General features: G+C 46.6%; 4 protein-coding genes, 1 long non-coding RNA gene and 1 other non-coding gene across 9 annotated transcripts; 2 read left to right on the top strand and 4 right to left on the bottom strand.

Moving 5' to 3' along the window:
- Nucleotides 1–15,102: 15,102 nt before the first annotated feature.
- ATL1 (atlastin GTPase 1) lies at nucleotides 15,103–69,890 on the top strand. 2 transcript variants are annotated; one of them, XM_077267323.1, is made up of 14 exons: nucleotides 15,103–15,259; nucleotides 38,432–38,679; nucleotides 39,341–39,475; nucleotides 40,473–40,577; nucleotides 41,651–41,701; nucleotides 42,929–42,985; nucleotides 57,642–57,734; nucleotides 58,116–58,254; nucleotides 62,360–62,487; nucleotides 65,751–65,807; nucleotides 66,179–66,250; nucleotides 66,569–67,000; nucleotides 68,320–68,334; nucleotides 69,209–69,890. In XM_077267323.1, the coding sequence occupies exons 1-14, from the start codon at nucleotides 15,226–15,228 to the stop codon at nucleotides 69,314–69,316; spliced, it is 1,674 nt and encodes a 557-aa protein (XP_077123438.1). In that variant the 5' UTR covers nucleotides 15,103–15,225; the 3' UTR covers nucleotides 69,317–69,890. The 2 variants fall into 2 exon arrangements, with proteins under 2 accessions (XP_077123438.1, XP_077123439.1); XM_077267324.1 differs by lacking the exon at nucleotides 68,320–68,334.
- On the bottom strand, nucleotides 36,538–36,611 carry TRNAI-AAU (transfer RNA isoleucine (anticodon AAU)). The gene has a single exon. It is a non-coding gene; the product is annotated as a tRNA-Ile (tRNA).
- On the bottom strand, nucleotides 57,286–64,130 carry LOC143777680 (uncharacterized). Its single transcript, XR_013216396.1, has 3 exons — nucleotides 64,019–64,130; nucleotides 63,745–63,873; nucleotides 57,286–57,417 (listed from the first exon to the last, which is right to left on the bottom strand). It is a non-coding gene; the product is annotated as an uncharacterized LOC143777680 (long non-coding RNA).
- Nucleotides 69,891–71,485: 1,595 nt separating the features above from the next.
- Nucleotides 71,486–83,020, bottom strand: SAV1 (salvador family WW domain containing protein 1). 2 transcript variants are annotated; one of them, XM_077267328.1, is made up of 5 exons: nucleotides 82,896–83,020; nucleotides 79,431–79,877; nucleotides 78,307–78,577; nucleotides 77,102–77,251; nucleotides 71,486–72,600 (listed from the first exon to the last, which is right to left on the bottom strand). In XM_077267328.1, exons 2-5 carry the CDS (start codon nucleotides 79,870–79,872, stop codon nucleotides 72,405–72,407), a joined length of 1,059 nt encoding a protein of 352 aa, XP_077123443.1. In that variant the 5' UTR covers nucleotides 79,873–79,877; nucleotides 82,896–83,020; the 3' UTR covers nucleotides 71,486–72,404. The 2 variants fall into 2 exon arrangements, with proteins under 2 accessions (XP_077123443.1, XP_077123442.1); XM_077267327.1 differs by lacking the exon at nucleotides 82,896–83,020 and adding an exon at nucleotides 82,648–82,893.
- Nucleotides 83,021–141,430: 58,410 nt separating this feature from the next.
- On the top strand, nucleotides 141,431–223,951 carry NEMF (nuclear export mediator factor). The gene is made up of 33 exons (XM_077267321.1): nucleotides 141,431–141,580; nucleotides 141,679–141,747; nucleotides 142,708–142,810; nucleotides 143,214–143,339; nucleotides 144,387–144,535; nucleotides 153,616–153,683; nucleotides 153,758–153,844; nucleotides 154,426–154,499; nucleotides 154,713–154,783; nucleotides 155,286–155,361; nucleotides 156,406–156,468; nucleotides 156,586–156,663; nucleotides 156,737–156,945; nucleotides 157,194–157,373; nucleotides 157,475–157,538; nucleotides 157,623–157,711; nucleotides 158,297–158,400; nucleotides 175,998–176,060; nucleotides 176,425–176,537; nucleotides 177,076–177,133; nucleotides 177,214–177,272; nucleotides 177,458–177,578; nucleotides 178,401–178,644; nucleotides 178,729–178,777; nucleotides 178,865–178,911; nucleotides 211,218–211,356; nucleotides 214,195–214,272; nucleotides 214,351–214,536; nucleotides 214,887–214,919; nucleotides 215,047–215,153; nucleotides 215,466–215,509; nucleotides 215,924–216,003; nucleotides 223,035–223,951. The coding sequence occupies exons 1-33, from the start codon at nucleotides 141,522–141,524 to the stop codon at nucleotides 223,110–223,112; spliced, it is 3,168 nt and encodes a 1,055-aa protein (XP_077123436.1). The 5' UTR covers nucleotides 141,431–141,521; the 3' UTR covers nucleotides 223,113–223,951.
- Nucleotides 223,935–264,563, bottom strand: KLHDC2 (kelch domain containing 2). Of its 2 annotated transcripts, none has more exons than XM_077267325.1 (13): nucleotides 264,050–264,563; nucleotides 261,569–261,651; nucleotides 247,846–247,963; nucleotides 247,635–247,750; nucleotides 243,713–243,791; nucleotides 241,634–241,717; nucleotides 241,453–241,533; nucleotides 241,307–241,365; nucleotides 240,652–240,761; nucleotides 239,941–240,013; nucleotides 237,130–237,217; nucleotides 231,877–231,929; nucleotides 223,935–224,338 (listed from the first exon to the last, which is right to left on the bottom strand). In XM_077267325.1, exons 1-13 carry the CDS (start codon nucleotides 264,233–264,235, stop codon nucleotides 224,215–224,217), a joined length of 1,254 nt encoding a protein of 417 aa, XP_077123440.1. In that variant the 5' UTR covers nucleotides 264,236–264,563; the 3' UTR covers nucleotides 223,935–224,214. The 2 variants fall into 2 exon arrangements, with proteins under 2 accessions (XP_077123440.1, XP_077123441.1); XM_077267326.1 differs by lacking the exon at nucleotides 264,050–264,563 and adding an exon at nucleotides 263,805–263,831.
- Between the last annotated feature and the right edge of the window lie 23,795 nt (nucleotides 264,564–288,358).

Genomic DNA, 288,358 nt, shown 5'->3' with positions numbered 1-288,358 from the left:
AGCGCCATTTGACTTTTTCAATGAAAAATTGGCTCCAATCTTTAGCGGACACCATGTCGCGTTTGGAGAGCCCCCGTGTGCCTAAACATTGGAGCTCCCCCACAAGTGACCCCATTTTCGAAACTAGACCCCCCAAGGAACTTATCTAGAAGCATAGTGAGCACTTTAAACCCTAAGGTGCTTCACAAATTGATCCGTAAAAATGAAAAAGTACTTTTTTTTCACACAATTTCTTTTAGCCTCAATTTTTTCATTTTCACATGGGCAACAGGATAAAATGGATCCTAAAATTTGTTGGGCAATTTCTCCTGAGTACGCCGATACCTCATATGTGGGGGTAAACCACTGTTTGGGTGCACGGCAAGGCTCGGAAGGGGAGGCGTGCCATTTGACTTTTTGAATGGAAAATTAGCTCCAATCGTTAGCGGACACCATGTCGCGTTTGGAGAGCCCCTGTGTGCCTAAACATTGGAGCTCCCCTACAAGTGACCCCATTTTGGAAACTAGACCCCCCAAGGAACTTATCTAGATGCATAGTGAGCACTTATAACCCCCAGGTGCTTCACAGAAGTTTATAACGCAGAGCCGTGAAAATAAAAAATAATTTTTCTTTCCTCAAAAATGATTTTCAGCCCAGAATTTTTTATTTTCCCAAGGGTAATAGGAGAAATTGGACCCCAAATGTTGTTGTCCAGTTTGTCCTGAGTACGATGATACCCCATATGTGGGGGTAAACCACTGTTTGGGCGCTCGGAAGGGAAGGCACGCCATTTTCCTTTTTGAATGGAAAATTAGCTCCAATCATTAGCGGACACCATGTCACGTTTGGAGAGCCCCTGTGTGCCTAAACATTGGAGCTCTCGCACAAGTGACCCCATTTTGGAAACTAGACCTCCCAAGGAACTAATCTAGATGCGTGGTGAGCACTTTGAACCCCCAAGTGCTTCACAGAAGTTTATAACGCAGAGCCATGAAAATAAAAAATAATTTTTCTTTTCTCAAAAATGATTTTTTAGCCCACAATTTTTTATTTTCCCAAGGGTAACAGGAGAAATTGGACCCCAAAAGTTGTTGTCCAGTTTCTCCTGAGTACGCTGATACCCCATATGTGGGGGTAAACCACTGTTTTGGCACACGTCGGGGTTTGGAAGGGAAGTAGTGACGTTTTGAAATGCAGACTTTGATGGAATGCTCTGCGGGCATCAGGTTGCGTTTGCAGAGCCCCTGATGTGCCTAAACAGTAGGAACTCCCCACAAGTGACTCCATTTTGGAAACTAGACCCCCAAGGGAACTTATCTAGATGTGTGGTGAGCACTTATAAACTTCTGTGAAGCACTTGGGGGTTCAAACGCAGAGCCGTGAAAATAATAAATGTGTTTCCTTTCCTCAAAAATATTTTTTTAGCCCAGAATTTTTTATTTTTGCAAGGGTAACAGGAGAAATTGGACCCCAAAAGTTGTCCAGTTTCTCCTGAGTACGCTGATACCCCATATGTGGGGGTAAACCACTGTTTGGGCACATGCCGGGGCTCGGAAGGGAAGTAGTGACGTTTTGGAATGCAGACTTTGATGGAATGGTCTGCGGGCATCATGTTACGTTTGCAGAGCCCCTGATATGCCTAAACTGTAGAAACCCCCCACAAGTGACCCCATTTTGGAAACTAGACCCCCCAAGGAACTTATCTAGATGTGTGGTGAGCACGTTCAACCCCCAAGTGCTTCACAGAAGTTTACAACGCAGAGCCATGAAAATAAAAAATCATTTTTCTTTCCTCAAAAAAGATGTTTTAGCAAGCAATTTTTTATTTTCACAAGGGTAACAGGAGAAATTGGACCCCAATATTTGTTGCCCAGTTTGTTGTGAGTATGCTGATACCCTATATGTGGGGGTAAACCACTGTTTGGGCACACGTCAGGGCTCGGAAGGGAAGTAGTGACATTTGAAATGCAGACTTTGATGGAATGGTCTGCGGGCATCACATTGCATTTGCAGAGCCCCTGATGTGCCTAAACAGTAGAAACACCCAAGTGACCCCATTTTGGAAACTAGACCCCCCAAGGAACTTATCTAGATGTGTGGTGAGCACTTTCAACCCCCAAGTGCTTCACAGAAGTTTATAACGCAGAGCCGTGAAAATAAAAAATAATTGTTCTTTCCTCAAAAATTATGTTTTAGCAAGTAATTTTTTATTTTTGCAAGGGTAACAGGAGAAATTGGACCCCAACAGTTGTTGCCCAGTTTGTCCTGAGTACGCTGGTACCCCAAATGTGGGGGTAAACCACTGTTTGGGCGCATGTCGGGGTTTGGAAGGGAGGGAGCACCATTTGACTTTTTGAACGCAAGATTGGCTGGAATCAATGGTGGCGCCATGTTGCGTTTGGAGACCCCTGATGTGCCTAAACAGTGGAAACCCCTCAATTCTAACTTCAACACTAACCCCAACACACCCCTAATCCTAATCCCAACTGTAGCCATAACCCTAATCACAACCCTAACCCCAATACACCCCTAACCACAACCCTAACCCCAACACACCCGTAACCCTAATTCCAACCCTATCCCTAATCCTAACCCTAATCCCAACCCTAACCCTAATCCCAACCCTAACCACAACTGTAACCCCAACACACCCCTAACCCTATCCGTAACCCTAACCGCAAGCCTAATCTTAACCCTATTTCCAACCCTAGCCCTAATTCCAACCCTAACTCTAATTCCAACCCTAACCCTAAGGCTATGTGCCCACGTTGCGGATTCGTGTGAGATTCTTCCGCACGATTTTTGAAAAATCTGCAGGTAAAAGGCACTGCGTTTTACCTGCGGATTTACAGCAGATTTCCAGTGTTTTTTTGTGCGGATTTCACCTGCGGATTCCTATTGAGGAACAGGTGTAAAACGCTGCGGAATCCGCACAAAGAATTGACATGCTGCGGAAAATACAACGCAGCGTTTCTGCACGGAATTTTCCGCACCATGGGCACAGCGGATTTGGTTTTCCATAGATGTACATGGTACTGTAAACCTGATGGAAAACTGCTACGAATTTGCAGCGGCCAATCCGCTGCGGATCCGCGGCCAATCCGCTGCGGATCCGCGGCCAATCCGCTGCGGATCCGCAGCCAAATCCGCACTGTGTGCACATGCCATAACCCTAACCCTACCCCTAACCCTACCCCTAGTTCTAACCCTAGTTCTAACCCTAACCCTAGTGGAAAAAGAAAAAAAAATATTTTCTTTATTTTATTATTGTCCCTACCTATGGGGGTGATAAAGGGGGGGGTTATTTATTATTTTTTTTATTTTGATCGCTGTGATAGAACCTACCACAGCGATCAAAATGTACTTGTAACGAATCTGCCGGCCGGCAGATTCGGCGGGCGCACTGAGCATGCGCCCGCCATTTTGGAAGATGGCGGCGCCCATGGAGAAGACGGACCGACACCGGGAGCCTCGGTAAGTATAAGGGGGGGGAGATCGGAGCACGGGGGGTGACATAGGAGCACGGGGGGAGCGGACAGGAGGACGGGGGAGCGGAGCACAGGACGGAGGGGACTACGGGACAGATCGGTGGCTTGGGGGGGCGATCGGTGGGGTGGGGGGGTCACTTCAGTATTTCCAGCCATGGCCGATGATATTGCAGCATCGGCCATGGCTGGATTGTAATATTTCACCAGTTTTTTAGGTGAAATATTACAAATCGCTCTGATTGGCAGTTTCACTTTCAACAGCCATTCAGAGCGATCGTAGCCACGGGGGGGGGGGTGAAGCCCCCCTGGGCTGAAGCACCACTCCCCCTGTCCCTGCAGATCGGGTGAAATTGGAGTTAACCCTTTCACCCGATCTGCAGGGACGCGATCATTCCATGACGCATACGCTGCGTCACAGGTCGGATTGGCACCGACTTTCATGACGCAGCGTATGCGTCAAAGGTCGGAAAGGGGTTAAGATACCGCCGCAATGAAGTGCAGGCGCGGCTCCGTAACGATCTGTCCTTTTCGCTAGGCCTCTGTCAGGATCCCACCCCTGACAGGGACCCCCCTGAATCTTCCCAAGCAACCTCTTCTCTCACTAGGTGTTGCCTGGGCAAAACCCAGTCAGCTTCTGCCTAACTTCCTATCCAGCCCCCAGTTTTACCAGATTGTGAGGAGTGGCCTAATCATAGAACCCTTTGCTCTCCCTGGTGGCCGGAGTGTGAAGTGTAATGTGTGACTGTGATACCTGGTCAGGTGAACTCCTTTACTGCCATCAGACGTACCATCACTCCCCTTAGTGGCGGAGCGACAGTACTGCAATGACCAGGATTCTGGGGCGCTGACAGGGACCCCCCTGAATCTTCCCAAGCAACCTCTTCTCTCACTAGGTGTTGCCTGGGCAAAACCCAGTCAGCTTCTGCCTAACTTCCTATCCAGCCCCCAGTTTTACCAGATTGTGAGGAGTGGCCTAATCATAGAACCCTTTGCTCTCCCTGGTGGCCGGAGTGTGAAGTGTAATGTGTGACTGTGATACCTGGTCAGGTGAACTCCTTTACTGCCATCAGACGTACCATCACTCCCCTTAGTGGCGGAGCGACAGTACTGCAACGACCAGGATTCTGGGGCGCTGCACTCTCCCCCCCCCCCCCCCCCCGGGTTAAATCCAGTACTCCCGGACTGGGAAAGAAGAACAACAATACATGTTAGCAAAAGACATACAAAATTTTGAAATGCAATAAACAAGTAAATTTCACAGGTCTTCCCTTTATGGGAGGTGAGGACACTTGACCGTTACAAACGGAAACATATTTACATTTTTACTCAAGGTTATAAATAACACTTATGACTAACTCGACTATAAATAACCATCATTACCCAGCCAGGCATTCTATCTACTATGTGCAAATTCTGAACAATAATTTAACTTTTCCTTTAAGGGCGTATAAGCTGAACCCACTAAAGGCTTACTATAAAACTCTACAATATAAATTAACTCTGTCTTTATTTCTCTTTTCTAAATACAACATTTTTCTTTACTCTCTGATTTCGAACATGCAGGACCGCCTGGCTACTCGTTCGGGCCTACTGCCTCTTTTCTTCTATAAGCTCAATTTTTATTCACAGTATAAGATCAATCAACCATCTCTCTATGGTTTCCAGGAGGACTCACTAACCCCTACGGGTTCACTTTCATTTAAATTCGGCTTTCAACTCTTTCCTGTCCTCAACTTCTAGTAACATTATCGAACATTTCCTATTATTTCTTAAATAACTACACACTATTCACTACTATTCAACGTTCTTAAAGTAACATTATACTTAAGTGCAACACATGAACATTCCCTTTAAGAGGGGACCAAGTCTCTTTGAGGTAGTGCAGACTCTCTATCTGCAAGTCCGTTTAAGGGAAGAACTTCTGCGCTGTATTCAAGAACAGTCTCTTCAAAAAGTTCTCCTTTTTGTAAAACCAGTAGGGGGCACCTTTAAGAAGGTGCGAACTATTTACAACACAGTTTGTGAACCATTCACCATCCATGATTCGGCAGTCCTTGTAAACAAAGATGAACAAAAGCAAAAACAAAACAGCAAAAACATTAGGGATCCCCGGTCAACTAAGGGATCCCTTTAAGGACAACCCTGGTCGGGTATCAGCAGCAACACAGTAGAAGACAAACAAATAACTATTTACAGTTCCATGACTTTGAGGCTTACTCTGGTTCTGCTGACAGCGGCTTCACCTCACCGACCACCCTTCTCAGCCGAGAACGGGTGGGACCCAAAGTCACACGATGGGCCTGGGCAGCCTGGCGGTCCGTAGCGGAGGCTTCTGTCATCTTTCCCGCAACAGGTACGGTCCCCTGAGTCTCAGTAGCGGCCTGGAGAGTTGCGCACCGCTGGACACCCCTGGCCGTCCAACCGGTCCCTCTTTGCCACCGGGTGTAGGTCACGGCATCCCCGGGTTCCAGGTCGCGATCCGCATCGATCTCTCCATAGCAAGGCTCCACCTCGTTCCGGGTGACGTGGACCTTTAGTGGCTCCCCAATCTCCTGGATGACTCCCCTTCCCTCCTGGGAGTTAAAGATTACCACCACACCCCACTTCGATGGTGGGACTTCCACATCACCTGTTAGGTCGATCGGGGCCACAGGTCGGGGCTGCTTCCTCCACGCCGCCACCAGGTGTCGTTGGTGTTCCGTCACTGGCAGGATCCTCAGCTCCGGCTCCCGCGGCTCACGATCCACCGACAGGGTTCGCGGATCTGCCGCGGTCGGATCGGATAAAGTGGGGGACACGGGGGACAGGCAGATCTCCGTAGGATGGCCCAACCGGGAACTCACGCGAGTGTGGGCCTCTCTGCAGCGCGCCAACTGCCGGGCTTCAGCTGCGGCTACCCAGTCATCAGGCGACTGTCTGCTGGGCCTCCCCATTGGCAGCTCCGCGACGGCCAGTCTCTGCAGCAACGGTGAATCCGGGACTGCTGCGGGTGATGCAGCCCTGCGCCGGGCCGGGTCGTCCCCATGTGGTGTCCTGGAAGTCGCCATCTTTGTCCCCTCCTCTGGATCTTCTTCCCGCGCTCTTTTTTGGGGGCGGCCCCGTCTCCATAGTCTCCAGCCTCCATATAGAATGAGGAGGCGGACCCTAGCTGCTGACGGACACGTCCTCAGGATACAGCAATACTTAGACTGGGCGGCCTTTGTTCTTCACGCTCTTCAGCTTGTTCACGCCCACAAATCCACGCCCTTCTTCTGCGCTCCGCGTTGCGCTGCAATGGCGGCGGTTTTGGCAGGAATCTTTGGCGGCAAATAGCAATACACAGTCTTTGCAATAAATCACGGTTCTAGCACAATTCAGTCACAGTTCCAAGGCACACATGACCTGATTCTTCAGGCTTAAGTAGATCCTGTTCGTGACGCCAAGTTGGAGCGGCCCCCAGACGCAGGACGGCGGGGTACTCAGTACCGGGTCTATCAGTTCTGAGGATGTCACGGTGGCCTGACCCGGTCCGTGGTCCTGCTAAGGGGCGCCCAATAAAAGGTGTAGGTGGTGATGTAGGTCGCAGTAAATAACGAGGACACAGGGTTGCAGTCTCTTTACCTCTTTACTGAAGGCTTCGGCATCCGCAATCCAGAGCACTGCTAACAGGGCTGGCTGAGACCGGCCGGTCCGAAGGCACATCCAGAGTTCCCTTTGCAGGTGGAAATCAGTGCCTACCTACTAGTGCCTGTGTGTTGTAGTCCTTCCCTGCTGAGCACCACAGGATAGTCCTCACAACTGTCGTGTATGTTTCTGTTCTTTCTCTCCGTCCCCCAGATGATATGGATAGGACGCACCCGTATGACGGGGTAGGCCTGGAGTTATTTTATAGGGACCCTAGAGACGTCCCTCTCCTACAATTGCCTCCGTTGTCTTCATTAGGTGATTTAGGTGAGGCAGCCAACCTATAATTAACTGCCCTGCCGTTGGTTTGAAGTAATGCGTAGAGCCCAATACTTCCTCGGCGTTCCGGCCGCCGGCTACGCGCCTCAGTAGGATGTTGCCGATCTCGGGGCACGACTCCTACTGGTTCTTTCGCCTTTGTGCTGTGATCTCGTTTCTCACTTCTCCACAATAAACTTCGCTTCTTATCCTTTCTTAAGATACCGCCGCAATGAAGTGCAGGCGCGGCTCCGTAACGATCTGTCCTTTTCGCTAGGCCTCTTTCAGGATCCCACCCCTGACAGGGACCCCCCTGAATCTTCCCAAGCAACCTCTTCTCTCACTAGGTGTTGCCTGGGCAAAACCCAGTCAGCTTCTGCCTAACTTCCTATCCAGCCCCCAGTTTTACCAGAGTGTGAGGAGTGGCCTTATCATAGAACCCTTTGCTCCCCCTGGTGGCCAGAGTGTGAAGTGTAATGTGTGACTGTGATACCTGGTCAGGTGAACTCCTTTAGTGCCATCAGACGTACCATCACTCCCCTTAGTGGCGGAGCAACAGTACTGCAATGACCAGGACTCTGGGGCGCTGCATGAGCACTAAGATGTTGTTTAGTGAATCTGGGTCCGGGTTGCGGGTAGCTATCAGAGATGGGAGGGTCTGGCTACCCACATACCTCACCACTGAGTGAGGGTGCTCACTGTACCTCTTTTTCCTATTCGGCAGTGCGGGTGTTTTGAGGACCTGCAATGATGTCAGGATGACGTGACCAGCCCATGTGATCCATACCTCACCTGTGGGAGTGGTTACAGGTACATAATGTGACCAGGGTATGGGTCACATGTTCCTGTAGGTTCCTGTATGCTCTCTGAGTGTGTGATCCTGAGTAACCTGGGTGTTGGGAGGTCCTGGGAGTCATCTTGCATCTCCAATTATTTTATATTGTTCTAAATATTCTGTAAATGAATAAAATTATTTATTTTGGTTTGTAATTTTGTGTTGGAGGACTTTGTTTTTTTCCATACATTTCTTTTGGTTCGTATACGGTCCTCCGTATTTATACTTTAGGGCTATTCTTTGCAGTCCACTAAAATAATAAAATATTTATATAATCATTTATAATGCTATAATCTTATCATCCTGGAGAATCTTGTGGTCAGGTCATTTTTACTAAAAGCTGTAAAAAAAAAAAAAGCCATAAAAAACAATAGTGTAATTGCAGCTTTTTATTATTCGCCATTTCATCGCACTGGGAATCATTTTTCCTTTTTTTCAGTACAATATATGGTAAATGAAACTTGGCTGTGACCTGAAGAGGTGCAACAGTAGCAAATGAGCAGCACACACATCATTTCTCATTGACTTCCTTTGGCAAGCTTGATACGTGACTAGTAACAAAAGCAGACATGTTTCATAAGGAAGCACAGCCATCGTGTGAACAGCCTTAGCCTCTGGTGGCTGTTGGTTCTTTCTCCAAAAAGGACACATGTAAGTGAGGCCTCATGGTGTATTCAGATGTGCATTTATTTGGTCCGTTTATGGCACAGAAAGCACAGACCCATTATAGGCAGTGCATGCGAACGATTTTCCACATGGATTTACAGTCACAACATGCTCTCTTCTTGTTCACAGCAATGGAAGGCTGAGTGATGAGCGCAGTGCCACCACCACTCACATTATAATTATGCCATTTATTCCATGGTGCTTTACATGTGAGGAGGGGTATACATAATAAAAACAGGTACAATAATCTTAAACAATACCAGTCACAACTGGTACAGGAGGAGAGAGGACCCTGCCCGCGAGGGCTCACAATCGACACATCCACATAATGTGGACCTGACCGGCCCGGTTTTCATTTTGCCCATGTGAATGAGGCTCTTCTCATACACTTGTATGGAGAGCTAATAACTATGAGTGGATACATAACTAGTGCACACTGTATGCAATGTACACTGACACAGTCCGCACAGCGCATCGCTTTTTAGGGGGGACATTTTTATATGAAGGAGTAATCTTCATCATTACACAGGGCAAATCTAATGACGTTACGGGGATATACACAGCATATTCCTAAGGCTGGGGTCACACCACCATATTTTCTCTCGTCCAAGAAAATGAGGCCGATTATGCTAATCACACTCTGATCAGACTTTCTTGGATGGGAAGATTAAAAATGTCTCCTTCATTCTGTCATTGAAGATTGCACCTCTATCAGATGTCATCCAATTGCGGTCCGATAGTTTCCACTGACTCCTTGATTTGCATCTCCAATAATCAGATTCCAGTCAGATATGCTGCCATTTTTTTTTTCCTCGGACTGGTTCGATCCTTTGAAAAAAAAATCTGACGTGCTTAGCCCCATAATATAACATTGGTCCACGTGTGATCCAATGTTTTGTCAGATCGCACTCAGACCACAAATCCAGTTGTCTGCGCAAGCCATTAGATAGCAGCCTGGACAAACACTTTCTGCCCACCCACCCCATACGCATGCACTTGCAGTTTGCCTGAGCGTGCATGTGTTTTTTTGAGGGGAGAGGGAAGTAAGCTACTAACACACTGCTGGCGGCAGCTTATCTGTCTAAAGAACAAAAGGATCGGCTGTTGAAATGTAATATGTCCGATCCCTTTTCTCTCCCGACATTGTTTGTTGAGGGATGGCTGCTTTACAAAACTTAAAGGGGTTTCCAAATTCAAGATAGTTAAGACTTACTCTTAGGACTTGTACAGGCAACCGTATAACTCGGACGAGCGCTATCCGTCATTTGGATGGATAGCACTCATCCTCATGTTATTCAATGAGGCTGTGCACATGTCTGACTTTTTCCTCGAAACGAGTGGTCTGAGGAAAAAAATCCCAGCATGCACGATTTGCCTTCAATATAATCCGATCGGCCGTTCAAGTCTATGGGTCCATGGAAAACATTGGACTGCACTCGGATGACATCCGAGTGCGGTCCTATTTTCACAGACAAACTAGAGAAGGTGGAGAAACTTTTTTTCTCAATCTCTGAGAAAATTGGATCACGTTCTGATCAAACTGTGATGATCATAATTGACCTGATTTTCTCGGGTGAGAGAAATCAGGCGTATGACCCAAGCCTCAGGATAGGTCATCAGTATCAGGCCGGTTTCACACGTCAGTGGCTCCGGTACGTGTGGTGACAGTTTCCTCACGTACCGGAGACACTGACTCAGGCCGGTTTCACACGTCAGTGGCTCCGGTATGTGTGGTGACAGTTTTCTCACGTACCGGAGACACTGACACACATAGACACATTAAAATCAATGTGTCTCTGCCCATGTCAGCGTGTTTTCACGGACCGTGTGTCCGTTTGAAAAACACGGAGACATGTCAGTGTTCGTGGGAGCGCACGGATCACACGGACCCATTAAAGTCAATGGGTCCGTGTAAAACACGTACCGCACACGGATGCTGTCCGTGTGCCATGCAGGAGACAGCGCTACAGTAAGCGCTGTCCCCCCAGCGTGGTGCTGAAGCCGCCATTCATCCCTTCTCTCCAGCAGCGTTTGCTGGAGAGAAGGAATGAAAATTCAATGTTTTTTTTTTTTTTATTATTTTTGTCTTTAAAATAAAGATCCTTGACACCTCCCCCCCTCCCACGCCCTGTGCGCCCGCCCGCTGGAAATAAAATACCCAGCTCCCTCGATGCTTCCTCTCAGCGTCGCAGCTTGTCCTGTATGAGCGGTCATGTGGTGCCGCTCATTACAGTGATGAATATGCGTCTCCACCTCCCATAGGGGTGGAGCCAGGGCCGGCTCCAGGTTTTTGAGGGCCCCGGGCGAAAGAGTCTCAGTGGGCCCCCCCTTTAACACATACCACGATTCATGATGCCCAGATACAGCAGATAAATATAGGTATAGTACAATGCCAGATTTCACTTCTTACATGAGTGATAGCTATTGTAAATTCTGCAGTGTATATATACAGGGCAGGAGGAGTGGTACTGTGCAGTGTATATATACAGGAGGAGTGGTACTGTGCAGTGTATATATACAGGAGGAGCGGTACTGTACAGTGTATATATACAGGAGGAGTGGTACTATGCAGTGTATATATACAGGAGGAGTGGTACTGTGCAGTGTATATATACAGGAGTAGCGGTACTGTACAGTGTATATATACAGGAGGAGTGGTACTGTGCAGTGTATATATACAGGAGGAGCGGTACTGTACAGTGTATATATACAGGAGGAGTGGTACTGTGCAGTGTATATATACAGGAGGAGTGGTACTGTACAGTGTATATATACAGGAGGAGTGGTACTGTGCAGTGTATATATACAGGAGGAGTGGTACTGTACAGTGTATATATATAGAGGGGAGAGGTACTGTGCAGTGTATATATACAGGAGGAGTGGTACTGTGCGGTGTATATATACAGGGCAGGAGGAGCGGTACTGTGCAGTGTATATATACAGGAGGAGCGGTACTGTACAGTGTATATATACAGGAGGAGTGGTACTATGCAGTGTATATATACAGGAGGAGTGGTACTGTGCAGTGTATATATACAGGAGGAGCGGTACTGTACAGTGTATATATACAGGAGGAGTGGTACTATGCAGTGTATATATACAGGGGAGTGGTACTGTACAGTGTATATATACAGGAGGAGTGGTACTGTGCAGTGTATATATAGAGGAGGAGCGGTACTGTGCAGTGTATATATACAGGAGGAGCGGTACTGTACAGTGTATATATACAGGAGGAGTGGTACTGTGCAGTGTATATATACAGGAGGAGCGGTACTGTACAGTGTATATATACAGGAGGAGTGGTACTGTGCAGTGTATATATACAGGAGGAGCGGTACTGTACAGTGTATATATACAGGGGAGAGGTACTGTGCAGTGTATATATACAGGAGGAGTGGTACTGTACAGTGTATATATATAGAGGGGAGAGGTACTGTGCAGTGTATATATACAGGAGGAGCGGTACTGTACAGTGTATATATACAGGAGGAGTGGTACTGTGCAGTGTATATATACAGGAGGAGTGGTACTGTACAGTGTATATATACAGGAGGAGTGGTACTGTGCAGTGTATATATACAGGAGGAGTGGTACTGTACAGTGTATATATATAGAGGGGAGAGGTACTGTGCAGTGTATATATACAGGAGGAGTGGTACTGTGCGGTGTATATATACAGGGCAGGAGGAGCGGTACTGTGCAGTGTATATATACAGGAGGAGCGGTACTGTACAGTGTATATATACAGGAGGAGTGGTACTGTGCAGTGTATATATACAGGAGGAGTGGTACTGTGCGGTGTATATATACAGGAGGAGTGGTACTGTGCGGTGTATATATACAGGGCAGGAGGAGCGGTACTGTGCAGTGTATATATACAGGAGGAGCGGTACTGTACAGTGTATATATAGAGGGGAGAGGTACTGTGCAGTGTATATATACAGGAGTGGTACTGTGCGGTATATATATACAGGGGAGAGGTACTGTGCAGTGTGTATATATACAGGGGAGATGTACTGTGCGGTGTATATATACAGGAGTGGTACTGTGCAGTATATATATACAGGGGAGAGGTACTGTGCTGTGTATATATACAGAGGAGAGGTACTGTGCTGTGTATATATACAGAGGAGAGGTACTGTGCAGTGTATATATACAGGACAGGAAGAGTGGTACTGTGCTGTGTATATATACAGGACAAGAGGAGTGGTACTGTGCAGTGTATATACACAGGAGGAGAGGTACTGTGCGGTGTATATATACAGGGGAGAGGTACTGTGCAGTGTATATACTTCAACAGCCACCCAGCCCAGGCCCCCAGCACCTGTCCTGTATATATATTATATACACTGTATCTATACAGGCTGTGCTGGGGGCCTGGGCTGGGCGGCTGCTGTAGTGTATATATATATATATATATCAGCTGCAGCCGCCCAGCCCATGGCCGCCCCAGGTCACCCAGTCCCAGACTGTCAGAACATACAGCAATATAGCATTGCACTCACTCAGGTGCTGGTAGGAGCTCCGTCTCCTCCGATAAGTTGCACACAGCCAGGAGATTCAGAGCAGGAGAACTCTCCGCCCACAATGTCACGCTGGCTGTGTCCTTAATTAACCCCTATGTGTGCCTGGCCCTGCACTGACAGTGAGAAGATGCTTGTGCCAGCGCAAATTGAAAGGGTAGAAAGGGTTAAAGCAGCCAGATGGCTATATGACTGTGTGAGTGGGCCCCCCTGTCTCTCAGGGCCCCGGCACTTGCCCTGGTAGGCCGGGTGTTGACGCCGGCCCTGGGTGGAGCCGCATATTCATCACTGTAATGAGCGGTACCACATGACCGCTCATACAGGAAGAAGCTGCGGCGCTGAGAGGAAGCATCGATTTGAGTCGGGTGAGTATTTTATTTCCAGCGGGCGGGCGCACAGGTGGTGGGAGGGGGGTGGTGACAAGGATCTTTATTTTAAAGACAAAAATAATTTAAAAAAACATTGATTTTTCATTCCTTCTCTTCAGCGAACGCTGCTGGGGAGAAGGAATGAATTCCGGCTTCAGCACCAGATGCAGGGGACAGCGCTTATCTCTAGCGCTGTCTCCTGCACGGTCCATGTGGTACCCAGTCGGCACACGGGCGGCGCACGTGTGCCACACTGATGTGCCACGTGAGCACACGGATAACTCCGGTACCGATTTTTCTGGTACCGGAATTATCTGGACGTGTGAGACTGGCCTCAGATTGGTGAAGGTCCCACACCCGGCACTCCCAACAATCAGCTGATTGCAGCAGGAAGTACACAGTGTGCAGAGCCAGGACAGCACAGCACTGGATGTATAGTGGCAATGGTTGGTACTGCACCTCAGCTCCTATTCACATGAATATGATCTGAGCTGCAGTGCCAAAATCGTCCACTATGCGGTGTACTGAGCTGTGCTCTTCTGGCTCCATACACTGTGTACATCCTTCCATCGTGGGTGCTGGGCGTCCGACATCCAGCCATCTGATACTGATGACCTATCCTATGCATACATCATCAATTTTCCGGTGTAATCCTTCAATGGACCTTTCAGGCTTATGTAAATGTTTACTGTGCACAAGAACTTTCCTGACAGCCCTAAAACGCGATATTAATCATAATAGTTAGGGACATTTTCCACAGTAAGGCTTCTTTCACACTAGCGTCGGGCCGAGGTCCCCGACGCTAGCGTTGTCTCCGCCGCACAACGGGTGCAGCGGATGCATTTTTCCAGCGCATCCGCTGCCCCATTGTGAGGTGCGGGGAGGTGGGGGCGGAGGGAAAAACCGGACCGTCGGGAGCAAAAAACGTTACATGTAACGTTTTTTGGTCCCGACGGTCCGCCACAGCACGGCGCAACCGTCGCACGACGGTTGCGACGTGTGGCAATGCGTCGCAAATGCGTCGCTAATGTTAGTCAATGCTGAAAAAACGCATCCTGCAAGCACTTTTGCAGGATGCGTTTTTTCGGCAAAACGACGCATTTGCGACGTATTGCAGTTAACGCTAGTGTGAAAGTAGCCTAAGCCTCAGGCCGGCCAATGCAGCACCTTAATAATGCACAGACGGGAATGGATGCTGTAAGGTAAGGCTTCTTAGGATATTGGAGCTGTAGATTTTGGAGAGTAGTCCAGCAGAGCTGTAGATGCATGAGCTATATCAGTGTTGTGTGATGCCTTCTCTTGTATTATTGCACACAGCTCTCCTGCCCACGTGACTGGTCCTCCTCCTCCTCCTTCTCTCAGCATCATCTCCTCCTGCAGAAGCAGCTGAGGCTCCATCACCAGACCCCTCACACCCCGCCACCTCCTGCAGCCTCACCCTGCCATGGCCCGAAACCGAAAAGAAAGAAACAGCTGGGGTAAGTAAACCGCCTCATCCTGTGGGGTCTCACTTACATGACTGCAGAGGGACTTAGTGAGTCAGGTACACAGCCGTCTCTTCCCTGGGTGTGTTCCATTGTATTTTGCTGCTGTGATGATGATGAGGAGAGGTCTGATGTCCGATGGGAAGGAGGTAAATATCCTGACAACCTTTATTGGAATTTTACATCCGTAAATCAGTGAGATTGGAAAACGTGACAAAATTGCTAGGTCTGCTCCGCTAAGAGGTTCTGCAGCAGCAGCTATTTAACAAGTCGGTGTCAGCCTGGCATATGATTAGCAGCCTATTATCTGTACCTGTCTACCAGCACTTCTGCATCCTGACATGCCCCATACGGCTTGCTAATTAGATATCCATGCCACCCTTAGCTATCAGTACCAAGCATAGCCATGATGGCAGAGCCCATCTACTGGTGTCCCTATGAACAATCTGGTATCTGATTCTGCATGACCACTAATATGTATGCCAATACAGAGGATGTCACCCAGCTTTTCCAGAGTCCTGAAAGTCAAGTCTGCCTGGTTAGATAGTGATTCATCCTCCAATATGAGGAGACAAAGAAAACTTTATGACAATGACTGTAGTAGTTGTACTGGCAGCCATATTGTCACCCAGCTTTCCCAGAAACAGATATAACCGTATAAAGATCAACAGATACTTGTAACCATTTGATATATGAGACTGAAAGGTAATGCTGGGTATTACGGTTCATTAGTGATTAAAAAAAAAAATGCTGTTTATTAATCAGCCTCATTATGTGCAGACATTATGCCCCATCCACTATGGGGGGAGCGATAGTTTCCTTTCACCTGTAAATGGAGTCCGTTAGTCTGTGTGTCAGCGGTGCAGGGAGGGTCTCCAGCGCTGCAGACATTCTTATAATGTATAAATCCCATTAATAAAACAGTCCACCCGCTATGGCCTAAATGACTGCAATCAGGCTCCATGTTTATAGAAAAGACCCCGCCCAGGATGAGATATTAGGCTATGTGCACACGTTGCGGATTAGTGTGTGGATTTTTTCTCACTGCTTTTGCAAAATTCGCAGGTAAACTGCACTGCGGATTACCCGCGGATTTACCGCAGTTTTTGTGCGGATTCCACCTGCAGTTTTACACCTGCGGATTCCTATTGAGGATCAGGTGTAAACCGCTGCGGAATCCGAACAAAGAATTGACATGCTGCGGAATAAACAACGCTGCGTTTCCGCGCAGTATTTTCCACAGCATGTGCACTGAGGATTTTGTTTCCCGTAGGTTTACATGGTACTGTACAACACATGGAAAACAGCGTCAAATCCGGATCCACAGCAAAGTCCGCAACGTGTGCACATGCCCTTAGTATGTGAGGGGCGCGGGCGGCGCTTGCAGGGACGTCTGCTATATGGAGGTTTCTTTGTCGTTAGTGCTTCACACAAGTGGAGGGGTGTCAGTCTGTCAGACACAATTCTTTTTTTTTTTTTTCCTTTCATTTTGCATGATGGGCGACATTAATAGCTGCAAGTAACTGGGAAACTAACTTTTAGGCTCCACGCTCATGGAACGTATTTACTGCAGACTTTCCGGGGGTGAAAATCTGACAGGTTCTCATCTGCGCTTAGTGTGGACATCGCTGCAGTTTCCCCTGTGCAAATACTGTGGATAAATCGCCAGCTTTCACCATTTGCATTGGGTAATATCGGAGGTGAATAACCATCCATAGCATGAATGAGAAGCGGCGACGGTCATTTTACGCTTCAGCTTTTCTCCGCAGCATGTGGATGAGATTTCATGTAATCTCATCCGCCATGTTGGTGCTGTATGGCACAACGAATTTTATATCCGGACGGAAAATCGGCTGCAAATACTTCTCATCTGGACATATCCTTCAAGGAGACCTAGTGGGTTTCTTACTTTTATTAGATATTATTGCTGGAGATTACAGGCCCAAAGCCTGAGGCTGCACTACTTTGACTCTGATGACGACGTCTGGTTTCCGTTGGGTGCAGGGTTATAAGCAAATACTTCAATGTTCTGTGATATACATATGTAGCGCAGGTAGGGTGGGAGATATTGATGTGGAGGGTGATTTGGTGCCACACAAGGTCTTCACACACTGTCCGAAAACTAACGAGCAGACATGCTGTCATCAGTAGTGCAGCCTCAGGGATCAAGATTTCCCACATTATTGGTCTGTGCATGCAGACTAGATGAGATATTACACTCCTCTTGTGTTTTTTACCACAGTTTTTCCAAAATGGTAGCAAAACTGCAGCATGATGTGTGATTACACCCCAGTACTGAGAGTGCCCATTGTGACTAGGATTTCCTGGTCCTCGTTATCGGTGCCGGCCCTAAACCTTAGCGGTTTTTGCCCTCATTATGAATGATGAACATGAGATGCGTAAAGTAGACAACTATAAGATCACAATGGCCGGCTGCAGCCAGGAGACAGAGCATTAATCAGCGTTATTACTGCCGGTGCTCCTCTTCCTGTGGTGACTGATTGGCTGTCTGGGTCCAGATCAGGATAAGACACATCAACTTATCAGCAAATGATAGTGTGCAGGTAGGTCCCATCCTCCTAGCCATGGGGGATAAGGATGGGCACATCTCGCCCTGTCTGCTGAATGCCAAGCATTGGACAGACAACTTACAGTATTCTCTGAGTACAAGGAATGTGCTGTACTTGTCCAGCCGCTGAAGAGGGGGCCAGTGTGGTCCCAGGAGGCTTTAAGCAAGTGTGAGAGAGAGAGAGTGTCCGGCGTGTCCGCCTATCACCTGGTCTTTTTGTATCCACATGCCGGACACTCTCTCTGGACTTTCATGTAAGTAAGACCCCATTGTTTGTCGAGATTTGGGTGACGACCCTTCTCGCTTTGTTATCTAACTATAGAGATTGATTATGTGGCGTTATACCACTCTTTAATCCTTTATGGATTCACACCTTATGATTGCTCATTTATTCAGTCTTCAACCTAGGGGTACTTTCACTATCATGTATGATTATATCTATGAGAGCCTTGCAGCCATCATGATATTCTGAGGTATTCTACCTGACTCTTTGATTGTGTCCGTGACATGATATTTGTGATACTGTTACTTGGGGATTTTCCCCTATATTAGTATATGAGGGTGATATACACAATATTGTTGTGTTTTTAAATGTTTTTATACATATTTTTGTGTTGTGGTGTTTTGAATAAACATTTTTGTATTTTCACAATATATATGGTTGTGCGAGCCGTACTATAGTCCATTCTTCCTCTTTTTCTTCAGCCATATAATACTGGACTTGGCTCTGCACGCCCTAAAATTAGCCCTATACGGCTTGAGTGCACCCTGTTTTCTATTACATTACCATTCACTACACCAGACCACCAGGGATGTAGCTATAAACCCATTCACTACACCAGACCACAGGGATGTAGTTATAAACCCATTCACTACCCCAAACCGTCAGGGATTTAGCTGCAAACTCATTCACTACCCCAGGCAACCTGGGATGTAACTATAAAGCCATTCACTACCCAGAGACCACCAGGGATATGACTATAAATGATTTCACTGCTCCAGACCACCAGGAAAGCAACTATAAATCACTTCACTACCTTAAACCACCAGGAATCTAATATATAATTGGCACTGTCACAGCTTCCGGCGATTGTGTCGCTATCCCACAATCCACCGCGGCCAGTAGGCCACAAACTGCGCCTCCACAAGTGACAAAAAAGGCACCGCTATTCCGTTGGGAGATCTCCCGGCTGCTCGCATCGGAACTACGCCGACCGCCATATTGGAACACCCAGGTTATGGGTATTCTGATATGGCGGCCGGGATTCATTTCCCCCGCCAAGCCGCGAGGCATCACTCGCTGGCTGAGCTGCCGCAGGCTGAGCCAATGAGCGGCGCAGGATTCAAATCCCCCGCCCCGCCGGCTGAGCCAATGAGCGGCGCAGGATTCAAATCCCCCGTCCTGCCGGCTGAGCCAATGAGCGGTGCAGCACGGGATTTGAATCCTCCGCCAAAGCCGTGCGGCCAGGGGCAGCTCGGCCAATGAGTGGCGCGGGATTCGAATCCCCCGCCCGCCGGCTCAGCCAATGAGCGGTGCCATGCGGGATTCAAATCAAATCATTGGCTGACCGGTGCTGCTCGGCTTTGGCAGGGGATTTGAATCCCGCGCCACTCATTGGCTCAGCCGCTGGCACAGATGTTCATTTCACCTCATTCCCGATGCAATAACATCGGGCCTATTTCTAGTGTAACTATAAACCCCATTCACTACCTCACACACCATGTAGTGGTGGCATTGCAGCTCAGATAACATTCACTTCAATAACAGATGAGCAGCAGTACAGAAAAGCTATTATACAGAGTACAGGGCTGGACCCAAGAACAGCTGAACATGACGGTGTTTGGTGTCAGAACCCCATCGATCAGATATTGGTGCCTTATGCTACAGATGCCGAAGAGGCAGTAGCGTAGCTACTGGGGGGGCAGAGGGGGCCATTGCCCCGGGCCCAGTCACCTGAAGGGGCCCATCGGGAGACCCACTGCCGAGTCTGAGGTGTCAGGGAGAGAGCAGCACAATGCCGGCTGCAGAGCCTCCCTCCGTGCAATGTGGTCTCACCTGAGGAATCTCTTCCTGGCTGTCAGCAGCAGCTGCAGTTCCTTTCTGGCTGTGCAGTGTGTGCACGCTTGGTTTGGCTGAGGCAGCTGGGTCCTAGTGCCCTCCGAGCAGCTATGTGGACACTTCCTGGTTCTTCTCACTGTCTGCCTGAAAACTTCATCAGTAAGTGGGGATGGAATTTATTAGAGTAATTCGATTTAGGCATATCATGGTCACTGTGGGGGTGAATGTGAGAGGATTGTGGTATTGTGGGGGCTGAAGTGGGAGAGGAGGACAGGGCACTGTGGGGTAAATGTGAAACGGGGGTTATTGTGGGTGTGCAGGGGGACAGGGCACTGTGGGGGTGAATGAGAGGATGGTGGTATTGTGGGAAGGGGACAGGGTACTGGGGGTGAATGGGAGAGTTTGAGGGTATTGTGTTGGCTGACGTGGGTGAGGGGGCACTGGGGGGCTGATTATTATTATACTGTTGAAGGGCCACTGTCACCCCCCTCCAGCCGTTATAGACTAAAAGAGCCACCTTGTGCAGCAGTAATGCTGCATTCTAACAAGGTGGCTCTTTTAGTTTTTGCTTCTGTTATTCCCAAAATAAAGCGTTTTATAATTTTGCCCAAATACCTATCTTTATACCTGGAGGCAGGTCTTTGAAGCGCCCAACTGCCGTCAGTCATCTCTTCTGTGGCGCTGGTCGCCGCCCCCTCAGCGATGTTTTCCTCTGAAATCCGGCGCCTGCGCTGTGCTCTTCTGCCTGGGGCAGGCGCATTGAGCATTGGCCGTCATAGCTCAAATGCCGGGTTCCGGACTGCCTAGGAATCCCAGCCCCGCACTGTGCATAATGCATAACACACTGCGGGACGGGGATTCAGTAGCAGAGTGGCCGCACTGCCCGCACAGGCGCAGTCCAGAACCCGGCATCTGAGCGATGACGGACAATGAAGACTGCGCCTGTCCCAGGCAGAAGAGCACAGCGCAGGCGCCGGATTTCAGAGGAAAACATCGCTGAGGGGGCGGCGACCAGCGCCGCAGAAAAGATGACTAACGGCAGTTGGGCACTTCAAAGACCTGCCTCCAGGTATAAAGATAGGTATTTGGGCAAAATTATAAAACGCTTTATTTTGGGAATAACAGAAGCAAAAACTAAAAGAGCCACCTTGTTAGAATGCAGCATTACTGCTGCACAAGGTGGCTCTTTTAGTTTATAACGGCTGGAGGGGGTGACAGTGGCCCTTTAATGTTATGAGATATTCACTCCATCATATGTGAGGGTATGTGACCTCGAGGTGTATTGGCAGCGCTTTGGATGCCCCGCTCCACCCAAAGCGCTGCCCCCTGTTGTACGCGCAATGATTCCGCATATATTCATTGAACACAGGTGGAATCACCGCATCCTATTCATAGACTGTTTTATTTATCTTGTGGAGACGGAGCATCTCCACAAGATAAATAGACATGCTGTGGTCTAGAAAGACGTGCCACATGTCCGGTTACGCAGGTCTGCCACCTGCGTCTATGTACGCATAGTGGAGATGGGATTTCATAAAATCCCCTCCACTGTGCTGTAACATCTGGAAGCTTCGACACTGCGGATGTGCACAGCATCCAATCCCCAGCAAAAACCCAAGCAATATTCCCCGTGGAAACATACCCTAATAGTTGCTGTCTTGGGGGCTGGAGATGGGGAGGTCGGGGGCTTTTTATTATTGCAAGCTGGGTCTTTTATAAGTATTAGTAAAACAAGCATAGCAAAGAAGGTCAATATTACTATAACAAGGATAAGTATTAACATAAGGGCGCAGAGAGACACTGTATAAGTCATGCGACGATTGCATTGCAATCCTCGGACTGGCCCTGACAACTCTCCTGACATAAGCTTGACAGCGTGATAGATTACTATGCAACTGTCAGCCTCGGGTCAGGAGAGCAGACTGTCAGTCCAAGGACTGCGATGCGATCCTCACATGAGAAATACGTCCGTCTGTCTGCCCCCTAACAAGTATAACAATACAGTAACCATGGGCTGCATTCTATGTTATAAGAATAAATTATTAAAGGGAACCTGTCACCCCCCCCCCCCCAGGGCCTATTAAGGTAATAGAGCCAGCCACCTTCAGCAGCACTAAGGCTGCATTCTGTGAAGGTGGCTCTTATGTTTTTGATCCCTAATAACACTGAAATATTCACTTTTATAAATTGCGTACCATACCTGTATTGAGTCTGAGGGTAGGTCTTTTGTCCCTGGACACAACCGCCTCACAGCCGTCCATCATCCCACCATGCTCCGATGCCTGGGCTCTCATTTTTCGGGCATGCGCCGTGTGCGCTGCCCTGGAACACACATCAGCTGATGTACTGATATCGCGCCTGCGTGTAGCGGAGGACCAAGATCCCGCCCGCAGTGTGTTATGATTTATTCACACTGCGGAGCTGGGAATCTGGCGCTGTGCGCAGGTACAATCTACTTACATCACTTGATATAAGTTCCAGGGCAGCGCGCACTGTGCATGCCCGAGAAATAATTGCAGAGCGCCAGTGACGGCACAAGACAGAAAGGAGGCGGTGCTCGGTGGGATGATGAACGGCTGCGAGGCGGCTGAGTCAGGGGGAGAAAACGTACCCCCCCGGAATCAATACAGGTATGGCGCACAATTTATAAAAGTGAATATTTCAGCGTTATTAGGGATAAAAAACATAAGAGCCACCTTCACAGAATGCAGCCTTAGTGCTGAAGAAGGTGGCTCTTTTACCTTAATAGGCCCTGGGGGGGGGGGGGGTGACGGGTTCCCTTTAAGTTATTAAAGGCTTGGGATAATTGTCTGCAGTCACTCTACAGACTGCCAAATCCTGATGGGGTGCACCTGCCGTCATGAGACCCCAAGACCACTGGTGTGTTCAGGCGGTCATGCGACCACGTTTGCTGTTTGCACATGTTGACTAGACAAGTTTGACTTCTGTCAATAGAAGAAAATCGTCACACGACCTCCTGCTCTCATCAGCGATGCTGGGGCCATTATTACTGTACATTGGGGGACTCCTAAATATTAAGTAGGCACTTACGAAGCCACTGGGTGGCAGATAGTGCTGTATCGGCTGTCAGTCTGTCCCGGGGCATCAGTTACAGTCGCCACTCTCTATACACAGAGCAGTGACTGAAAAATGTTGAAATAATAGTATACACAGTTTGTCAGTCTGGGCCAGGTGGAAAAGATGGGAAAAGTGAATGGCTCCACCGGAAAGAACGTCCTCTGTAAGTCACCATCTATAACTGTGCTGTGATCTCTCTATGTCATGCAGGACTGGTATCTACCACTATATGGTGTTACCGTATGGTGGTATTATCAGTGCTGGTTATTGTATAGAGATTTATTTTCAATAACAGTGCGGTCATCTCCTGAGGTTCCCCTAAACCCACCGTAGTTACAGTCATGGTTACCTGGTTAAGGGCCACAGGTGGACACAGACAGAAAAGGGCCCATGTGCAAGAACAATATATGGGCCCTTTGCAGCCCAAGAACTTCTAAAAATACAAAATTGCACCTTATTTAGAGGTAGAAATGGGCCCCCTTAACTCTTGGGCCCATGTGCTGCCGCATAGTTTGCACTAATGATATGTCCGCCTGTTAGGGGCCCACTCACATGTTTCGCCCCCCCCTGAGCTGAACCCCTAGCTACGCCTCTGCGAAGAGGAGCTCACGTTGTTCTTGCACAGGGGTCTTCAGTTTTCTGCATCCACCCCCATGTTGCAGTAATCATTAGGATAATCAACAACAATGGTCTTTTCTGCTTGTACTGGCCATTATATATGTGGGCTCCTTTATGCAGTGATGCATCTCCCCTTTTATTGTACGGGTTGGCAGATGATACAGACATATAAAGGAAATATTTATGTTCTTTTTTTGGTGCAGCAATATCTACTATTATACATGATGCCAAATAATTCTCTAGTGACTTGTCCATTACACCCTGGAAGATCTCCAGCCCCACTCACAGGTTGTAGACCCGTATTTCTCTAGGGGCCCATCAAGTGCAGAAGTCTTGATAGGGTATGTTTCCACGTTCAGGAAATGCTGCGTCCAGATGTTCCAGCATAGTGGAGGGGATTTTATGAAATCCCGTCTCCACTATGCGTGGTAACACGCACCCGGCGGCCCTGCGATTCTGGACATGCTGCGCGTCTTTTAAGATCGCAGCATGTCCGTGTTCCTTGCGGGGACGCTGCGCCGCCGCAAGGTAAAACACAGGGCCCTATGCGTGGGGTGCGATGATGCCGGATGTGTGCAATGAACACATCCGGCATCATCGCATCACAGAAGGGGGTGGAGCTTAGGCCGGAGCGGGTTTGCCACTTTGTTCAAACCGCCGGCCATCCTGAAGGTGGACACATACCCTTACATTAGGCCGTACCCTGTTTTATAGGGCAACTGCAGGTACTCTGCCCCTTCCGGCGGATTTAAATTCTCGTTTATAGGAGGCAGAGTCCAGTATGAGCTTCTTATACAATGCGCTCAGCATCATATTCAGGCTCTTGTTACTATTTGCTCCTGAAGGTATATATGGTAATATACAGTGGGTACGGAAAGTATTCAGACTCCTTTAAATTTTTCACTCTTTGTTTCATTGCAGCCATTTGGTAGATTCAAAAAAGTTCATTTTTGTTCTGATTAATGAACACTCTGCACCCCATCTTGACTAAAAAAAAAGAAATGTAGAAATTTTTGCAAAAACTGAAATATCACATGGTCATAAGTATTCAGACCCTTTGCTCAGACACTCATATTTACGTCACACGCTGTCCATTTCCTTGTGATCCTCCTAGAGATAGGTCTACTTCTTCATTGGAGTCCAGCTGTGTGTAATTAAACTGATAGGACTGGATTTGGAAAGGCGCACACCTGTCTATATAAGACCTCACAGCTCACAGTGCATGTGTGGCACCCCAGGAGTCCAGATACCACAATGGTATTGTCTTCCTCACGGGGGAGGTGATGTCATGCCTGGAAACAAGGAGGGATCCCTTAATCAGGTAACACTTACATGCAACACCGTCCTGACTCCAGACCGGAAGGGAGAGCTCTAAACCCGGTTTCAGGGGAACTTCCCTATAAATTCTGGCCTGGGGAAGGGTTAGACAGTCTATTAGGGACAGTGAGAAGAGAAGAGGCAAAGGAGAGGAGCCTGGGGTCTGGAGCTGCAAGTGAGCTCACCCCAGAAAACCCGAGCAACGAGTACACTTGCTCATCACTAGTGACCACCCCTTTAAGAACAGAACCAGTCCGGTACTGAGTACCCCACGGTACCATGCGGCGTGCAAGAAGCTGCGCTACGTGCTCTGCGGTGTGCAGATAAAAAAAAAGAAGTAGGAGGCCACAGGTTTGAGAACCGGAAAGAGCACCTTCCAGAAGCCACTCCCACCGGTAACGGTACACGGGGCCTGGCTGAGGTTAACTAAGGGGGGAGAAGGAACATGTCCAGCCCAGGTGGAGATGCAGCGCCGGTGGCAGACGCAGTCACAGCCCCCATAGCGCCGCAAGATTCAGTGGCAGACACAGCCACAGCCCGGATCGGATAGTACCGCAGAATCCGGCGGCAGAAGCGGCTGCAGCTTCCAGAGTGCAGCAAGATCTGGCAACCACTGCCGTATTCCCCATAATGTCGCTATCAATGCCATACATACCGGGAGCGGCCTGGTTACCTCAGTATTCAGGGGAGTCAGACACCCTGAGTGATTTTAAGGAGAGACTCTGCAGTTTGTTTAAAGTATACCTCCTGTCTTAGACTCAAAAAGTCAACATCCTCATTGGTCAGTTAACTGGTGTGGCCCAGAAGGAAGTAAAGTCATGGCCGAACATTGATAAAGGGACTGTCAAACAAATCTTTGCTGGGCTGAAGGACACTTTTGACACTCGCACTGCAGTAGAAATAAAAATGAGATTCTTTGGATGTAAACAAAGGGTGCAGGACAGTATACGGGACTATGCCCTTAATCTCCAGGAGGCACTGCGGGTCATTAAGAAGATTGACCCTGACAATGTGCAAGATGGGAATAGATTATTAAAGGAGCAGTTTATTGAGAGACTCCTGTCTAGCACCCACAGGACACAGCTGCGCATCCTGGCCCTGCAAAACCCTGACCTGGACTTTGCACACTTTAACCCCTTCCCGACCTTTGACGCCACGTAGGCGTCATGAAAGTCGGTGCCAATCCGACCTATGACGCCTATGTGGCGTCATGGCGGGAATGCTTCCCTGCGGGTCCGGTGACCGGGGTCATTCAAATGTCACCGTACCCGCAGGTGCAGGGGGACCTGTACTTCACCCCAGGGGGGGTGGCTTTGCCCCCCCGGGTGTACGATCGCTCCCGGTGACCTTTTTTTAACCCCCTCCAGCTCTGATTGGAGCTAGCGTCCTTGTGACGCTAGCTCTCCAATCAGACCTGGAGGGGCGGAGTAAAATAGCTCTGTCCTCGTTCTCCATACTCATCCCGTTGCTGGAAGCTGGAGAACGAGGACCCTCCCCTCATATCTCCCGCCGATCGCCGCCGATTGCCGCCGCTGCCGCTCCTCTTGCCGCGTGTGCCGCCGCCGCTTGTGTTCCTGCCGCCGCCGCCGCTGCCGCCTGTGCTCCTGCTGCCGCCGCCAGGTACTCCCCTCTCTGCCATCTACCTCTGCGCTCTGCTCCCCTGATCACCCTCCCCCCCGATCTTACCCCCTGCCCCCCTTTTCAACCCCCCCCTGCTGCTGCTGCCAGCTCCATCATCCCAGCTCCCCTAGCTCCTGACAGCCCCCGCCTGCCCCCTGGTGATCACCCCCTGCCCCGGTGATCACCCCCTGCCCCCCTGATCACCCCCCCACCCCCCTGATCACCCCCCCCCCCGCCCCCCTGATCATTCCCCCCCCCGCCCCCCTGATCACCCCCCCCTGATCACCCCCCCCGCCCCCCTGATCACCCCCTGCTGCTGCCGCAGATTTCATCTGCTCCTGCTGCATTGCTTCAGCCCCCCCGTGCCTGACAGCCCCCTCCTGCCCCTCGGTGTTCACCCCCTGCCCCCCTGATCACCCCCGATCACCCCCTGCTGCTGCCGCTGATTCCATCTGCTGTTGCATCGCTTCTGCCCCCCCGCACCTGACAGCCCCCTCCTATCCCCCAGTGATCACCCCCTGCCCCCCTAATCACCCCCTGCCCCCCTGATCACCCCCCCCCGTCCCCCTGATCACCCCTGCTGCTGCCGCTGATTCCTTTTGCTGCTGCTACTGCATCGCCTCTGCCCCCCGCGCCTGTCAGCCCCCTCCTGCCTCCCCTGATCACCCCTACCCCCCTGATCACCCCCTGATCACCTCCCATCCCCCTGATCACCTCCCGTCCCCCTGATCACCCCCCGTCCCCCTGATCACCCCCCGCTGCTGTCGCAGATTCCATCTGCTGCTGCTACTGCATCGCCTCTGCCCCCCCACGCCTGACAGCCCCCTCCTGTCCCCCGGTGTTCACCCACTTCCCCCCTGATCACCCCCTGATCACCCCCTGCTGCTGCTGCCGCCGATTCCATCTGCTGCTGCATCGCCTCTGCCCCCGCGCGCCTGACAGCCCCCGCGCGCCTGACAGCCCCCGCGCGCCTGACAGCCCCCGCGCGCCTGACAGCCCCCGCGCGCCTGACAGCCCCCGCGCGCCTGACAGCCCCCGCGCGCCTGACAGCCCCCTCCTGCAGTGGAAAGTTTCACCAAACACTCGCACATACACACACGCACACTATAATAAAGTTTATTTTACACACACCACACACACAATGTCCCGCTCATCCCAGTCCCAGTCACAAAGGCTGTACTCAGCTGAGGAGGCATATTCCTTTCTTGCCTCCGAAGCTGATAGTGAGGGTGAGGACCCCACTTTTCTGTATTCCTCCCCCTCTTCCTCCTCCAGTGACACGGACTCGCCACCCCCAAGATGTCGCAGGACGAGAAATCGCCCGGAGCCCAGCGGAGGAGAGCCGGAGCCCAGGGGAGAAGACACACAGCCAAGGGTGAGTATCCCCCAACCTAGTGCTAGTCACGCCCAACCTAGCACTAGTGCCCCCACCTGGACCCCCGTCCCTCAAAACTTTGCTCCACGGATTCCTGATTTCATTCCCCAATCAGGAATCCAATTTGAGACTGCCAACCTCAGGGAAATAGACTTTTTCAAAGTCTTTTTCTCCGAGTCAATTGTCAGTCTCATGGTGGAGCAAACAAATTTGTACGCCCTGCAATTTTTTGCCGAAAACCCAAGTTCATCATTTACTACTTGGAATCCCGTTGACTCCGTAGAAATGATGAAATATTGGGGACTGGTCCTTCACATGGGGATTGTGAAGAAACCAGAAATTCGCCAATACTGGAGTACTGATATTTTATATCAAACTCCAGTATATGGCATGGTTATGATTCGCAAACGCTTTGAGGCGATTCATAAATTTCTTCATTTTAGGGACAACACTGACATCCTTCCCCGCGATGACCCGAATTTTGACAGACTGTTCAAAATTTGGCCTGTCATCGAACACTTCAGCAACAAGTTTGCTGAAGTGTACATTCCCCAAAGGGAAATTTGTGTGGATGAATCCCTCATCCACTTCAAAGGGCGGCTTCAGTTCCGTCAGTACCTGCCCAGCAAACGGGCAAGGTACGGGATTAAGCTCTATAAGCTCTGCGAGAGTACCTCAGGGTACACGCTCAGCTTTAGAGTTTATCAAGGAAAGGACAGCAGTATCCAGCCCCCAGAATGTCCACCCGCTCTGGGGGTGAGTGGGAAAATAGTGTGGGATTTGGTTCACCCACTGCTTGATAAAGGTTACCATCTGTACGTTGATAACTTTTATACAAGCATCCCACTCTTTCAATCCCTCTCTGCCAGAGCTACCGTCGCTTGCGGTACTGTGCGCAGAAACAAGAGGGGTCTCCCTTTGTCGCTAATTGAGCAGGCTCTCCCAAAGGGTGAGAGCCGGGCCCAATCTAGCGGCAACATGCTTGTGGTCAAGTTCAAAGACAAAAGGGACGTCTTTTTCTTGACCACAATCCATGGTCCCGGCACCACGGCCACCACCGTTTGAGGTACCCCAGCACAGGTCCACAAACCGGACTGTGCCCTGGGGTACAACAAACACATGGGGGGAGTTGATCTTTCTGATCAAGTCCTCCAGCCCTATAGTGCCATGCGGAAAACGAAGGTGTGGTATAAAAAACTGGCTGTGCACATCGTACAAATGGCACTATATAACGCATACGTGCTATCACGATGTGCAGGCCAGACCAACAACACCTTCCTTCAGTTCCAGGAGGTGGTGATAAAGGCCCTGATGTTTGGAGGCGAGGAAGGAGCGGGCCCCAGCACCACTGGAACTCAAGGTTCCCGTGTGGTACCAGGGCAACATTTTCCCTGTGAGGGGAGAGCAAAAAAAAGGTGCCGGGCGTGCTATAAAAGGGGGATAAGAAGGGAAACTCGTTTCCAATGTGAAACGTGTCCCGACAAACCTGGACTGTGTTTGAATGAATGCTTCAGAATTCATCACACGTCCGTGGACTAGCCACATCCTGATATTCCACTACAGAACTCACCCACACCAGGCTGATATACACAACACCACACACACACACCAACCTGACGTACACTACACCACACACCAACCTGACGTACACTACACCACACACCCCAACCTGACATAGTGTACGTCAGGTTGGTGTGTATGGCGTAGTGTACGTCAGGTTGGTGTGGTATAGTGTACGTCAGGTTGGTGTGTGTGTATGGTGTACGCTACACCACACACACCAACCTGACGTACACTACACCACACACCAACCTGACGTACACTACACCACACACCCCAACCTGACGTAGTGTACGTCAGGTTGGTGTGTATGGCGTAGTGTACGTCAGGTTGGTGTGTGGTGTGGTATAGTGTACGTCAGGTTGGTGTGTGTGTATGGTGTACACTACACCACACACACCAACCTGACGTACACTACACCACACATCAACCTGACGTACACTACACCACACACCCCAACCTGACGTACACTGCACCACACACCAACCTGACGTACACTACACCACACACCCCAACCTGACGTAGTGTACGTCAGGTTGGTGTGTATGGCGTAGTGTACGTCAGGTTGGTGTGTGGTGTGGTATAGTGTACGTCAGGTTGGTGTGTGTGTATGGTGTACGCTACACCACACACACCAACCTGACGTACACTACACCACACACCAACCTGACGTACACTACACCACACACCCCAACCTGACGTAGTGTACGTCAGGTTGGTGTGTATGGCGTAGTGTACGTCAGGTTGGTGTGTGGTGTGGTATAGTGTACGTCAGGTTGGTGTGTGTGTATGGTGTACGCTACACCACACACACCAACCTGACGTACACTACACCACACACCAACCTGACGTACACTACACCACACACCCCAACCTGACGTAGTGTACGTCAGGTTGGTGTGTATGGCGTAGTGTACGTCAGGTTGGTGTGGTATAGTGTACGTCAGGTTGGTGTGTGTGTATAGTGTACGCTACACCACACACACCAACCTGACGTACACTACACCACACACCAACCTGACGTACACTACACCACACACCCCAACCTGACATAGTGTACGTCAGGTTGGTGTGTATGGCGTAGTGTACGTCAGGTTGGTGTGGTATAGTGTACGTCAGGTTGGTGTGTGTGTATGGTGTACGCTACACCACACACACCAACCTGACGTACACTACACCACACACCAACCTGACGTACACTACACCACACACCCCAACCTGACGTAGTGTACGTCAGGTTGGTGTGTATGGCGTAGTGTACGTCAGGTTGGTGTGTGGTGTGGTATAGTGTACGTCAGGTTGGTGTGTGTGTATGGTGTACACTACACCACACACACCAACCTGACGTACACTACACCACACATCAACCTGACGTACACTACACCACACACCCCAACCTGACGTACACTGCACCACACACCAACCTGACGTACACTACACCACACACCCCAACCTGACGTAGTGTACGTCAGGTTGGTGTGTATGGCGTAGTGTACGTCAGGTTGGTGTGTGGTGTGGTATAGTGTACGTCAGGTTGGTGTGTGTGTATGGTGTACGCTACACCACACACACCAACCTGACGTACACTACACCACACACCAACCTGACGTACACTACACCACACACCCCAACCTGACGTAGTGTACGTCAGGTTGGTGTGTATGGCGTAGTGTACGTCAGGTTGGTGTGTGGTGTGGTATAGTGTACGTCAGGTTGGTGTGTGTGTATGGTGTACGCTACACCACACACACCAACCTGACGTACACTACACCACACACCAACCTGACGTACACTACACCACACACCCCAACCTGACGTAGTGTACGTCAGGTTGGTGTGTATGGCGTAGTGTACGTCAGGTTGGTGTGGTATAGTGTACGTCAGGTTGGTGTGTGTGTATAGTGTACGCTACACCACACACACCAACCTGACGTACACTACACCACACACCAACCTGACGTACACTACACCACACACCCCAACCTGACGAAGTGTGTCAGGTGGGTGTGTATGGCGTGTACGTCAGGTTGGTGTGTAGTTTGGTATAGTGTATGTCAGGTTGGTGTGTGTGGTGAATACTACACCACACCAACCAACCTGACATACACTACATACCTTCCACACGCAACATGGTGTCCGCTAATGATTGGAGCTAATTTTCCATTCAAAAAGTGAAATGGCGCTCCTTCCCTTCCGAGCCTTGCCGTGCGCCCAAACAGTGGTTTACCCCCACATGCGAGGTATCGGTATACTCAGGAGAAATTGCCCAACAAATTTTAGCATCCATTTTATCCTGATGCCCATGTAAAAATGAAAAAAATTGAGGCTAAAATAAAATTTTTGTGAAAAAAAAGTACTTTTTCATTCTTATGGATCAATTTGTGAAGCACCTTGGGGTTCAAAGTGCTCAATATGCAGCTAGATAACTTCCTTGGGTGGTCTAGTTTCCAAAATGGGGTCACATGTGGGGGAGCTCCAATGTTTAGGCACACAGGGGCTCTCCAAACGCGACATGGTGTCTGCTAAAGATTGGAGCTAATTTTCCATTCAAAAAGTGAAATGGCGCTCCTTCCCTTCCGAGCCTTGCCGTGCGCCCAAACAGTGGTTTACCCCCACATGCGAGGTATCGGTGTACTCAGGAGAAATTGCCCAACAAATTTTAGCATCCATTTTATCCTGATGCCCATGTAAAAATGAAAAAAATTGAGGCTAAAATAAAATTTTTGTGAAAAAAAAGTACTTTTTCATTCTTATGGATCAATTTGTGAAGCACCTTGGGGTTCAAAGTGCTCAATATGCAGCTAGATAACTTCCTTGGGTGGTCTAGTTTCCAAAATGGGGTCACATGTGGGGGAGCTCCAATGTTTAGGCACACAGGGGCTCTCCAAACGCGACATGGTGTCCGCTAAAGATTGGAGCTAATTTTCCATTCAAAAAGTGAAATGGCGCTCCTTCCCTTCCGAGCCTTGCTGTGCGCCCAAACAGTGGTTTACCCCCACATGCGAGGTATCGGTATAGTCAGGAGAAATTGCCCAACAAATTTTAGCATCCATTTTATCCTGAGGCCCATGTAAAAATGAAAAAAATTGAGGCTAAAATAAAATTTTTGTGAAAAAAAAGTACTTTTTCATTCTTATGGATCAATTTGTGAAGCACCTTGGGGTTCAAAGTGCTCAATATGCAGCTAGATAACTTCCTTGGGTGGTCTAGTTTCCAAAATGGGGTCACATGTGGGGGAGCTCCAATGTTTAGGCACACAGGGGCTCTCCAAACGCGACATGGTGTCCGCTAAAGATTGGAGCTAATTTTCCATTCAAAAAGTGAAATGGCGCTCCTTCCCTTCCGAGCCTTGCCGTGCGCCCAAACAGTGGTTTACCCCCACATGCGAGGTATCGGTGTACTCAGGAGAAATTGCCCAACAAATTTTAGCATCCATTTTATCCTGATGCCCATGTAAAAATGAAAAAAATTGAGGCTAAAATAAAATTTTTGTGAAAAAAAAGTACTTTTTCATTCTTATGGATCAATTTGTGAAGCACCTTGGGGTTCAAAGTGCTCAATATGCAGCTAGATAACTTCCTTGGGTGGTCTAGTTTCCAAAATGGGGTCACATGTGGGGGAGCTCCAATGTTTAGGCACACAGGGGCTCTCCAAACGCGACACGGTGTCCGCTAAAGATTGGAGCTAATTTTCCATTCAAAAAGTGAAATGGCGCTCCTTCCCTTCCGAGCCTTGCCGTGCGCCCAAACAGTGGTTTACCCCCACATGCGAGGTATCGGTGTACTCAGGAGAAATTGCCCAACAAATTTTAGCATCCATTTTATCCTGATGCCCATGTAAAAATGAAAAAAATTGAGGCTAAAATAAATTTTTTGTGAAAAAAAAGTACTTTTTCATTCTTATGGATCAATTTGTGAAGCACCTTGGGGTTCAAAGTGCTCAATATGCAGCTAGATAACTTCCTTGGGTGGTCTAGTTTCCAAAATGGGGTCACATGTGGGGGAGCTCCAATGTTTAGGCACACAGGGGCTCTCAAAACGCGACATGGTGTCCGCTAAAGATTGGAGCTGATTTTCCATTCAAAAAGTCAAATGGCGCTCCTTCCCTTCCGAGCCTTGCCGTGCGCCCAAACAGTGGTTTACCCCCACATGCGAGGTATCGGTGTACTCAGGAGAAATTGCCCAACAAATTTTAGCATCCATTTTATCCTGATGCCCATGTAAAAATGAAAAAAATTGAGGCTAAAATAAAATTTTTGTGAAAAAAAAGTACTTTTTCATTCTTATGGATCAATTTGTGAAGCACCTTGGGGTTCAAAGTGCTCAATATGCAGCTAGATAACTTCCTTGGGTGGTCTAGTTTCCAAAATGGGGTCACATGTGGGGGAGCTCCAATGTTTGGGCACACAGGGGCTCTCAAAACGCGACATGGTGTCCGCTAAAGATTGGAGCTGATTTTCCATTCAAAAAGTCAAATGGCGCTCCTTCCCTTCCGAGCCTTGCCGTGCGCCCAAACAGTGGTTTACCCCCACATGCGAGGTATCGGTGTACTCAGGAGAAATTGCCCAACAAATTTTAGCATCCATTTTATCCTGATGCCCATGTAAAAATGAAAAAAATTGAGGCTAAAATAAAATTTTTGTGAAAAAAAGTACTTTTTCATTCTTATGGATCAATTTGTGAAGCACCTTGGGGTTCAAAGTGCTCAATATCCATCTAGATAACTTCCTTGGGTGGTCTAGTTTCCAAAATGGGGTCACTTGTGGGGGAGCTCCAATGTTTAGGCACACAGGGGCTCTCCAAACGCGACATGGTGTCCGCTAAAGATTGGAGCTAATTTTCCATTCAAAAAGTCAAATGGCGCTCCTTCCCTTCCGAGCCCTGCCGTGCCCCCAAACAGTGGTTCCCCCCCACATATGAGGATTCAGCGTACTCAGGACAAATTGGCCAACAACTTTTGGGTTCCAGTTTCTCCTTTTACCCTTGGGAAAATAAAAAAAATGTTGCTAAAAGATCATTTTTGTGACTAAAAAGTTAAATGTTCATTTTTTCCTTCCATGTTGCTTCTGTTGCTGTGAAACAACTGAAGGGTTAATAAACTACTTGAATGTGGTTTTGAGCACCTTGAGGGGTGCAGTTTTTAGAATGGTGTCACTTTTGGGTATTTTCAGCCATATAGAACCCTCAAAGTGACTTCAAATGTGAGGTGGTCCCTAAAAAAATGGTTTTGTAAATTTTGTTGTAAAAATGAGAAATTGTTGGTCAAATTTTAACCCTTATAACTTCCTAGCAAAAAAAAATTTTGTTTCCAAAATTGTGCTGATATAAAGTAGACATGTGGGAAATGTTATTTATTAACTATTTTGTGTCACATAACTCTCTGGTTTAACAGAATAAAAATTCAAAATGTGAAAATTGCGAAATTTTCAAAATTTTCGCCAAATTTGCATTTTTTTCACAAATAAACGCAAAAATTATCGACCTAAATTTACCACTAACATGAAGCCCAATATGTCACGAAAAAACAATCTCAGAATCGCTAGCATCCGTTGAAGCGTTCCTGAGTTATTACCTCATAAAGGGACACTGGTCAGAATTTCAAAAAACGGCAAGGTCATTAAGGCCAAAATAGGCTGGGTCATGAAGGGGTTAAAGGGAACCTGTCACCCCCAAAATCGATGATGAGCTAAGCCCACCAGCATCAGGGGCTTATCTACAGCATTTTGTAATGCTGTAGATAAGCCCCCGATGTATCCTGAAAGATGAGAAAAAGAGGTTAGATTATACTCACCTGGGTGGGCGGTCCGATCCGATGGGCGTCGCGGTCCGGTCCGGGGCCTCCCATCTTCTTACGATGACGTCCTCTTCTGGTCTTCATGCCGCAGCTCCGGCGCAGGCGTACTTTGTCCTGATGAGGGCAGAGCAAAGTACTGCAGTGCACAGGCGCCGGGAAAGGTCAGAGAGGCCCAGCGCCTGCGCACTGCAGTACTTTGCTCTGCCCTCAACAGGGCAGACAAAGTACGCCTGCGCCGGAGCCGCAGGGTGAAGACAAGAAGAGGACGTCATCGTAAGAAGATGGGGGGCCCCGGACCGCGACGCCCACCGCAGCGGGACCGCCCCTGGGTGAGTATAATCTAACCTCTTTTTCTTATCTTTCAGGATACATTGGGGGCTTATCTACAGCATTACAGAATGCTGTAGATAAGCCCCTGATGCCGGTGGGCTTAGCTGCGGAATATGTTAGAGCTATATAAAAATAAAGATTATATATATATATATATATATATATATATATATATATATATATATATATATATATATATATATATATATATATATTTGTATGTATGTATGTGTACCCTATCATCAGGGCAGAGTAAAGTACTGCAGTGCGCAGGCGCTGGGCCTCTCTGACCTTTCCCGGTGACTGCGCACTGCAGTACTTTACTCTGCCCGCAACAGGGCAGATAACTACACCTGCGCCAGAGCGCGATGCTGGGGAGCCATGAAGCAACAGGAGGGAGGCATCACAAGAAGATGGGAGGCGCCGGACCTTCAACACCCAGGTGAGTATAATAAAACGTATTTTTCTCATCTTTCAGATCTGGTTGGGGGCTTATATACAGCTTATAGAGTGCTGTATATAAGCCCTGAAAGGCAGTGGCCGTATGTCTTATCTGCCAAAACTGCTGACAGGTTTGCTTTAATGGTTGACCAAATGTAGCAGGGTAACTTTAAAGTTGATAATTTTGTATGGCCCCGGAAGGATAGTATAAAGACCCAAATGGCCCCGGGCAGAAAAATTGTTCCCCACCCCTGCCCTATAGCAATGCCTATTGTGTATATTGAAACTATAGAAAGTGTGCAGAAGAAAAGAATACATTGGTAATATATTCATAAATGCTGTTGCATGAAAGTACCACTAGATGGCGATGCTGTTCTTGTAAACAATGAAAGTAGGAAGTGGATGATACATTTTAATGTCATTAGTTAATCATTGATCTTTTATCCTTTTTTATTCATTAGAGGTAAAAGTATTGATTTTCAGTTATTACAAATATCCTGTAAAAATGTTAATGGCCCGTACGGGGATCGAACCCGCGACCTTGGCGTTATTAGCACCACGCTCTAACCAACTGAGCTAACCGGCCACAGATGGGGCTTGTTTTAAAAAACAGTATTTTTTGAACTTTAACATAGTGAAGTGACTGATCTGAGGTTTGTATTGCTACTTTGTAACTCTGAGTTCATAAGTGTATATACATCTGTGTAGTGATTTACATTGGTAAATCCTCTGAAATAATTAGCTTTGCAAATACATCAAGGTGGTTGTCCGACTAAAACAAGTTATCACCTATCTTATCAATCGGTGAGGAACCAATTGCTTGGACCTGGTGGAACGGGGAACTTTATCTCTGTAATAATGGAGTGCCCGACTGCTGCTCCAACCATTCTCTAGGGGTGCTGCGCACTTGGCTTGGCTTTTCCTGAGGCTCTTATCTTAGAGAAGCAATGGAGCTCTGGTTGGGGGTAATGGGGATGAAAAGCCCCCGATTTGATGATCAGAGCAGGTCACCCTCCAAGGATAGGTGATAATTTGCATTTACCTGACAATTCCTTGAAACAGTGTTCTAGTCCAGACCTTTAATCATCTGTAGAGTAGCGAGGAGGAGGGTAGGGTCAGGCTACACAGGGATTTTACCATAGCGACACATAAGAGCTGTATACACCAAACGACAGAAAACTATTTTCAAAGCAGATTTATTTTTATATCCATTAGAGCAATAAAAATCATTCTAAAGTTATACACGCACTGTGACAGGACAGGAAAATTGCATTCAAAATATTTTTTATGTTTCTATTGATAAACAATACAAAACAGTCAATATATGCAGAGAAGTATTGGGACACACGTCTTAGCCATTGAATTCAGAGTTTTCATCCAGCCCCATTGTCCAACGTACAATCTCCAGTCCCTGTCCCTGGTGTATAAGCTCCGGCCCTGCCATGACGTCTGCCTTTAACAGAGCTCACCAATACGAGCGCGGTCCTGTAATAGGGAGCACAGGGGTAACAAGTCCGTGCATGACACTTCCCCTTCCTAAATCTTCCTCCTTCACCTGTGAGTGACATTATTGAGTAGTGGAAAGAGTAGTGCAGAGTCCAGACCTTTTCTGGTATCAGCACACACACTGCGCCCCTGCCGGGAGCTTCATGGCTGAGCAGCTGCATGCAGCCGTACATCACCAAGCACAATGTCGAGTGTCGGATGGAGCGGTGTAAAGCTGCCACCACTGGACTCTGGATGACACGCGTTCTGTGCAGTGACAGATCACACTGCTCTATCTGCGTCTGATGGAGGAGTCTGGGTTTGGTGACTCCAGTAGGACGTTACCCCCTGACTGCAATGTGCCCCCTGTACAGATGGTGGAGAAGGAATAATGTTATGGGCTTGTTTTTCAGGGTGTTTTCAGCTTCTTAGATCCAATGAAAGGAAATCTTAATTCTTCAGCACATGAGATTATGTAAAATTGTAACTTCCAGCTTTATTAGAACAGTTAAGAGAAGGCTCTTTTCTGTGCCCTATGACTGTGCCCGGTGCCCAAAACAAGGTTGACCAAGACATGGCTGAGGGAGTTTGGTGGAAGACCACGATCGGCCACACAGAGTCCGGACCTCAACCCAATACAACACCTTTAGGATGAACTTGGACAGAGATTGTGAGCCCGGCCTCTGCCCAACATCAGGGTCTGACCTCACAAATGCTCTGCTGGATGAAGGGGCAAAAATTCCCACAGACACCTCCAAGATGTTTTAGAAGTCCTTCTCAGAGAAGTGGAGGCTGTAATAGCCAAGATGTGGGGGGGGACACTATACCTGTATATCAACCTGTTCTAATCATTCACCAGCTTTAATCATTTTCTGCTGCCACCAAGTATTAATTAACTTTGGTGTCTCCTCGATACTCTAGGGGGGTTTTCTGACCGAAATTACGATTGGAGTTCCGAAGAGGAAGAATATGAAAAAAAGGCTCAACCAGTACAGGTGCTGGTGGTTAAAGAGGACCATTCCTTCGAGCTGGATGAAGGGGCATTGAACCGAATTCTGCTTTCTGAAGACGTGAGGGATAAGGAGGTTGTGGCCGTATCAGTGGCAGGAGCATTCAGGAAAGGAAAGTCCTTCCTCATGGACTTCATGCTGCGATACATGTATAAAACGGTATTGATCTTCTTGCGCCTTGTCTTACTATATATCCACTGACGGCAATGGTAGATTATGTGATGTTATCTGAATATGCGCGCTCCGGAGAAAGCCTGTCTATAGCTGTAATTATTGTGGAATCAAATAGAACCAGTAGCCCGAAAAGTCCTAGAGTCTTCATAGGAAAGGTCGTTATTGATCACGTCCAACCAACGGTTAAATGAGGTGTCACCTCTATCTGTCCTAAAAGTGGCCTCATGTACCCAATGATGTGTTGGGGACAATAATGACAGGATGAGGAACATACAACCCCCATCCAACGTATTGCTAGAGGACAATGGCTTCCATCAAATGTCTATATTGTCTATTGGCACGAGTATATGGCATCCAACAAAAAAAACAAAAAAAACTGTGTGCGTCCGTGCACCTCAAGTGTCAGTATTAAGCCATGGTCATACGTTCTGTATTCAGTCAGTATTTTACATCAGTATCTGTAAGCCAAAACCAGGAGTGGGTGATAAATACAGAAGTGGTGCATATGTTTCTATTATACTTTTCCTCTGATTGTCCCACTCCTGGTTTTGGCTTACAAATACTGATGTAAAATACTGACCAAATACTGACCGTGTGAACATGGTCTTAGTCGAGCTTTCTGACCCCATGACACTCTTCTTTATAGGAGCCTGTGGATTGGCTTGGAGATTATAATGCACCACTGTCTGGGTTTTCATGGAGAGGTGGATCGGAACGAGAGACTACAGGAATTCAGATATGGAGTGAAATATTCTTGGTGGACAAGCCTGATGGGAAAAAGGTAAAAGATTTGTGCCGCCTAGTGTGAAAAAGGGGTATGAAAGTTTTTTTTTCCAATGCTAAGTTTTCTCTGTGTGATCAGTTAATTCTAAAAATTTACTCTCCCCAGGTCTAGCGCTGAGTCTCCACCACTGCTCTCAGTGTCTATTGTTTGGCTGCAGCGGTGATATCACGTTGACAGTGTTCCAGCCAATCACTGAGCTAGTGCCATGTACATTGGCTGAGCCACTGAACTCCCAGGGATGTCAAGTTAATGTCACTGTTGCAGCCAAACTGACACCAAGACAGTGACAGAGACTCAGCACCGGACCTGGGTATGATGAGTAAAGCGCAGTTTGTTTGTTTTTAGAACAAATTGACAGTATGTGAAAACTCTTGTGAGTGGGGATGACCCACAATAATGTTCAGACAGCAAGATTGTAATTGTAACATGTAATATAAATGAAAACTATGAAAAAGATAAATGTTCAAAAGTTATCTGAAATTATGTTTGCAGGCTTTAGAACTGTATATAAAAGTAGGATGTCAATTGCAAACTTCTCAATACTGGTTGCTATGTCTTAATATGTGACAGCCATACCTTACTGCTTCCGCCGTAGTTATGGATATTGTCATTGTATAAGAGACATGCAAAACTATGTAAAGTCATGTGATTGCAAAGGAGCCTATTAAATCCTCTGCTTCTCCAGAGCAGATGCTCCCGTGATCCTTGACAGTCTCTGTTATATTCCTGGAGTGATGACATGCCGTACATGACCGCTGCAGCCAATCGCTGGCCTCACCAGTGGTGCTAGAATGTACAGCATGGCATTATTTTTATATTTATAACATTTTCTGCAGCGGGTTTAATTTTTTCTAATTCTTGTACAAACCCTTTAAGACTATGTCGCTTCTGTGGTATACAGCTTCTCCTCATGGAATCCATATATGCAGTGTCAAAAATAGCAAAACAACAGAAAATCCGATAATGCGGAAGGTTTTTTATTTTTATTCTGCAGGTTGCAGTGTTGCTGATGGACACGCAAGGGACATTTGACAGTCAATCAACGTTGAGAGACTCAGCCACAGTGTTTGCCCTGAGCACAATGATCAGCTCCATTCAGGTAAGGTTTTACACAAAGATCCATCAATTAGTTTAGAGCATCTGTCTGCCCATGGCGCAAACCAATTCCACTTAGGCTCTGGGAATATGATGATTTTAGCATTTACGGCTGCGTTCCCACGATGAGCTTTTGTTGAGTTTTTGATGTTACAGATTTTCTGCACTATTTGTCTAGAATATTGGAGATATAATTTCATGTCAAACATTTGTATCCTATCTGGCATGGGATTATAAAGCCCCCTTCAGTCTGCAGCTCTATGAGAACATCTATTTCAGCAGGGAGAGTCAAGCCTCAAAAGGCTGTGACAGATCTCACACCTTGAGCCAGCTAAGCTCAGAACAAAGGCTTGCTTGCCATGTGGGTACCATGCGGTTTAACTTATTGGTTAAGACAGCTATGATTTCATAAGGAGAATATGGACTTATTGTACGTACTGGCCACACTCCGGTTACATTTTCAAGATCTCTGGAACAGGTCTAATGCCTTCCAGGGTCTTGATCTGTTCTAGCACCACAGGGTGAAAAAAAATGCAGCATGGCTAGTAGGAACCAGATAGCTAAGATGTGTTTCAACACGTAGCAGGGGCTGGCCGGATCCGATGGTGCCAAAAACGCCTCCCTAGGACCGTCCATTAAGGAGTTATGACCTATCCTAAGTTTTGGAGTTTTTAGTTGCTAGAGGCAAGGGGAGGGGATTTAGGTTCAGTCCAGAGTGCAGGAGGGAAGTGACCCAAAGGGGATAAATGCTAGTGTAAGACCATGTGGTCTCTCTCTCTGGTATGCTTTTGGCCCACTTCAAAAGGTGGGGGGTCACGTTGAGTAACGTGCTATGAAGGACCAAGGATCCACCTGGCAGCCCAAGCCCCCTGCAGCCCCGCGCACACATGGTTAAACATCAACCCGGTAATTGACATGATCCATCTGCTTATGTTTTGTCCTACTGCTATCTGTATTTGCAGATCTTCCCATTATATATGTGTAACCATCAAGTATGCACTGCATTGTCTAGTGTGATTTTAAAGCGATTATAGATTTAAACACTAATTTTTTTTATTTTTTTTTATTTGTTTAAAGGTTTATAATTTGTCTCAGAATGTGCAAGAAGATGACCTGCAACACTTACAAGTAATTCAGTGTTTACTGCTCATGTCCCTATGCCGTGGAAAACATCAGAAATGAAATCAGAATGACACATGCAGAATTTGCTGCTTTTTGTGCTGCAGATTTATTGCGAACTTGTTTCTTTTAATTGAAAAGGCGAATTCTACAATTAAAATTTGCAGCTTTTATGCAAGATAATGAAAATCCTTATATGCCGATTTTTCTGCATATATATTTCCACTAGATGTGGAAGAACAACCCTGTCCATGTGCACTGTTCTGTACATTGCTGCAGGTTTATTTTGTGCAGCATTTAAACCCTACTTTGGACAGATTGTAGGTATGAGAACTAATAATTACAGCTGTAAACCTTGAAATAGACTAACTCTACACCTGGAAAGAATTTTGCAGATTTGCTTTGCCTGTGACGTTGCCCCGCATTTAACAATCCCTCTACCCATGTACCCAAGAATAGGCTTAAGAGTGCATGAACCCATAGTGGCTAAGGTTGGGTTCACATCACGTCTCAGTACCCGTTTATGACTTTGTCTGGGACTTATTCCTTAATCCTGGTTTTCAGGATTGTGTCAGAAAGAATCCAAAGAGTCATACTGTGGACTCTGTTTGCCTCACTGAAATCAATGGCCCTGCTGGGTGCAATACTGAATTCCACCAGAACCTTAGATCTATGCCTTCTATGAGCCAGATACAGGCATAGATCTAAGTACCAGTTACTTTATGCCAGTATTTGCAAGTTTTTCTTCTTTTTGGTATTTTTATAACATAAGTATACGTAGCATATGGCTCCAGACCCCATCGTTCCCTCCCCGGGTCTCCTTTAGATTAGTATTAGTGATGAGCGAATATACTCGTTACTCGAGATTTACGGAGCACGCTCGGGGGTCCTCCGAGTATTTTTTAGTGCTCGGAGATTGTTTTCTTTGCTGCAGCTGAATGATTTCCAACTGTTAGCTAGCATAAGTACATGTGGGGGTTGCCTGGTTGCTAGGGAATCCCCACATGTACTTATGCTGGCTAACAGATGTAAATCATTCAGCTGAGGTGAGGAAAACTAAATCTCCGAGCACTAAAAAATACTCGGAGGTCACCCGAGCGTGCTCCGGAAATCTCGAGTAACGAGTATATTCGCTCATCACTAATTAGTATAGAACCTTTTAGGCTCTCATTCATTGCCTTTACTATGTTTTAGTGTTTCTGTATTTCACTATCTGACTTGTTCCCCCACATCTAGCTCTTCACAGAATACGGCAGATTGGCTATGGAAGAGACATTCCTGAAACCATTTCAGGTCAGTAGATTTTATACTGGATAGCTGTATTTGATAAATGGAAACTCCAGTTAAATTGACTTTTCTATTGTACATATTGTTCATTAGGAAACATGGCGTTATCTTTACAGGATGGGGCATTTATGATTGTATATCCTCTGTGGATGTCACTTTTCTCTCTATGACATAAGAGCTCAGTATGGATGGCGCTGAGCACTTTGCGTCTGAGCCTTTTGTCGGCAGCATATCAGCGTGTTTCCGTATAAAACACATCTTTCACCGGGTTTATACCGCTGTATCAGAGCGCTGGGCTCCATAATTATCACTATGGTGTAGTTTCCACAAAATCACAATTTACGAGGTGCAGGGTGAGCAGAGCCAGGACTCCTCTGGATGATGTGTACAAGGTCCCCTGTACTCCTGAGCTGCGGACTTTCCGCACCCTCCTGCCACTGATTGACATCTTTTTCCCTACTACTGTGTATATGGTGGAAGCTGTTGATCAATTTCAAAAGCGAAGGGAAAGCCAACAGCGCATAAAAAGGAAGGATTTCTGTACTCATACATTTCATTGACAGGACTCCCGGCTGGGCGTATGCACCTGATAAATTGTGATTTTATGGAAAGTACATCATATAGCTGGGCAGCTTTTTCACATACAGATGGGGAATAAACATGTCTATTACACCATTTTGTTTCTTGCTGGGTAAGTGGAGCCAGTAGGGTCATGTAGAAGAGTTTGCAGCTATGGAGCAGACAGGACATGTCAGGGTATACTCATATAGCTGCCAGATGTATGTTTGGTCAGTGCGCTGTCCATATGAAGAATGGACTCAATGTTGGCCTGTGTCCTAGTCCACCTGGGCTATTTTCCACATGGTCCTCTTGTGGAAAAAATTAGTATGCGTTTGTCTACTCTGATTTACAGACCAGACTACTGCTTGCACCGTAAATGTCGGCAGGTCCTGCACATTCAGCAATATGGTGGACATGACTGGTCCAATAAGTTCAGCTGCCAGTGTGAGCATAGCCTTTATGGTAAGTTCAGACACATATATTTTTACCTAGACTGCTGCTTGTGTGCACAGGAACCACATGGACAACACACTGACCCAATGTTACTTAACCTGCAAGTGCATTTGCTCAATATTCTCAGCATGTACTCATCGGTTTGTGGACGAGACAAGGCTATTTTAAATGTTAGAAAACTCTTGCTCCCGTCTGTGGTGGGGATGAGCCCACAGACCCAGTTATGGCTGCAAACTTCGAGAATGGTAACATTCTCAGCCATAGAGTCACAGGGAACACTTGTCCCAAATTACTGTGCATTGTTCTAATAATTATTAATTAATTAATCTAATAATAATTATTATTATATTGTTCTACAATTCTGTACTCTACAGGCATGTTCTCATATATCACTGTGGTGGTGATCAAGCATGAGTAAAGGATGATCCCAAAGGTGGTACTTTAAGATAAAATGTTACTTTATTGAAAACAATTAAAACAAAACATTAACAATAGAAAGGTGCTAGATCCATTTAAAGAGGGCTTCATTGCCGTGGGGTATTCCAATACATTGGCCAAAGTGAAAATAAATAAAAAAAACTAAATATAGTGAGGGTAGGCTACAGAATCTGATAGTAAACCTTTTTAGAATGTGAGTTGGTTCCCAGCAGTGTGAGAGTCAATTGTCCATCCTCACAAATGCATTGTATGTTTGTAAGCAAAAACAAAGCTATTAGCAATTTGTTAGATTATTGGGCAGATCTCAAACTGCCCCTATGTGTCTATATAAGCTGAGTCATAGAGTGATTGTTTTAATTGTTTTCAATAAAGTAACATTTTATCTTTGGGATCATCCTTTACGCATGCTTGATCACCATCACAGTGACATATTATCTTGCTAAAGTGGTACATTGCCCTTATTGTTGATGGGTTTAACTGCTTGGGGCACCCGATTGTGAATAAAATAAGGCATGTTCTCATGTAATATGCAACAGATTTGCAGGCAGAAAATATATACCGTAAGTAGTAGGTTGGTGGATGAGATGTCACCATATTTTACATACAAGTTTTGCAAGACAGCTGCAAAGTAAATTGCCCCACAGTGCAGATGAATAATCTGCAGGATTTCAATGTAACTGTCTGTAATGTGTATGATGGAGCGGTGTGCTGTGCATGCTTGTCTGCTGTGCTCCTAAGACCTTCCCGTGACTCGCAGCTCTGCTGACTCAGTGCAGTCGGGTGTGTTCTGGAGCCCGGAGTCTGTCACTACTACAGAAGGATTCCAGCTGTGGGCCGAAGTTCCGAACACAACACCCTATTAGTTCTAGGCCTTGGCCATTGGACGCCGACTTTCTCCTCTAATACCGATTCACTATTGGAAGGAATGGAAGGCGCACGGACTGTTGACCCGATTTTTAGGATACTTTTCTAATGATATTTCAGGCACATTCTTCCCATACTTCGTCATAATCAGATTAGCTCATTGCTGCAACACCCTGAATGTGATAGAAACACCCAGCAGTGTGCTCCGAATTACCCGGTATTTTATTTTTATACTTCTGGCTGAGAGTTGTATATGTGCAACCTGCGGCCGTCCGGGAACACTACAGCTGGAAAGCCACAAATTGGAGACCACCTAAAGTGAAAAAGTAGCTACTCTGCCTGGTCTTGGTCCCTTTAACTATGCCTGCTGTATAAATGAATGAATTCATATTTCTTATCTGCAAAGGATATTTACTCGGACTCCCATGACAGCACGACGAGAGAGGGGATCCGCCCATTAGGAACAGGAAACCTACAGATACAAAAGGGCAGCACCTCTCCCCTGCATCAGTTGGTTTCCTGTTCCTAAAGGGACGGGTGCCTACAGATTAGCTAAAGGAGCCCAGGCCGGCCGGACCGAATCTGGTAGCGGGGGGGTCTCCTACCTCGGCCGGTGCGGAGAACCCTGGAGACGCCACGGTGGTCCTGGCTGGACTGCACGCGGTGGCGTTCGCAGCAGGGAGCGGAGTCCGGAGGATTTCCTGCCTCCATCAGCGTCGGCGCCGGTAAGTATACCCATTGGTGGTGCAGTGGTGCGGTGAATGTGGAGTGCCGGCGTCAGGGCTGTCTGGGTGAACTCCCGGAGCGCTGCGGTCCGTTCCCGGCGTCCTGCACCGCTCTCAGCGTGTGCTGGAGCGTTTCCGGGTGCAGTGACGTGAGGGGGCGGAGTTAGCAGCCGCTTCCGGGTCGCCGGGTGTCTGCGCATGCGCAGTCCATCCAAGATGGCGGCGCCCATAGCATCCTGATGCCGGTTTTCTCCCACATGGTTCCTGCCTCCCTGCGGTATCCTGAGCCAATGGGGCAGCGTCTGACCTATCTGCTGACCGGATCCAAGGGGGATTTAAGCAGGTGACAAGTACAGAGCCCTGCTTTTGGTCGCAAATCATCATGGAAAGTGGTGGCGAGCAGCAGCAGCAGCAGCAGCAGCAGCAGCTGGATGAGGTGCGTCAGAAGCCCAAAGACAGAAGCGACCAGTCCAGTCGAAGAAGCTCGTCCGCAAAAGGATCCAGAGCTTCGGCTAGGAAAGAACCCCCTCGTATTCCGGTATTTACTTTGGCGCACGGGTAAGTGATCTACGTGAAAGTTCACTCTGTGACGCAGGCCCCCTATACTTTATCATTCTAGGGGAAGAAAAGCACGGACAAGTCAAGGCATAAGGAATGTGCCCTCTGTGGGGTCCCCTTACCTGATTCTTGCCCCAAAAAATTATGTGCCCCCTGTATACAACAGACGGTGAGGTCTACAGGAGTGGTTGGGTGGAAGTGACATTAGGTCAGATAGTAGTTATCACCTATATTGTCCTCCCCTAGGTAGCGGAAGAATCTGTGAGTGCGGCTAACCTGAAAGAAATGATCCGTTTGGAAGTAAGGGAATCCTTACGGTCCCTGTCTCAAGCGGGAGGTTCCAAACATAGGACCCCCCTGGACTCTAATTCTTCGGAGGAAGAAAGAGAAGAGGGTGCCTATCACTCAAGTCCTTCCTCCTCTTCATCAGATGAGGAGTCTGGACGATTCTGTCTACCCCTGGATAGAATTGACAAAGTCGTCAAGTCTGTTAGAGGCACAATGGGGATAGAAGAGCCCAAACCGCAGCCCTCAAAGCAGGATATGATGTTCAGCGGATTGGATCGTAAGAAACATAGATCTTTCCCGGTGAACGAAAAAATCCAAGACCTGATTCTCCGAGAATGGAAGAAACCCGAGAAAAAGGGTTCCTTACCGCCAGCGTTGAAACGCAGGTACCCTTTCGACGATCCGGTTGTGGAAACATGGGATAAAGCCCCTAAGCTGGATGCGGCGGTGGCAAAAGCGTCGAAGAAGGCCTCATTGCCGTTTGAGGATATGGGGACCCTCAAAGACCCCCTTGACAGAAAGGCAGATGCTTTTCTTAAAGGAACCTGGGAGACGGCGGCAGGATCTCTAAGACCAGCAGTTGCCGCGACTTGTACAGCCAGGTCTTTAAAGGGAACCTGTCACCTGAATTTAGCGGGACCAGTTTTGGGTCATATGGGCGGGGTTTTCGGGTGTTTGATTCACCCTTTCCTTACCCGCTGGCTGCATGCTGGCCGCAATATTAGATTGAAGTTCATTCTCTGTCCTCCGGAGTACACGCCTGCGCAAGGTAATGTTGCCTTGCGCAGGCGTGTACTCCGGAGGACAGAGAATGGACTTCAATCTAATATTGCGGCCAGCATGCAGCCAGAGGGTAAGGAAAGGGTGAATCAAACACCCGAAAACCCCGCCCATATGACCCAAAACTGGTCCCGCCAAATTCAGCTGACAGGTTCCCTTTAATGGTCTGGCTGGATCAGTTAGAGTCCCAGCTCAAGGACGGCGCTTCCAGAGATTCCATTCTGAAGGCTTTACCAACAATTAGTCCATGAGCCGGGCCAGATATCGGTACCACCCGGAGTGACTAATTTTCTTTGGTATTTTTAGGTAGATGCATGTCTGTAGTTTATTTTTTGATATGATAGCCCTTACATATACGTAGCTTATTAACCCCTTCAGCCCTAGGCCTATTTGTACCCAAGTGCCTAAGCCAATCTGACCTGTGCCACTTCATGGGCTAATAACTTTGGAACGCTTTCACCTATCCAAGCCATTCTGAGATTGTTTTCTCGTGACATATTGTACTTCACGTCAGTGCTAAATGGGAGTCAATATATTTTACCTTTCTATATAAAAAAATGCTAAATATTCGGAAATTTTGGAAAAATCGGCAATTTTTTAACTTTGAAATTCTCTGCTTTTTACAAAAATACTGATACCCCCCATAATAGTTATTAATTTACACTCCCCACATGTTTACTTCATATTGGCATCATTTTGAAAATGAAACCTTATTGTTTTACGACGTAATAGGGCTTATAGTTTTATGCGCAATTTTTCACATTTACAGCAAAACCCACTTTTCAAAGGACCAAGTCACTTCTGAAGTCACTTTAAGGGGCTTACATAACAGAAACCACCCATAAATTACCCCATTTTGCAAACTACACCCCTCAAGCTGTTCAAAACTCATTTTTAAAAACTGTTAACCCTTTAGGTGTTCCACAGGAATTTTAGCAGAATGAAGGCGAAATTTCAAAATTTCATTTTTTTTCCAGATATTACATTGTAATCCAATTTTACCTGCAACCTAGCAAGGGTTAACGGCAAACCCAAACTTGGTTACCCTAATTCTGCAGTTTATAGAAACACCCCACATGTACTCGTAAACTAAAGTATGGGCACACAGCACAGCTCAACACGGAAGGAGCGCTATGTGGTTTTTGGGTGGCGGATTCACTGGAAGAAATCTAGGGGGCCATGTCACATTTGAAGGCTGCCTGAGGTACCCCCACAGTGGAAACCCCAAAAAGTGACCCTATTTTGGAAACTACACCCCCAAGGAATCTTTTAGGGGGTATAGTGACCACTTTGACCCAACCAGTGTTTCACAGTAGTTGGAAACACTTGGTTGAGAAAATGGAAAAAGTGCATTTTTTACATGAAGGTGTCATTTTAGGCTCATTTTTTTATTTTTAAGAGGTGTACCAGCAAAAAATGCACCCCACTATTTGTTCACCAATCTCTCCCGAACACAACAACACCCGATATGTTGTCGTACACTGCAGTATTGGGGAACGGCAGGCCTCGGAAGGGAAGGAGCGCCAAATGACTTTTGGAGTGCAAATTTTACTGGAAGAAATCTAGGGGGCTATGTCACATTTGAAGACACCCTGAGGTGCCCCAACACACGCACACACACTGACACATACACGTTCTGTGCTGAACAGCATTCTGGATGTCATACTTGGACATGGTCGAGACCATGCTGGCCCTGGTTCGAGCTTCAAGAGAAGGCAACTGGATGCTTCACCTAGGAGCAATCCGACAGATGATACCATGGTGTTTTGCCTATGACAAGGTCAACTATGCCCGATACCTAACCTATTACTATGCCACAATGTCTCGGCTGCCCATAGAACACCCAGAGGTCCATGAATACTTCATGCAAGGTGGCTTTTCGGTCCAGATCGGTAGCAAGAATCCTTTTGGACGAATTCCTGTGGACCAGACCATTGAAGAGACAATCAACAAAGACACCCAGACACCAGGGGGCACAAAAGGCTTCAGCCTCAAAGTTGGAGCTGTTTCCAGGTTCTACCTGACATCAGAGTACCGCAGTATGTACTTGAGGCAGCTGAGGGCCCTGGTAGGCCAACAATATACTGACTTCAGCCATTCAGACCTACAGGTGTCTAGGATTAGAAGAGATGAAGCCGATGTCCAATCTTTCGTTCAACTGCTGGAGACAGGTTGGGTGAACCCCTTCAACAAAGAGCATAATGGTGAACTTATCAGTTTGTCAACAGCGACTGTAGCACCACCAGATGTAGCCAAAGACCTTCAAGGGGCATACAGTATAGGAGAGGATGCATATCAAACATTCAAGGATGAGCGTTTGGGTACCGATAAGCCAACTACATTGTTTCATGACAAGATGACGAAGAACAAACTTAAAACGTTCTCTAACATCCAAATGAAGACACGCAGACAAGGTCTTGGCAAGGAGGTAATTTTGAAGGCTGACAGAAACCTATTTGGCCAGATGATACTTGTAGCTGAGAACAGAAAGCTACAAATGAGTGATGTCTTGACTCATCCCCTGGGTCCATTGCCATGGGCACTTGCCAATGGTGATGGGTCTATCCGCAAGACCAACAAGGCTGCCCTCGCAAGGGAGTTGGAGAGGAATGCTCGTCCTGCAGAAGTGATCCCCGAGCCCTCTGCAACCATCATTGATGGGATGAGCCTGGTTCAGAAACTGAAGGGAAACAATGCAACATTTGGCCAGCTAGCAGGCACAGCAATGAGTCGCGCTATCCATGAGGGTGCTAAGAGCAAGCGCATTGATATTGTCTTTGACGTCTACAAGGAGACATCCATCAAAGATACAGAAAGAGTCAACAGATATGAAGGCACAGGGATCCATTTCAAGAACATTCAACATGGGCACAACATCCAGCAGTGGAAAAAGCTTCTAAGTAGTTCCTCCAACAAGGCAAGTCTCATAAAGTTTCTGGTAGAAGAATGGAAGGCGAAACACCACAGGGAGAAGCTTGAGGAGAAGGAGCTGTATGTCACATGTGAGCAGCTCTGCTTTAAGATCACCAAAGAACAGTGGGAAGAGGCTGCTGACCTTAAGTCAAATCAAGAAGAAGCAGACACACGCCTCCTTCTCCATGCTCTTCATGCAGCAGAATCTGGTTACAAGTCGGTCATCATCACTTCGGAGGATACTGATGTCATGGTCCTGTGTCTGGGCATGTGCCACAAAATCCCATCCCACCTGTTCCAGAAATGCGGTACACAGAACCGGACAAGATTCCTGGATATCACCACTCTGAGCCGAACATTGGGAGGCAGCGTATGTGATTCATTAATTGGTATGCATGCATTTACAGGCTGTGACACCGTCAGTGCATTCGCTGGCCGTGGGAAGATGACGACACTCAAGCAGTTGAAGATGAACAAGACATACCAGGATGCCTTTCAGGAAGTTGGTCGTTCATGGGAAGTGTCTACCGAACTTTTTGAGAAGTTACAGGAAATCACCTGCCACATGTACCTGCCAACTACCCAAACAACTGAGGTAAACAGGCTCCGTTATCAGCTGTTCTGTGCCAGACGTGGAGTGGTAGAGTCAAGTCAACTCCCTCCTTGCCAGGACTGCCTTTTCATGCATGCACTGCGTGCAAACTACCAGGCTGCGATCTGGAGGAGAAGTCTGCAGAGCCAGCCATGGGTTGCAAACCCAACAGACTGCGGTTGGATGATAGATAACGACGGAAAGCTTGTTGTCAAGTGGATGCAAGGGGCACCAGCACCAGAAGCTATTATACAGCTACTGTCCTGCAAGTGTGTGCGGTCATGTGAACTTCCTCAGTGTACTTGCCTCAGCAATGGCCTGAAGTGCACAGACATGTGCAGATTACAGACATGCCAGAACAAGGGTACTGAAGACGAGCCAGTAGAACAACAGTCAGATTCAGAGTCCGATGTTGAAGATATTATGGAGTAACATATATATATATATATATATATATATATATATATATATATATATATATATATATATATATATATATATGCACATGACATGTTCAGTGTGTATTTACATAACTTGGATTAAATTTTGTTACAAATACTACATCTAGTCACTCCGGGTGGTACCGATATCGTCATATTTGGTTCTTGGCTCATGCTAAAATTCCTGTGGAACACCTAAAGGGTTAACAGTTTTTAAAAATGAGTTTTGAACAGCTTGAGGGGTGTAGTTTGCAAAATGGGGTAATTTATGGGTGGTTTCTGTTATGTAAGCCCCTTAAAGTGACTTCAGAAGTGACTTGGTCCTTTGAAAAGTGGGTTTTGCTGTAAATGTGAAAAATTGCGCATAAAACTATAAGCCCTATTACGTCGTAAAACAATAAGGTTTCATTTTCAAAATGATGCCAATATGAAGTAAACATGTGGGGAGTGTAAATTAATAACTATTATGGGGGGTATCAGTATTTTTGTAAAAAGCAGAGAATTTCAAAGTTAAAAAATTGCCGATTTTTCCAAAATTTCCGAATATTTAGCATTTTTTTATATAGAAAGGTAAAATATATTGACTCCCATTTAGCACTGACGTGAAGTACAATATGTCACGAGAAAACAATCTCAGAATGGCTTGGATAGGTGAAAGCGTTCCAAAGTTATTAGCCCATGAAGTGGCACAGGTCAGATTGGCTTAGGCACTTGGGTACAAATAGGCCTAGGGCTGAAGGGGTTAATAAGCTACGTATATGTAAGGGCTATCATATCAAAAAATAAACTACAGACATGCATCTACCTAAAAATACCAAAGAGAATTAGTCACTCCGCTTGGTACCGATATCGTCAAATTTGGTTCTTGGCTCATGGACTAAATGCAGAATGCTGCGGCCTTTCTGTCAGACGCATCTGTGGACTCAGTCAGGATGGCGGCTAGAGCGGCAGGACTCTCCAACGCGGCTCGTAGAGCTTTATGGTTGAAGTGCTGGTCTGGCGACATTCAATCCAGAACTAAACTCTGCGCCATTCCGTGTAAAGGAGAATATCTCTTTGGACCAACTCTGGATGAGTTGCTGGAGAAAGCGGGGGATGATAAGAAGAAATTTCCCAATCCATCTTCAGCATCCTACCGCAGACCCTTCATTAAAAGGAGATTTGGTCGCGGGAAAAAACGCGGATCCTCACCCTCTAGAGAGAGTTTTAGATGGGAGGACAGACGCGGAAGAGGTACGGGCTATATGTTTCGCCGTTCCTCGAAAGAACAGAAAAAACCGGACCAATGACTAGCGGTCCCCGTGGGGGGTAGACTGTCAGCATTCTCATCAGCTTGGTTTGACATTACAAACAGTAAATGGGTCCGAGGCATCATAGCGAAAGGTCTAAGACTTGACTTTGATCACTGGCCTCGAGATAAATTTAATTTAACCCCTTTACGTTCCTCCCCCCTTGAGCAAGCAGCCTTGGAAGCAGAGGTCACAAACTTATGCTTCAAGAATGTTTTGGTTGAAATTCCAGTATCAGAAAGAGGGAGAGGATTTTACTCTCCTCTCTTTCTGATCAAGAAGCCAGACGGATCATTTAGAACGATCATAAATCTTAAAGGCCTTAATAATTTTCTGACCAATGAATCGTTCAAGATGGAATCAATTGGTTCAGCAATAAAAATGTTGTTTAAACACTGCTTCATGGTAGTTGTAGATCTAAAGGACGCGTACTATCATGTCCCAATACATGAAGACTTCCAGAGATTCCTGAGGGTAGCTGTGTCAATGGGGGGACAAATTCGTCATTTCCAGTTTAGAGCTCTTCCCTTTGGCTTATCAGCGGCTCCTAGGGTGTTTACCAAGATAGTGGCCGAAGTCATGGCGCACTTACGAGAGTCTGACATCTTAATTGTCCCCTATTTGAATGATTTCCTTATAGTTGGGAATTCAGCAGACCATTGCCTCTCTCAGCTACAGACAACCACAACCAAACTTGAGCATCTGGAGTGGATTGTGAATTATGAAAAATCCCGATTACAGCCCCAGAAAATACAGAGATTCTTAGGACTGTTGTTAAATTCAGAGACCCAACAGTGTTGTCTTCCGCCCGACAAGTTATTACACATCCAACAACAGGTGTCTAGAGCAACTGATAATCCATCCATGACACTTAGACAGGCTATGTCACTGTTAGGATCTCTAACCTCGTGCATTCCTGCTGTCCGGTGGGCCCAATTTCACACCAGACCCTTACAATCCGAGGTACTGGTTAATGACAGAATCTTGCAAGGCTCCTTGCAGAGTCAGATTACTTTGGGTCCAGAAGCACTGACATCTCTTAGATGGTGGCTAGTCACTGACAATTTATCGGCAGGAGTTCCCTGGGTGACACAGGCGACACGTATTGTAACGACAGACGCTAGCCCTTCAGGTTGGGGAGCACACATGGACGACATGATAGTTCAGGGTCTATGGGACCCCTTAACATCAGCCTCCTCCAACCAAAAAGAATTAATGGCGGTTGAACTGTCAGTTAAAAAATTACTCTCATATCTGCAGGGTCACCACGTCAAGATCCTCTCGGACAACCAGGTGGCGGTCGTGTACATAAATCACCAGGGTGGAACTCATTCCGAATCATTGATGAGGGTGACAGATCGTCTATTCCAGACTGCGGAAGACCATTTTCTATCTTTAACCGCACTGCACATAAGAGGAAAAGAAAATGTAAAAGCGGACTTTCTAAGCCGCAACACCCTGAAACAAGGGGAGTGGTCTCTAAACAGTCTTGTGTTCGACCAGATTGTCCACAAATGGGGACATCCAGAGGTGGATTTATTTGCCACCAGGGACAATCGAAAGACAGTAAAATTCTGTTCCCTAAATCCCAGGGAGAATCCTCTAGCGGTAGACGCCTTTCTGATCAGTTGGAACTTTCGGCTCGCTTATGCGTTCCCCCCGCTGGCCTTGATACCTCTGGTAATCAGGAAGATAAGAGAGGATCGGGCAAGAGTTATTTTGATTGCCCCATTTTGGCCCAGAAGGGCCTGGTTCACCTGGCTCAGGATCATGTCAGTGGAGGACCCCTGGGTGCTTCCGGACATCCCAGATTTGCTCCACCAGGGTCCGATCAGCTATCCTCAAGTAAAGAATCTCCATTTAAAGGCATGGAGTTTGAGAGGGCGTTACTGAGGGACAAAGGGTTCTCCCCAAATTTGATTGAAACCCTTATGAAAAGTAGAAAGCAGATTACAACAACAATCTATGCTAGAACCTGGCGGAAATTCCTAGCCTCTTCTGACTTTAATTTAGAGGAGGGAATTCCTATAAAACAGATCTTAGAATTCCTGCAAAGGGGCTTAGAGCTAGATCTATCCACTAGTACCCTAAAGGTACAAGTCTCGGCCCTAGGGGCCTTGTTTTCCTGTAACATCGCCAATAATTATTGGATCTCAAGGTTCATTAAAGCTTCTAGCAGGGCTAGACCCATACATAAGGATAGATCTATGCCGTGGGATCTTAATCTAGTCCTGTCAGCATTGACTAGAGAGCCGTTTGAACCATTACAATCAGCTTCAATCAAGGCCCTATCCCTTAAAACAGCATTTCTGGTAGCGATAACATCTGCCCGTAGGGTAGGGGACATACAAGCTCTCTCCAGAATTTCCCCTTACACAGAGTTTCTGCCAGATAGGGTAGTCCTCAGACCGGACCCAGCCTATTTACCAAAAGTGTCATCACGGTTTCACAGGTCACAGGAGATAGTTTTACCATCCTTTCTTCCCAATCCCTCCAACCCTAAAGAAGAGCTACTCCATACACTAGACGTTAGGAGATGCCTGTTACAATACATCTCTGTTACTGATACATGGAAAAAAGATAATGCGTTATTTTTATCTTTCCAAAACCCTAGAAAGGGACTCAGAGTATCAAAGTACACACTAGCGAAGTGGATTAGGGAGGCTATCTCTTTGGCTTATACTGCAGGTGGGGGTCCGACTCCGCAGAATCTGAGGGCGCATTCCACCAGAGACATGGCTACATCCTGGGCGGAAAGATCTGGAGTATCAATCGACCAGATATGTAAGGCGGCCACATGGTCATCCCCATCCACCTTCTTTAAACACTATAGGTTGGATTTAGGGGCCTCCTCTGATCTCACCTTCGGGTTAAGGGTGCTGCAAGCTATAGTCCCTCCCTAAGGTAGTGTTACATCTCTGTAATTCTCTCGTCGTGCTGTCATGGGAGTCCGAGTAAAGCATTAAGCTACTTACGGTAGCGGCATTTCTCGGAGGCCCATGACAGCACCCTTAGTTCCCTCCCTATTCACGTGGGGGTTGCACCTCCTATAATGTATATATCTCACGTATGATACCCAGTTCCAATATATGGGTTATAATATTGTATATAAACTGTATATAATGTATATTTTTGTGTGCCACTAACCGCGGTAGTCCTCTCAAGGCTCTGAAATACAACTGATGCATGGGAGAGGTGCCGCCCTTTTGTATCTGTAGGTTTCCTGTTCCTAATGGGCGGATCCCCTCTCTCGTCGAGCTGTCATGGGCCTCCGAGAAATGCCGCTACCGTAAGTAGCTTAATGCTTTCAGCCCTGGATGTATATCCAATGATGAGTCGGCAGACTTGTCACATATTTTTCCTGGCACAGTGGGGAAATAGCCGGAAGGAAATGTCACCAACATTTTTATTTATGAAGAATGGGATTAGGATGTCTTGGAGATGGCCGGTGTCATATCTTGTCGCACATGTTTCCAATCACAAGTTATTTTGGAGATCTTCCCAGGCAAGCTCTCTGAGCGGGTCAAGCACGGGATCGTCCAGAGAATGTCTGCACACCAGTAATAGATAAACGCCACTCCTTCCTGATAAATCGGCTGCTTCCTGGAGCAAATGTGCTGTAATATGTGAGAAAAAGGCATTTGTGTCATAATGCAGATGATTGTTCTTGCAGTGGTGCATAATCCGGTTTGTTCCTCCTATGATCTGGGACTGATGATGCCCAGATGGAGGCTGATACAGAAGTAAAAGGCCTCTCAGACTATTAGGATGCTAATAACCCAATCCCAATGGCCGCAAGATTCTGAAAACATCATGATGCAGCTCGTGTTATCCTTAGTATACATTCACACGTCCATTGTACACATCCTAGTCCTGTCCATTTTTTTTCCTGGACCACATAACGGTAACCCATAGAGTTTCATTCATCCATACACACACCAGTTTTAAAAAAAAGTGGCCCTGTGTGTCCAGTCTGTGAGCCTCAGAGCAGGTCCTATCCTCATCCGGATCAGACTCTACAATTAAAGTTTGTGGGGCTCCATAGAAAACAGATAAAACATGGACTTTATTTTGAACGAATCCATTTTCAAGAGTCACTGAATAACTAAAGTTAATCCAGCCTACCTGTGGTTTTTATAAAGGGATAAGAAAAAAATAGATGCAACACAGAGGGAAAATGAATAAAAATGGTCCATTTTACACGGATGTAAAACTGGACATGGATGTCTTTGCAGAAATACCTTGTACCCTGTATATAGCAAAGTATGAAATTGGCATGCGGCAGCCTCGGTGGCCAATCTATGCTGCGGATTTCCTCTACATTGTGTGGATGGCATTTCTACAACTTTTCCGAAAAGAAAATCTGTTGTGCATTTGTCCCATGGCACGATACGCTTTCACTTACCACTTGGTGCTCAGATTTGGTTGTTCCTTTGCTCTTCGTTTCTTCCACCGGTCGTCAGTAGTTCTTCTCTGTTGGCCATTTTCACATGTCCAATATTCATGGTCCAAGTATGGACTGCAATGTCCGGTCTGGCTGCAGGTGATAGACAGAGATACATGTATGATGAGACCCGTAACCGATCCGTACATTGCAGTCCACACTCGCACAATGAGTTTTTGGATGTGTGAATCCGGCTTTATCCTGTGTAAGGCAAGGTACCGCAGCTGTGTGATTTTATATGGAAGTCAAATCTATGGGCTGTATATTCTGTATCCGAACCAAAATGATATTAATAATTTAATTTTTTTTCCCCATAGTCTTTGATTTTCCTGGTACGTGACTGGAGTTTTCCATATGAATTCCCATACGGAGCAGAGGGAGGATCAAAGTTTTTAGAAAAACGTCTGAAGGTATGAGCATTTTAAAATTTGTAAAAACAAAGAAAAGTCTGATTCCTGTCTGATAATATGGCTAAAACTTCCTCCTAAACAGGTGATTTAGCTGGGGGAAGTGGGATAATCGACTGCAACGACCTCTGTCACTGCGTATCTCCAGGTGATCTGATCAAGAGATCAACCTGTTCATTCTCCTTACATATTCTATTGTCAGCAGATCCTGTGAAAATCGATGCGCCCTCTAATCTAATTCTAAATGTAATCTGATTCATTGATGTGACATAACACAGTACTGCGTCTTTAAGGCCTCAGCCCAATTTTAGCCGCTGAATAAACGTGTGTAATTTTAATTGTCAAGACCATGAAGTAAACACTTTACGTTCTGCGTTACTCCAGGTATCCGAAAACCAACATGAAGAGCTCCAAAATGTGAGAAAACATATCCACTCCTGCTTCACCAACATCTCCTGCTTCCTGCTGCCACATCCAGGTCTCACCGTGGCTACAAATCCAAAATTTGATGGCAAACTTAAAGGTGGGTCACTCGTACCGTTCCTTTGGTTATCCTTGATATACCTACACTTTAATCACATATTGCAGGGTTATTTCCATCCAAGCACTAGGAGTGATGGCTCTGATCACCAGAGCTTACAATCTATAAGGACATAGAAGTGATATTAAAGGTAAAAGTGATTGTATAGTATAATGTTGCAGACATCTTTTTTTTTTTTTTTAAATCAGGGTAATACACATAAACTGCATAAACTAGACAACAGCTAGTATTTGTGTATGTACATATGTGAACTGTTTCAGAATGCAAAACATGTGTGGGATCCTGATTTCAACTAAATATAAAGCACCATGGAATAAATGGCGCAATAATAATAATAATAATAATAATAATAATAAATGTCTGGGGTAACACAATCCAGGGAATTGGTGCAGCATGAGAAAAGACAGAAGTGGGAGGTTTGGATTATGGATGATGTTAGTATTAGATCATAAGCTGAACAGAGAGCACAGCTAGGGTGTTAGCCAAATGAGATGTAGGGCAGTGTAGCACAGTGGAGAAGATGTGGAGGGTGGTAGACAGAGATGAGGAGGAGATGTAGGGCAGTGGAGCACCGTAGAGAAGATCTGGAGAGTGGTAGACAGAGATGAGGAGGAGATGTAGGGCTGTGTAGCACTATGAAGATGTGGAGGGTGGTAGACAGAGATGAGGACCAGAAGTAGGGCGGTGCAGCACTGTGGAGAATCATAGAATGTTAAAATTGGATTGGAACTCTTGGGTCATCTGGTCCAACTCCCTGCTCAATGCAAGATTCACTAAACCATCGCAGACAGATGTCTCTCCATCCTCTGTTTGAAGACTTCCATTGAAGGAGAACTCACCACCTCTCATAGCAGTCTGTTCCACTTGTTGATCACCCTCACTGTCAAATGTTTTTTTTTTCTAATATCTAATTTGTCTCCTCCCATTCAGTTTAATTCCATTGATTTTAGTTTTTCCTTGTGCAAATGAGAATAAAACTGATCCATCTACAGTGTTACATCCCTTCAGATTTTTGTAGACAGCTATTAAGTCTACTCTGTCTTCTCTTTTTCAAGTTAAACATTTCCAAATCCTCTAACCGTTCCTCATAGGACAGTGTTTGCAGACCGGTCACCATTCTGGTAGATCTTCTCAGAACTTGCTCTACTTTGTTCATGTCTTTTTTTAAAATGTGGTTCCCAGAACTGGACACAGTATTCCAGATGAGGTCTGACCAAGGAGGAGTAGAGGGCAATAATTACTTCACATGATCTAGACTCTATGCTTTTGTTAATACAACCCAGAATTGTGTTTGCCTTTTTTGCTGCTGCATCACACTGTTGACTCATATGCATTCTGTCATCTATTAGTAAACCCAAGTCTTTTTCACACGTGCTGTTGCTTAGCCCTATTCCTCCCATTCTGTATATGCTTTTTTCATTTTTCTTGCCCAGATGTAGAACTTAGCATTTGTCCCTGTTAAAAATCATTCTGTTAGTTTCTGCCCACAGTTCCAGTTTGTTTAGATCTTTTTGAATCCTCTCTCTTCTCTAGTGTTAGCTATCCCTCCTAGTTTTGTGTCATCAGCAAATTTAATCAGTTTGCCCTCAATTCCTTTTTCTAAATAATTGCTAAAGATGTTAAACAACACAGGGTCCAGGACAGAACCTTGTGGTACCCCACTTGAGACATTCTTCCAACTGGATGTGCAGCCATTTATTACCACTCTTTGGGTCCGATCACTAAGCCAGTTATGATTCCACCTAACAGTTGCCTTCTCCATTCCATACTTGGTCATTTTTTCAATAAGGATAGTATCACATACTTTGTCAAATGCTTTGCTGAAGTCGTGAGAAGGTGTGTAGAGTGGTAAACTGAGATGAGGTGGAGATGTAAGGCAGTGCAGCACTGTGGAAAACGTGTAGGGTGGTAAACCAAGTTGAGGAGGAGATATAGGATGGTGCAGCACTTTGGAGAAGATGTGTAGGGTGGTGGACCGAGATGAGGAGATGTAGGACACTGCAGCACAGTGGAGAACATTTGTAGGGTGGTAGACCGAGATGAGGAGATGTAGGACAATGCAGCACTGTGGAGAACATGTGTAGGATGGTAGACCGAGATGAGGAGATGTAGGACAGTGTAGCACTGTGGAGAACATGTGTAGGATGGTAGACCGTGATGAGGAGATGTAGGACAGTGTAGCACTGTGGAGAACATGTGCAGGGTGGTAGACCGAGATGAGGAGATGTAAGACAGTGCAGCACTGCTGAGAAGATGTGTAGAGTGGTAGACTGAGATGAGATGTAGGACAGTGCAGCACTTTGGAGAAGATGTGTAGGGTGGTAGACAGAGATGAGGAGATGTAGGACAGTGGAGCATTGTGGAGAACATGTGTAGGGTGGTACACCGAGATGAGGAGATGTAAGACAGTGCAGCACTGTGGACAACATGTGTAGGATGGTAGACCAAGATGAGGAGGAGATGTAGGACAGTGCGCACTGTGGAGAACATGTGTAGGATGGTAGACCAAGATGAGGAGATGTAGGGCAGTGCAGCACTGTGGAGAGCTTTGTGGGCGAGTGTGAAACGTTTAGATTGTATTGTTTAGTAGATGGGCAACCTGTGCAATGACTGGAACAGTTTGGAGGCATTGGTGTAGCAATTGGGTTAGAAACATGATCCTGGCGCTGAATTTAGGATAGCTTGCAGCGGAGAGTTAAGTGACAGTAAGACTTACTGGAAGCAGGCTATAGTATTCATGATAGCAGTAAATCAGGGCCATTACTTTATGTTCAGTGTGGGTTTAAAATCTGCACCTGCCCCCCCATTGATCCTGAGAATGAATTGACCACAGCGCTGATTTCTAAAGGTCCCGTCTCACATAGCGAGATCGCTAGCGAGATCGCTGCTGAGTCACTAGTTTTGTGACGCAACAGCGACCTCAGTAGCGATCTCGCTATGTGTGACACGTGCCAGCGATCAGGCCCCTGCTGTGAGATCGCTGGTCGTGTCGGAATGGCCTGGACCGTTTTTTGGTCGTTGAGGTCCCGCTGACATTGCTGAATCGGTGTGTGTGACACCGATCCAGCGATGTCTTCACTGGTAACCAGGGTAAACATCGGGTTACTAAGCGCAGGGCCGCGCTTAGTAACCCGATGTTTACCCTGGTTACCAAAAAAAACAAACAGTACATACTCGCCTTTCAGTGTCCGTCAGGTCCCTTGCCGTCTGCTTCCTGCTCTGAGTGCCGCCGTACAGTGAGAGCGCAGCATAGCAGTGACGTCACCGCTGCGCTCTGCTCTCACTGTATGGCGGCTCAGTCAGAGCAGGAAGCAGACGGCAAGGGACCTGACGGACACCGAAAGGCGAGTATGTACTGTTTGTTTTTTTTGGTAACCAGGGTAAACATCGGGTTACTAAGCGCGGCCCTGCGCTTAGTAACCCGATGTTTACCCTGGTTACCCGGGTGCTGCAGGGGGACTTCGGCATCATTGAAGACAGTTTCAACGATGCCAAAGTCGTTCCCCTGATCGTTGGTCGCTGGAGAGAGCTGTCTGTGTGACAGCTCCCCAGCGACCACACAACGACTTACCAACGATCACGGCCAGGTCGTATCGCTGGTCGTGATCGTTGGTAAATCGCTATGTGAGACGGGGCCTTAAGTCTCCTCTGTTCATTGCCTCCCAGCTGTGCAGGAAATTGGAGCCTTTGTGCTGTTGTGCATGATAAAACAGTGCAGGTATGGCAGCACTAAATTAGCGCTGCGACCCATCATTTGCAGGATTGCGAGGTGTCCAGAGGTCAGACCCCAACATTCATACAGTGATGACATATCCTAGCAATATGCCATCACTTCATATTATACTAATACCCCTATAGAAGATGACCCCTAATAAATTGCGACACCGCAATTTGTTTACATATGATTTGTGTATACAAATTTCCAAATTACGATATATAGTTCCTTTTTTGCCTTCACATTTTCTTTTTTTTTGTACTGTTGGAAATCCCTTTTATTTGGCTGGAGTGAGTAAGTCAGTCTTTTGTTATGCAGTAGGTGAACACTATATAAATATCAGAGAATACAAGGCTGCATTTGTCATTACAGAGATAGATGAAGAATTCATAAGGCATTTGAAAGTTTTTATACCATGGCTCCTGAGACCAGAAAACCTGGACGTTAAAGAAATCAATGGCAATAAAATAACCTGCCGTGGTTTAGTGGAATATTTCAAGGTATTTATTTTTTGTGTCCATATGGATGAGTAACACATGGCCTGGCACTATACAGTGGGTATGGAAAGTATTCAGACCCCTTTAAATGTTTCACTCTTTGTTTCATTGCAGCCATATGGTAAATTCAAAAAAGTAAATTTTTTTCTCATTAATGTACACTCTGCACCCCATCTTGACTGAAAAATAAAACAGAAATATAGACATTTTTGCAAATTTAATAAAAAAAGAAAAACTGAAATATCACATGGTCATAAGTATTCAGACCCTTTGCTCAGACACTCATATTTAAGTCAAATGCTGTCCATTTCCTTGTGATCCTCCTTGAGATCGTTCTACTCCTTCATTGGAGTCCATATGTGTTTAATTAAACTGATAGGACTTGATTTGGAAGGGCACACACCTGTCTATGTAAGACCTCACAGCTCACAGTGCATGTCAGACCAAATGAGAATCATGAGGTCAAAGGAACTGGCCAAGGAGCTCAGAGACAGAATTATGGCAAGGCACAGATATCCTGGATGAAAACCTCTTCCAGAGTTCTCTGGACCTCAGACTTGGATGAAGGTTTACCTTCTAACAAGACAATGACCCTAAGAACACAGCTAAATTAACCAAGGAGTGGCTTCAGAACAACTCTGTGACCATTCTTGACTGGCCCAGCCAGAGGCCTGACCTAAACCCAATTGAGCATCTCTGGAGAGACCTGAAAATGGCTGTCCACCAGCGTTCACCATCCAACCTGACGGAACTGGAGAGGATCTGCAAGGAAGAATGGAAGAGAATCCCCAAATCCAGGTGTGAAAAACTTGTTGCATCATTCCCAAGAAGACTCATGGCTGTACTAGCTCAAAAGGGTGCTTCTACTCAATACTGAGCAAAGGGTCTGAATACTTATGACCATGTGATATTTCAGTTTTTCTTTTTTAGTAAATTTGCAAAAATTACTACATTTCTGTTTTTTTCAGTCAAGATGGGGCGCAGAGTGTACATTACTGAGAAAAAAATGAACTTTTTTGAATATAACAAATGGCTGCAATGAAACAGTGAAAAATTTAAAGGGGTCTGAATACTTTCAGTACCCACTGTATGGAGCTGTATAATGACATGCACTATGGAATATATTAATAACGCACGTAAGTTTTATTTACTTACATCAATGAAACAAATTTATTTTTAAATGTAGTTAACACAGTTGGAGCTATGAGCACCGAGCACTACCTTTCCGTAATAGAGACCCCAGTTTCTCCATGTCCTTACCTTGTCCAACATGTGGCCCTTGATTGTAACCAGATATCCATTGACGCGCGTCTGGTCTCTTTCCGCTGACCATATGGTTGCCATTCACTTCTGCAGTTTTATAATGTGTTTATTGATGTGGATTTAAACCTTTTGTGCCCATCATTCACAGCGAGGTGCCAAACAGAAAAAATAATGTCAGAATTCACAGGAGCCATCATTATCGCTGCACAGAGACTGCATTATAATAAATACAATATGTGCTGGTAGACTAATATACTGTATGTTTACTCACATTTCCCGGGAAATTTGGCATTTTTGCAGATGCCGTCTACAATGAATTCTCTGCTGTTTCTTTACCGTCACATACAGGAGCAGATGAGAAGCGGTGTTAGATTTCCGTTCTTCAAAGAATTTGACTGCACATAATAAATATATATGACTTTGTGTCCTTGTTCCAGGGCCCCAAGGGGATGATGTGATCTATAAATACATAGCTGCAGAGGGAAAGATTGTGGAATGTAGGATATTGTGCAGTGCACAATATCCAAGGAGATTGTATGTTCTTCCTGTGTTTACGTAGGTTTTCTTCGAGTTCTCCAAATTTAGTGAGCTTCAGTGGGGACAGCGATGACAATATGTGTAAAGGACAATATAAGTGAGTAAAATACATCAGTGCTACAATCCTTGCCCAGGAGCCTGGCCACCGCAGATAGATCACATAGTTGGCCTGTGCACAAAAGATAATGTTTCCAGATCGGTCTTTAGTCTTTCGCTCGGTGGGTGTCATTAAGCATGTGTGATTTCTTCGAACGAACATAATGGCAATATGTTCTAGAATATGCATGGTTGTATCAGCGTACCGAGCGATCGCTAGATGACCATTCATCCAACAGACAGTGCCTGGCAGCCCACACATTAGATTTCAGGCCACCAATATTGGCAGGGCCATCAAATCAGTATTTTGGTCTCTATTCTGACGGATGATGTCGGAGAAGGAGATGATTGTGTGGTCTCCATTAAATTGCCCAATCCTTTCGATCTGTTGGCAGATAAACCGTCAACCAAAAATCTGCAAAAACCCTAGTCCATGCCCTCATCATCTCTCGCCTTGACTACTGCAACCTCCTGCTCTGTGGCCTCCCCTCAAACACTCTCGCATCCCTCCAATCTATTCTAAACTCTGCTGCCCGACTAATCCACCTGTCCCCCCGCTATTCTCTGGCCTCTCCCCTCTGTCAATCCCTTCACTGGCTCCCCATTGCCCAGAGACTCCAGTACAAAACCCTAACCATGACGTACAAAGCCATCCACAACCTGTCTCCTCCTTACATCTGTGACCTCATCTCCCGGTACTTTCCTACACGCAACCTCCGATCCTCACAAGATCTCCTTCTCTACTCCCCTCTTATCTCCTCTTCCCACAATCGTATACAAGATTTCTCTCGCGTATCACCCCTACTCTGGAACCCTCTACCACAACACATCAGACTCTCGCCCACCATCGAAACCTTCAAAAAGAATCTGAAGACCCACCTCTTCCGACAAGCCTACAACCTGCAGTAACCACCGATCAACCAACCGCTGCACGATCAGCTCTATCCTCACCTACTGTATTCTCACCCATCGCTTGTAGATTGTGAGCCTTCGCGGGCAGGGTCCTCTCTCCTACTGTACCAGTTATGACTTGTATTGTTCAAGATTATTGTACTTGTTTTTATTATGTATACCCCTCCTCACTTGTAAAGCGCCATGGAATAAATGGCGCTATAACAATAAATAATAATAATAATAATAAACCCTACAGCATCTTATTCTGCTCTCCCCAAGCCCGTGTGCTCCTGTGTATGGGGGAAATGAGTGAGAGAACTGTGGGCCAGGGTATATTAGCACCTTTCAAATTGCTTTAAGTCAGGTTGAGCACAATATAAGTGCTCAACGATACCTGCAGATTAAATCTCAACAGTGCTGAATTGTGACCCTGTGTCATCTGCCAAGTAACATAAAAGTGCTTTATTCCATAACAGGCCTATATCAAGATCTATCAAGGCGAGGAGCTACCACATCCAAAGTCAATGTTACAGGTAAGTTTCTCTTACTTGCTGTAAACAGTGTAAGGACACTTAATAAATAGAAAACGTAGTTATTTCCACGTATGGACTCCATATAATAAAACTCTTGTACTGCATGTTCAGAAGAAATTGTATACATCGTGCAGACTTTTTTTTTCCTAAATATATTCCCGAAGGTGATTGCCATCAGGTAGCCTAAAGTCCACCAGGCCCTGTCCCCAGTGGAATGAGCACGAGCCGAGCATGCACGTTTATATTGGAAAGTGTATCCTGCCATCAGATCGGCAGCGCCAGTCACTTATCTGTCTGTCTGTATAGAAATAGTATCCTTATATGTGGAAGAATGATTAATCACTATTCTTGTTTTGTTCTTTTATTATTAGGCCACAGCAGAAGCAAACAATCTCGCAGCCGTGGCCACAGCAAAAGATTTGTATAATAAGAAAATGGAAGAGGTAAGAGATGCGGCCAAGGTGAAATCTTCTACAATGGCTCAACAATAAGGCCGAGTTCAGACTTCCGGATATCACAGTCCGAGTACTTATGAGGCCATTTACTTCAGATCAGACCTGAACTCGGATCGTGATATATGGATGTCTGAATTTGGCCTCACGCTAAGGGCCAGATTTACCAAGCAGGGGTCCAGTCTCTAGATGCGTCCAGGTGTGGATTATCATCAGTGCTATCTCAGTGGGGCAGACTTAATAATACTGCCCTAAATTTAGGTAAATGCTGATTTGATTTTTCCCCCCACCCTTTTTTACTCGCCAAAGGTGTGTGGAGGGGACAGACCATTTTTGGCCCCCACTGACCTGCAGCATAAGCACCAGGAGCTGAAGGAAGATTCTGTCAAGCTTTTCCGGGGTGTGAAGAAAATGGGAGGCGAAGAGTTCAGCCGGCGATACCTCCAGCAACTAGAGAATGAGATTGATGAGCTTTATGTCCAATACATCAAGCACAATGACAGCAAGAATATATTCCACGCTGCCCGCACCCCGGCCACGCTGTTCGTGGTCATATTCATCACCTACGTGTTGGCTGCAGTCACCGGCTTCATAGGCCTGGACATTATTGCTAGTCTTTGTAACATGATTATGGGACTCACGCTCATCACCCTGTGTACATGGGCCTATATCCGATACTCAGGAGAGTACCGAGAGCTGGGAGCAGTAATAGATCAAGTGGCTGCAGCACTATGGGATCAGGTACTATTCATGAATGAGGTTGTATTCTTTTACATTATTACATGGGTTTTCTCATTTTCTTTCTTCAGAAGCACAACGCTTCCCATCCTCCTAATTCCAGTGGGCATCTGAAGATTGCTAGTTCAGACCAGCAAAATGGTTCCTCCGCTGGTCTGAACTGTGCACTCTGCCATGCTGCAAGCAGAGGCATCGGAGGACAATGCTGCCAGCTTCATAGCCAGCGCAGCGCTTACAAGCTCCAAAGCAAAAAAAAAAAAGCTTGTAAACACACGTTCCTTGCCTAGGAACCCTACTTCTGATAGACTGCTGAGGTGGACTGTGACCTAAGCATCAATTTTAAACTATAGAATTAAAAATCCATCCAATCTTGAGAATGGAGACGATTTTTAAAAAGAGGTAAATGGCAAAGATGCTCATTTTCACAAGCACTTTGCAATTTTTACCCATTTATCAGCAATAGAGGAGGAATATATGATGACTGTACAGCGTACATTTTTGTAACCGGCACCAAATCTGCCAAGTTGTGCAGCAATACATCACCGCATGGGTTTTGAAGAGCTGGTGACTTACATGTAATATTTAGTGGGAAGCTCCTGCTTTACAGGCAGAGCAATGCAGCGGGCCAATGTTTCTGTAAGTTACAGATTGTATTGCTACGGGAGGTGCACAAGGAGTATTTGCACCTGAACCCTGCTGCCTGTGGGGATCCAAGGCCTCTCTGGGGTCTATAACGTGTTTTGCATTGGTTCCCAGAAACATGAGCTCAAGGCAGCTGCAACTATACTATTAATGGCGGATTTTGTACTTATTAAAGGGAAACTGACAGATTCATGCTGCTCGAACCAGAGGCACTGGATGCATGAGTGCAGCCATGTATGTTTTTACTATCTTTCAGATGACTAGGCCAAGAGATAAGTGTCCCAGACTGACACGTCTCTCCTTATGTGTGTATATTGAGAGACCGATCAGTCTAGGCAGTGGGGCTGGGAGAAGCCACTGGGAACCGGCCTCATGGGCTAGTCATTACATGGCTGCAACAAGGCATCCGATTCATGCAGCCTGTGATTCGGGGGCATTAATCTCCTATCAGGCTCCCATGAAACGACCCCTCAGGTCCCTTGATTGGAGTCCTGCACTTTTTTTTGCATGCTTTATGCTCTTCTGATGACTGTTTTTCTTCCACATACTCCCATTTTCTTCAATGTGGGTAGTGAGCGTGCACACAAACCATGTAAATGACATATATTGACGAATCCCTACAGAAAAGAATTTACAATATTGACATGACTTTTTCTTCTTTTCAATTGCTGCTGGAAAAGGGAAGCACCAATGAGGTAGGATTTCTACCAGTGATATGTATGGATCGTGTGACCGGGGACACTCTGTGTAACACATCATTTGGAATATCCAAAATGTGCTGAACTCTGCACCACGCTGAATCCGTTCCCATGTTTAATCGATTCAGCATGGTGGAGATTCCATATTTCTTGGCACAAACTGCTGCTATAGTGAATACATGGACCAGTTAGGCCACTTTCACACTAGCGTCGGATGACGCATGACGAATTGCGTCGTTGTGATGTACCGACGCTAGCAGCGGATGCTGTTTTTCAACGCATCCGCTGCCCCATTGTGAGGTGCGGGGAGGCGGGGGTGGAAAAGACGGGAACGACGCACCAAAAAACGTTACAAGCAACGTTTTTTGGTGGCGACGGTCCGGCACGACGGTTGCAACGTGTGGCAATGCGTCGCTAATGCAAGTCAATGGAGAAAAAATGCATCCTGCAAGCACTTTTGCAGGATGCGTTTTTTCTACAAAACGACGCATAGCGACGTGCAGTGCACGACACTAGTGTGAAAGTAGCTGTCCAGCCACCACCACCACACTGTTCTAGGGAACTTATACTTAGAGAACAGTAAAAAAAGATTTGCAAGACCCTGATCCAGAACCTACTAATCAGAAAAGGTGCTGGGGAGGTTCGCAGGGCTCTGATTTTGTGGCTATGGACTTCCAATGTGGTTGACGGACTAGGGTCCTGCAAATCGCAACGGGAAGCATGAAACACTGGAAAGCTCAGTCATTATAACCAACTGTTTACTCTTGAACGCTGCCACATTTTAGAGGAAAAAAGAGCAATCTGCTTAAATGCCACTTTATTCGCGACCTGGGTGTTAGACCGCCTGTAATTCCTCGCTCCTCTTCTGCAGGCCCTCTATAAGCTTTACAGCGCTGCCGCTACCCACAGACACTTATATCACCATGCATTTCCTGCCCAGCAACCTGAGGCCGCTGAAGACCACGACCGGAACATGTAACGTGTCTGTCACAGGCTCACAATAAAAGCTGCATGAACTGAAGTGTCCACCAACTGGTAATTATTAATGGCTGCACTTTTCAGAAGGGGCGTTCTACCATCACAGTTGTCGAGGAGGTTCGACGACGCCTGATAACTTTTACTTGCAAGTCATGGCGTGGGGTATCGTGACGGTGCCATCAGGCCTCTACAGAAATTTTAGGGGCACGTGGCCTAACCTACACTGGCTTTCGCTGATTTCCTTTGAAACAAGTGTGTGATTCTATCATTTATCCTACGATATCTCCCTTATATGGCCACTCATGTTCACTATTTTACATTCACACTATGTTTCTGACTACTAGTTAATCGATGTCCCGTTGCAGCTTATACGATACCTTACAGGAGTAGAAGACTGATGCCACCCTGACAGGTGTTCGGCCATCGGCTCGTGCTCTGTACTGCTGCAAGCATTCACGCTGCCTGTACACTTGTATTTATTACTATATTGTATATTTTGATGTTATGGTACACACCGGTTATGGAGATGTTTCACAGGTTTTCTAAACGTACATTAAAGACTATTCTGAGATGTTTGTTGTGCCGTAAGACCCCTCTTGGAACCCCCATGTTAACGGGAATTCCTTCTCTCTAGCACCATGCTGTTTATAGGTCCGCGCTGCTTAGTTTTAGAATACATCATAGAGGTTACTAATTATTGTACCTCTTCCAAGAGCCAGAATTTTTTTAATTTTCCACGCACAGAGCCAGTGTATCAGAGTTGTAGTTTTGAATTGCACCATTTATTTTGCTATAGAATGCAAAAACTTAAATTGTGCAAAAACAAAAAACTTGCAGTTTTGCCTTTTTTTCTGGGGTGAATTTGAAGTTTTTATTTCATTTTTTTGGGTGGAGTTACGTGGCCCCCCCCCAAAAAAAAATAAAAATGCTATTCTGGTGTTGCTACACACACACACACACACACACACACACACACACACACACACACACACACTATGCAAAAAAAAAAATGTTTTTAACTTTGCCATTTGTGATAAATGTGGGATACTTTTAAAAATGTTAAATTGCTGTATAATTACTAGGCGTTCTCAAAAAGTGGAATAAAAAAATATTATAAAGTCAGCGGACACAAAAATGGCACCAATAATAATAAAAGAAAAAAACAGCCCAAATGCAGCCAAAAATAGTTATTTGTTCTCAGTATATGGGTGTGAAACCCCAATTCTTTTTTATACTGTATGATAAAAATGGTGCAGTATTAAATGGATTTGTTCCAACACTTTTTTGTGGAAACTACGACATGTCTAGAATATGCGACTTTTGTGTAGATTTGTATTAAGCAATATGTCATACTGCGTGCCAAAACTTATCATTCAGTTAGTAAAAAGTGATTTAACAGACGGCTTAAGACATAAATAAATTAAATTATTTATGACACTGATGGTGTGGCATTCTGCACAAACGTGAGAAATATGTATAGTAATTATCAGCTTTCCACTGCTCGGCCACCTCTGTGCGTGCCCACGTCACTACGGAACATAGAAGTTGCAGTGAAACACGCCTATGTTTGAGTTACAAGTCAAATACACTCAACATCCGTGTTAGGCGGCCAGAATCTGCATGGACATAGCTAGAAGCAGCAAAGTGCCTGACGCCCACGTAGACTTAGATAAAGCCGATTATTACCGTATGTAGTTGTCTTCTCAATGGGATATCAAATCCACAGCCTGTCAGCAAGTCTTATCCATACTTACAATTGAGTGGAATCTGTTGTTCTCTGTTATCAGTCATTCCAGGCTTCTTTCTATTGGGAGATCCTGAACAAATAAAGTCCCCACAATTATTATGATCTCTCCAGAATGACATCGGCTGTACCTAATAGTCTGTATGGGGGACTCCTCAGGTAATAATGAGCCAACATGTCCGATTTCATTTTCAACGAGATAGCCGCCGCCAGGAATTTGGCAGCAGCTCTCTCATAGAGAACACGGGAGCGTGCAGGCAAGTGAGCGTTCCCAGATATGAAAATGGGAAGAGAGCGGCCTGACATATGAGCAGACAAGCCATCATTCTGCCAACACCTCTATTGGAACGCCTTCGTTTTGGTGACTAAAATCAGCAGGACATGAGGGGAAAAAAAAAAAAACACACAAAAAACAAAACAAACACACCAAAATAAGAAATTAATGTATTTTCAGAGATTAATATTCACATATTTTTAGGAATAGACAGGAAAAAAAGACAGTATGTTTCTGGAAAATGTAAAGGATATAGAAAGTTGGAATTAAAAAAAAATGTGCTTTCTTAAACATAAAACCCACTGCATAGTAATGTGTATGTTCGCATTTGCTACTGTATATTCCGGCTGGTGTCCATATTAAATATACATAATTTACAGAGCACACTGGTAATTCACAGACGATGACTGGGAACCAGTGGAGAATCTGTTGGGACTTCTTCTTCTCGCTTTATTTCCAGTTACATGAGCTCAGAGAAGTTCTCCTAGACTTTGATGGTGCAGCATTGGTATAGGACATCAACATGAGATCTGTAGGGGGCTGCCCCCCCCCAGACACCCACAAATGATTAGCCAATATAAGCCAGGATAATAATAATAATTAAAAAAAAAGTCTATGGAGCTGAATCATCACACTGCTAAACACTCTTCAGCGTCCATTTTCAGCTCTTCCAACTAGTTACCATTGAAGTGAATGGGCTGCAGTACCCTACAACGGCCACTACATGGTGTATGGAGCTGATTAGACTACATTCTGTAATGTGGCTGCCTAATAGATAATTTACTGTAACCACTATGCAACCAATGACCAAATGCAGTGCCTGCGGGGGTCATGGCAGCTCCCTGTTGTCAGCCCCTGCCCTTTATTGCTTTCAGTTAATATTCTATTGTGGATTATTAAAATCTAAGTATAACATTAATCAACTTTTTATTAAAACTATATGTTTGTGAGTTTCCCTTTGTGGATAATAAAGGTAGTGTCTACTGTATAGATTTGTCCAAATGAAGCAGCAAGGCACTGAGGAATAAAACGGGAGAATATTTCCAGTCCTGAGGAGAAGGGGCGGTGGTCTCAGAAGTTCTTGTGCTGAGAGTACCACTGTTGTCTCTGTTTTCTGGTCTCCACCTCGGTGATCAATGTCTGTCTATAGGCCTCATACAGTTTTACTATCCTCTCTAGTTCTTTCATGAACAGTAACTTGAGCATGCCCTGGTACGTGTCCAAGTCTGCCAGCTGGAAGAGTTCCCACTTCAAGATGTGGTCATATCTGGGAGTAGGAAGAGAAATATGTGTTTAGAAGAATTGCATAATTCATGGCTGCCTGCAAGAAAGAAAGTCAAAGTGAAATGCAGTAAGTAGCTTTGTATTTTACTTCACTTGCAAGGGCCAGGACCCAACAGTAAAATACTAGACGCCATGCGGTGCAGGGGAATCCAACATGGCGACGCTGATTATATACTGCACCTACAGTAGGTGGTTATTCACACCGCCTCCTCTGCAAAATACACTTATCATACAGCCTCCTGGGTTATCAAGATGGGAGAGTACACAGCAGGTAAATGGACAAACCCGATCGCTGTTTCCATTGACATCTGGAGAAAGAAGGATCAGATCCGTTGGGTCCACCCAACTGTTTTGTTTGCCACCAAAATAAGTCACCTGACAGCAGCTCTCGCCTAGGAGTACAGGGATCGCCCATCCGACAGCGATCTAATGTGTACGGGCGGCTCACGACGCTGCCACTCTCTTCTGGTGCCAACTTACTTCCCTTTAGAACAAAAAGCTTCAGTGCTAAATTTTTTATAACTTTTACAAAAAGCAGCGTGGACTCCATACGTTTTTTTATTCTTAATGTATATGGCCACCTTAAAAGAGGCTGCCTGCTTGTTGAAAGGTCATAACCCTTACACGTAATGGCACATGAACCGGCTCATTACTTACCGCAGCACAGCACCGTGGAAACTGACAAATCAAACCAAAGTTCCCAAGATGGCGCATGGCTTGTTAAAAGAGACCGGCTGGTAGCGTGATACGACAGCCGCCGATCTGTACACTTTTACACAGACCAAATGACGTGCACTGGACGACTGATACTACATCACTTAGTGCACAGAGACGGCCATTGTTCTCTGCAATGAAACAAGTCCTGTTTGCACAATATAATGCACCGCTGAGAACAATGATCTACGGCATGAAAGATCCGGAGTATTTCCAGGGGAAGATCATCATATAACGAGCAGTGAAAGTATAATTATTCTATAATTACTGACCTGGGCCAGCCCTTACAACAGATTACCTTCAGCACAAGGTGAGAGTATTCCCCATTACATGTCCAGCAAAACTACGAAGAGGAAGGTCAGGTAGTGACGCCTCCACCAATACAAGGATGCGTGTACTAAAGGCTGACAAAAGCCTCCTCTGTACACAACCCCCATCTGTTCTCCAACCAGTCCACACCAGGCCCGGGGCAATTCCTCCTGTGTACGTGTCCCAGGACGTCCTTACAAAACAGCCAACTCGCCTCCAGCACACACACCATTACCTTTCCGTTAATTACACAAAATGAAGAGGAAGGGGGGGGGGGGAGGAGGATGTTGTTCCAGAGAAAACCATGTTATAAGCAGCAGAGTATGTCCTCGCGTTCTGCTGCACATACTGGCTTCTTGGCATGCTCGAGTCCCCGCGGCTGCATGTCTCGTGGCTGTTTCTCAGCACCAACACAGACAGGGATTTCCTAGCAAATAGCAGCGAGACATACAGCTGCAGGGACAGGAACATCTTTTTCGAGCATGCCGAAGTTACTCGTTTCGTGCCCTCGGATAACACCTTATGGGAGCACGCTCGCTTAGCACTACAAATTTCAATCTGCAAGGGAAAAAAAAAAATTAGCAGTGTTTGCAGATTTCAGAAACATCATTCACTTGGCCTTCAGTGTAAAACACTGCATTTTCCCCCATGACAAAAACGCAACATGTGCACATACCCTGATAGGTGTCCTTGCAGTCATGTTCTATGCAGATCATGCAGCCAGAACATTAAAACACTAACAAGTAGTGTAATATTAATCTGACAATGGCATCTATCAGGGGCAGGATACATTAGGCAGAAACTAAAGAGACCATTATTCAAGTTAATGTGTTGGAAGCAGAAAAAAAAAAAAGTGCAAAAGTATGAAGCTTAGCAATTCTGAATGGGCCAAATTGTGAGTGGGAGCATTTATCAGGTCTTGTGGAAAGACTGTATATGCCGCAGGTCTTTTGGACGTTCCCAATGCGCCATGTTTAGTACCTACCAAATGGTCAGTTAGTGAACCGGTGACTGGTGGGAAGGCTAGCTAAAAGCTGTCAGGACGTGCGGTGGATCACAGCTCTAGCGCAGCATTGGCCTTTATGGGGCCACATAGTGCTGAACAAGACCCCAATCCATAACTGCAGCAATGGAAGTAAGGGCCTGGTTTTCGGACTCCTTTTCTTTTAGGGCACGTGGTCACACACAGCCATCTATCACAGCAGAGATGAAGTTAGAATTTGAGAAATTAGCACGTGACTAAAAGGATTATGTAACAATATAAAATCAGTGTCGTACGATTAAGGCTGAATTTACACTGGACGACTGCAGCCGCTTAACAACCGCCGATGGGCTCCAATAAGCTGCTCAGTAGTCATTTAACAGCCTGTTCACACAGACAGAACGATCAGTAAGATTGTGGCGGAGAACATTCTGCTTTCACAGCAAGCTTAAAATCCATTTCACCCGACGAACAAGCATGTTGCTTGTCTGGTAGTCGGTGGCCCATTTAGACAAGGCAATAATTGGGAAAAGAGCATTCCTAGGTAGGCGCGTTCCCGATCAGCCAGTATGAGTGCACACTAAAGAAAGACTGTGGGGACATTCGGACTTAATGGTGGAGGGAAAAAGACTGATTTTGTCCCTAGGAGCGGGAAAGGAAGGAAAATGTGTTTAGCAGGAGGTCTGTGGACACATTTTTTGTTTTTCTGTGCACCCACTAAGAAATCAGCAGCAATTATAAACCTTTTTTTTTTTTTTTTAGGGAAAGCTTTGTGACTGCAGCCACGAGTATATCCTATACATAAGTCAGCACAGAAAATGCATGTGCTTCATAGTAACAGGGCTCACATGAAATTATTATTAGAGGCATAACACCCTCCAATGCGAAGTAATCCAATTAAGCAGAATACCACCCTGGTCAGCCATGCACACCCTATAAATGAGGGCTTCCCTCTAGAGAAGTGGTAGGCGATTGTGACCCGAGAAGGAAAAAAACAAACAGCTTCAGCCAAAAAAACGAAATCACGGCACATTGATTCTTATAGCAGTGCTCACTTCACGGCTGCTTTACTGTAACCCACTAACGGAAGCCATTTTGGAGGCCATGGCCATCACTAGTAGTTAGGAAGGAGCAAGAAGATTTGGCTGACCCTGGCACAGTGGTTACGTCAGTAGTCTGTGGCCGCCAGACCGGCGTCTCTTCTGATTAGTATACTCCGACACTGTGGATGGCACACTCAGAGGGGGCGCCGGAGATTAGAAGGGCTCTGGTCCAGTGGCCACCATCTACGGACCTCTCGATTAGCTCTGATGTACAAACATTTCATTTTCTTCACTTCTATCTTCATAGCCATCAATATTGTGCACATTTCCCCCCCCCCCCCATGGTCACACCAACATAACAGCCCACTTACCACCACAAAACAAAACCCTTTTTAGGAATCGAAGTAACACATGCAAATAAATGAGCACCGTCCTACACCTCTAAGAAGAAAATACATAAAGGCTCCTGGGTATTGGTTTGGCAGGAAGAGTTGTAGCATGGACCATGGGACAGTCAGTAGCACAGGAGTGACCCATACATCAGCAGTGTGGCTGGAGACAACAGGAGCACATTTTGCAAAGTTGCTTTTCTAATGTTTGATACATAAAGGGAATACCTTGCCTTTATTGCTCTTCTGTCCAAACAACTATTTAGTGAGTTAATGAGATTGCAGAGATGTGGTCCCCATCAATTTGTTACAACTATGATCCATGCCAAGAGGACTATAAGGTTGGCAGCTACAGTAAGATCCGGGCACAATTCAGACATCAACAGGACTGTGGCGGTTTATGAAGGGGTCTGGCTATTGAAATGACTAGCCAGCCCCCTTCACATGCAATAAAGAAGAGGACCTGCCAAGACAGGAGCCCTCAGTAAATAAATTGTATAACTTGCTAATTTAAAGGATTTGTCCACAAATAGACAAACCTTTCCAAAAATAACAGTAAAAGTAAACTTGGCTCCCAGACCAGATCCGCTGTGTCATCTGACTAGTGCGTGACATGCACAATGTGACAGGAGCGCTGCAGCCAATCAGAAGATGCAGCAGCTGATCGGCTGTAGCCTTCACGATCCCATAAGTGCTGGCTCCATTCATCCAAAGTATTGGATCACGTCAGCTGTCAAACCTCTATGCATGAATATGATCCATAGCAGTGCATACAGGCAAGTTATGGCTAGAGAGAAAAATTCTGACATGTCTGTCAATCCATGGTGCACAAAGCAGAAACAGAATAGAAAAAACAAACAAACAAAAATAAACACAAAAAGAGAAAGTTTTGAAAAAGAAAACTCCGCGAAATGAAATGACAGATGCGATTATATGATAAAATAGCTAATAACTTGGCGACACATGATCCCGTCATGAAATCATATACTGCGGCTATTTTATGGCTCACTTCACCATGACCTCATGCAAAATGAAAAGCAAACTTACTTCACGGGGGCCCTGGCGTAGACTTGAAGCCAATCGGGGATCTCGGCCGTATGGTATGGATTGGCAGGCACGAGGAGCGCTTGGCTTCTTTCCACTTGCTGATAAGTAACAGGAGGGGGGAGGGGAGGGGGCTGATCGTAGCGGGGAACGCTGCAGGACAAATAAAGCTTGAATGAGCGCACAGGTCTGACAAAAGAAGCCCACCCACAAGACTGATTGGATGAAACCAGAGAAGAATCCCACCGTAAACATCTGGGAAGGAAGACAGCATTAGCAAACAAAGCTTTTTCATTCATCAGCCCATTTTGAGGACCATAATGCAATTAGGCAATTGCACAAAAAGCAATTCCATAACATTCATTTATTAGTGATTTGATAATGGAAAGAGAAAAAAAAAATCCCTATGTCCCAAAGCTTCTCTGAAGACAGTTTGCACTAGCAGAGTACAAGCTGCTGTAAATGGAGATGTGTGCCAGGTATCTTGGTGCCATACTGCCCTGTCACCGTACTGCTCCTGCTAACATTTAGGATTTTTTTTTAATAAAAACAAAAAAAAAAAATGCAAAAACAATCTAGGATCTGCTGTGGAAGAAAAGTGGCACATAACAGGGGTAGGATTTCTAACGGGAAGTCTGGGCTTTATTCACACTGGGCAGATTTGATAACTACCGTTTTTTTGCGGATTAGACGCACCCCAAATTTTGAGGAGGAAAGTGGGATTTTTTTTTTTTTTTTTTTAAATAAAATGGTGCACCTTATAACCTGCTTCTACAGTAGCATACAGGGCGTGGCTGTGGTGAAGCGGGGTCCAGGCTGGCGGTGCCAGCAGGAGTGGGCCAATGATGCAGTCCCTGGCTGGGGGGAGGCTGCTGCAGGCCCCGGGCTCTCACAAAATTCTTGGAGTCCAAGCATTTCCCATTCTTTTCAATGACGTTTACTTTGGGAAAATGGCCACCGGAGGCGGAGCATGAGCAGATTGAGATCTCGCCAACCGCAGCCGGGGAGCAAGTTACATTCGTATTATAAGACGCACCCCATTTCACCCAAATTTGGGGGAAAAAAAAAGTTTTCTAATCTGAAAAATATGGTAACTTACAAGAAATTCTGCCACGTGTGACTAACCCCTATGGTGCAGTGCCCAATGCCATCTCTGGCTCCTAATGCACCAATGGCCTTTGCAGAAGAAAAACAGACAGAGTCTTTACCTTGGCGCACATGGATGCTTGTACTGAGCCCGCTTATTAATATGATCCACGTAATAAACCCCAAATTCTGCAGACTCCACTCGCTCCCAGCCGGGGGGCAGGCCTTCTCTCTCCAGTGGGTGACTCCAATGCGTCGTGTTGGTATTGTGGTCAATGTAGTACTTCCTGCCCCGTATCGTCCAGTCCACCGACCACCCAGCAGGAAGGGGCATGTCTTCGGAGCTGTGATTCGTTAAGTTTCCTAATGAGGTTGCTGCGATCCTCCCGATACCTGATCCAGAATATAAAAGCCCGGCATTAGCGTCATGCAGGACAGCGATGGAGGAATCGCAGCCTTGTACACCGGATACGTCTGGCTTAAGAAGTTCATGCACCCACCACCCAGCAGTGTATAAGACACACGGGAATGTAAAGTGTTATATACCCCTCCCCGAGGAATCCCATTTGTGAAAGCTTCATTTCAGACCACAGAGGATGAGCACATCGCTGTTTGTTTTGGAGCACGGTCAGGTTCACAACGGGCCTTAAAGGGAGACTACACTTAAAGGCTAAAACCATCACCTGGTGTCATTCTGGCTAAAGATTACCGCATTACAGCTTTTCTTTAGTCCTGTACAGAATGTTAGTACATGGCGGTATTTATTGTGCACCGCTCGCCGACTAGCAGCAGTCACAGACCGTAAAGCGTACTTGTCCTTCCCTGTAGAGAAGTATGGGCTTGATAAATTTGTCCCCATCCACAAGTTGAAACTGCTTTTGACGCACGTCCTGGTATAATGTGTCCAGGAATGGTCATAATTTTCTGTAACTAGCCACTTACTCTTCTTATGTGCTAGAACTTCCTTTCTCTCACTTCCCAGCATGCATTGCTCTAGCCACTGTCAATGACTTGAATGAAAGCCCACCACCTGAATTGCAGTTTGACAAACAGGAGCAAAGGCAGAACCACGGCCCCCACGCTCCTGTAATCCGCCCCAAGACGGATTTCACTTAACAGCGGGCAGATGACTACACTGAAGGAGATGCCTACTAGCCAGATTTATGGGGGTAAAGTGACTTGTCTGAAAGGACGGAGACCATTTAACTCCACAGAACCGCTCCAGTTTTCAGACTTGGTCACTAACCTGCGGGATGTCGGCCCGGTCCATGCAACATCCTTTGTACGTGCTCGCCTCCATGCTCATAGTATCTATAGTCTTCATGTGCACGCTCCCCGAGCTGCTTCCTTCTCTGTCCATCATAGTGGTGATCCGAGCAGAAGTACCTCGAGTTTGCATCGCCGTTCTCCAGAACCGAATTACCCTCTGTTAGGAAGGACTGAGCTGAGGATCCATATTCCCGAGGAACATCACCCAGTCCTCGAACTAAATAAGATGGGGCAGAAAGTCTATTGCTTTCTCTGCGCAAGACCTCATGGGGTGGTCTTTGAACATGAGTCCGCAAAAAGCTTTGGTTTCTAGAAACCATCCCATCCCCTGGGGGGTTATATTGAGAAGGAGCAGGTTCTGGAGGGCAGAGATCAGTCCGTCTAGGTATGGTCGGTCCATGGCGGATGAAAGATGGCATCAGATCTGCAAAGACAGGGTTGTAGGAACTTTAGTAAGCAGTAAAATGTCATTTCTATTCAAAAATGCACTGATATAACACGATGGCTGCAAAACAAGCCACCATAATCTTTCCTGGCACGCCATGGCGGACTCCTGCTGGCCATAAGCGTGATGGGATGTGGCAATATTTTATCCACTGTTGGAAAACATAAGGTGATTACAGCAAATCCCACAGCAGTGTGCACAAGGGCATTACCTACTGCAACGCAGGGCAGGAGCTTCCTAGTTTGGGTCAGGAGGGGCCAGGGAGCTTGGTCAGGCGCCAGAGCCCAGGCTACCCAGCAGCTGTGCAACGTTTAAGTGCAGTGCCCAGCCATCCAGGGACCACCTGGCTAGATATATAGCAGTGCAGCGGACTGGCAGCAGTGAAGAATCAGAAGCTGAAAGCAAGGCCAGGACAGTACGGGGACGCAGGTGGCCCCATAATATGGCAACTCGTTGCATGGGCCGATGCCCTCAGATCCGGTACAAAACAGCTGAGGGAACCCCCAAGCACAGCGAGTTTGGACAGGGAGAACGCTGCATTATTGCAAGAAGCGGTATGACCTGGGCACATACTCGAGGCCAAATGAGAAGAAGCAGGGAAAGTGAGAAACGTGGAAAGTTTGAAACCTGCTGCTATAACCGTAACTGAGAAGGATGTGCAGCGAACAGTAACAAATAAAGTTTATTGTTTAAAATTAAAGCAAGACTGTCTCAATTTGTGAGAATTTGTGTGTATGGAGCCTGCAACAACTGGGAAGGGATCTGGAAGGTTCAGATAACCGAGAGGCAGGTACCCTCATAAAAAAACCTTGTTTGTATGTGAAGGGAGACCAGGGTGCACAAGAGCCATTAACGAGAACCTGTCACCCCCAAAATCAAAGGTGAGCTAAGCCCACCAGCATCAGGGGCTTATCTACAGCATTCTGGAATGCTGTAGATAAGCCCCCGATGTATCCTGAAAGATGAGAAAAAGAGGTTAGATTATTACTCACCCAGGGGCGGTCTCGGTATGATGGGCGTCGTGGTCCGGGGCCTCCCATCTTCTCACGATGACGTTCTCTTCTAGTAGTCACGCTACGGCTCCGGCGCAGGCATACTTTGTCTGACCTGTTGAGGGCAGAGCAAAGTACTACAGTGCACAGGCGCCGGGCCTCTCTGACCTTTCCCGGCACCTGCGCACTGCAGTACTTTGCTCTGCCCTCAACAGGGCAGACAAAGTACACCTGCTCCAGAGCCGCGACAGGAAGACAACAAGAGGACGTCATCGTAAGAAGATGGGAGACCCCGGACCGAACCGCGACACCCATCGTACCGGGACCGCCCCTGGGTGAGTATAATATAACCTCTTTTTCTCATCTTTCAGGATACATCGGGGGCTTATCTACAGCATTCCAGAATGCTGTAGATAAGCCCCTGATGCTGGTGGGCTTAGCTCATCTTTGATTTTGGGGGTGACAGGTTCCCTTTAACCTCAGCCACGACTACAGCCCTGGCCCTCCCTCACACTTGTACAATAATCATAAACAATCAATAAAGAATGTGTGTATCCGGCTGTGCCGCTGCTGGTGCGCTCCTCTCCCTGCTGTAAGGTAGATATCTGCACCAGTCTCTTGTACGCTCCTTTTTGTATATACACAGTGCTGGTCCCAGCTCAATGAATCGGAGGCGGGTGTACAGTAAGGGTCGCTGCCCTTCATCACTGAGACCACCCCCAAGGCCCTGGGAACGCTGCTTTATTCTACAGGGACCACTGCACTACATTACCAAGGAATGCTCACCACCCTCCTACATGTGGCCCCAGGAATACTGCTCCACCTACACCTGCTCTCTGACCTCAGAGGGGAACAGTGTGGACACTCCTCCTCCCCTACAGGTAGCCCTGATCAGCTCCACTTCAGGCGATCCCCCGGGCCACTACGCCCCTTCCCCGGCGGGCGATCCCCCGGGCCACTACGCCCCTTCCCCGGCGGGCGATCCCCCGGGCCACTACGCCCCTTCCCCGGCGGGCGATCCCCCGGGCCACTACGCCCCTTCCCCGGCGGGCGATCCCCCGGGCCACTACGCCCCTTCCCCGGCGGGCGATCCCCCGGGCCACTACGCCCCTTCCCCGGCGGGCGATCCCCCGGGCCACTACGCCCCTTCCCCGGCGGGCGATCCCCCGGGCCACTACGCCCCTTCCCCGGCGGGCGATCCCCCGGGCCACTACGCCCCTTCCCCGGCGGGCGATCCCCCGGGCCACTACGCCCCTTCCCCGGCGGGCGATCCCCCGGGCCACTACGCCCCTTCCCCGGCGGGCGATCCCCCGGGCCACTACGCCCCTTCCCCGGCGGGCGATCCCCCGGGCCACTACGCCCCTTCCCCGGCGGGCGATCCCCCGGGCCACTACGCCCCTTCCCCGGCGGGCGATCCCCCGGGCCACTACGCCCCTTCCCCGGCGGGCGATCCCCCGAGCCACTACGCCCCTTCCCCGGCGGGCGATCCCCCGGGCCACTACGCCCCTTCCCCATATAAAATGATCCTTGAGCCTACTCCCCCTCTCCTGCGGATTAACCCCGGGACTGCTCCCTTCCCCCATAGAGTACCTCCAGACTCCACACACAAAGTTCAGGCACATCCTGGACCCTGCAGTGTAGTCGGGTCACCCCGTCATTCCCTTCCTCCGTCTGGAGACCCCGCATCTACAATGAAACCTCCAGGTCTCTGCCCAACCCTTCTCCACCTCAAGCCTGAAGTCCTCCCGGCCACTTACTCCGCAGCAGGGGGGACGTCTCCTTCTTCACGTACTTCCCCTGCACCTCGGAAGGTTTGGACACTTCTTTCTTAGTTTTCTTCCTGGATAACATCCCCTCCCCGGACTCCGCTACGCGGCGCGCCCCCCCATAGTGTCCGCTCTACGGCTGCAGACAGAGCGACATCTCCCCGGATCTCTCCCTGTGCGCCCTCTACTGGCGGCACCAGGGACCGGCTGATCCACATAGCCACACAACGCGTACTCACCACAGCCCGCCCTCCAATCACATGCTCTCACGTCACCACGCCCCACCGAAAAATTCCTTTTTTATCAACAGGCAGTGACGTCAATAACTCTTCTTATTGGACAAACAATTCCGTGTTACCGGCGATGGGAGGAGTTAAAAGATTTACAGCGGTACCGTGAGCTGTCACCAGGTGGCGATAGCGGCTTACTCCCTGTGGATAAATAGAGTTTTCATTACCAGAAACTCGCACTAGAGGGCGATAGATAAAAAAGAAAGGTGTTTTCTTACGTTTCTCAATTGTTTCTATTCTTCATCTCTTAAACTTCCACCATGAAATGGAGACGAACCCAGGACGATAACTTCAACTTCAGCCTGTAGCTGTGATATATATGTGTGTATATATATATATATACATATGTATATATATATATATATGTGTATATATATATATATATATATATATATATATATATATATATATATATATATATATATATATATACATACTAGATGGTGGCCCGATTCTAACGCATCGGGTATTCTAGAATATGTATGTAGTTTATTTATGAAGTTTTCAGAATAATGCAATTTATACACAGGCCGCGACCGGTTAGCGAAGCGTGGTTCAAATTCCACGCCAATTCGTGGGCGGCCTGCGACTGTCGCTGATTGTTCACTGCCGGCCGGGCGTGACCAATCAGTGAATCCAGGGCCGGCTCCAGGTTTTTGAGGGCCCCGGGGGCGAGAGAGTCTCAATGGGCCCCCCTCTTTAACACATACCACGATTCATAATGCACAGATACAGCAGAGAAATATAGCATAGCCATGTAGCGTGTAACACAGCCCACGTAGTATATAACACAGCCATGTAGTATATAACACAGCCTACGCAATATATAGCACAGCCCACGTAGTATATAACACAGCCCACGTAGTATATAACACAGCCATGTATTTATATTGCACAGCCACGTAGTATATAACACAGCCCACATATATAACACAGCCACGTAGTATATAACACAGACACGTAGTATATAGCACAGACACGTAGTATATAGCACAGCCACGTAGTATATTGCCCAGCCACGTAGTATGTTGCCCAGCCACGTAGTGTATAGCACAGACACGTAGTATATTGCCCAGCCACGTAGTACATTGCACAGTCACGTAGTGTATAGCACAGACACGTGGTGTATAGCACAGACACGTAGTATATTGCACAGCCACGTAGTATATTGCACAGCCACGTAGTATATAACACAGCCCACATAATATATAACACAGCCACGTAGTATATAACACAGACACGTAGTATATAGCACAGACACGTAGTATATAGCACAGCCACGTAGTATATTGCCCAGCCACGTAGTGTATAGCACAGACACGTGGTGCATAGCACAGACACGTAGTATATTGCACAGCCACGTAGTATATAGCACAGCCACGTAGTATATAGCACAGAGATGTAGTATACAACACTGCCCATGCAGTATATAACCCAGGCCACGTAGTATAGATTAAAAATATACAGAACACCCACAACTATCCTAAAAATTATTACATATATATATTCAATATTACATACATCTAGATAAGACAGGGGGATGTGAAGGTGTACTGTAAGAGACTAGTGGAATCCACTATACAAGCACGGGTTTAGCCAAAGCAAATACAGAACATGAATACCACCAAAAAGCATACAGGCAAGATAGGATTAAAAATATGCCTTTATTAAATAGATGTGGCAGAGGGTTACACAATATAAATAATAAAATTACAAAAGTGAACAAGAACGGGAATATGAAAAACCTATGAATCATATGGTTCTAATCATTAGCAGCAAACATTAGAAGATAACAGCAATGCACCTCACTGTGCAAAAAATAAGAAATAAAAAAAACATAATTAATTAAAGTGAATAGTGTGCATATTGAATAATATACAATAATAAATTAGCAAAAGTGCAACATAGTGCATAGGTGTAAATAGCATCAGCCAAGATCAACTACTGACCGAGATATAAAGTGAACCTAAAGTGCAAAAAATCCAGATCATAGTGGTATAATATACCAGAGGGGCATGCTGAATAAAATAAAAGTTGTGCAATGATAATAAGATTTTATCTCAGCAAAATATATATATATATATATATATATATATATATATATATATATATATATATATATATACACTCACTGGCCACTTTATTAGGTACACCTGTCCAACTTCTTGTTAACACTTAATTTCTAATCAGCCAATCACATGGCGGCAACTCAGTGCATTTAGGCATGTAGACATGGTCAAGACAATCTCCTCCAGTTCAAACCGAGCATCAGTATGGGGAAGAAAGGGGATTTGAGTGCCTTTGAACGTGGCATGGTTGTTGGTGCCAGAAGGGCTGGTCTGAGTATTTCAGAAACTGCTGATCTACTGGGATTTTCACGCACAACCATCTCTAGGGTTTACAGAGAATGGTCCGAAAAAGAAAAAAAATCCAGTGAGCGGCAGTTCTGTGGGCGGAAATGCCTTGTTGATGCCAGAGGTCAGAGGAGAATGGGCAGACTGGTTCGAGCTGATAGAAAGGCAACAGTGACTCAAATCGCCACCCGTTACAACCAAGGTAGGCCTAAGAGCATCTCTGAACGCACAGTGCGTCGAACTTTGAGGCAGATGGGCTACAGCAGCAGAAGACCACACCGGGTACCACTCCTTTCAGCTAAGAACAAGAAACTGAGGCTACAATTTGTACAAGCTCATCGAAATTGGACAGTAGAAGATTGGAAAAACGTTGCTTGGTCTGATGAGTCTCGATTTCTGCTGCGACATTCGGATGGTAGGGTCAGAATTTGGCGTAAACAACATGAAAGCATGGATCCATCCTGCCTTGTATGGAGCATCTTTGGGATGTGCAGCCGACAAATCTGCGGCAACTGTGTGATGCCATCATGTCAATATGGACCAAAATCTCTGAGGAATGCTTCCAGCACCTTGTTGAATCTATGCCACGAAGAATTGAGGCAGTTCTGAAGGCAAAAGGGGGTCCAACCCGTTACTAGCATGGTGTACCTAATAAAGTGGCCGGTGAGTGTATATATATATATATATATATATATATATATATATATATATATATATATATATATATATATATATGTGCATATAAGATATGCCGAAAAGAGGATATATTAGATAGGGTATACTTCACATAATACGTATACACTGCACTAATTTTCTATTTGTTATAATTTTTATTATAATTATAATTTTATATTTTTAATCCTATCTTGCCTGTACGCTTTTTGGTGGTATTCATGTTCTCTATTTGCTTTGGCTAGACACGTAGTATAAAGCACAGCAATGTAGTATATTATCCAGCCACGTAATATATACCACAGCCACGTAGTATATAGCACAGCCCACGTAGTATATAGCACAGCCCAAATAGTGTATAGCACAGAGATGTAGTATATAACACAGCCCACGCAGTGTATAACACAGCCCATGCAGTATCTAACACAGCCCACGTAGTATATAGCAATGTGGGCACCATATCCCTGTTAAAAAAATAATTAAAATAAACAATAGTTATATACTCACCTTCCGTCGGCCCCCGGATCCAGCTGCATAGGCAGCATCATTAGTAAAAAGTTGGTCACGCAGGGTAATAGCAGCGTTAACGGACTGCGTTACACAGTGGCATAACGTGCTCCGTTAACGCTGCCATTAACCCTGTGTGAGCGCTGACGGCAAGGGAGTATGGAGCGGTCATTTCGCGGCTGCACTGTGCCTGTCGTTGATTGGTCGTGGTCGTTTGACCGCAACCAATCAGCGACTTGGGATTTCAGACACAGAAAGACGGAAGTGACCCTTAGACAATTATATAGTAGATATATATATATTTTTTCATTTACATACAACACACACAGATCAATGGCATGTGAATCACAATGAGACCCCCAAAATAAATATGGATCACACACCTGACCAGATCCCCAAACAATGCTACAAAGACTCCAAAAATCATCTGCAACACCCGCTAGGGTTTTAAAAGGGGTGGTCACGGCAGCGGTGACCCAGTCCGTGACCCTGGGCGTGCAATGAAAGGGATGAGGGAATGTTTGTAGGTGATTTTTTGTGACACCACCTGTGGTATTCAGCTATAAATGGCCGACGCTGCTTAGGGAGTCCGCTAGGGCCGATGCTGATGCAGCTGGGATGGTTCTGCTCCCCACAGGTGGAGCGGGGCTCCAGGTACAGTTTATGAGCAGGGCTGGACTGGCCATCTGACAATTCTGGCAAGAAGGGCCTTTGTGGTCATGGGCTGCCTTATCTGCTACATTGTTAACAGAATCGGTGTTCTCAAGACCCCCATACTGTTAAGAGTTGTGATGGAGCACAAAGTCGCTGACCTCCGTCACTTACCCCAGCAGGTCACAGGTATCATTAGAAATATTGGTGTTGTAGAAAATCTTCCTTTCCTCATCCAGAGTAATATTAATAATATTTTTCATCTAGTTCATGGGGACTGGGACGACATGGGCCTGTGTGATGTCAAATGCCAGGGCTGAATTTCAGCCCCAGTCCGTACCTGTTTATGAGGGATGGTGGACGTTGGGGTGCAGGACTGAGGAAGCGGTAACAGGAGTAAAGGACACAAGGGCTGCAGTTTTTTTTACCTTTAATTCCTGGTCAAAGGTGCAGTCCAGAGCACAGGTAACAGATGGTAATGGAGATCCGGGCAGCCTGGAAGCAATTCGGAATCCCCATAGCCAGGTGGGTATGGAAGCCTCCATACTGCACTGTTCTTTAGGTTCTTGATGCCTTAAGCTCTCTTCAAGTCCCTCTCAGTCTGTCCTTAGGTGGAACACTACCCACATGGCAGGCAGCTTGAGCCTTTTCCTGATGTCACTCCCTCGTGGTGGCTCCAGCCTCTCTAGTTTGCTGCTGTGCCTTCGGGTGTCAGACATGGCCAGGAGACCTCCAATCTCCTATTCTCCGGATTCAGTTGCTGGGCATGCAGTTCCCACACAACCACGGACTCCGGTGTTCGGTCCTTGGTGCTCTGGGATGAGCTCAGTCGCAGCTCCAGTCCCCTAGCTTCTCCTCACTTGCTTCCTCTTCCTAAGACTAGCTCTGACTAACCCCGCAGCCAGACCAGAACTTATCAGGGAAGCTCTCCTGAAATCAGGTATTAGAGCTCCCCTTCTGGTCTGGAGTCAGGAAAGTGTTGCATGCTGAAATTACCTGGAAAGGGGATCCCTTCTTGCTTCCAGGCATGACATCACCCCCTGTGAGGGAGGCATTGCCACTGTGGCATCCGTACTTCTGGGGTGCCACACATGCAGCCTTACTAATACAGACCCCTAAATAGTACAGGCCTGAAATAAGACATTTTACATAAATACTCCAGACCAGACCCCCAATATAAATACAGCCCTCCAATTAGACCCCCTAAATAATACAGTTCGCAGGCTACACTACTTTAATAATACAGCCCCCCGACTGGATCCCCAAAATAATCCAGCCGGCTTTATATGGCACTTTCATGAGCCAGATCTATATTTTCTGGATTATTCGAAGTTCCCCTAAATAAAATAGACCCAGACCAATCCAACCAAATGATTCAGACCTGACCCTTAAATAATACAGACCCAATATTAATAAACCAATACCAGACCTCTTAAATAAATACAGACCAATACCAGGTCCCTAAATGATGCAGACCTCGATCCAGACCCCTTAGATAAATATAAACCATGCAAACCTCAGGCACGAGACCCCTAAATGTGATGCGTATAACAACACTGGTGTGCTTTATGGGGCGGCTGGAGATCCCGACCTCCCATAGACAATGAATGGAACGCGGGTGCTCATATGTGGTGACTGGGCTTATCAGAGCGTGCTTCTCGTGATCTGCAAGTTATTAATTGGATTGATGACCATTTTTTTTATGGGGATTGTCTATCTCTATGGACAGAAATATTTTCTCACTTAAATACATGTATTTGGGGCTAGAAATCACTTTAGCAATAGGGTTTCATTAAAAATGTTGAACTGTTTGGCTTTTACAGGCTCTTTCTGCATTCAACTTTGATGAAGTCTGTGGTCAAAAATCAGCTGAGCTTGGAAAAAGACAGATAAGAGTAATAAACTCTTGTATTTTGTATTGGACAGTCAGAATGAGCTCCCTGACAGATTCTCAGTTAACTCGTTCTGCATCCAGCAATAGACAGGGCATCACAAAGGCTACAGAAAGCAAACGGGGCAACATGTTTAAATAAACACAATTGCAAACATTATTTTTAGCCAAAACTACATGCATTTAAGTAAGAATAAAAAAAATTGTCCCTAAAAGTGGACAACCCCTAAACTTGCCAACATCATTGGGCTCACTGTCAAAGACATATATTGGGTTTTACAGAGCTCTAATATGCCACTCATTACAGCCACATTCCATATTCAATGCGAGGATGCGATTTTTACGGACAAATGTATCCGTGTCTCAGCCGTATGGCATCAGAAAAGTTCCCACGGTCGAGTTCATATGAGTTCATCCAGCAGAGGGCGCATCACCGCGACTCGAGGTAACTATAGGACATTCCCCTGCTTTCCATTCATTCACCAAATTTAACAGACAGGAGCACAGCTGCATTAGCAGAGCTCCTGGGTGTAAAATGATTTAACCCCTTCAGATGGATTTACAGCGTGGGACAAGACTGATCGACGGAAGGTATGGGATATTGTTGTTTGTTTTTTTAACTTTATTTCAGGTGACAAGGGTCTTCAGGTGGATTGAGAGTATAATAAAATATTAAAACACCCTGTGTCTTTATTTCATTAAAATACCTTTTAATAATGTGTGTGTTTGTTTTATTAACCATTTCATACTATTGGATTAATAATGGATAGGTGTCATAATTGACCCCTCTTCATTATTAACCTGGCTTAATGTCACCTTACAATAGCAAGGTGACACTAACCCTTCATTACCCCATATCCCACTGCTACACGGGAGTGGGAAGAGAGAGGCTAAGTGCCAGAATAGGCGCATCTTCCAGGTGTGCCTTTTCTGGGGTGGCTGGGGGCAGATGTTTTTAGCCAGGGGGGCCTATAACCATGGTCCCTCTCTAGGCTATTAATATCTGCCCTCAGTCACTGGCTTTCCCACTCTGGTGGAGAAAATTGCGCGGGAGCCCACGCCAATTTTTTCCGGGATTTAACCATTTAATAGCTAGAGCTTCAAAATTTTACACATAGACACTTGTTACATTACTAAGAAGAACATGTAATAAAAAAGGGATATGAGATGGTTTACTGTATGTAAACCATGTCTCATATCCTGTCGGGTTTGTGAAGGAGAGAGGAAAAGCCGGCAATTGAATTACCGGCTTTTCTGCTATCTAGCGCTGAATTAAATATAAATATATATATATATATATATATATATATATATATATATGTGTGTGTGTCTCATATATATATATATATATATATATATATATATATACACTCACTGGCCACTTTATTAGGTACACCTGTCCAACTTCTTGTTAACACTTAATTTCTAATCAGCCAATCACATGGCGGCAACTCAGTGCATTTAGGCATGTAGACATGGTCAAGACAATCTCCTGCAGTTCAAACCGAGCATCAGTATGGGGAAGAAAGGTGATTTGAGTGCCTTTGAACGTGGCATGGTTGTTGGTGCCAGAAGGGCTGGTCTGAGTATTTCAGAAACTGCTGATCTACTGGGATTTTCACGCACAACCATCTCTAGGGTTTACAGAGAATGGTCCGAAAAAGAAAAAAAATCCAGTGAGCGGCAGTTCTGTGGGCGGAAATGCCTTGTTGATGCCAGAGGTCAGAGGAGAATGGGCAGACTGGTTCGAGCTGATAGAAAGGCAACAGTGACTCAAATCGCCACCCGTTACAACCAAGGTAGGCCTAAGAGCATCTCTGAATGCACAGTGCGTCGAACTTTGAGGCAGATGGGCTACAGCAGCAGAAGACCACACCGGGTACCACTCCTTTCAGCTAAGAACAGGAAACTGAGGCTACAATTTGTACAAGCTCATCGAAATTGGACAGTAGAAGATTGGAAAAACGTTGCTTGGTCTGATGAGTCTCGATTTCTGCTGCGACATTCGGATGGTAGGGTCAAAATTTGGCGTAAACAACATGAAAGCATGGATCCATCCTGCCTTGTATGGAGCATCTTTGGGATGTGCAGCCGACAAATCTGCGGCAACTGTGTGATGCCATCATGTCAATATGGACCAAAATCTCTGAGGAATGCTTCCAGCACCTTGTTGAATCTATGCCACGAAGAATTGAGGCAGTTCTGAAGGCAAAAGGGGTCCAACCCGTTACTAGCATGGTGTACCTAATAAAGTGGCCGGTGAGTGTATACATACCTATTCTATGTGTAGACATTTATTCTACCTATTCTATTCTGTCAGTGTGATTTTACTGTACACCGCACTGAATTGCCGGCTTTTCTAGAGAACACCGCTGCGTATTTCTCGCAAGTCACACTGATGGTCCGTGTGTAATCCGTAATTTTCTCGCCCCCATAGACTTTCATTGGCGGATTTTTTGCGCAATACGCTGACAAACGCAGCATGCTGCGATTTTCTACGGCCGTACAAGACCGTATAATACGGATCAGTAAAATACGGCAGATAGGAGCTGGGCCATAGAGAATCATTGTACCGTATGCAATCCGTATTTTCTGCGCCTCTCATACATCCGTAAAACATGCAAGTGTGACGCCGGCCTAAAGTGTGCTGATTGTAAAAGTGGTGGATGGACCCACATACGTACTATTGAGCTCTGTGCGCATTTGATAAGTCCAGGACCTGGACCACCACCGATCAGCAGCACTTTTCAGCCCATATAATATACAAATACTTTTTGCAAATCATATGTACTAGAGATGAGTGAATACATTCACAGGACGGTCAGGACCCTCATCCAGTGGCCACATCAGGATTCTGTGACTTAATTGCATTCTCTGACGCTAATCTCATATCATAAACTCCTAATGACAATATGGCAATGATTACTGCAGTTTAACTACTTGTCGCTGTAGCGGCAGTTCTAGGTGCAGTCACTAGGTGTAGCTGTTGCGACAAATCTAGGTGCGGTCACTAGGTGTCGCTGTAACGGCAGTTCTAGGTACGGTCACTAGGTGTCGCTGTAGTGGCAGTTCTAGGTACGGTCGCTAGGTGTCGCTGTAGTGGCAGTTCTAGATGTGGTCACTAGGTGTGGCAGTGCTAGGAGAAGTCACTAAGGCCGGCGTCACACTCAGCGTATGTAAATACGGTCCGTATTTTACGGCCGTAATACGCAGAAATGTTCCAAAAATAGTGATCCGTATGTCATCCGTAGGCAGGGTGTGTCAGTGTATTTTGCGCATGGCCTCCTCCGTATGTAATCCGTATGGCATCTGTACTGCGATATTTTCTCACAGGCTTGCAAAACCGACATCTAATGGATTTATGTGCTCAAATGTTCGTTAAAACATATATACAGTATGTGTATATATATATATATATATATATATATATATACATATATATGTCATTGAGACACACACACACACACACACACACATATATATATATATAGGAGGGGGGGTGATAGAGAGCTGGTCCTCCGTAAAAGGGAACTTATGTGGATCTATAAGCTTAGTACACTTAGGCCTAAGGGCCTCAATGTAGATTTTAAATTACATACAGCCATTTAAGATATTGTTCCTTCATTAAAACTGTGTAGTTAGAAAGTTTGGTATTTTTTTATTTTTTATATGTTATATGTGGGAATACTTCACTATAATAGTATGTTCCTAATTTTATTCTGTATATGTTCTGTCCAGGTACTGTTGCTGTCAAATATGATGGAATACCCCGAATGGAGAGACATCCGACATGGAGGAGTTAAATTAATATGATTAAATATGATTCTTGATATATTTTTTGAAATAGTGATACAAATATTGTCATGCACGTGTATGGTGAGAGGCTAATCAATAAATTACATATAAAATATACTTTTTGGTCTACATAATTACTCTTCTCTGTATTATTATTGGTAACGTGGCCATAAAGGGCTAGGTGCAATATGCTCATTGGTGTATTAAACCACAAGTGTTTATATTAGCCAGGACTATAGTGTCACGCCCCTGCAGTTGTCTTTATGGGGGCGCCTGACCCGGAGGGGTGGGGGGCACCCTTTGGACGCTGTATGAGTGCCAGATGAGGATCTGAATCAAGATACTCCCTGGTAGCTCAGAATAGGAGTAAGTACACTTTTCATTAGTCTGTATGGCACATGAACTGTTAAAGTGGTAAAATGGATTATACCATGAGCCCCTGTTTAATAGGGAAAAAAACCTTTTTTATATACATATAATGATTGTTATACATAAGTATGCCCTTCTTACTACAAACAGAGTAGCGCTTGGTGGCACTGTGTTTTATACACTGTGGCCACGGTGACGCTGGAAGGTTGCTTTTTGATCGTTACTCTGGGATCGCAATGTTGGACGCTAGAAGGTCACGTTGTGATTGGAATTACTGACGCTGGAGAGTCACTCTGTGATCGCAATCAGCGGCGCTACAGCTCTGGTTTTTAGAACGCTACTGCGCAGGCGCGAGACGCCTTTGGATAATAGCGATTTTCATTGGTCGCCTACCTAACACGTGATCATGACTCACAAGGAAGCACTAGGACATGCCCAATAGCTGTTCTGGGACGCTGATAACACGCTGCCTCCTCCATGAACGTCATGTCTCCCCAAGGGTATGTTAACTGTATAAAGGAGTAGGTTTATGTATTTTTAATGGTACACTACTGGCACTAATGCACTTTATAATGTAATGTAATTGTCTGTAAATCTTTGTAGTTCACCGATTGGCTGCACCTAGGGGATGACAGGGTGATGTCCTTCTATATATATGTTGTATGAAGGTCTGTTTGTTGCTTGAGAAAGGCTCAGTCAGAGCCGAAACGTTGCGTGGAGATGTGGGCTCAATAAAGACCTGCTGTTTTTCCTTTGAATATGGAGTGCTGCCCGTTTTTGTAATATATATATATATATATATATATATATATATATATATATATACTGTATTTATATGTAATTCAGCGCGAGATATGTGAAAAGCCGGTAATTCAATTGCCGGCTTTTCATTTCTCCTTCCCAAACCCGACATGAAATGAGACATGGTTTACATACAGTAAATCATCTCATATCCCTTTTTTTTTTTTCATATTCCACACTACTAATGTTAGTAGTGTGTATGTGCAAAATTTGGGCGCTGTAGCTTGTAAAATAAAGGGTTAAATGGCAGAAAAAATTGGCGCGGGCACCCGCGCAATTTTCTCCGCCAGAGTGGTAAAGCCAGTGACTGAGGGCAGATATTAATAGCCTCGAGAGGGTCCATGGTTATTGGCCCCCCCCTGGCTACAAACATCTGCCCCCAGCCACCCCAGAAAAGGCACATCTGGAAGATGCGCCTATTCTGGCACTTGGCCACTCTCTTCCCACTCCCGTGTAGCGGTGAAATATGGGGTAATGAAGGGTTAATGTCACCTTGCTATTGTAAGGTGACATTAAGCCAGATTAATAATGGAGAGGCGTCAATTCTGACACCTATCCATTATTAATATAATAGTACGAAATGGTTAAGAAAACACACACACATTATTACAAAGATGTGCCTCTTTTGGGGTGGCTGGGGGCCGATGTTTTTAGCCAGGGGGGGGCCAATAACCATGGACCCTCTCTTGGCTATTAATATCTGCCCTCAGTCACTGGCTTTGCCACTCTGGCGGAGAAAATTGCGTGGGAGCCCACGCCAATTTTTTCCGCCATTTAACCCTTTATTTTAGCAGCTACAGCGCCCAAATTTTGCACATACACACTACTAACATTAGTGGTGTGGAATATGCAAAAATAAAGGGATATGAGATGGTTTACTGTATGTAAACCATGTCTCATGTCCTGTCGGGTTTGGGAAGGAGAAATGAAAAGCCGGCAATTGAATTGCCGGCTTTTCTCTATAACACCGGTGCGTATTTCTCGCAAGTCACACTGCTGGTCTGTGTGTAATCCGTATTTTTTTCGCCCCCATAGACTTTCTTTGGCGTATATTTTGCGCAACACGCTGACAAACGCAGCATGCTGCGATTTTCTACTGCCGTACAAGACCGTATATTACGGATCCGTAATATACGGCTGATAGGAGCTGCCCCATAGAGATTCATTGGGCCGTGTGTTATGCGTATTTTACGGATGTATTTTCTGCGCTCATACGTCCGTAAAACTCGCTAGTGTGACGCCGGCCTTATAGTAATGAGCAAATATACTCGTTACTCGAGTAACTGCACCTAGCACTGCCGCTACAGCCACACTTAGTGACTAGTGATGAGCGAATATACTCGTTACTCGAGATTTCCTGAGCACGCTCGGGGGGTCCTCCTAGTATTTCTTAGTGCTCGGAGATTTAGTTTTTATTGCCGCAGCTGAATGATTTACATCTGTTAGCCAGCATAAGTACATTTCCCTAGCAACCAGGCAACCCCCACATGTACTTATGCTGGCTAACAGATGTAAATCATTCAGCTGCGGCAATAAAAACTAAATTTCCAAGAACTAAAAAATACTCAGAGGACACCCGAGCGTGCTCAGGAAATCTCGAGTAACGAGTATATTCGCTCATCACTAATCACTAAGTGTGGCTGTAGCGGCAGTGCTAGGTGCAGTCACTAGGTGTCCGCTGTATCTGCTGTTCTAGGTGCTTTCACTAGGTGTCACTGTAGCAGCAGTGCTAGGAGAGGTCATTAGGTGTCGCTGTAGTAGTAGTGCTAGGTGCGGTCACTAGGTGTCCCTCTAGCAGCAGTTCTAGGTGCTGTCACTAGGTGTCCCTGTAACATTAGTGCTAGGAGAGGTCGCTAGGTGTCCCTGTAGCAGCAGTTCTAGGTGCTGTCACTAGGTGTTGTTGTAGCAGTAGTGCTAGATGTGGTCACTAGGTGTCTTTGTAGCGGCAGTTCTAGGTGCAGTCACTAAGTGTCGCTGTAGCACTAGTGCTAGGTGCAGTCCCTTGGTGTCCCTGTTGCAGCAGTTCTAGGTGCGGTCACTAGGTGTCGCTGTAGCAGCAGTGCTAGGAGAGGTCGCTAGTAGGGTTGAGCGAAACGGGTCGATCATTTTCAAAAGTCGCCGACTTTTGGCTAAGTCGGCGTCTCATGAAACCCGATCCGACCCCTGTGCTTGTCGGCCATGCGGTACGCGACTTTCGCGCCAAAGTCGCGTTTCAATGACGCGAAAAGCGCCATTTCTCAGCCAATGAAGGTGAACGCAGAGTGTGGGCAGCGTGATGACATAGATCCTGGTCCCCACCATCTTAGAGAAGGGCATTGCAGTGATTGGCTTGCTGTCTGCGGCGTCACAGGGGCTATAAAGGGGCGTTCCCGCCGACCGCCATGTTACTGCTGCTGATCTGAGCTTAGGGACAGGTTGCTGCCGCTTCGTCAGAAGCAGGGAGAGCGTTAGGCAGGGTCCACTAACCACCAAACCGCTTGTGCTGTAGCGATTTCCACTGTCCAACACCACCTTCGGTGTGCAGGGACTGTGGAAGCTATTTTTTTTTTTTTTTCCCCTCAGCGCTGTAGCTCATTGGGCTGCCCTAGAAGGCTCCGTGATAGCTGTATTGCTGTGTGTACGCCACTGTGGAAACCAACTGCTTTTTTCAAAGCACATATCCTCTTGTTCCTTCCTTTCTGCACAGCTATCTTTTTTGTTTGTCCACACTTTTTATTTAATTTGTGCATCAGTCCACTCCTATTGCTGCCTGCCATACCTGGCTTAGATTACTGCAGGGAGATAGTAATTGTAGGACAGTCCCTGTTTTTTTTTTGTTTTGTTTTTTTTTTGTGGGAGATTAAGATTGGCATTTCTGCTACAGTGCCATCCCTGTGTGTGCCATCTCTCACTGAGTGGGCCATAGAAAGCCTATTTATTTTTTCCGTGATTTGTGTTCTAAATTCTACCTCAACACAAAAAACACTACATCAATCAGTGGTAGAAAAATATTGGCCTCAGTCAGGGCTTGTGTGCCACTGCTGTGTGTGCTATCTCTCATTCAGTGGGCTATAGAAAGCCTATTTATTTATTTATTTATTTATTTTCTTATTATTTGGTTTCTAAAGTCTCCCTGAAAAAAAAAAAAATAAATAAAAAAACAGTGGGAGAGTAATATTGCCCTTTCAGCTTGTGTGCCAGTCTTGACTCCTGGGTGTGCCACCTCTCTCTCTAATTGTGGGCCATAGAAAGCCTTTTTTTTTTTTTTTTTTTTAAATATTATTGGGTTTCTAAAGTCTCCCTTAAAAAACAAAAAATACATAAAAAAACAGTGGGAGAGTAATATTGCCCTTTCAGCTTGTGTGCCAGTCTTGACTCCTGGGTGTGCCACCTCTCTCTCTCATTCAGTGGGCCATAGAAAGCCTTTTTTTTTTTTTTTTTTTTAATATTATTGGGTTTCTAAAGTCTCCCTTAAAAAAAAAAAAAATACATAAAAAAACAGTGGGAGAATAATATTGCCCTTTCAGCTTGTGTGCCAGTCTTGACTCCTGGGTGTGCCACCTCTCTCTCTCATTCAGTGGGCCATAGAAAGGCTATTTATTTTTTTGTTTTTTTTTAATATTATTTGGTTTCTAAAGTCTCCCTGAAAATAAAAAAAAAAAAACTTAAAAAAACAGTGGGAGAGTAATATTGCCCTTTCAGCTTGTGCGCCAGTCTTGACTCCTGGGTGTGCCACCTCTCTCTCTCTAATTGTGGGCCATAGAAAGCCTTTTTTTGTTTGTTTTTTTTTAAATATTATTTGGTTTCTAAAGTCTCCCTTAAAAAAACAAAAAATACATAAAAAAACAGTGGGAGAGTAATATTGCCCTTTCAGCTTGTGTGCCAGTCTTGACTCCTGGGTGTGCCACCTCTCTCTCTCATTCAGTGGGCCATAGAAAGGCTATTTATTTTTTTGGTTTTTTTAATATTATTTGGTTTCTAAAGTCTCCCTGAAAAAAAAAAAAACATAAAAAAACAGTGGGAGAGTAATATTGCCCTTTCAGCTTGTGTGCCAGTCTTGACTCCTGGGTGTGCCACCTCTCTCTCTCATTCAGTGGGTCATAGAAAGCCTATTTATTTTTTTGGTTTTTTTTAATATTATTTGGTTTCTAAAGTCTCCCTGAAAATAAAAAAAAAAAAACTTAAAAAAACAGTGGGAGAGTAATATTGCCCTTTCAGCTTGTGCGCCAGTCTTGACTCCTGGGTGTGCCACCTCTCTCTCTCTAATTGTGGGCCATAGAAAGCCTTTTTTTTTTTGGTTTTTTTTTTTTATATTATTTGGTTTCTAAAGTCTCCCTTAAAAAACAAAAAATACATAAAAAAACAGTGGGAGAGTAATATTGCCCTTTCAGCTTGTGTGCCAGTCTTGACTCCTGGGTGTGCCACCTCTCTCTCTCATTCAGTGGGCCATAGAAAGGCTATTTATTTTTTTGGTTTTTTTAATATTATTTGGTTTCTAAAGTCTCCCTGAAAATAAAAAAAAAAAAACTTAAAAAAACAGTGGGAGAGTAATATTGCCCTTTCAGCTTGTGCGCCAGTCTTGACTCCTGGGTGTGCCACCTCTCTCTCTCTAATTGTGGGCCATAGAAAGCCTTTTTTTTTTTGTTTTTTTTTTAATATTATTTGGTTTCTAAAGTCTCCCTTAAAAAAAAAAAAATACATAAAAAAACAGTGGGAGAGTAATATTGCCCTTTCAGCTTGTGTGCCAGTCTTGACTCCTGGGTGTGCCACCTCTCTCTCTCATTCAGTGGGCCATAGAAAGGCTATTTATTTTTTTGGTTTTTTTAATATTATTTGGTTTCTAAAGTCTCCCTTAAAAAACAAAAAATACATAAAAAAACAGTGGGAGAGTAATATTGCCCTTTCAGCTTGTGTGCCAGTCTTGACTCCTGGGTGTGCCATCTCTCTCTCTCATTCAGTGGGCCATAGAAAGGCTATTTATTTTTTTGGTTTTTTTTAATATTATTTGGTTTCTAAAGTCTCCCTGAAAAAAAAAAAAAACATAAAAAAACAGTGGGAGAGTAATATTGCCCTTTCAGCTTGTGCGCCAGTCTTGACTCCTGGGTGTGCCACCTCTCTCTCTCTCTAATTGTGGGCCATAGGAAGCCTTTTTTTTTTTTGTTTTTTTTTTAATATTATTTGGTTTCTAAAGTCTCCCTTAAAAAACAAAAAATACATAAAAAAACAGTGGGAGAGTAATATTGCCCTTTCAGCTTGTGTGCCAGTCTTGACTCCTGGGTGTGCCACCTCTCTCTCTCATTCAGTGGGCCATAGAAAGGCTATTTATTTTTTTGGTTTTTTTAATATTATTTGGTTTCTAAAGTCTCCCTGAAAAAAAAAAAAACATAAAAAAACAGTGGGAGAGTAATATTGCCCTTTCAGCTTGTGTGCCAGTCTTGACTCCTGGGTGTGCCACCTCTCTCTCTCATTCAGTGGGCCATAGAAAGGCTATTTATTTTTTTGGTTTTTTTAATATTATTTGGTTTCTAAAGTCTCCCTGAAAATAAAAAAAAAAAAACTTAAAAAAACAGTGGGAGAGTAATATTGCCCTTTCAGCTTGTGCGCCAGTCTTGACTCCTGGGTGTGCCACCTCTCTCTCTAATTGTGGGCCATAGAAAGCCTTTTTTTTGTTGTTTTTTTTTTAATATTATTTGGTTTCTAAAGTCTCCCTGAGAAAAAAAAATAAATAAATTAGGTGGGAGATTAATATTGACATTAGTGCTTGAGTGACAGTCCTGCGTGTGTGTCATCTCTGTGATTTTGTGCCACAGAAAACAGAGTGTGTAACATTGTGCCTGATTTTCCTTGTGGTCTCACCAACCTGTTAAGGGATATTGAAATCATACTGAAGTTATAGCTCACCGTGTAAGTTGTTTGACAGCAACAAATAAAGTTACTTTGGTTAAGATTTTAAAACAATGAGGAAGTCTGGTGCAAGAGGTCGTCGTGGGCGTTCATTGTCAGCTGGTAATGATGGTAGTGGTAGTGGAGCATCAGGTGGTCGTGGAGATAAAAATATTCCACCTAAGTCTGGAGCTGTGGAGCCAGTTTCGTCGTCAGGCTACACAAGGCCTCGAACGCTCTCTTTTCTGGGAGTAGGAAAACCGCTTTTAAAGGCGGAGCAGCAACAGCAAGTTTTGGCTTACATTGCAGACTCAGCCTCTAGCTCTTTTGCCTCCTCTTCCGAAACTGGTAAATGTAAAAGCAGCGCGTCGCTTGTGGATGTTCACGGTCAGGGACAAGTCGCTTCCTTGTCCTCCTCAGCAAAAACTACAACAAGAGAGAAGGATGCAGCAGGCGACACAACGGGTCACTCCATGGAGCTCTTTACACATACCGTCCCTGGCTTAGAAAGTGAAACATTTAACAGGCCATGCCCATTACAAGTAGATTCTGACATGGAGTGCACTGATCCACAGCCACAGCCAGAGTACTATGCTGCTCCTTTGACTCAGACCACCACATTGCCCTCTCAGGGTACAGATCCACAATCAGACCCTGATGAGACTATGTTGCCCCGCCACGAACGCTATACCACCGACCGACACAGTGACACAGACGAAGTTGCACACGAGCTCGAAGAGGAGGTAATAGATGACCCAGTTATTGACCCCGATTGGCAGCCATTGGGGGAACAGGGTGCAGGCGGCAGTAGTTCAGAAGCGGAGGTGGAGGAGGGGCCGCAGCAGGCATCAACATCGCAACAGGTTCCATCTGCCGGGCCCGTATCTGGCCCAAAACGCGTGTCAAAGCCAAAACCTGTTGGAGGACAGCGTGGCCATCCGGTTAAAGCTCAGTCTGCAATCCCTGAAAAGGGATCCGAGTCTAGGAAGAGTGCAGTCTGGCATTTTTTTAAACAACATCCAACTGATCAGCGCAAAGTCATCTGTCAAAAATGTTCAACTAGCTTAAGCAGAGGTCAGAATCTGAAAAGTCTAAATACTAGTTGCATGCATAGACACTTAACCACCATGCATTTTCAAGCCTGGACTAACTACCAAACGTCCCTTAAGGTTGTAGCACCCTCGGCCAATGAAGCTAGTCAGCAACGCAACATCCCTTCCGTCACTGTAAGGCCACCATTTTCCGCACCACCGGCAGTATCTGTGCAGGTTTCTTTGCCAGCCAAAAGCAGTCAGGGTCAGGGAACCACCAGTCTTGTAGGAGGAAATATTGCATCTAGGGCACCGGCGGAAACAATACCGTCTCCAACCGTCTCTCAGTCTGCCATGTACACCGGCACACCCGAAAGTTCCACGATCTCCAGCTCTCCAGTCCAGCTCACCCTACATGAGACTCTGGTTAGAAAAAGGAAGTACTTATCCTCGCATCCGCGTACACAGGGTTTTAACGCCCACATAGCTAGACTAATCTCGTTAGAGATGATGCCCTACCGGTTAGTTGAAAGCGAAGCTTTCAAAGCCCTGATGGAGTACGCTGAACCACGATACGAGCTACCCAGTCGACACTTTTTTTCCAGAAAAGCCATCCCAGCCCTGCACCAGCATGTTAAACAGCGCATCGTCCATGCACTCAGGCAATCTGTGAGTACAAAGGTGCACCTGACTACAGATGCATGGACCAGTAGGCATGGCCAGGGACGTTATGTGTCCATCACGGCACACTGGGTGAATGTGGTGGATGCAGGGTCCACAGGCGACATCAATTTAGGGACAGTTGTGCCTAGCCCACGGTCTAGGAAACAGTTGGCTGTAGGCGTTCGCACCCCCTCCTCCTCCTCCTCCTCGTCCTCCTGCAGAAGCTACAGCTCTTCCACAGAACGCAGTCTGCCAACCACTCCATCGGCAGATGACACTGTTGCACACCAGTTGTCCCATTATGGGCCAGCTACTGCCAAGCGTCAGCAGGCTGTATTGGCTATGAAGTGTTTGGGCGACAACAGACACACCGCGGAAGTTCTGTCCGAGTTCTTGCAACAAGAAACGCAGTCGTGGCTGGGCACAGTAGATCTTGAGGCAGGCAAGGTAGTGAGTGATAACGGAAGGAATTTCATGGCTGCCATCTCCCTTTCCCAACTGAAACACATTCCTTGCCTGGCTCACACCTTAAACCTGGTGGTGCAGTGCTTATTGAAAACTTATCCTGGGTTCTCCGACCTGCTCCTCAAAGTGCGTGCACTTTGCTCACATATCCGACGTTCGCCTGTACACGCCAGCCGTATGCAGACCTATCAGCGGTCTTTGAACCTTCCCCAGCATCGCCTCATCATAGACGTTGCAACAAGGTGGAACTCAACACTGCACATGCTTCAGAGACTGTGCGAACAGAGGCGTGCTGTTATTTATTTGTGGGAGGATACACGGGCAGGCAGTAGGATGGCAGACATGGAGTTGTCAGGTGTGCAGTGGTCTAAGATACAAGACATGTGTCAAGTCCTTCAGTGTTTTGAGGAATGCACACGGCTGGTTAGTGCAGACAACGCCGTAATAAGCATGAGCATCCCCCTAATGCGTCTGCTGATGCAAAGTTTGACGCACATAAAGGAGCAGGCGTCTGCACCAGAGGAAGAGGAAAGCCTTGATGACAGTCAGCCATTGTCTGGTCAGGGCAGTGTACAGGACGAGGTAGCGGGCGAAGAGGAGGTGGAGGACGAGGAGGATGATGGGGATGAGTATATTTTTAATGCCGAACCTTTCCCGGGGGCACAGGAAATTGGTTGCGTGTCACGGCCGGGTTCTGGTTTTTTGAGGGACACAAGTGACGTAGATTTGCCTGCAACTGCCCCTCAACCAATCACAACCGGAGATTTGACAACTGGAACTTTGGCCCACATGGCGGATTATGCCGTAAGTATCCTAAAAAGGGACACACGCATTACGAAAATGATGAACGATGACGATTACTGGTTGGCCTGCCTCCTTGATCCACGCTATAAAGGCAAATTGCAAAATATTATGCCACATGAGAACTTGGAACTAATATTAGCAACCAAACAATCAACTCTTGTTGACCGTTTGCTTCAGGCATTCCCAGCACACAGCGCACGTGATCGTTCTCACACGAGCTCCAGGGGGCAGCAGACTAGGAGTGTTAGGGGTGCACACATCAGAAGTGGCGTTGGACAGAGGGGTTTTCTGACCAGGTTGTGGAGTGATTTTGCTATGACCGCAGACAGGACAGGTACTGCTGCATCAATTGAAAGTGACAGGAGACAACATTTGTCCAGTATGGTTACTAATTATTTTTCATCCCTTATCGATGTTCTCCCTCAACCGTCATTCCCATTTGATTACTGGGCCTCCAAATTAGACACCTGGCCAGAATTGGCAGAATATGCATTGCAGGAGCTTGCTTGCCCGGCAGCAAGTGTCCTATCAGAAAGAGTATTCAGTGCTGCAGGTTCAATATTAACCGAAAAAAGGACTCGTCTGGCTACCCAAAATGTTGACGATCTAACATTCATTAAAATGAACCACAACTGGATTTCGAAATCTTTTGCCCCACCTTGCCCGGCCGACACCTAGCTTTCCTATGAAAAGCTCTTGCCTGTGAATTACTTTTCTAATGTCTAATTTGCTGCAGCTGATTGTACAGCATACGACATGTTTACACCTCCCTAAATGGCAAAACTCCCCACACGGGGCCGTGGTATCGCGACTTGGCGCAAGCACCCGTGAGACTGCTGTTTGTCTGAAGAGGTGGGTGTGCTCGCTTTTGGTTGACGGCATTGCTACTGGGTCCCTCATAGTACAATGTAGTGTCTCTGGCGGTGGTGGTGCGCACCCAACGTCAGACACACCGTTGTAACATGAGGGGCCCTGGGGCGGTCCCGCCGGCCTCAAGAGAGTTCCCCCCTACCCCAGCTCAAAATGTGCTCTACCACGTGCAAAATTATGTCGCACAGCTCCACCAATCTTTAGTCTATTCGCTGACATCATTCAATGTCTGGCACTGACAATACAAATTTGTAGACATCTATGATGCAACTTAAAGTAGTCTGTGTCTGTGTCCTATATTGGCACCATTAAATAGTTACTGCCAAATTACTATGTCAGAAACTCAGTAGATGAGCCCACCCCTGTACCTAAGTATGCCACCTTTTTTTTTGTTTTGGTTGTTTGGCGAGACATTAACATCTATTTATATTTTGGGAGTACTGGGACAGACACTCCTTGCACTACTCCTCCACTCACCACCAAGCTGCCTGTGTATCCATGTAACCGCTGTAAAGCTGCCATGAGCCTATTGTTTGTTATTTTAGGCCTTTGATAGCCTGTCTGCGGTCCCTACTTTAAATACTCCTCCACTCATCACCAGCTGCCTGCCCGTGTATCCATGTAACCGCTGTAAAACTGCCATGAGCCTATTGTTTGTTATTTTAGGCCTTTGATAGCCTGTCTGCGGTCCCTACTTTAAATACTCCTCCACTCATCACCAGCTGCCTGCCCGTGTATCCATGTAACCGCTGTAAAACTGCCATGAGCCTATTGTTTGTTATTTTAGGCCTTTGATAGCCTGTCTGCGGTCCCTACTTTAAATACTCCTCCACTCATCACCAGCTGCCTGCCCGTGTATCCATGTAACCGCTGTAAAACTGCCATGAGCCTATTGTTTGTTATTTTAGGCCTTTGATAGCCTGTCTGCGGTCCCTACTTTAAATACTCCTCCACTCACCACCAAGCTGCCTGTGTATCCATGTAACCGCTGTAAAACTGCCATGAGCCTATTGTTTGTTATTTTAGGCCTTTGATAGCCTGTCTGCGGTCCCTACTTTAAATACTCCTCCACTCATCACCAGCTGCCTGCCCGTGTATCCATGTAACCGCTGTAAAACTGCCATGAGCCTATTGTTTGTTATTTTAGGCCTTTGATAGCCTGTCTGCGGTCCCTACTTTAAATACTCCTCCACTCATCACCAGCTGCCTGCCCGTGTATCCATGTAACCGCTGTAAAACTGCCATGAGCCTATTGTTTGTTATTTTAGGCCTTTGATAGCCTGTCTGCGGTCCCTACTTTAAATACTCCTCCACTCATCACCAGCTGCCTGCCCGTGTATCCATGTAACCGCTGTAAAACTGCCATGAGCCTATTGTTTGTTATTTTAGGCCTTTGATAGCCTGTCTGCGGTCCCTACTTTAAATACTCCTCCACTCATCACCAGCTGCCTGCCCGTGTATCCATGTAACCGCTGTAAAACTGCCATGAGCCTATTGTTTGTTATTTTAGGCCTTTGATAGCCTGTCTGCGGTCCCTACTTTAAATACTCCTTCACTCACCACCAAGCTGCCTGTGTATCCATGTAACCGCTGTAAAACTGCCATGAGCCTATTGTTTGTTATTTTAGGCCTTTGATAGCCTGTCTGCGGTCCCTACTTTAAATACTCCTCCACTCATCACCAGCTGCCTGCCCGTGTATCCATGTAACCGCTGTAAAACTGCCATGAGCCTATTGTTTGTTATTTTAGGCCTTTGATAGCCTGTCTGCGGTCCCTACTTTAAATACTCCTCCACTCACCACCAAGCTGCCTGTGTATCCATGTAACCGCTGTAAAACTGCCATAAGCCTATTGTTTGTTATTTTAGGCCTTTGATAGCCTGTTTGCGGTCCCTACTTTAAATACTCCTCCACTCACCACCAAGCTGCCTGCCCGTGTATCCATGTAACCGCTGTAAAACTGCCATGAGCCTATTGTTTGTTATTTTAGGCCTTCGAAGCCTGTCTGCGGTCCCTCCTTCCACTAGGCCTCCACTGACCAGACCACTGCTGCCTGTGTACCCCTGGAACCAATTTTAAAGTGCCTACAGCCAGCCCATTTTATTGTGTTAGGCCTTCGAAGCCTGTCTGCGGTCCCTCCTTCCACTAGGCCTCCACTGACCAGACCACTGCTGCCCGTGTACCCCTGGAACCAATTTTAAAGTGCCTACAGCCAGCCCATTTTATTGTGTTAGGCCTTCGAAGCCTGTCTGCGGTCCCTCCTTCCACTAGGCCTCCACTGACCAGACCACTGCTGCCCGTGTACCCCTGGAACCAATTTTAAAGTGCCTACAGCCAGCCCATTTTATTGTGTTAGGCCTTCGAAGCCTGTCTGCGGTCCCTCCTTCCAATAGGCCTACACTGACAAAGGTACACCTGACAACAGACACATGGACCTGTAGGCATGGCCACGGAAGGTTACGTGTCCTTTGTGGCTCAATGGGTTAATGTATTGGATGCATGGTCCACACAGGGGACAGCCTGCTAAGTCTGTATGCAGTCCCTAATTCAAGTTGTCTTCAACTGAATAAAGCTGAGCTTCTACCTTCTGGCTCTCATTAAGTGTTTTTTAAAAAACAAAATGGTGGTTAGGGCCTACTAACGGCTTCTGCCCCTCCCTGGTGTTGCCCTCAACTGAATAAAGCTGAGCTTCTACCTTCCGGCTCTGATTAACTGCTGTTTTTAAACACATTGCTGGTTCCGGCCTACTAACGGTGTCTGCCCCTGCCTGGTGTTGCCCTCAACTGAATAAAGCTGAGCTTCAACCTTCTGGCTCTCATTAAGTGTTTTTTTAAAAACAAAATGGTGGTTAGGGCCTACTAACGGCTTCTGCCCCTCCCTGGTGTTGCCCTCAACTGAATAAAGCTGAGCTTCTACCTTCCGGCTCTGATTAACTGCTGTTTTTAAACACATTGCTGGTTCCGGCCTACTAACGGTGTCTGCCCCTGCCTGGTGTTGCCCTCAACTGAATAAAGCTGAGCTTCAACCTTCTGGCTCTCATTAAGTGTTTTTTAAAAAACAAAATGGTGGTTCCGGCCTACTAACGGTGTCTGCCCCTGCCTGGTGTTGCCCTCAACTGAATAAAGCTGAGCTTCAACCTTCTGGCTCTCATTAAGTGTTTTTTAAAAAACAAAATGGTGGTTCCGGCCTACTAACGGTGTCTGCCCCTGCCTGGTGTTGCCCTCAACTGAATAAAGCTGAGCTTCAACCTTCTGGCTCTCATTAAGTGTTTTTTAAAAAACAAAATGGTGGTTCCGGCCTACTAACGGTGTCTGCCCCTGCCTGGTGTTGCCCTCAACTGAATAAAGCTGAGCTTCAACCTTCTGGCTCTCATTAAGTGTTTTTTAAAAAACAAAATGGTGGTTAGGGCCTACTAACGGCTTCTGCCCCTCCCTGGTGTTGCCCTCAACTGAATAAAGCTGAGCTTCTACCTTCCGGCTCTGATTAACTGCTGTTTTTAAACACATTGCTGGTTCCGGCCTACTAACGGTGTCTGCCCCTGCCTGGTGTTGCCCTCAACTGAATAAAGCTGAGCTTCAACCTTCTGGCTCTCATTAAGTGTTTTTTAAAAAACAAAATGGTGGTTCCGGCCTACTAACGGTGTCTGCCCCTGCCTGGTGTTGCCCTCAACTGAATAAAGCTGAGCTTCAACCTTCTGGCTCTCATTAAGTGTTTTTTAAAAAACAAAATGGTGGTTCCGGCCTACTAACGGTGTCTGCCCCTGCCTGGTGTTGCCCTCAACTGAATAAAGCTGAGCTTCAACCTTCTGGCTCTCATTAAGTGTTTTTTAAAAAACAAAATGGTGGTTAGGGCCTACTAACGGCTTCTGCCCCTCCCTGGTGTTGCCCTCAACTGAATAAAGCTGAGCTTCTACCTTCCGGCTCTGATTAACTGCTGTTTTTAAACACATTGCTGGTTCCGGCCTACTAACGGTGTCTGCCCCTGCCTGGTGTTGCCCTCAACTGAATAAAGCTGAGCTTCAACCTTCTGGCTCTCATTAAGTGTTTTTTAAAAAACAAAATGGTGGTTCCGGCCTACTAACGGTGTCTGCCCCTGCCTGGTGTTGCCCTCAACTGAATAAAGCTGAGCTTCAACCTTCTGGCTCTCATTAAGTGTTTTTTAAAAAACAAAATGGTGGTTCCGGCCTACTAACGGTGTCTGCCCCTGCCTGGTGTTGCCCTCAACTGAATAAAGCTGAGCTTCAACCTTCTGGCTCTCATTAAGTGTTTTTTAAAAAACAAAATGGTGGTTAGGGCCTACTAACGGCTTCTGCCCCTCCCTGGTGTTGCCCTCAACTGAATAAAGCTGAGCTTCTACCTTCCGGCTCTGATTAACTGCTGTTTTTAAACACATTGCTGGTTCCGGCCTACTAACGGTGTCTGCCCCTGCCTGGTGTTGCCCTCAACTGAATAAAGCTGAGCTTCAACCTTCTGGCTCTCATTAAGTGTTTTTTAAAAAACAAAATGGTGGTTCCGGCCTACTAACGGTGTCTGCCCCTGCCTGGTGTTGCCCTCAACTGAATAAAGCTGAGCTTCAACCTTCTGGCTCTCATTAAGTGTTTTTTAAAAAACAAAATGGTGGTTAGGGCCTACTAACGGCTTCTGCCCCTCCCTGGTGTTGCCCTCAACTGAATAAAGCTGAGCTTCTACCTTCCGGCTCTGATTAACTGCTGTTTTTAAACACATTGCTGGTTCCGGCCTACTAACGGTGTCTGCCCCTGCCTGGTGTTGCCCTCAACTGAATAAAGCTGAGCTTCAACCTTCTGGCTCTCATTAAGTGTTTTTTAAAAAACAAAATGGTGGTTCCGGCCTACTAACGGTGTCTGCCCCTGCCTGGTGTTGCCCTCAACTGAATAAAGCTGAGCTTCAACCTTCTGGCTCTCATTAAGTGTTTTTTAAAAAACAAAATGGTGTTTAGGGCCTACTAACGGTGTCTGCCCCTCCCTGGTGTTGCCCTCAACTGAATAAAGCTGAGCTTCAACCTTCTGGCTCTCATTAAGTGTTTTTTAAAAAACAAAATGGTGGTTAGGGCCTACTAACGGTGTCTGCCCCTCCCTGGTGTTGTCCTCAACTGAACAAAGCTGAGCTTCCACATTCTGGCTTTCGGCCTATACTATCAGATATTAAACTGCATTTGGCCTACTAGTGTGGTTAGGCCCTTGAAACAGTGTCTGCTGCTCTTGGGTTTGCTACTCCACTGAACAAAGCAATGCCGCCTGTTTAGTCCTGTTACCAATTTTGATCTGCATTTAGCCTACTTTATTCTTTGGCCCTATATCTGTTTCCTCATCATCCTGCCCATTGCCCAGCCACTGCTAGATGAGTCTGCTGGTACATTGACCTAGACCACTACATTCCCCTTGTACTCTACACAGCCAGAATCTGACCCTGCTGAAAGTAAGGTTCCCCTTCCCGCATATTATACCACCTTACACAGGGACAAAGAGGAAGGTGCAGATGAAAGTGCAGGTTCCTTCATCAGGTGGGGGGGCATACTCGTTGGCGACGTCACTGGCACAGGGCCACTCAGAGTACGCTAAAGTGTCGCTGCTGGTGGGAGGCGCCCCCGCCATGCAAACACACCGCCGTACTTTGAGGGGCCCTGTGCCAGTGCCAATGCGAACGAGTGGGCCCCCCCTGCTTGCTCAGGATCACAGCACTTGCAACGTTGAAATACTTACCTCTCCCTGCTCCACCGCCATGACGTATTCCATGTTTCCTGGGCCCACTAAAACCTTGAACCAGCCCTACCCCCACAACTTTTGCCAAATGACCCCCAATTTCCAGTGCCCAACTATTATTATAAAGTTAATTAAGATTGACAAGCTTCAGAAAACAAGAATGGATGTTTTTGGCAGTAAAATGTGCACTGTAGGTGTTTTCCTGGCCTCCACTCACTGCCGGCTATGCTTCCCCATTGACTTGCATTGGGTTTCGTGTTTCGGTCGATCCCCGACTTTTAGCGATAATCGGCCGACTTCACTCGACTCGACTCTGGACTAAATCGGGTTTCACAAAACCAGACTCGATCTTAAAAAAATGAAAGTCGCTCAACCCTAGTCGCTAGGTATCACTGTAGCAGTAATGCTAGGTGCTGTCACTAGGTGTCCCTGTAGTGGCAGTTCCAGGTGCGGTCACTAGATGTCACTGTAACAGCAGTTCTTGGTGCGTTCACTAGGTGTGACTGTCGTGGCAGTGCTAGGAGATGTCGCTAGGTGTCGCTGTAGCAGTAGTGCTAGGAGCAGTCACTATGTGTCACTGTAGCAGCAGTGCTAGGAGCAGTCACTAAGTGTCGCTGTAGTGGCAGTGGTAGGGACGATCTCTAGGTGTGGCTGAGGTGGCAGTTCTACGTGCGGTCACTAGGTGTCCCTGTAGCAGCAGTGCTAGGAGCAGTCACTATGTGTCACTGTAGCAGTAGTGCTAGAAGAGGTCGGTAGGTGTCGCTGTAGCACTAGAGCTAGGTGCGGTAAGTAGGTGTCACTGTAGTGGCAGTGGTAGGGGCGAGCGCTAGGTGTGGCTGAGGTGGCAGTTCTAGGTGCGGTCACTAGGTGTCGCTGTAGTGGCAGTTCTAGGTGCCGTCACTAGGTGTCGCTGTAGTGGTAGTGCTAGGTATGGTTGCTAGGTGTGATTGTAGTGGCAGTGCTAGATGCGGTCGTTAGGTGTCGCTGTAGTAGCAGTTCTAGGTGCGGTCACTAGGTGTGGCTATAGTGGCAGTGCTAGGTGCGGACACTAGGTGTCGCTGTAGAGGCAGTGCTAGGTGCTGTTGCTAGGTGTCCCTGTAGCAGCAGTTCTAGGTGCTGTCACTAGGTGTCGCTGTAGCGACAGTTCTACGTGTGGTCACTAGGTTTTGCTGTAGCTGCAAGAAAAAATATAGCATGTCATTCTAAATGCCACCAAAAGTGGGCATAAAGAACCCCCCCCCCCCCCCAAGCTTCTTATTCTACTTAGGCTACATGAGGCTGCTAAAAATCTAACATAGTATGTCCTTCTACATACGGCCATATGTCAATAATACAGCTTGACATTTGATATGTATGCAGTTCTACAAGCAACTACACGATGGTGCAAAAAAGGCATGTCAGTCTTACTGTGGCCACATGAGAGCGCTAAGAAAAAATATAGCATGTCATTCTGCATTTGGCCACAAGACGGCGATAAAGGATAATATATAGAATATCATTCTCCATATTAAAGGGGTTGTCCACTACTTTCAGTTAACCCCCCAATGTATCCCCCCGGGGCCCCTAATGAATTTTATAAATACCTTCTGTTGCTGTTTTCGCCTGTGAGCGGCGCTATGGCAGCGGCTGAGTCCGGGTCACGTGACCCCCTGGCTGCAGCCACCGCTAATTTCCGCCGACGTCACGTCAATTTCCAGACTCTGGAAATTGACGTGATGTCAGCAACAGGCGTGACCCAGCATTACAGTCAGCAGTCACTCAAGAGTGACTGGGCTGTGGGCGGGGCTGGGGGCTGCCTGCGGGGTTGTGCTGGGGGCGGGCGGGGCTGGGTGAGGCTGTGCTGGGGGCGGGCGGGGCTGGCGGAGCTGGGCTGGGCTGTGCTGGGGGCGGGCGCTGCTTGGATCTGCTGGCAGGCCGTGCTCATATGCTATGACGTGCTGCCAATGCGGTGGCGGCGGCAGCCGATGGGGGGGTGGGGGTATGCGCGGTGAATCTGCCGAAGGTGTTGGAGTGTGCGGGCGGGGGGTCTGCGGGGCTGTGCAGTGGGGTGATGGGGTAATTGGTGTGTGTGTGTCTCTGTGTGCAGGCATCGTCCGATGGGACTACAAGTCCCATCGGGCTATGCCTGCTAGTGACAGTAAGTGACACATTAGCCAATGATGGGACAGTATTAGTCCCATCATCTGGCTAATGTGTTGAATGTAAAAAAAACCCCACATACATATATAATACAAACATACATTACACACATGCAGCATGCGACATGTGACAACATGTGACATGCAGCATGCGACATGCGGCAACATGTGACAACATGCGACATGTGACAACATGCAACATGTGACAACATGCAACATGCGGCATGTGACGACATGCAGCATGCGACATGCCGCATGCGACATGCAACATGTGACGACATGCAACATGCGACATGCAGCATGCGACATGTGACAACATACAACATGCGACATGTGATGACATGCGACATGCAACATGTGGCATCATGCGACATGCAACACTGTTATGATCTGGTGGCCTAAGAGCAGCATGAGACGTACTCTGGAGAAGGTGGTACCTGTACTGACCGCAGACCCTGAACCTAACACCGCAACTAGAAGTAGCCGTGGAATGTACCTAGCGCTCCCTAGACATATCGACACAGCCGGAGGACTAATTACCCCTAGAGATAGAAAAGGGAAAACTATCTTGCCTCAGAGAAAATTCCAAAGGATAGGCAGCCCCCCACAAATATTGACTGTGAGAGGAGAGGAGGGAAAAAACATACACAGACTGAAATGAGAATTTAGCAAAGGAGGCCACTTCTAGCTAAATAGAAAGGATAGGACAGAGTACTATGCGGTCAGTATTAAAACACTAGAAAATATCCACCACAGAAAATACAGAATCTCCACAGCTAACTAAAGATATGGAGGGTATATCTGCATCTCCAGAGATACCAGCTTGGCTAAAAAAATCCTTATACAGACCAAGCTGGACAAGACAAAACATAGAAAAGAACTGAACAATAAGACCACAGCATGTGGACAGCAAAATCAAGGCCAGAACTTATCTTTGTTGAAAAGAACTGCAAAGCAGAAGAGACCAGGCAGGGATGTGAATCCTCCAGGAACAATGGACAACTGGCACTGACTAAAGGGTGAAGCAAGACTAAATAGCCCAGTCCAAATTGCAAAAAGTGAACACACCTGATAAATGCTGTGATTCAGAGACAGCAGCGCTACCACTTACAACCACCGGAGGGAGCCCAAGAGCAGAATTCACAACAGTACCCCCCCTTGAGGAGGGGTCACCGAACCCTCACCAGAGCCCCCAGGCCGATCCGGACGAGCCAAATGAAAGGCACAAACCAAATCATCAGCATGAACATCGGAGGCAACAACCCAAGAATTATCCTCCTGGCCATAACCCTTCCATTTGACAAGATACTGAAGCCTCCGCCTCGAAAAACGAGAATGCAAAATCTTCTCAACCACATACTCCAACTCCCCATCAATCAACACCGGGGCAGGAGGATCAACAGAGGGAACAACGGGCACCACATATTTCCGCAACAAAGATCTATGAAAAACATTATGGATGGAAAAAGAGGCTGGAAGGGCCAAACAAAAAGACACTGGATTGATAATCTCAGAAATCCTATAAGGGCCAATAAACCGAGGCTTAAACTTAGGGGAAGAAACCTTCATAGGGACATGACGGGAAGACAACCAGACCAAATCCCCAACCCGAAGCCGGGAACCAACACAGCGACGACGGTTAGCAAAACGCTGAGCCCCCTCCTGAGACAACACCAAATTGTCAACAACATGAGCACAAATTTGCTGCAACCTGTCAACCACAGAGTCCACTCCAGGACAATCAGAAGGCTCAACCTGCCCTGAAGAAAAACGAGGATGAAAACCAGAGTTACAAAAGAAGGGTGAAACCAAGGTAGCAGAACTAGCCCGATTATTAAGGGCAAACTCGGCCAATGGCAAGAAAGCCACCCAATCATCCTGATCAGCAGACACAAAGCATCTCAAATAAGTTTCCAAAGTCTGATTAGTTCGCTCGGTTTGGCCATTGGTCTGAGGATGAAATGCGGAAGAAAAAGACAAATCAATGCCCAGCCTAGCACAAAAGGCCCGCCAAAACCTAGAAACAAACTGGGAACCTCTATCGGACACAATGTTCTCCGGAATGCCATGCAAACGAACCACATGCTGAAAAAACAACGGAACCAAATCAGAAGAGGAAGGCAACTTAGGCAATGGTACCAAATGAACCATCTTAGAAAACCAGTCACAAACCACCCAGATAACTGACATCCAGGGGCTGGCTGGCAATTTTCAGCCTGGGGGGCAATCACAAGGTAGTGGCCCTCGTGTTGCGGTGGCCCTCCTTTTCCCTGATTATATCTGGCCACTGCATTAAAGTAGCAGAGATAACAGACTTTAAAAACAAGCTGGTACACAGATATGGGAACTGAATGGAGCTTGCTGCATAGATATGGGAGCAGAGTCGAGCTTACTCCAGATATATGGGAACAGAACGGAGCTTACTACAGAGATATGTGAGCAGAACAGAGCTTACTACAGAGATATGGGAGCAGAACACAGCTTATTATAGAGATATGGGAGCAGAACTGAACTTACTAGATTCAGAGATATGGGAGCCGAACAGAGCTTACTGCAAAGATATGGGAGCAGAACCAAGCTTACTACAGAGATACGGGAGCAGAACCGAGCTAACAGCAAGAATATGGGAGCAGAACCAAGCTTACTGCAGAGATATGGGAGCAGAACGGGGCTTACTACAGAGATATGGCAGCAGAAACGAGCTTACTACAGAGATAAGGGAGCAGAACCAAGCTTACTACAGAGATAGGGGAACAGAACCGAGCTTACTACAGAGATAAGGAAGCAGAAACGAGCTTACTACAGAGATATGGGAACAGAACAGAGCTTACTACAGAGATATGGACGCAGAACCGAGCTTACTGCAAAGATATGGGAGCAGAACCAAGCTTACTACAGAGATATGGGAGCAGAACCGAGCTTACTACTGAGATATGGGAGCAGAACCAAGCTTACTACAGAGATATGGGAGCAGAACCGAGCTTAGAGCAGAGAAATGGGAGCAGAACCGAGCTTACTGCAGAGATATGGGAACAGAATCGACCTTACTACAGAGATATGGGAGCAGAACCAAACTTACTACAGAGATATGGGAGCAGAACCTAGCATACTACAGAGATAAAGGATCAGAACCGAGCTTACTAGAGAGATAAAGGAGCAGAACCGAGCTTACTACAGAGATATGGGAGCAGAACCGAGCTTACTACAGAGATATGGGAGCAGAACCGAGCTTACTGCAGAGATATGGGAGCAGAACCGAGCTTACTACAGAGATAAGGGAGCAGAACCGAGCTAACAGCAAAAATATGGGAGCAGAACCAAGCTTACTGCAGAGATATGGGAGCAGAACGGGGCTTACTACAGAGATATGGCAGCAGAAACGAGCTTACTACAGAGATAAGGGAGCAGAACCAAGCTTACTACAGAGATAGGGGAACAGAACCGAGCTTACTACAGAGATAAGGAAGCAGAAACGAGCTTACTACAGAGATATGGGAACAGAACAGAGCTTACTACAGAGATATGGACGCAGAACCGAGCTTACTGCAAAGATATGGGAGCAGAACCAAGCTTACTACAGAGATATGGGAGCAGAACCGAGCTTACTACTGAGATATGGGAGCAGAACCAAGCTTACTACAGAGATATGGGAGCAGAACCGAGCTTAGAGCAGAGAAATGGGAGCAGAACCGAGCTTACTGCAGAGATATGGGAACAGAATCGACCTTACTACAGAGATATGGGAGCAGAACCAAACTTACTACAGAGATATGGGAGCAGAACCTAGCATACTACAGAGATAAAGGATCAGAACCGAGCTTACTAGAGAGATAAAGGAGCAGAACCGAGCTTACTACAGAGATATGGGAGCAGAACCGAGCTTACTACAGAGATATGGGAGCAGAACCGAGCTTACTGCAGAGATATGGGAGCAGAACCGAGCTTACTACAGAGATAAGGGAGCAGAACCGAGCTTAATAAGTCTACTACATGGAACCAAGTCTGCTACATAGAAACTGGAGCAGAACTGAGATTATGACATACATACAGTACCATAATCTAGATTACTACATTGATAGAGTACCAGAACCAAGCTTATTGCTTAGATATGGTGCCACAACGGAGCTTACTTACAAACATACACACAACAATACAGCTACACAGTGCCTAGTACTATCACCACTACACAGAGATTACATAATATTATAATATCACCATTACCTCTACATGAAACTACATTCTATACAAAGACCAATGATGCCACCATACTCCCTGACAGAAGTTATGTCGCTTATCCATGTTATGTAAATAAAAGCTTATAACCTGATGTTAAATTCATCCATTGGTTGTATAAGTTATTCTTTTGAAAGCTGGAACCCTCCAAAATGTGATTTAGGTTAAGAAAATAAATTGTTATCAAAGCAGAAATATTGATCAGTTAATGGACACAGAATGGTCAGATTTTGGCAAGACAAAATTGTTGTTGCCCACAGACAAATAATTAACTTAAAATACAAATATATGTTGCATAACATTGATGAATGAAGTTGTGGTGCTCATCTACATTCTTTGGTTTTGTCTTCCAAGCTTCCTCTTTCATCCTTCCCCAAACATGCTCAATGATGTTCATGTCTGGTGACTGGGCTGGCCAGTCCTTGAGCACCTTGATCTTTTTTGCCTGGAGGAACTTTGTTGTAGAGATGGATGTATGAGATGGAGCACCATCCTGCTGCAGAATTTGACCCCTTTTATGATTTGGAATATAAGCGGTAGCTAATACTTCTTGATATTTTAGGCTATTGATATTGCCTTCCACCTTGCAAATGTTTCGCACACCCCCATACTGAATGTAACCCCAGACCATGATCTTTCAACCACCAAATGTAACTGTCTTCTGTGTGTATTTTGGATCCATACGGGCTCCAGTAGGTCTCCTGCAGTGTTTGTGGCAGCTGTGGTGTAATTCTACTGAAGAGAAATCCATCTTCTGCCACTTTTCCAGTGTCCATCTATTTAGCAGGTTGTGGGAGTTTGCAAATGCCACACGGTTTTTTATTTGCCTTTTGTTTAGTGCTGGCTTCTGGGCACTGATTCGACCATGGAGGCCATTTTGAGACAGAATCCTACAAACTGTTCTAGTTGACACAGGTAAAGGTTTAGGTGTGCACTCAGCCTTAATATGGCGAGGTGCTGGTGTAACGAACCAATGGCCCAGAATAGCAGTAAAAGTTAAATTCACTGCACTCTCTCTAGGTTTCTTATGCAAAGTCTGGTATAAATTTATTATACATAAACTGGGAGCGTAACAGAATATTACAGCATCTGTGATTTTTTATATACAACGTTTCGGCTCAACCAGAGCCTTTGTCACGTAATAGCTTGTTCCAGCTAAGATAGTGATATACAGAGAAGGCGGAAAGTCCCAGCGGTGCAATATAAGCTCTATTGTAATCTAAATGTCCGCCTATGGAAGATCCTGTCCAGTAGTGTGGACCTGCAGTGTCTGTTATGACAAGCGGCGCTCCCGCGCCTTGCTAACGATCGGCGTGTCACGTGCGGTGAATTTAACTTTTACTAGTTGACACAGGGACTTGAGGTGACCAGACCTGTTGGAGCTCTACTGCTGTGGAAGAGGGGCTTGCTTTGGATTTTCTAACCAACAAACATTCCTCCTGAGCTGTTGTCTTGCGGGGTCTGCCGGACCTGGGCTAGTCAAACACATCTCCAGTGTCATGTTGGACGCTGTTCACACTAGGGCGTCCGACAGACAGCGGTAATTCCTCATTCGTCCACTATATGCTCAGTGGCGCCGGCTAGATTGATCCAGATTGTTCAGGGTTAATCTGGCTGGTATTCGGGTTGGAGGCTTAGTCACGCCCATTGCCTTTAAATAGTTTTGCTGGGCTTTGGGCGTCGCCGATTATAGCTTGTGTCTTGTGCCTGGTGATCTCGGTCTGGAGTGGTGGTCTAGGAGAGGAAATATCGTATCTGGTGGTGTATTATCCTTTGTCATATTTCTCCTTCCTATATTTGTATTTGTTTTGCCCTGTGCACATTATAGTGTTTTCCTGTGTGTCTGCGGCGTGGTGCATTTTTTAGTTTTCCCTGTCTGTGCTTTCTGTGGGGGTTAGTGAGAGGTCTAATCACTGGGTGGCGGGTGGAGGTTTCAGCTTAGTACTGAAACAGGACTCAGGGTCAGGCCTGGCGGCCCAGACATGCACACCTTCAGTGTAAACTCTGGGAGAGGGACAGACAGGGTTTCCCTAGTTTGAGGGATATTGCAGGGGCCCCGGTAATCAGCTGTAGTCTACCCAGTACCCCCGTGACATCCAGTCTCTTCAAATCTTTTTTTTAATTCTTTGTACTTGACGCTGAGACACATTAAAGGTGCCCGCCACCTCTGCAGTGGATCTGGTCTTCAGCCTCTTGATAATCCAGGCTTTGGTCGCAGGGTGGATTTTTGGCATGTTGTCAAGAGCTCAAGTTGCAGTTCAAGTGAAGGTCTGGGGTGCTGGGTTTCTTTTTATACACACACACTAAATAACCGATCATTTACTGAGCACAGGTGAGGATGTAATCTAGGATTGGGTGCATTATATGACCAGGCGACAAAACTTTTGTCTTGCTAAAATCTGACCATTCTGTGTCCATTAACTGATCAATATTTCTGCATTGATGTGAATTTATTTTCTTAACCTAAACCACATTTTGGAAGGTTTCAGCTTTCAAAAGAATAATTTATACAACCAATGGATGAATTTAACATCAGGTTATAAGCTTTTATTTACATAACATGGATAAGCAACATTTCTTCTGTCAGGGAGTGTACAACTTTTACTACTTGTATACTACAATACTGATCACTAATTTTAAAAAAGTACAACACTAAGTGCCATTGTATACAGGAACTCTGTATTTACGGTCAGTGTAAAGATACTACAGTGATCACTGGTGACATTATACACAGGAGATCTGTATAAGGTGTCAGTGTACAGGTAATACAGTGATCACCACTGCCAGTGACATTATACATAGGAGCTTTGTATATAGTATACAGTGTATAGTGTCAGTGTACATGTAATACACTGACTCACTAGTGACGTCTCTAGCTGAAGTCCTTCATCTTTGCTTTTCATTTTCATCCAGCACAGACTGCCATCACTTCTTCCAGCCAGGACTCGTCTCTGCATAAAATAACACAGTTACCTAGAGCACGGCTTCCAGACCACATTCCCCACTTTTTCCCTTTCTTCTATACCATGTTCCAAATTATTATGCAAATTATATTTTTCTCAGATTTTCCTAAATGGTCTGTGCAAATGACAGTGTAATAAAAGTCATCACCCGTTAGAGTATACATCGAATTTTATTGGAGGAACCTCCCAATGATAACATTATAATCTCCAAAATGAATAAAAACTCAAAATGCACTGTTCCAAATTATTAGGCACAGTAGAATTTCTAAACATTTGATCTGTTTTAAAGAACTGAAAATGCTCATTTGTGGAATTTTCAGCATTAGGAGGTCACATTCACTGAGCAAAAAAGCTATTTAACTCCAAAACATCCTAACAGGCCAAGTTACATGTTAACATAGGAACCCTTCTTTGTTATCACCTTCACAATTCTCGCCTCCATTGAACTTGTGAGTTTTTGGAGAGTTTCCGCTTGTATTTCTTTGCATGAAGTCAGAATTGCCTCCCAGAGCTGCTGTTTTGATGTGAACTGCCTCCCACCCTCATAGATCTTTTGCTTGATGATATTCCAAAGGTTCTGTATAGGGTTGAGGTCAGGGGAAGATGGTGGCCACACCATGAGTTTATCTCCTTTTATGCCCATAGCAGCCAATGACTCAGAGTTATTCTTTTCAGCATGAGATGGTGCATTGACATGCATGAAGATGATTTTGCTCCAGAAGGCACAATTCTTATTTTTATACCATGGAAGAAAGTTGTCAGTCAGAAACTCTATATACTTTGCAGAGGTCATTTTCACACCTTCAGGAACCTTAAAGGGCCCTACCAGCTGTTTCCCCATGATTCCGGGCCAAAACATGACTCCTCTACCTCCTTGCTGACGTCACAGCCTTGTTGGGACATGGTGGCCATCCACCAACCATCCACTACTCCATCCATCTGGACCACCCAGGGTTGCTCGACACTCATCAGTAAACAAGACTGTTTGGAAATCAGTCTTCATGTGCGTCTGGGCCCACTGCAACCATTTCTGCTTGTGAACACTGTTTAGGGGTGGCCGAATAGTAGGTTTATGCACCACAGCAAGCCTTTGAAGGATCCTACACCTTGAGGTTCGAGGGACTCCAGAGGCACCAGCAGCTTCAAATAACTGTTTGCTGCTTTGTAATGGTATTTTGGCAGCTGCTCTCTTTATCCAATGAATTTGTCTGGCAGAAACCTTCCTCATTATGCCTTTATCTGCATGAACTCTGTCTGTGCTCTGTTTCAGTCACAAATCTCTTCACAGTATGATGATCACTCTTAAGTTTTCGTGATATATCTAATGTTTTCATACTTTGACCAAGGCATTTGTTATGACCTGGTGGTTAGGAGCACCTGGAATGACCTGATGGTTAAACTAGATGACAGGACAAGCTCTGGGGAGTGGGATCTCTGCTGACCGCAAACCCTAATTCTATTATACACACTAGAAATAGCCGTGGAGCGTACCTAACTCTCCCTAGACGCCTCTTCACAGCCTAAGAGCTAACTACCCCTAAAGATAGAAAATAAAGCCTTACCTTGCCTCAGAGAAATTCCCCAAAGGAAAAGGCAGCCCCCACAAATATTGACTGTGAGTTAAGTGGAAAGTCACAAACACAGGAATGAAACAGGTTTTCAGCAAAGGAGGCCAGACTTACTAAATAGACTGAGGATAGGAAAGGGATCTATGCGGTCAGCACAAAAAAAAACTACAAAAAGCCACGCAGAGTGTGCGAAAAGACCCCCGCACCGACTCACGGTGCGGAGGTGCCACTCTGCACCCCAGAGCTTCCAGCTAGCAAGGCAATATCATGTTAGCAAGCTGGACTAGAACTTAGCAAGTACTAATAAATATATTCAGTACACAATGAACAACAAATGAACTAGCAGGGACTTAGCTTCTGCTGGAGTAGACAGGTCATCAGAAAGATCCGAGAGAGATCTGAACCAATACCGATACATTGACAGCTGGCATGAAGTAACGATCTGAGTGGAGTTAAATAGAAAAGCCAGCCTAGCCACAAATGAGGGCACCTGAGGAAGCAACCTCAGAACCAGCAGTTCCACTCACAGCCACCAGAGGGAGTCCACGGACAGAACTCGCTGAAGTACCATTCATGACCACAGGAGGGAGTTCGAGAACGGAATTCACAACAGGCATTGCACTATTTGATGCTTTTCAGCAGCAGAGAGATCCTTTTTATTTCCCATTTTGCTTGAAACCTGTGGTCTGCTTTATAATGTGGAACATCATTTTAAGTAGTTTTTCTTTAATTAGAATCACCTGGAAAACTAATGATCACATGTGTTTAAGATTGATTTCAGTGATCCATTGAGCCCTGAGACACAATACCATCCACGAGTTTATTTGAAAAACAAAACAATTAAATCTTTATGACACTTAAATCCAATTTGCATAATAATTTAGAACATGGTGTACACTAGACATCTGAATACAGAGGTGCACCCACAAACAATATATAATTGGTTATTATGCAACCTCATAGATTGTAAGCTTGCGAGCAGGGCCCTCATTCCTTTTGGTATCTGTTGATCTATGTGTTTATTGTTATGCTTAATGTCCATTGTCTGTACAAGTCCCCTCTAAAATGTAAAGTGTTGGCACTATAGAAATAAAATTATTATAATTATTATTATTAACTGACCATTCCAAATATAAATAATAATCCACCACTGTGCACCCACTAACTATAAATAGCCACTTTCCCCATTTAATATATAAATTAATTAGCACCTGTACTCTTTCCCCCAATTTATTACCAGTCACTTCATCCTCAACGCCCCCCACTATGTACCTACCACTCTAACCCTAACCTCGATTCATTATAGTTACATGCCCCTCCCACCCCAATTCATTGTCATGTCTTTCTCTCTCACCCTCTATTCATTATCAACTGCTCTACCCCACATTCAATACATCATTTACTTCCCCACCCTTAAAATTCATTACTTGTTCTTCCCCTAGATCATCATTTGCTCTCCCCACCCCCTCTTCAATTGATCATTTGCTCTCCCCACCCCCACCTTCAATTAAATTGCTGTCCCCTGTCCCTCACACTGAATTTATCATTTTGCAGTCCCCCCACTTTAATTTGAAGTCCCCTTCATTCATTGCAGTCCCCGATCACCCCCTCACTTCATCTGCAGTGCCCCTTCATCATTTGCAGCCCCCTATCCCCCTTCCATTTCATCATGAGCAGTCCCACATCAGACACACTTCATCATGTGCAGTCCTGCAGTCCCCTTCTCCCACTTCATCATGTGCAGTCCCCTTACCCCCCACTTCATCATGTGCAGTCCCCTTACCCCCCACTTCATCATGTGCAGTCACTCTTACCCCCCACTTCATGTGCAGTCCATCTTACACTCCACTTTATGATGTGCAGTCCCAATTACCCCCACTTCATGTGCAGATCACCTTACCCCCAACTTCATCATGTGCAGTCCCCTTTAACCCCCAATTCATCATGTGCAGTCCCCCTTAACCCCCACTTCATCATGTGCAGTCCCCCTTACCCCCCACTTCATGTGCAGCCCCACTCCCCCTTCATCATGCGCAATCCCCCTTACCCCCACATCATCATGTGCTGCCCCATTCCATCATGTACAGCCCCACTCTCCCCACTTCATCATGTGCAGTCTCCTTTATCCACTAAACTATCATGTACAGCCCCACTCCCCTTCATCATGTGCAGCCCCACTCCATCATGTACAGCCCCACTCAACCTTCATGTGCAGCCCCACTTACCCCCTCACTCCATCATGTGCAGTCTCCTTTAACCAACAAATTCCATCATGTGCAGCCTCCTTACACCCCCCACTTCATAACTTGCAGTTACCCACCATTAAATTTATTTTATAAAGAAAACAAAAAAGTTCTTCATACTTACCTCACCAGTCGCTCCCCTGCAGTGCCTCTCTGCTCCTAGCATCCGGGTCATGTCGGCGTGTGCGTGAGGACGCCATCGCGCATGTCCATCAGCTAACCTGGAAGTATAGAGAACATGAAGGGAGCAGTAGCTGCGTAGCCGTCAAGGTGACAGCCAAGCATAGCTCCTGGCCCCAGCGCAGACGTGTGCGCTAACTGATGCGGCTGTGTCTGCTGCCAGCCACGTCACAGTACAGCAGACATGGCTGCTCACAATTTGCTGTGTGGCTGTAGCCACCACCAGGCAGCCGGCCCTGAACAGCTGCTGGGGGAGCGGCCCGGGGGGCATTTGCCTCTTTGCCACCTGGGCCAGTCAGCCCCTGCTGACATCCTCTGGGAAACCGGAAGATCCGAAATAAAATCCATAGAAATATGCGTCCAAGGCCTCTCAGGGACCGGAAAAGGCAAAAGCAACCCACTAGCGCGGGAACAGCAAGGCTTGGCCCGCGCACAAGTCCCACAGGACTGCACAAAAGAACGCACATCCCGTGACAAAGAAGGCCACCAAAAGGACCTAGCAACCAAATCTCTGGTACCAAAAATCCCAGGATGACCGGCCAACACAGAACAATGAACCTCCGAAATCACTTTACTAGTCCATCTGTCAGGAACAAACAATTTCCCCACTGGACAGCGGTCAGGTTTATCAGCCTGAAATTTCTGAAGAACCCGTCGTAAATCAGGGGAGATGGCAGAAAGAATCACCCCTTCCTTCAGAATACCGACCGGCTCAAGGACCCCAGGAGAATCAGGCAAAAAGCTCCTAGAGAGGGCATCAGCCTTAACATTCTTAGAACCCGGAAGATACGAGACCACAAAATCAAAACGGGAGAAAAACAGGGACCATCGGGCCAGTCTAGGATTCAGCCGTTTGGCAGACTCGAGATAAATCAGATTCTTATGATCGGTCAAGACCACAATACGGTGCTTGGCCCCCTCAAGCCAATGTCGCCACTCCTCAAATGCCCACTTCATAGCCAACAACTCACGATTGCCGACATCATAATTGCATTCCGCAGGCGAAAACTTTCGAGAAAAGAAGGCACACGGTTTCATCAAGGAACCATCAGAATTCCTCTGAGACAAAACGGCCCCTGTCCCAATCTCAGAAGCGTCAACCTCAACCTGAAAAGGAAGAGAAACATCCGGCTGACGCAACACAGGGGCAGAAGTAAATCGGCGTTTAAGCTCCTGAAAGGCAGAAACAGCCGCAGAGGACTAATTCGTAACATCAGCGCCTTTCTTCGTCAAATCGGTCAGGGGTTTAACCACACTGGAGAAGTTGGCAATGAAACGGCGATAAAAATTAGCAAAGCCCAAAAATATTTGAAGGCTCTTCACGGATGTGGGCTGGATCCAATCATGAATGGCCTGAACCTTAACCGAATCCATTTCTATAGATGAGGGAGAAAAAATGAAGCCCAAAAAAGAAATCTTCTGTACTCCAAAGAGGCACTTAGACCCCTTCACAAACAAGGCATTATCACGAAGGATCTGAAATACCATCCTGACTTGTTTCACATGAGACTCCCAATCATCTGAAAAAATCAAAATATCATCCAAATATACAATCATGAATTTATCAAGATAATTCCGAAATATATCATGCATGAAGGACTGAAACACAGATGGAGCATTAGAGAGTCCGAATGGCATCAAGGTATTCAAAATGGCCTTCGGGCGTATTAAACGCAGTTTTCCATTCGTCACCCTGCTTAATACGAACAAGATTATATGCCCCTCGAAGGTCAATCTTAGTAAACCAACTAGCCCCCTTAATCCTAGCAAACAGATCTGAAAGCAAAGGCAAAGGGTATTGGAATTTGACCGTGATCTTATTCAAGAGGCGATAATCAATACAGGGTCTCAAGGAGCCATCTTTTTTTGGCAACAAAAAAAAAACCTGCTCCCAATGGTGAAGAAGATGGCCGAATATGCCCCTTCTCCAAGGACTCCTTAACATAGCTCCGCATGGCGGTATGTTCTGGCACAGACAGGTTGAAAAGTCGGCCCTTAGGGAACTTACAGCCTGGAATCAAGTCAATAGCACAATCACAGTCCCTATGCGGTGGAAGGGAACTGGACTTGGGCTCATTGAATACATCCTGGAAATCTGACAAAAACTCAGAAATTTCAGAAGAGGGGGAGGAGGCAATTGACATCACAGGAACGTCACCATGAACCCCCTGACAACCCCAACTAGTCACAGACATTGATTTCCAATCTAATACTGGATTATGCACCTGTAACCATGGGAAACCCAGCACAATAGCATCATGCAAATTATGCAACACCAGAAAACGACAATCTTCCTGATGGGCTGGCGCCATGCACATGGTCAGCTGTGTCCAAAACTGAGGTTTATTTTTAGCCAATGGTGTAGCATCAATGCCCCTCAAAGGAATAGGACTCTGCAAAGGCTGCAAGGGGAACCCACAACGTCTGGCAAATTCTAAGTCCATTAAATTTAGAGCGGCGCCTGAATCCACAAATGCCATGACAGAAAATGATGATAATGAGCAGATCAGGGTCACAGATAACAGAAATTTAGGTTGTACAGTACTGATGGTAACAGACCTAGCGATTCTCTTGGTACGCTTAGGGCAATCAGAAATAACATGAGCAGAATCGCCGCAGTAAAAACACAACCTATTCTGACATCTGAATCCTTGTCGTTCAGCTCTAGACACAATCCTATCACACTGCATAGGCTCAGGACTCCGCTCGGAAGACAATGCCATAGTGTGCACAACTCTGCGCTCGCGCAAGCGCCGATCAATCTGAATGGCCAGAGACATAGAATCACTCAGACCAGCAGGCGTGGGGAACCCCACCATAACATCTTTAACGGATTCAGAAAGACCCTTTCTGAAGATTGCCGCCAAGGCATCCTCATTCCATTTAGTCAGTACAGACCATTTTCTAAACTTCTGGCAATATGATTCTGCCGCTTCTTGACCCTGAGACAGGGCCAACAAGGTCTTCTCAGCATGATCCACTGAATTAGATTCGTCATACAATAACCCAAGCGCCTGAAAAAAGGTGTCTACAGGGCAAATGCCCAATCCTGGGGGTCACCACGCAGCAGAGATATAATAATTTTAACCTGCTGGATGGGATCACCAGAGGAACGGGGTTTCAGAGCAAAAAACAGTTTACAGTTATTTTTAAAGCTCAGAAATTTGGACCTATCCCCAAAAAACAAATCAGGAGTTGGAATTCTAGGCTCTAAAACTGGAGTCTGAACGATATAATCGGAAATACCCTGTACTCTAGCAGCAAGTTGATCCACACGAGAAGCCAATCCCTGAACATTCATACCAGCGCCGAACTCCTGAGCCACCCAGAGGCAAAGAGGGAAGAGAAAAAAAAAACACAACAGACTACAGAAAAAAAAATGGCTCAGCACTTTCCTTCCCTTCTTCTGAGATGCGGTTAACTCATTGTTGGCCAGTTGTACTGTTATGATCCGGTGGCCTAAGAGCAGCATGAGACGTACTCTGGAGAAGGTGGTACCTGTACTGACCGCAGACCCTGAACCTAACACCGCAACTAGAAGTAGCCGTGGAATGTACCTAGCGCTCCCTAGACATATCGACACAGCCGGAGGACTAATTACCCCTAGAGATAGAAAAGGGAAAACTATCTTGCCTCAGAGAAAATTCCAAAGGATAGGCAACCCCCACAAATATTGACTGTGAGAGGAGAGGAGGGAAAAAACATACACAGACTGAAATGAGAATTTAGCAAAGGAGGTCACTTCTAGCTAAATAGAAAGGATAGGACAGAGTACTATGCGGTCAGTATTAAAACACTAGAAAATATCCACCACAGAAAATACAGAATCTCCACAGCTAACTAAATATATGGAGGGTATATCTGTGTCAAGGTGAAAATATATATCTTTATACTCTTTTTGTACTTTTATATCTAATACTGTGAAACAATAAGTTTTCCCCTGCTAATGCAAATGTAATTGTATTTAAAGATGGTTGCCAGTGTTCAGTTTCGTTTCAGTTTAGTGTCCGAAGGGTTAAGATTCATTTCTTTAGAAACGAAACTTAAGGAATGTGAAGAAAAGGAGGATCCACCAGAAGATGTCCAGCGAATCATGAGGAGATTGAGCACTAGACGCATACTGTTCAAACCCCGCCTAATGCACGCCTTCCCCTAACACTCAATATAGTATTGTGTATTTTAGAATAAAGCCAGTTGCTGTGACCGTTACACACATGTGTGTGGATCCACGAGCATGCACTGAGATTGAACCAGCTACCTGTCTGACTCATTCTTACCCGGTACCACATGCTTATAGTTTAATTTGGAATGACTGATGAATGAGAGTTTATTGTCGTTTACGACCCCGACAATTTGGCAGCCCAACGGGGGGCGTGGCCAGCGATCCGAGACCCCCTGGACCCATGCCTGGATGTCTGTGGATGATACCCGTAGTGGCTGACCTCGAGGACTGATCACCCTCCGAACACGGTAAGTGGCGATCATATACACTGTATGTGTCACACTTGCTAGTGTCTCAGCCGTTATTGGTTTGTCTGTGGTCTCCTTGGGTCCGGGAGGTGACCGGTCGAGTGGTGAGATCGAACGCGATCCTGTGCCACGCTCTGAACCAGCAACTGAGAGACGTCGCATTTTGCGCGTTCTCGTGTACACCACACCTCCTCCACCGGTCATTATACTCCGTTCAACCACCCTACCCGTGACTATTGTCCAGTAGTGAAGTGGAGTGAAAGATTGAGCTAGTTGTAGATTGTGGGGCGGCTTAGAGGAAGGGATAGGAGACGCAGCCTCTGTGATATTGTACCAGCTAGGTAATTAAGACGTCCCGAGCAGGGACCACCTGTATTTCTGTGGAGGGTTCTCACTAGGAGACCGCCTCCCAACTGTTTAGAATATCGTAGCAGGATAGTCTGTTAATCGCTGGTGTTCAGGTTAGGGACAGAAAATATTGAGCGCGAGGCTCTTTTTTCTAATACGTTGAGCGAGATTCCGTATTGTGGAACACCAGCGTTGATATCGCTGCTAGTGGTTTTACTGCAGAAAATCACAGTATTCTGTGAGTCATGTTGCGTCTCTTAAAGCGGAAGAAGTCTGTGCCCCACAAGTTAGATGAGGATGCCGTGGAAGTCAAGACAATAGTAGAGTCACGGGAGGGCAAGAGCAAGTCAAGAAGCTTATCTGCGAGTTGTGCGAGGCTTAAAGAACAAAGTATGAAAAAAGGTTGATGGAGAGCAAGGATCAGACAATATAGAACCCGTATTTGGTTATAAAATGCCTTTGAACTGTGATCTTACAGATTGTAAAATGGCCGCCGTGCCACTGATGATGAAAATGCAGTCTCAGCCAGCGCCCTGTAATGGCGACGGGAAAGAGCTTTCCAGAAGCGTAGGTGTGTCCTGTTTGTGTTGTGCAGAATCCAACCTGGGTGGAAACCTGCCGTGTGTGTGCGTACGGACCGTCCTTGGGGCTCCGCCCAGACCACAGAGGATCATAGGAAAGTTTTGTAGAAATTAAGTCTGAAAACTGCTGCAATTTGTGACTTTGTAGAAGATACGGAGCTTTGTATCAGTGCTGTGTAGTGTAGGGGAGGGGCGGAGCGGACCGCTGCGAGATTTCTTTGTCAGTTCTCCTCTTTTCTCCTGATCTGCGCTACGTGCTGGAGAAAGGGGGGTATAGAGTTGGGCTCTTGCTCTCCCTTCAGCGCTGAAGAATGCAGTGAAAGTTCTTATCTCCGTGTTACTAGATGGGAGGGGGTGAGTGAATCCCTGCGCGATCTGCTTGAAATTTTTCCCTTCGGTGCTGTGGGCTACAGACAGGGAAACCATGTATTGCATTCCAAAGTTTTCTCTGTCCTTGGTTTAATACACACTGAGAGATTTGTATTTAAAGCAATAAGTACTGTATGAAATTGAAAGTGAAATAGATCTGTGCCTAATCTTAGAGGCAAACTTGTAAGTAATTGAAAGATTGGTAATTACCTGTATCGAGTTGAGTGGTTGATATATAGCAAATTGAAGATTAACAGGGGGGCTCCCTGTTAGATAATATGGTCTTTTCTCAGGAAATAAAGCCAAGGCACCAATATATATATCCTGGATTGCCGAGAAGTTCTGTGGGCGTCTTGTGGTGGTGTTTGAAGATCTGGGATTTTCACTGTAACAGGAAGCCCATTCATACCTTTTTGTAGTAGACCCGATATTGAGATTTCCACTCCGGATGATGCATTGAAAGTGGTAGAAAGTTTTCAAAAGAATTTAGCCCAGCAGGAAAGGCAAGGGTTAAATTACTAGCCGTAGTAATTCTTGCTCGCTCACTGGCCCCCATCGCTGCAGCTGCGAGATCAGTGTTTCTTATCTCCATGTAACAGACTCCAGTTTCTGCCCCCTCCTATCGTACATGCAAGTCCAGCTTCACACTCCAATACGCCTTTAACCCTGTATAGGAATCTAACTCCCTCCCAGCTTCGTCATGTCAATTTTCAGACCAAGAGCTTGTTTTAATCGATGTAGATAGCAGACCCCCCAGCCCGGAAAGGCCCCTACATCTCCTCTTCCCATGAAACCTTCACACCTACAAGGCCAGACTTTCCAGGAATCTGAAGTTTGGTTCCCTGTCATTCACGCTACTACATCACACCTCAGGAATCCCAGGTTCTTTTCTCAGTAGGGTAGGTAGTAGCCATAGTGAACCCAGCTAATTCTACCCTGTCACATAGAGGTGGTTTGGCCCAACAGATAGCAAAAAAGGGAAGGCCAGTCATAGCCCAAGAGTATCAGGCCTACCTTGCCACTTATGGCCCCTTGCATCCAGAAGACGCTATGTCCACTCAAAGAGGGAATTTGCCCTGTGATATAGTGTTACACACTGCAGGCCCCGTATATGATTACAAGACACCCGAGCACTGCCGTACAGTATTGCAGACTGCCTTGCAGACAGAGCTCACCTGCAGGACATGCTACAGGTGTGCTGACTCAGCTTCATGGAAACAAACAGAGACCTGTTTCTTATTACAGTGGCCGCCTGGATACGGTGGCAAGAGGAAGTTCCTCCTGTGTTTGGACTGTGTTGTATTACCCACTGATGGTCCACACCCCACACGATGTACATAGTATCTTTAACCAGGTACAACCTAGCCACATGTCCATGGCTGGACAGCTGGGATTTCAGTGTGCTATTCTCATGCCTACTAATGTGACTTTGAAAGGGTGCACTGTCCTAAACCCCGCTACTTTTCTCCTAGTTCCCCTGGATCCAAAGGGGGGAGGAGTAGGTGACATGAGCAAGGACACTCTCTTTTTCTTTTTTCTTTTAAGAATGGATCCAGAGGAACAAGATTAGGTTTCCAAACCACATGATTGTCTAGAATTGATGTTTCAGGAAATGGCTGGTCTCTAGTGTGCCTATTCTAATGCTGATTTTGAGCTTTTTGTAGATGGATCCCGTCACCAAGATGACCAAGGACGCTTCTGTACCAGATATGCTGTGGTCTCAGAACATGAGGTAATCAAGGTAGAGTCAATGCCAGCTCATATGTCTGCACAAGAAGCAGAGCTCACAGAAACGTGCAAACTAGCAGAAGGTAAGACTGTAAATATCTACACTGATTCCAGGTATGCTTTTGGCATTACACACGATTATGGGCCTATCTGGAGAGCCAGGGCTTTCCTGACAGCAAATGGCCACCCCTTTAAACGTGCTGAGGCAGTCCAGCAACTTATGAATGCACTACAGCTTCCCACCCAAGCAGGCATCATAAAGGTAAAGGCACATACCAAAGGCACTGATGGACTGACAAAGGGTAACGCACTGGCAGACCAGGCTGCCAAGAAAGCAGCAAGCACTCCTGTAGCCTCTCAAGTACATCACCTAGACACCCCACCATCCCCACTTGTGTTGAAAGACATCTTAGCCCGGTTACAAGAACAGGCAAGTAAGGAGGAGAAAGATAGGTGGCAAAAGATAGGGGCTTGCTCTGATACCGTCACTGGACTATGGGGGAGGGGTGAAAAGGTCTGCCTACCACAGGTACTGTACCCAATGATGGCACAGGTTCTGCACGAGAATGTGCACCACTCGAAGACGGCCATGTGTGACACCCTACAGAAACAATGGATTGCCCCCGTGGTTTTCCACCTGCACAGAAAGGCAGGTACAGAGCTGCATGATATGTGCCACACATAATCAGGGTAGGACAGTGAAAACCCCATCCAAACACACTCCCCGGCCCTTTAACCAATTCCAGAGACTGCAGATTGATTATATTCAGTTACCTAGGGTAGGGACGTATGAGAATGTGTTGGTCTGCATTGATTTATTTTCAGGTTGGCCAGAAGCCTACCCAGTTGCCAAAGCTACGGCTAAGACAACGGCGAAGAAACTGATGGCTGAGATCATATGCAGGTATGGAGTTCCTGAAGTCATCAAAAGCGATCGGGGCTCCCATTTTACTGGAGAGATCATGTCAGAGGTAATGGCAGCACTGGGGGTAAGTCAAGTATTGCATACCCCATCCACAGAGTAGTGGAAAAGTGGAAAGACTAAATGTAACTCTTAAGCTTAAAATCCAGAAGGCAATGGCAGAGACTGGTAAACCATGGACAGAATGCCTCCCTCTAGCTTTGTTTTCAGTAAGATATACCCCAAACAGGAAGACAGGACTGTCACCGTATGAGATTCTGTTTGGCAGGAGCCCCAATTTTGAATGTTTCTTTCCACAACAGTTGCAACTCAAGTACCAGGACTTGACTAGCTATGTGCAGGCCTTACATGGATATCTTGCCAAAGTGCATTTAACTGTCTTCAGTTCTCTTCCAGACCCAGATAAGGTTCCTGGACACCATGACTTTGTGCCAGGAGACCTGGTGTATGTGAAAAAGTTTGTGTGCAGAGATTGTCTCCAGACAAGATTTGAAGGACTTCACACGGTGATCCTGGTCACCCCCACTGCAGTAAAACTTGAAGGAAAGAGCACCTGGATCCACGCCTCACACTGTAAAAGAGACCGAACCAGTGTTTAGTCACAGTAGTGACTGAAGGGAAATGTTGCTGTTGTTTTTGATCCTGGAACTGAGGGCTATCCTCGCCCCTACCTTTTTGGCCCCTATTGCAAAAATAAGAATTCTGGTCCCACTATTCTCTGGGTAAACCTGACAGCCCCGGTAAATATCTGGCGATTTGATTTCTGTGATGTAGTCAAGTGCCCCGAGACTGAACGGGTGGTAGAGGGAATCATCCAGTTTTATATATGTGTTACCAGAAAAGACAACAATAACCGTTATTATTGGTCAGATGCTGCCTGGAGTACGGGGAATGATTGGGGATATAAACCTAGTGAAGCCATGTTCCCTAAGGATGGGACGGGTAGGAGTCTTCGTGGAAGAATGCATCTAACAGCTTTTCTGCAACCACCTAGAGGCTGTAAATGGGGTAAAAGTTGTCACCCCCTCCTCCTAAATCTTGAAAGCCCCCAATCTGCTGATCTGCAGACGTTTGTACTTGGAAGGTATTATAATTATGTATTTAGTGCTGGACCCTATGGGTATTCAGGCCATATACAGCTCCAGGATATTAGCTCTAGACCAACCAAGGACCCTGTTACCAGTACAGCTAAAATAGGCCCAGGTGAGTGGAGCGCCCCCACACCGCCGCAGGGCCGAGGGGTACCCGGAGCCGGGCCTCTGGGATCTCAGTCCTGGGGTTGTCACGGTGGCTAGACCCGGTCCGTGGCCCTGTCTGTCAGTGGGGGACGTCCGGTGCAATAAGTGATGTTGTAACGGTGCAGTTGTGGGGTGCAGGTTGCGATAAATAATGAGGACACCAGGTTGCAGTCTCTTTACCTCTTTACTGTAGATCTCTGGGTCCTCAATCCAGAATACGGCTCACCAGGCTGCGCAAGTCCGGCCGGTCCAATGACACTTCCAGAGTTCTCTTCACAGGAGGAAATCTGTGCCTTCCCCCTAGCGCTATGTGTTGTAGTCCTTCCCTGCTGTGCTTACGGAAAGTACCCCACAACTGTTGTGTCTGTTTCTGATGTTCCCTCACAACTCGACTAGATGATGTTCTGCTAATCCTCCGTCCCTCCCTGAGGTTCGGGTAGGAACGGCACCCGTTTGACGGGTAGGCCTGGAGTTCTTCCGGGACCCTAGAGACGCCCCTCTCCCACAATTGCCTCCCAAGACTTCATAGGTGATTTGAGTTAGACAGCCCGCCTGAGACTGACTGTCCTGCCGCTGTTTGGAGTATTGCTTGAAGCTGAATGTTATTCTACTCCCTCGGCGTTCCGGCCACCGGTATTGCGCCTCAGTAGGATGTTGCTTCGGTCTTACAGCACGACTCCTACTGGTATTTCTCCTTTGCGTGATCCCGTTTCTCACTCAGCACAATCTATCTCTCTTCTAATCCTTTCTTGGGCACCGCCGCTACCCGGAGCAGGCACGGTCCCGTTACGTTCTTTCTTGTTGCCAAGCCTCTGTCAGGATCCCACCCCTGACAGAGACCCTACTGTATCTTCCCCTACAACACCCTCTGCCACAAGGTGTTGCCTGGTTCCAACCCAGTCAGCTTTCTGATCTAACTTCCTGCCTGACCCCCAGTTTACCCACTATGGTGGGGAGTGGCCTAATGAATAGCACCCTTAGCTCCCCCCGGAGGCCCGGCTGTGAAATGTATTGGTGTCTGTGATACCTGATCAGATGAACTCCTTCAGTGCCATCGGACGCACCATAGCTCCCCATAGTGGCGGAGCCACAGTACTGCAACGACCAGGACTCTGGGGCGCTGCATGAGCGTTTGCAAAATGTAGTTAATGAAGTGATCCCCATTCCAGGTCTCAGTTGGCAAGAGGTTTTCTCCATAGAAACACAAACAGCCCCAAGGAAAAACCTATGGTTAGAATGGGTGAGATACAATGTAAGAGTCCAGAATATCTCTGTAGGATGTATTGCTTGTGCTGCTGCGAATACACATCTGTACACACATGCATTGCTTTTCCTGATGACAACACCACCGCCTGTGTCATGAATTTGTTGAAAGGTTTGAAGTCCACTGATTGTCCAGATTATGTCCCACTAATTCATAAGGAACTTAGACTAAAGGTCCCAGGAGAAGTAACTGTATTAGCTGACAATTACACCTGCTATAATTCCCATAACACTACAGGTACACCAGTAGGGATCTTCGAGACAGGTTTCTGCGAGGAGAACAGCACTCTAGATACTGACTTGCTAATCAAACATACACATTATATGTATGACATTTATTGGTTATGTGGGGATGGTAAGCTCCGTCCTAGGTTGCCTAATGCCTGGATAGGCCAATGCACACTTGTTAGACTGGCTATGCAGTTCAAGATTTTACCTTGGGATCCAAAGATACCTGATGAACCTACCAGAAAGAGGAGAAGTCTCAATCAGCTCCACATGAGTTATGAAGAAGATCCACTAGTATATATTGATGCCATTGGAGTGCCAAGGGGGGTGCCTGACCAGTTTAAAGCCCAGAACCAGATTTATGCCGGCTTTGCTTCTATAAGTCCCACAGGTGCAGATTAATAAAAATGTTGAATGGATCAATTACATATATTACAGAGAACAAAGATTTGTTAATTATAGCTGTGATGCCTTTCAGGATATAGTTGAGGACTTGGGCCCTAATACTTGTATGACCAGCGCTGCAACCCGACCTAAGAGAATTACACTGAATCCTGTCCAGACAAGATCACATGTAGTGATATAAGAAGCTGACACAGGATTGTGGTTGGCGGATAGTGGGGACATTAACTTTTAGGAGTAGGCTGACAGTAATCCTTTTGGGAAGGAGCTGTAGACCAGTATGTCATGTCGCCCCCACCACCAGAGAACCAACCACATCAGGTAGGGTAAGACAGATACAGGAGTATTATCCCTGGAGGCCCTCTGACTAGCTAGCTACGCAAAAACAATTGGCTGACCCTGAGAACCAACCTTTCTCATTTTACAGACGAATAATGACCATATGATAGATGTATAAGTACACCTGGGCAGGCCTAGGTAGTTAGTGAAAGCAATCCCGACTGGCACCTTCATCAATCAAGAAGTAGACCCACCAGAGTACGATGGTACTGATTCAGGGGAGATCCCGAAGTATATTTCTCTCAAGAGAATAGATAAAACCCCCCATTCTCAGATGATGCTAAGTGATTTAGTTTAGGGACAGTGGGAGAACTCCATGTGAGGAGTTCACTAAGAAAAACTTAGTGTTTAGGGGGGATTGTCAAGGTGAAAATATATATCTTTATACTCTTTTTGTACTTTTATATCTAATACTGTGAAACAATAAGTTTTCCCCTGCTAATGCAAATGTAATTGTATTTAAAGATGGTTGCCAGTGTTCAGTTTCGTTTCAGTTTAGTGTCCGAAGGGTTAAGATTCATTTCTTTAGAAACGAAACTTAAGGAATGTGAAGAAAAGGAGGATCCACCAGAAGATGTCCAGCGAATCATGAGGAGATTGAGCACTAGACGTATACTGTTCAAACCCCGCCTAATGCACACCTTCCCCTAACACTCAATATAGTATTGTGTATTTTAGAATAAAGCCAGTTGCTGTGACCGTTACACACATGTGTGTGGATCCACGAGCATGCACTGAGATTGAACCAGCTACCTGTCTGACTCATTCTTACCCGGTACCACATGCTTATAGTTTAATTTGGAATGACTGGTGAATGAGAGTTTATTGTCGTTTACGACCCCGACATCTGCATCTCCAGAGATACCAGCTTGGCTAAAAAAATCCTTATACAGACCAAGCTGGACAAGACAAAACATAGAAAAGAACTGAACAATAAGACCACAGCATGTGGACAGCAAAATCAAGGCCAGAACTTATCTTTGTTGAAAAGAACTGCAAAGCAGAAGAGACCAGGCAGGGATGTGAATCCTCCAGGAACAATGGACAACTGGCACTGACTAAAGGGTGAAGCAAGACTAAATAGCCCAGTCCAAATGGCAAAAAGTGAACACACCTGATAAATGCTGTGATTCAGAGACAGCAGCGCTACCACTTACAACCACCGGAGGGAGCCCAAGAGCAGAATTCACAACACGACATGCGACATGCAACATGAGACATGCAACATGTGACAACATGCGACATGCGACATGTGACATGCGACATGTGAAAACATGCAACATGCGACATGTGACAACATGCAACATGCGACAGCATGCGACTTGCGACATGCCACATACAGTACATACATACAGTACATACATACAACATACATATAGACATACAGTACATATAACATAGAGTACATACTCACCATCACTTGTCACTTTGTTCCCCGAAGCCAGTATCACCTGTAAAAAAATATTAAAATAATAAACAAACACTATACTCCCTGATCCCCAGAAATCCAATTAAAACGAGTGTCCCACGACGATCTCCCTGGAGAACAGCAGCATCAGCTGATGCGACCGCTCTCCAGGGGCTCCAGGAATACAATGATGGAGGTATCCTTCCACAATGTATTCCCCACAATGTATTCCTACGCCCCTGTGAGAAAATAGTCCCTAGTCTCACTTTTGGCATTGCTGTGTGAGAAAGTTCCCACGCAGCTTTTTGCCATAAAGTGAGACTTTGAACCTTAGTAACCTCAGTGATGCACTGCAGGAGCCATAGTCTCCTGTCAGTGTGTCACTGAAGGTCCTATAGAGCAGTGACATCACCCGCTGTCACTGTTCTATAGGGGAGATCGTCGTGGGACACTTGTTATTAATTGGGCTACGGTGGAAAGTGAGTATACGGTTTATTATTTTACGTTTTTTGCAGGCGCTGAAGTATGGTAAGTATGGTTAAATAAAGAATATTAAAATACTTTTTTCTGGCTGTGCCTTTTTTTTTTTTTTTTAACTCTTTCACTACTATAGGATTAATAATGGATAGGCATCATATTGACGCCTCTCCATTATTAACCCAGCTTAATGTCACCTTACAATAGCAAGGTGACATTAACCCCTTATTACCCCATATCCCACTGCTACTCGGGAGTGGGAAGAGAGGGGCTAAGTGCCGGAATTGGCGCATCTCACAGATGCGCCATTTCTGGGGCGGCTGGGGACTGGTATTTGTAGCCGGGGGGGGGGGGGGGCAATATCCATGGCCCCTCTCTAGGCTATGAATATCAGCCCGCAGCTGTCTGCAAGCCTTTCTGGCTATAAAATATAGGGGAACCCCACGTGATTTTTTTGGGGGGTCCCCCTAGTTTAATAGCCAGTAAAGGCGGGCTGATATTCATAGCCTGGCAGGGGCCATGGGTATTAACCCCTTCCCAGGCTACAAATATTGGCCCCCAGCCGTCGGCTTTCCCCCTCTGCAGAAAATTGCGCGGGAGCCCACGCCATTTTTTTTTCGTTTTTTTTTTTTTACTGAAACATATTGTTCATTAACCCATTTCGGCCAGCTGACGGAATAGTATGTCAGCTGGCAGTATCCCCTGCTTTGAGGTGGGCTTCCGCGGTGAGCCCACTTCAAAGCCGCAACATGTCAGCTGTTTTCAATACAACAAAAAAAATGTACATGATCGCTAAATGGCGTAGCGGGAAAAAAAAAATCAAATGCCAAAATTAACGTTTTTTTTGGTCGCCGCGACATTGCATTAAAATGCAATAACGGGCGATCAAAAGAACGTATCTGCACAAAAGTGGTATCATTAAAAACGTCAGCTCGGCACGCAAAAATCTAACTCTCACCCAACCTGATATCTCAGAAAATATAGACGCTACAGGTATCGGAAAATGGCGCAATTATTTTATTTCTTTTTAGCAAAGTTTGGAATTTTCTTTCACCACTTAGATAAAAAATAACCTAGACGTGTTTGGTGTCTATGAACTCGTAATGACCTGGAGAATCATAATGGCAGGTCAGTTTTATGCTGTGTGCACATTTGCAGGTTTGGGTGCAGAATTTTCTGCACAAAATCTGCATCTCCTTGCAGAAAACACAGCTGCGTTTTTGATGCATTTTTTCACGTTTTTTTCGCGGTTTTTTCACGGTTTTGATGCGTTTTTTTTGTGCGGTTTTGATGCAGTTCTTGGTGCAGTCTTTGGTGTTTTTTTGCGCGGTTTTGATTCAGTTTTTGCTGCAGTATTTGGTGCGTTTTTTTGCGTGGTTTTGATTCAGGTTTTTTATGCTTTTTTTATGCAGTTTTTGGTGAAGTTTTGATGCGTTTTTAAATGTTTTTGGTGCGGTTTTTGCACGGTTTTTGCGCGTTTTTGAAAGCTAAATAAAGATGTATTATTGAACAAAAAAAAATGTTTGTGATGTCATTATTGTTCAACCTCTTATTTTACATTTGTCCAACCCACACTCAATTACACATAGATAGACAAATAGATGATAGATGAAATGGATAGACAGATCTACATATAGATAGATCTATAGATGCATACATCTATCTATTTATATATCTATCTATAGATATATCTGGATAGATATATCTATTGATAGATATATGGATAGTGTAGAGTGTGTGTCCACTTTCCGGATTACATCCGAATTAGCTGCAGATTGGATGCTGCGTACTTGTAGTCCCATTGGATGATGCCTGCATACACACCACAAAAGACCCCCCTCACGGCCCCGCACACACCCGAACAGTCCCGCACACACCCGAACAGCCCCGCACAGCGCCGCACACATCCGAACAGTCCCGCACACATCCGAACAGCCAGGCACACACCCGCACAGCCCCGCACACACCCGAACAGTCCCGCACACACCCGAACAGCCAGGCACAGCCCCGCACACACCCGAACAGTCCTGCACACACCCGAACAGCCAGGCACAGCCCCGCACACACCTGAACAGTCCCGCACATGTCCAAACAGCCAGGCACACACCCGCACACACCCGAACAGCCAGGCACACACCCGCACAGCCCCGCACACACCCAAACAGCCAGGCACAGCCCCGCACACACCTGAACAGTCCCGCACACACCCAAACAGTCCCGCACAGCGCCACGCACATCCGAACAGTCCCGCACACATCCGAACAGCCAGGCACACACCCACACACACCCGAATAGTCCCGTACACACCCGAACAGCCAGGCACAGCCCCGCACACACCTGAACAGTCCCGCACACGTCCAAACAGCCAGGCACACACCCGCACACACCCGAACAGCCAGGCACACACCCGCACAGCCCCGCACACACCCAAACAGTCCTGCACACACCCGAACAGCCAGGCACAGCCCCGCACACACCTGAACAGTCCCGCACACACCCAAACAGTCCCGCACAGCGCCACGCACATCCGAACAGTCCCGCACACATCCGAACAGCCAGGCACACACCCACACACACCCGAATAGTCCCGTACACACCCGAACAGCCAGGCACACACCCGCACAGCCCCGCACACACCCAAACAGTCCCGCACAGCGCCGCACACATCCAAACAGTCCCGTACACACCCGCACATACCCGAACAGCCAGGCACACACCCGCACACACCCAAACAGTCCCGCACACACCCAAACAGTCTCGCACACACCCGAACAGTTCCGCACAGCGCCGCACACATCCGAACAGCCCGCAGACCCCGCCCGCACACACCTGAACAGTCCCGCATACATCCGAACAGCCCGCAAACCCTGCCCGCACACACATACACGCACACAGTCACCGCCCACACACTTCCCTCCTCCCGAACTGCAGCGTTTCTCGGACCCACATCTGCAGCAAAACTGCAGATCTTTTTTATATCTGCGGTTTTGCTGCGGATGTGCCAGACTGAATGAAAGTCTAAGGGTGCAGAAACGCTGCAGTTCGGCACAAAAGAAGTGACATGCTGCGGAAAAAAAAAGCTGCGTTTCGGTGCGGCCTTTTCCGCAGCATGTGCACAACAAGTCTGCGGCTCCCATAGACTTACATTGGTTGTGCACTACACTGCAGATTTGATGCAATTCTGTGCAGCAAAAAACCCTGCAAATCTGCAATCAAATCCGCAACGTGTGCACAGCCTTAGCATTTAGTGAACCTAGCAAAAAAGCCAAGCAAAAAAAAAGTGTGGGATTGCACTTTTTTTTGCAATTTCATTGCACTTTTAATTTTTTTCACATTTTCTGTTACACGACATGGTAAAACCAATGGTGTCTTTCAAAAGTAGAACTTGTCCCGCAAAAAATAAGCCCTCACATGGCATATTGACGGAAAAATTATGGCTCTGGAAAGAAGGGGAGCGATAAACGAAAACAAAAAAGCTCCAGGGGTGAAGGGGTTTAGAAACATGGATATGGACATATCTATGGAAATAGACATAGATATATAGATACATATCTATCTATCTATCTATCTATCTATCTATCTATCTATCTATCTATCTATCTATCCCATATCTATCTATCTATCTATCTATCTATCTATCTAACTATCTATTATCTATCTATCTATCTATCTATCTATCTATCTATCTATCTATCTATCTATCTATCTATCTGTGTGTAATGGAGTGTGGGTTGGACAAATGTAAAAGAGGAGGTTGGACAGAAATGACATCACACATCTTTTTGAAGATAGAGGAGGGAGAGGAGGGATTGGTTTGGGTGTGTTTTGGAGTGGGTGTTCCAGGTTTGGGCTTAGAAGCCAGTGCAATGCATCATGGAACTTGTAGTATTAGAACACAATAACTCAGGAGAAAGGAAGTTGTCGATTAACCCCATGAGAGCTGGATCCAGCACTGAACATGTGCTGCTACAGCATGATAAAAGGTAATATTGCTAAAATAAACACAGTGGATGTTTTCAGTGGCACATAATAGCAAGATTTGTGAATTTTTTTTTTTTTATTGTAGTGGACAACTTTTTTAAGGGCGGTAGAAAATAAATAAGCATGTTATTCCAAATGTGGCCACAAAAGGTCATGAAACACTATTGTGTGTTATTAATAGTGAGTTATTGTACACGTGCCCACAAGGTGGAGCTAAACAATAAGTAAAAAATATGTATATAACATGTAATTCTAAATCTGGCCACAAGAGTAGTAGAAAAATAAATACAGCATGTCATTCTAATTGCGGCCACTCGATGGCGCTAGAAAAAATGTAGCATTTCATTTTATATGCGATCTCACGAGAATAATATATTTTGTCATTCTACACATGGCCACTCGATGGCTCTAAAAATAATATAGTTTGTAATTTTTTTAAATGGAACCTGTCACCTCCAAAATGGAAGGTGAGCTAAGCCCACCAGCATCAAGGGCTTATCTACAGCATTCTGCAATGCTGTAGATAAGCCCCCAATGTATCATGAAAGATGAGAAAAAGAGGTTAGATTATACTCACCTGAGCGGGCGGTCCCGGGGTGGTTCCGGTCCGATGGGCGTCGCGGTCTGGTCTCGGGCCTCCTGGACCGCCCCTGGGTGAGTATAATCTAACGTCTTTTTCTCATCTTTCAGGATACATCGGGGGCTTATCTACAGCATTCCACAATGCTGTAGATAAGCCCCTGATGCTGGTGGGCTTAGCTCACCTTCGATTTTGGGGGTGACAGGTTCCCTTTAAGTAGCTACTCGAGGTCGCTAAAAACATACAGTATGTCATGTCGTTCTACATGCAGCCACAAAAGGCCGCTATAATAATTTAGCTTATCATTCTACATTTTAGCCACACGATGGCGATAGAAAACATAAAATAAACGCTTCATAGAAATGAGGCTGAGGAGCACCCGTAGTGATGTGCGCATGTGCGGTAGTGTAGGAAGCTGTGGCTCGGCAACATCTGGGGAAGAAGTGGCTGATCTGAGGGCAGCATGAAGAGCAGATTTAGCACTATAGATATCCGGGCGGTGATCTCAGAGCTGAACGACAGGTGACTGAGGCGGAGGGGGTGCTGCTGCTGCTGGCTTCTTAAAGTGACAGTACCCTTGTGTGTGGCTGTGCCTTATATTCCTGTTTGTTCTTTCCTAGCCTGCTGGGGATGAGAGTGTACAATGTGTATGATGTGGATACCAAGACCTATCTCATCCGCCTGCAGAAGTAAGTGGACAGGACACCATGTCGGCAAACAGAAGTACAAATAAAGTTTATTGAAACAAGTGCAGGTCTGCTGAGAGGAAGGCTGCACAGGCTGGCGCTGCGAACGTCAGATTACTAATCCGCAATATGGCCGGACTTGTGCCAAATCTGTGTTGGAGGCTGTTTAACCCTTTCAGGATGGGGAAATGTCAGTTTTTGCACTTTTGTTTGTTCCTCCCTTTTCCCGCTTGCCATTACTGTTCCATCTTCCTTTCTGCAGCTGAGCGGCCTGTGTGATCCGCACCGAGCTGGTGTTGTGGTTCATAGCACTTCGGGCACTTACATTGTGTTGATTGCTTGTTATTGCATTTTTAATAAAGGTGCTGTGACCAAAAATGGCGCTTCTGGCCGCAGCATTGGAGGACTTCTGTGTCACCGCAGTAATGCTCCATGTGCAGATTGCAGGGAGTTGATGGATTGTTAGTAGTAATGCACGAGCCTGCCCGGGTGCTAACCGAGTGTCTTTGGCTCCAATAATGTCCAGTCCCCGCTGCTGCTTGTCTCGTGGCTGTTCAACAACCGCAACACATGGAGGGAGGGATTGCTTTTTTGTTAGGCAATCCCAGTATTTGTAGTGACTGTTGAACAGCCGCGAGACATACAGCCGCAGGGACTGGAACATGTTATTCGAGCATGCTGAAGTCACTCGGTTAGGACCCGAGCATGCTCAGATAACACCTTATCCCAGCACGTGCGCTCATCACTGATGGTTATGGCAGCCAGGGCTCTAACAGTGCACAGATATCCAATAAACACGGCCAGAGTCTCCACGTCTTCTCTACATGTCAAGGAGAAAGTCGTCATTCACTGACAGCAAGCAGAGATCTGTAAAAAGGATTACTTGGAACAAAAAGTAACACTGAGATAGAACATTGTTTACCTAAAATGGAAAATCCCTGTAAGTTGTTGTTTTCTCCGCAGGCCGGACTGTAAGGCTGTGCTCCTCGTGGAGTCCGGTATCAGAATCCACACCACGGAGTTCGAGTGGCCCAAGAACATGATGCCATCCGGGTTTGCAATGAAGGTTTGATCCTGTAGAGTAATTTCCTTCTCTCTTTTCCAGGGACGTCTCCCCGATCCGAGCACTTTTTTGTTGTTTTTGTAGAAGTCCTTATCCCCACAGAAGGCCCCTCCGCCCCGACATCTCTGCTTCAGGAGATATTTGCATTTAGCATTTAATTACAATTTTGGTAAATCTTAGATCTCTGCTTTGTGTTTCTCCTCTGTTTTTCCTCCTGGGAATGTGTGAGTAAATTGCCAACCAAATGGTACTGTTCTCCATCATGTCCTGCCGTGTTCTCAGTGAGCCGCCTTGTGCCCTGGTGGCATCGCTGGTGCCTATCTCCCAGTTACATAGTGACTGTGGCAGTGTTCACCTCCCTCTGTCCGCACACTGACACCTTGTCCTCGGCCTCTTTATCATCCAGTGCAGGAAACATCTCAGATCCCGAAGACTGGTCAGCATTACGCAGCTCGGTGTGGACAGGATCGTGGACTTCCAGTTTGGCTCCGACAATGCGGCTTATCATCTTATTGTTGAGCTCTACGACCGGGTGAGATCTGTGTAACATCCTCTCAGCATTATTATATCCATCCCTCTCTCAATCGCTCTCTAATTTAGTTTTCAGCACTCTGGTCCAGCGCTCACATCAGTAGTCTGTGGCCCCTGGACGGGACCCAGTAGACCGGCTTTACTTGTCAGTATCCTCACCTCCTCTTCAGATGATTAGCCCCCAGAGTGACTTCATCAAGGTGTCACCCCCAACACAGACATTGCACTGGGCATAAAAATCAGAAGAGGTGGTGGGAATGATGGAAGGTAGGAGCTTCACAGGACCCTGATCCAGTGGCCATGGACTACTGATGTGAGCACTGGACCAAGGTCCTGCGAATATATGGGCTCATGTCTCTCTCCAGCTTGATCTCCATTTCTTCAGCACGATCTCTCCATCTATATATGTTTAGCTGTTAATACACATAAATATTCTATTTTTTCTTGATTTTGGGGCACTTTACCAATCTGAACACTTTGTCGTATTCCAGATTTAGCAGAACTACAACTCCTTGTATGCCCTGACAGTATGTGCATGTTATTCATGCTGTGAGTTGTAGTTTTGAAACAGATGGAAGGCCGCAGGTTGGGGTCACTGATCGGGAGACTGTAAAGCCCCATGGAATCATCATGGCGTTGCCTCAATCCTTATCTAATCTCGAGTCTGTTGCTTCGCTTTTTGTTGGGTTGCCCTTTATTGAAAAAATTCCTCAGAGCTCCTGTCCTGCTGGATCTCCCCACCATGCTTGTATCATGCTCAGGCTCGGCCTCATTACCACCATTTTGCTATGAATTGCCTTGTATGTGTATTATACACGCGGTAGGAATCATTCATAATCAACAAGTCACCAGCCACTACCTGTGGACAAGAGAGGTGCTGTTTTTTTTAAATTAAAGCGAATCTTCAAAATAAGTTTGCACAATCCCTTTGATTATTTATTTATTATTATTATACAGTTGTATAGCGCCATTTTTTCCATGGCGCTTTACATGTGAAAAGGGGCAAATATAGACAAGCACAAATTTATTTATTTATTTTCTCTCCCAGGGGAACATCGTCCTCACAGACCACGAGTACCTCATCCTGAACATCCTTAGGTTTCGCACGGATGAGGCCGACGATGTAAAGTTTGCAGTGCGAGAGCATTACCCTGTGGACAATGCCAAAGCCCCCGAGCCTCTGCTCACTATGGAGAGGTGATACATGGATTGTGTGATATTCCTGCTCTCTGTCGTACAGCCGAGGATTTCCGCTTTACAGTCTCTGACAATCGGGTAGACAGGAATCTGACCTAAAAAAGAACAGTGGCCCCATGAAGCATCTCCCCGACGTGATAATTTGTCCTATGTCAGGTCCGCGTGTATGGAGCAGTTTCAGGAGCTGAGCCCACACAATGCCTGCCTGTATGGCCAGTCTCACACGTCCAGATAATTCCGGTACCGGAAAAATCGGTACCGGAGTTGTCTGTGTGCTCACGTGGCACACGTGCGGCAGCCGTGTGCCGCCCGTGTGCCGACTGAGTACCACACGGACCGTGCAGGAGACAGTGCTACAGTAAGCGCTGTCCCCTGCTTTGGGTGCTGAAGATGGAATTCATTCCTTCTTCCCAGCAGCGTTCGCTGGAGAGAAGGAATGAAAAATCATTGTGTTTTTTTTTGGTTAAAATAAAGTTCCCGGTAACCTCCCCCCTCCCACCCCGTGCGCCCGCCCGCTGGAAATAAAATACTCACCCAGCTCCCTCGATGCTTCCTCTCAGCGCCGCAGCTTGTCCTGTATGAGTGGTCACGTGGTGCCGCTCATTACAGTGATGAATATGCGGCTCCACCTCCCATAGGGGTGGAGCCGCATATTCATCACTGTAATGAGCGGCACCACGTGACCGCTCATACAGGACAAGCTGCGCGCTGAGGCTGGTTTCACACTTGCGTTTTTGTCTGCAGCGTTTTTTGCACAAAAAACGCATGCGTTTTTTTCCCTATATTTAACATTGAAAACGCATGCGTTTTTTTGCACATGCGTTTGGTCGCGTTTTCAAACGCATGCGTTTTTTGTCTGCATGCGTTCATTTTCAAAAATGCTACCTGCAGTATTTTCTTGCGCGTTTTTTTGCCGCGAAAAAACGCATGCGTTTTTTCGCGGCAAAAAAATGCATTGCTGTCTATGTAAACGCATGCGTTTTTAAGCACATGCGTTTGTTTGCGCTAAAAACGCATGCGTTTTTATAGAAAAAAAACAGAAAACACACTGAAAAGCCACCCACCACCATCAAGGTGATAAAGGGATCCAAACCCTAACCCTAACTCTACCCCTAACCTCACCCCTAACCGTTTAATGAACATTTTCTGACAGTCATATTGCCACGTATTTAAGTGCCACGTATCACGTATTTCAGTGCCACGTATGCCACGTGCCACATATTTAAGTGCCACGTGCCACGTATTTAAGTGCCACGTGCCACGTATTTAAGTGCCACGTGCCACGTATTTAAGTGCCACGTGCCACGTATTTAAGTGCCACGTGCCACGTATTTAAGTGCCACGTGCCACGTATTTAAGTGCCACGTGCCACGTATTTAAGTGCCACGTATTTAAGTGCCACGTATTTAAGTGCCACGTATTTAAGTACCACGTATTTAAGTACCACGTATTTCAGTTGCACGTATTTCAGTGCCACGTATTTCAGTCACGTTTAGGGTTAGGGTTAGGGGTAGGGTTAGGGTTTTCTTGTTTTTTCTTGTGTTTTCTTGTGTTTTTCTATAAAAACGCATGCGTCTAAAAAACGCATGCGTTTTACCGCGTTTACATGCGTTTTTCACACATGCGTTTTTTTAAAAAACGCATGCAGATAAAAACGCAAGTGTGAAACCAGCCTGAGAGGAAGCATCGAGGGAGCTGGGTGAGTATTTTATTTCCAGCGGGCGGGCGCACGGGGTGGGAGGGGGGAGGTTACCGGGAACTTTATTTTAACCAAAAAAAACCACAATGATTACTCTGTCGCCTCATTGGGGGACACAGGACCATGGGACACAGGACCATGGGTGTTATGCTGCTGTCCACTAGGAGGCGACACTATGCATAATCTGAAAAAGATTAACTGTGGCTCCTCCTGTGCAGTATACACCCCTGGACGGCATCAGCCTTCTCCAGTTTTTGCTTAGTGTCGCAAAGGAGGCACACCTAAAGATTTTTACTCCGTTTTTTCCGACGGGATTACAGATGAAGAAAAGAGGGTCTCCTGTGAGACTCCCGGCATGGCTCCTTCCTCGGCCCCCTATTATGGGGTGCCCAGTTGAAGTAGAGATGGCTATTCCCCATGTTGCTCCTTCCCCAGTCCCTCGGGTGCTGGTTCGAAGTCGAGACCCCCCCTCCTTCCCCAATTCCTTTTGGTTTCTGGGTTGAGGTCGAGGCGAGGATAAAGGCCCCTGAAGGTGACAACAGCACCCTCCCTATCCCCCTCTGGGGGTATTAGGTTGAGACACCTCAGGTAGGGCCTGTACAGGCAGCATCCTACAGCTCCCAGCAATGGGCCAGCACACTGCGCCTGCATCCAGGGACCCCAGCCCAGCTGCGGGCTCCTGTTGGGGCCGGGGGGAGTGCAGGCAGGCATGGCACATACAGACACAGGGCTCCTTGCGTCCCTGTCTCTGCGGCAGCACCAGCTCTATACTGCCTCAGGGGGACCCCTACCGGCTCCCCCTCTCGCTTACAGCCCCACCGCTATCCTGCCTTTAAATCCGGAGGGGTCCGGTTCAGATCCGACCCCCTCCCGGACTTTCGCGCCGGCCTGGAGCCCTTCTGGGCCTCAGGCATCTAATTTAGGCCCCGGCTTCGGCCTAGCTGAAGCAGCAGCCTCCTCTCCGCCCCCCGGCCTGCCCCCCGGATGACAAATATGACACTCTACAGTGTCATACAGGGGGCGGATCGAGACAGAAAGGGCGGGTTTTTTACAGCCTTGCCGCCTTTTTCCAGCTCTCCGCCCCCTTCTCCTCCTCTCTTCTCTGTCTCTGCAGCCATTTTCGGCTGCAGATTAACCCTGCATCTCCCGGTCTGCAGGACCAGGACCAGACAGCCAGTCTCCGGGGGGCACAGGACTGTGGATCTTCGGCGCTGGACCTTGGGGCACACTGGTGGGGTAAGATCACAGCTGGGTTCTTTTTACTCAGCTGTGAATCCATATTACCTATAAGGCTCCCCTGTAGGTTCTCTACCCCTGTAAGGTCCATCTGCTGGCAGCACCTCTGCACTTTGTGCATTATGCAGGGCTCAAGGTCCAAGAGAACCAGGCAGAACTGCTATTATGCATTCTGCACAGCCTGCGGGACCGCTCTCCCCAGTAGTAGCACGTACCCGCATTGTCAGAACTGTATACAAACTAATGTGTCACAGCCTCAAGAAGCCCCTGCCAATGCCTCGGTGTCTAATGCCACGCCGGAATGGGCTACTCAGATGTCGCAATCTATGACGCAGTCTATAGATAACCTAACTTCCACATTGCTTCAGGCTCTGCAGGGTCATGCCCCGGCTATGACCGTTACCCAGCAAAGGGAGAACTTGCCTCAGGGACAAGATGACCCTGGCACATCCACGTCTAGACGCAAGCGGATCCATAGATCAAGTCCATCTGCGTCATCCCATAGCACACTGTCATCCCCTTCTAGGGAGAGACACCGTAGCTCCAGGTCATCTAGACCGTCCCATTCCAGGGACAGACAATGCAGATCTCCGCAATCCCCAAATAGAGAGGGCCTCCTCCCCAGCCCACCCAGCAGGGGACGCCTCAGTGATACACAGGATTCGGAAGGCATCTGCGACTCTGACTCGGACAGAGAAACGGAGGGGTCCCTGATCCCAATCCCTCCTAGCAATACAGCGCTAGTTGAGGACATAATATCGTCCATCCATCGGGTGCTGGACATTTCTGATCCGCCACCAGAGGCCCCAGAACATAAGATTTCCTTTGAAGGACCTCTGAAGCCGCCTAAGGTTTTCTCTAACCACCCAGAGTTTAAGGCGATCCTTAAAAAACAGCTCTCACAGCCTGAGAAAAAATTCGCTAATCGCAAATATCTGGAGGCGAGGTACCCCTTCCCACAGAAGGACACCAAGGAATGGACAGATCCACCTGAAGTAGATCCCCCAGTCTCCAGGCTAGCAGCACAGACCCTCCTTTCACTGCCAGATAGCTCAACCCTCAGGGACGCAGCAGACCGGCAGGTAGAACGCATGGCTCGTTCAATTTTCGAGGCAGCAAGGGCATCCCTGGCTCCCGCGTTCGCCTCAGTTTGGGCTGCCAAGGCCATCCTGGCCTGGGCAAAGAATTTACAAGCCTTCCAAGCATCCGCTCCTGAACTGTCGGACCAAGCGGTTCAAATTGCAGTTGTAGCAGATTACATGCTCCAGGCAGCTCTGGATTCAGCAAGGGGAGTCGCGGGGATAGCATCAAACGCCATCACGATTCGGCGTATCCTCTGGCTGCGGGAATGGAAAGCGGACGCAGCCTCAAAGAAGTCCCTCACGCACCTCCCCTACCTCAGTGGGAGACTTTTCGGTGAACAGTTGGATACCATGATATCCAACGCCACAGGGGGTAAGAGTACTTCTCTTCCCCAACTGAAACCTAAACGCACTTACAAGAAGCGTAACCAAACTTGATTCCGATCCTTTCGGAATTCCTCCGGCTGGTCCGTCTCACGTCCAGTACAAAATCGTAACCGTTCCCCACGCAGGGACAACTCACGATCGACGCAAAGGTCGGACAAGACCTAGCAGTCAAAAGCAGGCCAGTCTAAGCCCAGAGGAGGAAAATCTCAGACTTTCTCCTCCTCATGACTCACGGACTCCGGAAGACACCACACCAGTAGGCGGCCGACCTTTGCTCTTTCATCAAGTCTGGCTGCCTATTACAGAAGACAGGTGGGTCACGGAACTAGTGTCTTCCGGATACAAAATAGACTTCACCTCCAACCCACCGGACCGGTTCTTCCTCTCTGTCCCCCCAAAACCGCCAGCCAAGGCTCGAGCCTACCACCAAGCGGTCTCCTCGCTTTGTCAATCAGGAGTCATAGTACCGGTACCCACGACCGACCGCTTCCGAGGGTTCTACTCCAATCTGTTCGTAGTTCCCAAGAAAGGAGGCAGCGTACGGCCCATACTAGACCTAAAACAGCTCAACAAATATGTACGGGTCCGTCACTTCCGCATGGAGTCCCTTCGGTCCATCATTGCATCCATGGAGAAGGGAGAATATCTCGCCTCCATAGACATACAAGACGCATACCTGCATATACCCATTGCACCTGCCCATCAGAGGTTTCTCAGGTTCGCAATAGGCCAGGACCACTACCAATTAGTGGCTCTCCCCTTTGGACTTGGACTCGCCACGGCTCCCAGAGTGTTCACCAAGGTCATGGCAGCAACCATGGACGTCCTGCATTCCAGAGGCATAGTAGTTGTTCCATACCTGGACGATCTACTCATCAAGGCTCCCACCTTCAAGGACTGCGAGCTCAACGTCTCAATCACAACCGATACTCTCAGTCGCATGGGCTGGTTAATCAACCTACAAAAGTCATCACCAACCCCGAGTCAGTCCCTGACCTTCCTGGGAATGTTATTCAACACTTCCAGGGGTCTAGTGCTCCTTCCCAAGGACAAGGCACTGGCCCTCCGACTAGCAGTTCGCACCCTCCTCCGCAAACCCCATCGATCTCTCCGGTTTGCCATGAGAGTCCTCGGCAAGATGGCAGCAGCAATAGAAGCCGTCCCATTTGCCCAGTTTCACCTCAGACCTCTCCAACTAGCCATTCTCAAGTCCTGGGACAGGAATCCCTTCTCTCTCGACAGGGAGTTCCAGCTAACGTCGTCAACCAGGAGGTCCCTGCACTGGTGGCTCAAGCCAACCTCGCTAGCAAAGGGGAAATCCTTTCTCTCAGGTCAATGGAAGGTTCTGACCACCGACGCGAGTCTGACGGGTTGGGGTGCGGTGCACCTACACCACAGGGCACAGGGCAAGTGGTCCCCAGCGGAAGCGACCATGCCCATCAACATCCTGGAAATTCGTGCCATCCTTCTGGCATTGAGGGCCTTCCATCACTTATTGGCAGCCTCTCACATCAGGATACAGTCGGACAATGCCACGGCTGTGGCATATGTGAATCATCAAGGGGGGACCCGCAGTACCCAGGCGATGCGGAAAGTGTCACATATCCTCCGCTGGGCGGAGGACACAGGGTCGGTTCTTTCGGCGGTCCACATTCCGGGTGTGGACAACTGGGAAGCAGACTTCCTCAGCCGACAAGGAATAGACTCTGGAGAGTGGTCTCTCCATCCCGAAATTTTTCAACAGATCTGTCTCCGCTGGGGGACCCCGGATGTGGACCTAATGGCATCCCATTTCAATGCCAAGGTCTCCAACTTCATTGCCAGAACACACGATCCGCGGTCGCTCGGAGCAGACGCTCTGGTTCAGGACTGGACCCAGTTCCAGCTTCTGTACATTTTTCCACCTCTCCCCCTGATATCCAGAGTGGTGAGGAAGATCAAACAAGAGGGAGTTCCAACCATCCTCATTGCACCGGACTGGCCCAGACGCACATGGTACGCCGACATCGTACAACTCACAGCAGACGCCCCTTGGCGTCTCCCCGACCGCCCCGATCTTCTATCACAAGGGCCGTTCTACCACCAGAACTCAGGGGCTCTCAATTTGACGGCGTGGCCCTTGAGACCTGGGTTCTAACCCAGGCAGGGCTCTCGACAGATGTCATTGGAACCATGATCAGAGCACGGAAACCAGCCTCTGCCAAGATTTATTACCGTACCTGGAAAGCTTTCTTTACTTGGTGCGAATCTTGTGGCCAGATCCCACTCCCTTATTCCCTACCCAAAGTTCTTGGTTTTCTCCAAGCGGGTCTGGAGGCCAGACTGTCATTGGGCTCGCTTAAGAGCCAGGTGTCAGCTCTCTCAGTGCTTTTCCAAAAGCGCATTGCTACCAAGCCGCAAGTAAGGACTTTCCTTCAGGGGGTTTCCCGATTGGTTCCCCCCTACAGACGACCACTAGAAACGTGGGACCTCAACCTGGTACTGACAGCATTGCAGGAACCACCCTTCGAACCCCTTAAGGAGGTCCCGCTCCGCCTTCTTTCCCAGAAGGTGGTTTTCCTGGTGGCAATCACCTCGCTACGCAGGGTGTCTGAACTGACAGCACTCTCCTGCAGACGGCCTTTCCTGGCATTTCACCAGGACAAGGTAGTTCTTCGTACGGTCCCATCCTTCCTTCCGAAGGTTGTGTCCGACTTCCACCTCAATGAGGAAATTTCACTACCATCCCTTTGTCCGGTTCCGGTTCATAGAGTGGAGAAGGCTCTGCATACGCTTGACCTTGTCAGGGCTTTGCGTATATACGTGTCTAGGACTGCGTCCTTCCGGAGGTCTGATTCTCTTCTCCTCCTTCCGGAAGGCGGTCACAAGGGTATGCCAGCTTCCAAGGCTACTCTTGCCAGGTGGATCAAATCCACCATACAAGAGGCGTACCGCCTTAAGAATTCTCCTCTTCCAGCCGGTATTACGGCACACTCTACACGGGCGGTAGGGGCCTCCCGGGCCATTCGGCACCAGGCTTCGGCACAACAAGTGTGTAAGGCGGCCACTTGGACTAGCTTACACACATTTACTAAACACTACAGGGTTCATACCCAGTCCTCAGCGGACGCGAGCCTGGGTAGACGTGTCCTGCAGGCGGCAGTGCCCTAAGTGTACGGGCCTGTCTGCACAATATTCGTCCATTGCTTTCCACCCAGGGACTGCTTTAGGACGTCCCATGGTCCTGTGTCCCCCAATGAGGCGACAGAGTAAAGGAGATTTTTGTGTACTCACCGTAAAATCTCTTTCTCTTAGCCTCTAATTGGGGGACACAGCTCCCACCCTGTTGCCCTTTCCGGGCTGTTGTAACTGTTGAGTTCTCATATTGTTTCTTGAGCTCGTACATAGTTGCCTTCTTACAGGCATAATTATGTTATTCATGTTACGTTCCTCCTACTGCTTTGGCACAAAACTGGAGAAGGCTGATGCCGTCCAGGGGTGTATACTGCACAGGAGGAGCCACAGTTAATCTTTTTCAGATTATGCATAGTGTCGCCTCCTAGTGGACAGCAGCATAACACCCATGGTCCTGTGTCCCATGGTCCTGTGTCCCCCAATTAGAGGCTAAGAGAAAGAGATTTTACGGTGAGTACACAAAACTCTCCTTTTTTCATTCCTTCTCTCCAGCGAACGCTGCTGGAGAGAAGAAATGAATGGCGGCGTCAGCACCACACGCTGGGGGGACAGCGCTTACTGTAGCGCTGTCTCCTGTACGGCACACGGACAGCATCCGTGTGCGGTACATGTTTACACGGACCCATTGACTTTAATGGGTCCGTGTGATCCGTGCGCTCCCACGAACACTGACATGTCTCCGTGTTTTTTCAAACGGACACACGGTCCGTGAAAACACGCTGACATGTGCAGAGACACATTGATTTTAATCTGTCTACGTGAGTCAGTGTCTCCGGTACTTGAGAAAACTGTCACCACACATACCGGAACCACTGACGTGTGAAACAGGCCTAACAGCAGCGTCCACAGCTAGCGCTGATTGCTGCTGCTTTTTCACTATTTAATTGTTGCTGTCGAACTTAGAGTCTGGTAAACAAGAAAAAAAAATTAAAACACCAGAATTGTATTTTTTGGTTTCCACACCATACTAAATAAAAAAAAAACAAACAAAAAAAAGAAAGCGATCAAAACGTTATATGTACCCCAAATTTGTATGACTAAAAATGTCATCTCGCCATGCAAAAAACAAGTCCTTTCACAGCTGCATCTGCGGAACAATGTAAACGCTACGGGGCTCAAAATAACAATTTTCTGTTTTTTTTTCTTGCAAAATTTCAAAATTTATTTTCCTCACTTAAATATAAAATAAACAAATTTGGCAGCAGGTCACTTTTATACTACAATAAACACAAAAACACTGGCAGAATTGCGTTTTGAGTTTTTTTCCCCACCATTTTACCCAACTTTCACGGTTCTACTGCATTATATGGTAGAATGGTGTCATTCTACAACTCGCCCCGCAGGACACAAAGGGTTACTACGGGAGCCCCTGCTGCTCCTGCTGCTTTTTGACATTTCACATATTTTTACAATTAATCTTCTACTTTCTAATTCTTAAAGGAGCCATCTCTTTATTGACTTTTTTGCATCATAAAACTTTTTTTTTTCTCTTTTCTGATCAGATTGAAAGAAATTTTAGAAAATTCTCAAAAGAGCGATCAGCTGAAGAGGATCCTCAATCCCCATTTACGTAAGTAGCTCAGAGCCGCTGCTGATGGACAATCCTAGAACCTGACTGTAATGTCTGACTTCTTTTCGGGACAGCATACGGCGCCACCCTCATCGAGCATTGCCTGCTGGAGTCGGGATTGTCCAGCAATGTGAAGGTCGAGCAGCTGACGGCGGATGCAGGTCAGTGACTGATTATAGGTGTGACATTTATCCGACATTATGGCTATGAAATGACAGAGCGCACACTAGTTATGTATCTAAATGGGAGATATTGAAGGGGTTGTCCAGGATAAGAAAAATATGGATACCTTATTCCAAAAGCTGCACGGCTCGTGTCCACAGGTTGTCTGGCATTGCAGTTCCGCTCCATTGAAGTGAAAGGTGCAGAGCTGCAGCACCACACCCGACCAGGTAGAGAGGTGGCGCTGTTTTTAGATGATACAAGCCATGAACAATCGTTTTAGGCCTGCATGGTAGTCGCTCTCCTTTATGTGGCCACTTCTGCATTATATGGAGGTTGTTGCTGTCATATAGGCTCCATGATACAGAGGATTATGTGGAGTGTTGTTACCTGCACATTTTGCCATATGGGGAAGAGAGCCCCATGGAAAGCCTTGCAGAGAGCACCACCTAGTATGAGGTCGTTACCCCCCCCCCCCCCAACACTGCGTCTCTGCACTATTTTATGGTTATTTGCAGACTTTATGGGATGTAAATGATAAACTCTGTTTCACCATTGATCGTGTGCTGCTCATTTCTAGATTTGGAGAAGGTGCATTCAGCGTTGAGGAGGGCAGAGGAGTACATGGAGAACACATTGCATTTCACAGGAAAGGTAAGACGTCTTATCTCACTCAGTTGCAGGCTGGAGGCGCAGAGGCCGAGCTTTTCTTCCAGGATTGATTTTGTATTATTCATCTAGATGACCTCACATAAGTGTTATAAGATCCCACAAAGTCCATTTCATTTATTGAGAATGATGGGGGGAGTTGCTGAATAGCGATGACCCGCGATGCCGCAGTGACGTTGTATTTTCTATATAACACAGGGCTACATTATCCAAAAGAGAGAGAAGAAGCCGAGCCTGGAGCCGCACAACCCCTCCGAGGATATTCTCACGTGAGCGTTCACCAATCATCGCCAATAGTCTGGGCCGTAGCTCATCCCTGATGGGGAAAATACAATTCCCAGCATATTCCGGAGTTGTAGTTTTACTGCAGCTGTAAATACTATAAACCTAACCACTGTCTCCTTATGTGCGAGTAATGGGGGAATATGTATCCCTCATCTTCAAGGTGCTTAAAACGAGTGTCAGTCATAGCAAATAGTCAAATTATACGGGGGTATACTATATTAGGTGCAGGGGCTGCAGCCTAAGGGCCTAAAAGGTCCCTGTGGCCCATTTCAGAAGAGCAATACTACTAAAGACCCCCGGTAAGTGAGGGCTCCTATACTAAACGTATAGTTGCGCCAATGCTCTTATTCTAATATAACACAGAAAATTAAAGTTCTGATTGGTTGTTTGGGCGTCTCTACTCCTTTTTCCTTGGGCAACATGTTGTAAATCGCTTTTATTGCACATCATTGTGGAAAGTTATTGGTGGTTTTCTTTTTTACTTAGGTATGAAGAATTTCACCCATTCCTCTTCACGCAGCACAGAAACTGCCCTTATGTGGAATTTGACACATTTGATAAGGTTTGTCCACAGTCTGCAGACCACGGCTTCATGTAGTAAGGGGTAGGTGGGCACCTCAGCACATGCATTGGATTGGATTTTGGATAGTGGCACAGCACAGGTTGGCCTCCGCTACTTTACCTTTGGATGGTGAAACCCCTACATACAGAGGCGTAACTATAGCGGGTGGAGGGTTTGCAGTCGCCCCTGACTCTGGAGTGTGCTATATGGGGGGGCACTAGAAGTCCCTTTGGCCCTTATGAGAAGAACAATATTAATAAAGACTTGTGATCGTTGGGCGTCCTGTTGGACATTTTTGCTTTGGGGCCCATGAGCTTGGAGTTACGCCTTTGTCCTCAGAGATGCCCTTTCTACAGTCACTGCAGCATTATCACACAGCAGTGGGCAATCAAGCCAAAGAGAAGGGGCACAAAGATGGAAAACCCAGATCTTGTTGCTATAAAAGAACACTATGGTGCATTAATGACATTTTGTGATTTGCACTGGATCTGTCTCTAGATTGTTCCCAATTTCAGCAGGGACTGTCTACAGTATTTCACGGACTTATTGCATATATACATGTGCCTCAATTATACATCCGTTTGATTTAAGGCGCAGTCAGACAGCCGTATAAATTGGCCCGGTATTGGACCGCAGTGCACGGACAGGCCGGCAGCTCTCCCTACCCGAGTGTGACAGCTTCATGTATTTCTATGCAGCTGTCAATCTCGGGTGGGAAAAGCTGCCGGCCAGTCCATGCACTGCGGGCTGATCTTGCTCCAATGTATACGGTCGTCTGACTGCCTCTTTTAAGTGCTATTCCGACATTTGGTGATGTCCCACGTACTGATACCACACAATGGCGTACGCTATTTGCAGATATCATGCTCAGTATAGTCGGCTGCCCTGGTCTAATGAAGACACAAACCAGAAGGTATAAGTAGACGTGAAGTTGCCTGCCTCACTAGTCTCCTGATGTGGGAGTGAGTGGAGCCAGAATATCCCTTTAAGAGACAGTCTATCATTTAAAAAAAAAAGTGTTTTTCTCCTTTCTGTCCTTTAAAGGCAGTTGATGAATTTTACTCCAAGCTGGAAGGTCAGAAGATTGATTTGAAAGCTTTACAACAGGTATGCATCATTTTTGATTATTTTTTTTCTTACGTGTTGTAAAATTTGTTTACTTGAGAATCTCCAGGCATAGGACTGCACAAGTCTAGTTTTGCTCTTTTGACTTTTCTTCCTCAGGAGAAACAAGCACTAAAAAAATTGGACAACGTCCGTAAAGACCACGAGCAGCGGCTGGAATCTCTGCACTTCGCCCAGGTACGTGTTCCTCCACGTTGCCGGCACGTGGCCACGGGTCATAATGTCTCATCATCATGTCGTGAACTTGTAGGAAACTGACAAAGCCAAAGGAGAGCTCATCGAAATGAACCTGAACATCGTGGATCGCGCAGTGCAAATTGTACGCAGCGCCTTAGCCAATCAGATCGACTGGACAGAGATTGGGGTCATCGTGAAGGAGGCGCAGGCTCAGGGAGACCCCGTTGCCCTCGCCATCAAGGAGCTAAAGCTGAAGACAAATCACATCACCATGCTGTTGAAGTAAGAAAGCATGCACCTGTAACTAGAGGGGTCCTAAGGTGGGACTGCCTTCTGTGATGGGTCATTATGTCCGCTGCTATAAGGGATGGGGATCCTATAGGTCTAGCGCGGGGCAGAAAATATAGTCGAACAGCCATGCTGGTGGTGTTATCGGTGCTACTGTCCAATATCTATCACTAGGGACTTGTGTATGGCTACGAGGTCAATAAAAATATATGCTTTAACTTAGTTCTGTTTGCTATATGTAGAAATCCATACACGCTGTCTGAAGAAGAGGATGCGGAGGAAGACGAGAAACAGGAAATCGATGAGCCAAAAGGAAAGAAAAAAAAGGGCAAAAACAAACAGCAACCAAAGAAAACGCAGAAGAACAAACCCACGCTGGTGGATGTGGACCTCAGCTTGTCCGCCTATGCCAACGCCAAAAAGTAAGTCTGACACCCATCCAATAGGAAGGATGCTGTGCCATACTGCCCCTAGAGGCCACGTATGAAGCCGGCAGATGTTCCATTCATGTATGTATCTGCAGGTATTATGATCATAAGCGACACGCAGCCAAGAAAACTCAGAAAACGGTGGAAGCAGCAGAAAAGGTGAAATCTATTAGATTGTAATTGCTTGAGGCTGCAGCATAAGTTAGGATTAAAAAGCTCAAAACCTTCCTCTTTACGTCACAGGCATTCAAGTCGGCAGAAAAGAAAACCAAACAGACACTGAAAGAAGTGCAGACTGTCAGCACCATTCAGAAAGCCCGGAAAGTGTACTGGTAAGACCACCACAAATCAATATATAGGATTGGGGGTGGTCGTACTATGGCCAATGTGTCTACTCAGCCCAAATGCTAAGGGTATGTGCACACGTTGCAGATTTGGCCCTGCGTGTAACCTGACCATGTAAACCTATGGAAAAACAAATCCGCAGTGCCCATGCTGTGGAAAATTCTGCGCGGAAACGCAGCGGTTTATTTTCCGAAGCATGTCAATTCTTTGTGCAGAATCTGCAGCGTTTTTACACCTATTTCATTATAGGAATCCGCAGGTTTTAAAATTCAGGCGAAGTCTGCACAAAATCCGCAGAAAACCTGCAGGGAATCTGCAGGTAAAACGCAAGTCATTTTACCTACGGATTCTGCAAAATCCGCACATAAAAATCCACAATGGAATCCACAACGTGTGCACATACCCTAACTGTGCTCCGAGACTTAGGTTGGACTTGATTCCTGGCACTGTCACAGCATGTAAATTAGGAAAGGATTGTGGGAGACACAATGGGGGGCACAGTAGTGTATGCGCGATTTGCGATGTTCGTACCTTCAGTTCTTGTTATATTATAGTTATTTGTTCATCATCAGGTTTGAGAAATTCCTCTGGTTTATCAGCTCTGAAAATTACCTGGTCATAGCGGGAAGAGACCAGCAGCAGAATGAGATGATTGTGAAGAGATACCTGCGGCCCGGTGAGCAGCCGCTCTATTCTTCAGCATTGGATTATATGTCCTGCTATATACTGTGTGTATATGCAGAATAAGTCCTAACTATGTCAGGGTCACACGAACACTGTGATCACCTTATTATCTGTTTCCAAATTGTGTATTGCAGAGATTTACATGCACACGAGAAAAACTACTGGTGATTGACCACACCGTCACGAGCAGAAAATCTGTTTTATTTCCGGGAAGGCACATTCTTATATAAGTTATCACTTGTCACACTGATTGTTAGTAAACCCCCCCAACTTCTCCATCAGGAGGACTTTAATCAATATTCATTAGCTTTTATGATTCTGTTTTTCTCCTAAGCATTCCTTCATTCTTTATTAATATAAAGTGGACATTCTATCATATCAAAGTCCACATAAGTGTTCTAAAACTACTGACAGGTATGATTTCTAGCACGTAGACACATAATCAGTCTCTTTGATTCATAATCTACTATATAATTGTCTAAGGGTCACTTCCGTCTGTCCTTCTGTCTGTCTGTCTGTAACGTTTATTCATTGGTCGCGGCCTCTGTCTGTCATGGAAATCGAAGTCGCTGATTGGTCGCGGCAAAACGCCCACGACCATTCCCACGGCCAATCAGCGACGGCCATAGTCTGGCAGCGAAATGGCCCCTGCTTTACTGAGCAGGGTGTGATTAGTACTAATCACACCCTGCTTAGTCTACTGCTTTTGGATTGGTGGATATCGGTTATTAATACCCCTGCTTTACTGCCCTGCAGTCAGCGCTGAGCGCTCACACAGGGTTAATGCAATAGTTAATGGACCACTGTGTAACGCACTCCGTTAACGCAGTTATTAACCCTGTGTGACCAACTTTTTACTATTGATGCTGCGTATGCAGCATCAATAGTAAACAGATCTAATGTTACAAATAATAATAAAAAAAAAGAAAAAAAAAAAAGGTCATACTCACCATCCGACGTTGCGCGCTGTCCTCGGCAGTGCAAGCGGCAGGTTCTGGTGCCAAGGATGCTATGCGAGAAGGACCTGCCATGACGTCACGGTCATGTGACTGCGACGTCATCACAGGTCCTGCGCTCATACCAACCCTGGGACCGGAAGCTGCCGCGTGCACCGCACACAGGCGCCAGGACTTCAAGGGGCCTTCGGAAGGTGAGTATATGTTTATTTTTTATTTTAAGTCTTTTTTAACCACGCATATAGTGCCCACATTGCTATATACTACGTGGGCTGTGTTACACACTGCGTGGGCTCTGTTATATACTACATCTCTGTGCTATATACTATGTAGCTGGGCAATATACAACGTGACTGTCCAATATACTACGTGGCTGTGCAATATACTACGTGGCTCTGCTATATACTACATGATCTGTGTTACATACTACGGTAGCTGTGCAATATACTATGTGGCTGTGTCGGTTCTGTTATATACTACGTCGACTGTGCAATATACTACGTGGCTCTGTTATATACTACGTGGCTGTGCAATATACTACGTAGCTATGCAATATACTACGTGCCTCTACAATATACTACGTGGCTGTTATATACTACGTGGCTCTGCTATATACTACGCGCTGACCAATATACCTCATAGCTGTGCAATACACTACGTGACTGTTATATACTACGTGGCTGTGCAATATACTACGTGGCTCTGCAATATACTACGTGGCTCTACAATATACTACGTGGCTCTGCTATATACTTCGTGGCTGACCAATATACTACGTGCCTGTGCAATACACTACGTGGGTATGTTATATATTACGTGGCTGTGTTACATACTTCGTACCTATGTTATATACTACGTCGGTTGTGTTATATACTACGTCACTGTGCAATATAGTACGTAGCCTGTGCTATAAACTACCTACATATTCTAGAATACCCGATACGTTAGAATCGGGCCACCTTCTAGTGTTCATATAAGCATCCATTTTGTATGTATACATGGATTTTGGATCTCTTCAATCCATTACATATCCTTAACAGCCCTCCAGTGGAGATATCCAAATCAAAACCCTATTCTTGTTGAGCCTATCGATCTGTTATAGTGCATTAATGGTTGTTTCACCACGTCCAAACGACCCATCTCTAGTAGATAGACCCCCTCTTAACGGACTTGTGCAGAAGGAAGTCAGATCCCACTCTTTCCCTCATCAGCATGTCTCAGGCAGGCATACTCTGTGGGAGGTGGACATGGCTTTCCTCTCATGGTTTCACAACAGCATCTTTTATCGATAGGATCCTCGAAGTCGGCATGCATGGTCATCACTGTGGTTTCCATAGTTTTCATCATCATTTTCTTAATGCATGGAGCTACACAACATAGAATTAAGGCTAATACAATCAAAACAGAAAAGCTCCTCCAAATTACTGTCGCCTCATTGGGGGACACAGGACCATGACTCCGTTTTTTTTTCCACGACGGGATTACAGATGAAGAAAAGTGGGTCTCCTGCGAGACTCCCGGCATGGCTCCTTCCTCGGCCCCCTATTATAGGGTGCCTGGTTGAAGTCGAGATGGCTATTCCCCATGTCGCTCCTTCCTCAGTCCCTCGGGTGCTGGTTCGAAGTCGAGACCCCCCTCCTTCCCCAATTCCTTTTGGTTTCTGGGTTGAGGTCGAGGCGAGGATAAAGCCCCCTGAAGGTGACAGCAGCACCCTCCCTAATCCCCCTCTGGGGGCATTAGGTTGAGACGCCTCAGGTAGGGCCTGTACAGGCAGCACTCTGCAGCTCCCAGCAAGGAAGCAGACTTCCTCAGCCGACAAGGAATGGACTCGGGAGAGTGGTCTCTCCATCCCAAAATTTTTCGCCAGATCTGCCATCGCTGGGGGACTCCGGACGTGGACCTAATGGCATCCCACTTCAATGCCAAGGTCTCCAACTTCATGGCCGGAACACACGATCCGCGGTCGCTCGGGGCAGATGCCCTGGTTCAGGACTGGACCCAGATCCAGCTTCTGTACATTTTTCCACCTCTCCCCCTGATATCCAGAGTGGTGAGGAAGATCAAGCAGGAGGGAGTTCCAACCATCCTAATCACACCGGACTGGCCCAGACGTACATGGTACGCCGAAATCGTACAACTTACCGTACATCAGACGCCCCCTGGCGTCTCACCGACCGCCCCAATCTTCTATCACAAGGCCCGTTCTACCACCAGAACTCAGAGGCTTTCAATTTGACGGCGTGGCCCTTGAGACCTGGGTTCTAACCCAGGCAGGGAAGGAGCGACATGGGGAATACCCATCTCGACTTCAACCGGGCACCCTATAATAGGGGGCCGAGGAAGGAGCCATGACAGGAGTCTCACAGGAGACCCACTTTTACTCATCTGTAATCCCGTCGTGGAAAAAAACGGAGTCATGGTCCTGTGTCCCCCAATTAGTGGCTAAGAGAAAGATTTTACGGTGAGTGCACAAAAATCTCCTTTTCTCCTTCGCCTCATTGGGGGACACAGAACGTGGGTGTATGCTGCTGCCACTAGGAGGCTGACACTAAGTGATACAAAGAAAGTTAGCTCCTCCCCTGCAGTATACACCCTCCTGCTGGCTCTCAGCTAACCAGTTCTTGCTTAGTGTCCGTAGGAGGCACACGGACGGGTCTGCTATTCAGACTCAAAACTCTTTATTATTTTACTTTTACCTTTTACATTTTTTATTTTACTTTCTACAACGAAGGGGCGACTGAACCTTTCAAGGTTCCGATCTCCCCGAACCATCAACAGGCGAGCACAGAGAGTGTCGCCTCTCCGTATCCTCTCCTGCGACGTGGGATGCCAAGACTGAGCTGATTCATAGGGGCGACGGGTCCCTTCAAGGGCACCGATCTCCCCGCACCCTGAATGGACGAGCACATGGAGTGTCGCCTCCATGTACCCTCTTCCCCATCCAGGCCTAATGCCGGACAACTAGCCCTGTCCACCTGGGGGCTGAACTCCGTGGATGTACAGAAGCCCCTCTCTATGGCGTCCGAGCAGCCCCCACTGTCCCACAACTGTTAAAGCGGATGGCACAAGGAGGCGGACGGTTCCTCTCCACCTCCCTAACAAAGGGACGGTGGATTGAGGGTTATCCCTCTATCCCTGCACCTGCAGCAGAACAATAGAGTGCGCGCGGTTTCCTCAGTGCTGAAACCCTGTCATCGTGGCGGCTCCATGCCGGGACGCGCACCGATGTGAGTGGATCCAGTCAGCGATGAGCCTCTGCAGTGGGATATTCACAGGCTGACAGGCAGCCTCAGTTTCCCTGTGGCCCACCTCCCTGAGGTAACGCTCCGGCCGGCTGCAAAGATTTAGCCCCCGACTTCTGCCAATGTGTAGGCCGCATCCCGGAAGCCGCGCCCGCACTATAGCGCGCTAAGGCGGCTCCGCCCATCCTTTCTGGCGTTTTCTGTCTGGCACGGGAGCGATCGCTTTTCCCGGCCCAACGCCCCTCTATTCTACCCCTGGTATTGCTCCCGCCGGCTGCAGAAATTTAGGCCCCGGTGTGGGCCTATTCATGTAAGTCACTAGGCTCCGCCCACATCATGCATGTGGCTCCGCCCCCCCAAATTGGTGCCACTCGCTTTCTGTGAGACTTTACCACCTCTGCAACTCCCGGTGGCCATCTTGGTCCACCCTGCCGGCGCGCACGCACACACACACAGGGGCTATGGTTTTGCTTTAAAGGAGCACAACGACTCTGCAACCGGGTAAGGAAGTACTGCTCTCTTCCCCTGCATCTTCCCCCTGTGCTTAAAGACACATGTCCAGTATCTCCTGCCTGGTCTTAAAGGCACATGACCAGTATTCCCTGGTCTTAAAGGCACATGACCCGTGTTTCCTGGTCTTAAAGGCACATGACCCGTGTTCCCTGGTCTTAAAGGCACATGACCCGTGTTCCCTGGTCTTAAAGGCACATGACCCGTGTTCCCTGGTCTTAAAGGCACATGACCCGTGTTCCCTGGTCTTAAAGGCACATGACCCGTGTTCCCTGGTCTTAAAGGCACAGGACCAGTATTACCTAGTCTTAAAGGCACAGAACCAGTATCCCCTGGTCTTAAAGGCTCATGACCAATATTCCCTTGTCAAGGCATATGACCAATCCAAAGCCGGTCACCCTAAATGAGCTCAGGAGCCCTTCGCCGCCAATCCCAACTTATCCCAGAGTACCTAGTTCCCTGAGTGGGCTTCGTCACTGCCGCAACCCATGGATTCTCTGACCAAGAGATTGAATCCCTCCGTGAACCCTCTGTGGCTCGGAGTGCTCGCAGGACCGATATACATGGTCCCTTTCCTACATGGGAGCCGTCGGCTAGCAGGCGGCAAGTTTTCCAGAAACGTACAGGTGTCTAGAAATCTACACGCGCCTAGAAAACGGAAGTTTAATTTCCTGATCCCTCACCAATGATTTGCTGAGAACAAGTCTCTGAATATGGGTCGGATATTGCCTTGGTTCTGGACTCCAGAACTTCAGAAATGGATGGATTCGCCTATTGATATCATCAACCAATCTCTGTAGATTGACGAGGACTTCGGTTCTACTCTAGATCATGCAGTGTCCCTCATGAGGAAACTAAACTCCCTAACAGAGCATTTGCCATTCACCCAGACACGGAGCGTCCAGATAAGCGATCCACTGGATAGAAACCTCTGCAAGCGCGGTATCCTTTTTCAGCCAATATGCAAACAACCAACACGTGGGGTGTCCCCTCCACGTATACCCACCTAAGACGTGAGATGCCATGCCTGGTCTGACTCTCAGGGGCGACGGGTCCTTATAAAGGGCACCGATCTCCCCACACCATCAATAGACAAGCACATGGAGTGTCGCCTCCATGTATCCTCTTCTGCAGCCAGGCCTAACGTCAGACAACCAGCCCTGTCCACCCGGGACCTGAACTCTGTGGATGTACAGAGGCACCCTTTTTGGCATCCGAAAACAACCCCCTCTGCATCTCCACTATTTAGCAGATGATGCAAGAAGGCGGACGATCCCTCTCCACTTCCCTGTTAAGAGGATGGTGGATCGAGGGTTCATCATTTTAACTCCGCACCATCAAAAGAGAGCAGCGATAGCAAGAGACGGCTTTTCCTGACCTTCTGCATGCAGCCGCGCATTCTGCCACTTGGCATATTAACCGGGTAGAATATCCTGTGGTATACCTACCAGTATCCCTGCCCGATGGGTCATCAATTAAAAATACAACGGACTGTCAGATAGCAAATCTGGTTCGTTCCATCTTGTGACCCCCGTTTCAGCGCTCTATCCTTCCTTAGCCGCCGCATGTGTTGCTAGAGCAATGGTCTCCTGGTCAGAGACCTTAACTACGTTGATTTCCAACAGTAACCTTCTCCCGAAGAGGTTACAGCAGCAAATGCCATTACACTCAGAAGGACATTATAGCTCAGAGAATGGAAGCGTACTCTGCGTTCAAAAGGCCTCTGACATCACTCCCTTACCAGAGTGATCGGTTATTTGGTGAGAAGTTGGGAGTGTTCCCCAGGCAGGAACAAAGGATCGCATGTTTCCTATAGAACCAACCAGTAGTGGATCAGTTGTCCAGGACGGTCTAGATCTAAGGGATCTTGGTTCCAAAAAGGGGACCGAAAAGTAAGACCGACATTGAGCCTCAAACTTCTACCAAGCTTGACAAGGTCCCCCTTCTTCGGATAGAGTTCCTCCGCTCAGCCATTACTTCAACGGAAAAAGGTGGAGTTCCTGGCATCCACCGACATTCGGGATGCTTACCTTCACATTCCTATGTTTTCCCCTCTTCAAAAATTCCTTTGCTTTCCCAGCATTTTCAAATCACGACCTTGTCCTACGGCCTTGCTACCGCACCCAGAGGGTTATGGCGGCTGTCATGTTCCCTTTGCACCCTAGAGGCGTGGTAGACCTGCCCTATCTGGTCGACTTTCTAGCCGCTCTTCCAGCCCTGCGCTGAGTCGTCTATATCTCTTACGATACCCTCGCTTTCTCATGGGCTGGCAGCTAAACTTGGACAAGTTTTTCCTCATTTCCAGCCCAGCAGATATCCTTTTTGAGGATGATCCTGGAATCTTCCAGAAGGTTGGTGATTCAACCTTGAGACAAGGCCGTGGCCCTTCAACAGGGAGTTCGGGCACTTGTTCAATCATCCCCCTCATTCCATTCGATTTGGTAGGAGGGTTCTGAGGAAATTTGGTGATGACAATGGAAGCGGTTTCCTTCGCTCCTCCTCGTTTTCTGCAGGTCAAACAGGCTTTCAAAGGGTAGTCTTTGAGCTCCTTCCTCATCCAGGAGAGATCCTTTCTCCCGGTTCAATGGTTATTAGTGACTACTGATTCTCCTGATCATTGTTCTGGGGATCCGAACGGTATGGCTAGTTCTACAGCAGGTCCACTGCCTTCTGGCGGGTCACCCCATCCGATTCAATCGGACAATCCTACGTCTTTGCCATACGTCAATCACCTAGCAGGTACCCATAGTCAGGCGTCATGGCCGAGGTACCTCACATTCTCTGTTGGGCCACGATCTATCATTCGGTGATCTCGGCACTACACATCTCAGGAGTAGAACTCTGGGCATCAGACGCCGTCAGGGTCCCACCTCATGTGAGTGGGAACTTCACCCAGAAGTCTTCCATCAGATCTGTCTTCTCTGGAGCACTCCAGATGTAGGTCGGATGGCGTCCAGACTGAAAACCAATGTACTCTAAGTTCATGGTTCGGCCTCCAGATCCAAAAGCCATCGCAGTGCATGCTCTGGTTCTTCCATGGTAACAGTTTCCATAACACCTCTTCCACTACTTCCGAGATCTTTTCGGAAGCAGGAAGGGCCCCAGTGATCCTGGGAGATCCGCACTGACCATGTCAGGTTTTCTCGTTTGCGGAACTAGTATTTTTCCGTCTTATTGCAACAAAACTGCAAATATGGACTTCCTCACAGGGAGTCTTCACATGTGGTTTTTCCCTATCGCATACCATACTCCTTTTGATCCGGACAGACTTTACTATCAGGGAAGGTCGCCCTTTTTTTTTTCTCTGCGATCTCCTCATCCTGACTGGTTTTCGGAGCTAGCCGCTCCGTTCTTTCAGACTTTTTTCCCTTGTTACATCAAGGCAAGGTTGCCCTCAGGCTATCCCCGTCCCTTGTTACCAAGGTGGTATTGTATTCCCACAGTTATGAGGGCATCGTTCTTGCCTCATCTCTTTCGGCACCAGTCCAAAAAACCTAATGGGTTCTCCATATTCTGGACGAGGTGAGTGCTCTGAGTACGTCTCGAGGACTGCGTCCTTCCGAAGGTTGGACACTTTATTTGGACTACGTCACGGTAAGAGGATGGCTTCCTGACTGTTACAGGAAGGGTTTAGCCATTTCATCGGCCATGTTAGCCTGGTGGATTCGTTACACCATCCAAGAGTCCTTCTGTGCTAGATGTCAGCCTATCTCCCTGTCGAGGTTTCTTGGGTTCTAGGCACCAGGCGTTGGCAAAGCACGCCTGCAAGCTTGCGGGTTCGTCTAGTCCACATGCATTCTTGAAGCACTATAATTCCCATACTTTCACAGATGTGAGTCTGGGCAGATGGACTCTGCAGGCTGCGGTGGTGCACTTGTAAGTAGCAGTTTCACAAGGCCTGATCTGATGTTGTCCCCACCCAGGGACTGCTTTGGGACGTCCCACGGTCTGTGTCCCCCAATGAGGCAAAGGAGAAATAGGGATTTTTGTGTACTCGCCGTAAAATCCTTTTCTCCGAGCCATTCATTGGGGGACACAGCTCCCACCCTATTATTAGCTTGTTTTATAATTTGACATGCTATACTCTCACATATAATGTGACATGCTATACGCTCATATATTGTTATTGATCTCCTCCTGCTTTTGCAACGAACTGGTTAGCTGAGAGCCAGCAGGAGAGTGTATACTGCAGGGGAGGAGCTAACTTTCTTTGTATCACTTAGTGTCAGTCTCCTAGTGGCAGCAGCATACACCCACGGTCTGTGTCCCCCAATGAATAGCTCGGAGAAAAGGATTTTACAGTTACACAAAAATCCCTATTTTGTGAGAGCTCTTTGACTTTCATCCCACCACCCAAACCAGGTGTCCCATTTATCCTTTACCCCCTGAGTTTTGGGCTAGTTCTTCAGATAAGTCAATAAGGCCTTTGAATGCCTTAGTTGTTGGGTATGTAAGTACTAAGTGCTAATGACCTCAGGTTAGCATCCTCAATAATCAGAACCTCACACTCCCGTCTTCAAGACTTTACACGTGCTGCGCCGATTCTTTGGAATGCACTACCTAGGTTAACACGATTAATCCCCAATCCCCACAGTTTTAAGCGTGCCCTAAAAACTCATTTGTTCAGATAGGCCACACAGGGATCGTTAGGTTAATGCGTTGAGGCGGTAGGCCAATCATTAAAAAAACAACAACCCATAATCAGGTTCCTCGTATCATGTTCTCATACACTTTATGCAGTTAATAGACCTCTGTGTCGGTACTGTTACATACTTAGGCAGTAAACTGGTTCATCCAGCTTTACATGAACACCCGAGCCTTACACTATGGCTGGTCCAAATAACTAAAGCAATTGTTACCATCCACCTCTCGTGTCTCCCCTTTTCCTCATAGTTTGTAAGCTTGCGAGCAGGGCCCTCATTCCTCCTGGTATCTATTTTGAACTGTGATTTCTGTTATGCTGTAATGTCTATTGTCTGTACAAGTCCCCTCTATAATTTGTAAAGCGCTGCGGAATATGTTGGCGCTATATAAATAAAATTATTATTATAAATATTATTACAACAGCTAGTGCCTGTCATCTTGCAGACTCCACTTTTTTCTTCCAGGATCAAATCAAGTGTCATCCTGTTCTGGAAGGCCATGATGGATGTAGGACCTAGCTGCTCAGCAAGTTCCTTTATAGCTTTTCTAGTGAAATTCACAACCCATTGTTGATTATAGTATACCACCTTACATTTTGTTCACCCCTATCATGGGGATGATCCAGATGCTACCTCATTTCTGGCCTTGAATTCATAATGTACTCTCTGTGGGACCCCTAGGGCATCTATGTAGACATGGGGGTCAAGGGAACCTTGTAATTCCCTTTTCACCTTTTGTGGTAGTTGGTCATTCTGGAGTATTTGATCCCAACTGAGCAGATCAAATAAATGGAAGGGCATAAGGGCTTTTTACCATGGTGCATTGTCCTTTCCAGGGTGCGTATAGTCTGGGCCTAATTTTCATGTCACCACAGTAGCCAGTACACATCAGGTAACTGGTAAATCTGGGCAACCAACAGGTATTCATTGAATGGGCTTCCTGCCTGGATGACATGATTGCAATAGTCCGATGGGAAATTATCTACATACACCCCAGGAGCATCACGTTCAAAGCAGGTGTAATTCCCTTGGTAGGGGGTGATCCCATGGCCAGTTGGTTCCTTATGTTGGTAAGGTGGGTATAGGTGGGATACAGCTTGGCATCTTTGTGAGTTACCTGGGTGGTTGATCATGTATAGATGTAAATCCCTCCTCGTCTATCCTTGGATCTATTGGGAAGGGTACTGTGCCTAAATGAGGTTGGGCAGTGGAACAGGCTATGCATGAGGAGCGATTTGCACTGCTGGCAGTGTATCTTATCCAGTCTAGCCAGATGTTGGAGTCAGAAAATCATGTTTCTATGGCCAGTTTATCATCATAGGTCAGAGCTGATAGCAATTTGGCTCCTGGAATTGATGATTATTGTCGGTCGACATTGATGATAATTATTACAGCATTTGTACGATTTTTATGGTTGCTGTCGTTAATACTTTTTATGTTAAAAAATGGAGAAAAAAAAATGGTGTCAACCTCCTAGTGTCAGCAGCATGCACCCATGGTTACCTGTGTCCCCCAATGAAGCGATAAAGAAATCACCTTAGATGGCCATAAATTATGTTGTGTGATATATCTATCTATCTATCTATCTATCTATCTATCTATCTATCTATCTATCTATCTATCTATCTATCTATCTATCTATCTAGTACAGACCAAAAGTTTGGACACACCTTCTCATTTAAAGATTTTTCTGTATTTTCATGACTATGAAAATTGTACATTCACACTGAAGGCATCAAAACTATGAATTAACACATGTGGAATTATATACTTAACAAAAAAGTGTGAAACAACTGAAATTATGTCTTATATTCTAGGTTCTTCAAAGTAGCCACCTTTTGCTTTGATGACTGCTTTGCACACTCTTGGCATTCTCTTGATGAGCTTCAAGAGGTAGTCACCGGGAATGGTCTTCCAACAATCCCAGAGATGCTTAGCACTTGTTGGCCCTTTTGCCTTCACTCTGCGGTCCAGCTCACCCCAAAGCATCTCGATTGGGTTCAGGTCTGGTGACTGTGGAGGCCAGGTCATCTGGCATAGCACCCCATCACTCTTCTTCTTGGTCAAATAGCCCTTACACAGCCTGGAGGTGTGTTTGGGGTCATTGTCCTGTTGAAAAATAAATGATGATCCAACTAAACGCAAACCGGATGGAATAGCATGCCGCTGCAAGATGCTGTGGTAGCCATGCTGGTTCAGGATGCCTTCAATTTTGAATAAATCCCCAACAGTGTCACCAGCAAAGCACCCCCACACCATCACACCTCCTCCTCCATGCTTCATGGTGGGAACCAGGCATGTAGAGTCCATCCGTTCACCTTTTTTTGCGTCGCACAAAGACACGGTGGTTGGAACCAAAGATCTCAAATTTGGACTCATCAGACGAAAGCACAGATTTCCACTGGTCTAAAGTCCATTCCTTGTGTTCTTTAGCCCAAACAAGTCTCTACTGCTTGTTGCCTGTCCTTAGCAGTGGTTTCCTAGCAGCTATTTTACCATGAAGGTCTGCTGCACAAAGTCTCCTGCTTAACAGTTGTTGTAGAGATGTGTCTGCTGCTAGAACTCTGTGCGGCATTGACCTGGTCTCTAATCTGAGCTGCTGTTAACCTGCGATTTCTGAGGCTGGTGACTCGGATAAACTTATCCTCAGAAGTACAGGTGACTCTTGGTCTTCATTTCCTGGGGCGGTCCTCATGTGAGCCAGTTTCTTTGTAGCGCTTGATGGTTTTTGCCACTGCACTTGGGGACACTTTCAAAGTTTGCCCAATTTTTTGGACTGACCTTCATTTCTTAAAGTAATGATGTCCACTTTTTTTTTTACTTAGCTGCTTTTTTCTTGCCATAATACACATTCTAACAGTCTATTCAGTAGGACTATGAGCTGTGTATCCACCAGACTTCTGCACAACACAACTGATGGTCCCAACCCCATTTATAAGGCAAGAAATCCCACTTATTAAACCTGACAGGGCACACTTGTGAATTCAAAACCATTCCCGTTCCCAGCTACAGCCACAAAATTTTGCACAGTCACACGTCTGGACCCTGAGAGCGTCATAGGCTATGTTGTGAGGCGAAATTTTAACCCCGCGCGTTCCAATTCACCAAACAATTTTGCCCCTATCTACATAATGGGGGAAAAAGTGAAAGGAAAAGTGTTGGAGGCGAATTGACAGCTGCCAGATGTGAACAAGGGGGACTTAAAGAGTGCGAGCGATGGCGCCAAAGAGTATATACCGTACAGTTGCTAACGTGGGGCCCCGACATGGGATACTCACCACACACGGGGATATGAACACACACACAAAATGCGCCACACACTGCCACGTGCTTGAACACATATATCACCCCCAGCACACATTTCACCACACATACACCAACCTCGCCACATAAAAGTCGAAACACAAAAGTCGCCGCTCAAAACTCGCCACTTGCAAAACTCGCCACATGCAAAACTAGGGTCACGCAAAACTCGCCACACGTGCGAAACTCACCTCATGGAAAACTCGCCACACGCAAAACTTGCACACGCGAAAAAATTGCCACATGCACAAAAGTTGCAACACATGCAAAAGTTGCCTCACACAAAACTTGCACATACTCAAAACGCACCACACATAACTCGCCACGCGCAAAGCTCGCCATGCGCAAAACTTGCTGTACACAAATTGCTACACTAACCTGTCACATGCAACTCGACACACAAAAAGTTGCTACATGCATGTCGCCACACAAAACTCAACGCACACAACTTGACACATGAAACTCACCCTAAAACACGCACAAGTCTGGTATTATCCTTCAAAAATAAAAATCTGATTAATAAGCAGACAAACTACAAGAGCAACAAATGTACCATATAGGAAATACGGCAGCTGTCAGTCACATGACCTGTCTATTATGTGTATGTGTGAGCTAATATATACTGCCAGCGGGGAGGGCTTCCTGTTGGCTGGGGATTTATCAGGCTGCCAATTTAGCTTACAAATACTGAGGTAAAAATACTGACCAAATAACGTGTGAACGAGGTCTAATACAGGAGGAGATGACACACAGATATATACTATATACAGGGGAGATGACACACAGGTATATACTATATACAGGGGAGATGACACACAGGTATATACTATATACAGGGGAGATGACACACAGGTATATACTATATACAGGGGAGATGACACACAGGTATATACTATATACAGGGGAGATGACACACAGGTATATACTATATACAGGAGGAGATGACACACAGGTATATACTATATACAGGGGAGATGACACACGTATATACTATATACAGGAGGAGATGAAACAGGTATATATTATATACAGGAGGAGATGACACACAGGTATATACTATATACAGGAGGAGATGACATACAGGTACATACTATATACAGGGGAGATGACACACAGATATATACTATATACAGGAGGAGATGACACAGGTATATACTATATACAGGAGGAGATGACACACAGGTATATACTATATACAGGAGGAGATGACTTACAGGTATATACTGTATACAGGAGATGACACGTATATACTATATACAGGAGGAGATGACATAAAGGTATATACTACATAAAAGAGGAGATGACACATAGGTATATAGAGGAGATGGCATACAGCAGGTATATACTATATACAGGGGAGATGACATACAGGTATATAGTATATACAGAAGAGATGACATACAGGTATATACTATATAAAAGAGGAGATGACACAGGTATATAGAGGAGGAGATGACATACAGGTATATACTATATACAGGAGATGACATACAGGTATATACTATATACAGGAGGAGATGACACATAGGTATATACAATATACAGGAGAAGATGACATACAGCAGGTATATATTTACAGGGGAGATGACATACAGGTATATACTATATACAGGAGATGACATACAGGTGTATACTATATATAAGGGAGATGACAAACGTATATATACTGAGGGGAAAATGAGAGGTGTGAGGTGAAAATGAGGGGTGTGAGGTGAAAATGAGGGGTGTGAGGTGAAAATGAAAAGGTGTGAGTGCAAAATGAGAGTGAGGGAAAATAGTGGAGTGATCGGAAAATGACAGATGTGAAGTCGAAATAACAAGTGTTAGGGGGGAATGAGAGGAGTGAGGGGGAAAATAAGAGGAGTGAGGGGGAAAATAAGAGGAGTGAGGGGGGAAAATGAGGGGTGTAAGGGAGAAAATGAGAGATGTGAGGGGGAAAATGAGAGGCGTGATGAGAAAATAAAAGAATTGAGGTGCTATAACTAACCACAGATATTTACTATGCCCAGGCAACGCCGGGCTCTTCAGCTTATATATATATATATATATATATATATATATATATATATATATATATATATATATATATATATATATATATATATATATATATATATATATATATATATATATATATATATAAAATACACACACATACATACACACACACACACACACACACACACACACACTCACAATTTCCTCATTTTTTTAAAGAAAAGCAGTTTTTTCCAATGAAGCTAATATTAAATGATTCAGAAATACAATCTATACATTGTTAATGTGGTAATGACTATTCTAGCTGCAAACGTCTGGTTTGTAAAGCAATATCTTCATAGGTGTATAGAGGCCCATTTCCAACAACCATCACTCCTGTGTTCTTATGGTACTTTGTGTTTGCTAATTGTGTAAGAAGGCTAATGGATGGTTAGAATACCCTTGTTCAAGTATGTTAGCACAGCTGAAAACCGTTTGGCTGATTAGAGAACCTATAAACCTGACCTTCCTTTGAGCTAGTTGAGAGTCTGGAGCATTACATTTGTTGGTTCCATTAAACTCTCAAAATGTCCAGAAAAAAAGAACTTTCATGTGAAACTCGACAGTCTATTCTTGTTCTTAGAAATGAAGGCTATTCCATGCGAGAAATTGCCAAGAAACTGAAGATTTCCTACAACGGTGTGTACTACTCCATTCAGAGGAGAGCACAAACAGGCTCTAACTAGAGTAGGAAGAGAAGTGTGAGGCCCCGCTGCACAACTGAGCAACAAGACAAGTACATTAGAGTCTGTAGTTTGAGAAATCGACGCCTCACGGGTCCTCAACTGGCAGCTTCATTAAATAGTACACGCAAAATGCCAGTGTCAACGTTTACAGTGAAGAGGCGACTCTGGGATGCTGGTCTTCAGGGCAGAGTGGCAAAGAAAAAGCCATATCTGAGACTGGTTAATAAAAGGAAAAGATTAATATGGGCAAAAGAACACAGACATTGGACAGAGGAAGATTGGAAAAAAGTGTTATGGACAGACGAATCCAAGTTTGAGGTGTTTGGATCACACAGAAGAACATTTGTGAGACACAGAACAACTGAAAAGATGCTGGAAGAGTGCCTGACGCCATCTGTCAAGCATGGTGGAGGTAATGTGATGGTATGGGGTTGCTTTGGTGCTGGTAAAGTGGGAGATTTTTACAAGGTAAAAGGGATTTTGAATAAGGAAGGCTATTATTCCATTTTGCAACGTCATGACATACCCTGTGGACAGCGCTTGATTGGAGCCAATTTCATCCTACAACAAGGCAGTGACCCAAAGCACACCTCCAAATTATGCAAGAACTATTTAGGGAAGAAGCAGGCAGCTGGTTTTCTATCTATAATGGAGTGGCCAGCGCAGTCACCAGATCTCAACCTCATGGTGGTGTTGTGAGAGCAGCTTGACCATATGGTACGCAACAAGTGCCCATCAAGCCAAACCAACTTGTGGGAAGGGGCTTCTGGAAGCATGGGGTGAAATTTCTCCAGATTACCTTAGCAAATTAACTGCTAGAATGCCAAAGATCTGCAATGCTGTAATTGCTTCAAAGGGAGCATTCTTTGACGAAAGCAAAGTTTGAAGGAGAAAATTATTATTTCAAATAGAAATCTTTTTTTTGAACCTTGTCAATGTCTGGACTAGATTATCAATTCACTTGGCAACTCATTTGATTTAATAAATGTATGAGTTTTCATGGAAAACACAATTGTCTGGGTGACCCTAAACTTTGGAACCGTAGTGTGTGTGTGTGTGTACACACACACACGTCATAAGAGTGCATACATTAGTTCATAATACATAGTAAAAAGGATATATTTGAAAGGTAGAAAAATTGGAGGACCTAGGAGATAAATATACAATACATAGCAAAAAGTAGCAGCCAAATTTATATACTTTCAGCATCTAATACTGGAGTGCCAAATTCCTTTTTTTTAATATATATTCTTCCAGTATTTCACAGGCTTGTCTAAATGTTGTCGAACAAGCTTTAAACGCACATGAACATGCTTTTGTTCAGCAATGGAGTGTTGCGTGGTGAGTGTGCATACATGCCATTGGAGTTGAGGGCATTATTTGTTTTCTTTGAAACAATTGTAAGAGCTGATTCCGGGTCTTTCTGTAGCTCTCCACAGGTAGTCCTTGACTCTGATAATTCTTTTCACTCCTGCGTCTAAAATCTTGCAGGGAGCACGTGATCTTGGCCGGTTTATGATGACATTATTTTCTTTCCACTTCCAGATTATGGCCTTAACAGTGCTCACTGGAACCTTCAGTAGTTTAAAAATTCTTTTGTAACCAATGCCATCAGTATATTTTGCAACAATAAGGTTGTGAAGGTCTTGAGACCGCTCACTGGTTTTACCCATCATGAGAGATGTCTTGTGCAGCACCTTGGTAATGAGAGACCATTTTATAGGTCATCAGTTGAACCAGCTGATATTATTTGTCACTTAGTGGCAGGATTACTTTCTAATTACTGATAGATTTCAGGTGGTGTCATGACATTCCATGGCTTTTTGCACTTCTCTTTCTTCATGTGTTAAATATTTTTTCCTCTGTCATTATTACACATATCTTAATCTATGAACATCTATGGTTTGATTTATTTGCCTGTATGGATTGGATGGGTTGTTACCAACATCTGGTGAGAATTTCATGTCAATAGCATCTTCACAAATATATTTCCTTAGAACACTGGTGACATGTGCAATACTTATTTAACCCACTGTATAAGTGATCTTTTCTGTGGGACTCTGTAGTGTGGGATAAATGTGCTGCTTTTTACACCTTCATCCGTAACTGGGGCTTGTTGCAGTTCTGGAAACAAGTAACGGACTATATGAACTTTCAGGCTGAATCTATATTTGTACTAGATATGTGTAACATTGGCTGTTTCTATGTCTAGGCGACCTCTACGTGCACGCTGATCTGCATGGGGCCACCAGTTGCGTCATTAAGAATCCCACAGGTACCAAACTACCTAGAGATTGCATCCTTTATGACCAGTTATTATAGATGATCTATATTCATATTCCTTACATTGTAGTGTTTAGGACAGATCAGGGGTCCACACACATCATCTGTCCCCAGAGTCACTTCCTCAGTGTGTAGTGTAGAGCATTAGTGGGTGTCCTGTACTTATTTGAACATTTGGCAGCTTTCTAGCATAAGATTTCACCGCCTCAAGCCTGTAATTGACTTGAATTCAGACTTCCAGATTCATGATGTAACGTCATGTTACATGAAGCCAGAAGCGAGTATAGAAATAGACGGCAACACACCGAAAAAAGACCAACTCCCTTCAATCTGTTCTTTATTGCGTTTTCTCCTAGGTGAGCCGGTGCCACCCCGAACCCTAACTGAAGCGGGCACTATGGCTGTGTGCTATAGTGCTGCATGGGATGCCCGGGTTATTACCAGTGCCTGGTGGGTCCATCACAATCAGGTATTGTACTTCTGTTCTCTTGTGTAAAACTAACCAGCTTTTGTCTCTATAGGCAGCCCTGTCCATTTTCCCTCATATGGTGTATAGAAATCATAAAGGGTCCAGTGGCCACATTAGTAGTCTGTGGCCAGTGAACTGCCGATATCACCAACACCTGCTCTGATTAGCCGCCTGGCGCCACATTACACTGCAATGATGAATTTGCTGTTGGCCAGCTTATCAGAAGTGCAGCCGGGGATACAGATAGGTAGAGGGTGGTTTCACAGGACACGGACTACCGATGTGACCCCTGGATCAGGGGTCTGATAATGCATTCACTCATCTCTACTCTGTACAAACCAGCTCGTGTCCTGATGACCATTTCCCAGAATGGCCGCCATGTCCTTTTCCCATGGGGCGATCATTTGGCTGTACCCCCACAAAATCAACTGTTTTTGCAGGGGGTGCAGAGAATGAGATCTAAGCATCATATTCTGAAAAGGATGACGAGACGATCCATCATCTATCCAATTACACATTTATATGCTGTCCCTTTCAGGTGTCAAAAACGGCTCCAACAGGAGAGTACCTGACCACCGGAAGCTTCATGATCCGAGGTGAGCACGTCGCCTTCATGCTCTAGTCATTAAATCCGTGATTGCTGCAGCAATTTGTGACACTGGAACCTTTATTTTAGGAAAAAAGAATTTCCTTCCACCCTCTTACCTGATGATGGGATTTGGGTTTCTTTTCAAGGTTTGTACAGCAGAGATTCATTTACATCAGTCTAATTTGTCTTCTCGTTACTTTCGTTGTGTATTCCCCGGGTCTATGACATTGCTGTCTGGCCAGCAGAGGGTTAAATGTAACAAGTTCATAGGATTAGATTTGGGCTATTTTGTGATAATGCTGTTACTTGCGGACATGATTCTTTCTTTTAGGTGGATGAGGCTTGTGTGTGGAGACACAAAGGAGAGCGCAAAGTGAAAGTACAGGATGAGGATCTAGAAAGTGTGACGAGCAGCAATACAGAACTGGCGGCAGAAGAGAATGAGCTGCTGGGTGAGGCGGTCATTAAAGCGAACCTGTCACCCCCAAAATCGATGGTGAGGTAAGCCCACCGTCATCAGGGGCTTATCTACAGCATTCTGTAATGCTGTAGATCAGCCGCCGATGTTACCTGAAAGAGGAGAAAAAGAGGTTATATTATACTCACCCAGGGGCGGTCCCGCTCCGATGGGCGTCTCAGGTCCGGTACAGCGCCTCCCATCTTCATTCCATGACGTCCTCTTCTGGTCTCCGCGCCGCTGCTTCGGCGCAGGCGTACTTTGTCTGCCCTGTTGAGGGCAGAGCAAAGTAGTGCAGTGTGCAGGTGCCGGTAAGGTCAGAGAGGCCCGGCGCCTGCGCACTGCAGTACTTTGCTCTGCCCTCACCAGGGCAGACAAAGTACGCCTGGGCCGAAGGCGCGGAGACCAGAACAGGACGTCATGGAATGAAGATGGGAGGCACCGGAGCGGACCTGAGACGCCCATTTGACCACGGACCACAGCGGGACCGCCCAGGTGAGTATATTATAACCTCTTTTTCTCTTCTTTCAGGTAACATCGGGGGCTTATCTACAGCATTACAGAATGCTGTAGATAAGCTCCTGATGACGGTGAGCTTACCTCACCATCGATTTTGGGGTGACAGGTTCCCTTTAAAGAAATACAAATATAATGAATGGATTGTGTGCCGCCATCTAGTGCTGATAGATGGTATTACACTTTACATCTGTCATAACCTAATATTAGAAATTAGGTCTATAAAACCATCCACCTATTAAGAAACTCAGCACTGAACAGTCACGAGTGCAGAATCTCACACTTGCGCTTCGACTTACAGACCCTCCTGAAGAAGACACTGACAGCAGCAGTGAAGATGACAACAACAAGGATGGGGATGAGCCTAAGTCTGAGAACATCATTGATCTCCATAATCAAGGACAGGCCTCAGAGGAGCGGAGCTCGGATGAAGAAAGTGACACTGGGAGCTCACATTCTACAGAAAATAACACTGCAGTGCAAGAACAGGAGGAAGTGGCCTACCCTGATACTGCAATAGACTTGTCCCATCTTCAGGCAAAGAGGTAGCTTCTTATAGGGTCTCATCAACACCCACAGGACGTGTGACCCCCTCTAATCCTAGGTCTAACTATTGTAATTCTTTGTAGGACACAGAACAAAGTGGATGTAGCCCACCATGGAGATGCAGAAGAGGGGGTGAGATCTGATTATTGGTCTATCTGCCTATTCAACAATTAATCAGTTTTTGTTTCACTAATTTTAACTCTTGCCTCACCCTATTAGAATGACAAGTCTGTTGGTCGGAAACATTTATCAGCTAAAGAAAGACGGTAAGGGATACCTGTGCTGTCAGAATCAATGTGTATATAACAGGCCCGGAAGCATTGGTTGGTGGGTTTATCTTCTCTTCCCTCATGGGTACCATCTTTGTCAGAATGGATATAAGGCAGTATACCATTGCTTGTTCTTATCCTGTCCATCAGTATGGCCAAATAAAAAAGTTGGATAAAGGGAGAAGACACCCCTTCTGAACTGTATCAGGGACTTACAAGATTTCGGATTTCCAGATTTTGAGGCTATTTTACTATATTGTTGTTACTAGTAGAGATGGGCGAACCCGAACAGTAAAGTTCAGCATCTGTACCGAACACCTACTGTTCGGGCACGGACACCGAACATGGACTTCATCAGGAAGTCTGTGTTACTGTTCGGGTTCGGCTACCCGAACATCAGGTGTTTGTCACGCTGTCATGTGCATGACAGCACGGCAAACACCGCTTATGATCAGCGGTGAAATCATCCCGCCGGTGAGAGAGCAGCGGTTCCCCGCTGTCAGAAGAGGCGTGCACCTGCAGCTGTATGAAGTTTACCTCTGGTTACTGGTGTCAGCGGATGGGACTACAGCTCCCATCATCCGACACCTGCTGCTGCTAATAACAGCGAGAGCAGAAGCGGATGATGAGTGTATTCATTAGCTGTCTCCTGCGCTGTAAACAAATAATTTTAAAAAACCTGGTGTTGGTTCTCCTGTATCTTTAACCCCTTTACCCCCAAGGGTGGTTTGCACGTTAATGACCGGGCCAATTTTTACAATTCTGACCACTGTCCCTTTATGAGGTTATAACTCTGGAACGCTTCAACGGATCCTGATGATTCTGACATTGTTTTCTCATGACATATTGTACTTCATGATAGTGGTAAAATTTCTTTGATATTACCTGCGTTTATTTGTGAAAAAAAACGGAAATTTGGCGAAAATTTTGAAAATTTAGCAATTTTCCAACTTTGAATTTTTATGCAATTAAATCAGAGATATGTCACACAACATACTTAATAAGTAACATTTCCCACATGGCTACTTGACATCAGCACAATTTTGGAAACAATTTTTTTTTTGTTAGGGAGTTATAAGGGTTAAAAGTTGACCAGCAATTTCTCATTTTTACAACACCATTTTTTTTAGGGACTACATCACATTTGAAGTCACTTTGAGGGGTCTATATGATAGAAAATACCCAAGTGTGACACCATTCTAAAAACTGCACCTCTCAAGGTGCTCAAAACCACATTCAAGAAGATTATTAACCCTTCAGGTGTTTCACAGGAATTTTTGGAATGTTTAAAAAAAAAAAATGAACATTTAATTTTTTTTCACAAATTTACTTCAGCTCCAATTTGTTTTATTTTACCAAGGGTAACAGGAGAAATTGGACCCCAAAAGTTGTTGTGCAATTTGTCCTGAGTACGCTGATACCCCATATGTGGGGGTAAACCACTGTTTGGGCGCACAGCAAAGCTCGGAAGGGAAGGAGCGCCATTTGACTTTTCAATGCAAAATTGACTGGAATTGAGATAGGACGCCATGTCGCGTTTGGAGAGCCCCTGATGTGCCTAAACAGTGGAAACCCCCCCCAATTCTAACTGAAACCCTAATCCAAACACACCCCTAACCCTAATCCCAATGGTAACCCTAACCACACCCCTAACCCTGACACACCCCTAATCCCAACCTTAAATGTAATCCTAACCCTAACTTTAGCCCCTCCCTAACTGTAGCCCTAACCCTAGCCCCAACCCTAACCCTAACCCTAATGGGAAAATGGAAATATATACATTTTTTAAATTTTATTATTGATTTACTTTTATAGCAGGTTTTTTTTAGCGGATTTTTATGATTGGCAGCTGTCACAAAGATGCTTTTTGTTGCAAAAAATAGTTTTTGCGTCTCCACATTTTGAGAGCTATAGTTTTTCCATATTTTTGTCCACAGAGTCATGTGAGGTCTTGTTTTTTGCGGGACGAGTGGACGTTTTTATTGGAACCATTTTCGGGCACGTAACATTTTTTGATCGCTTTTTATTCCGATTTTTGTGAGGCAGAATGACCAAAAAACAGCTATTCAAACAGCTATTAATGAATTTCTTTTTTTGGGGGAGGGGCTTTTATACCGTTCCGCGTTTGGTAAAATTGATAAAGCCGTTTTATTCTTCGGGTCAGTACGATTACAGCGATACCTCATTTATATCATTTTTTTTATGTTTTGGCTCTTTTATACGATAAAAACTAAAAAATAAATAATTGTTTTTGCATCACTTTATTCTGAGGACTATAACTTTTTTATTTTTTCGCTGATGATGCTGTATGGCGGCTCGTTATTTTGCGGGAGAAGATGACGTTTTCAGCGGTACCATGGATATTTATATCCTTTTTTTGATCGCGTGTTATTCCACTTTTTGTTCGGCGGTATGATAATAAAGCGTTGTTTTTTGCCTCGTTTTTTTTTGTGACGGTGTTCACTGAAGTTGTAAACTAGTGGGACAGTTTTATAGGTCGGGTCGTTACGGACGCGGCGATACTAAATATGTGTACTTTTATTTTATTTTTTTATTTAGATAAAGAAATGTATTTATTGGAACAATCTATTTTTTTTTTCCTTTATTTAGGAATTTTTTTTTTATTTTTTATTTTTTAACTTTTTTACATTGCCCCAGGTGGGGACATCACACTATAGTGTCAGATCCCTGATCTGACACTTTGCACAGCACTGTGTCAGATCAGCGATCTGACAGGCAGTGCTCCTGGCTTACCAGCGCCTGCTCTGAGCAGGCGCTTGTAAGCCACCTCCCTGCAGGACCCGGAAGCAGCCCCGCGGCCATTTTGGATCCGGGGCCTGCAGGAAGAAGGAGGTAGGAGACGCTCAGAGCAATGCGATCACATCGCGTTGCTCCGGGGGTCTCAGGGAAGCACGCAGGGAGCCCCCTCCCTGCGCGATGCTTCCCTATGCCGTCGGAACGCTGCCATCATCTTTGATCGCAGTGTGCTGGGGGTTAATGTGCCAGGAATGGTCCGTGACCGCTCCTGGCACATAGTGCCGGATGTCAGCTGTGATAGTCAGCTGACACCCGGCTGCGATCGGCCGCGCTCCCCCCGTGAGCGCGGCCGATCGCATATGACGTACTATCCCGTCGGTGGTCATACGGGCCCACCCCACCTCGACGGGATAGTATGTCTAATGTCAGAAAGGGGTTAATTATCAGCCAGTCAAAACTTGCAGCTGGGGGCTGCAACCCTCAGCTGTCAGCTTCAACAAGGCTGGTTATCAAGAATAGAGGGGTCGCATATTTTTTAATTATTTAAATAAATAATTAAAAAAAAGAAATGGGGTCCCCCCCATTTTTGACAAGCAGCCTTGCTAAAGCAGACAGCTGGGAGCTGGTATTCTCAGGCTGGTAAGGGGCCATGGATATTGCCCCCCCAGCCTAAAAAAAGCAGCCCGCAGCCACTCAGAAAAGGCAAATCTATTAGTTTAGCCAGTTCTGGTGTTATGCCCGACTCTTCCCACTTGCCCTGTAGCGGTGGCAAGTGGGGTTCATATTTGTGGGGTTGATGTTACCTTTGTATTGTCAGGTGACATCAAGCCCACGGCTTACTAATGGAGATGCGTCTATAAGGCTTCTTTCACACTAGTGTCGGGCTCGGCCCGTCGCTGTGCGTCGGGCCGACGTTCCCGACGCTAGCGTTGTCTCCGCCGCACAACGGGGGCAGCAGATGCATTTTTCCAGCGCATCCGCTGCCCCATTGTGAGGTGCGGGGAAGTGCGGGGAGGTGGGGGCACAGTTGTACGCACCAAACGCCTATTCCACAGAAGCCTTCGTTCTCCTGTAAGAAAACAAAAATAAAAAACAACAATATCCCTCACCTCTCCGTCGTTCTGTCCCACTCCATAATTCTTGTCTGGGGGTTAAATAGTTTTCAACCTGGACGGTGCCAAAATGCGACCGTCCTGGCTGAGGAGCACTGGTGACTGAACTGCTGCGAGCGCAGACTCTTAAATCATCCGAAGAAAACGGTCCTATTAATTTATTGTGTTATACTACACTTAGAATCCAAAATAGAATCAAAAATTGCCCAAACGCAACAAGACTCAAAAACACAATTTTCGCTGAATTAAATATTGTGATGTTTATTCATAATTATAACATATATTAAATCATAATTTAAACAGTAAAAATCTCCAATGTAGAAAAGGAACGGATACATACACATAACATCAGTTTAACAACCCATATATGAGCCAAAATTACCAATATATATATATATAAAGATTAAAATAACTCACCCCTATCTCTGAGAGTCTGCAACAACAGTCTCAATTAAATAACCGCCTATTGTTTGATATGCCCTGGACCCTTATACCGAGACTTAAAACTTATTTCACTGCCGCCAGCATGTATATCCAAAGTACACGGTACTTCCTTAATAACTGACCAAGGCACTACAAATCAAACAATAAGGCAATCGAAAAAAGGGGGGTCATTACTCACATAAAGGTCTGATGTCCGTGCCACCGTTCCTGAACCTGGGGGTTCAGGAACGGTGGCACGGACATCAGACCTTTATGTGAGTAATGACCCCCCTTTTTTCGATTGCCTTATTGTTTGATTTGTAGTGCCTTGGTCAGTTATTAAGGAAGTACCGTGTACTTTGGATATACATGCTGGCGGCAGTGAAATAAGTTTTAAGTCTCGGTATAAGGGTCCAGGGCATATCAAACAATAGGCGGTTATTTAATTGAGACTGTTGTTGCAGACTCTCAGAGATAGGGGTGAGTTATTTTAATCTTTATATATATATATTGGTAATTTTGGCTCATATATGGGTTGTTAAACTGATGTTATGTGTATGTATCCGTTCCTTTTCTACATTGGAGATTTTTACTGTTTAAATTATGATTTAATATATGTTATAATTATGAATAAACATCACAATATTTAATTCAGCGAAAATTGTGTTTTTGAGTCTTGTTGCGTTTGGGCAATTTTTGATTCTATTTTGGATTCTGAGTGCAGACTCTGACTGGCGGTGACGTCATCGAGGTTACCTCTGGTCACTGATAAACAAAATTACACGTCACTCCGTGTCTAAAAATCTGGTGCACAGAAAAACGATACCACTCCTTAATCAAATTTCTCCTTCGTCTCATTGGGGGACACAGGACTGTGGGTGTATGCTACTGCCGCCAGGAGGCTGACACTAAGCAAACATAAAAAAAGTTAGCTCCTCCTCCGCCGTATACACCCTGACACTAGCCGCAGGCTAATCCAGTTCATGCTTAGTGTCTTTAGGAGGCATGTCTGTTTTTTTTCCAGACCTCTTTTTTTTCTTTTATACCATGAAGACGAGACAGGGGCGACGGACCCTTTTGAAGGAGTTCGATCTCCCCAAACCAACAATGGGCGAGCACTTGGAGTGTCGCCTCCACGTATCCTCTCCCGCAAAATGGGACAAGATGCCGGACTCAGCCCTGACCACCCTAAGGTATTGAAACCCTAGGCTGTACAGGCGCATATGTGCAGTCCGTGCGGCCCCCACTGCATCACCAATGCTAAGACTGCGGTGATGGAAGGGAGGCGGATGGTCCCTCTCCTCATCCCCTGAAGGGAAGATGGAGCTAGGTTCCCGGCACCGTCCTTTACGCAGCCCCCTCTCTAACCTGAAGCTGATCTATTGCAGGAGTAGGGGGCTGGGAGGGCTTTTGCTACAGTCCTCCTCCTGGCGTTCCCATGCGCACACCTCTCCCCCTGTATCGTCCGGCAGGTCCGGGTCGGAGGGCGCCGGAGATTCAGCTTTCTGTGGGCCTTCCCCGGCTTTTGCTGGTACTAGGCCGCGGGTGAAAGTCCCGCCTCCGGAGCGCGTCTGCTTCCGGTTTCGGCCCTAGGAGCACGCCCACTTGCTGAGCGCATCGGCATCTCAGAGGATCTGCCTCTCCACGTTGTTCCGCAGGATCCAGGGACACAGGACTGGGGTGTTACTCCCTCCATTCTGGCAGCTTCTCTCTCTCTCTCTCCCTCTCTATTGCTGCATCTAATCCAGATTGGGGATCCTTTAGGCAGCATGTCCACCATGTCTAGAAGGACCAAGACCCATACGGTTTTATATACCTCATGTTTTGCTGTTTGGTCTGCTTTTCCGCATGACCAGAGCAATCGGTTCAGAGAGGCCTGCGATTCCGAACGCGCTCAGGAGCCCTCCCCTGTGACTGAGCTCAGTGTGTGCCAGAATGGGCCCTGTCTCTGTCGCAATCTATGGTGTCACTAACTAGAGCAATCGAGTCCCTTCAGGCCCCAGATAGGGGCAGGGACAGTGGTTTGCCTGTCTCGGAAGAATCCTACATCTCACAGGAACCTCCGGCCTGCAGGGGCCGCTCTCTCTCTCTAAGCAGACGCTGGGGAAACGAACCCACACAGCGTCCTCTGGTCCATCTGGTGCCTCGGCAACCATGAGTTCCTTCTCCCACTCTCCCTCTCCAGGAGACGTTAGTAAGCAAAACTCGGATTACGATTCTGAAGGGTCCCTCAATTTAGAGGCTCCTTATTACCAGGAGACAATCGACAGCCTCATTGAGGCCGTCAACCAAACCCTGAGTATAGACGATGAATCCACCACAAAACAGTCTCATAGAGTATTTTGCACTCACCCAGAGTTTGAGGATATAGTGCAACGTCACAGGGAGCGGCCAGACAAGCGGTTCTCTGGTGGGAGGGCCCTGAACATAGATATCCTTTCGCTCCTGAACTCCGTAAGAAGTGGGCAGAATTTCCTTCGGTGGATCGTCCCGTGTCACGATTGGCTTCTAAAACTTTGTTACCCTCTCTAATGGTTCTTCTGTTAAGGATCCAACTGATCAGCTCATTGAGAGCCTGGCTTGCTCAGTGTTTGAAGCTTCAGGTTCAGCCCTCTTTTGCGGCGACTTGGGTAGATATGGCCATGATATCCTGGTCAGAGTCATTGAATAGGGAAAATGATGAGGAATCCAGCTCAACATATGGTTCCTCCCACCAACTCCTCACAAGATTAGCGAGAGACGAAGAGTATTTCGCTCCCATAGAAACACCGCTAATTTGCATATGTGATTAAAGCAAAAAAAATTTGTGGTCATGAGAAGAAAGGTTACTTCTATCACAAAAGATTGGAGATCTAAAGTAAAATCGCTGTATTTTTCCATATGAAATTTAAGTGCATATAGCGCTATTTCATGCGGTATAGACGTGTACAAAGAGACAACGTCTGAAGTAATCCAAGAAAAATTGGGCTGCCAGGAAAATTCCTTCATGGCATTTAAGACATCTGTACTGTCCTTAAGGTAACCTGGTGATCTCTGGACGAGAGGCTGCAGGAGCAGATCCAACCACTCTCCCAGCCTGTCGCCAAGAGATCCAATACCCGACACTATTGGTCTCATAGGTGGAGGGTATTGACATTTATGGGTCTTGGGTAAAGCGTACAATATTGGAGTTACTGGATTAGTAACTTTAAGGTAATAACTTTCTTTTCTCTATCGCCTCTCATTGGGGGACACAGGAACCATGGGTGTATGCTGCTGCCACTAGGAGGCTGACACTATGCAAATAAAAAAGTTAGCTCCTCCTCTGCAGTGTACACCCCACCGACAGGAAGTAGGATATTCAGTTTAGCTTAGTGTCAGTAGGAGGTGGACACGGGTCTTTCATTAGACCCTTAGCTACCTCAATGTGCGTCGTTTCTTTTCAGGTTTCCGGAGGGATACAGGGTGAACAGTCACACCTGTATTCCCACAATACGGACTATGAGTACGGCGTGTACTGCCACCCCGTATCCTCATAGATCCCTCTCCAGGACCATGATCCTGGCACACAAGCGTGCTCAGAAGTCCGGTCCTGGCTCCGTCCCCCCCACCCACTCGCCCACCAGAGCCTGTCGGTTGGAGGAGACGAGGATGTCCATCAGCTTGGACATCTCATTCCTCTTCAGGTTAGTATCGGCGTGGGAAGTTGAGGTGAGTATTTCCCATCCCATCCCAAATCTTTCAAGGGGGGTCTTGCTAGGGGCTCCCAGAATACCTGGTCGTCGCTTGCACCCAGATTGCGCAGCACGGCCCGGGATTACTGTTTCCATGCGGCATCTGCGGCCCCTCTGCCTTCTATTCCGGCGCGGGGCCTCTACAGGCTGCCGCGCCACTTCCTACGCCGTACCACTCTCCCCAGTGAGACAGCCCTGACAGGCTGTCGTGCCAGTTCTTCCTGCGGCGCACTGCTCCGGAGCCGCGGTTTTCATGGGGCTGCACTACCTTCTCCAGCGCGACAGCCCTGTCAGGCTGCCGCGCCGCTTCTCCCTGCAGTGCACTGCTCTGGCACTGTGGGTTTTCATGGCAGCCGCTCCATCCTCTCCATCGTGACAGCCTTGGCAGGCTGTCGCGCCGTTTTTCTAACTGCGGCGCACTTCTCCGGTGCCGCGGCTCTCTCCTCCGGCGGTCGCTGGCCTGTAATTTAGGCCCCGGCTTCTGCCCGGGCCTACTTCCGGTGCCGCGCTCCGTCCACTTCCACTTTCATCGGGCGGGCTTTCTCCCGCCCGACAATCTCTTTACTCCCCGCCCACCGGCGCCATTTTGGTGCTCCTGGGCCCATGACTTCTACGCTGCTGCTTGGCGCCACATCGCAGCAGGGCACACGTTCGGGCGCCCTTTCAGCGGTTACCATCTGCGGTTCATCCAGACTGCAGCAGGGTCCTTTTTTCCCCAGCACACGCTTTCTCCGGCGGGGTCCCCTGCATCCTCCTTAGGTTGCCATCTCATCGCTGGTGCCCTGGACCTGTGCCATGATGCCGGTCGCAGCTACAGCCGGGAGCAATCTACAGGACTCTACTATTACTGTGAGTAGCTCTGCTATGCAGTCTATTACTCCCCTCTCCTGTTCCCCTAACCTTCGGGCATCATTTAGTGGGTCTGCTCCCAGGCCTAATCCTATAAGGACAGCGTCCCCGTCCTCCTGCTTCCTCTTGTCAGCTGCAGCAACTCCCTGTCCAGGAGTCCCTACCCCGGGTGAGACCGAGACCCCTATCCCTGGGTGGGCTTTCCTTCTGTCTCAGTCTGGGGTGGACCTCACCAGGATGTCACGACCTTGGTGTCTGTGCCTGACCGCAGTTGCTAGTGGACCACAGGATTCTCCGTCCAGCCTTGTTCAACTCAGGCCACAAGAGATACAGAGCAAAATTCTAGGTTCCTTTTTTTCGGAGGGATACAGGGTGAACAGTCACACCTGTAATCCCACATTATGGACTATGAGTACGGCATGTACTGCACCCCGTATCCTCATAGATCCGACAGCAGGACCATGATCCTAGCACACAAGCGTGCTTAGAAGTTCGGTCCCAGCTCCATTCCCCACCCACTCGCCCTCCAGAGTCTGTCGGTTGGAGGAGACAAGGACGTCCACCATCAGCCCCATGGACGTCTGACACCTTTCTTTCCCGCTCCATCTTGCTATCCGGTCTGGACCGGTGAGATCCCTCTTCCTGATCCTCCTCTCTCTCTCTCGAGACGGGCTTCCTCGGTCATGTTTGCAGAGGAAGTTTCAGACTTAGTTTCACTACAGGTACATAACCTTATTGTTGCGATCAACCAGACCCTAAGCATCATGGATACCTCTACGGAACCCGCAAAATAGGCGGTTTCGTTTAGACGGTCAAACCACCTTCCAAGGTCTTTGCACCATACACTGAATTTGTGGTGGTACTTGCCAGGGGAAATGCGAGCCATACCAGATGCTTTCAGACAGGGAAGCGTCTCGGCACCCTATATTCCTTCTCCCCTGAGCTCATCGCTAACTGGACTGATTCCTCGGCAGGAAGCGGGCAATTCTGGACTCGTCAGTTCCCAGACTGTCTACCAACTTGGCATGGGTTCCAAGGATACAATTATTGAATCGCTGGATAAATCAGCCTTTGAAACGGCTGCTTCTACTTTGTGCCTTGGCCATTGCCTCTACCCCCAGGACCATAGATAGATGGACCAAACAGCCTTGTAAGAGCACCCCGGCTGGAGCTCCTCCGGGGGAGCTAGCTGACCTGACGGACCAGATTTCCTATGCAGGGAAATATTTGGTATCTGCCTCCCTAGATGCGCGGCTTGTGCATCTCACGCGTCCAGCAATATGGTGGCCATCCGACGGAATATTCGGCTCTACACACAGCAGGCGGACTTGTCTTCAAGAAGTCCCTTACCGGCCTCCCCTTCCAGGGGGCCTGTCTCTTTGGCTACATGCTGAAACAAATTATTAATGACGCCACGGGAGGTACGAGTTCCCTTTGTCCTTTCGCTGTTTTGCGGCGTCGGAAGATTCCTCTAGCTAACAGACTGCGATCTCGTCTGGCTAGAGAAAAGGCTTCCTTTAAGCCTACCCCTTCCCGGCGTTCCCGCAACTCCCATGGTTGGTCCACCAGGCCTAGACCTGGCAGATCTTCCTCGGCATAATTCGTGCTAACGGCCCAATGTTTCTTCCAGTTTGGGCGGGCATCTCCTGCCTTTTTCAGGGATGTTTGGCTGGCTTCGGTGGAGGACGCTTAGATCAGGGACGTGTATCCTCTGGATACAAGATAGGGTTCACTTTGCGGCCCGGAATCGTTTCTTTGAATCCAGCCCTCTAAAAATCCTCCTCTGATCCCAAGTTCCTTTGCGTCCATTACCTTCCTTCTTTGTTCGGAGGTTATTGTTTCCGTCCCACAGCAGGTACGCTTCACAGGTTTCTATTCAAACCTGCTTGTAGTGCCGAAGAAGAGCGGCGCAGTTCGACCCATTCTGTCTCTGAAGTTAGTGAACAGAAGGTTTCGCCTGCGGCATTTCAGGATGAAGTTCCTCTGTTCAGTCCTGGCTTCCATGGATCCACAGGAATTCCTGTGCTCCATGGATATCCAAGATGCCTTGCTCCATGTCCTGATTTTCCTTGAGGATCAGGGGCCTAGTGCTCATTTTATACCTTGAAGTCATCCTCATCAAGCCTCTGCCCCTCTCTCAGGCCCAGGAGAGTCTGACCATCGTCCTCGACTCCCTGTCCCGTTTCTGGTGGCTGGCCAACAGAACAAAGTCTTGTCTTGTTCCAAGTCAGCGTCTCGTCCTCTTAGGCATCTTGTTCGACACCGCCGGGGGGTTTTCTTCTCGAGAAGCGGGCAATTCTCCATACGGAGTTCGATCTCTGCAGGGCCCTCGGCTGCCTTCCTTCAGTTCAGCTATGATGGTCCTGTGATGCATGGTGACAGCTCCGTAAGCGTTCTCTTTTGCGCTGTTCCACTTGAGACCACTTCAGCAGACCATCCTTCCTCAGTGGGACAGGTCTGTGCTGTCTCTGGATCCTCTGATCCGACTGTCCGTCCGATTCTAATAGCCTCTCAACTGGTGGCTGTCATCCCCTCTCATTCCCCAGGTCCGGTCCTCCCAAGGCAGGTGGTGACGACGGTCACCAGCCTTCCCGGCTGGGGTGCGTTTTCTCGCCATCCGTCATTGAAGGGGGTATTGGTCGGAGCAAGAGTCCTCTCCGCCGATCGACACCCTTGAGATAGGGGCCTTTCTTCTATCCCTGAGTCACTGGGAAAGGCTTCTCAGAGGTCTGCCAGTCAGAATTCAGACGTCCAATGCCTCGGCTGTGGCTTATGTCAATCGCCAGGGAGGGAATCAGTCTCTTGGCAATGGCGGAGGTATCCAAGATCCTCCTCTGGGCAGAGGCAACGGTTTTCGGCACTATCCGCAGTGCATATCCCCGGCGTGGACAACTAGGCCGCAGTGTTTTCTCTGCCACGAGGGCCTTGCGGCAGGACAAGGGTCCCTGCTTCAGGAGGTCTTCCTTCAAATTTGCCTTTGATGAGGAACTCCGGACACGGATCTCCTGGCAGCCCGACTGCTTAGGAAGGTTCCACCGTTTGTTTCCAAGTCCGCGATCCTCTTGTTGTGGATACCGATACTTTGACCATTCCTGGGTCGCAATTTGTACTTCCCTTTCTGTTCATCCCTTCCCTTTCTTCCCAGGCTGTTGAAGATCAATGCGGAGGGGTGACGGTCATTCTGACCGCACCAGATTGTCCCAGAAGGTTCTGGTTCGCTGAGATCGTTCATCTGTCGCAGAGTTCTTGGTGGCTCAAGTTAACAGCTTTGCTGTTAAAACCTTCCATTTTGGCTGTTTTCTCTCGGCGGGACTTGATGCTGACCTTGCCCTTAGTTCTCTGAAGGGTCAGATAGCAACCCTTTCCATCCTTTTTCTGAAGTCCCTTTCAAAGGTCCTTAGCTACTGGCTATCACGGTAAGAAGATTTATATCCGTCCCGTTCTCAGATCAGAACTTTTCTTCAAGTGGCGCATGCGGCTCTCCCATACCACACTCCCGTGGATCCTTGGGACCTCAATCTTGTTCTGGAAGCTCAGTGGAGTTCCCCCCTTGAGCCTCCCCATGAGCCTCACTGTCTGTTCTGTCCTGCAAGGTGGCGTTTCTGGTGGCCATCTCCACGCGTTTCGGAGTTGGTGGCTCTCTCCTGTCGCCCCATTTCTTGGTTCTTCTTCTTCAGGATAGGGTAGTTTTACGGCCTTCGTCGCCTTTTCTTCCCAGGGTGGTGTCCTCCTTTTACTTGAATAAGATCGTCCTTTCCATCTTTGTCCTGCTCCGATCGATTCTCTGGGGCGTTCGCTGAACAGGCTAGACCTGGTCAGGGCGGTGAGGATCTATTTGTCTAGGACCGCCTTCTTTAGGAAAACGGACTGTCTTTTTGTCATTCCAGACGGTACGCCAAGAGGCCTACCGGCCTCCAAGGTTACGATTGTTCTCTGGATCAGACCTGCCATTCTGGAGGCTCACCGGGTCAAGAACAGAGTGACTCCTCCTGGTATTAAGACTCACTCTGCCCCGGGCAGTGGGCACCTCCTGGGTTGTACACCATGGGGCATTCGCCCTACCACTTTGCTAGGCAGCAATCTGGTGTTCCGTTCACTCTGTTGCCAAAGGTTATAAGCTCCATACCTGCGCTTCGGCAGTTGCCAGCCTAGGCGGAAGGATCTTGCAGGCGGCAGTGGTGATTCCTCCGACCTGAATGGAGTTTTTCTGCTGTTCCCACCCCAGGGACTGCTTTGGGACGTCCCATGGTTCCTGTGTCCCCCAATGAGAGGCGATAGAGAAAACAGGATTTTTGGTTGCTTACCGTAAAATCTGTTTCTCGGAGCCTTCATTGGGGGACACAGCACCCTCCCAAGTTGAACAGCTCTGTTTATTGTGTTATACTGTTAACGTTTGCGTTCTTTGAATGCTCTTTGAGTGTTTGAAACAAACTGTAAAGCGCTGCTTAAATTTGTTGGCGCTATATAAAGATTATTATTGTTATTATATTATTACTCTTTCTCGTTTACACGTTGCTTCTCCTACTGCTTTCTCACTAACTGAATATCCTACTTCCTGTCGGTGGGGTGTACACTGCAGAGGAGGAACTAACTTTTTTATTTGCATAGTGTCAGCCTCCTAGTGGCAGCAGCATACACCCATGGTTCCTGTGTCCCCCAATGAAGGCTCCGAGAAACAGATTTTACGGTAAGCAACCAAAAATCCTGTTTTTTATTGAAAAAAACCTAAGCTAAAACCCTCATCCACGAGTATGAAAATTCGATCTTTTATCGATGAAGTAGGATTAGCAGATTATCATATGTTTACAGCACTGTGAATCCATTCAAAAATTGCATACATTGGTACGGCAGATACATCGATGATATCATTATTATTTGGAATTCTGATGTACCTGCCGTACAAGACTTAGTCTGTTACTTTAACCCATTCATGACCTTGGGATTTTCCGTTTTTCCGTGTTCGTTTTTTGCTCCCCTTCTTCTCAGAGCCATAACTTTTTTATTTTTCTGTCAATATGGCCATGTGAGGGCTTATTTTTTGCGAAACAATTTGTACTTTTGAACGACATCATTGGTTTTAGCATGTTGTGTACTAGAAAACCGGAAAAAAATTCCAAGTGCGGTGAAATTGCAAAAAAAGTGCAATCTTACACTTGTTTTTTGATTGGCCTTTTTACTAAGTTCAATAAATGCTAAAACTGACCTGCCATTATGATTCTCCAGGTCAGTACGAGTTCATAGACACCAAACATGTCTAGGTTCCCTTTTATCTAAGTGGTGAAAAAAATTTCCAAACTTTGCTAAAAAACAAAAAACAAATTGCGCCATTTTCCGATATCTGTAGCGTCTCCATTTTTCATGGTCTGGGGTCAGGTGAGGGCTTATTTATTGCGTGCTGACGTGACGTTTTTAATGATAGCATTTTGGTGCAGATACATTCTTTTGATCGCCCGTTATTGCACTTTAATGCAATGTCCCGGTGACCAAAAAAACGTAATTCTGGCATTCCGAATTTTTTTCTTGCTACGCCGTTTAGCGATCAGGTTAATCCTTTTTTTTTTATTGATAGATCGGGCGATTCTGAATGCGGCGATACCAAATATGTGTAGGTTTGATTTTTTTCTTGATTTATTTTGAATGGGGCGAAAGGAGGGTGATTTAAACTTTTATATTTTTTTATTTTTTTCACATATTTTTTTTTACTTTTTTTTTTTTTAACTGTTGTCATGCTTCAATAGCCTCCATGGGAGGCTAGAAGCTGGCACCACTTGATCGGCTCTGCTACATAGCAGCGATCTGATGATCGCTGCTATGCAGCAGAAATTTAGGTGTGCTATGAGCGCCGACCACAGGGGGGCGCTCACAGCAGGCCGGCATCAGTAACCATAGAGGACTCAAGGACCTCTATGGTTACAATGCAGAAGCATCGCTGACCCCCGATCATGTGACGGGGTCGGCGATGCGCTCATTTCCGGCCGCCCGGCCGGAAGCGCCGGTTAAATGCCGCTGTTAGTGTTTGACAGCAGCATTTAACTAGTTAATAGCGGCGGGTGAATCGCGATTTCACCCGCCGCTATTGCGGGCACATGTCAGCTGTTCAAAACAGCTGACATGTCCCGGCTTTGATGCGGGCTCACCGCTGGAGCCCTGCATCAAAGCGCGGTATCTGACATCGGACGTACTATCCCGTCCGAGGTCAGAAAGAGGTTAATTGTAACCACTTTAGGCTATGTGCACACTTTGCGGTTTTTGCTGCGCATCCGCAGCGTTTTTGGACGCTGCGGATCCGCAGCAGTTTTCCATGTGGTGTACAGTACTATGTTAACCTATGGAAAACAAAAAACGCTGTGCACATGCTGCGGAAAAAACCACGCGGAAACGCAGCGGTTTTCATTCCGCAGCATGTCAATTCTTTGTGCGGAATCCGCAGCGGTTTGGCACCTGCTCATTGTTAAAAACCCGCAGGTGTCTAAAACCGCAGTGGAAATCGCACAAAAAAAACGCGATAAATCCGCAGTACTTTTTGCACTGCGGATTTCATCAAATCCGCTGCGGAAAAATCCGCCGCAGAATCTGCAAAGTGTGCACATAGCCTTAATCTTAGTCTAAAGTAGTTTAATCTACATGCATAGAATTTCATGATTTGAAACTCAAGGGTTTACCCAATACCCCAGTTATTACATCAACTTTCAGAAAAACTACAGCAGGAAACACAATATGGCTAAATAAAGCTGTAAGGGGCGCAATAAGTGACAAAAAGAAAGCATTTAGAGAATTAAAGGAAGTAGGTAGTGAGGAGGCATTAAATAAATACAAAAAATTAAATAAATTATGTAAAAATCAAAGCAGCAAAGATTGAGACAGAGAGACTCATTGCTAGAGAGAGCAAAAATAACCCCAAAATATTCTTTAACTACATAAATAGTAAGAAACTAAAAAATGATAGTGTTGGCCCCCTTAAAAATAGTCTGGGTGAAATGGTGGATGAGGATGAGGAAAAAGCCAATATGCTAAATGACTTTTTTTCATCAGTATTTACAAAAGAAAATCCCATGGTAGCCAATATGACTAGTGATAATAATTCCCAATTTAATGTTACCTGCTTAACCCAGCAGGAAGTACGGCAGGGCGTCTAAAAATCACAAAAATTGACAAATCTCCGGGCCCGGATGGGATACACCCCCGAGTACTGCAGGAATTAAGTACAGTCATTGATAGACCATTATTTTTAATCTTTAAAGAGTCCATAATAACAGGGTCTGTACCACAGGACTGGCGTATAGCAAATGTGGTGCCAATATTCAAAAAGGGGACAAAAACTGAACTCGGAAATTATAGGCCAGTAAGTTTAACCTCTACTGTGGGTAAAATCATGGAGGGCATTCTAAGGGATGCTATACTGGAGTATCTGAAGAGGAATAACCTCATGACCCAGTATCAGCACGGGTTTACTAGGGACCGATCATGTCAGACTAATTTGATCAGCTTCTATGAAGAGGTAAGTTCCGGTCTGGACCAAGGGAACCCAGTAGATGTAGTGTATATGGACTTTTCAAAAGCTTTTGATACGGTGCCACACAAAAGGTTGATACATAAAATGAGAATAATGGGGATAGGGGAAAATATGTGCAAGTGGGTTGAGAGTTGGCTCAGGGATAGGAAACAAAGGGTGGTTATTAATGGAGCACACTCGGACTGGGTCACGGTTAGTAGTGGGGTACCACAGGGGTCAGTATTGGGCCCTCTTCTTTTTAACATATTTATTAATGACCTTGTAGGGGGCATTCAGAGTAGAATTTCAATATTTGCAGATGACACTAAACTCTGTAGGGTAATCAATACAGGGGAGGACAATTTTATATTACAGGATGATTTATGTAAACTAGAAGCTTGGGCTGAGAAATGGCAAATGAGCTTTAATGGGGATAAATGTAAGGTCATGCACTTGGGTCGAAGTAATAAGATGTATAACTATGTGCTTAATTCTAAAACTCTGGGCAAAACCGTCAATGAAAAAGACCTGGGTGTATGGGTGGATGACAAACTCATATTCAGTGGCCAGTGTCAGGCAGCTTCTACAAAGGCAAATAAAATAATGGGATGCATTAAAAGAGGCATAGATGCTCATGAGGAGAACATAATTTTACCTCTATACAAGTCACTAGTGCGACCACACTTATAATACTGTGCACAGTTCTGGTCTCCGGTGTATAAGAAAGACATAGCTGAACTGGAGCGGGTGCAGAGAAGAGCGACCAAGGTTATTAGAGGACTGGGGGGTCTGCAATACCAAGATAGGTTATTACACTTGGGGCTATTTAGTTTGGAAAAACGAAGACTAAGGGGTGATCTTATGTTAATGTATAAATATATGAGGGGACAGTACAAAGACCTTTCTGCTGATCTTTTTAATCATAGACCGGTGACGGGGACAAGGGGGCATCCTCTACGTCTGGAGGAAAGAAGGTTTAAGCATAATAACAGACGCGGATTCTTTACTGTAAGAGCAGTGAGACTATGGAACTCTCTGCCGTATGATGTTGTAATGAGTGAGTCATTACTTAAATTTAAGAGGGGACTGGATACCTTTCTGGAAAAGTATAATATTACAGGGTATATATATTAGATTCCTTGATAAGGCGTTGATCCAGGGAACTAGTCTGATTGCCGTATGTGGGGTCGGGAAGGAATTTTTTTCCCCATGATGGAGCTTACTCTTACCACATGGTTTTTTTTTGCCTTCCCCTGGATCAACATGTTAGGGCATGCTAGGCTAACTACGTGCTAATAGCCATCACCCCAAACACACAATTAGAAGTATACCTGTGGGTGAAATGGTAAGAGCCAAACGTAACTGCAGCACACATGATGACTACATCAAAGAGGTTAATGACATCAAGGAACGGCTCACACAGAGAGGCTATAGTAAATGACACTTACAAAGAGCCGAAAACAGTCGAACAAAGACCACGTTTCAAACCAAAACAAAACAATAATAATTGTTCTACAAAGTCAGTCACTTTGGTCCTGCAATATAGTAATACATTTTCCTCAATCAGAAAATTGATTAATAATAACTTATCTATCTTGAGAGAAGACCCAGACATTGAAAAAATCATAAAAAACGGATGCAGAATTGTGTCTAGAAAAGCACCCTCCCTAGGTTGCAGTCTTTCGCCAAGTTTTTTAAATACCCCTCGTGCTCAGTCATCCAATTGGCTCAGCACAAAGGGTTTCCATAAATGCGGTGCTGCAGCTTGCAAAACCTGCAAATTCTCACAAAAATGCCTTAATTTCACAGATGCTAGTAATCAGAATATATACACAATAAAAACTTTCTTAAATTGTAATACAAATAATGTGTCTATATTATGGAATGTACAGTTTGTCATCTCAAATACGTTGGCAGTACCATACACCAACTTAAAATAAGAATTCTAGAACACATCTACGATGTAGAAAATGCTAATATTAATAGAAATACATCACAAATCTCAAAACATTTAATTAATCAACACCAAGGTAACCTTGAATCACTCAAAGTCTACGCAATAGAAAAAACGCACAAACCATTTAGAGGAGGGGACACTGAGGTAACACTGAGAAATAGAGAAACCTGGTGGATATTTAAACTCGGTACCAGAATACCGCATGGTCTAAATAAGAGAAGGGATATCATGCTTTTCTATTAATATTGTTTTGTTTTTTCGGTTGTTATTGACTTATTCAAGTCACCTATATAGAGGCCTTTATTTTAAATGGCTCTCTCATTATGCAATAACTCTTTTTTATTATAAACATGCATTTATTTGATAATTACATATAACAGCAATAGACTTATGAAGCTTCGATATCTGTCCATTAAAAAACCTTATTTATAGCTTATCCATGTTTGGGAACCAGCCTTTCTGACAGGATTTTCTGTGACATAGATTACAAATGCCTTTTTTTTTTTGGGCACAAAATGTTACTACAAGTAGCAACATGTAAAGGCAATAGTCGTGCGCAGTTCTCCTGTCTTTTTTTCGGAGGATTTGATTTATAGCCTATTCAGACTTTAGAACTTATCTTTCTTACGGGCAACTTCAGGACACAAATTCCAAATGTTCCTCTCTGGCACCTAATGTAATACTGGGTAATGATGCATAACGGCAACAAACTTACGGAGCTCTGTTATCTCCCTTTCGGAGGATCCGACTGCTAGTTTATTTATATTCCAGGATTGACCTTCCTGATAGGAAACCCTGCACTATAAATTCTAAGTGCCTATATATAACATAAATGCATTCTATATTTTAAAATATTCTTCCCAGTTTATGTGGTTTCTGCCAGTATAAAATATTTGCAGGGTATCCCTTCCTTTTTCTAAAACCGATATAAAGGTTAGATCGCTACATCAGACCTGCCACTAATTATACTAATTCCTCAGTACTCATAGTGCAAAACAACCATATGGAACGAAATTAATTGTTGTCAAAATCATTTAATTGGATCTTGACTTAAAAATTGACTGTTAGTATTAGATCTGCTCTTACACTGGATGTGCCAACAATTATGGTGAATTTTTTCGTGTTCATAAAATAATGACATTAAATGAAATTTCATATATTTCAGATATTTTTGCTGCTATTTTTATGTAACAAGATCTATAATCCAAAAACTACCGTATTTTTCGGACTATAAGACGCACCGTACCATAAGACGCACCCCAAATTTGGGGTGAAAATTGCAGAAAAAAGGATTTTTTATAAGATGGGGGTCCGTCTTATTGTCCGAATTTAAGATCTCTTACCTGAGGGCAGGCAGTGGCAGAGCAGGGTCACAGGAGGCATGGTGGTGGCAGAGGTGAGGTGATGCTGAGGTGCGGTGGGTGGAACGGCGTGCACCTGAGCAGGGTCCCATCCTGCTTAGGTGGGCGACGCCATGGCCTGGTGTCCATGGGGAGGTTGCTGTGGCGGCGGCAGATGTGCGGTCACTTCCTCAGGTGGCGGTGGCCAGGGTCTCTTCCACATTTGAGGTGACGCCACAGCAGTAGTGAAGGAGAGCAGCAGAGCTGGGTGAGTCACGGTTTTCCTGGTGGTGGCGGGCTTACCGGCATTGTGGCGGCGACAGAGGTGCGGGGATGATGTGGCGCGGTGAGCTGTATGGCGTGAGCAGAGTCCCGTCCATATTTGAGGTGAATCCGCGGCCCGGTATTGATGGAGAGCAGCAGAGCTGGGTGAGTTACAAATTTTTCCGGTGGCGGCGGCCATCTTGCTGAGGCCGCGCGTGCGCAGATTCACTACTCTGCGTCCCAGGGCTTCAGGAAAATGGCCGCGGGAGGCCGCACGTGCACAGATGGAGATCCCGGCGGCCATTTTCCTGAAGCCGAGATCTCAATCTGCGAACTCGGCTTCAGGCCCTCTCCATCAATACAGGGCCGCGGATTCACCTCAAATATGGACGGGACCCTGCTCACGCCATACAGCTCACCGCGCCACATCATCCCCGCACCTCTGTCGCCGCCACAATGCCGGTAAGTCTGCGTTCCAACTATAAGACGCACCCCCCATTTTCCTCACAATTTTTTTGGGGAAAAAGTGCGTCTTATAGTCGGAAAAATACGGTACTTAATATTGTGAATAACACATTGTCTATATTGTATTTCTATCCAGCCAAATTACTTGTTTTTAATTTGTATTCACTTTCATGTGCTTTCACCTTGCTCAGCAATTATGTTAATAAATTATTGTACCAGTGTGTTCACCGGATCTCAGTATAAAAATGCAAGACATTTTATTCTCTGTAATTGCTGACGTTTTTATCCTCCACTGAACACATTTTCCAAGTGAATAAATAAAAGGTTTTTTTCACTATCTCGTTGAGCTGGATTCCTCATCATTTTCTTGATTCTTCCACGCCCTGACACAGCGGTTCTGTTCTCCGAGTCTCTAAGGATGTTGACCATGGTGAGCTGGACTTTGTTTGATTTCATTGAATAGGGCCCTGCAGGATAGGGACCTGCCATATGAGGTAGCCGAAATCTCTAATCAGATTGCTCTAGCAGGAGTCTATTTGATTAATGCATCTTTGGATGCGGCAATCTGCGCAGCACTGGCTGCTGAAAACGCGATCTCCATTAGGAGGGCTCTATGGTTGAGGACATTGCGGGCAGACTCAACCTCAAAAAAGTCCCTTACTTCTTTGCCCTATCAGAGTGGCCGATTATTCGGCGAAAAATTAGATCAACTAATTTCTGACGCCACAGGGGGGAAAAGCAACTTCCTCCTGCAGCAAAGGATTCAGCAGCCTTTTCGTCACTGGTTGCAGACACGGTTTAGGTCTTTTCGAAACCCGTGGTGGACCGCGGCGGCCGATCCCTTCAGTTCAGGTCGACCTAATCAGAACAGGGATCGTCAGATCTCATACAGAACCAACCCGTTGGGCAGGATGCGGTCCCACCATCCAAGATCTAGAGGATCTAGGCCCTCCAGACTTTCATCCAAATGACTGGAGGCAGTCTCCGGTCGTCGCCAGCTAAGTGGGCGGCCGCCTACTCTGGTTTCGTCAAGTCTTGCTCGCCTTCATACACGACAGATGGGTAAGAGAGCTGGTGTCCTCAGGGCACAAAATAGAATTTATCAGCTGCCCCTCAAGTCGATTTTTTTTCTGTCTCATCTTCCCAGTTCAGAATTCCGGGCATGGGCCTTATTCAAGGATGTCGAGTCTCTTAGGCTCAGCGGAGTTACCATCCCCGTACCGGAGGACAAGAAGTTTCAAGGGATGATCTTTGACACCTCCTGAGGGCTCACAATACTGCCCCGAGACAAGGAAGTGTGGGTGCTTTGCAAGCCGATCCCCCACACCATCCGGTTTTGCATGAGAGTCTTAGGAAGGATGGTGGCAGCGATAGAGGCAGTTCCATTTCCGCAGCTCCATCTTCGTCCTCTACAGCATGCCCTCTTGGCAGCTTGAGACAGGAACCCATTCTCAATCTCCGGTGCCGTCTGTCCACTCAGGTCAGACAGGCGCTTACTTGGTGGACAATGAGTTCCTCCCTTCAGCATTGGAAACTTTTTTTCCCCAGTCCAATGGCTGGTGCTCACGGCCGATGCCAGTCTCCTCGAATGGGGAGCGGTGTTTCGCCAACATACAGCCCAGGGTCGCTGGTCTTCGCGGGAGTCAGTCCTCCCGATCAATCTTCTGGAGATTCAGGCTATTTGGCTGGCTCTACAGCACTTTCATTATCTCCTGGCAGGACGCCCCGTCCGGATCCAATCGGACAATGCCACGGCCGTGGCGTACATAAATCATCAAGGGGTACCCGCAGCAAGGTGGCTATGCACGAGGTAAAACAGATCCTCTGCTGGGCCGAGAAGTACCACTCTGTGATCTCAGCAGTCCACATTCCGGGCGAAGAGAACTGGGCGGCAGATTTCCTCAGCCGACAGGGTCTGGCATCCGGGGAGTGGTCGCTTCACCCTGATGTTTTTCAACAGATTTGCCAACGCTGGGGGACCCCGGACGTGGACCTGATGGCCTCCAGGGTAAACACCTAAGTGCCCAGGTTTGTCGCCCGATACCGGGATCCACAGGCAATCGCTGTAGATCCGTTAGTCCTACCTTGGAACCAGTTTCACCTCCCATACCTGTTTCCTCCGCTACCACTGCTCCCAAGGGTCATCAAAAAGTTCAAGATAGAGCAGGTCCCAGCAATTCTAGTCGCTCCAGATTGGCCTCGGCGGTCTTGGTATGCAGACCTAGTACAGCTGCTCACCGAGACTCCCTGGCGTTTGTCAGAGCACGCGGACCTTCTTTCCAAGGGCCCGATCTACTACCAGAGCTCAGGGGCCCTGTGTTTAACAGCCTGGCCGTTTAATTTTGGATTCTAACCCAGGCCGGGTTCTCCCAGAAGGTGGCCGCTACTATGATTAGTGCCCGGAAGCCCGCCTCAGCACATATCTACCATCACACCTGGAAGAGCAGGTGCAGAGAGCGCTGTTATTCCCTGCTTCGTTTCTCTATCTCCAACATTTTAGCATTCCTCCAAGCCGGCCTGGATTCGGGTCTAGCACCAAGTACCCTCAAAAGACAGATATCGGCCTTGTCTGTCCTTTTTCATCGCAGGATCGCTACCAATTTACAGGTGAAGACCTTCATACAAGGCGTTGCTCACATGGTACCGCCTTACAAGGCCCCCCTGGACGCTTGGGACCTTAACCTGGTCCTAGGGGTCCTGCAGGAATCTCCATTCGAACCTCTTCAGGACATTTCCTTGACATACCTTTCCTGGAAGGTAGTGTTTCTAGTGGCCATAACTTCCATCAGGCGGGTCTTGGAGCTGGCGGCTCTATCCTTAGGCCAGCACCCCCTTTTTTGCCAAATGTTTCTTCATTCCACATGAACGAGGACATTGTCTTGCCCGGCACCAACGCACCGTGTGGAAAGGGCTCTCCATACGATAGATCTAGTGAGAGCTGTCAAAAGATATGTGTCTCGGACGGCATCCTTTCGGCAGACAGACACACTGTTCGTCCTTCCCGAGGGTCGCAGAAAGGGACTTGCGGCCTCAAAATCGACCATAGCCAGGTGGATACGTTTGACTATCCTGGGATCCTACCGCATCAGAGGCAGTGTCGTTCTGTGAGGGGTGATCCCTTAAAGTGAGATCTATATGATTGCTTCTACCTGACCAAATATAAGCTGAGTGCTAGCTTAGAGGCTAAGAATGTATCAGATACACAGAGACAGATACACACTTCCTCTCTCAGCAAAGGCTTACACACAACTTCACTTTATTCTTCTGAACAAAGGAAGATACTAGAAACAGGAAATGGGGGAGGTCGCACAACTTCTGAATAGTTTGTGTCACTCTGATTGGTTCATTCCAACTTTGTTTCCAACTTCACTTCCATAGATGGTATTCAGTCCAATGTCCAGTGTCTTCACTCCTGCATTCTAGATTCCTTCCAGTGTGCTGCAGATCAGGAAATAGACGCCATCTTGCTACACTATATCTGAACTGACTTATGTAAGGTTTAATAATTGATTTCATTAGCCATTTTCTCCTTCACAGTTCCGCTTGGGATCAGGGCACATTCCACTCGGGCAGTGGGCGCTTCCTGGGCTCTTCGGCACCAGCGGAACAGGTTTGCAGGGCGGCGACCTGGTCCAGTCCACACGCTTTCTCTAAACACTATAATATCCATACTCAGGCTTCAGCGGATGCAAGTCTGGGTAGGAGAATCCTCCAGGCAGCGGTAGCACATCTATAGGTAATAGGTGCTTAGGGCTTATACCGTGGAGTCGGTTTCCCACCCAGGGACTGCTTTAGGACGTCCCACAGTCCTGTGTCCCCCAATGAGACGAAGGAGAAATATGGATTTTTGTGTTACCGTAAAATCCTTTTCTCCGAGACGCTCATTGGGGGACACAGCACCCACCCTATTAGCCAGATGGCTTCTTCTTTATTATTCGGTGTTTTTGTTTCTAGACATGTTGCACCTGTGTTAAAGCTGATTTTTTTTTTTTTTTTGTTCTCCTACTGCTTTTCTGCACCAAACTGGATTAGCCTGCGGCCAGTGTCAGGGTGTATACGGAGGAGGAGCTAACTTTTTTTTATGTTTACTTAGTGTCAGCCTCCTGGCGGCAGTAGCATACACACACACAGTCATGTGTCCCCCAATGAGCGTCTCAGAGAAAAGGAGTTTACAGTGAGTAACACAAAAATCCATATTTTCGAAAAAATTCTGGCACTCCTTTTTTTATAGATTTATCTATGTTTATTATGGTAGGACAATCCCAATATTTAAATTTTTTTTGACGTTACGGTCTTTAACTCAGACCTTCCTCAGACTGATTGTTATAACATATAGGACCCAAGAGAGCAGTGGTATGAGCTGTGGTAGAGATGCTACCTGTGGAAAGTGCACATAGATGCCAGAATTTTTTTTCGAAAACCTCCTGTCACTGAGGCTGCGTTCCCAGCCGGGCTGAACTGTCGTGACCACGGTGAGATCCCTGCTAGCACTGTGAGAGTTTTTCTCACGGTGCTAGCAGAGATCTCACCGAGGTCACAACAGTTCAGCCCGGCTGCTGGCTGGGAACACAGCCTCAGTGACCAGAAGCGACTTTTGCTACGCTGTCATGCACATGACAGCGTGACAAACACTGGATGTTCAGGGCCCCCATTCAAGTGAATGGGGTCCGGGTACTGTTCTGGTACCCGACCTTTTTGTAACTGTTCAGCTGAACCCGCCGGACCCGAACATTCAGGTGTCCGCCCATCTCTAGTTACTAGTACACAGGTAAATGTAGTGGCATCTAGTTTCACTCCAGTACATATATAGTTAAAAATCAACATGAAAAATCCTTGCATAGCATTAGGTAAAAGGGGTTTAGGTATAAAATAATAAAATCATGAAATAAAGTAATATAATTGCCGATTGGTAAAGATGAGTAAAACATTTGGAGAACTCTTGTCCGGCATCCACATTGACACTCTGTGGCCATCAGACCAGAGTCCAGCAAACTTCCTCAGCTGTCACTAAAGTGACATCATGGTATTCGAGTGACAGCCGAGGAAGTGCATAGGACCCTGGTTTGGCAGCCAGAAAGTACCGATGTGGACGTTGGACTAGAGTGCTGTAAATCATTTTGCTCATCTTTCCCAATAGAGAATATTTATTTTATGCATCTCACAAAAAAAAAAAAAATGGAAATAACAGGTGCATGCAACAACAAAAGAGCAAATTTCATCCATCGATTCTTTGTTCCTCTGCTGTAAATTGGAAGGTAATAATTGAGGGTAACAGAGCAATGTAGATTAAAAAAAACACTCTTCCGATCAAAATCTTTATCTTAATATATTGCAGACACTATTATGTATTACTGTGTAATTAGAATTGCTAATTCTTCTCTTTCTCCTTCGCCTCATTGGGGGACACAGGACCATGGGTTTATGCTGCTGCCACTAGGAGACTGACACTAAGACACAAAAAGATTAGCTCCTCCTCTGCAGTATAAGCCACACACACACTGGCTCCAGCCGAACCAGCTCAAGCTTAGTGTCAGTAGGAGGCACATGGGTCTGATCTTCAGACCACATATATAGCTTTTTATTTTTTATCTTCATGGATTACAGGGGACGGTGGATCCCTTAAGGGCTCCATTCTCCCCAAACCTACAACAGGCGGGAACGTGGAGTGTCGCCGACACGTACCCCCTCTTGCAACGTTTTTTCTTCGCCATGCCTGAAATGATTTTAGGGGCGACCGGGTCGCTTCAGGGCACCGCTCTCCCCACACCTTCAACAGATAGGAACATGGAGTGTCGCCTCCATGTACCCCCTCTGCATCAAGGCTTAGATAGCCGGACCAACAGCCCTGCTCCATCCTGGGGGATTTAACCCCTTGGATGTACAGAGGCTCTTATGGTGTCTGTGCGTCCCCCCACTGCATCGCCACTAGCTGAACAGCGGTGACAGAAGGAAGGCGGACGGTCCCTCTCCACCTCCCTGTCAAAAGGATGGTGGATTGAGGGTTCCCTGTACCATTCATGATGCAGCTGACCTGTACTGCAGGATCGCTTCACAGACTGGGTCCTGCACTGCGGCGGTCTCCAGACCGGGACGCACACTGCCCTTAAGTGTGGGCCCGGGACGTGGTGTGGGGGCACTGGCGGAGGGCTCTGGTAACAGCGCGCTAAGGGCTAGCACCCACGGCCTCCCCTGGGCGCGTTTCGGCTTGCATATAAAATTTAGGCCCCGGCCTTTCCTAGAGAAGCTCTGCCCCCTTTTCATTACGTCACGGCGGATTGCCGCCCATTTCACGAGGTAGCGGTGCCGGCTCCGCCCTCCTCTTGGCGCGTCTCGTTCCTTGCGAGACTTCCCCTCAAGTCTCGACGGCCATCTTTCCCTGCTGGCCGCATCTAGCGGGTAGCGCTAGCAACACCCTTCTCTTACCACGTCTCGCACACGGCGAGACTGCCTTGGACAATTCTCGGCGGCCATCTTTTCCTGCCGGCAAATTACTATATGTGCAGCATGGCACACATGGTGGCACTCCCCACGGCTACTCTGAAAATTTGACGCAGCGGACCCTTTCAACAGGCCGGCTGCCCACTTGTTCAGCCTGCCTGCACCTCTCCAGGAGGACCACTCACTCGGGGCCACAGGACCAGGGCAAAATCTGGGCTGCGCCATATAAATTAGCCCTTCTCTGCAACACTATCCTCCCTATTAGAGCATAGCAACAGCAGGGACATTCTGAGGTATACCATGTCACTACCTAAAACATCCGAAAAGGCAAACAAAACAGTGTTTTTCTCTTCTTGTACCTCCTGCCATTCTGCGTTACCACGGGGACAGAGTACGCCACTCTGCAAGGCCTGTGATGCCGATGGCGCTCAGGAGCCCTCTGCCGCCACTGAACCAGTGTACCTAGTCCCCCAGAATGGGCTTTGTCACTGTCTGAGTCAATGGCTTATCTGACTAAAGCAACTGAGTCCCTCCAAGATCCCGCCACGGGTCGGGGCATTTGTCTGCCTGTCTTACTCTACGTTCACATTTGCGGTCTGCGCCGCAGCGTCGCCGCATGCGTCATGCGCCCCTATATATAACATGGGGGCGCATGGACATGCGTCGCACTTGCGTTTTGCGCCGCATGCGTCCCTGCGGCGCCCGCGTCCGGGCGCAGAGGACGCAGCAAGTTGCATTTTTGCTGTGTCCAAAATCAATGAAAAAAAGGACGCATGCGGCACAAAACGCAGCGTTGTGCATGCGTATTGCTGCGTTTTTGTTTGCGTTGTGCGTTGCGGCGCCGACGCTGCGGCGCACAACGCAAATGTGAACGTAGCCTTAGAAGGTTCCTCTACCTCACAGAAGCCTCCGGCCAGCAGGGGCCGTTCTCAGTCAAAAACTCCACGGACATCTAGGAAATTGCTCCATAGCATGTCTCCGGGGCCCTCTTGCGCCTCGGTATCTGTGAGCTCCGTTTCTTGCTCCCCCTCTCCCGGAGTTCGTAGAAACCAGGACTCTGAGTCCAATACCGATATGCCGCTTGATCTGGGTTCTCTAGATTATCAGGCAACTGTGGATAGTTTCATCGAGGCCATCAACCAGACTTTGATGATTTACGAGGACTCTAATTCCATCCCGGATCACGCGGTGTCCTTCAAGAGGACCAAACGTTCTCCGGACAAACGTTTCGCAGGTCAGAAACCAATTGAAGCGAGAACCATTTTCTTAGGATCTACGGAAGGAATGGGTTGAATCTCCTCCGGTTGATCCACCGCTATCACGTCTGTCCAGCCAAACCCTTCTAGCCTTGCCAGATGGTTCTTCCTTTAAAGACCCCACGAACTATCAGAAAATCTTGCCTGTTCAGTTTTTGAAGCGTCAGGCTCGGCTCTTTCTCCCTCTTTCGCCGCAGCGTGGGTAGCTAAGGCTATGGTCTCTTGGGCGGATGCTCTGACCAGAACCATTCAGGATACTGACCTTCAACCGGAGGCAGCGAATCTGGCGAACCAGATCTCTTTAGCTGGGGACTATTTGGTGCACGCTTCCCTGGACTCAGGTAACTGTGCCGCTTTTGCAGCTGCAAACGCCATTTCCATTAGACGAGCATTGTGGCTCAGGGAATGGCGAGCGGACTCTGCCTCTGAAAAAATCCTTACCCTCTCTGCCTTATCATAGCCGTCGTTTGTTTGGAGTGAAGCTGGATCAGCTGATCTCGGACGCCACAGGAGGAAAAAGTAAATTCCTCCCCCAACAGAGAACTAAATGACCATTTCGTTGGCAACAGCAGACGCGTTTCCGATCCTTTCGCAACACTCCCGTTTGATCCAATACAGCTACCTCTTCCGGCTCGGGGCGCTACTCCCTTGGTGTTTCATATAAGTCCAACCAGTCCTGGAAGAAACGCCCCAACCAATCCAGGTCTAAGGGAGCCAGGTCCCATAGATTCTCAGCTCAATGACTCGTGGCATTACTCGGTCGACACCAACCGAGTAGGCGGCCTTCTACTCCTAGTTCGCCATACCTGGCTCTCCGTCATTCATGACGAATGGGTCAGGGACCTGGTGTCTCCCGGTTACAAAATAGAATGTTCCTCCTACCCTCCAGCACGGTTCTTCCACTCTCATCCCCCCAAAACAGAGACACAGGCACGGTCCTTCAACGAGCCATCAATTCCCTACGCCAAAACGGAGCCATTCCGGTCCCAGAAAATGAGAGGTTCGAGGGGTTCTACTCAAACTTATTTGTAGTTCTGAAGAAAGACGGGACGGTGCAGCCCATTCTTGACCTGAAGCTCCTAAACAAGTTTGTAAAGGTCTGGCATTTCAGGATGGAGTCCCTCCGTTCTGTCATCTTTTCACTGGAAAAGGGGGAGTTCCTAGCATCCATCGACTTCCGGGATGCTTACCTGCATATCCCCATTTTACCCCCTCACCAAAGGTTCCTGCGTTTCGCCGTCTGTGAGGAACATTTACAGTTTACAGTTTTGCCCTTCGGCCTTGCCACTGCTCCAAGAGTGTTCACGATGGTCATGGCGGTCGTATTACTTTGGACACGCTTTCTTGCCTGTGCTGGCTGATAGACAAATCTTCCCCTGTCCCAGCTCAGAAAATTTCCTTCTTAGGAATGACCCTGGACTCTTCCCGAGGGTTGGCAATTCTCCCTCAAGACAAAGTCCTAGCCCTTCAACAGGGAGCCCGGGTACTTTGTCGCTCACGTCCTCACTCCATCTGGTTCGGCATAGGGGTCCTTGGCAGGATGGTAGCAGCAATGGAAGCGGTTCCTCTCGCCCAGTTACACCTTCGGCCTCTACAGCTTGCGTTTCTAGCAGCCTGGGACAAGAACCCATTCTCACTCGACCGGCTGTGTCGTTTGTCTCCGCGGGTCAAGCAGGTGCTCAGGTGGTGAACGTTGCGATCGTCCCTCACCCAGAGGAGATTTTTCCTTCCGGTCCAATGGCTCGTAGTCACCACCAACGCCAGTCTTCTGGGCTGGGGGGCTGCCTTTCGACATCATACTGCCCAGAAATGCTGGTCTCCTCGGGAGGCGCTTCTCCCGATCAACATTCTGGAAATCCGTGATTCGATTGACCTTGCGATGGTTCAATCATCTCCTCGCAGGTCGCCCCATCCGAATACAATGGGACAACGCCACAGCTGTGGCATACATAAACAATCAGGGGGGCACCAGCAGCAGGGCGCCAATGTGTGAGTTGAAGCACATTCTCCGTTGGGCCGAGAGGAAACACTCAATCATCTCAGCGGTTCACATCCCAGGTGTGGAAAACTGGGCGGCGGACTTCCTCATCCGCCAGGGTCTTGCTTCGGGGGAGTGGTCACTGCATCCGGAGATCTTCCAGATTTGTCATCGTTGGGGAACTCCGGACGTTGATCTGATGGCATCAAGACTAAGCACCAAGGTGCCCGAGTTCATGGTCCCGGGATCCATAGGCCATCGAGGTGGATGCTCTGGTCCTTCCGTGGCTTCAGTTCCGTCTTCCATATGTGTTTTCCCCCCGCTCCCGAGGGTCATCAGGAAGATCAAGACGGAAGAAACCCCAGTCATCCTAGTGGCCCCGGACTGGCCACGCCGGACGTGGTACGCAGAGTTGCCGCAGCTTTTCGCTGACGTTCCCTGACGACTACCTGATTGCCCAGATTTGCTCTCTCAGGGCCCGATTTACGACCAGAACTCAGGGGCCGTGATTAACGGAATGACTGTTGAATCCTGGGTCCGAACACAAGCTGGGTTCTCAGAAGAAGTGGTCTCCACCATGAGTAACGCTCAGAAACCTGCTTCTGTGCGCATCTATCACTGTACCTGGATATTATTTTTCGCATGGTGCAGGGTCCGTGGTCGTTCTCTCGTTTTCTCTATTCTGGCCATTCTAGAGTTTCTTCAGGCTGGTCAGGATTTAGGCCTAGCGTTTAGTTCCCTCAAAGGTCAAATTTCTGCCTTATCTGTCTTGTTTCAGTGCAGGATCGCTTCAAAACTGCAGGTGAAGACTTTCATTCAGGGGGTTTCCCATTTGGTAACCCCCTATAGAATGCCCTTGGATCCCTGGGACCTTTACCTTGTCTTGGATGTTCTACAGGGGCCTCCCTTCGAACTGCTGCAGGACGTCTCGCTCACCTACCTTTCTTGGAAGGTCGCCTTTCTTGTCACGGTGACGTCAATCAGGCGGGTATCGGAGTTGGCCGCCCTGTCCTGCCTAGCTCCTTTCCTTATTTTTCACCAGGACAAGGTCGTTCTCAGGCCGTCTCCATCTTTCTTGCCCAAGGTGGTCTCTTCCTTCCACCTTAACGAGAACATTGTCCTGCCCTCGTTTTGCCCGTCTCCAATAGACCATTTTGAGAGGACTCTTCACACTCTGGATCTGGTCAGGGCTCTCGGAAGGTAAGTCTCAGGGACGGCACCCATCCGTAAGACAGACGCCTTATTCTTTTTTCCTGAGGGTTACTCGCCGCTTCCAAGTCCACAATAGCCAGGTGGATCCGCTTGGCTATTCAAGAGTCCTACTGTGTCAGAAACAGGCCTATCCCAGCGGAGATTAAGGCACACTCCACTTGTTCAATCGGGGCCTCCTGGGCCATTCGACACCAGGCGTCGGCAGAACAGGTTTGCAAGGCTGCGACTTGGTCCAGTCTACAGACCCTCTTGAAGCACTACAACATTCACACTCGGGCCTCAGTAGATGTGAGCCTTGGAAGACTAATCTTACAGGTGGCGGTAACGCATCTCTAGGGGGCTGGTGCGTGAGGTTTGGTCTGTCCTGTCGGTTTCCTACCCAGGGACTGCTTTAGGACATCCCATGGACCTGTGTCCCCAAATTAGGCGAAGGAAAAACTGATTTTTGTGTACTCACTGTAAAATCCTTTTCTCTGAGCCACTCATTGGGGGACACCACACCCTCCCTGTTGGCCTAACAGCTTGGTTATGTACCTTGGTTTGACATTGGTATACTCTAATATAGTGTTCTTGTTTTCCTACTGCTTTGTCACAGAACTGGTTCGGCTGGAGCCAGTGTGTGTGTGGTTTATACTGCAGAGGAGGAGTTAATCTTTTTGTGTCTACTTAGTGTCTGCCTCCTAGTGGCAGCAGCATAAGTCCATGGTCCTGTATCCCCCAATGAGTGGCTTGGAGAAACGGATTTTACGGTGAGTACAAAAAATCCCTGTTTTCTCTGCTCTATATAGTCCTACAAGGAAGGATAACCTCCTTTTTATACATAGAGCTTAGAAGGATTCAGATAGTCTGTTATTGATCACATGATGTCATTAATCGAATGATGTCATTGATCTAATGGAAAAGAAAAGAATTAGCTGTGTAGAAAGGCAAAATGAGCAATTGTAATTACACAGTGCTATATAATATGATGACTGCAATATATTAAGAGGATAAAAAGTTTAATGGGTTAATGGGAGGAGTTCATTTTTTAATTTACCTTCTTTTCAGTGAAATGAAGAAAAAAAAGAATCCAGATGATTCAGAAGAAACTAAATCAATGGAAAGTGCAGAGAAAGCAGAAGCGTCAGTACCCCAGAATGCACCACAAGAGGACGCAGCACAGCAGCCACTGAAAAGAGGACAAAAGGTATTTATTATTTATCTTTTACTTACAAAGCTCATAATCTACATGTCTTATTCATCCATAGTGACGACCAGGCTACTCAGAAATAACCACCAGTATGAGACACTGGGGGTCTTCAGCCACCATAGATTTGACTTGGAAAAAAAACAACAAGATATAGAGGGCCTAGATTGGGGTTATACCAACAGAAAACAAACACCCATAAAATATAATTTGGCATACAGCAACATCCAATAGCATATATCTTAAAAGGCGAGTTAGGTAGTCCAGGTCAAATATTCAAGTATTTAATACTCGGAAAAAATTCTAAGGGAGACAGAAACTTTGCCTCAGTATTCCTTCCTACCAGCAGAGTTGGCACCCTAGGGGATTCGTTATGGCGCCCCTGCTCCACGTATGTCCCTACCTGACCCTAGAAGGGTTTCCCTCGCCAAAAGCAGACACCACCACCCAAATAAAGTGCTTATGTGCATTACAATGTCCACATCTGGAGAAGCCACTATAGGCATTTAATGAGAATTGTATGGCTGTCTATTTGTGGGTGTAAAAAGAAGATGTTTGGAGAGAAAACATGTGCTCATTACATACAATGGAGAGAATCCTATCAAGAAGGTGTAAGGCTGTGTGCACACGTTCCGGATTTTTCGTGTTTTTTTTCCCTATAAAAACGCATCCATTAAGCATCCTATTAATAGAACGCAATCCGCAATTTTTGTGCACATGTTGCGTTTTTTTCTGCGAAAAAAACATATTGCGGTAAACACAGCATGTTCATTAATTTTGCGGATTTCCCACTATTTAATGCATTAGGAAGCTCCAGAAAAAAATGTAAAAAATCCGCACAAAAAACGCGAGAAAAACGCATGCGGATTTCCTGCAGAAAAAGTCTGGTTTTGTGCAGGAAATTTCTGCAAAGAATCCTGACGTGTGCACATAGCCTTAGAGATGCAATCAGCAAGGTCACTTATACATCTTATATGGAATTAACAATCGTATCCATATTTGATGAGGGCTACACTAAGACCAATATATAGAATGAGCGAAATATCTTCTGTGGAGTCGTGCACCTCCAAAGCTTAAGCCCAATGAGTGGAACAGAAATAGGTTAGATACTTTATTATAACATTCCCATCCCACTGAGCCACATATGTCATTATAAAGATTATCAGTACAAAAATAATAGGTGCACAGTGTGGCTCGCTGGTTCTTTTACACTTGGGCTGCTTTCACACATCAGTTTTTTGCCGTCAGTGACAATCCGGTGAATTTTGAAAAAAAAAAAAAAAAAAAAAACGGGAGCGGGAAAAGTTGCCGCCGGATCTGTTTTTTCTCATAGACTTGTATTAGCGACGGATTGCTTCACGTTTTATCCGTTTTTCGTCGGATCCGTCAAATTGTTTTTCCGGCTGCCGGAGAAAACGGACATAGTAACGTTTTTTGTTTCTATCGAAAAAACGGGTCCGTCATTTGGTAGAATGGAAGCCGATGGCGCCGGATCCGTCAAATGACGGAATCCGGCGATGGATCCATTTTTTTTTAACTGAGCATTTTTTTTTTAAAGGATCCAATTAGCTGGATCAGCTAGTCGGATCCGGCGAAAAAACGGATCCATTGCATCAGTTTTTCACAATCTGCAATGGATCCGTTTTTTTCAACATTCGACGGATTGTAACTGATGAGTGAAAGCAGCCTTACCGTGGTTTTGCATCCCCAATAGATTTCTATGGGGCCCCAATAGATTTCTATGGGGCCTCAAAACTGGACCGCAATAATTCCAAGGAGCCTGCTCGATACTTTTCACGGCTTACGGACATAGCCCCCATTGAAAATCAATGGGACCGCAAAAACAACGGAAGCTTGTTTTTGCGGTGCACTGTGACTTCCCGTTTTACGGAACGCCATTTTTCTTTTCCAATACTTTTGCCATAGTATTGGAAACCCGAAAAATGGCAATCAGCAAGTTTTTTGCTGTCCGTTATTGCGGCAGACTGTGAAAATTGCGGCAAAACAACCCGCAAAAAACACGGTAAGTGTAAAAGAAGCCTTATCTTTACACCCACTAATAGCCATACAATGCTCATTGAATGCCTATAGTGGCTTCTCCAGATGTGGACATTGTAACGCACATAAGCACTTTATTGGGTGGTGATGTCTGCTTTTGGCCAGGGAAGCCCTTCTAGGGTCAGGTAGGGACAGCCTACGTGGAGCAGGGGCGCTATAACTAATCTTCTAGGGTGCCAACCCTCCACTGGTAAGAAGGGATACTAAGGCAACGTTTCTGTCTCCCTTAGATTTTTTTTTCCGAGTAGTACTCTTGTATTAAATACTTGAATATTTGACCTGGACTACCTAACTCGCCTTTTAAGATCTATGCTATTGTATGTTGCTTTATGCTAACAAGTTATATTTTATATATTTGACCTGCCAATATATTTGCAATACTCCTTCCCCCTGTAGTGGCCATCATCTGATTGGCAGGAACCAGATGCTCTGTGATCAATGATCAACCAGGCGGCTTTCTGAGAAAATAGATTGTGCTTGAGACAACCCTGAGAAAGATCACGTAGGACCCGCTTTGTGCCAACATGGTGGTCTGTGCAGTTTGGTCATTATTGATGTGTAAAGTGCACTTTGCCACCTGGCCATTAGCCATCAAACTACTTTTAGGTGCAATTAATTTGGTTAGCCTGCCTGCACACTTTCACCTTAGGAGCTGATGTTTCTCAAAGCAGCTATTTGGATTGGTGATTGGATTTCCTTTGCCCATTCTGACTGTGGATGACACCATTTTTACACATCATCAGTGTCTTACTTCTTCCTATCCCTCTATTATACCATCAGAGTAAAATGAAGAAGAAGAAGGAAAAGTACAAGGATCAGGACGATGAAGATCGGGAACTTATCATGCAGTTGCTTGGGGTAAGAACCGGCTTGGGACACGGCACTGTATTGGGGTCTCGTTCCTATGATGGAAGTCGTAGCATCACTGCTTTGTAGTCTGCAGGGTCCATCAAGGAAGAGAAGGGCAAGAAAGGAAAGAAAGGAAAAACAAAGGATGAACCGGTAAAGAAGCAACCACAGAAGGCGAAAGGTGGCCCTGGGAAGAAGCCAGGGCCTGGATCTGCTGAGGTCTTCTTAACTCAAGACTTACAAGAAGTGACCTTAGAAGAACAGGATGACAAGGTGCGGACAGTCCTGTTACTAAGGCAGTGGTCACACTGCTGCCCGAGCCTGTCACTCGAAGAATAGAAGGGGGATAAACAGACGCCATCTGTGTCTGTTGTGTCATGGATGCAGCTCTGATTTACAATATAGTAGTGTGAACAGTGCCTCACGTGTTCAGAGTTCCTCAGTTTTCCACCATAAGAATATATCCTGCATAATATACTCCCCAGTGTAATGGGAATCATTGCCTTTGTAGTAGATGGAGAGTTCCCATAATCACCCTCATTTGTTTTTTTTTGTTTTTTTCCTCTCCATCACAGAAACATTATTGAATATTATTTTGATAAAGTCTCATTCTTTATTATTAGGATGATGTAGATCCGGATGCTCCAGACTCCGAGGTATGTGTCTGCGGACTGCCTAAGCACGTGCAATACACTCACTGTCACGATTTCCCTGTATTCCCGCATGTAGGTGATTTTTATAATGGAGTTGTACAGGATCATTCATCACTATGTCTTGTCTTAGGAAGCAGAAAATCTTTTGGATTCCTTGACTGGGCAGCCAGACCAAGAAGACGTCCTGTTATTCTCTGTGCCAGTCTGTGCCCCGTACACTGCCATGACCAGTTATAAGTAAGATCAGTAATCTTTTAGGCGACTCTACCATGACTTTGCATTGGCATCAGACTTGTCTTGTGTGTAAATAATCCTAAATTTAGTTTTAACCCGTAATTGTCAAATTATGCAGATATCTCACTAACCATGGAAGGAAATGTTTCTTAACATGAAGGTGTTGGAAAGGGATTGTCACTGATGAGCCAAGTGTGACTTCTCACTCCTGGCACAAAGATGGTTTTCCTAAGGAAAGCCGCAACTACCCAAGTATCTTATCCCATTTACAGTGTAAATTGTCTCCCAGCCCAACTTTGTATTTTCTTTCTTCAGGTACAAAGTTAAATTAACTCCAGGAACACAAAAGAAAGGAAAAGGTAAAATCTAACTTGCAGCAGCAATTCAGAATGGCAGTGGTTATGATATTAAATATGGACGCAGAGTAAGAGGCATGTACAACACAACCGGCTGAGGTCACAAAACTGCAACTATTGGGACATGTGCCCTGTAGGTATCAGAAGGGGGTACGTGAGATCGCCGGCTCTGCTCAATGCCTGATGCTAAGGGGGAGTGGAGATGAATAGCCCTTTAAGTTGTGCAGTTTCAGTATGGGAGCACGAGACTTTATCACTCCTAGTGACATCAGTAATATCTTGTGATGTTTCTTTTGCTCCATCTTTTAATAACGAGTGCAGCGTTATTATAGAATAGAATAGAAATACTTGGACTTTTCTGCAGATGTTTTCGCCATTTTCGGTGGCAAAGGCTTTGACTTGTTATGTTTTCCACAGCTGCTAAAACCGCCCTGAACAGTTTCATGCATTCCAAGGAAACCTCCAGCCGTGAGAAGGATTTACTGCGAAGTGTAAAGGTACAAACCTACAATGTAGAGTCTGTGGCTCCTTTATAAACTTACACGTCCTCCGACGAACACCGCAACATCACACATCACTATCCACATATAATAAGCCGCGCACTATGTAGGTATTGATGGATCCCCAAAGCATCAGAAGGAGGACATATTTTATCTCTACATAACAGTAAGATATTACAGATCTACATTCGTAGGGAACCTGTCAGATCTGATAACGATTATGAGAAATGGAGCGTAGATGTCACATGCAAATCACGCAGGAGATGCACTTGGAAGAAAGTCGTCCGCACACCCCCTGCTTGATCCACATGTGGCTTCTATGCTAAAGAGTTTCCACCAACATTGGGAGTTAATGATCGTTGGGTTTTCCATTACTCGAACCCTCGTTCTGATCTGGGAGCTCCAGTGATAAATCACCAGCGGGTTGGTGGTCAATTGAAGTCCCAGCCCAACCCCTTTAATGTCGAATGTTAAATCAGAAAATGGGCCCAATAACAGGATGGACATTTGGTTACAAAGGCATTTAATTAAATAGGATATATAAATTTTCATAGTTTTCTGAAAGTGGATTAGTGAGGCACAGCCCCCGGAGACTGTTCATGGTAATAAATGCACTATGAATGCATTTTAATAAATATAAAGGGCCAGAAAAATTGTGTGTGTGAAAAATGAGATTTTTGTGTACTCACCGTAAAATCTTTTTCTCCGAGCCAATCATTGGGGGACACAGGACCATGGGTGTTATGCTGCTTGCCACTAGGAGGACACTAAGTAAACACAAAGAGTTAACTCCTCCTCTGCAGTATACACCCCTTGACTGGCCAGTAACGACTCAGTTCGGTAGTAAAGCAGTAGGAGTAAAACCAAGACCTAAACTATGTCCAAAACTAAGGAACAAAATACCAACAACAACCAGCCAAAAGGCTAACAGGGCGGGTGCTGTGTCCCCCAATGATTGGCTCGGAGAAAAAGATTTTACGGTGAGTACACAAAAATCTCCTTTTCTCCTACGCCTCATTGGGGGGACACAGGACCATAGGACGTCCTAAAGCAGTCCCTGGGTGGGGAGCAATTGCACTGCTAAAAACCCCATGTACCACTGGCTTACTGAGGTACCGCTGTCTGCAGAATACGCCTGCCGAGGGCAGCGTCTGCCGAAGCCTGGGTATGGATGTGATAGTGCTTTGTGAAGGTATGCAGACTGGACCAAGTCGCAGCTTTACAAAGCTGTTGTGCAGACGCCTGGTGCCGAATGGCCCAAGAAGCGCCGACCGACCGAGTCGAATGCACCGTAATCCCTGCTGGGAGAGGAGTGTTCCTGATGCAATAAGATTCCTGAATGGTGGAACGAATCCATTTGGCTAGAGTGGCCTTCGAGGCAGGTAGACCTTTCCTGTGTCCTTCCGGAAGCACGAACAGGACATCCGACTTACGGAAGGGAGCCGTGCGAGAGATGTACCGCCGAAGGGCTCTAACCACAGCCAGAGTATGGAGAGCCTTCTCAATACGATGGGTTGGTGCCGGACAGAATGACGGCAAGACAATGTCCTCATTTAGATGAAAGGAGGAGACGACCTTCGGTAGGAAGGAAGGAGAGGTTCTCAGAACTACCTTGTCTGAGTGAAAAATCAAGAAGGGGGGGTCGGCAAGAGAGCCGCCAACTCAGAAACCCTCCTGATTGACGTAATAGCCACGAGAAAGACCACCTTCCATGAAAGGAGGGTGAGAGAAATGTCCTGCAATGGTTCAAAAGGGGCCTCCTGAAGAACTCCGAGAACCAAGTTAAGATCCCATGACGCCAAAGGCATTCTATAGGGAGGAACCACTCGGGAGACTCCTTGGATGAACGTCTTAAGACAGTTTTGAAGCGATCTTCTGTTGGAAAAGGACGGACAACGCGGACACCTGCCCCTTGAGCGAGCTTAGGGCAAGGCCTGAGTCTAGACCGGATTGGAGAAACTCCAGAATGGACGGAATGGAGAAGACCAAGGGAGAACGTCCATGGGTATGTCACCATGAAAAGAAGATGCGCCAGGTGCGATGATAAATGCGCATGGATACGGGTTTCCTAGCGCGAATCATGGTAGAAGAAACCCCTGGAGAGAATCCGGCTTGGGCTAAAATCCAGGATTCAACGGCCACGCCGTCAAAGACAGGGCCCCGGAGTTCTGGTGGTAAAACGGGCCCTGTGAGAGAAGGTCTGTGCGATCTGGAAGGCGCCAGGGGGTGTCGGTGACCATTTGGACGAGTTCCGCGTACCATGCTCGGCGCGGCCAGTCGGGCGCGACGAGAATCACCGGTCTCCCCTCTGCTCTGATCTTCTTGATGACTCTCGGAAGCAGAGGAAGAGGCGGAAATATGTATGGCAGCTGGAACCGATGCCACGACAGGACCAGGGCATCTGCCCCGACGGCGCAAGGATCGCGGGAACGAGCAATGAACTGGGGAACCTGGTTGTTGAACTTCGAGGCCATGAGATCCACATCTGGCGTCCCCCAGCGAAATCAGATCTGCTGGAAGACTTCCGGATGGAGGGACCACTCGCCCGAGGCAAGACCTTGGCGACTGAGGAAGTCCGCTTCCCAATTCTCCACGCCCGGTATGTGGATTGCCGAGATGAGCGAGTGATTGGTCTCGGCCCAGCGCAGGATGTGGGAGACTTCGAGCATGGCTGCTCTGCTGCGGGTTCCCCCTTGTCGGTTGATGTACGCCACGGCCGTGGCGTTGTCGGATTGTATTCTGATGGGATGGCCTGCGAGAAGGTGGTGAAAGTTGCGTAAGGCAAGAGCAATCGCTCGAATTTCCAAGATATTGATTGGGAGACACGACTCCCTTGTGGACCAACGACCCTGTGCCGTGTGGTGATTGAAAACTGCGCCCCAGCCCAAGAGGCTGGCATCGGTGGTTACCACTAACCAACGCACAGGAAGAAAGGACTTCCCTTGGTTCAGGGAGGACTGTAGCGTCCACCACCTGAGGGTCTGCCTGACTGGCGGGGGCAGGCGAAAACAACGGTCGAGGGAATTCGGGCTCCTGTCCCAGGAGCGCCTGTTGCAAAGGGCGGAGATGGAACTGCGCAAATGGAACGGCTTCCATTGCCGCAACCATTTTTCCCAGGATGCGCATCGTGAAGCGAATGGAGTGAGGGACTGGGCGGGAGAGCTTGCGCGCTCCCTGTTGTAAGGATAAAACCTTCTCTGGAGAGAGAATGACCAACCCGCGGGAAGAGTCCAGAATCATGCCGAGGAAGCAGATTTGCTGAGCCGGCACTGGAGATGATTTCTCGAAGTTGATCTTCCAACCCAGGTGAGAAAGAGAATCCACGGTGATGCTGACAGACTCCTCGCAGGCGGACTGGGACGGACCTTTGATTAATAGGTCGTCTAGATAGGGTAGGACTACCACTCCCCGAGCGTGAAGAATGGCCATGACAGCCGCCATGACCTTTGTGAAGACTCTGGGGGCGGTGGCAAGTCCGAAGGGCAAGGCCACAAACTGGAAGTGTTCTTCTTGGACTGCGAAGCGCAGGAACTGCTGATGAGGAGGAAAAATTGGAATGTGTAGATAAGCATCCTTGATGTCTATGGATGCAAGGAACTCTCCTTTTTCCAGGGACACGACAACAGAACGGAGCGAGTCCATCCTGAAGTGTCGGACCCGTATGAACTTGTTCAGCAGTTTGAGGTCCAGTATGGGCCGTAGAGTCCCGTCCTTCTTTGGGACCACGAAAAGGCTGGAGTAAAACCCCTTGAACCTTTGGTCTCGAGGGACCGGAGCGATGACCCCGTCCCTTTGAAGCGCCTGTATGGCCTGAAAGATGTGACGCCTTTGATTTGGGGGGGAAAAGACTGGAAGAAACGCGGAGGGGGGATGGAAGAAAACTCGATTTTGTATCCGGAGGACACGAGCTCTCTGACCCACTGGTCGTGAACGACCGAGAGCCAATTTTGACAGAACGAAAGAAGGCGTCCGCCTACTCTGTCGGTGTCCGTCGGACACGCCAACGAGTCATTGTGTGGAAGGTTTAAGGGATGCGGACGGCGTAGGGGCAGACTGTCTCGGTCTGGGTTTCCAGGAACGGTTTGGTCTGTATGAGACCTGGGAAGTTCTGTTGTCCTGTCGTCCCGAACCAGGGGAAGAGGAGGACCAACCGGAGTTGTTACGAAAGGACCGGAATCGAAACTGCTGTTGATTCCGAAAAGGCCGGGCCAGTTTTTTCTGGGGAAGAAATTTACTCTTCCCTCCGGTAGCGTCAGAAATGATTTGGTCTAGTTTCTCCCCGAATAAACGACCCGCTCGGTAAGGTAGAGAAGTCAGCGACTTCTTAGAAGCAGAATCTGCTCGCCAATCGCGGAGCCATAAGGCCCTCCTGATGGAAATTGCGTTTGCCGCTGCTTGCGCTGCGCAATTTGCCGTATCAATGGAAGCGTTAACCACGAAATCTCCAGCCTGAGCTATCTGGCTAGCTAGTCTGGCCGCCTCTGGGGGAAGAGTACTGCCGTGGACGGAAGAGGTTAACACCTCTGCCCAGGCCACCATAGCCTTAGCTACCCAGGTAGCTGCAAAGGATGGAAGAAGAGCTGCTCCTGAGACTTCAAAGACTGAGCGAGCCAAATAATCAATTTGACGGTCAGAGGGATTTTTGACTGATGAACCGTCTGACAGGGATAAGACCGTTTTGGATGCGAGTCGCGATACGGCCGGATCCACAGAAGGAGAGAAAAGCAACTCCTTGACCAGATCCTTAGAGAAAGGATATTTAGCTTCCGTGGCTTTCTGAGCCGTGAAGCGCTTCTCAGGGTGCTCCCTGTGGTTTTGGATAATGTCCTGAAACTCAGGGTGATTAGCAAATATCTTTTGGACGCGTTTAGTCTTTTTAAAAGATACGACGTGTTCCTGAGAGGAAGCAGATTCGTCGTCCACCATTAACGTTTTGTTGACTGCCTCAATAAGGGAGTCAAGTGTCTCCTGACCAATAGAGGAGTCTTGGGTTAAAGATTCCTCCGACTCATACTGAGTCCCGTACGCTGCGACACTCAGCGGAGGGAGAGCGAGAAGATGAGCTCGCAGAAGCTGAAGCTCGGGCGTGTACGGGAGATGAGGGGAGGGTCCTTTTTCTGGAACCCCAGGAGTCCCGTAGAACGGTACGCACCCCGGGGTCGGACGGCCCCGCACCATCACCAGATTCCGTCGCAGCCGACGGAGGTGAGTTCTGGCTCAAGGAGGACCCTCGGAAAGAGTCCAATGCCTTGACTAAGGATTCCATTGAACGTGACAGGGACGCGGCCCACACAGGAGTGTTAGGCTCGGCGGGGTCGGTGGCGACATTGGAGGTATCGGCAGAAGGTGGCTGCGCACAGGCCGGGTCACAGTTCTGGCACAAGGGAGTACTGTGGGCGCGCGGCAAAGAAGAATTGCAAGTGGCACATACGGTAAAAAAGTGTGCTTTTTGTTGCCCCTTTTTGCCTCCTTAGACTGAGACTTCGCTGTATGTCTGCCTCCAAAATACTGCACTAGCCTGGGATTTTGCAGAGAAGGGGTTAAGCGTTTCCCTATAGGAAGGGGCAGCTTACCCACGGTCCTGTGTCGGTGTCCCCAGGGAGGAGGAGAAAGCGTTTTCTGCAGCGTTCCACGCAGGAGAGGGAGACCCAATATGGCGGCCGAGATCTGCAGGGCTGTTCTCGTACAGAACGAGAAGCGCCTGAGCGGTGGGCGGAGCTTCAGCGGTGGGCGGGAATTACAAAACGCGGCCTAGGCCGGCTGAAAAGCCGGGGACTAAATTTACACAGGCTGCCGGCGGCATGCGCCTGCGGTGTAGCGCCGAACGATCGCCGCCGCGGCAACAGCGTCGCCTCTCCCCAGGGACCCGGACCGCATCCTCCAACGCCGCAGCGTGAGGAGGGGAATACTCACAGAGCCTCAGTGCGGCTTCCAGCTCAATCTGTCCTCCCTGCGCCAGGGGATGAGAGCATCGTATGTGCCTGCCTCGGGGGACTTATGGCTGTGCCGCCATGCAGATGTGCCTGCCGCAGGGGACTTACGGCTACCGTGGGGACAAGACGCCGAGGTGAAGGCTTGAGTGCGGTGGAGCCCAGGAGATGCACATGAGAGGTATACTCCATGTGCTCGCCCTCCTATAATGGGGGAGATCGGGACAGAGTAGGAACCGTCGCCCCGGGTTAGGTTAGGCGTGCCCCATACGTCGCAGGAGAGGAACGGGGAGGTATACTCACTGTGCTCGCCTGTTGATGGTTCGGGGGAGAGCGGACCCTGGAGAAGAGTCCGTCGCCCCCTTCACTCCGTTAGATAAAAAATAAAAATTTGCAGAAAATAAAAATAAAATAATAAATGGTGGGGTCTGAACAGACCCAAGTGCCTCCTACAGACACTAAGCAAGAACTGAGTCGTTACTGGCCAGTCAAGGGGTGTATACTGCAGAGGAGGAGCTAACTCTGTGTTTACTTAGTGTCCGCCTAGTGGCAGCAGCATTACACCCATGGTCCTGTGTCCCCCAATGAGGCGTAGGAGAAATGCAGATTACAGCAGCTCACCTGTCTACAGCCTGCACCAGAAAATTCAGTTCAGCTTCATTCACATCTATGGAAATAAGCTGCACTACTAGACAAGACCTGAGGGCAGAAGTGGTGCTGGTTCTGGGTCTAGTTAGTAAATATGGCTAAACACTATCAGGACTGGTGTTTTGTACAACAGTCTTGCATTAAACTCTGGAGGACTTTTAATAATCTTTCAGGCTGTGTGCCTGAAACAGAACTCCAGTCATGAGCCGGAGTATACTGATGCTAGAATTTCTATCACTTTCTGGCTTAACTTATAGTAAAGCTGGCAGACTGAGACCATCTGTCCCATTAATACGCAAGTTGCTGTATTTTGTTTCCTGGCATAAAGTAATATAGAACATTGTGAGCACCACTGCCACTGGCCAATTTTGTAGGAAGAAAATTTTCCATGTCTGTAGATGCTGTATAATGGCCATATCCACCTTTTTACCATGCAATTGTTTTCCATAGGACACCGACCTTTCGAGAAACATGCCGGGGAAAGTGAAAGTGTCTGCACCGAATCTGATACATGCAAAGAAGAAATAATCCTTTCTACATACTTGTAAATGTGAAGCTATAGATTTGCACCTATTGATTTTGGGTGGGGTTTGAAATGTTGACTTTTGGGGGGTCAGATTCTCAGCAGTCCACGATGATGCACATCCTGAAAATGTGGCTTGTTGTTGAATCGGGAGATAAAACAAGAGCATTGGTCCAAAACAATGTGCAAAACCTTGGTCTTCGGTAACGGTAATAATCTGTGGCTGTAGGCTGGGATCCGTGAGAACTGCCCATTACCTGACGACATACTCGGCTCTTCTAGTGATTAGCCTGTCTCGTCTGATGTTGTGCGTGTCCCTGCCGTAATGATTATGTAATGCAAGCTGACGAGTGAAAAGAGCAGCGAATGTTGTCTGGTAAGAGACTGTACAGCTCCTGTCCTACAGCCACAGATTACTGCTGTGGCCAGCGGACCGGGTCTTGTATGTCGCTGCTCTCTCAAATTATGCCCCAGTTACCAGCTGAATTTATGATGATGGCCACATCTGATGCCATTAGTTCAGGATATGAGACCTGCGTTATTGTGAGGTATTGTGGATGTCAGTCACTCATGGTTCAGCTGTGAGGCTCCCGATCCCAACACAACAACCTCAGATAAGACAATAGATCTAAGTTCTGTCCAGTTTGGACGCAGCTGCCCATGAATGTCAGGATATGGAAGAGAAAATCCCACCCCAATATTGTCACATCCATCTGCCTGTAAACAGAATTTTTGCTTGAAAAGTATTCTAATGTAATTACAATGTAATATTTCTGAAATTTTAATGTTGGAAACCTATTCCTCCTTGCAAATAATTTGGCTAGAAATAAAACTGACATTTTAATTCCATGGTTCTTTATTTCCAATAACAGAAGTGGCTCATTTTAATTTGAGTCCAAAATTAAAAAGGGGCAAATTATACATTACAGTAGGAGTGAATGGCACCCCCTTAAGGCTGCAGGAAATGGAGCAAAAATAACAGCTCCCACATAATGAACAAGAATGAATTCTCCACAAGTATTAAACATATTTACACTAAAATAAGAACTAACAGAAAAAAAAAATTCCTAAAACACAAAACCACTTATAAACAGCGGGGTCTGCGCTTCAGGACCCACATGTGTTCACACTTGCAAACCTTTGGTGCACGTAGTGGAGTAAGTGCTTAGGGAGACAATCCAGTGAGTCCGACAGGATGTCTTTAAGAGAAATCACAGTCTCTAGGGAAAGTCTGAGGAAGGAAAGTAGATGTGAAGTTAATAGACTACTCCTAGAAGAATACACAAGTCCAAACATACACCATAAAGGCTGTGGGGTCTCCCAACCCGTCCCGACTTCTCTGCCCAGAAGGACCTTAGATCTGAGGTTGTCCTGGGAATTGTGGCATTTTTCACAGAAACATATGCCAACATTAGCAATGTTCCATTACTTGGCCACTTGCATGTTGCATTTCTCAGCGGTCTTGACCATGCTCGACCTCCACAGGACACGGATGTGCCAAGCACGTGGGGATCCTGTAGGTTGGAACCACATTGAGTGCTAAGCAGTTTATTTTTTGGGGAGATGTGTGGGTCATTCCATATCAAGTGATCCAAATATGAATATTTTTTTTACCTTACGTCTTTAGATTTTTTTTATTTTTTGTTTTTATGAAGTACAACTTTAGTTAATTACAAATTAAAAGTTTAAAAATTTTTTCTTCATCAGTTAATTTTTTACAGATTTTTAAAGTTTTGAAAAAGCGCAGATTTTGGCCTGGTATGGCTTTACATTTTTTATCATATCTCGGGCTAGAATTAAGATAAAGAGGTGGGAGAGGCATCATTTTTCTCAGAACGGTACCGGCTTTCATTTGATATCTCACAAGACCATGTTTCTTTATATTTTGTTTTGGAGAAATCAAATTAAAAATTTTGATGCGCAATTCTGAAAAAAACGTATGTTTTAAAATTGTGAAAACATGCATGTGTGTTACTTGTGTCCTTGTATATATTTGTACAGGGATTCAACTTGGGATCTATCACATTTGTATTTTTTTTTTAAGCCTTGAATCATCTGATTTTATGTTTGTGTGAGTTTCTTCCTTTTTTCTTTTCAAATTACAACTTATTAAATTCAACATTTATATGTAACAATAAAGGAACACAAAAAACAAATACCGAAGTGCCAGAATAAATGCATCTTAATCATCATAACAACTTGCTCAGCATTTTCAACCTGAATTCATTGAACAAACCAAAAGATAAAAGGTGATCACATCCTCAAGTGTGGTTTTCTAAATACAGTCTCGTCCTAATTATGTTAACCCCTTCATGACCCAGCCTATTTTGGCCTTAATGACCTTGCCGTTTTTTGCAATTCTGACCAGTGTCCCTTTATGAGGTAATAACTCACGAACGCTTCAACGGATCCTAGCGATTCTGAGATTGTTTTTTCGTGACATATTGGGCTTCATGTTAGTGGTAAATTTAGGTCGATAATTTCTGAGTTTATTTGTGAAAAAAACGGAAATTTGGCAAAAAATTTCGCAATTTTCACATTTTGAATTTTTATTCTGTTAAACCAGAGAGTTATGTGACACAAAATAGTTAATAAATAACGTTTCCCACATGTCTACTTTACATCAGCACAATTTTGGAAACAATTTTTTTTTTTGCTAGGAAGTTATAAGGGTTAAAATTTGACCAGTGATTTCTCATTTTTACAACAAAATTTCCAAAACCATTTTTTTTAGGGACCACCTCACATTTGAAGTCATTTTGAGGGTTCTATATGGCTGAAAATACCCAAAAGTGACACCATTCTAAAAACTGCACCCCTCAAGGTGCTCAAAACCACATTCAAGAAGTTTATTAACCCTTCAGGTGTTTCACAGCAGCAGAAGCAACATGGAAGTAAAAAATGAACATTTAACTTTTTAGTCACAAAAATGATCTTTTAGCAACAATTTTTTTATTTTCCCAGCGGTAAAAGGAGAAACTGGACCACGGACGTTGTTGTCCAATTTGTCCTGAGTACGCTGATACCTCATATGTGGGGGTAAACCACTGTTTGGGCGCACGGCAGGGCTCGGAAGGGAAGGAGCGCCATTTGACTTTTTGAATGAAAAATTGGCTCCAATCTTTAGCGGACACCATGTCACGTTTGGAGAGCCCCCGTGTGCCTAAACATTGGAGCTCCCCCACAAGTGACCCCATTTTGGAAACTAGACCCCCCAAGGAACTTATCTAGAAGCATAGTGAGCACTTTAAACCCCCAGGTGCTTCACAAATTGATCCGTAAAAATGAAAAAGTACTTTTTTTTCACAAAAAAATTATTTTAGCCTCAATTTTTTCATTTTCACATGGGCAACAGGATAAAATGGATCCTAAATTTTGTTGGGCAATTTCTCCTGAGTACACCAATACCTCACATGTGGGGGTAAACCACTGTTTGGGCACATGGTAAGGCTCGGAAGGGAAGGAGCGCCATTTGACTTTTTGAATGAAAAATTATCTCCATCGTTAGCGGACACCATGTCGCGTTTGGAAAGCCCCTGTGTGCCTAAACATTGGAGCTCCTCCACAAGTGACCCCATTTTGGAAACTAGACCCCCCAAGGAACTCATCTAGAGGCATAGTGAGCACTTTAAACCCCCAGGTGCTTCACAAATTGATCCGCAAAAATGAAAAAGTACTTTTTTTTTTTCACACAAAATTTCTTTTAGCCTCAATTCTTTCATTTTCACGTGGGCAACAGGATAAAATGGATCCTAAAATTTGTTGGGCAATTTCTCCTGAGTATGCCGATACCTCATATGTGGCGGTAAACCACTGTTTGGGTGCACGGCAAGGCTCGGAAGGGGAGGCGTGCCATTTGACTTTTTGAATGGAAAATTAGCTCCAATCGTTAGCGGACACCATGTCGCGTTTGGAGAGCCCCTGTGTGCCTAAACATTGGAGCTCCCCTACAAGTGACCCCATTTTGGAAACTAGACCCCCCAAGGAACTTATCTAGATGCATAGTGAGCACTTATAACCCCCAGGTGCTTCACAGAAGTTTATAACGCAGAGCCGTGAAAATAAAAAAATAATTTTTCTTTCCTCAAAAATGATTTTTAGCCCAGAATTTTTTATTTTCCCAAGGGTAATAGGAGAAATTGGACCCCAAATGTTGTTGTCCAGTTTGTCCTGAGTACGACGATACCCCATATGTGGGGGTAAACCACTGTTTGGGCGCACGGCAGGGCTCGGAAGGGAAGGCACGCCATTTGGCTTTTTGAATGGAAAATTAGCTCCAATCATTAGCGGACACCATGTCGCGTTTGGAGAGCCCCTGTGTGCCTAAACATTGGAGCTCCCGCACAAGTGACCCCATTTTGGAAACTAGACCTCCCAAGGAACTAATCTAGATGTGTGGTGAGCACTTTGAACCCCCAAGTGCTTCACAGAAGTTTATAACGCAGAGCCGTGAAAATAAAAAATGTTTCCTTTCCTCAAAAATATTTTTTTAGCCCAGAATTTTTTTATTTTTGCAAGAGTAACAGGAGAAATTGGACCCCAAAAGTTGTTGTCCAGTTTCCCCTGAGTACGCTGATACCCCATATGTGGGGGTAAACCACTGTTTTGGCACACGTCGGGGTTCGAAGGGAAGTAGTGACGTTTTGAAATGCAGACTTTGATGGAATGCTCTGCGGGCATCAGGTTGCGTTTGCAGAGCCCCTGATGTGCCTAAACAGTAGGAACTCCCCACAAGTGACTCCATTTTGGAAACTAGACCCCCAAGGGAACTTATCTAGATGTGTGGTGAGCACTTTGAACCCCCAAGTGCTTCACAGAAGTTTACAACGCAGAGCCATGAAAATAAAAAATCATTTTTCTTTCCTCAAAAAAGAGGTTTTAGCAAGCAATTTTTTATTTTCACAAGGGTAACAGGAGAATTTGGACCCCAATATTTGTTGCCCAGTTTGTTGTGAGTACGTTGATACCCCATATGTGGGGGTAAACCACTGTTTGGGCACACGTCAGGGCTCGGAAGGGAAGTAGTGACATTTGAAATGCAGACTTTGATGGAATGGTCTGCGGGCGTCACATTGCATTTGCAGAGCCCCTGATGTGCCTAAACAGTAGAAACACCCCACAAGTGACCCCATTTTGGAAACTAGACCCCCGAAGGAACTTATCTAGATGTGTGGTGAGCACTTTCAACCCCCAAGTGCTTCACAGAAGTTTATAACGCAGAGCCGTGAAAATAAAAAATAATTGTTCTTTCCTCAAAAATTATGTTTTAGCAAGTAATTTTTTATTTTTGCAAGGGTAACAGGAGAAATTGGACCCCAACAGTTGTTGCCCAGTTTGTCCTGAGTACGCTGGTACCCCAAATGTGGGGGTAAACCACTGTTTGGGCGCACGTCGGGGCTTGGAAGGGCGGGAGCACCATTTGACTTTTTGAACGCAAGATTGGCTGGAATCAATGGTGGCGCCATGTTGCTTTTGGAGACCCCTGATGTGCCTAAACAGTGGAAACCCCTCTATTCTAACTTCAACACTAACCCCAACACACCCCTAATCCTAATCCCAACTGTAGCCATAACCCTAATCACAACCCTAACCCCAACACACCCCTAACCACAACCCTAACCGCAACACACCCGTAACCCTAATTCCAACCCTAATCCTAACCCTAATCCCAACCGTAACCCTAATCCCAACCCTAACCACAACTGTAACCCCAACACACCCCTAACCCTATCCGTAACCCTAACCACAAGCCTAATCTTAACCCTATTTCAAACCCTAGCCCTAATTCCAACCCTAACTCTAATTCCAACCCTAACCCTAAGGCTATGTGCCCACGTTGCGGATTCGTGTGAGATTTTTCCGCACGATTTTTGAAAAATCTGCAGGTAAAAGGCACTGCGTTTTACCTGCGGATTTACAGCAGATTTCCAGTGTTTTTTTGTGCGGATTTCACCTGCGGATTCCTATTGAGGAACAGGTGTAAAACGCTGCGGAATCCGCACAAAGAATTGACATGCTGCGGAAAATACAACGCAGCGTTTCTGCACGGAATTTTCCGCACCATGGGCACAGCGGATTTGGTTTTTCTTAGGTGTACATGGTACTGTAAACCTGATGGAAAACTGCTTCGAATTCGCAGCGGCCAATCCGCTGCGGATCCGCTGCGGATCCGCGGCCGATCCGCTGCGGATCCGCGGCCGATCCGCTGCGGATCCGCGGCCGATCCGCTGCGGATCCGCTGCCGATCCGCGGCCCATCCGGTGCGGATCCGCGGCCGATCCGCTCTGTGTGCACATGCCATAACCCTACCCGTAACCCTAACCCTACCCCTAGTTCTAACCCTAGTTCTAACCCTAACTCTAGTGGAAAAAAAAAAAAAAAAATTCTTTATTTTATTATTGTCCCTATGGGGGTGATAAAGGGGGGGGGGGGGGGTTATTTATTATTTTTTTTATTTTGATCGCTGTGGTAGAACCTACCACAGCGATCAAAATGTACTTGTAAGGAATCTGCCGACTGGCAGATTCGGCGGGCGCACTGAGCATGCGCCCGCCATTTTGGAAGATGGCGGCGCCCAGCGAGCAGACGTACGGACACCGGGAGGATCGGTAAGTATGAAGGGGTGGTGGGGGGGTGGATCGGAGCACAGGGGGGGGGGATCGGAGCACAGGGGGGGGGGGATATGAGCAAGGAGGGAGCGGACAGGAGGACGGGGGAGCTGGCAGGCGGACGGAGGGGACCGGACCCCATAACGGAGGACTGGGGGAGCGATCGGTGGGCGTGGGGGGGGCACTTCAGTATTTCCAGCCATGGCCGATGATATTGCAGCATCGGCCATGGCTGGATTGTAATATTTCACCAGTTTTTTAGGTGAAATATTACAAATCGCTCTGATTGGCAGTTTCACTTTCAACAGCCAATCAGAGCGATCGTAGCCACGGGGGGGTGAAGCCACCCCCCCTGGGCTGAAGTACCACTCCCCCTCTCCCTGCAGATCGGGTAAAATAGGAGTTAACCCCTTCACCCGATCTGCAGGGACGCGATCATTCCATGACGCCACATAGGCGTCATGGGTCGGATTGGCACGGGTTTTCATGACGCCTACGTGGCGTCATGGGTCGGGAAGGGGTTAAAAACAAGATTAAAAGAACCAATATTTCTACCACCTATTTATACATGGAACAATTTTTTTTCTACTATATCACTAAACATGTCATTTATGAAGTGTTTAAGAAGAATAGTCCAGCAGTTAAATCCTCGTACTATATGAACTAATCCAACAATTAATAGTAGGTTTTTACACTGGCCTGTTATCATCAATGTGTCCCTTCTAGTGGGTGAAATGTCATCTTGCCCATAGGCGCTCACTAGCAATGGCCGTTTCCTTCTGTGTCAGAGTATGTACAGCCTGTCATGGTGTTCGGCTCCACCTGAGTTATATCTGTTTTTTGTTCACTTTTACAATGTCTGATTTTCTTGGATACACAAAGGACGGCGCTGGACCAGAAGGTGCAGAAAAGTCACTTCTACGTCTTCATTTTCACAATCTTTGGAGAGTCAGTAGCCGCCACCAGCGCCGATCATATTCACAGGGCACATAGCCAGTTGTGTCATCCATTGCCGATCTTGTGCCGCCTTCTACCACGTCATGGACGTCACTGTCTTTATTTCCACTACATGGGATGACAGTCCGGTATTGCTGAGTCCCTGTGATGGGTTCTGCTTCCTGTAACCGATATAACAATCTCTCCTCCTCCCCGTAGTCCTGGTTTGTACAATACATGAACTGGATGTTAAGAATATTTTTCTCCCTCCATTTGAGGAGTTGCCTGGGTGTAATATTTGGTGTGAATACGGTCTGTGGAGGCTGGAGCTGCCGGCCGGTCATCTGCTCTGCATTCACCGTCTACCCCTGGTCATTCTCAGCCCTAACAAAGCTTCTCCTCTGTCCTCTCCTGCTTCTATGTGGTAACATAATAAAATAATACAGTAATATCTAACAATCTTGGATTATTTGGTAAATATGGACCCCACACTGTTAGACCACAGGCTGAACAGATCTGAAATCAAGATTTTTGAACTGACACTGTAATAGTTTTATTTTTTAAAATATGATCCCATCATGATCCCATCTTGTATTTTGGTACAGATGTGAATAGGAGCATAGCAGGCACATGTGCAGTTTTTGAAATTTTTAAATTAAAACGTTTTTTTCGGAAATGCGTTTTAAAGTTTCACCTGCGTTCGCATAGGTAAATTATTATCAAAGATACTCTTGTGACATATCTGGTGAAAGCCTGTACTGTTCTGAGTAGAATGGTGTTTATTTTGTTTCTCTATCTCTTTTCTAGCCTGAATTATGGGGAGCAATGTAAAGGCAGGCAACACCGAAATTCGCACTTTTTCCGAACTTTGAAAATCAATAAAAAATAAAAAAAAAATCTAGAATTTTTTTTTCTTCGCATTCTCTGACACACTATTACCAAATAACAAAATCTCAAAAGAATTAAAAATATAGTGGTAAAAATCATTAGTTCACTTGACATGGAATGACCCGTGTTGTAATTTTCTAATGCTACCATTTAAATTACCACGCTGTAAATCTGCACGCATACTCTGCTGCCCAACGTGAGATCAGGCATGGAGACCAACCATTGCAGTGTGGACAGGACAAATACCTAGGAGTACTGTGCATGGCCTTGGCACCTATCTCCTTCATGCTAAGTGTCAGATTTGACCGGTCACCCCATAAACCGCACAGGGACTTACCGAAGTAGAGACCGTGGTTGCACAGAGAACACTAGAACGGCGTTACTATGAGCCTGTAACAGGAGAAAAAGTTTGATATGATGAGCTCTGAATCCTGGAAAGTTGCAACACACGCCACTGATGCGGTCCTGTATACCGAATCACATCCTGAGACAACCCTAGTGCATCTAATCCAATCGCTTCCCAAATGTTGTGGCTCCCCTCTTAAAGGGAACCTGTCACCTGAATTTGGCGGGACTGGTTTTGGGTCATATGGGCGGGGTTTTCGGGTGTTTGATTCACCCTTTCCTTACCCGCTGGCTACAATATTGGATTGAAGTTCATTCTCTGTCCTCCGGAGTACACACCTGCGCAAGGCAATATTGCCTTGCACTGGCGTGTACTTCGGAGGACAGAGAATGAACTTCAATCCAATATTGCGGCCAGCATGCAGCCAGCGGGTAAGGAAAAGGTGAATCAAACACCCAAAAACCCCGCCCATATGACCCAAAACGAGTCCCGCCAAATTCAGGTGACAGGTTCCCTTTAAATGTATACCTTCCATTCAATCAGGATTGTATTATTCAAACACTGGATTATTTTGTCCATCAAGGGAGGTTCATTTGCTAATCCGTGTTTGGCTATAGATTTTCTGACTTGGTAACATTTTTTCCATCATACATGACAGCACGAGAGAGGGGATCCGCCCTTGAAGGACAGGAAATCTTCAAGATAAAAGGGGCGGCTCCTCTGTCCACATCAGTTGGTTTCCTGTTCTTGATGGGGAACCCTCAAGATGAAGACTTTTGAAGAACAGAAGAGGATGCCTGGGTCGGAAGGGTTGGGGCAGGCGCTAGTCTGCTGCTTCCGTCGCCAGGTACTGGTAGTCGCCTCGGGGGCCATGTATTCCATGTCCCCCCTGAGCGAAGCATGGCCACAACCCATGAAGCAATGCCCGGGTAGAAATTAAGCCTCGGGGGAAGCATGTAGCGTTTCCCCGTTGCCATAAAATCTTGCTGTCCACGGGGGTCACTATTATGGTGCCCCCCCTGTTGAACTAAGGTGGCCATGCAGCCCGTAAGGCACATCAGTGCCCAGGCTGAGTAAGTCTCCCCGGAGGTTTGGGGCCTCCCTGTCGAGCATAAAAATGCAGGTTCACCCCCTCTCCCTGGTCGGTACCTGAGCGCAAGGGAGAAGTATGGGGCGGCCACTTGGTCCTCTCAGTCTACATTTTTAAACATTATAGGCTAGAACCTCTGATCTCACATTTGGGAGAAGAGTGTTACAAGCAGTGATCCCTCCCTAAAGAGAATACAAATCTCTAACCCTCTCGTGGTGCCATCATGTATGATGGAAAAACACGGGTATTACATACCTGGTAATGTGTTTTTTCATGAGACATGACGGCACCCTTATATTCCCACCCTGTTGATCACGTCATTAATTGGGTGCATTATAAGCGTTAGGCTAGTTTCACATTTGCATTTAAAAACGCAGCGTTTTTAACACAAATGCAGGTGGTGAAAAAACGCATGTAAACGCGTGCAAATGCTGCGTTTTTTAGACGCATGCGTTTTTGCATGCGGTAAAAAAAACGCGGCGTTTTGATGTGTTTGCGTTTTTGAAACGCATGCTGGGAAGTGTGTGACAGCTGCCAATCATCAAAATCATCTAGAAAACCCAATATAAATAGAAAAAGCTATTTACTTCAGCGCGATATGTGAAAAGCCGGTAATTCAATTGCCGGCTTTTCATTTCTCCTGCCTAAAAACCCGACATGATATGAGACATGGTTTACATACAGTAAACCATCTCATATCCCCCTTTTTTTTGCATATTCCACACTACTAATGTAAGTAGTGTGCGTATGCAAAATTTCGGCGCTGTAGCTATTAATTTTAAGGGTTAAATCGCGGAAAAAATTGGCGTGGGCTCCCGCGCAATTTTCTCCGCCAGAGTGGTAAAGCCAGTGACTGAGGGCAGATATTAATAGCCTGGAGAGGGTCCATGGTTATTGGCCCCCCCTGGCTACAAACATCTGCCCCCAGCCACCCCAGAAAAGGCACATCTGGAAGATGCGCCTATTCTGGCACTTGGCCACTCTCTTCCCACTCCCGTGTAGCGGTGGGATATGGGGTAATGAAGGGTTAATGTCACCTTGCTATTGTAAGGTGACATTAAGCCAGATTAATAATGGAGAGGCGTCAATTATGACACCTATCCATTATTAATCCAATTGTATGAAATGGGTAAAAAAAACCAACACACAATATTGCAAAGTATTTTAATGAAATAAACACACAGGTTGTTGTAATATTTTATTGCTCTCTCAATCCACCTGAAGACCATCGTTCTGTAACAAATTAAAAATAAACCAACAATATATATACCTTCCGTAGATCTGTAACGTCCCACGATGTAAATCCATCTGAAGGGGTTAAAATATTTTACAGGCAGGAGCTCTGCTATAATGCAGCTGTGCTGGTGCCTGTAAAACCCAGGGAATGAAGGTAATGTAGGTCAATGACCTATAGTTACCTTCAGTCGCGGTGATGCGCCCTCTGCTGGATGTCCTCATGAACTGGAGCCTGGGAACTTTTTCCCACGCTCGACGTCATATGAGGACATCCAGCAGGGGGCGCATCACCGCGACTGAAGGTAACTATAGGTCATTGACCTACATTACCGTCATTCCCCGGGGTTTACAGGCACGAGCACAGCTGCATTATAGCAGAGCTCCTGCCTGTAAAATATTTTAACCCATTCAGATGGATTTACATCGTGGGACGTTACAGATCTACGGAAGGTATGTATATTGGTTTATTATTTTTAATTTGTTACAGAACGATGGTCTTCAGGTGGATTGAGAGAGCAATAGAATATTACAACAACCTGTGTGTGTATTTCATTAAAATACTTTGCAATATTGTGTGTGTGTTTTATTGTGTGTGTGTTTTTTTTAACCATTTCATACAATTGGATTAATAATGGATAGGTGTCATAATTGACGCCTCTCCATTATTAATCTGGCTTAATGTCACCTTACAATAGCAAGGTGACATTAACCCTTCATTCCCCAAATCCCTCCGCTACACGGGAGTGGGAAGAGAGTGGCCAAGTGCCAGAATAGGCGCATCTTCCAGATGTGCCTTTTCTGGGGTGGCTGGGGGCAGATGTTTGTAGCCAGGGGGGCCCAATAACCATGGACCCTCTCCAGGCTATTAATATCTGCCCTCAGTCACTGGCTTTACCACTCTGGCGGAGAAAATTGCGCGGGAGCCCACGCCAATTTTTTCCGCGATTTAACCCTTAAAATTAATAGCTACAGCGCCGAAATTTTGCACATACACACTACTAACATTAGTAGTGTGGAATATGCAAAAAAAAGGGGGATATGACATGGTTTACTGTATGTATGGTTTATCATGTCGGGTTTAGGCAGGAGAAATGAAAAGCCGGCAATTGAATTACCGGCTTTAGGGGTAGGGTTAGGGTTTGGAACCCTTTATCACCTTGATGGTGGGGGGTGGCTTATCAGTGTGTATTCTTGGTTTTTTCTATAAAAACGCATGCGTTTACATAGACAGCAATACGTTTTTTTTTTGCGGCAAAAAAACGCCTCTAGAAATTACTACATGTTGCATTTCCGCAACAAAACGCAAGCATGGAAAAACCGCATGCGTTTTTAACGTTAAGTATAGGAAAAAAAACGCATGCTTTTTTTGCGGTAAAACGCAGCGGCAAAAAACGCAAATGTGAAACCAGCCTTATACACTCCCTCGGGTGTTGGTGATTAGAATCATATAGGATGTATTATTTATGTGTACACTAACCGGCGGAGTTCCTCTCATACTCTGTAAAACAACTGATGCGGAGAGTGGAGCTGCCTCTTTTATCTTGAAGGGTGGATCCCCTCTCTCGTGGTGCCGTCATGTCTCATGAAAAAACACATTACCAGGTATGTAATACCCGTGTTTGGTTATGACCAGCTTGACTGGATCTAACCCAATCTCATCCCCAACAGGACCCAAAATACATGTTTAAGGATTGAGTGAAATTTGGAGGCCATAAACTTCCATGATTATTTTTTCAGGAACTCCCTACAATTCAGCCAATTTGGAACAGGACCAAAACATCCATCATGCCCACTCCCCCCTGCATCTGACAGACATCTCCTCTTCTAAGGCATCTCTTACATAAAGCATTGGGGGGGGGGGGGTCCTGTATAATCTGTGCACCCTCGCCTCAATAGAAATGTCTCCCACATCTTTCTCCCATCTATCGTTAACCGAGGCTATGGCTGTCTCCCAGAACTTTAGCGAGATCAATCCTTTAATGGCTTTGGCACAAAATCTAGTACCCCATTAGTTGAGAACAGAGTTTCCCCGAGTTCTCATAACATGCCTTAGAAATATTTAAAAAAACAAACAAACTCAGAATTACTCAGATTGTTTCAAAGGAACAGCAATCCCCATCTGTACATAATTGGTACATATTTCAGGCCTGGTCTTTTCCAGTTCCCAAACCCCTCCAAGTGACGAAGTTCCTTCAGACAATTGTTATCCCCGATAGGGGTATATTAGAGCAAGTTTTCATTCCTAGCAAACTTTTCCAAGTCTACCAAATGTTATGTATAAGGACTAGAGTAGGAAGCCGTATCCAACTACCTTTACATTTAGGAGCTACCGAAAGCTGTTACAGGTGCTCGCTTCCCCCCAGGTATTTAACCACTGATCTCCCCTCTGCATGCGCCCCCTCCAAGGATCATCCTCTAAAGTGTGGGAATTGGGAGAGGCCGAATAATTATTAATAGTGATCATAAAACATCATTTATGCTATAGTAAAGGGCCTCTGTACCAACATGAAGCAGTAACACTTCTGTGCTAAAATTCACCTAAGAAATTAACAGAGGAGTGAGCTGTCAGCAATAGAAGGTTATCCTTGTAACACGCAATTACAGACTTTTTAAAAGCGACATTTCATCAAACGTCATCAGCTAAAATAGATTTTCCCATTACACCCTCTGGATAGATGATGGGGGACGCAGAGACCCCCACAATCCTAATCAAGATATACCTGTGTGAATGGCGCTGTAGTGAGCATGTCCGGCCACTAGTGCCAGCGACTCACTATCGCTAGTCACATTGGGGACATTTAAAAAAAAAAAAAAAAAAAAAAAAATAGTCTTATCCCACTAAGGAAAAAAAATTCTAAGAAAACCATCATCTCCTTCAAACCTGGGAATGAATCGAGAATAAAAACATGAATAGTTACCGCTTTGTGATGGGCGAGTAGATTGTTGGCACATCCTCCGAAGACAAATATCTCCCCCTCTTTACTAGCACAGGCCGTATGCCACAACCTGCAAGCATCACACAGGATATTACCAGACAGTTATGGCACGTGCTATATGCCATCGGTGCGGGATTCACCTCCGGAGACCCGTGCCCATCACTCATCCTCCTCTGTATAACTCTGGCTATACACTTACCCCCATGACCAAGCAGCACATTTTGGGGGATTTTTCATACATGTGGTTTAAATAACTAATATTTCTCATTCAATATTCAAATAAATTTTGCATTTCTTTTTAGTTACGTCGAGCTTCATTTCCCAGTATTTTCATACTATTTTTTGATGCGGTTTATCAGTGGTAAAATAAAGTCTTCCAGATTTTTTTATGACCATTAAGATGCACTTTAAAATGTGAACCCCTTCTGTAAGGATTATATCTATATACTAGATGGTGGCCCGATTCTAACGCATCGGGTATTCTAGAATATGCATGTCCACGTAGTATATTGCCCAGCCACGTAGTATGTAGTATATTGCCCAGCCATGTAGTATATTGCCCAGCCACATAGTATATTGCCCAGCCACGTAGTATATCGCCCGGTCTCGTAGTATATCGCCCAGTCACCTAGTATATCGCCCAGTCACCTAGTATATCGCCCAGCCACGTAGTATATCGCCCAGCCACGTAGTATATCGCCCAGCCACGTAGTATATCGCCCAGCCACGTAGTATATCGCCCAGCCACGTAGTATATCGCCCAGCCACGTAGTATATCGCCCAGCCACGTAGTATATCGCCCAGCCACGTAGTATATCGCCCAGCCACGTAGTATATCGCCCAGCCACGTAGTATATCGCCCAGCCACTTAGAATACTGCCCAGCCACTTAGTATACTGCCCAACCACTTAGTATATTGCCCAGCCACTTAGTATATTGCCCAGCCACTTAGTATATTGCCCAGCCAAGTAGTATGTAGTATATTGCCCAGTCACGTAGTATGTCGTATATTGGTCAGCCACGTAGTATATTGCCCAGCGACGTAGTATGTAGTATATTGCCCAGTCACGTAGTATATTGCCCAGCCACGTAGTATATTGCCCAGCCACGTAGTATATTGCCCAGCCACGTAGTATATTGCCCAGTCACGTAAAATAAAAAATAAACATATACTCACCTTCCAAAGTGCCGTTGAAGTCCTGGCGCCTGTGTGCGGTGCACGCGGCAGCTTCCGGTCCCAGGGTTGGTATGAGCGCAGGACCTGTGATGACGTCGCGGTCACATGACCGTGACGTCATGGAAGGTCCTTCTCGCACAGGACCTGTGATAGCATCCTTGGCACCGGAACCTGCCGCTTGCACTGCTGAGGACACCGCGCCACGTCGGAGGGTGAGAATAACCTTTTTTTTATTATTATTTGTAACAGATCTTTTTACTATTGATGCTGCATAGGCCGCATCAATAGTAAAAAAAGTTGGTCACACAGGGTTAATAGCTGCGTTAATGGAGTGCGTTACACCGCGGTCCATTAATGCTGGCATTAACCCTGTGTGAGCGCTGACTGGAGGGGAGTATGGAGCGGGCACTGACTGCATGGAGGAAGGAGTGGCCATGTTGCCGCCGGACTGTGCCAGTTGCTGATTGGTCGTGGCAATGGTCGTGGGCGTTTTGCCAAGACCAATCAGCAACTTGGATTTCCATGACAGACAGAGGCCGCGACCAATGAATATCTGTGACAGACAGAAAGACGGAAGTGACCCTTAGACAATTATATAGTAGACTAGACACAGCTTTTACCCAACAGTGGCAGGGTTGGTAATGATTTGGATTGGCAGAGGCTTTTTTTTTTTAAATAACTTATTTTACACAGTGTGCCCTTCATGTCCTAAGACATTAAGGGGGCATTTCAATATTTAAAGGGAACCAGTCACCTTGGAAAGCTCTATTTAGCTACAGATATGGGTTAATCTACAGGCAAATAGCGGTACAATGCTGCCCAGGCGCCTGGCAGCGCGGCTACAGGGAGAAAATGAACTACTTTTCTTCTGTAAATCACCGACTTTCAGTCATGTGCAGTTCGGTCAGGCCAATTCTAGATCTCAAACAAAATGAACCATTTCAATAGGGTCTGGAGACTTCACACAATATTCTGCAGTCGGTGCGGTCTACAAAGACAAATTTCTGTCATATGTCCACAATCCCATCAGCAATTGTTTTGCTGCAGATTCTTTTCAACTCCAGATTGTCGCCCTACTCCTTGGACTCACATCACAGGGTCTTCTTCAACGTCCTGGTGCTGCAAATTCTCAAAGTATCACATACCGGGATGACCTTCTGAGGAGAGCCTGACCAAGGAGCATGACCTATCCAGCCTTCATATAACCCTACATTCCCTGGAATATTTCAGATGGATCATTTGATCTCATCACATGGACTTTCTGGGGCTGATATTCAACACTTGGGTAAGTGGAGTTTCTCTCCCCTCAGAGAAACTCAGCCAGTTTGTGGGGTATCTCCGGCCCAAACTCCCAGTTTCCTAATGGCCACACCACCCTTTGTTATGCTCCATGTTGGGTCTTACAAGAGGACTGGGCTTCCTCAGTGACCTCCTTTCCCAAGGACAGCCTGTCATATCTGATAGTATGGGTGTGACCAATAGGCTGTAAGCCGGCATGGTGCACTACACGCATCAGTGTGACTACCATCTTACACAAGTCTTATTAGAGGTCCTGCATAAAGAGTAAAACACTTTCCTATCCACTATAACTGCATGTCGTTTGCCCTGCTTCTCACCTTGGTTTACCAGCATGGCAGCTATGGAAGGGTATCCACTCATTCCTTTTAATACTGTAAATCCAGGTGTCACCTGAAAACAGATCCACACAATAATACACATCAGATCCACCGCTACCCACAGAGAGACCTTTACTGGGGAGGATGGAAGGGTTAGCTGGCAGAGTCTATGCCCACAGCAAGAGCGCTCTTGTTGACGATGCTGTCATGCTTCTCAAGGGTTAATTTTTGTAACACTTTATAAGTGTTCTTGATCAGAATGACCAAAGCAGGAGCTGTGAACTTGTGCAAAATCTCTTAAATACAAGTCTAGTGGTTAAAGGGGGAAATAAATTGTAATTTACCGCTTATTAAAAATCATGCTCATGGTCTAAGTTACTGTTCACCTCTGTAGTCTGAGGCAAGGAGCTTGGTGCTTTACAAGCCCTGTGTTATGGAGCTTGTAAGGGCTGTTGTGAAGATGCACTGATAGCTGGATCCGGGCAGCCCAATGTTCCTCCAATGATAGAGGCAAAGCTGCCATTGCTGCAGCATCAGACAGCAAAGTTTTAGCCACCGGCCGAACGGTCAATTAATCAGGAGCACCCGGACCCCGGTTAGTAAGAAGCCAGAAGGAAGGGGAGAGGTGCGCTCTACAACAGTGATGTGAATAACCCTTTAGAAGGAGAAGTATTTTTAACGGGGGTGAGTGCAATGAGTTCAAAGACTTACTCAATGGTTGTTTGTCAGTGGTAAATCCACCAAAGAGAAACAGGGTGTCTTGGGAGGCTCCTGTTAATGAATGCCAGGATCTGCCCAACGGAATTACCCCCTGAGGAATTCTGCAATCAAAGAATGAAAGGAATTAGATTAAAATTAAACAATCAGTCTAGTTATGCCTATCGTGATAATGGAAATGAGTGAAGCCGGGAAAGCAGCATGGCAGCTGGGGATGGAGGCGGCTAGGCTTCTGTGGACTCCAGCTGTTTTTGCATCCGAGTCATTATGTGAAAATTGGTACAAAATCTAACTGTGTGCGGCGGAGCCATTCCTCTGAATTCACACAGGGCCCGGTGTACTCACACCCAGAGACCGTCCGGATTCAGCAGACACACTGGTGACACTTTGCGCTTGCTGTCAGTCCAGTTTCTGGAGAAGCATGTATGGCTGGCTTCAATGTGCCCCTTGTAATTACAGTCCATATATACTGTTACTATGAGACCACAGTATTTTTTTTTTTTTTTTTTTTTATTGAGAAACATCCGTGACTTTTTTTTTTGCCATTTGTGCTACCGGTAGAGTTGACGTATTCCTATACCGTGCTGTTGTTAAAGGGCAGCATTGTATGACAGATAAGGAAAGGGCAGATAAATACTGCATTACTTACACTTCATGCCATTCCCAGGTGTCAAAATTCAGATAATAAAGATCATTCATTCTGGAGTCCTAGAAAATAAAAGGAAAATGGTTTCCAGGAAACTCTAATAACACATAGGCCATGTGAGATTCTCCGCTGTATAAAGTAGCACTCACCCTGTATCTACCACCAAACACATAGCCTCTGTTCCCAACACTGGCGCAGGCATGCGCGGCTCGAGGAGAGGGACTTTTACCCTGTAAAGAAGATTGGCGATTGCGCAGTTTTGTTTTTGTTTTTTTTTTTGTACGGTTCATACAATTATTTCCTCCTATAGAAGTGGACATAAGTAATTACCGTGGTCACAATGCGATGCCAGGTGAAGCTGTCTAGATGAAGAGCATGGACGTGATTGTTCCAACCTCGGGGAAGTCCTATATTCTGGAGATTACCAGACACAGACTAATTACGGGATCAGTGACGGATTAGTATACAAATCATACAAAGACTTCTTGTCCACATTGTATTCCATTGTCAAAGAAAAACATCTCATGTGCCAGCAGGAAAGCTGTGGGTGGTCTCACCTCTGCAGGTGCATCACATCCTAATGTTGCTTCATCGGGGTATTCCAAGGACATTTATGGCATATCCACAGCGCTAAGGGGGATGTATGCTGATGGTCTACCCTTAAACTAATTTATCAATATCGGATTGGTGGAGATGCCATCCTCATGACCTGAAGAATTTTTTAGGCTAAATGTGCTCCTCTCGGCTTATACTCATTGTCCCAGGTGGTTGGCGGGAGAGTGGCAGCTGTCACATACTCACCTGCTCCCGCCGCGCTCCCTGCATCTCCGATGGTCTCCGGCAGCTTGTTCCTGTACTCAGCGGTCAAGTGGTACCATTCATTAAAGTAATGAATATGGACGCTACTCCACTCCCATAGGCGTGGAGCGCATATTCATTACTGTAATGAGCGGTACCAGTGACCGCTGAACACAGGAACAAGCTGCTGGCGCCGAGGCCATCTTTCAGTGAGAAGCAGGGACCGTGCCGGGAGCAGGTGAGTATAACGGGGGGGGGGGGGGGGGGGAGGGTGAGCATTGCGATATTCACCTGTCCCCGTTCCATCGCCGGGCTCTGTCTTCCGCGTCCTCTGGCTGGGACGTTCAGGTCAGAGGGCGCGATAACGTGGTTAGTGCACGCCCTCTGCCTGAACGGTCACTAGAGAGCTGGAAGACGGAGTGGCGCCAGGCGGTGGAACGGGCACAGGTGAATATCGCAAGTGTCGGAGGCCTGAGCGATGAGTGGTGAGTATGTCTTTTTTTTTTTTTTTTTTTTAATCGCAGCAACAGCATATGGGGCTTATTACTCTATGGAGCATCTTATGGGGCCATTATTAATCTTTATGTAGCATTGTATGGGGCAAATGTTTCTATGGAGCATCTTATGGGGGCTATTAACCTTTATATGGGTAGTATTTTGTATGGAGCATCTTATGGGGCCCATCATGAACTGTATAGAGCATTATATGGGGCTCCTGATTCAATATGGATATTCAAAAACACTTAACCTACTGATGTCTCAATTAATTTTACTTTAAATTCGTATCTTTTTATTTTTGAAATTTACCAGTAGCTGCTGCATTTTCCACCCTAGGCTTATACTCGAGTCATTAAGTTTTCCCAGTTTTTTGTGGCAAAATTAGGGGTCTCAGCTTATATGATTATATATATACACACACACACACACACACACACACACACACACACACACACACTGAATTGGGGCCAGTTAGGAGAACTCCTGACGTGTACTTTCAATTACGTGCACAAATACAGAGTGCAGTTAGCCTTCTATCCATAATCATCAAGTACCAGGCGTCCAACCCACACAGACCCCACATTGACGGACTATCCTAATAACTCATCAGAACTAGAATGACTTTAGGATAATACTGGATCTGATGACTGTGCTGTTATCCGGAAAGTTGGTTATACTAATCCGCACGGATCTCTGAAGCCATATATTCACTTGATGACTGCTCTGATCCGGAGCCAAAAAACTAGTTTGAGACTTGGTTTATACACTCCAATAAAGAGTCTTTCTTCAAAGATCTGTGTGGCGTAGTGTACCTGACTCCCCGGATAACCGAGCACTCACCGGATCCTGTATCACCCTAATCGTTACACTATCAAGTTAATCAACTAACTGGGTCAGAACAGAACTGCTGCAGTTATCCCACCGGGAACTCTGAACTGCACCCCTCCTAAATATTAGAGTCCTTCCCACAACAGCACCACTTCTGCAGCTTTAGTACATAAACCATGTGTGTGGATAGACTCTCCTGCTTTTCCTCCCCCAAGCAGTCGGACAGTTCTCCACGTCATAAACCAAATACAGAAACAGGATCAATATTTAATATAATATACGTACTCCAAAAGAGGTTTCATCATATTCAAATGTCCCAATTGGATCATCTTCATAATAACCGTATCCGCCAAAGAAGATAAGCCTGGAAGAAAGAAGAGCCATGATAGCTGCAGCCTCTTCACATAAGGGGACACTGGGAAAAGATAAGGCTGCATTCACTGGTCCTTGTGACGGCCATTTATTTGTCACACAGCACAAGGACCCAGAGAGTTTCACTAAAAATGGATTTGTGTCTCCAGTCCATGAGACTCAGAGCATGTTCGATCTTCAACCTTTTCCTGCATGAGAGTCGGCCATTAAAGTCAACTGGGATCCATGTAAAACAGAAGACAGAATGTGTATTTCACTTTTCCATCGGTTTCATGTTATTAAAGGGAACCTGTCACCCCTAAAATCGATGGTGAGGTAAGCTCACCGTCATCAGGGGCTTATCTACAGCATTCTGTAATGCTGTAGATAAGCCCCCGATGTATCCTGAAAGAGGAGAAAAAGAGGTTAGATTATACTCACCCAGGGGCGGTCCCGGTGCGGTCTGGTCCGATGGGTGTCTCAGGTCCGCTCCGTCGCCTCCCATCTTCATTCCATGACGTCCTCTTCTGGTCTTCATGCCGCGGGTCCGGCGCAGGCGTACTTTGTCTGCCCTGTTGAGGACAGAGTAAAGTACTGCAGTGCGCAGGCGCTGGGAAAGGTCAGAGAGGCCCGGTGCCTGCGCACTGCAGTACTTTGCTCTCAACAGGGCAGACAAAGTACGCCTGCGCCGGAGCCGCAGCATGAAGACCAGAAGAGGACGTCATGGAATGAAGATGGGAGGCGCCGGAGCGGACCTGAGACACCCATCCGACCTGACCGCAGCGGGACCGCCCCTGGGTGAGTATAATCTAACGTCTTTTTCTCCTCTTTCAGGTAACATCGGGGGCATTACAGAATGCTGTAGATAAGCCCCTGATGATGGTGAGCTTACCTCACCATCGATTTTGGGGGTGACAGGTTCCCTTTAACCCCTTAGTGACAGAGCCAATTTTATACTTAATGACCAAGCTAATTTTTACAATTCTGACCACTGTCATTTTATGAGGTAATAACCTGGAATGCTTCAACCTATCGGATATTTTTTCATGACATTTTGTACTTCATGTTAGTGGTAAAATTTCTTTGTTATGACTTGCGTTTATTTATAAAAAAAAAAAATTTAAGGAAATTTGGCGAAAATTTTGCAATTTTCAACTTTTAATTTTTATGCCCATAAATCAAAGTTGTGTCACACAAAATGGGTAATAAATAACATTTCCCACATGTCTACTTTACATCAGCACAATTTTGGAAACATTTTTTGCTAGGCCGTTATAAGGGTTAAAAGTTGACCAGCAATTTCTAATTTTTCCAACAAAATTTACAAAACCATTTTTTTTTTTTTTTTTTTTTGGGACCACCTCACATTTGAAGTGAGTTTTGGGGGGGTCAATATGACAGAAAATACCCAAAAGTGACACCATTCTAAGAACTGCACCCTCAAGGTGCGCAAAACCAGATTCAAGAAGTTTATTAACCCTTCAGGTGCTTCACGAGAACTAAAGCAATGTGGAAGGAAGAAAAATGAACATTTTACTTTTTCACAAAAAATTTACTTTGGAACCAATTTTTTTTTTTTTTTTTAATCTACTTTCACAAGGGTATCAGGAGAAAATGGACCACAAAATTTGTTATGCAATTTCTCCCGAGTACGCTGATGCCCCATATGTGGGGGAAACCCACTATTTGGGTGCATGGCAGAGCTCAGAAGGGAGGGAGCACCGTTTGACTTTTTGAACGCAAAATTGGAATCAATGGTGGCGCCATGTCGCGTTTGGAGACCCCCTGATGTACCTAAACAGAGGAAACCCCCCCCAATTCTAACTACAACCCTATCACAGCCAAATCCATCCCATAGACTATATATCCCATAGACTGTAAGTCCGCAAGGACAGGGTCCTCTCCCCTCTGTACCAGTCTGTCACTGTAAAAAACCTGTTTACTGTAAATATCTATAACCCTGTATGTAACCCCTTTCTCATGTACCGCACCATGGAATTAATGGTGCTATATAAATAAATAATAATAATAATAATCACAGCCCTACTCCTGACCCTAACCCTCAACCCCAGCCCTAACCACAGCCCATAAAAAGGCTTATCAGTGGTCATTAAGTGGTTAAAGGGAACCTGTCCGTAAGATTGTGTAGGTTACTGTGCACACAGTGTCAGGTCAGCACCATTCTACTGATTACAATGACACCTGGTGATGAAATCCATCTTGTGGTTGTTGTGTAATCTTTATTTTCAGTTTTTTGTTAATGATATTCTCGTGCCCCGGGGCGGCCTGTGGGGGTCTTCATGTGGTGCTCTGATTAGGTATTCATAATGTAGACTGCTGACAGGTATTTGATCCCTCACTGACCTGCCCCCTAGTTTAATTGAATATTATATGTACATATTGAAAAAACAAACAAAAAAACCTTCTGCAGGCAGGTGGCAGCCGTGGCCCCTGCGTTGCAGCATAATCAAAATGTCAATGAAGTTTTCCTGAGATTTAAAAAAAATAAATAGCTGCTACTGCATTTTCAAATGGATATCAGTGCACATAAAGGTGATCTGATAGCTGCAACTGTGCAGGCACGGACGATGTCATCTTAGGCTACTTTCACACTAGCGTCGTGCACTGCACGTCGCACCGACGCATACTATGGAAGTGCCGCACAACAGGGGCAGCGGATGATGTTTTTCAACGCATCCGCTGCCCCATTGTGAGGTGCGGGGAGGCAGGGGCGGAGTTCCGGCCGCGCATGCGCGGTCGGAAAAGACGGGCACGACGCACCAAAAAACGTTACATGCAACGTTTTTTGGTGGCGCCGGTCCGACGCAACAGTCGCACGACGGTTGCGACGTGTGGCAATGCGTCACACTGCGTCATTAATAAAAGTCTATGGAGAAAAAACGCATCCTGCAAGCACTTTTGCAGGATGCGTTTTTTCTACAAAAAGACGCATAGCGACGTGCAGTGCACGACGCTAGTATGAAAGTAGCCTTAGAGGAGGATTTTTTCTCTCTAGCAAGATGGCAGGGCCTGCGCAACAGCAGCTATAGGATCATCTCTATGTACACCGACAGCTGCTACTGCACAGGCAAGCGCCATTTTCAAATGTTTTTTTTTTTGTCAGGATAACCTCAAGCACAATAATTATAAACACAGTAATCATGCAATTATGCTGCAGAGCAGGTGCCACGCCCGGCACCAGCTTGCAGAAGGTTTTTTTTCCAGTATGTACATATATTCATTATGTAAACTAGAGGGCAGGTCGGTGAGGAATTAGATACCTGTCAACAGTCTGCATTATGAATACCTATAAAACCTACAAGAGAAAAAAAGTGAGCAAAAACCCTGCTGTAAGTAAAAAAGTGTTTTTTTTTCTTTATTATCAAGACCCCCCCAACAGGCCGCCCCAGAGCCTGAGTATATCATTAACTCAAAAGTGAAAATAAAGATTACACAACAACCACAAGACAGATTTCATCACCAGGTATCACTGTAATCAGTATAACGGCGCCGACCTGACACTTTCTGTAGGTTACTCTGCACAATCCTGCTGACAGGTTCCCATTAAATGATCCATTGCTAAGAGTCAATGAATACAAAAGCCCCAGACAATTTATACTTGCTCCAGTGAATAAAACATAAGAGAAAAATGGATGCAACTAGGAAAACAACACAGTCCATTCTTCTAGGATGGCAACACTAACATCTGTGAATACAAGCCAAGATAGATGAAAAATACCCAAACATTCTAGTTATACGTCTTGTATGGAGAAGGTAAAACTATGCTAAAAATAAGAGAAAAGAATTCACATACAGAAGGAAAAAAAATAATATTTAAAGCAATGCAGACACTCACTTGTACTGATACACCCACACCCCCAGTTTATCCTTGGGAGATGGCGGAGGTCCTTTATACTCTATCATTTCCCAGAAGAGATCACCGTCTCTAGAGTTCAAGTTTAACATGAAAAGCTGGAAAAAAAAATTAATAATAATACACATAATCATAATCAAGTAAGCTATCCCACAATGGTTTGCAGCACTCCTGACCCAGGTTAAGCACTCACCATGTTGGTGTTCCCATGGGCATGGTGACCTCCGAACAGGTACAGCACACCATCCACGCACGTGGCACAGCTTCCGGACATGGATGGGGGGACTGTTCCCTTGGTTTTCCTTCTTTGCCTGTAATATCATGGCACATTATAGACGAACTATAGATAGATAAATATAAATTTCATTCAGGTAAAAAAAAAAAATGCAGACATTAAGTACAACACTGACTTGTTCCTACAGGATGAGGTGTAAATTTGAAATGCACCATTCATTTTACAATATAATCTACAGAAAAATGGGCAGAGGGTGGGGAGATCGCAGCGCGACAAAATAGTGACACAAAACACCAAAACTCCGCCTCTGATTTTTACAGGAATTTGTGTTTAAGTTAATAAAGACCCGGTAATAAGATCCAACAGGTCCGTATGACTAACCCCTTCACCCCCGGAGCTTTTTCCGTTTTTCCGTTTTCGTTTTTCGCTCCCCTCCTTCCCAGAGCCATAACTTTTTTATTTTTCCGTCAATTTGGCCATGTGAGGGCTTATTTTTTGCGGGACGAGTTGTACTTTTGAACGACATCATTGGTTTTAGCATGTCGTGTACTAGAAAATGGGAAAAAAATTCCAAGTGCAGTGAAATTGCAAAAAAAGTGCAATCCCACACTTGTTTTTTGCTTGCCTATTTTGCTAGGTTCACTAAATGCTAAAACTGACCTGCCATTATGATTCTCCAGGTCACTACGAGTTCATAGACACCTAACATGACTAGGTTATTTTTCACCTAAGTGGTGAAAAAAAATTCCAAACTTTGCAAAAAACAAAACAAAACAAAATTGCGCCATTTTCCGATACTCGTAGCGTCTCCATTTTTCGTGATCTGGGGTCAGGTGAGGGCTTATTTTTTGCGTGCCGAGCTGGCGTTTTTAATGATAGCATTTTGGTGTAGATACGTTCTTTTGATCGCCCGTTATTGCATTTTAATGCAATGTCGTGGCGACCAAAAAAACGTAAATCTGGCGTTTCGAATTTTTTTCTCATTACGCCATTTAGCGATCAGGTTAATGCTTTTTTTTATTGATAGATCGGGCGATTCTGAACGCGGCGATACCGAATATGTGTAGGTTGGTTTTTTTTTTTATTGATTTATTTTGATTGGGGCGAAAGGGGGGTGATTTAAACTTTTATATTTTTTTTATTTTTTTCACATTTTTAAAAACTTTTTTTTTTTTACTTTTGCCATGCTTCTATAGCCTCCATGGGAGGCTAGAAGCAGGCACAGCCCGATCGGCTCTGCTACATAACAGCGATCATCAGATCGCTGTTATGTAGCTAAAATGCAGGTGTGCTGTGAGCGCCGACCACAGGGGGGCGCTCACAGCCACCGGCAATCAGTAACCATAGAGGTCTCAAGGACCTCTATGGTTACAATGGAGGAGCATCGCCGACCCCCGATCATGTGACGGGGTCGGCGATGCGCTCATATCCGGCCGCACGGCCGGATGCGGTAGTTAAATGCCGCTGTCTGCGTTTGACAGCGGCATTTAACTAGTTAATAGCGGCGGGTGATCGCGATTTCACCCGCCGCTATTGCGCGCACATGTCAGCTGTAAAAAACAGCTGACATGTCGCGACTTTGATGTGCGCTCACCGCCGGAGCGCACATCAAAGCGGGGGTCCCGACATGTGACGTACTATTCCGTCACATGTCGGGAAGGGGTTAAAGGGAACCTGTCACCCCCAAAATGGCTGGTGAGGTAAGCTCACCGGCATCAGGGGCTTATCCACAGCATTCTGTAATGCTGTAGATAAGTCCCCGATGTTACCTGAAAGAGGAGAAAAAGGGGTTAGATTATACTCACCCAGGCGTGGTCCCGGTGCGGTCAGGTCGGATGGGTGTCTCCGGTCCGTTCCGGCGCCTCCCATCTTCATTCCATGACGTCCTCTTCGGGTCTTTACGCCGCGGCTCCGGCGCAGACGTACTTTGTCTGCCCTATTCAGGGCAGAGCAAAGTACTGCAGTGCGCAGGCGCCGGGCCTCTCTGACCTTTCCGGCGCCTGCGCACTGCAGTACTTTGCTCTGCCCTCAACAGGGCAGACAAAGTACGCCTGCGCCGGAGCCGCGGCGTAAAGACCCGAAGAGGACGTCATGGAATGAAGATGGGAGGCGCCGGAGCGGACCGGAGACACCCATCCGACCTGACCGCACCGGGACCACGCCTGGGTGAGTATAATCTAACGTCTTTTTCTCCTCTTTCAGGTAACATCGGGGGCTTATCTACAGCATCACAGAATGCTGTAGATAAGCCCCTGATGCCGGTGAGCTTACCTCACCAGCCATTTTGGGGGTGACTATTTCCTTAAAGGGAACCTGTCACCCCCAAAATGGCTGGTGAGGTAAGCTCACCGGCATCAGGGGCTTATCTACAGCATTCTGTGATGCTGTAGATAAGCCCCCGATGTTACCTGAAAGAGGAGAAAAAGACGTTAGATTATACTCACCCAGGCGTGGTCCCGGTGCGGTCAGGTCGGATGGGTGTCTCCGGTCCGCTCCGGCGCCTCCCATCTTCATTCCATGACGTCCTCTTCGGGTCTTTACGCCGCGGCTCCGGCGCAGGCGTACTTTGTCTGCCCTGTTGAGGGCAGAGCAAAGTACTGCAGTGCGCAGGCGCCGGAAAGGTCAGAGAGGCCCGGCGCCTGCGCACTGCAGTACTTTGCTCTGCCCTGAATAGGGCAGACAAAGTACGTCTGCGCCGGAGCCGCGGCGTAAAGACCCGAAGAGGACGTCATGGAATGAAGATGGGAGGCGCCGGAACGGACCGGAGACACCCATCCGACCTGACCGCACCGGGACCACGCCTGGGTGAGTATAATCTAACCTCTTTTTCTCCTCTTTCAGGTAACATCGGGGGCTTATCTACAGCATCACAGAATGCTGTAGATAAGCCCCTGATGCCGGTGAGCTTACCTCACCAGCCATTTTGGGGGTGACAGGTTCCCTTTAAGGAAATATCAAATCTTGATCTGTGTAAGAAAAAAAAAAAAAATAGAATTAGACTTACCGGTAATTCGGTTTCTAGGAACCTTCCACGACAGCATAGGAGATTGTCTCCACACCCTAATGGGGACAGGAAGCACAAAGAGGTTAAAAGCCCCTCCCACCTCCTACTCGCCAGTGACTTATAACGAACACCATAGTGCTGGTTACCTTTAAGCTCCCCAGAATACACCAAGGAACTTTGGAAGGGAATTATTGCTGTCGTGGAAGGTTCCTAGAAACAGAATTACCGGTAAGTCTAATTCTATTTTCTCTAGTCCCCTTCCACGACAGCATAGGAGGAATACTAATACGGCACTAGGGGGGGGGGGGGCATGGCCTGGAGTAATTTCTGGCCAAAGACTAGATTCCTATTGGACAAGAAGTCCAATCTATAGTGTTTTGTGAAGGTATATAGTGAAGACCATGTTGCAGCCCTGCAGATCTGCTCGGTGGAAGCGCCTGCTCTTTCTGCCCAGGAGACCAATGTGGACCTTGTAGAGTGGGCCTTGACCCCAGCCAGGGGTGTCACGCCCTGAGCCAGGTACGTTTTGGATATGGCTTTTTTGATCCAACTCGAGATGGTGCTTTTTGCCACCTTCCTCCCTTTATTCTGACCAGATGGATGTACAAACAAATTTTGGTCAATTCTCCAAGGACTGATTTGTTCTAGGTAGTATAGGATGGTACACCGAACATCAAGGGTATGGAATTCCTCCTCTTTTGGATTGGCTGGGTATTGGCAGAAGGAGAGGAGGACAATTTCTTGAGACTGGTGAAAATCAGACACCACTTTAGGAAGGAAGGATGGATCAAGATGAAGGACTACAGAGTCTTATCTTACTATCTTATTATTAAATAAGGTTCTCTTATTGATAAAGCCTGTAATTCTCCTACATGCCTTGCTGTGGCGATATCAACAAGAAAAGCAGCTTTGTATACTAGAAACTTAGGAGTGCAGGAAGACAGGGGTTCAAATGGAGGCCATGTGAGCCCTTTGAGGACTATATTTAAGTCTCAATGAGGGAAAACCGTTTGCTTTCTGGGATGCGAACTGAGAGCTGAAGTCATGAATCTCTTAATCCAACGGTGGTTGGCCAAATGCTAATCGAACATAGAGCTTAGGGCAAAAACCTGAACCTTCAGAGTACTAGGTTTAAAGCCAAGATCTAGCCCTTTCTGTAGAAAGTCCAACACCAGCGGGATATTTGGATGGAATGGATCAGGCAGATTCGGGAGACAGAAGGATGAAAACTTCTTCCATACCTTACTATATATAGCATTCGTAATTGGCTTCCTAGATCTCTGTAGGGTAGTAATTACTGTGTCTGAAAGCCCTCTAGCTTTTAGCACTTGGGCCTCAGTAGCGAGGCGGCTAGATTTAATATCTGAGGTTCTGGATGAAGAAGGGGTCCTTGTAGAAGGTCGGCTTCCACCGGTAGGCGAACTGGGCTGTCTATATGCAACTCGACAGTGAGGTTGAACCAACTTCTCTCCTTGGCCACACTGGGGCCACCAGGATGGTTGGGACCCGATCCTCCCGAATCTTCTGTAGAGTCTTCGCCAACATCGGGATTGGCGGAAAGGCGTAGGCCAACCAAAAGTTCCATAGAATTAAAACCAGAATTGAACCAGAAGGGAACTGAAAGTAACTGGACAGTCACTGTAAACAGTTTCTGTTTGTTTTCACTTTCACCTCTATAATCCTTCACTTTCTGCTAACTCCCCTAATCCCTACACCTAGTAAGGAACTGATCATCTCTTCTTCAATCCTCCCCATCCATCTCACCTCCTCCTCAGAACTGTTGCTCAACATACAATCCTCTATCTCCAAGCACAGACAGCCACCTCATGTCCTCTTCTGCTCCTTCTCACTGCTGGTGATATCTCTCCAAATCCTGGTCCTCCTCACCACATCCCCACAGTAAGTTCTACCTCCCATCCACGCTCCATCACAAATTTCCGTAACCTCTCTAACCTTATAACCGTCCGCCCAGCCCCCGCTTCCCCAGTCCCACTAACAGGAGCTTTGTGGAAAGCTCGCTCTCTCCACAACAAGCTTTCCTACATCCACAATCTTTTTGTTACTACCAAACTTTCCTTCCTCGCCATCAGCGAAACCTGGCTCACCGCCCCTCTGACACCGCCTCTCCTGCTGCACTTTCGTATGGTGGCTTCCACCTTTCTCACACACTCCGCCCCAGCAGCAAGCATGGTGGAGGAGTTGGTTTTCTCCTGTCCGATAATTGCTCCTTCACCCCAATCCCACTGCCACCCTGTTACATTACCTTCCTTTGAGGTGCACTCTGTGCGCATCTACTCCCCCTCCAACCTCCAACTGGCTTTTACCGCCCCCCAGGGCCAGCTATCACCTTCTTTGACCACTTAACCACCTGGCTACTTCATTTCCTTTCAGCGGACATCCCCACTATCATCATGGGAGACTTCAACATCCCCATTGATACTTCCCTCTCAGCTGCCACTAAACTATCTCTCACTTCCTCCTTCGGCCTCACTCAATGGTCTTCTGCAGCCACTCACAAAGATGGTCACATACTGGACCTCATCTTCACCCACCTCGGCTCCCTATCTAACCACAATCTGCTTACATTCTCTTCCCTCTCCACTCCTTGTCTACAATCCCCACCCCATAAACTTGCACACCCTCGCAGAAATCTTAAACACCTTGATCTACATTCACTCTCTGAATCCCTCCTCCCTCTCACAGACATAAGTTCCCTACACAATGCGGATGATGCTGCCACTCTATATAACACCACAACAGCTGTAGCTTTTTTAATCTCTTGCCCCTCTCACACATACCAAAGCTCGCAAAATCAACAGACAACCCTGGCACACCAGCCTGACCAAAGAACTGAGGCCAACTTCCAGGGCTGCTGAGCGGAGATGGAAAAGATCCCACTCCAACGAGCACTTCATCACTTTCAAACAGTCCCTCACTACTTTTAAGATCACACTCGCCACAGCGAAACAAACCTACTTCTCATCTCTCATATCCTCCGTCTCACAACCCTAAGCAGTTATTCAACACCTTTAATTATCTCCTCCGTCCCCCAGCACCTCCTCCCTCCCCACTTATCTCAGCTGAAGACTGCCTTAAGGTACCTTCACACGAAACGACTTTGTAACGATATCGCTAGCGATCCGTGACGTTGCAGCGTCCTCGCTAGCGATATCGTTTAGTTTGACACGCAGCAGCGATCAGGATCCTGCTGTGATGTCGCTGAATAAAGTCCAGAACTTTATTTGGTCGTCCGATCGCCGTGTATCGTTGTGTTTGAAAGCAAAAGCAACGATACCAGCGATATTTTACACTGGTAACCAGGGTAAACATCGGGTTACCAAGCGCAGGGCCGCGCTTAGTAACCCGATGTTTACCCTGGTTACCAGCGTAAAAGTAAAAAAAACAAACAGTACATACTCACCTGCGCGTCCCCCAGCGTCTGCTTCCTGACACTTACTGAGCACCGGCCCTAAAGTGAAAGTGAAAGCACAGCGGTGACGTCACCGCTCTGCTGTTAGGGCCGGAGCTCAGTCAGTGTCAGGAAGCAGACGCTGGGGGACGCGCAGGTGAGCATGTACTGTTTGTTTTTTTTACTTTTACGCTGGTAACCAGGGTAAACATCGGGTTACTAAGCGCGGCCCTGCGCTTAGCAACCCGATGTTTACCCTGGTTACCCGGGGACCTCGGCATCGTTGGTCGCTGGAGAGCGGTCTGTGTGACAGCTCCCCAGCGATCAAACAGCGACGCTGCAGCGATCGGCATCGTTGTCGCCATCGCTGCAGCGTCGCTTCGTGTGAAGGTACCTTTATTTTTCAAGCAGAAGATTGATAACATCAGAGACAGTTTTAGTCGACAACCCCCAGAGCCCTTCCTCCCAACTGCCCAGCCCTCCACCTCCAAAACCAACTTCTCCACCATTACAGAAGATCGACTCTCCACTCTACTCTCAAGATCGCATCTCACCACCTGTGCACTTGACCCGATCCCATCCCACTTCATCCCAAACCTCGTCAGTCTTCATCCCAATCCTGGATATCGTCATACCTAACAGACCGGACAATTCAGCGTCTCCCACTCACACACCACCTCCTATCTGTCGGAGTCCCGCAAGGTTCAGTTCTAGGGCCCCTACTCTTCTCCATTTACACCTTTGGCCTGGGACAGCTCATAGAATCTAACGGTTTTCAGTATCATCTCTATTCTGACGACACGCAGATCTACATCTCTGGACCAGATATCACCACCCTACTAACCAGAATCCCTCAATGTCTGTCGGCTATTTCATCCTTCTCCGCTAGATTTCTAAAACTTAACATGGACAAAACAGAATTCAAAAGCTTTCCCCCCATCTCAGGCGACCCCCCCTTCCTGCAACAAACCTATCCATTACAGTAAAGGCTGCCCACTCTCCCTAGTCCCACAAGCTCGCTGTCTCAGTGTAATTCTTAACACGGATCTCTCCTTCAAACCACATATCCAAGCCCTTTCCACTTCCTGCCGCCTTCAACTCAAAAATATTTCACGGATCCGTACATCCCTAAACCAGGCATCTGCAAAAACCCTAGTCCATGCCCTCATCTCCCGCCTCGACTACTGTAACCTCCTGCTCTGTGGCCTTCCATCCAACACTCTTGTACCCCTCCAATCTATTCTAAACTCTGCTGCCCGACTAATCCACCTGTCCCCGGCTATTCCTTGGCCTCTCCCCTCTATCAATCCCTTCACTGGCTCCCCATTACCCAGAGACTCCAGTACAAAAGCCTAACCATGACATACAAAGCCATCCACAACCTGTCTCCTCCATACATCTGTGACCTCGTCTCCTGCACGCAACCTCCGATCCTCACAAGATCACCTTCTCTACTCCCCTCTTATCTCCTCTTCCCACAATCGCATACAAGATTTCTCTCGCGCATCACCCCTACTCTGGAACCCTCTACCACAACATATCAGACTCTCGCCTATCATCGAAACCTTCAAAAAGAACCTGAAGACCCACCTCTTCCGACAAGCCTACAACCTGCAGTAACCACCGATCTACCAAACCACTGCACGACCAGCTCTACCCTCGCCTACTATATCCTCACCCATCCCTTGTAGACTGTGAGCCCTCGCAGGCAGGGTCCTCTCCTCCTGTACCAGTTGTGACCTGTATGGTTTAAGATTATTATACTTGTTTTTATTATGTATACCCCTCCTCACATGTAAAGCGCCATGGAATAAATGGCACTATAATAATAAATTTCTGAGCAAAGGCATCCACTGCCCTGGCGTTGTCCCTGGGATTCAGGGAGAAAAAAAAGCCTCAACCTGGGTGTTTTGACCTGAAGCAAGTCAATTTCGGGTAGGCGCCACTCGTTTACCAACATCTCGAAGACCCTTTTGTTCAGGCTCCATTCCCCTGGTTGTATGTCCTGCCGGCTCAGGAAATCTGCCTGAACACTGGAGGATCCCTTCAGATGGACCGCTGTCAGGGAGAGAAGGTGTTTTTCGGCCCAACAGAAAATTCGGCCTGAAATGAACCTTGAGCTCCCCTGGTGTTTGAGGTGGGCTACTGTAGTCATGTTGTCTAAATAAATTCTGACATGACATCCAGAGACTAGATTGCTTGCGGCCAGGAGAGCCTCCTCCACAGCTTTCAATTCTCTGAAGTTAAAGGATTTACTGCTTATTCTCTGATCCCAGAGACCCTGGAAAGGAGTGCGAGCTACTATGGCACCCCAGCCTCGCTCGCATCAGATGTTATTGCATCTAGGGGGGACTGTGTCCAATTCACACCCCTGCAAAGGTTTCTGGGGCTCAACCACCACACTTGAGATGCTCTTACATGTCCTGGAGTGTGTACTCTTGTTTAGAGATCTATGATTCCCATTCCACGTCTTAAGGATGTGGGCTTGGAGAACTCTGGAGTGCGCCCTGTGCCCAAGATACAGACTGAATGCAGGCCATCATGGAGCCTAGTACTGATATGGCTTCCCGAAGAGTAGGGGATTTTTGTTTCCTGAAACTTGTGATTTTTGCCATTATAGTCAGGCGATGGTCCTCTGGAAGAAACAACATCTGCTTCCCAGAGTCTAACAGGACCCCTAGAAACTTCTGTGCTTTGGAGGGCTGAAGCTGGGACTTCTTCATATTTGGCAGCCATCCCAGTGATTGCATGATGGAGAGTTTTTGATACGTGGTTTCTGAGAATCTGCACAGAGGAACTTACAACTACCAAATCATCCAGATAAGGAACTATGCAAATTCCTTGTTTCTGGACATATGAAACGGCCTCTGCTATTATTTTGGAAAAAACTCTCGGCGCCGAAGAGATGCCAAAGGGGAACACGTTGAACTGGAAGTGCTTCACCTGCTGATTTTGCCGTACCGCAAACCTCAGGTATATCCTGTGTAGAGGATGGACTGGAACATGGAAGTAGGCATCGTTGAGATCTATGGTTGCCATGAAGAAATGTGGGCCTATCAGGAGAATGGCCGACCTCACCGATTCCATCTTGAATCTGCGATAGTAGATGTACCGATTGAGATTTTTTAGGTTTAAAATAATGTGTGCCTCCCCTGAAGGTTTCTTTACTAAGAAAAGACGGGAGTAGTGGCCTGTTTCCCCATTGTTCCGGAGGTACTGAGGAGATTGTGTTTGACCTTAGGAGATCCTGGAGACCTGTCATCAGAATTGTTTGGGCTCCCTGAGATGGAAGGGAAGTGACGCTCAGACGACGCGGAGGGGAGGACTCGAACTCTATAGGCAGGTCCTCCTTGATGATATTGAGGACCCACTGGGAGTTGGAAATGGCCTGTCAACGGTGAAAAAATTTTTGCGAGCCAAACCGGGTCGGGGTCATTGCTTATCCTGCTGGGGCTGAAGGATGCTTTTCACATTCGCAAAACTCCATCTTCCAGTTGTTTTACCTTTTCCCTTTTTCTGGGGGGTCTGGGACTGTAGCCCTTTGGAGAGTAGGAAGAGAATCCATAAGCTCTCCCCTAGAGGTACCCTGGGATATACGATGCTCCAACTCGTCCAGCCATCGGAAGTGAGCTCTGGCTACAGAGGTAGAGGCTATATTCGATTTTTAACGCAGAGGTAGACGTTTCCCATGATTTCTTCAGCAGACTCTATTTTCGATCCAGTGGATTCTTCAATTGTGAAGAATCCTCAAAAGGGCAGTGCGGTCTTTTCTGCCACCTGAATGTCCACCCTAGGAATCTCCCAGGCAGGGGAATCACTGTCCAAGGGAAACCTATGTTTCAACGCTGAGGGGGTGGAAAGGCATTTTACTGGAAGCTCCCATTTCTGAGCCATCAGGTACAGAATGTTTTTATGAATTGGAAAGCCCATACGTTTCCCTGCTTTCAAGCCCCCAAACATTTCATCCTGAATGGACTGCGGGACGGACCTCCTCCAACCCCATAGTAGAACGTACAGCGCTCACCAACTCTTCTATATACTCTGAGGAGAAGAAATATTTTCTAGCCTCCCAAACTCTGGAGAATGTAGACTCTTTCCATTTTTCAGAGGATGAGAGATAAGAGTGTTAGGACTCGGAGTCAGAGTCCACCGCCTCAATTTTCCCTTTTTTAGTGGTAGATGGCCCTGGAAAGAATGGTGGTGGCGGAGGAGGGGTAAAGGCGGCTAAGGAGGACTGAACCTCCTGCTTGACAAGGGTACGGATTTCCTCAATGAGAGAAGGCTGTTCTGCTTTGACCACCTTGTCTGTGCACGCTTGACAGAGCTTCTTCCATAGTGATGGAAGTTTCCTACTGCAGATATCACATTTGGGAGGCTTTATGGCAGGGATATTATGGGCAGACTTGTCTCCCTGAAAAAGAGGGAGAGTAGTGTAAGAGGGACATCTACACTGCACAGGACCCTTGCCTAGGACCCACCCCATATACGACTTACAGGAGCAGGGGCAGCGCTGGACTCTGCAGGCGCAGGGCAGAAAGCACCATCCATACTGAGGGGATCAGTCTTAGGCTACTTTCACACTAGCGTTAACTGCATTCTGTCACAATGCGTCGTTTTGCCGAAAAAACGCATCCTGCAAAAGTGTTTGCAGGATGCATTTTTTCACCATTGATTAACATTAAGCGACGCATTGTAACGGATTGCCACACGTCGCACCCGTCGTGCGACGGATGCGTCGTGCAGTGGCGGACCGTCGGGAGCAAAAAACGTTGCTTGCAACGTTTTTTGCTCCGTCGTAAACGTCTTTTCCGACCGCACATGCGCGGCCGGAACTCCGCCCCCACCTCCCCGCACCTCACAATGGGGCAGCGGATGCGCTGGAAAAATGCATCCGCTGCCCCTGTTGTGCGGTGGAGACAACGCTAGCGTCGGGAACGTCGGCCCGACGCACAGCGACGGGCCGAGCCCGACGCTAGTGTGAAAGTAGCCTTACCTGGAAGGTGTCTTCAGGCAGGTTTATATAGTTATAAACCGTGCCCCCAATGCGTTTGATCTTTCTCCTCCTCCTCCCCCCTGGGTCCAGGAGCAGGCTTCAGCGAACTTTCACGTGCTCGGCACGCCGTTTGGGATACCCAGAAGTGTATGCACTCCAGCGTGGAACGCAAGGCCCGGAAGTGATGTGTCCATAATGACGTCACTTCCAGGACGCCGAACAGCGCACAAAGGAGGAAGAAAGGACCGGAGAGCTCAGGGAAGCCTCCAGTCGGGGATCACCGGCCTGCTTTACCCCCATGTGGGAATGCAGGTGGGCTGGGAAGGTCCCGAGGCCGCAGCTGGCGAAGGGAGAAGAACAGAGGAGGAGGGCCAAACCCACGACCACCACTGACCGGTTTAAGTAAAAGAAGGTACACTGCAGTCACCAGCCCTACAGCATACGACCTAACCTCTCCATGCCCCATGGGGGACAGGAAAGACAGTGGCGAGAAGGAGGTGGGAGGGGCTTTTAACCTCTTTGTGCTTCCTGTCCCCCATTATGGTGTGGAGACACCTCCTATGCTGTCGTGGAAGGTGACTAGAGAAAAATATGTATATGGAGGTTTATGTCGGCATTTTCCAAGAATTTTAATCTTTATCTTACGTTGTGATCGCTTTTGTATTGTATTTTTGGGAGGTACGCTACCTTAAAACCATAAGTTATGGCATTTAGATTTCTTCTTTATGGCACTTACCATAAGGATTACATAATGTTATCAGACTTTTATAAATGTGGAAATATAAATGTGCTTTTACTTTTTTTTTTTTTTTTTATTTGTTTTTGGTTGAAAAGACGGCGGTTTGGGACTTTTTTTTTTTTTTAAACTAACATTTCATCTGAGCCTAATCGTGTATCGTATGCGGAATATGGTGAAAATCACAGTCTTCTGTGGCTCTCATGGCTCAGGTTCTGAAGTCCCCACGTACTATGGTAATCCATCGGTACCTATCAACAACCCCTTGGTGGGGGAGCCGATGGTACAGGAAATTAAATGCACCATTAAAAACTACACAACAAAACAAGCCTCCGGCAGGTATGTCATTAGGTGGTATGATCATCAGGTATCGTGCACAAATCTCAGCAGGTATATAGGGTCCTAACGGCATTAGCATCACTCGCCATCAATGTGAGAGTGAGCTCCGCTAGACGACCTCTTTAACAAGAGTTAAAAGACACTTCATAGTCATCAGCACCAGAGAGCAGGATAAAGTCCAACAGGGCAGTCGGCCTCACTCGGCCCTATACACTAATATACCTAAAGATTTATGGCAGCTAAAGGGTTGGTTAAGATGTAAGAGCAATATGCGTAGGAAGTCCTTAGTAACAGATTAGTTGGATCTGCTACGTGGGAACCCCGTAATCGACTGGATTACAGAGTATAGCTGTACTCGGGAACTGCAACTCAGCGCCCATTAAAGTTAATGGCATCTAGGCTGCAGTCTTGGAGAATGGCCATGACACTGTGTACGAAGCGGAGCTGGCTGACTTCCTGAAATATGTATAGGAGGATTTTGCAGCTGCTGTAGGGATTGAGTTAGAGAATTAAGGCTCCCATACACATTAGATAAAAGTTATCCAAACCCATCTGTAACAGATGAGGTCGGAGGAGATAAGGATCTGTTCTGTTGAACTTTACCATCCAATGCCAGGAGGAGTCCGATAGTGGCTCTCCAATAGAGACAAGCGCTCCTGTGTATGGGGAGAGTCAGGAAAAAACGGGTCGGCTGCTACAAAGTATGACCAGCTTACGAGTCGTGGGACAGATAGAACTCAAGTCACAAAATAACCATTTTAGGCTACGTTCACACGATCCTTTTTTCACTGCGGATTTTTCAGGTCCTTTTTTTGCAAAATCCGCAGTGAAATCCGCAGTTCTTTTCACTGCGGTTTTTGATCCTTTTTCTGCTGCGGATTCCACTGCGGGTTTCCAACTGCAGTTTCCTATTGGTGCTGCTGGAAACCCGCAGCGGAATCCGCAGAAAGAAGTGACATGGTACTTCTTTTTTCCGCAGGCAAATCCGCACGGATTTCCCTGCGAAAAAAAGGATCGTCGGCACAGCGGGTTTTGTTTTCCATTGGGTTACATTGTACTGTAACCTGCATGGAAAAAGGATGCGGATCTGCAGCTGCAATTCCGCTGCGGATCCGCACCAAAAACCGCACCGTGTGAACGTAGCCTTAGAGACTATAACTGACAATGCCAATTTAATTCATGGTCCCGATTTATACTCACCAGGTTACTCCATTTACCATGTCGTAAATCCAGATTTCATCCCGCGGCAAGTAGAAATCATAAAAGCCTCGAACAGGAGCATTCTGTAACAAATAAATGTGAATGAATTATGGATACAGAATAAATGTCTACGTTCTTTACAGAAACCTGGATGTGTGAATCACTTATGCCAGCACAGAGGCAGGTGACATAGGGCTGAGATCGGAGAAACGCAGCAGAATTTATTCATTTGGCACACTGGGTTTATTAAAAAAAAAAAGGAGAATATGAAACCTTTTATTGCCTCTTCTACAGATTACACAAACTCCCTATTCAGATTTAGAAGCAAGGATTCATACAGAAATATTGAGGTCACAACATTACGTATACCTGTATACTATGCAAATTAAATACTCATTGTGAAGGATGAGGGGGATTTAATGGCAGTTTACAATCCTTTTTAAAATGTGTAGCTGTAACAGGACACTTGGTTCAGCCTTCAAATAAGAAATTCACACTCCCACTAACTTGGCTAGTATCCAAACCATATGGTGCAACTGCTTTGTTCAGACAGCTAGGATTACATAAGGAGAATATGGATTTATCGTACATCCTGGCCACAAACCGATTACATTTTCAAGATCTCTGGAACGAGCCAAACACCTTCCAGGGTCTTTATGTGGAATGGCTAGTAGGAGCTAGGTAGCAAAGATCTGTTTTGGTCTCAATGCATAGTGGGGGTCCGGCCGGATTCGATGGCACCAAAAACATTTAACTAGAACTGTCCATTAACAGGGTTTGACCCATCTTGGATTTTGGAGTTTTTAGCTGCTAGATGCAAGGGGGAGATTTAGGTGCAGACCAAGGAGCAGAAGGGGAGTGACCCCAAAGGGGTTATATGCTCCTGTAAAAGCATGTCCTATTGCTTTTTCTCTGGGAAAGCAGTGACGACATATTGTGTGGGGAGAAGTCAATGAACAGTGGGGACCACCAGCTTCCCATGTGGCAGACCCTCCGAGGCAAGCCAGGCCTTTCATCTGACTTGTAACTGATGCTTATATTCTGCATACTTTATCCTACCATTATTGTATGAGCATATCTGACTATTGTATATGTGTAACCATTGTGTAGGGTCTAATGTGCCCTTAAAGCAATTAAATATATTATTTAACCTTGAGAAGGCGCTCATCTCTATCCACGAATCTACATGTCTGTTTCTCGGCTTAACTTTCCATGCTACCAGGGCTGGTTTCTGGCCTGATATAATCCTGGTCTGATAACGGGATTATATCCAATGAGGAACTGGTGGCAGTCCTACTGTGCTGGCAGCGCAATGTTTCCTTGGTGCTAGTGAAAGGAGCCTCTCAGGGGTGTGAATGAGTGTGGTGCCATGTCAGTGGTTACGTGGGCCACCCACCCTCCCTCACTCACTATGCCTCCCTGGGCCCATGTGTTTACAATTGTACCAAGTTGACCTTACATTTCACTAGGGGGTGCGGAACATCACATTAGTGCAAGTGAGGATAGAGTAGCACATGATCCCTCCAAACATAATAGTGACGTCAGGCAAGGTGCGGGTTCTTCACAATCTCTCTGGTGCCATCCTTCACACTACTCCTTGGCTAATCAGAATCCCTAGGAGGAGTACTTATATGCTGCTGTAAAATAAGTAGTAAGACCTCAGGTCAAGCAGACCACCATGGGACCCTTGTGACGTCCTCAGACATCATAGTAAAGCATTGCAACCAACGTCTGGGCATCTGGATTGTGCAGCTCCCAGCAATGCAAATGTCTACTAAAGTGCAGCCATAAGGAGACAACACTAGGAAGGGACATACGGGTAATTCTGCTGGTCAAGAAGAAGGCACTATAGAATAAAAATGGCGGGCGTAAAAGTATGACAATTTAAGGCATCTTTTTGTGAAGGTGTCTAAAGTAGTAGATCCCAGCCCTGAAGCTGCAGCAGGAGAGTCTCAAGATCGGCTGAAAATTAATAAGCAGTAAATAGTAGAAGGGCTTGTTTCTACAACCTGTGACTACATTAATCTAAGAAGATGGGAACATTTCAGTCACTTTCCAGAAATTCGATGCAGCGCAGGAGAAAGTAGGGCGGGGCGCGGAGTGGGACAGGAACAGGGAAGGAATGGGACCGGTCATTCCTTTAGGTTTCTTGTAACCCTTTCCTGGCTCCAAAAATCAATCTTATTCAAATAGAACGGAGTCTGTCACCTCCAGGGTCCGCACACAGTAATAATACCCTTATCGTCATTAATAAGCCAGACAGGCCCCGGATATAAGCGGAGCCACTGGGATACTGCTGGCAGTCACACCACAGGCCACGCTTATATATAGGACATCAGTTGCCCATGGCAACCAATCAGATCGCTTCTTTCGGTTTTCAACTTGCCTTCAAAACACGAGAGCAGAAATCTGATTGGTCGCTATTGACAACAGCCTGAGCTTTTGCCTGTACGTCAGTAATACGGTCTCTGCAGCCGTCACCTTGTATCCTCCCCACACAAACATGCGGATCCCATCGGTGACAGCCACGTGCCCGCTCCGCTCTGCCGGCAAACTGCTATCCACGCCGGCCGCCGCCTCCTCCTCCATCTCGTCCTCTTCCTCATCAGCCTCGTCGATCTCTTCTTCCGCTACTTCAGCAGGGGCATCTTCATTGCCGTCCGCCATCCCCAAAACTCGTCACAGCTTCAAGTCGCGGATGTTATGCGTAGAAGTCGCATATAAATAAGAGCACTCAGGGCGCCATCTTTAATAAGGGCAGAGTAAAAAGCCTAGAGCCCCCTGGCGGCAGCCGCTGTTACTGCTACGTCACAAGTCTTTATGTAACGCTGTTACCGCTACGAAAAATGTCCAGAGCCCCCTGGTGGCAGCCGCTGTTACTGCTATGTAAGAGGTCCAGAGACACCTGGCGGCAGCCGCTGTTACTGCTATGTAAGAGGTCCAGACACCTAGTGGCAGCTGCTGTTACTGCTATGTAAGAGGTCCAGAGACACCTGGCGGCAGCCGCTGTTACTGCTATGTAAGAGGTCCAGAGACACCTGGCGGCAGCCGCTGTTACTGCTATGTAAGAGGTCCAGAGACACCTGGCGGCAGCCGCTGTTACTGCTATGTAAGAGGTCCAGAGACACCTGGCGGCAGCCGCTGTTACTGCTATGTAAGAGGTCCAGAGACACCTGGCGGCAGCCGCTGTTACTGCTATGTAAGAGGTCCAGAGACACCTGGCGGCAGCCGCTGTTACTGCTATGTAAGAGGTCCAGAGACACCTGGTGGCAGCCGCTGTTACTGCTATGTAAGAGGTCCAGAGACACCTGGCGGCAGCCGCTGTTACTGCTATGTAAGAGGTCCAGAGACACCTGGCGGCAGCCGCTGTTACTGCTATGTAAGAGGTCCAGAGACACCTGGCGGCAGCCGCTGTTACTGCTATGTAAGAGGTCCAGACACCTAGTGGCAGCTGCTGTTACTGCTATGTAAGAGGTCCAGAGACACCTGGCGGCAGCCGCTGTTACTGCTATGTAAGAGGTCCAGAGACACCTGGCGGCAGCCGCTGTTACTGCTATGTAAGAGGTCCAGAGCCCTCTGGCGGCAGCCGCTGTTACTGCTATGTAAGAGGTCCAGAGCCCTCTGGCGGCAGGCGATGTAACTGCTATGTAAAAATTGCCCGAAAAAAGGCTTCTCCATGTCAGCAGTATAAGGCTATGGGATAACGTTGCGGATTCGTGTGCAGATTTTTCCGCATCGGTTTTGAAAAATCCGCAGGTAAAACGCACTGCATTTTACCTGCGGATTTACCATGGTTTTTCTGCGGATTGCACCTGAAGTTTTACACCTGTGGGTTCCTATTGAAGAGCAGGCATAAAACGTTGCGGAATCCGCACAAAGAATTGACATGCTGCATAAAAGTTTCCGCGCAGTATTTTCCGCAGCATGTGGACTGCAGATTTGGTTTTCCATAGGTTTACATGGTACTGTAAACCTGATGGAAAACTGCTGCGAATCTGCAGAGGCCAATCCGCAACGTGTGCACATAGCCTTAGGGTAAGCTCACACAGAGCGTTTTTGCTGCTTTTTTTATTTGCAGTAAAACCTGATCTTCTTGGCAGGAAAGAAGCTGCATCAAAAACGCAGGTTTAGGTGCGTTTTTGGTGTATTTTTTTCTCTTTGTCCATGCTAATGTCCTTGAATTTTCAGCAGCAAATAATACCTGCGTTTTTGCTGCATTTTTTTCAACACCCATTCAAGTCAATGGGTAAAAAACGCAGCAAATACACTGAAAAAAGTGACATGCTCAATGTCCAAAAAACACAGCAAAGCACAAAATACCGATCACACAAAAAACCAATGTGTGTGCATGAGATTTCTGAAATCTCATAGGCTTTGCTGGTACTGTAAAAAACAGCTGACAATTAGCATAAAAAACGCCCTGTGTGAACTTACACTTAGGTTATGTTCACATGTTGCGTTTTTGCAGCATAACCTGCTCTCTTGGCAGTAAGAAACTAGCTGCAAAAAAACAGTTTTGCTTAGTTTTTGTTAGGGTACATTTATCTCTTAGGCTAGGGTCACATTGCGTTATGTGACCGCGTTTAACGGACTACGTTACACCGCGGCATAACGCGGTGTTAACGTAGTCCGTTAACGCCGCCATAGCCTGTAATGGTGAGCGCATCGCTAGCGCACGCCCACATTGGGCGTGCACTAGCGATGTCGCGTCATTTGAGTGACGGACCTCGGACGCTGCTTGCAGCGTCCGCGGCGCGCCCGAGGTCCGTTCCTCGCTAGTGCAGATCGGGGATCTGCGCTAGCGGGGACACCGAACAAGGACCCTAGGGAAGCATTGCGTTAGTGCAACCCGCTAGCGCTATGCGCTAAACGGATTGCCCTAACGCAATGTGAACCTAGCCTTATACATGCTGATAAAGTTTAATGCAAAAAAAAAAATCTGATTCCACTTCATCAGCGTTTGTTTTTTTTAGAGTTATTTTTCATCACCCACTGCCTTCAATGCATAAAAAAACACTGAAATAAGTGACATGCTACATTCTGCAAAACCTCAATACTTGCCCAGATGTAGTACTTTGCATTTTTCCTTTTTTAACAAGGAAAAATGCAAAGTTCTACATCTGGGCAATAAAAATGAAAAAAGCATTTACAAAATGGGAGGAATAGGGCTAAGCAACAGCACATGTGAAAAAGACTTGGGTTTACTAATAGATGACAGACTGCACATGAGTCAACAGTGTGATGCAGCAGCAAAAAGGGCAAATACAATTCTGGGATGTATTAACAGAAGCATAGAGTCTAGATCAGGGCCGGACTGGCCATCTGGCAAATGCCAGAAGGCCCTGTCTGGTCATGGGCTGCCTTGTCTGCTACGTTGTTAACAGAATCGGTGTTCTCAAGATACCCATACTGTTAGGAGTTGTGGTGGAGCACAAAGTCACTGACTTTGTCACTTACCCCCTCAGGCCACGGGTATCAGAAGAAATATTGGTCTTGTAGAAAATCTTCCTTTCCTCCATCCAGGGTAATATTAGTAATATATCCCATCTGGTGTATGGGGACAGGGACAACATGGGCCTCTGTGATTTCAAATGCCAGGGCTGACTTTCAGCCCCTGTCTGTACCTGGTCTAGATCACGTGAAGTCATTATTGTCCTCTACTCCTCTTTGGTCAGACTTCATCTGGAATACTGTGTCCAGTTTTGGGCACCACATTTAAAAAAAGACATCAACAAACTGGAGCAAGTTCAGAGAAGAGAGACCAGAATGGTGACTGGTCTGCAAACCATGTCCTATGAGGAACGGTTGCAGGATTTGGGAATGTTTAGCTTGCAGAAAAAAAGACTGAGAGGAGACTTATGGTACCGTCACACTCAGCGACGCTGCAGCGATATAGACAACGAGCCGATCGCTGCAGCGTCGCTGTTTAGGTCGCTGGGGAGCTGTCACACAGACCGCTCTCTCCAGCGACCAATGATCAGGGGAACGACTTCGGCATTGTTGAAACTGTCTTCAACGATGCCGAAGTCCCCCTGCAGCACCCGGGTAAACATCGGGTTACTAAGTGCAGGGCCGCGCTTAGTAACCCGATATTTACCCTGGTTACCATTGTAAAAGTAAAAAAAACACTACATACTCACCTTCTGATGTCTGTCACATTCAGTGCAGGGAAGCCGCCGGCGGGGGACGTGACAGACATCAGAATGTGAGTATGTACTGTTTTTTTTTTTCACTTTTACAATGGTAACCAGGGTAAATATCGGGTTACTAAGCGCGGCCCTGCGCTTAGTAACCCGATATTTACCCTGGTTACAAGTAAACACAGCGCTGGATCGGTGTCACACACACCGATCCAGCGATGACAGCGGGTGATCAGCGACGAAATAAGGTGCTGGCCTCCTAGCTCCGACCAGCGATATCACAGCGGGATCCAGATCGCTGCTGCGTGTCAAACACAACGAGATCGCTATCCAGGATGCTGCAACGTCACGGATCGTCGTCGTTCTCGCTGCAAAGTCGCTTAGTGTGAAGGTACCTTTAATAGCTGTCTACAAATATCTCAAGGGCTGTCACATTGTAGAAGGATCATCTTTTTCTCATTTGCACAAGGAAAGACTAGAAGCAATGGGATGAAACTGAATGGGAGGAGACACAGATTAGAAAAAACTTTTTGACAGGGTGATCAGTGAGTTTTAAACGTGATTGTATTAGAGGGATTATTTGGACTCAGCTCACAGCAAGTATCCCCTTTTATTTATTAAAAAATGCAAATCTTTATTCTATCTTAGTTAAAAAACTTAATACATTAACATAACACCAACACCACAAAAGAACGGAAAAAGTATCCCAGGGGGGTGCCTACCCCTACACTGGCCTGTCTCAACCTACCTACTTGCGGAGGTTGGCACCCTAAACCTGCGCAGTGGCGCCCCCGCTCCTCGATGGCTGACCCTGCTCACCCTAATGGGCCCTGTAGTGGCAGGGAGTGAGGAAGATGGTGAATAGGCAGGTGAGAAAGAGAGAAGAAATGTGTATGCAGTGTTATAGTTTTGCTGAAGAAAGTTCTTGATTTCTTTGGCTAGGTAGATATCTCAATAGCTATCTATAGTTTTCCTCACTTGTTTTATCATATGACTCTATATACTATCTTTCTAGATGTTATAATGTAACAGATGTCTTATAATCAATTCTCTATGCCCTAGCAGATCTAGATATAAACAATATGTATATAGACTATAGCCTATAGCCAAAAGAATGGATTGCACACTACACTATCCCTCTGTGTGCAGACGTAAAGCGATATAGCCCCTAATTTCTAATAGATATGTATTAAATGATACTCTATAGATAATGTCCTAGATTTTGATTTATATAGAGACCAAATGGTTATAATATAGATACACAATAATTTAAAGCCACAAGAGGACTATTTGCACATAAATTGGCCAGCGATTAGATCAAAAACAACAAACCAAAAATACCAACACCCTAAAAACAGTCAGGTACCACATAAATCAAATGGCAAATTCCGATACATGTAGCCATTAGGCCCTGTAACACATCAGTTGGTTTGAGTCAGATACCGACTCCCAAACAATATAACCTATGGATTCATGTACCAGGTTGCAATACTTCTTTACTTTTTGATTGACGGCATTGCAGTGAAAGGGAGATTGTTCCTGCCACTTTATCTCATGGAATTCACTCACCTTGGCCTCATACATGCAACAATGAGATAAGTACTCTGGTTTATATCTTTCTCCTGATGAACCTCGGCAGAGGGGAAACGCGTCAAGAAGTATTGCAACCTGGTACATGAATCCATAGGTTATATTGTTTGGGAGTCGGTATCTGACTCAAACGAACTGATGTGTTACAGGGCTGTCATGTTCTCAATGGCAAGAGAACATAGCATCAGCATATATAGGAACTAGCTCTTGGAAGATGGGAACTGAGCTGACCATGAACTAAACCTAACGCACAACTAGCAGTGGCCGGGTAGCATGCCTACGTTGATTCTAGATGCCCAGCACCAGCCGGAGGACTAAATAATGCTAGCAGAGGAAAATATTAGTCCTAGCTCACCTCTAGAGAAATACCCCGAAAGGAGACAGAGGCCCCCCACATGTATTGGCGGTGAATTAAGATGAAATAACAAACGTAGTATGAAAATAGGTTTAGCAAATTTGAGGTCCACTTACTACATAGCAGAAGACAGAAAGGACACTTTCATGGTCAGCTGAAAACCCTATCAAAACACCATCCAGAAATTACTTTAAAACTCTGGCATTAACTCATAACACCAGAGTGGCAATTCCTGTTCACAAGAGCTTTCCAGACACAGTAACGAAACTACAGCTGTGAACTGGAACAAAAATGCAAAAACAAACATGGACAAGAGTCCAACTTATCTAGTAGTTGTCTAGGAGCAGGAACAAGCACAGAGAGGCTTCTGATAACATTGTTGACCGGCAAGCAACTAACAGAGCAGCAAGGTTATATAGCGACTCCCACATCTTGATGGGAACAGGTGAACAGAGAAGATGAAAACACCAGTTCAATTCCACCAGTAGCCACCGGGGGAGCCCAGAATCCAAATTCACAACAGTACCCCCCCCTCAAGGAGGGGGCACCGAACCCTCACCAGAACCACCAGGGCGATCAAGATGGGCCCTATGAAAGGCACGAACCAGATCAGAGGCATGAACATCAGATGCATTCACCCAAGAATTATCCTCCTGGCCGTATCCCTTCCACTTGACCAGATACTGGAGTCTCCGTCTGGAAACACGAGAGTCTAAGATTTTCTCCACAACGTACTCCAACTCACCCTCAACCAACACCGGAGCAGGAGGCTCAACGGAAGGCACAACCGGTACCTCATACCTGCGCAATAATGACCGATGAAAAACGTTATGAATAGAAAAGGATGCAGGGAGGTCCAAACGGAAGGAAACAGGGTTAAGAATCTCCAATATCTTATACGGGCCGATGAACCGAGGCTTAAACTTAGGAGAAGAGACCCTCATAGGGACAAAACGAGAAGACAACCACACCAAATCCCCAACACAAAGCCGAGGACCAACACGACGGTGGCGGTTGGCAAAAAGCTGAGTCTTCTCCTGGGACAACCTCAAATTGTCCACCACCTGCCCCCAGATCTGATGCAATCTCTCCACCACAGCATCCACTCCAGGACAATCCGAAGATTCCACCTGACCAGAGGAAAATCGAGGATGAAACCCCGAATTACAGAAAAACGGGGACACCAAAGTGGCAGAGCTGGCCCGATTATTGAGAGCGAACTCTGCCAATGGCAAAAAAGCAACCCAATCATCCTGGTCAGCAGACACAAAACACCTCAGATATGTCTCCAGGGTCTGATTAGTCCGCTCGGTCTGGCCATTCGTCTGAGGATGGAAAGCGGACGAAAAAGATAAATCTATGCCCATCCTAGCACAGAATGCCCGCCAAAATCTAGACACGAATTGGGTCCCTCTGTCAGAAATGATATTCTCAGGAATACCATGCAAACGAACAACATTTTGAAAAAACAGAGGAACCAACTCGGAAGAAGAAGGCAACTTGGGCAGAGGAACCAAATGGACCATCTTAGAGAAACGGTCACACACCACCCAGATGACAGACATCTTCTGAGAAACAGGCAGATCTGAAATAAAATCCATCGAGATGTGCGTCCAAGGCCTCTTAGGAATAGGCAAGGGCAACAATAATCCACTAGCCCGAGAGCAACAAGGCTTGGCCCGAGCACAAACGTCACAAGACTGCACAAAGCCTCGCACATCTCGTGACAGGGAAGGCCACCAGAAGGACCTTGCCACCAAATCCCTGGTACCAAAAATGCCAGGATGACCTGCCAACGCAGAAGAATGAACCTCAGAGATGACTCTACTGGTCCAATCATCAGGAACAAACAGTTTATCAGGTGGGCAACGATCCGGTCTATCCGCCTGAAACTCCTGCAAGGCCCGCCGCAGGTCTGGAGAAACGGCTGACAATACCACTCCATCCTTAAGGATACCTGTGGGCTCAGAGTTACCAGGCGAGTCAGGCTCAAAACTCCTAGAAAGGGCATCCGCCTTAACATTCTTAGAACCCGGTAGGTATGACACCACAAAATTAAACCGAGAGAAAAATAATGACCAGCGCGCCTGTCTAGGATTCAGGCGCCTGGCGGTCTCAAGATAAATCAAGTTTTTGTGGTCAGTCAATACCACCACCTGATGTCTGGCCCCCTCAAGCCAATGGCGCCACTCCTCAAAAGCCCACTTCATGGCCAAAAGCTCCCGATTCCCAACATCATAATTCCGCTCAGCGGGCGAAAATTTACGGGAAAAGAAGGCACAAGGCCTCATCACGGAGCAGTCAGAACTTTTCTGCGACAACACTGCCCCAGCTCCGATCTCAGAAGCGTCGACCTCAACCTGAAAAGGTAGAGCAACATCAGGCTGACGCAACACAGGGGCAGAGGAAAAACGGCGCTTAAGCTCCCGAAAGGCCTCCACAGCGTCAGGGGACCAATCAGCAACATCAGCACCCTTCTTAGTCAAATCGGTCAATGGCTTAGCAATATCCGAAAAACCAGCAATAAATCGACGATAAAAGTTAGCAAAGCCCAAAAATTTCTGAAGACTCTTAAGAGAAGAGGGCTGCGTCCAATCACAAATAGCTTGAACCTTGACAGGATCCATTTCAATGGAAGAGGGAGAAAAAATATATCCCAAAAAGGAAATCCTCTGTACCCCAAAAACACACTTAGAACCCTTCACACACAAAGAATTAGACCGCAAAACCTGGAAAACCCTCCTGACTTGCTGGACATGAGAGTCCCAGTCATCCGAAAAAATCAGAATATCATCCAGATACACAATCATAAATTTATCCAAATAATCGCGAAAAATATCATGCATAAAGGACTGGAAAACTGACGGAGCATTTGAAAGACCAAAAGGCATCACTAAATACTCAAAGTGGCCCTCGGGCGTATTAAATGCGGTTTTCCACTCATCCCCCTGCCTGATTCGCACCAAATTATACGCCCCACGAAGGTCAATCTTAGAGAACCACTTGGCCCCCTTTATGCGAGCAAACAAATCAGTCAGCAACGGCAATGGGTATTGATATTTTACAGTGATTTTATTCAAAAGCCGATAATCGATACATGGTCTCAAAGAGCCGTCTTTTTTTGACACAAAGAAAAAACCGGCTCCTAAGGGAGATGACGATGGACGAATATGTCCCTTTTCCAAGGACTCCTTTATATATTCTCGCATAGCAGCATGTTCAGGCACAGACAGATTAAATAAACGACCCTTTGGGTATTTACTACCCGGGATTAAATCTATGGCACAATCGCACTCTCGGTGCGGAGGTAATGAACCAAGCTTGGATTCTTCAAAGACGTCACGATAGTCAGACAGGAACTCAGGAATTTCAGAGGGAATAGATGATGAAATGGAAACCACAGGTACATCCCCATGAGCCCCCTTACATCCCCAGCTCAACACAGACATAGCTCTCCAGTCGAGGACTGGGTTGTGAGATTGCAGCCAAGGCAATCCTAGCACCAAATCATCATGTAGATTATACAGCACCAGAAAGCGAATAATCTCCTGGTGATCCGGATTAATACGCATAGTTACTTGTGTCCAGTATTGTGGTTTATTATTAGCCAATGGGGTGGAGTCAATCCCCTTCAGAGGAATAAGAGTCTCCAAAGGCTCTAAATCATACCCACAGCGTTTGGCAAAGGACCAATCCATAAGACTCAAAGCGGCGCCAGAGTCGACATAGGCGTCCGTGGTAATAGATGACAAAGAGCAAATCAGGGTCACAGATAGAATAAACTTAGACGGTAAGGTGCAAATGGAAACAGATTTATCAAGCTTTTTAGTGCGCTTAGAGCATGCTGATATAACATGAGTAGAATCACCACAATAGAAACACAACCCATTTTTCCGTCTAAAATTCTGCCGCTCGCTTCGGGACAGAATTCTATCACACTGCATACTCTCTGGCGACTTCTCAGTGGACACCGCCAGATGGTGCACTGGTTTGCGCTCCCGCAAACGCCTATCGATCTGAATAGCCATTGTCATGGACTCATTCAGACCCGCAGGCACAGGGAACCCCACCATAACATCCTTAATGGCATCAGAGAGACCCTCTCTGAAAGTCGCCGCCAGGGCGCACTCATTCCACTGAGTAAGCACAGACCATTTACGGAATCTTTGACAGTAAATTTCCGCTTCATCTTGCCCCTGAGATAGGGACATCAAAGTTTTTTCTGCCTGAAGCTCCAAATGAGGTTCGTCATAAAGCAACCCCAAGGCCAGAAAAAACGCATCCACATTGAGCAACGCAGGATCCCCTGGTGTCAATGAAAAAGCCCAGTCTTGAGGGTCGCCCCGGAGCAAGGAAATCACAATCCTGACCTGCTGTGCAGGGTCTCCGGCAGAGCGAAATTTCAGGGACAAAAATAATTTGCAATTATTTCGAAAATTCTGAAACCCAGATCTATTCCCCGAGAAAAATTCCGGCAAAGGAATTCTCGGCTCAGATACAGGTGCATGACAAACAAAGTCTTGCAAATTTTGTACCTTCGTGGCGAGATTATTCAAACCTGCAGTTACACTCTGAAGATCCATTACAAACAGGTGGACACAGAGCCATTCAAAGATTAGAAGGAGAAAAAAAAAAAAAATTCTCAGCAGACTTCTTATTTCTCTCCTTTCTCAGCCAAGGATTTTAACCCTTTAGGGGCCGGTCAAACTGTCATGTTCTCAATGGCAAGAGAACATAGCATCAGCATATATAGGAACTAGCTCTTGGAAGATGGGAACTGAGCTGACCATGAACTAAACCTAACGCACAACTAGCAGTGGCCGGGTAGCATGCCTACGTTGATTCTAGATGCCCAGCACCAGCCGGAGGACTAAATAATGCTAGCAGAGGAAAATATTAGTCCTAGCTCACCTCTAGAGAAATACCCCGAAAGGAGACAGAGGCCCCCCACATGTATTGGCGGTGAATTAAGATGAAATAACAAACGTAGTATGAAAATAGGTTTAGCAAATTTGAGGTCCACTTACTACATAGCAGAAGACAGAAAGGACACTTTCATGGTCAGCTGAAAACCCTATCAAAACACCATCCAGAAATTACTTTAAAACTCTGGCATTAACTCATAACACCAGAGTGGCAATTCCTGTTCACAAGAGCTTTCCAGACACAGTAACGAAACTACAGCTGTGAACTGGAACAAAAATGCAAAAACAAACATGGACAAGAGTCCAACTTATCTAGTAGTTGTCTAGGAGCAGGAACAAGCACAGAGAGGCTTCTGATAACATTGTTGACCGGCAAGCAACTAACAGAGCAGCAAGGTTATATAGCGACTCCCACATCTTGATGGGAACAGGTGAACAGAGAAGATGAAAACACCAGTTCAATTCCACCAGTAGCCACCGGGGGAGCCCAGAATCCAAATTCACAACACAGGGCCTAATGGCTACATATATCGGAATTTGCCATTTGATTTATGTGGTACCTGACTGTTTTTAGGGTGTTGGTATTTTTGGTTTGTTGTTTTTGATCTAATCGCTGGCCAATTTATGTGCAAATAGTCCTCTTGTGGCTTTAAATTATTGTATATCTATATTATAACCATTTGCTCTCTATATAAATCAAAATCTAGGACATTATCTATAGAGTATCATTTAATACATATCTATTAGAAATTAGGGGCTATATCGCTTTACGTCTGCACACAGTAGGACAGTGTAGTGTGCAATCCATTCTTTTGGCTATAGAATATAGTCTATATACATATTGTTTATATCTAGATCTGCTAGGGCATAGAGAATTGATTATAAGACATCTGTTACATTATAACATCTAGAAAGATAGTATATAGAGTCATATGATAAAACAAGTGAGGAAAACTATAGATAGCTATTGAGATATCTACCTAGCCAAAGAAATCAAGAACTTTCTTCAGCAAAACTATAACACTGCATACACATTTCTTCTCTCTTTCTCACCTGCCTATTCACCATCTTCCTCACTCCCTGCCACTACAGGGCCCATTAGGGTGAGCAGGGTCAGCCATCGAGGAGCGGGGGCGCCACTGCGCAGGTTTAGGGTGCCAACCTCCGCAAGTAGGTAGGTTGAGACAGGCCAGTGTAGGGGTAGGCACCCCCCTGGGATACTTTTTCCGTTATTTTGTGGTGTTGGTGTTATGTTAATGTATTAAGTTTTTTAACTAAGATAGAATAAAGATTTGCATTTTTTAATAAATAAAAGGGGATACTTGCTGTGAGCGGTGATCAGTGAGTGGAACAGGCTGCCACGAGAGGTGGTGAGTAGTGTTGAGCATTCCGATACCGCAAGTATCGGGTATCGGCCGATATTTGGGGTATCGGAATTCCGATACCGAGTTCCGATACTTTCAGTATATCGGATACCGGAAGTTCCCATAATTCAAAGAGCCAGAATTCAGCCATTGAGGAATGATTAGAAGTGTGGGCACATCCTGTTCTGCATGGTAGGCATGTAACTACTGGCATGGCTGTGACTGGCTGCTGAAATTATGTCATGATGCACTATAAAAGTCGCTGCCGCCATTTTGGGCTCACTCTGCTGTGAATTCAGTTAGGGACAGGACGCTGTGTTCTGACTGAGGGCCAGTTTAGAGATAGCGATTTGCTTCATTGTGCTTTACTCAGGCTAATTTAGCATCCGCTGTGTGAGAACCTTGCTTTTGCCTTGCAGCGCCGTTCACGGCTGTCTGCACGGTCTCTGTGTGTGTGAGTGCAGCTCACTCTGTAGTCTGTCCGCAGCCACAGCCGGTTGTAGTCAGCTCAGGGTGCGTCACTGCCTCATACTGTTCAATCCATTGTCCTTTTTTGCAATTAGTGCAGCCTGCTGAACATTTTTTCAAATTTCTCCTATTAGTGGCTTTCCATCCGTATCCAGCTAGAGTGTGGAAAAACACTATATAGGATTACATAGAGGAGCTTTTTTTGACCTTGCAGCGCCGTTTACGGCTGTTTGCACGGTCTCGGTGTGAATGCAGCTCACTCTGTAGTCTGTTCTGCCGCCACAGCCGGTTGTAGTCAGCTCAGGGTGCGTCACTGCCTCATACCGTTCCATTGTCCATTTTTCAATTAGTGCAGCCTACTGCACATTTTTTCAAATTTATCCTATAAGGCTACTTTCACACTAGCGTTTTTTTGCATACGTCGCAATGCGTTGTTTTGGCGAAAAAACGCATCCTGCAAAGTCGTCTGCAGGATGCTTTTTTTCCCCATAGACTAACATTAGCGACGCATTGCGACGTATTGACACACGTCGCAACCGTCGTGCGACGGTTGCGTCGTGTTGTGGCGGACCGCCGGCAGCAAAAAACGTTACATGTAACTTTTTTTGTACCGACGGTCCGCCATTTCCGACCGCGCATGCGCGGCCGGAACTCCGCCCTACCTCCTCGCACCTCACAATGGGGCAGCGGATGCGTGGAAAAACAGCATCCGCTGCCCCCGTTGTGCGGCGCTTGCACAGTATGCGTCGGTACATCGGGCCGACGCTAGTGTGAAAGTAGCCTTAGTGGCTTTCTATCCGTATCCTGCTAGATTGTGGAAAAACACTATATAGGATTACATAGAGGAGCTTTTTTGGCCTTGCAGGGCCGTTTACGGCTGTCTGCACAGTCTGTGTGTGTGCCGCTCGCTCTGTAGTCTGTTTGCCGCCACAGCCGGTTGTAGTCAGCTCAGGGTGCGTCACTGCCTCATACCGTTCCATTGTCCGTTTTTCAATTAGTGCAGCCTGCTGCACATTTTTTCAAATTTATCCTATTAGTGGCTTTCTATCCGTATCCTGCTAGATTGTGGAAAAACACTATATAGGATTACATAGAGGAGCTTTTTTTGGCCTTGCAGCGCCGTTTACGGCTGTCTGCACGGTCTGTGTGTGAGTGCATGTCACGATATGGTATGAAATATCATATAAGTTTAGTTCTCTTGCTAGCATGCTGTGGGCTAAGCCCCCCTTCTTGGAGTGATTCTGCAACAGTTTGTAGCTGCAAATTCCTGACTTTCAGCTCAAAAGCCCTCATCCCCCTCGCCAAGGTATTTACGACCGGCATTTCCTGTAGTGGAAAGTGACCAGCTTTAACTGGATTAGAAACTTCCAGAATCATGAAAGTCCTTTGTTCTGTTTTTGTAAGATATTAGGCCAACCATTTAAGATAGGAACACGAAAATATATATTCGTAATCTCCATCGGAGCAGCTATCCATCACTCTAAACATGAGCTTCTAACTCCATCCGGTAAAGAAGTAGGGATTTCTCTGTCAATATGCATGACAGATAGGACATATTTGATCTCATTAGAATGCCCACATTAATCCGAGATGAATGCTGGATGAGGTATGATTATGACATGTTCTGTAGCGAAGTTACGGGCATCAGATATATTTAATGCACAGTTAGGAGAACTGAAGAGGTAGGAGGGTTTGGGAAAGCCAGCCCTTTCTGTGAGGTCACCGGCTGTAGGTTTTAAGTGCTGGCAGGCGTCCAAGAGAGTTAGTTTTTCAGTTTTTACCTGAGCTGTCTGTCTGCTGTCTATCCAGACCTACTGATGCATTTTGACATATGGGAACTCCACTAGCCTGGTTGCCTGCAATGCTTTGAACAACTGTGTTATTCTCCTGTACTCCTTGTTTTTTTTTTTGTAATTACTTTGTACATATTTGCAATTGTCTCATGTTGTAACATCTTTATAGAACTTTTTATAAACACTGCATAAACTTTATGAGTATAATATTTAATACTAGTTCGTTCTTCCTGTTCTAAAACGTACCCTAAGCCTTCTGAAGAGAATTTACGCTACTGTTTTGGGTTAGCTTCGGACCCGTTTAATCGAAGCTGGTGGCGGCACTACTGTGTGCAGGCCTTTGGGTGACATTGCAGCGACTGCGGCATTGATAATTATTGTTCCTGCCTGAGTGGGAGTAGTTTATCGCGTCGCTGCAGCGTGCCCAATAGCCAGTACATAGCAGGCAGCCTTTCTGGAGACTAATTACCCTAGGTGCAGTACCTAATCTGACCTGACAGAAAGGGGGGCGCCAGAGAGCTGCAAGGTTTAAGTGGAACTGTAAGCGGGATACACAAAAATCCCTGCAGTTCGTGGTATCTTGAAGAGCAGTGGGATACCTAAAATAAGCCCCTGCTGTAAACTAAGAGGTCCCTAGCCTTGTGTGTGTTTCGTTTTTTCATCACATTGTGGCAGTGGAGGGATAACTAAGATAAGCCCCCTGCACATCTGATAGCCGTCTGTTGGTCTAAAGTCACCCCAATCCGTGACATATTGGTGACAGTGGTCAGGAATCACTGTGGATTTCGTGACCAATTGGTGGCAGCGGCTAAGGGATCGTGACAGTGCAGCTGAAAACAAAAAGTTTATAAAGTTCACCAAACACTCCACTTTAGAGTTGTGTAGGCCACAATAGCTCATATTAAAGTCTAGTCCACACTTGATAAAATTAGTGTTCCTTATACCTGTTAGCAGCTGTTCAGGAATAAGAATACTAAGCCCTTAGCACTTTTCTGCCTATCTTTATCAGTCTACCAAGATGAAGAAGGCAGGGAGTAAGGCACGTGGACGTGGAGCAGGGAGAGGACGTGGGGATTCTGTGCCTGCTGCGGGCACCGGTGACTCATCATCCCCCAGTTTTAGCAGGGAACAGTCCTTCATGCGCAGCTTTGTTGGAGCTCGCCCTACCCCACTGCTGCGGGATGAACAAATTGAAGCCGTTGTCGGAAGGATGGCAGCTAACGCATCGACTTCAATTAGTGCCACATCCTCTCAGACACAGAGCACTGAAGAGCACCCATCTGTCTCTTTACCACCTGCCAAATCGCCCAGGCAGTCAGAGAGCCCAGGACAGGAGCCATCTCTACTTCTGTTCTCTGAATCTCTTGGCTTGGAAAGAGGAGGCCAGCCAAGCAGCATTGGAGAAATGGAAGAGGCAGTATGCAGTGATGCCCAATAGCTTTGTCTCTCTGACTCTGAAGAGACGGGTGGGCCAGTGCCTCCGGTCAGCACACCTCAGTACGCATCTGATGATGAGACTCAGGTGCCATTTTCAGGTGCGTACTGTGCTGCCGAGACTACCCCGGAGAAGCAGTTGGTGAAAGAGGGTAGTGTAGATGATGAGGTCCTTGACCCATCATGGCGTGAGGTACAGGAAGGTGGTGGGAGCAGCTCTGAAGAGATTCCCAGAACGGCACAAAGAGGGAGGGGGAAGACTGCGGTGCCTGTAGCCTCCACTTCGGCACCCATTAGGAGCATGCCTCTTCCAAAAGCCAAAACGGGCGCTCCCAAGACTTGCAGTGCCTGGTCCTTTTTTGACACAGTTGCAGATGACATTTGCTTAGTCAAATGCAAGGTGTGTCATCAGAAAGTCAAAAGAGGGAAAAGTGTCAGCAACCTCAATACCACAAATATGTGGAAACATGTGCAGACCAAGCACGCGGTGGAGTTACAAAAACACACTGAAGACCAAGGCCAACCTACAGCGGCACCTACCACCTCTTCAGCTCGTGTTGTTGCCTCTTCCTCCAGCTCACACACAGCTGGTTCGGCTTCCTCACAGGATCGCCATGGAAGAACCTCTGGCACTGTTGTCCAGAGACCCAGTGTAATTCCACCCACAGCACCACGTTCTCAGTCATCCTCACACTCCCAGCCCAGTCTACAGGAATGGGAGAAAAGGCGGCCATTCTCGGCAAACCACCCCCGAGCACAGTCTCTGAATGCTGGCATTGCAAAACTACTGTCCCTTGAAATGCTGTCATTCAGGCTGGTGGAGACTGACACCTTCCGTAACTTGATGGCATTGGCAGTCCCACAATACAATGTGCCCAGCCGCTTTTATTTCAGCAGGCAAGCCGTCCCTGCCCTGCAAAAACATTTGGAGAGACACATAAAACACGCGCTACTGAACGCCGTCAGTAGCAAGGTCCACCTCACCACCGATGCGTGGACCAGTCACTATGGACAGGGGCGATACCTTTCCCTCACTGCCCATTGGGTTAATGTTGTGGAGCCGGGTACAGTTCGTGCGAGTGGCGCAGGACGTGTTCTGCCAACTCCAAGGATTGCAGGAATCCAGTCTGTACGCATTGACTCCTCCTCATACACAAGTTCCTCAGAATCATCGCTGCAGGAGCCGTCACAGTCCACCTCCACATGGACCCGTGAACGTTTACCTGTAACGACCAATATGAGCACAGCCATGGCCAAACGTAAACAGGCCGTATTGAAATTAATTTCTTTGGAGAATTGAAGCCACACAGCGCAGGAGCTCTGAAATGCCATCAAGCAGGAGAGCGACATGTGGTTTGTGCCAGCAAATCTCCAGCCAGGCATGTTAGTGTGTGACAATGGCCGAAATCTGGTGGCAGCTCTGGCCCTAGGCAACCTCACTCACATCCCATGTCTGGCACATGTGCTCAACTTGGTCATGCAAAGTTTTTTGAGGGACTATCCGGATCTTGATGCACTGCTGCACAAGGTCCGCCTGGAGTGTGCTCACTTGCGGTGTTCCAGCATGGCAAGATCGCGCATTGCAGCTCTGCAGCGCCGATTCCGCCTTCCAGAACATCGCATCATATGTGACCTACCCACCAGGTGGAATTCCACGTTACATATGTTGGAGCGGTTGTGTAAGCAGCAGCAAGCAGTAATGGAGTACCAGCTGCATCAGGCGCAAAGAAGTCGCACTGCGCGCCGATCAGACTTCACAACCACTGAGTGGGCCACTATGAAGGACGTCTGCCAGGTTTTGCGAGCCTTCAATGATTCCACGCGGATGGCGAGTGCAGATGATGCACTAGTCAGCATGACTGTCCCCCTTATCTGCCTGCTTGAAAGAACACTGCAAGCGCTAAAGCTACTTTCACACTAGCGTCGGTACGGGGCCGTCGCGCTGCGTCGGCCCTACGTACCGACGCATACTGTGCAAGTGCCGCACAACGGGGGCAGCGGATGCTGTTTTTCCACGCATCCGCTGCCCCATTGTGAGGTGCGGGGAGGTGGGGGCGGAGTTCCAGCTGCGCATGCGCGGTTGGAAATGGCGGACCGTCGGCACAAAAAAACGTTACATGTAACATTTTTTGCTGCCGGCGGTTCGCCACAACATGACGCAACCGTCGCACGACGGTTGCGACGTGTGTCAATACGTCGCAATGCGTCGCTAATGTTAGTATATGGGAAAAAACGTATCCTGCAGACGACTTTGCAGGATGCATTTTTTCGCCAAAACGACGCATTGCGACATATGCAAAAAAACGCTAGTGTGAAAATAGCCTAAGGGATGATGTTGTGGAAGAGGTGGAGGATGAGGAGTCACCAATTCCATCTGCTTCTGGACAGTCAGCGCAACGTGGTTCCTCACAAAGGCCTAGGCAGGGGACACTTTGTGAGGAGGATGAGGAGGAGTCAATGGAGGAGGAAGACATCGGTCCAGAGGAGGGAGTTACACAATTCTCCAGTAGTCAGTGTGTAGAGCGAGGGTCGGGTGATGCAGAACAGGCAGAGATCACGCCTCAAGCAGGGGACAGCGTTTCTTGGCCAGTTGGCAGTCTGCAGCACATGGTTGATTTCATGCTGCAGTGCGTGAGAAACAACAGCCGCATCGCCCACATTCTCAACAGATCCTCGCTACCGGGACAACTTAACGCCAGCTGCTCCCCTGCTGTGTGTGCAGCAATAACACAAGTCTGCTCCTCCTGCTGTTCCTGGGCTCCAACACGGCCAGTTGCTGCTCGGAAGTGCTGTCTGCACAGTCAACAGTTGCTCCTCTGTTATTGGGGTTCAGTAACGCCAGCTGCTCCCCAGCTGTGTACCAGCAATGTGTCCTGCGACCGCCACGCTGACACTACAACAGAAATTAAAGGGAACCTGTCCCCCCCCAGGCATTTGTAACTAGAAGAGCCACCTTGTGCAGCACTAATGCTGCATTTGGACAAGGTGGTTCTTTTAGTTATTCTCCTTGCACACGCAGAACTAAACACTTATAAAATGTGTCCCCTGATACCGTTAAACCGTCCCGGAGGTGTGACTTTCCTTCGTAATGACACGCAGCACAGCCGTCATTTCTACCCCCTTGGCGCCGGGCGCCGCCTCCTCGGCGTTGTTTGAATCTGTCCCGGAGCCTGCGGTTATGTTATCCCTTGGCCATGCGCAGTTAGCGCTGCCCGTCTTCTGACATCATTTGTTGTCAGGCTGGCTGCGCCTGTGCGGCCGCCCTGCCCGAGATCACGCCCCGCAGTGTCTTATTTATTCTCACTGCGGGGCTGGGATTCATGGGCATGCGCAGTGCATATCTTCGCCTCTCACTCATCTTCTTCCACCTTCTTTAGACTTTGCGGCGTCACGGCCGTGGCATGTGATTAGGGATCAGCTGACGCCGCATAGTCTGAAGAAGGTGTAAGGACATGAGTGAGAGGCAAAGATATTTACTGTGCAAGGCCATGAATCCCAGCCCCGCAGGGTGAATAAATCAGAAGACACTGAGGGGCTTGGATTCATGGGCATGCGCAGTGCATATCTTCGCCTCTCACTCATCTCCTTCCACCTTCTTTAAACTGTGCGGCGTCACGGCCGTGGCATGCGATAAGGGATCAGCTGACGCCGCACAGTCTGAAGCAGGCGTAAGGACATGAGTGAGAGGCGAAGATATTTACTGCACAAGGCCATGAATCCCAGCCCCGCAGTGTGAATAAATCAGAAGACACTGCGGGGCGTGATCTCGGGCAGCGCGACCGCACAGGCTGACATCAAATGATGTCAGAAGACGGGCAGCGCTAACTGCGCATGGCCAAGGGATAACATAACAACGCAGACTCTGGTACACAAAAAAGCAACGCTCAGGAGGCTACGCCCAGCGCCAAGGGGGTATGAATGACAGCTGTGCTGCGTCTCATTAAGAAGGAAAGTCCCACCTCCGTGACGGTTTCACGGTATGAGGGGCAAAATTTTATAAGTGTTTCGTTCAGCGTGTGCAAGGAGCATAATTAAAAGAGCCACCTTTTCCTTGTGCAGCATTACTGCTGCACAAGGTGGCTCTTCTAGTTACTATCGCCTGGGGGGGTTTAAACGTTCCCTTTCAATTTGCTCCAATTAGGCCTCAGCGTACACTCTGCTCCTCCTGCTGTCCCTGGGCTCCAACACCGCCAGTTGCTGCCCGGAAGTGCCGTTTGCACAGTCAACACTTGCTGCTGTGTTATTGGGTTTCAGTAACGTCAGCTGATCCCCAGCTTTGTATCCGGGCAATGTGTCCTGCGACCGCCACGCTGACACAATAACAGATATTAAACTGCCTCGAGTGCAGGCTTCGGCCTACACTCTGCATCTCCTGCTGTCTCTGGGCTCCAACACCGCTAGTTGCTGCTCAGAAGTGTCTTTGGCATGGGTACTACCTCCTGCCCAGCCCGGTTACAGCACGCCAGCTGTTTCCGGGTAGTGTCAAGGTCACTTGGCCTCCAATACGTTGTCCTGTCGGGTTAGCCGACTCTATGGTGCCTGCAATTTAGGTGCTTCCTATGTGGGCTGCGGGAACTGGCAATCAAGGCTGGTTCCGTAGTGCCAATAGGACAAGCTCCCCCTGTAGGACTGTGGATTTTCGGTAACCACAGCCGGCTCGCGGCCTAGCAACTTTTGTTTTTCCTGTGGACCTTCTGCTGCCTATCTGAGTTCCAGCACCATTAGCTGGTTCTTAGGAAGACAATCTTGAATAGGTTCCCCTGGTTCCAGTACCGACAGCTGGTTCCGGGCAGAGCCTTTGGCATAGGTGCCTCCTTCTGGGTATCCGAGTTCCACCAACATCAGGTGGTCCTTGGTAGTGCTTTCTCGCACGGGTACCTCCTGCTTAGTAACCGGGTTCCAGTAACGTCAGCTGGTCCTCGGTAGTTCCATTGGCTCTTGTACCTTCTGCTACCCATCCGGGTTCTAGTACCGTCAGCTGGTTCTCGGCAGTGTCTTTTGCTCTTGTACCTTCTGCTCCCCATCCTGGTTCAAGTACCGTCAGCTGGTTCTGGGCAGAGCCTTTGGCTTAGGTGCCTCCTCCTGGGTATCAGAGTTCCACCGTCAGGTGGTCCTTGGTAGTGCTTTCTGGCACGGGTACCTCCTGCTTAGTAACCGGGTTCCAGTAACGTCAGCTCGTCCTCGGTAGTTCCATTGGCTCTTGTACCTTCTGCTCCCCATCCTGGTTCCAGTACCGTCAGCTGGTTCCGGGCAGAGCCTTTGGCTTAGGTGCCTCCTACTGGGTATCCTAGTTCCACCAACGTCAGGTGGTCCTTGGTAGTGCTTTCTGGCACGGGTACCTCCTGCTTTGTAACCGGGTTCCAGTACCGTCAGCTGGTCCTCGATAGTTCCATTGGCTCTTGGACCTTCGGGTAGCCATCCGGGTTCCAGTACCGTCAGCTGGATCTCGGCATTTCCTCAGCCTTCTTGTACCTTCTGCTACATTTCCAAGTTCAAGACCCTAAAGACGACGACCCTGAAGACCACCCCTAAGATGATGACGACCACAGAGACGACGACCCCTGAGACGACGACCCTGAAGACCACCCCGAAGACGACGACGACCCCGGAGACGACGACCCTGGAGACCACCCCGAAGACGACGACGACCCCGAAGATGACGACGACCCCGAAGATGACGACCCTGGAGACCGAGAAGCAGAAGAACAAAAAGCTGCAGAACAAAGAGCAGAAGAACATTAAGCATAAGACTAAACATCAGAGCAAAAGAGATTATCTAAATTATAAGCAGAAGAAGACTAAGCAGTGTATGGGCTTGAGTCCGTTCTTCCTCGTGGTGCCCCTGGAAAAAGCCTGCCGCTGCAGGCCAAACTGAAAGCGGACAAATCCTGTTGTAACTCTTTTGTGACAGGCAGAACGGAAGGTGTAATCTTCAAACTTTTATAGATAACAAAAGGAATGCCTGTCACAAATAAGAATATGATGAAGTAGAATACAAAGAAGAAGAATAGTTTAATAAAAAGAATATGAAGAATGTAACAAAAAAGAATAATAGGTAGAAGATGAAGATGAATAAGGTGAAGAAGAAGTTGATGTAAAAGATGCTGATGCTGAGGATGATGAAGAAGAAAGCGTCGGAGAAGTAAAAAAGAAGGTGAAGAGCATGGAATTAGTGAAACATCAATATCTGACAAAATATAAAAAATCTTAACAGTCAATATCTTTGTAACTCCGAACGTCTTTAAAAAAAAAAATGAATTCCTGCTATTCCATTTGATTGGGCTAAACCTCTATGCCTTTAATTGTCTCCTCCACCTCCCCCAATACATCCTACATTATTCTTAGTTGTTTTCCTTCATGTAGAATGAACCTACAAGGAAAGAAAGGGTTTATTTTAATTCCGATATTTTGGTCCCATTGACTTGCATTGGTATCGGGTATCGGCGATATCCGACATTTTTCGAATATCGGCCGATCCAATCCGATACCGATACTTTTAGATATCGGAAGGTATCGCTCAACACTAGTGGTGAGTTCTCCTTCAGTGGAAGTCTTCAAACAGAGGCTGGACAGACATCTGTCTGGGATTATTTAGTGAATCCTGCTTTGAGCAGGGGGTTGGACCAGATGACCCAGGAGGTCCCTTCCAACTCTAACATTCTATGATTCTACGATGACAAAAAAACAAGCTGTCTCCATGAGATTTCTGAAATTTACATAAAATAACGGGGGGGAAAACAAAAACGCACGTGGCTTACACAGAAACCTCTTGTAAAGTAGTTTTTTTATACAGATAATATTTATAAAACCTCACAACTTTGTAAAGAAATTGTTTTGTCTCCCTATTTTCTGAGCCCTTGGGGGCACGCAGCGTCCTGTTTCTTTTGTGTTTTTGTGTATCGGTGCTGTTTTGGGGAACAGACGACGTTTTGATTGTTATTTGGCATCTTTTGGGGAGGTGTAACCACTGAAGGAAGATAATTCTGCAGTTTTGAGTCTTTTTCTTTGTGCAGTTTTCACCAAGGCTAGGTTCACATTAGCGTTTCTGTGCTCAGCGTATCATCTGCATGCGCAAACGCATGCCAAAATGCATGCTTACACTTCCGCATCATCTTACGCATGACACCCAAAAAAAACCCTGCGCGTGCATGTGTTTAAATGCGTTTTGGCATGCGTTTGTGTTGTTTACGCGCATGGTGGAGTTGGTGATATTTCCTGGACATGCAGAGTTTAAAGTACGCATGTCCTTGAGTACCAATGCGTTCCCATAGAGGCCGGCCTCACACTCAGCGTATGTAAATACGGTCCATTTTTTACGGCCGTAATACGCAGAAAAGTCCCCAAAATAGTGATCCGTATGTCATCCGTAGGCAGGGTGTGTCAGCGTATTTTGCACATGGCATCCTCCGTATGGCATCCGTACTGCGATATTTTCTCGCAGGCTTGCAAAACCAACATCTAATGGATTTATGTGCTCAAATGTTCGTTAAAACATAAATACACATATATATATCATTGAGACACATATATATATATATTCTGTATTTATATTTAATTCAGCGCGATATATGTGAAAAGCCGGTAATTCAATTGCCGGCTTTTCATTTCTCCTTCACAAACCCGACAGGATATGAGACATGATTTACATACAGTAAACCATTTCATATCCCCCTTTTTTTTGCATATTCCACACTACTGTTAGTAGTGTGTATGTGCAAAATTTGGGCGCTGTAGCTTGTAAAATAAAGGGTTAAATCGCGGAAAAAATTGGAGTGGGCTCCCGCGCAATTTTCTCCGCCAGAGTGGTATAGCCAGTGACTGAGGGCAGATATTAATAGCCTAGAGAGGGTCCATGGTTATAGGTCCCCCCTGGCTACAAACATCTGCCCCCAGCCACCCCAGAAAAGGCACATCTGCAAAAAAAGGGGGATATGAAATGGTTTACTGTATGTAAACCATGTCTCATATCCTGTCGGGTTTGTGAAGGAGAAAGAAAAAGCCGGCAATTGAATTACCGGCTTTTCTCTCTAACACCGCTGCGTATTTCTCGCAGGTCACACTGCTGGTCCGTGTGTAATCCGTATTTTTCTCGCCCCCATAGACTTTCATTGGCGATTTTTTGGCGCAATACGGTGACAAACGCAGTATGCTGCGATTTTGTACGGCTGAGGACGCACAAAAAAACGTTACATGGGCCGACGGTTGCGACGTGTGGCAATGCGTCGCACTGTGTCGCTAATGCTAGTCTATGGAGAAAAAACGCATCCTGCAAGCAGTTTTGCAGGATGCGTTTTTTCTGCAAAACAACGCATAGCGACGTGCAGTGCACGACGCTAGTGTGAAAGGGGCCTAAACCATGGCTCCATAGGTGTACAAAGATGGCAGCAACAGGGGTCTTCAGAAGGCACCTGGCGGCCACATTTACACATCGGCGCTCTGTGACTGTAATCTAGACGGTTACCCAGCAGTGATCGGAGCTCGCTCAGGTCGCTGCTTTTATAGGCAGATGCTGGTCGTAGAACCCAGCTGGCATCAACCACAGACCTGGACCAGACACAGGACAAATACTTCCATTGTAAATGCGATACCTGCACCTCCTGCAGTAAACAGAGGTGGGCGACAATCTCCGAGAGCTGGCGGTGGTCAGTGCATAGCGGCCATAATACTGGGGATAGATTAACACTTATGCGCTGGATTCAGAATATCAATTTGTCCCCCCAA

The sequence above is a fragment of the Ranitomeya variabilis genome, chromosome 1 (assembly GCF_051348905.1).
Source record: "Ranitomeya variabilis isolate aRanVar5 chromosome 1, aRanVar5.hap1, whole genome shotgun sequence".
NCBI lineage: Eukaryota > Metazoa > Chordata > Amphibia > Anura > Dendrobatidae > Ranitomeya > Ranitomeya variabilis.
This window is presented reverse-complemented; position numbering and strand designations above follow the sequence as displayed.

Excerpts from the sequence above, each read along its gene's own strand:
- ATL1 (XM_077267323.1), top strand. The coding sequence starts at position 15,226 with ATGGCCCGAAACCGAAAAGAAAGAAACAGCTGGG. Across the intron at positions 62,488-65,750 it reads GTTTAGTGGAATATTTCAAG|GCCTATATCAAGATCTATCA; the intron begins GTATTTATTTTT and ends ATTCCATAACAG. Across the intron at positions 65,808-66,178 it reads ATCCAAAGTCAATGTTACAG|GCCACAGCAGAAGCAAACAA; the intron begins GTAAGTTTCTCT and ends TTTTATTATTAG.
- SAV1 (XM_077267327.1), bottom strand. The coding sequence starts at position 82,741 with ATGTTATCCAGGAAGAAAACTAAGAAAGAAGTGTCCAAACCTTCCGAG. Across the intron at positions 78,578-79,430 it reads ACCGGGCCGACATCCCGCAG|GTATCGGGAGGATCGCAGCA; the intron begins GTTAGTGACCAA and ends ATTCTGGATCAG. Across the intron at positions 72,601-77,101 it reads TACGCCAGGGCCCCCGTGAA|ATATGACCACATCTTGAAGT; the intron begins GTAAGTTTGCTT and ends TCCTACTCCCAG.
- NEMF (XM_077267321.1), top strand. The coding sequence starts at position 141,522 with ATGAAGAGCAGATTTAGCACTATAGATATCCGGGCGGTGATCTCAGAG. Across the intron at positions 153,845-154,425 it reads GCAGCTGACGGCGGATGCAG|ATTTGGAGAAGGTGCATTCA; the intron begins GTCAGTGACTGA and ends GCTCATTTCTAG. Across the intron at positions 214,537-214,886 it reads TAGAAGAACAGGATGACAAG|GATGATGTAGATCCGGATGC; the intron begins GTGCGGACAGTC and ends CTTTATTATTAG.
- KLHDC2 (XM_077267325.1), bottom strand. The coding sequence starts at position 264,235 with ATGGCGGACGGCAATGAAGATGCCCCTGCTGAAGTAGCGGAAGAAGAG. Across the intron at positions 247,964-261,568 it reads ATGGTAAATGGAGTAACCTG|GCAAAGAAGGAAAACCAAGG; the intron begins GTGAGTATAAAT and ends ATGATATTACAG. Across the intron at positions 240,014-240,651 it reads CACTGACAAACAACCATTGA|GTGACACCTGGATTTACAGT; the intron begins GTAAGTCTTTGA and ends ATCTGTTTTCAG.